Source organism: Meriones unguiculatus, chromosome 4, assembly GCF_030254825.1.
Source record: "Meriones unguiculatus strain TT.TT164.6M chromosome 4, Bangor_MerUng_6.1, whole genome shotgun sequence".
Lineage (NCBI taxonomy): Eukaryota > Metazoa > Chordata > Mammalia > Rodentia > Muridae > Meriones > Meriones unguiculatus.
The window spans coordinates 112,696,037-112,983,443 of record NC_083352.1 but is presented as its reverse complement, the minus strand read 5'-3'; the positions used below and the strand labels follow the sequence as shown (position 1 = coordinate 112,983,443).

General features: G+C 51.8%; 1 protein-coding gene and 1 pseudogene across 1 annotated transcript; both read right to left on the bottom strand.

Moving 5' to 3' along the window:
• Positions 1–76,302: 76,302 nt before the first annotated feature.
• Prex1 (phosphatidylinositol-3,4,5-trisphosphate dependent Rac exchange factor 1) lies at positions 76,303–224,029 on the bottom strand. Its single transcript, XM_021637937.2, has 40 exons — positions 223,732–224,029; positions 158,544–158,615; positions 155,730–155,852; positions 148,472–148,576; positions 142,701–142,802; positions 131,092–131,253; positions 127,617–127,750; positions 122,354–122,472; positions 120,758–120,907; positions 118,883–119,030; positions 112,638–112,738; positions 111,464–111,567; positions 111,266–111,315; positions 109,811–109,886; positions 106,460–106,532; positions 103,951–104,093; positions 102,911–103,003; positions 102,207–102,355; positions 100,771–100,856; positions 99,131–99,267; positions 98,675–98,780; positions 96,967–97,154; positions 96,454–96,615; positions 95,687–95,897; positions 95,023–95,299; positions 92,429–92,635; positions 91,300–91,388; positions 89,449–89,531; positions 89,251–89,341; positions 87,246–87,374; positions 85,711–85,752; positions 84,626–84,846; positions 83,196–83,295; positions 82,275–82,418; positions 82,062–82,176; positions 81,013–81,079; positions 79,753–79,925; positions 78,797–78,899; positions 78,538–78,605; positions 76,303–77,840 (listed from the first exon to the last, which is right to left on the bottom strand). Exons 1-40 carry the CDS (start codon positions 223,933–223,935, stop codon positions 77,798–77,800), a joined length of 4,950 nt encoding a protein of 1,649 aa, XP_021493612.1. The 5' UTR covers positions 223,936–224,029; the 3' UTR covers positions 76,303–77,797.
• Positions 80,559–80,666, bottom strand: LOC132653859 (U2 spliceosomal RNA; annotated as a pseudogene).
• Positions 224,030–287,407: the final 63,378 nt, after the last annotated feature.

The window sequence follows — 287,407 nt, the reverse complement described above, 5'->3', positions numbered from 1 at the left end:
CGTTTCCAAGCAAGGATGGACCAAAGAACTCAGACCCTGTGGGCAAAGGAGACACAGAGGCCAAATTTACAGATGAGAATCAAATCTGGGCATTTATCTGACAGCCTTGGAACAGTGCCTGGTACAGTAACCATCAGCTAGTGTGTCCAAGGCGCAAGCGACCAGTAATAACTGATCTCTGTCTCTCTCTGTTTCTCTGTCACTCTGTCTTTGTCTCTGTCTCTCTCTGTGTGTCTGTCTCTCTCTCTCTTTCTCTCAGTGGGCTTTGCCCTGGACTCTACTCTAGCCTCCCCTATCCTCCATCCAGGCACAGGCAGCAACTGGAGTGTGGGGTTTGTTCTCACAGTATCTGGCCTGTATCTGCCAAGAACTTCGCTGTAAGGCACCTCTTTCTCTGAGTCCACAACAATGCTGATTTAGCTTCATAACCAATCTTACCACCAGGCAATGCTGGACTTGCCAAGTGCAAGGGGAAACTAGAGAGAGAGAGAGAGAGAGATCACCCCTTGGAGGTCCCAGTGGTCCAGGTCTGACCCCTGAGTGTTCAAGTAGAAGCCAGCTATTTAACACCAGACTCACCCTATTTCACAGAGACGAAAATGTCGCTTACCCAGAGAGATGGATTCCTGCCTCCCATGCAGTTGCCAACCAACAGGCACACTAAGCTTCCCTGCTGAGTACCCCACACTGAGTGCTGGGCAGCGCCCCTGTGCAGGTGTTGTCATAGATGCTGGGGAGACAGGTTCAGCTATGAGCAAGCAGGTCCTAACCTTGGAGCTCATTGTGTTTTGAATCTGGAATGTCCCAACAGGCTCACGCTGTGGATGCTCAGTGCCAAGTTTGTGGAGTTATTTTGAGAGCTGTGGAGATGTGAGATGGGGCATAGGCAGTGGAAATAGGACGTAGCCATACTAGGGTAGGTCTTTGAGGATGACACCACCCCTAAATTGTGGCCTGTTTTCTCTGCTGCCTGTCCCACCAGGTGAACAGCTGACATCGTGAGTTCCCACTGCTGCAGGTGTAGCTGCTGTGCCACGGCCATGCTGCCATGATGGACTGTGACCCTATGAAACCATACGCCAAATAAATCCTCCTCCTTTATGGTATTTCTGTCCCGTGTCTTGGTTACAGCAACATGTAATCAACTACTACAGAAGATTGCTACCAGGAGTGGGGTTATATCTAATCTGACTGTGCTGTGTAGTTCTTAGAACTGATATGAGGGTAGGACTTGGAAGAACTTAAAGATCCAGGTCAGGAAAAGTCCTGAGTATATAAACTGCATTAAATAGGAATTTCAGTACGAGTCGGAGAAGCCCAGAATGATGAAAAAAGCAAGGATAATAGATTCTGTGCTCCTGAGTTCTTCAAGGAGAACAAAGACTTTGTCTGGAACTAGGCTAGAACTTCCTGTTGCATTCTTCCAAAGAATTCATATATATTCTGTTCCTGGCCTGAGAGTCGGAATGGGGATGAATCTAAAAGTAGTAGATTATTTGCTTGGCAAAAGAAATAGCAAAACAGAGCAGCACAGAGTCTTTAATGGAAGGGTTAGATGGGGAAAAGAGGAGAAAGAGTAGGTGTATGGGTGAGGAGAATGAGGAGGAGGTAGAGGTGGGGTAGGGGATGGGGAGAGTTGGGAGGCTATGAGGAGAGCCTGTACACTCAGAAGCAGCTCCAAATCCTCTAGCACCTTCCATGGTGAACAGTCCTGTCTGAGCGGGGAGGCAGTGTATGGAAAGAGAGTTTCTGACCGTTAAGTCCGAAATCACCGCACAGAGACCACCATTCACATACGCAATTGGCAAGAGTGTTTTATTTCGAGAAAACCAACATGAAAGGGTCAAACCATTTTACAAAATGGCAACCCTAGACAAAGTCATGCAGGCCTTTTTATAGGAAACTAGGGGGATTCTAGCAAGGGTTAGGTAATCTAAAACCCATTGGTGGGTGCTGCGAAGGTTATAAGGTTCCTGATTGGCTTGAGTCCAGGTGGTCAGTGGGCTGCATTCCTGTGCCATGCACGTTTAGCTACAAGATGAGATAAGGCTGCCCAGCACAGATGCCCCATCCTGACATAAGATATTTTCCCATTCTTGTGGTTCTCTCCAGGCTTTTCCTTGGGTAGAGGATTTTATGGCCTAGTTCCTGGGACTGATGACTTTCTTTTAGAGTCAGGCCTGGTCCTAAAATAGAGACAAAATGGAGTTTATGTCATTCTCTCAGACACCCCAGTTCAGTCTACAACTCCTCCTCCCATGTCAGACCCCCACCACCTGGTGGGGACTCAGACTAAGTACCACAAAGTGTGATCATCAGAGACATCGTGCTCTGACAAGCCTGGGGCTCCTTCCCTACCCTGGTGCAGGTGACTTCGACATTGATGATTAGGCTTCCCTCCCTCTCCATACCCTTCTGGTTCTACTGGCGCCTCCCTTTCTTTGACTATTTGGTTTTCTTCTCCAAATAAAAGAAGAAAAGTGAAAACACACCCATTATGCATACTTTGAACCCTTGGGTCTGTTCAGCCTTCTGTTTGTAGTCTTCAGTCTCCATGTCATTTCAGAACACCTGTGTCCTCTTCCGGAAAGAGCTGTGTCTATGGCTTGCAAAAACTATAGGCATTGTATCTTATCAATTCCTCATTTGCTCTCTCTCGCTCTTCCTCCTCCCCCAGTGTGTGTGTGTGTGTGTGTGTGTGTGTGTGTGTGTGTGACTGTCTGTCTGTCTCTGTCTGTCTGTGTGCCTTCATGTTCCATTCCTTGGGCTACAAAAGGACCGCACAAGTCTTCTGGCCCCCTGGTGTGTGTCTAGACAATGTTTGACTTTGCATCACAAAAAGTGCCCTGTGATGTCAGAGGTGCCATGAATCACTGTGACAACTCCCCCCAGCCCCCTCCTCCAGGGTATCCAAGAGACCTGCCCCGGCTGCGAAGTCGCCATCCTCCCCCTCCCTGTGAGAACCAGTCTCTGTACTGAGCATCAGCTGAAGTGCCCGGATTCCATGTGGAATGACCCACATTGTGAGTGCTTAGGACCAGTCAGCCCGTGGCTAACTTCCTGTCTCCCCATGTCCTGGGAACCCATGCTGTCTGCTCCTGTCTGGAGCCTCTGTGGCTGCTCTGGCCCGTGTTTCCACAGCTGCCTCCAGGCTCCAGGCTCCAGGCTCCAGGCTCTGGGACCAGGCTGCCGCAGACTGAGAATGAGGCCTCTCCCCTGCCCTCTGTGCTCTGCGCCATCTGCAGGACTACGCTACCCTGTCCTGCTCCGCTGTGTTGATGTCTCTCTGTCTCCTATGGAGGGACAAGTCATTTGCTCACTGCCAGTGGCCTAATTTGGCAGCAGCCTCAGCAGCATCCGTGACAAACCAGAGCCGGGTTGCCACACTTGATGGGGACAATTCCAGCGGGGTTTCCACAGCCTGAGGATGTGAGGAGAAGAGTCACAGCAGCCTCCAGCAGTGGCTGTAGGAGGAGCCTTGATGAGGACAACTTGCCAGATAAGGACAAAAAAAGGGAGGCGCTCTTGCCTTGAAAACCTGGCTCTATTTAGCAAGAGCTCAAAAGCCCCTTCCAATGGGAAAAGAGCTACAGCTGTGGCTTAGGAATGGCGGCCCTCAGCCCTAACAGTCCCCAAGACGCATTGTAGAAACAATTTCAAAATTCATTTCCACTTTAGTCAAAAATTTAAGGTGAAAGTCAAAGATCGTATAACCTATATATTCTTAAAGAACTGTTTTGTTATTCTATGTGTGTCTGTCTGCCAGGAGGGGGCATCAGATCTTTCGGAGATGCAGCTGCCTTTGTGAACCACCCAACACGGGGCCCAGGCTCTGAATTCCAGTCCTCTGACAGAGCACCTAAAGCTCTCTGAACCACACTGAGCCGTCGCTCTGGCTCCACACATGATTATCTTGGTTTTGTTTTTTTCAATTTGATGTCCAAACCATGCCATAAAAAGAAATACAAGAAAAGCGATACAGGTGAACTAATTTGCACCTTGACGATGCCTCTGCCCACACGCAAACGCTCCAGGTGCAAGGGCCCATGACGAACAGAGCAGCTTCCTAACCAAGACTGGTGCCTACTGTGTTGAGTTGGTACCTCGAATGCCACAAGACATGTGGCTGATCACATCACCATCAGCAAAGCTTTGAGCAAAACAAATACAAACGCCCCGTGATCATGTGGACAGGAGTGTCTGGAAAGCAGCATGCCGAAGATTGACTGACTAGCAAGCACTGCAGTGACCTGGAGAGATGGGAATGAAGCTAGCTGGGCTAGTTCTAGCCGTCCGGGACAGCCATTCCTTGCCCAGCTCTGGGTAAGGACTAAAAACATGTGATTAATAGATTTAAAAAAAAAAAAAAAAAAAAAAAAAAACTTTGGAATCTATTAACTTAACAAGCCACCAGTTCCACCAAGCCAAAAGCTGTCATCAGAAAGCATCTGAGGCTTACAGAAAAGCTCTTCTCAACTCTCCACAGCCATCTCCCTGATGTTACCCACCAATCTATTCTAAACTTGCCTCAATTTATGACTTTCTTTCTTCTGTAAAACTGTAAAAACATCAGGAAGCTGCTTCCTCATTGGAACATGAAATTTGGGTAACCTAAATCTGTGTTCCCTGGCCATGGTCACTCAAAAGAGCTACAGAATAAGTGATCTCTTATTCTCTCTAGGGTAAGTGTTGTTGTTTCTTTTGCATGGACAGTTAACACCATGGTCACCAGGGCCGTCTCCTTCCTGGTGGTCCCTGTCGTGTGGATGGTCTCCACTCCACAGCCCTGCTCTCCATGCCCCCTCCCCTTCCCTCCTCCCCTTCCCCTACTGTACCCTGTCCTATGTGACGGACTGAAATTCCCTGAGGTCATGAGGCAGCAGTAATATTTTCTCCATCAAGTTTCTGTATCTGGCAATTTGGCTACAGCAATTCAAAAGTCACCAACATACCAGGAAACCACGGACCTATCTAACCCGTGCCATCACTCACTGCACATCAGGTGGAGCTTCCCTTGGGGCTGTTGCTATGAAATAGCAGTTCTGCCTTGAAGAAATAAGGACATCTTTGTTTGGAGCCACAGATGAGCAGCCCTGGGACAGAAAACTGATCCAAATGAAACTGGTTTCAATGTCTCCTCCGAAGAGAAGCCACAGGGTAAAAGAAAGTTTTTATAAAGTCAGGCACTAGTGGCTAATGCCCGTAATCATTCCCAGCACTGGGGAGACAGAGGCAAATGGATCTCTGTGAGTTCAAGGCCAGAGTGGTCTACAAAGTGAGTTCCAGGACAGCCAAGGCTGTTAACACAGAGAAACCTTGCCTTGAAAGAAAAAAAGTTATAAATAATGTGTTTGCCATTAGTGGGCAGGCAGCCTAGGAAGGCCGGGGAAACTGGGACAGGACATGTGGAGAGAGAGACCCTCACTCTGGAATTCCACTGAGGCCTTGACCAACAGCAAAGCAGGAATTCCAGCCCAATGACTAATGGCTTCAGGCCCTTCCCAAGCTCTTCCCACAATGCACCTGCAACCTTCCTGGGATCTCACTGCAGACCCCTTTTGCAGAGGAGAGGCAAGAAAGGGGTTTCTTGGCAGCTTTTGAGATGAAACTTGAGAGGCTCTTTCTCCTGGAAAAAGCTCATCCCTGCCTCAGGTGTGTCTTATTCTCCTCTTCTCTTCCTGAGGAACCCACCCTTACACTTCTGTATGTCTTACTCTCTTTTAAGCACCTCTTATTTCTCCCAACCCTCACACCTAAGCCTATTTTAAATACCTTTAATAAAAATCACAAACTCTACTTTCCTAAACTGGTGATCCCAGAGTTCACTTAAGTGCAGAAGCTACGAGCCCAGTCCGGCCCGAGGAGAGGTCCGAAAGAGTAGGGGCTGCTGATGGTGGCCGTGAGGAAATGCAACCCTGTTCCCCTGATGCTAAGCATGGGAGCCTCAGGAGGGTGGCTACTGCAAGCAGGGAAATTGTCTTGTACGGTATTGAGGGGCTGGTGAAGGCTGGAGATACCTCAGGCTCAATGAGGTCTCATAGGAGCCGTAAGGAGACCAGGATGGAGGCCGAGGTTGACAGCAGTGGCTGCTCCGAACATAACTCACAGGCTCAGATGTCATGTAGGTGGAGCTAACGGGAAGGTTCCATGAGGAGGTGAGACCTAGCTGAAGTAGCTCACTATGGGACAGCCCTGGGGCTACCTGCTCCTTGTCCTTTCCTCTCTTCTCTGCGCTTCCTTGTGAGTGAAGATGCCCCTCTGCACACGCCCAGTGCCACGCGTGGAGCCAAGTGCCTCTGGGCTGACTTCTCTGAAGCCATGAGCCAAAATAGTAACGTTTTAGTGATGAAATATTTAATGGAGGAACGATTTGTTTTAGCTCGTGGCTTAAGACAGCCCAAGATAACTTCAGCTCTCTATCAGCAAATTCCATCTCTCCACAACCCAACGTTTTATTTAGCCAAGGTCAAATGGTCTGCAGCATCCTCAGTCCAGTTGTGGTTTCTTCAGAGAACTTTCAGTTCCAGAGCTCAGATCGTTGCAAGTGAGGTTTACTGACTGCTGGAAGCGGCTGGTGGGCCATTCCAAACTCCAGCAGGATGCGAAGCTGCCTGGTGTTGACTTGCTCCGTGCCCTAGTGCACTGTCACCTGGCAACATCAGCTCCCTCCCACTTCCTGCCGACAGCACCCTGCTCCATCCTGGCACCTCTCAAGAGGCAATACCCCTCTAGCCTCCACTGCCCACACGTGGCTGCCGTGTTCTAGAGGCTGAGGCCGTCGAATGCTTGTCTAATGAGCTCCTCTAGCCCTGTACCTTTCTCTGGCTAGTTCTTCACCCTGCCCAGGATGAGATGGGACACAGAGGCTTCCCTGGGGCCTCCTGCCCCCCATCTCTGGTGAAGAGGAACAGTATCTTCATTCCCTGATGTCAGAAGGCTTGTGTGCGTGCACATATATGCTCAGGCACACCACACACACACACACCACGCGCGTGCACCCATTGGGTGATTCCTGAGGGCCTCCGTTGCAGCAACTCCCTCAGAGCTAACAGATGCCAGCCTCCAAGGGTCTTGAGGTTCTTCACCGGAAGCTGCTTTCTGGATCTTTAGCTGTGTGTCTGCGTGCACATGCTCACGTTCACATGTGTAGATGCCTTACGTGTTACCTGTTGTTAAAATACATCAGGGCAACAATATTAATCAAGATGAAGAAGAAGGAGGAGGAGGAGGAGGAGGAGGAAAAGAAAACTGCCAGGCTAACCTCATCTCACCAACCCAGCGCATTCTCACGCCTGGTCAAAGACACACGCACAGGGGTGGTCCCCAAAGCCGGCAGTAACCCTGTGGCGTCGGAGCATTCGGTGCTAACGACAGCACTGCTCCAAAACATTTTCAGGTTCTGTGATCAGCCGTAATCAAGCACAATCAGCACCGGAATAAATATCTTTGAATATTTATTATCCAAAGCCTACGGATGCATATGTATGAGCCTTGGTTTCTATGGGACACTTTCCTAAAAATAGGACGACTTGGGTGGAAGATTATGCATGTGTTTAAGTTAGAGGTTGGTGGCTTCCGCCTACAGCAAGACAAAACAGGGTGAAGGAGCCACTTAAGACTGTTCAGAAAGGGTGAGGGGAGCCTGCAGGTTGGGGAAGGGTCCTGGGAATGGCCTGCCGAGGGGACAGACGAGAAAGAGAAGCTGCAAAGTCCAGCAGGAACAGGGAACTACGCTGGTCTTAACCTTCCGTAGTGAATCTGATCAGAGTAATAACAACAAGAACGACAGCAGCTGGGACTGGGGAGCTGGCCCAGCTGGTAAAGCGCTTGCCTGGACAGCACCAGGCCCTGAGTTCAATCCCCGAAACCCACGAAAAAATAAGGCTAAAATCTGGGCACGGTGAGGCACGCTTGTAATCCCAGAGCTGGGAAGGTGGAGGCAGGCAGGTCCCTGCTCCTGGTCAGACCTGGAGGGACAAATGGCAGCATACAGAGCAGAAATCAGAGAAAAGGTGTGGCTGGGTGAGGTAAGGCTTGTGACACTGAAGCTAGCTGGTTGTTTCATTTTCAGTCCTACAGTAGCCCAGCTCATCATCAGCGAGCTTGTGGGCTAGTGAGTAGCTAAGCCTGGCTTCAAATACTGGTCACCTGCCTCCAGATCCCTGTTCTTCTGAAACATTTGTGTGTGTGTGTGTGTGTGTGTACAGTCCAGCACTCTCCTAACAATATGTCCCCACTCACGTGTGCCCACAATTGTGCACACCCACAAACACGCATGCGCATTGGTCACTTGTGTGCAGGTACTCAGAGAGAAGGGGATTTGAACCCGAGGCTTCGGGAGGGAGTGAAAACCTCACAGTGGGTCTATCGTCAAGCTTCACGTTTGGAGCGGGGGAGCACCATTAACCGATCCCATGCTGCCCACAAAACTGCCAATGCCTGTGGGTCCCTCCTCCGTGAGCCCAGCAACGGTGTGACCCCTCTGCCTGGCTGTGGAGGACACCATGAGGTGCCAGCTCTGAAGCACTGTGAGCCACGCCAGGCCCCAGTGGGTGCTCAACAAGTGTGGAATTAGTCAATTCCCACGAGCACGGGGTTCCTCCGACTCCCAGCGCCAGGCAGACCCTGTTCGCCTCGGCAAGCCGCCCTCTGCTGCCGCCTGTTTGGATGTCGCATTGATCCGGGCATCCAGTGAAATGTCACCATCAGCTAGAAAATTGCCTGCCTTTGTTACTTCCCCGGGCTGGCTGATTCTATCGGAGGCCTCATAATTATTTTCTTTGTCCTCCCTGTTCCTTTCTCTGTGGGCGTTGACACAGGGCGACAGCTGCACCTGAGCTTGTTTTAATCACTCCAGGAATGCACGGGAAATTGTCTGGCTTGAGGACATGGCCTCAGAGGGGCAAGTGGTTCCTACTGACAGGCCAAGAGGAAGGCCAGCGAGCAGGAGAGAGACACGCTCAGGGATCACTGGAGAAGCTTCCACAGTCAGGTGGAGTTAAAGGTGCTGGGGGCTTCGTTCCCCGGGGGAAGCTTCCGGAAGGAGAGGATGCCCCCACCCCCCCGCCATCAGCACGTTAAAGATGAGAGACGGAGCCCATGTCTAGACAGAGTTAACTCTACCCTCAAGGGCCTTCCAGGCACTGAGTCTGCAGGCCCACCTTCCCCTCACACATGACTCCCGGCTTCCTGTCCTGTCACCCTGGCCTCGCTACATCTAAAGCATTCTCATGAGGACATCTTCCTACTAGCCACACGCTGGCTATGCCCTGCCCTGGCTCCCTCATCCTTTCTCTCCACACACGAGTGTCTGTCCCCAATCTGGGGGTCAAAGACCTTCCAACTGGGCCACCGTGACAGGAGGATCCGTGTTCATCCATTTTCTCTAACTGTGCTTACATCCATCACCAACTCGACTAACTACTGTCACAAAGCAGACACACCCAGAGCCATGTTTTCAGGATGGTTTACCTGAGGAGGGGAAGCCGCTTTCTCTGTCTCCAGAATATGACTGGTTTCGCCTTGTTACTGCCACTATGCCTTCCCACAGTGATGGACTATGTCGCTTCTTAGTCCCTAGGCTAAAATAGAGCCACCTTTTCCTGAGTCGATTCTGTCAGTGTTTTTCTGTCAGCAACAGGAAAAGCAACCGATAGAGAAATCGGTGCTGGGGTCTGGGGTCGCCTGGCTGTTGTTATGGTAAACAAGCCATGTCTGTAGCCTTTGGCCCTGGTTTATGAAATATGAGCTGGAAAAGCCCTGAGCCAAACTCAGAGGGCACTTCCGGTGGAGTGCAGAAGTCCAGGGTTCTGAGGGAAATGTGGACAGTAAAGACCAGCTTACAGGGTTTCACAGAGGAGCAGGCCACCATGGGCTAGAAGCCATGTGTGGCACCCTGAAAAGGTGACTGAGGCTGAGTTCAAAAGTAGTGGGCTAACGAGACAGGAAATGTCATGGCGGCACAGTTGTCCAGACTGTGGCATGGTTACCACCCACTGCTCCTAGTCAGGGGGCAGACGGCAGCACACAGAGCACAAACCTGAGAGAATGTGCAGTGAGGAAAGGTAGGTGATGGCAAGATCAGGCGGCCGTTTCATTTTGAGCGGTACAGAAGTAAGACGTGTTGTTCACGAATGGCATTTTAGAAGGGTCAAAGGTCATCAAAGCCTGGGAAAGAATGGGATGGTTGAGACGGTGTGCCCACAAAACCCTGAGCAAGCCTACCTGGGTCCCGACCACTGCTGCTCCCAGGACACAGAACCGTGTGGCCTTACACAAGCTCCTTGCCCGTTCTGCGCCCCGGTTTTTCTCCTTGGCTAATGGAAAGGTAACAGTTTCTACACAACAGGGGTGTTCCTTTGCTAAGGCTGCCCTAACAGGCTGTCACAAACGATAGCTAAAAACATGCTCATTGTCAGAGTCCTGGAGAGACTTTCAAACGGGCCAAATAGCTCTCCTCCTGGGGGGCCCCAGCCTACCCCTCCGAGCTTCCAGAGGCCAGCAGTGCTTGCTGCCTCCCCTTCCCACATCTTCAAAATCATAGGCTCAGAGTTTTGTCTGACCTCTGACCTCCTGCCTCCCCCACATAAGGACTCACAGGCTTGCAGTGAGCCCACCAGGATAATCCAGAATGACATCTCCCACCAAGTCCAGTCACCTCTGAGGAGAAGCCTTTACCATGCCAAGGTGCACAGCACAAGCATCATAGGTTCACTAGCCCAGATGTGGGCATCTTGAGGACGTTATTCAGCCTACTGTGAGGCATCTTTGTGAGGACCGACCGTGGGAGCACTAATTATACCCGGCTGGTGCCATTTTCTCGTTGCTACAACAAAATACTCAACAAGAAGCAGTCTAAGGAATGAAGAGTTTGTTCTGCTCAGTTCAAGATGATGGATTCTGTCACGGTCGGGAAGGCATGGCGGCAAAGGCAGGAAGCCGGCCTATCACGTCGAATCTTCTGCCCGGAAGCAGAGAAAGAAGGGAAGCAAGCAGGACTGAGCTCTCAAACTTCAAGGCCCACCCCCAGGGACCCACTTCCTCCAGCAAGGCTCCACCCCCTGAAGGTCCCACAACCATATGGGGACCAAGTGTCCGAGCCCACGAGCCTGTGTGGGGTATTTCACATTCAAGCCACAACAATGGGCACAGGAGTCCTTGGTAGTTACTGACAGCTGATATTGTAATTATCATCATCCTGTCGTGTTAATCAAGCCTTAAAACCATGAATACAGAAGAACGTATTGTTCAAAACATATGGTTTTGTAACTGGAGGCATGGTGAGATTTAAAAACAAAAACAAAACAAGAAGCCTGTGGTGTTCCCTTTGTGCCATTTGGCTTCCTCTCTTCCTAGCTCCTGCTGGCTGGGCTACTATCTCGTGCCATGAGGTACCCAAAAGATAGAAGCCACTCATGTCCGGGGAGTCAGCACGAAGAAACGGATGGACACGTGACTCTTCTGGGCACGGGACTGCCCACCCCATCCTGTCACGGGACACAAAATAAGCTCACGCCTTGCTTCAGCCTGTGTTTTCTGAGCCCGGGTCACTCACAGCTGGAGGTAATCCCACTGATACTTGAACTTTAATCTGTATCGCCATCAATCGGAATGTCAAGCGTGGGAAGAGGTCACGAGATGAGAAAGCAGCCGTGTTGCAGGGCTTCCCTGCCCTTCTTCAGCCCTCAGTGAGGAGGCTGATACAGTCACCCTGCTCCTCCGGGCTGGGGGTCTCAGTCGCTTTTTGCCTTTCTAAAGAAAAATTATCTTTTTAAATGTCACAACCTCTGACGTGGGAAGATGAAAGACGAGCTACCGCATGTGGGGAGGGGACGGCCAGTACAGGTGGGAGCCCTCTATGACCTCCCTGGCCCCACCCCCAGCCTCTGCCCTTCCTCTTCTGTCCACCTGACAGCTCTCCAACCACCTTGGTCCCCTGAGAGGCCAGTTCTATGCTGTCCAAGGTTCCCTATTATGAGGCCAATGCCGGCAATGTCTCGGTGAACACGGCAGTCTGTGGGGCTCTTCCTCCCCCTCAGTCATAAGGCAAGAGGTACACAGAGCCTATTCCACCTGGTCCTTAAGCTCCAGGCTGCAGTGATTGAGTTGATGGTTGTCACCTGACCTGAGGTTGTCCAATAAATCAGGGTGAATCGTTTTCCTTTCCTAAAGCATTTTTTATCGGCGTATGTTAGCCACAGGTATTAACAGGCTCATTCTGGTATTGTCATACACATGAGTAACATGTTCATCCATTACCCTCTCTTGGTCCCCTCCCACTCTCACTAATTCCTCTTCTCTTCCCAACTCTCCCAGCTGGCTTTCATGGTGTGTGTGTGTGTGTGTGTGTGTGTGTGTGTGTACCCCAATAAGATGTATTAGTGTTGCTTACAGGAGCTTAAGTGAGGGGCTATTTAAGGAGCGGGGACTCTAGCCAGAGCTATACCACTGAAGGAAATGTCTACCTCTCACCCCTCACCCATTATCCTCAGAGAGGGGTAGAGCCCCGTGAGCTTCCTCTTGAAAGTAATCACCATGCTGTGCCCACAGGAAGCTTTTCATGCTGCCCCCTCCGTCCTCTGACTCTTACCTCCTTCCGCCTCTTCTTCCGCAGTGTTCCCTGAGCCTTGGAGGGAGACAGACAACAGAAGAGACTGGGAACACGCCAGGCTGATCTAAGCCTGAATCGCCCAGATGCTGAGGCCCCATGCAAATGGAGTCCCTGGCTCCAGCTCTGCCTGAAGCCAGTCCCGCCCCACTTCGATACTTAAATACAGCAGATTTCTTGTTCCTGAGAGGAAGGAACAAACCAGGGGTTTTCACCCACAGCCGGGGCAGTGGTGTGATGAAGTAGGGTTATCTGGAAGCTGGTGCCGGAGGCACCAGTGTGGGAGGGAGGCTGGGGCGGAGGGGACTGGTGAGCACTGGGAACGCAGGGCCGGAGCCTTCTGCTGAGCCGTGACTTTTGACACGAGCCTCCCTCTGTGCCTTGCCGGTTGGCGGATGTATTCTGGTGGAAGAACTGTGTGGTGCTGCCTCCCTGACCAATGCTCAGCAGGTGCCAGCAGCCAGGCTAAGGTTTTGGTCACCAGTCGCAGGCCTGGTAGAAGAACACACTTCAGGAGTCTGAGAATCGATCCAGGCCGCTGACCCTGCAGCGGCTTCGTGGGAGTCTTGACTTTTCCAAGCAGGTGTGGTTTTATCCCTGTGTCCCAGCTGGAAGACGATCCACAAGCGTGGGTCACCGGGACAGCACAGCCCCTGCCAGGCACTTGACCTCTGAGTGGCCATCTGATAAGGGTTCTAGAAACATGAAATTGGAGTGAAGAACCATGTAGGCTGGGAGGAGGGACCCTAAGGGTTGGCACGGAGAGAAGGGGCCCAGAGGGAAAGCATGCGCAAGTATTTATGGGGATGCTAGATGGGGAGTAGCCCAGATAGGAATGAATAAAGCAAATGGCACCGGATGTGGGATTGAGAGGGGACAAGGTAATATCTGCCCAGCCCCAGGTGAAAGAAGGCTTATTTAAAATTCTTATCAGGTGTCTGTGTCATTGTTAATATGGTAGCGGGTTAATAATAACCTCTGTAATAATTATAGGCATTTAATAATAAAATGAATAGCCTATTTATTTTCTGCAATATTAGAGCAGTTTTGGATTACAGAGAAACGAAAGAAAAAAGTGTGGGATTCCTTACAGCCTTCTGAAGAGGAGATGGTTTTAGTAAGTGAAAGTCTGGAAGTCTTCAAAAGCCTAGACTGTTCTCTTTGAAATTCTTCCCTTCGTGTATCTGTTCACACATCTAAAAGGAAAACCCATCCAAGCCAGCACAGGATGTCCCAGACAACACTCTCGAGGCAGAAAGGGCACAGGGGAAAGCTATGTCTCCATGGCGGCATGTGCCAGAGACTGAAGCAGGAGGATCAGAAATTCAAAGCCAGCCTGGGCTGTGCAGTAAGACCCTGTCTCCAAACAACAACAGCAAGAGTTCAGTCAGGGGTGGTGGTGCATGCTTTTAATCCCTGCAACTTGGGAGGCCAAGGCGGGTGGGTGGTTGTGATTTTGAGGCCAGCCTGGTCTACACAGTGAGAGCCAGGCCAGCCAGGGCTACATAAAGAAACCTATCTCAAAAACTCAAACAAGGGTTGGGCCTCAGCACAAAATTAGAAGAAAGGAAACGGGGAGAAAAGAAAGGAAAGAAAGATACCCTCAATATCCAATATCTAGCCCCCCCACAAAGCCAATAAAGGGGAAAGGACAAATTACCAGGAGAGCCCAATTCTAACTCACTTAATCCAACCCCCAATTCACTCACTTAACAGGTATTATGGAGACAGCCCCATGGCATTAACATCCCAGAGATGTACATGAGGAAGGCAGCACCAGGAGGCACTCACCGGGGTTGGCACTGAGTCTCATTCCCTATACATCTTCAGAGGGGCCCCTCCACGCTGCGTGGCGTTCCTGTGTTATTCTGGCAGTTCTTCCAATGCCCACAGTCACCAGGCTTATGCCACTGCCCATGGTGTCCAGACGGCTTTATGATGGTACGAGGGTTACAGTGTCACCCACAGCTCCATCTACAAGGACCACCTCATCATCACCACAAGGTTTTGGGCTCTCTCCGGAACCCTGCTCCTCCGCTTCTTGTAGCCTCGTCTACGAAGCTGAGCCGCTCCAGGCCAGGGCTGCTCAAATGTAAGCCTACCTTCTAAATGGCAACGCCCAGGATGGGCAAGTGACCCACCCATAGACAAGCACATCCCAAGAGGCATTTTCTAGGCATCCCTCGGCGATGCCCCACCTGCTCAGCTGGAAGAGTCTGAAGGAGGTCCTGTGTCTCCTATTAAGAGGGGACATAGAAGTTACCCAAGTAGAAGGCACAGCCTGCATTGCATTGTAGAAGATCCTGGAACATGTGCAGGGGGGGGGGGCTGCTGTCCACCTATCACCCCAGTCCAGGTACATGAGCCAAGTCATATCCCTGGTGAAGCCGTAAGCATGTGGCTCCTGGGGATGTAGGCAGAGTGACAGAAATCCATCACTCATCACAGCAGGGACTGGGGACCAGGCCTTGAGGAGCAGGGGCTTGGCAGTGTTTTCTCTGTGGCTCTCACTGCTGGTTCCAGCTGTGCGGTTATCTCCTGCTAGTTTTCCTACAGCAGGCCATGTCTGAAGGGTTCCTGATACCCTACAACTCTCTGGGTGTCACAGTAGAAAGAAGATTCTCACACAGAAGTGATTTTTAACAGTAAAGAACAAGTTGGGGTTTTTAAAAATTATTTTATTTAAAAATTGATTTGTGGGGGCACACATGCCACCATGAGGTGCATGTCAAGGTCGGAGGACAACTTTCAAGAGTCTGTCTGTCCTTTCATCAGATTGGTTCGGGGATTGAACTCAGGTCATGTGTGTTGGCAGCGAGTTCCTCTACCCACGGAGCCATCTCATCAGTCCATGAGCTGGATTCTGATGAATTATTACATCACTAAAAGTGAAGTAATACGGGGCTGGAGAGATGGCTCAGAGGTTAAGAGCACTGGCTGTTCTTCCCAAGGTCCTGAGTTCAATTCCCACCAACCACATGGTGGCTCAAAATCATCTATAATGAGATCTGGTGCCCTCTCCTGACATGCAGGCACACATGCAGGCAGAGTGCTGTATAAATAATAAATAAATAATTTTTTTTTAAGTGAACGAATAAAAAGTCCCATATTGGGGATGGAGACACGGCCCGGTGGTTAAGAGTGCTTGCTGCTCTAACAGAGGATGGGAGGTCAGCACCCAGCACCAGAACTAGCATCTCACAACAGACTATAACCCTAGTTCCAGGGGATAAAATGGCCTCTGAGGGCATCACACTCAAGTGCACAGACACATACACTTAATTCGAAGAAAAAGTTAAGTAAAAATAAAACGCCATTTCTCATCTGCCTTCTGAGATGAAGACTCGCTGGGATGGTTCCAATAGAGGCCAGAGCTTTTCTCGGCTCTGTTAGCGACTGGTTACTCCTAAGGCTCTTCTTGCCGAGAAGTTGGGTTTTCAGCTAATTAAAGGGAATGGTCTAGAGTAGATTTAGAACACAGAGCAGAAGGACCAGTGCTCACACGATCTCCTTTCCACCCCACCGAGAGTGACATGGTGGCTAGCTCAGCTTCTCCCGTGGCATGGTCCTCTTCAAAACTCGGGACACCCGTGGCTCTCCAGCATGGATGTCTGCAGAAGAAGCCATCATCCCTGCAGCTCCAGAGCCCTCTGCTGTCTCTTCATACTCCTTCCCTCCCTGGCATCTCCACAGACTTGAAGCAGCAGCAGTCTTACTGTGTCTTTATGTTTCCAAAAGCCTTTTCTGGCTAGCTAATGTGTGTGTGTGTGTGTGTGTGTGTGTGTGTGTGTGTCTGTTCAGCCCAAATGGGTTGCATGTCTATTCTGTGTTTTCTCACCCTTGTGTTCAGATAGGTTTTGATTGGTTGCTTTGTTTTGTTGTTTTGCTTTGTTTTCTGCCAGGCCACGGATTGAACCCAGGGCCTCATGGACACTAGAGGTGCTCTACCAACTGAGCTACACTCCCAGCATCTTGTTCTCACAACCTCATAGATGCCTAGGATGCTTCTGTGATGAGTGAGGAGGCCTCCAGATGCCTGCTGGGACCCATGCTTACAGACCCTCGAAGGAGCTTCCTCCTCCAAGACCCCCCTGCCCTCCTGGAAAGTGCTGCAGGACACAGGCAGGGGCTCTTGGGGCTGGGTTGTCATGGAAATTGGCTGGTATCCAGACATCACTCCTAAAAGGGAAAGAAAATAGGATATGAGAGTCACATGGTTACTTGGGGTCACCACCATTAAGAAACAGACTGGACCCAGAAACTGAAGTCACATCTTCAGGGATCCACTGCTTGGCAGCACCTTCCTCTGCTTAGTGGTATAAAAGCGCCTGATGTAATTGTCCTCCTGCTAACCTAGGCCTAGTCCTGGAAGCTTCTAGCCTCCATACAATCTAATCTAGGCCTAGAAGGCTTTCAGCCTCTGAGACTTACTGCTGAATAAGCTCACCCTTTCTAGCTCTTTCGGAGCTCTGGCTGGCTGGTTCAACTCATTCTGGCTCAAACTCCTCTCCGAGCTGACTGACGCAAACTGGCTTCTCTCTCTCTCTCTCTCAGCCTCTTGACTTAATTGCTCTGCTTGTCCACATACTAACTTTAGCAATCTGCTCTAATCAATCTGCTCCTTTTCGTTCTCTGGCTCATCTGTCTTCACCTGTGTCTAGCTTGTTCTCTCTACAACTTGTCTCTGTAAAACTCTTCCAGTAAAATGGCCTTCTCTTCCTCTCCCTGTGCTGCTCCTGAGAGTTGGGCATATCCTACTGTGTCAAATCTTTCTCTGATTTGTCACTTTGTCTGCCCCTCAATTAGACATCACTTTTAAACATCGGTGCTTCCTTTTATAAGCTAACTTTACCTTCACTGTTTGGGATTAAAGACCATGTGCTAAGGGCATATCTGTATTCTAGCCAGAGGGATTAAAGGTGTGTGCTAAGGGCGTGTCTGTATTCCAGCCAAAGTAGCCGTGTTGCTGGATTAAAATCCCTCTACACAGGGTTCCACGTCTCCACTGTAACAGGTCCTGCTTCTTTCCCTCTAGCTCTCCCTGTCCTGATTCTGATTGTAACTATCAGTGACTTGCTGTGCCAAGGAGAAGGGGGACCAGGAGATACTGGTGCGCGTGTGAGCCTGTATCCAGGCTGTAATGTTAATAGCACAAGCCTAAGTCTAGAAATGGAGGTTAGGGAGGCCAGGTCTTCCAGGTGCACAAAGTACAAGCAGAATGAAAGAGGTTCCTAACAGCAATATCGGGGCTGGGCTTCCCAAGAGTTTATTGACCACGACACAGCCACGAGGGAAGGAGGCAGGAAAGAAGCCACATGGCATCCCTCACACCGAGGACACCATCAGGGCAGAGCCAGGGAGAAGGGTGCATTTGTGAGAAAGCCAGGAACGCTGGCATTTGCAGGCAGCCTGTTGCTGTGATTTTGTTATGGAAAGAACTAGGGAGAGGCACGAGAGGCAGGCACTTGGAACGGAAGGAAGAGTGAGGTGTTGTACAAACAAGCAACGACTAGAAATCATATCAGAGACAGAAGGGGGCCAGTCCTTACCGCCAGCGATCCTGCCTCCTACAGAGAAAACATTTACCAGTTTTAAATATTAAACTTGCAGCTCAGAGACTTACCCCTTACAAAAAGATTGTTGTTATTTAATGTGTTTTGCCTGCACATATGCACATATCCTGCGAGCCTGGTGCCTGAGGAGGCCAGGAGAGGGCACTGGGTCACCTGAAACTGGGCTTATGGACAGTTGTGAGCCATCATGTGGACACTAGGGTCAAACCCCAGTCCTTTGGAAGGGCAGCCCGTGCTCTTAACCTCTGAGCCATGCTGGCTTGCCTCTTAAACCGGAGGGAGAACGTGCAGTTTCCATAACAAGCGCGATCGGCCATGTTTTCTCTGAAGCTAACACACCCTTTAAACCGTCCCTCCAATCTGGGGCTTGGCTGCCAACACTCCGAAGTGTCTGTAACTGGCCGCAGAGGACAAGACTCAACGAGAGTGGAAAGTAAAGAGAGGGACACCCTCCACCCTCCTGCCACGAAGACGGCTGGTGCCTCAAACCCCGTTTCTCACTGTGAACCTCAGACAAAATAAAAGCTTACGAACACCGTGTAAGCAGCCTCTGTGCAATAACTGATCTTGTAAAAGCATGAACGTGACTCAGAAACAAGAACAGGTTGCTGTTCCAATTTGTAGACCGGAAGCAGCCATGCACCCCAACATAGCTCAGTCTAGCCACCCTCAATGCCCCAAGGAACAGAAGAGGAAAGCCCTTCTGGTCAGAGACAGTGGAGACAGCAGAGCCTGGGACTCTCAGAGATCATGCCTGGGCTCCTGACTGCAGCCAGCCTCCGGCCGCACGGGGTTCTGTCACAGCAGCTGCTGCCAGGAGTGAGCCTCACTGGCCATCACCATCACCATCACCACCAGCATCTGCCAGGACGCAGAGTCACCACCTGCATCTCCAAATCGGCAATCAAAGCAACAAGAAGGGTTCGTCCATCAGGTTGAACGTCAGCCATTTTCTGGGATCTGCAGGGGGCTCTGGCAGGAGTCACTTTGGTCCAAGGAATGCAGAACCCAGAACCTGCCACCTGGCCTGGGTTTCCACAGCCTGCTCATTCCATCACTGAGGTTCCTGGGTGTCCCCTGTGGCCCTGGACATTTCTTTGCCAGGTAAAAAGCTGGGCTGAGGCAATCCCTCCTGCTAAGCCATGAAGATCAGCTGCTTGCTCTGGGCATGTGTGTGCGTCTGTCTGTGTGTGCAGGGATGGAGACAGGGGTAGAGAGTATGTAGTGAGTGTCTGTGTGAGTATGTGTGCGTGTAACGGTTTGTGTATGTGTGGGAGTATGTGTGCTTGTGTGTTAGTTTATGTGTCTATGAGTGTGTGTGTGAGTGTGTGAATGTTGTATGCATGATTGTGGGGGGGTGTCTGCGGGGGTGCATATTGTTGTGTGTATGTATGTGACTGTGTTAGTGTCGTGTATGTGTGAGTGTGTGCATGATTGTATGTGAATGTGTGTTTTTGACTTCGTGTACAAATATATGTGTGTGTGCGTGTGAATACACCACGTCTTTCCCTTCCCCCCAGTAGAGATCACGTTAGCTCAGGGCTTTGAAACTGACAAACAGGTGTCAGACTGGTTGCCATGGGGAAGTGGGGGCCACTAGGGTCACCCAGGACTCCTATGATAGGTGGGTCCTCTGAGGCTCTGTAAGAAGGCCCAGGAATAAAGGGTATTTTAATGGTGGCTGACACGCCCTGCCTCTGAGGAAGGGTGAGTGTGTTCATGTGTGAGTGTGTGTATGTGTGTGTGTGTGTGTGTGTGTGACTCTCTGTCGTTAGCTCCATGAGCTCTGGCATTGCCTGAAACACCTGCTGCTGGGCACACTAAGGGGGAATGTCTTGATTGCATCTATTGAGGTGGGAAGATCCTCCTAGGTGGAAGGTAAAGAGACGGTAGGTGTAGGGTAGAGGCGCAGCGAGAGGGTAACAGAAAACCAGAGAAAACGCTGCCCTCTTCCCTTAGCTGCAGAAGGGTGAGCCGGAGCAAAGCTGTGAGAGCAGGGGCTGGGCCAGGACCTGAGTCCCACGTGACTAGTATTGATGAAGAACGCTGCTGAGCCTATATCAAGCTTTTTAAAATAGCCACATCCTGTCGGCCTCATCAAAATGCAGCCGAAATCAGTTACTTACTTTCTTCCTGGAACAGGGTTTTAAGAGAAATTTGATAATCTTGCTCTGCAAATGAAAAAAGAAAAAAAAAAATCAATGTCACTCGCCATAAATAGAAGCCTCCAAAGCAAAAGCACCACGGACGTCACTTCACCAGCGGGAGCCGCTGTGCCCAGGCTGAAGCCCATGCTGCCCACTTTGCTCTGTGTAGGGCCCAGAACATGAGACTGGGAAAGCCAAGCCAGCCCGGAACAGCCAAACCAGAGGAACAGTCCCTCTGCCCAAAGTCCAAGAGACCCACGAGATTCTGTGCTTCCTCCTGGCTCAGGAGCACTGCAAACCGGCTCACACCCCCAGAGGTGACCCAGCTGCTCTTGTCGACGCCTTTCGACACACATTTCCGCTTTGCCATTCCCTTCGCTCAGCACCTGGCGGCGAGTACTTCATGTTCCTGTTGCTTAGAAGCTGGCAGTGGAGGTGGTGTTTCCGGAACGGAGTCTGGGTTTTCCGTTTTGCACACCTGCTTGACAAATAGCTCTGCAACCCATGAGAGAGGCACCCCGGCTGCCAGGACCTCAGCACAGGGGAGGCTGAGGCAGGAGGATCAAAAGTTCAAAGACCAGCCTTGGGTCTGGTACTTTTAAGTCCAGCCTGGGCTAAATGATGAGTTCCAATCCAATCTGGGCTATGACACCCTGTCTCTAATAGCAATAATAATAACAGCAACAAAACTGATGACTAAAAGCACAGTGTGCCTGGCCTCATGTCCCGTCCTGCCCTCATTGTCATGTCTGTTGTGAATGCTCGTGCCTGAGATCACTGTATGGAGAGGCAAGAGACGGCCGAAGGGGCCAGTCACATCTACCCTGTGGGCCACAGTGAAGGAGGAAACAGATGGAGGGGACTCAGAGGTCCAGGCCCACTCGCTCCCCGGAATGAGTTCCCGGGCTGCCCCTTCCTTAGTGCTGCAGTCCCGGAGCTGCACCCCCTTCAATTCAGGACTTCGTAAGGCTCAGCCGTCGGTCTGCTGAACAGAACGTTAGGCTTCTTTAGATCCAGTTTCTTGTTCCCAACAGAGAAAGTGAAACCAAGAGAGAAAGCTTCCCACCCACGTCCTCAGGGTGAGGCAAGTTCACCGAATACTCTCCTTGCCTGGCGTGGCCCAACTCTTCACTCGGGCGCCAGGCCTCCCATTCATAAACACATATATTCAGATGTGGGGCCTCGTGGACTGGGCCTCTGGGGAACTGGCATAGAACTGCCGAGATGGAGCATGTTCAGACCCTGGAAATCTCAAACTTGCGATTTAAAACCTCATCCTGAGAGCAGGATGGGACAAAGCTCCCTTTCTGTTTCCACGCCTGCCTAGGGAGAACGTGACACACCCCAAGGTGGTTCCAGGTGGTCAGTCACATGAGCCTGTCCCCTGTTACCTTTCTCCTTATAGAGCACTGCCAGCATCCTAGTCTCAGCCAGTCCCAGACGCACATCCTCAAAGCCCTGCCCACTGCCCTAAGTTTATAAGCTGTTTCACATGAAATAAAACACACTTGTGAGGCAGGCAGATTGCTGTGAGTTCGGGGCCAGCCTGGTCTACAAAGCGAGTCCAGGACAGCCAAGGCTACACAGAGAAACCCTGTCTCAAAAAAGGTAGATAGATAGATAGATAGATAGATAGATAGATAGATAGATAGGAAGCACCATCTACTTTACTAAAGATCGTCTGAGCCTGGCTGTTTATTCTGAGGTATGGTACTAGGAAAAGAAGAGTCCCATTCTTCCTCAAGACTTCATCACCAGACCCCCAGACTTGACTTCTGGCTAGGCTGTTGCTGCAGAATCAGGTCATGGTCAAACCTCTACTGCTGCTTGACTGTCTTGGAGCCCTGAGCTTCCACAGCTGTTTGGCTCGGCTCCGGAACCTGCATTCCAGCTGAGACCTATCCACACTGTCTGCCGCCAGAGGGGCCTGTTCATCCAAAAGAGCCACAATGCTTTGCAGAACTATATCCATCCTTCCACCCACCTACTCCCCCCCACCCATCACTCATTCATCCATGGGTCTGTCTATCTACCCATCCCTTCATTTATTCACCGTCCTGGGCTCCAGGATAGGTGGGGCCAGTATCTGCCAAAAGGACAGACTCCTTGTTCCTACTGACCTGAAAGTTCCCCACCACAGAAGCCATCCATACCCACCCCCCAGTCTTCCTACTACAGCCCCATCAACCTTTAAAAAAACACTTGAGCCATTCGCCCGGATCTCTTTCTGCTCTCCCAGGGTGATGCAGTGCCCCGCACAGGTTACACGTTTGAACAACTGGCCCCTGGCTGCTGTGGTTCTGTGTAGAATGCTGTGGAACCTTTAGAAGGTTGAGCCTGGATGGAGACAGTGGGTCGCTAGGGATCAGGTCTTGAAGCTTTACAGCCCAGCCCCATTTTCTCTTCACTCTCGGCTTCCTGGGTACGGATGCGATGCCACCATCCAGCCTCCCTTCTGCCTCTGACACAGGGCCTTCCCTCTCACCTCCTGCCCCGTCTCCCCTGCCACAAGGGACCACGCTCAGGAACCACTGACAGAAATAAACTCTTTGTCCTTTCGGTTGCTTTTGTGGGAGTGTTTGGGACCCTAACAGGAAAAGATACTAAGATGGAACCCAACCCCTGTGAGATGGATACCTGTGCTGCCTCCTCACAAAGGAGCTGGGGAGGACATTGAAGCTGAGGGGAGAGAGAGCGATCTGGGGAGGAGATGACTCAGGCACCCATCCTTCCATTCTTGAATACATGCATACATCCATGTATCCTTGGGAGAGAACTGCTAAGCTGAGGCAGAGCCCTGCTGGGCAACAGCCATCTTACCCTCCCTGGCTGATGAAGTCCCTCATAGGAGACTTGCTATGACTTGGATATAAAATGCTCCCCCCCCCCACACACACACACTCATGTGTTTGAATACTTGATCCCCGTTTGGTGGTGCTGTTCTGTGACGCTATGGGAACTTGAGGGGGTGGAGCACAGCTAGAGGGAGTGTGTTGCATGAGGCAGGTCCTTCCTAAGGACTATAGTCCTGTGGTGATTTGAATGAGAACGGTCCCCATGAGCTCATATATTTGAAGGGTTGGTCCCCAGTTACATCCCAAAAATGTTTGGGAAGTATTAGGAAAAGAGGCCTTGTCGCACGTGGTGTGTCACTGGGGTGCACTTTCAAAAGCCCAGTTTCTGTTTCTCTGCCTGCAACTTGCAAATCACATAAGCCCTGGCTACTGCTCCAACAGCATGCCTGCCTGACACGGAAATCCCCACTGTGATGGCCACAGACTCACCCTCTGAAACCGTAAACAAGTCCCCAGTTAATTATTTCTTTTAAAAGTTTCTTTGGTCATGGTGTCCCTTCAGAGCACTATACCAATGCCTAAGACCAACTCTGTTCTAGGTTGGTTGATTTTTTGTTTGTTTGTTTTGTTTTTCCTGTTATAAGTATTCTAGCAATTTATAGGAGAAAGTTTCTTCCTGAATGCATGCCCTGAGGGATAGACTACTGGGAGCATCTCCACTCAGCAGGCAGAAAGAGAGCAGGAAGATGGGTGGGGCTAAAAGCCTCAAGGTCCAGCCCCCGTGACCTGCTTCTTACAAGGAGGCTCCACCTTTTAAAGGTTCCACAACCTTCTCAGACAGCACCACAAGTTGTCTGACTAAGTGTCCAAACATGTCAGCTTATGGGACACATTCCTTACTTGAGCTACAATAAGCCCAGTCCCACACTGTCTGCCCCTGTCCATTTCCTGATCTGAGATGTGACGAGTGCAGCCTTAAACTCCATAGTATGCCTTTCTGCTGTGATGGACTACGCCCTCTTAAACTGTGAGCCAGAATAAAGCTCACCTAGATAAGAAAAACAACTATACAAGGCCAAGATAACTGATTTCCCTTGAGGGGTCTGTCTTTAGACAGACCAGGGAAACCCAGCATCAACCCATTTTGTTGCATATTTTAAAAAATGTTTTGTTTGGGTTCTTATAGCTACCATCCTTCTCCACCCCAATCCCTTCTAACACCCCAGCACCAGATGGGAGAGACAGGAGGTTAGTGGGGAGAGTTGAGAGTTTTTAATATACTACTTCCTGCTGATTAGGGACATTGAGTTCTTTGGGGAAAGTCCAGTCTTCAACTTGTCAGGATATCTCCGACATCTCCAATTCCTCCTTGTGTCTTTTCTCTTGTCCTCTTGATAAACCAGTAGGAGGAACAGCCGTGCTCCTCTCTTGGGACTCTGGTCTTTTTATACCCTCTCCAGAGCCCCCCAGAATTAAACTGTCTTCAGCTGGCGGAATGGCACCCCTGCCAGAGCACGAAGAACGCAAACAGTCTGCCGCTGTGGACAATCTGAAGCAGGCCCACATCCCACACCTGGGATTAAAGCAAGCACATTTTTACATAACATAACTAGCTCTTTGTTTTAAGACACCAAAACTCTCCCAGGTGCTCTCACTCCGAAGCTGGCCCACAATCAAGCAGCATATTTGCGCGTGGCGTTTTCTGAGAGCTCAGTAAACATCCCATCGGCTCTGGCCTCTGGGGAACACGGACTCAGACATCACATGCTGTTTCTATCACGCCATCCTCTCTCCCAAGTAAAGGTGGCTCCAAAGCTCCTCATCCCTGAGGCAGAACCAGCTCGGCGACAGGCTTCATCCAGTTTCATTGGCTGGCATTTCCTGCAGGAAAAGGCCATTTGACAGGCTGAAGCTGCCACCCTGCCCCCACCTAGCCCCAACTCATACATCTGTCTTTCTCCGAGGTTGGTTTATGCATCTAAACCAACCTTTTAGGGGCACAGAGGGACAACTAATGTAAGGCTAAGTTGGTACCTAAACATAAAGAGCTGTTTTCAGTGGTGGCGGTGGTGGTGTGTGTTATGTGCAAAGGTCAACAGGCAACTTTCAAACATCTTTCTTAGTTGCTTGCCACTTTGTTTTTGTTTTTGTTTTTGAGATACTGTCTCTCATTAAACTTTAGGCTCACTCACAGGCTAGATTGGCTGGCCAATGAGCTTCAAGGGTTTGACATCATCACCCCCCAACCAAATCCTGTGGTTGCTTACATGGGCCACTGTGCCGGTGTTGACATAGGTTCTGGGTCTTCATGTTTCATAGCATCTCCCCAGCTTCAGTACTGTCTTCTGAGAGAGGAAGTTGTAGGAAAGATGGACCAATGACAGAGTCTTAAAGGGGACATTGGCCTGGCTATGTCTCCTGCTACAATACAGCCCATCCATTTATCTGAATTCACCCGGTGCACCTGTGTTCCTGGACTGACAATCCCAGATGAGCACTCCTCTTCCAGCTGCCTCACAGGCCTGGCTGCCGCCTCTGTAACTAGGAAGGCTTCAGCTCCTGACCTGCTGCTCCTGCTGCCTTTCCCTGCCTCGGGACTGAATGTGGATTCTGTTAGTAGCCACAACCCAAGCAACAACCCCACCCCAACCCCAAACTTGTGATCCAGAAACTCTTGTGCCCTCAGAGGGTTCTCAGAGGACATCATGGGATGAAAAGGTGGATCTGGAAACTATAGGACTTGGGTGGAGGGCTACAGAAACATCAAGATTGACATGAGGAGAACGTTTCAGGGACTAGAATATGGAGACCTGTGGGGACATGCAGCAGATGGGGGCAGTGCTCAGGCCCTAGCACCTTGCCTCTGTCTCCCAACAGCTCCTGCCAACAGTCATGTCAACAGCTGCCCCTCTCTTGGCCTGGACTTCTGCCCACTGTGACCTGAGGCAGGGAGTGTTGGCAGTTGGTTGCATATCTGCCTGCAAGGCCTCTGGAGCTGATAAATGGGCTGCAGAGAGCATCCCTCCTAGCCTGGGTCACACACACACACACACACACACACACACACACACACACACACTCAGCTCTGTCCACAAAAAAAAACCATCTCAGAAGAGATTAGATTCCCCGTGTCTGCAGGGTCATGTCACGCATCAGCTCCCTGAAATGAGACAGGGAGACTCAGGTCCCAGCTCTACTGAGCAGCCACTAGGATCCCACTGTTCCCCGGGGTGGGATGTAAGGGCTGTGATCAGAACGGTAAATTTCAGCAAATACAGGACTCAGCCTGATGCCTGTGGCTTAAACCGTTTAACACAGGAATGGGAACAGCTCTAATCAGCCTCCTGAGAGCCATGAAACAGGCGTGGGACACTTGGGACAACCATGGGGCGGGGGCTACAGAACTGAGGATGAGACAGAGACAAAGTGGGGGTGCCACAGACACAGGGCTGCAAACAGGCCTGGGCCTGCAGCCCCCCCACACTTACCGACTTCTGAGTCCTAAGCAGGGCCACCCTTGGGTTTAGCACAGAGCAGCTGCCTCGATGGGGCTGCCTGTCACACGCTTTATTTTGGCGGCCTCGAGACAAGTTCCCTGTCTGGTCCTGAGGAGGTGAAACAAGAGGCTGCTCCCTGCAATGGAATCTCTGACACCGAACTACAAAAACATGTATCTGGATTTGCTCAGAGCCTCTTCAGCACACGCTGCCTGTGCCCCGAGGGCTCCGTGGCAGATGCACAGGACGCTCACCAGTGGGATCATAAGACCCACTGTCTCCAAAAGCCATTTGGAAAATGACATGGACACACTTGCTCCCCAAAGCACTGGCAGAGCATACAGACATTGTCTCAGGGAAGACCCTGGAAGAGCGCAGCATGAGTTGTGATCTGGACTGGCAGGTCGTCCTTCAGTGACAGGGACCTAAGAGGGAGGGCCGTGAGATGAGAATATAGAGAAGAGAGCAAAGCTGGAGTCAGAAGATCTCATACACACCAATGGCGTAGACCACACCAGTTTAAAGAGAACTACAGTGTATCATATACCATCGTGGGGTGGAGGGCAGAGTCAGAGGCAGTTGTGATGTCTCAAGGGTATCACATACTAACAACCACAGGCTCCTTTGTGGAGAGAGCAAGTTCCTCAGGATCCAAAGCCACAGCTCCCTCAAGGTCTTGGCTTCAGGTTAGTACTGGCTCTGTCAAGCATATTCCTGAATTTAGAGAAGGAGCTGTGTTCCTTCACCATACATGAGGGCCTCAGGGGAAGCCTCCGGTCAGTCCAGCTGCTCTCAACAAGTTGCAAACAAAAAGCTTAAACACTTGCAGGCTATGGACAGCCATTCAGGACCAAAGCACCCGGCATGGGTACTTCAGATGAAGGGACATTGGAGCAACCCTTATGCACGAAATTGTCAACATCTCAGAAAACGATGATATTATAACAAGTGGACAAATAGCAAGGAATGACAGCAGGGTCAATGCACCCTTGTTCTAGACCACATAGTTGGGTGAGCTGGAACAAAATTCCAGTAGAGCTGAGCTTAGAGGTATGGAGGATTGATGATTAAGAATATGTCTGTTCTGGCCAGAGATCACATCCAAAGACCTTCTAGGTCTGTGTGATCAGGCTGGAATAAAAACACATCTTTAATCCAGGAGACAGAGGCAAACAGATCTGAGTTCAAGGCCAGCCTGGTATAGAGCAAGTTTCAGGTAAAGAAAGCTTAGAATCCAGGTGTGATGGTACATGCCTTTAATCCCAAACACTGAAGGTAAAGTTAGTTTATAGAAGGAAACACCATTTTTTGAAAATGATGTCTAATTGAGTGGCAGAAACAGTGACGAATCAGAGAAAGACTTGACAGAATAGGATATGCCCGACTCTCAGGAGAAGAGAGAGGAAAGAGCAGCTACTTAAGAGGTAATACAGAGAAGAGAAGGAGGCATTTTTCCTGGGATGGTAATAGAGAGAGAGACAGGTTGCAGAAAGAGAACTCAGGTGAAGAAAATGAACCAAAGGATGAGAAGGAGCCACAAGATTAGAGCAGATTGATTGAGTTAGTTTGAGGCCAAACAGAGCAATTCAGTGACAGGAAAAAAAGCCAGATTGAATAAATGAGCTTGGAGAGGAGTTTGAGCCAGATAAGCTGAGTTAAACCAGCCAGCTGGAAGCTCAGGAAGGAAAAGAACAAGAAAGGGTGAGCTTATTAGGCAGTAAGTCTCAGAGACCGCAAACATTTTAGGCCTAGGTTAGATTGTACGAAGGCTAGAAGCTTCCAGGACTAGGGTCTAGGTTAGCAGAAGGAGGCAGTAAGCCTACAAAACAACTATTACCCCAGGTGAATAAAAGTTCCTTTATGTGTAGTGATGGACACTGAAATGTCACGTGGGATGTTGAGGCAGGTTGATGAAAAGATCAAGGTAAGTCTAGACTACACAGTAAAACTTTGTCACACAAAAAAATCCAACAGAAGTCATGCATGTAGAGCAATTACAGGCAGCTTCATTTTCTTCCTTACTATTATTGGCACATCTCTAGATTTCATAAAAATATGATGGAGTCTTCCCCAATCAGAAGAAAAGAGTTGCTCAGGGTTACCAACAGCCACCTGTGATGCTATTCTTGGTTGTCAACTTGACTACATCTGGAATTGACTGAAACCCAAGTGGCTGAGTCTACTTACTCAGGATTTTTCTCTTTGCTCCCTGTTCTCACTCTCACTGGAAAGTCTATTCTGTCACTGGCATTACAGCTACTTCTCCGAGATTCCGGTGTATACTGAATACCAGATGGGTCATCCAGCCTCCTAGGCTAAACAACCACTGAGTTCTTGGACCTTCCATTGATAGACGACACCCATTGTCAGACTCGCTGTAGGCCATTGCCATTCTATCAGTTCTGTTCCTCTAGAAAACCCTGATTAATACAGCGCCCCATGAAAGGCATGCTAGTCTCCAGTGACTTCTGCAAAATGAGGAGACTTCATAAAAGAGACAGGCCTTGCCTTTAATAATGAATGTTTTCTTTTCAATAAAAATTCTGATGTTAAAGCTTATAAGACAATTTAAAAGTAGGATCCATTGAAGAACCCATTTCTGTGTGAAAAATCAGCCGCTTGTTCCTAACTTGGCGTCTCCTTGTTTGCTTCGTGGTGCTTGGGAAGTTTCTCTGCTTTCTGCTCACCTTAAAATTCATCAGTTTCACATATCTGAGAAATAAGTGTATCATTTTGAAGATGCAGAGTTAAAAAAAAAAACAAAAACAGTGTTGAGTACTTTACGATTTTAGCACAGGAGGGTTGACATTACCCTGTCCCAGAGTTCTGAACCAGATTTACTGAGAGTCCCTTGGTTTATGGTTTACATTTACCTCCGTTATTCCCCTCCCCCACCCAGGAACCTAGGACACCCTCACCTCCCGCCCACTGTGTTCTTGCTTGTTGCTGTGATGTTAGGAGGTCACTGACCTGTGATGCCAGAAGAACCTCTGAGACGATTAAAAGTAAACCATTTATCTAGCCTGGGTATGGTGCCTCATGCCTGTCATCTGGGCTCTTGGGAGTTGGAGGCAGGAGGATCAAGAGTTCAAAGGTCCTCCTCAGCTACAAATTGAGTTCAAGATCAGCCTGGGCTCCATGAGAACTTCTCTCAAAAATTAAAAAGAAAGAATGACAAGGGGAGAAAAAAGAGAGGGCAAGAAGAAAGAGGAAGGGAGGAAGTATAAAAACAAAGCATTTAAATATCATCTATATTTCACCTCTTCTGTGTTCCTAACACTGGCCCCTGGGACAGGGAAAACAGAGATACTTTTCCGTGACGCTGACCACTTCGAGCTAAGGTTTCTGACATTTGAAAGGGGTGTCAATGGTAACCACCAGGGAATGCTCAGACAGTGGCGGTGACGGGGATCTCCAGTGGGTATCCTGTGCTGTCCACCATGCAGGCCAACCCAGCCCCTCCTGCACAGTGCAATGGTCGAAGGACTCGGTTATGAAGACTCTGGACCACTGCTAAGTGAACTGGCCACAGCCTGAGCGGCCAGTGGCAGAGTCAGGAGTCGGCGTGCTTGCCTCTGCAGCCTAGGAACAACCCTCACACGGACGCTCATAGGTCGCAGCTATGTGGGGCCAGCCCACCCCCTCTCACCCTGAGGTGTTCTTTGGCTTTTCAAGGAGACTAAGGAGAGCAACTCCCCACCATACTCTCTTTCCTCTCTCAGGAATGGTAAGAAAGAAAAGCCTGAGCCAAGGAAGGAGGGGTGCTACTCTGGAAAACTGGAGGACTCGCCCCAATGGCTGGCCAGTTCTTAAACCCTGGGGAAGGGTTTTCCAGAGCCAACGCCATTGCACCCTCAGTCAGGTGCAATGAGTCCTCCAGCGCATAGGGGGAGAGGGAGAGCTAGCCTGAAGTAAGCACCCTGTAAGAGACTAGAGAGACAGACACACCCGTTTAGCCCCGGGAGGTGTGTAGCAATGCCTGAACTCCGGTTACCTTTGAACTCTTCAGTTAGGCGAAGGCTTTGTAGTCTTCCTTGCCTGTGTGTTCACTCAAGCCTTTTGTAACTGGGGCTCTTCCTTTAGTCACCAGGGCTCTGGCTAAGACAGGCTGAGAATTTAACCCTGCAATGTCTCTGCTTAAATCATGAAACATCTTCTGCAGACTCTTCTTATGAGCTCTATAATCCGCTGGGGGACAGAGGCGGATGACACTGTGGAGAGTGAGGGACAAAAAGACAAGAAAGGCCACTAGCATATGACCCTCACCCCCGACTGCCTTCTGCCCCAAGGCACCATGTCCCTGCACATCTGCCTTAGGCTATGAAGGAGGAGGGCCGGGCCCTGCTTGCCTGACACTCTTAAGTGGCTTCTTATTCACAGGGACACAGATCAGGACCTGGCGGGCAGTGGGTGTGGGAGGGAGAGGACTTCTGTCAGTCTGAAGCTGTGCCGTTTACCTGCCGGGGACCTTGAACTCAGAGCCTCCTTCCCCACAGTGGGGCCGGCAGCCAGCATGGCAGGTTACTCACAGGGGCGGGGAAGGGAAGGGGATGATGCCAAGTCCGAGAGGCCTTTCAGGGCCTCAGGGTCGCCGAGAGAGGAGGTGTCATCAGTACGGCTCCAGAAGCGTCAGGAAGAAAGGGCCACACTGGGGGCAGAGGTCACCAGCAGGCAATGGGCTCTAGACGCTGCAGGAGGGCAGCTGGTCCTGGCAGGGAACGGCGGAGCTGGCGCGTTTTATCCTTTCTCAGGAGCCATAATCTTCAGGCGAAGCCTCAGGGTCTATCCTTCAAGGGCGATGGATGACCTGAGGAGGCTCAGGTGACAGCTTGGGTGGGAGAGGAAAGGCGGGACAATTGCAGCTCCTCTGCATAGAGAAGCGTTGCTCACGGGCAACGTTGCCGAGTGGGTAAGCACGGAGGCCGAGGGAACAGACGTAGCTCCTCTTCTTCACGAATAAGATTTAATTAAGGGAACCTTCAGCAGGTCTCTCGGTGCAGCCCGGGGAAGGTGACAGGCTGAGGAACGAGCCTCCCGGAAATGCGGCCACCCTGCGTTGCCCCTTAATTATTCATGGGCACCCTTGATGCAGTTTCACTTCTTTTTAGTTAACCCATCACTTAAAAAAAAAATGTATTCAGATGATACGTCTATTTATTTTGCTTTAACATGTTTGACGTGTGTATCTGTGCACACGCACGCATGCACATGTGGAGGTCAGGACATCCGGTCTCAGAATTCGAACTCAAGTCACCAGGGTTGGTAGCAAACACCGTTCCCCACTGAGCAGTCTCCCCAGCCGTAGCCGGTCGTTCTGCCTCTGTGTGTACTTGTGCTACTTAATGATGTAGTTAACCACCGTGTATTTCTGTACTACACAAAGACCTCTGAGGAACTGCAGAGAAAGGAAACTGAAGACCCGATATAGACAGCTCCCTGAAAAGCACACTCCAGCTTCCATGCCACTAGACAGAAAAAGACAAAGATTCAGTGTAGAAGTAGTCATAGTTTAGGCCAGAACGAGAAAAAAAAAAAAGTAATTTTAATACTTTTTTTTTTTCTCAAGTCAGGGTCTCATTCAGCCAGGCTGGCCTTGAACACCCAATATACATGCAAATGCACACATACGTGCACAGATGTGCACACATATACATGTAGATGGATGTCCTAGATGAGTCATAGTCCAGGAAGGACGAATGACACTCACTGTACTGCTCTGAACACATGGACTAAGAATCTGGGAGAACAAACTGAAAGCAGAGCTGATCCATGCCAAAGGGCTGGTATAGTGGGCAGAGCGTGGGCCTCGGATGGTAGCCAGGCCTTTCACCTAACCTGAGAAAACCCAGCCACCTACGAAAGCTAATGCTGACAAAAGGAACTGGTCTTTGGTTTGCTTGTCTGCTTGACTGATTGTTTTCAAAACTCCAGAGGACAATATCTAGATAGACATGAAGAACTCAGGACTCTCTGCTACTCAAACAGAAAGTATAAGAGAAAAAAGAAGGAAGGAGGCTTGTCCTTAATTCTTACAAGCAACTTAGCAGACAAATGATTTGTTTTGTCTCACAGTTTCAGAGGTTTGAGTTCATTGGTGGGACGGGCATGACATTATGGTAGCCAGGGAGGAGAGAGAGGAGTGAAGAAAGACAGAGATGGGAAGGAGAAAGGGAGAGAGACGAAGAGAAAGAGAGAAGGGAGACAGGGAGAGAGGGAGACTGTTCGCAGGCTGCTCTCAGACTTCCTCCCTTTTTCCTTTTATTCCAGCGGAGGTCCCAGCCTAGGAAACGGTGGCCCCCACATTAAGGGCAGATCTTCCCTCTCAGTTAACCCTCTCTGGAAACACCCCCCATAGATGCACCTTTCTAGTTTCCAGGCTTTTTAACCTAAGAAAAATATGTCTCTCTATAGAAGTCAGCAAAATAAAAGATAGTTCAAGAAGAATGAGAGACTGTATTTGAGTGTTTTTCTACGCAAATAATCATGAATTGAAAAACCTCGCCTCACACACACCTGCTGCCTGGCCTCTGCAGGGCGTTGAGTTGGGGCCTGGCTCCCTCTGGCCCTGGGGCAGCCTCCAGCCTCAGAACCACTCGCCTCCCAGAACAGGGTTTCTGTGGCCCCTCCATTCACAGAGACGTCCAGCTCACATTTTCCAAATGACATCATCCCTGCGGGAGCCAAGTCTCCATTTGAAGCTATTTTCTTTGGTTCTTTGTTTTTCTCTTCTTAGACCCAGGAAGCAAGGAAGCAATGTTTGCTTCCCACCATGCTAGCACCAAGCTGCCCCTTTCTGAGGAGAGACGCACGCGCTGCCTTAATTGCTCGGTTGCTATTGAAGCTCAGAGGGAGAGACAAAGCCCTTCATTTGGGAGGAAAATTAATTGTACACAAACAAGACCACATTTCATGTGAATTGGATTCTTCAACGCTCCCCTGGCGGAGAACTTTCTGGCTGCTTCTTTTTCTGTCTGGCGCTCAGCTCTCTCCCCTTCTTCTCTGGGAGATTTTTCTCTGCAAATGGACCAGACGTGGAGGTCCCCTCCCCCCACCCAGGTCCCCGAGGTCCCTTTATAGCCCCTTCCCTTACACTGAGGCGGCCACTGCTCCAGCCCACCCGGAGCTGGGACCCTGTCCACAGACAGTCCCTTCCCCTCGGCCTCTGAGGAGTGACACCCCCTCGGTCCCCAGGCCTCTGCTCCTCCCCAGCCCCCAGCTTCAGATAAAGGAAAGATTAAGCGTGATGAATCGCAGGACAGGGGAGGTAACGTGGGGAAGGAGCTCGCCTCCACTGCAACCTCGAGATTTATTGCTGCGCGCTGCAAGTAATGAAACCATCCATCTCCCACTGGCTGGAAAAGGAGCCCAGCGCAAGTCTGAAAAGCGCAGTGAGAAAATCGGCCTTGTTGGGGCCAGTGGTGGCCAGGATGCTCTATGATCTCGCTGCCCTGGAGACATGACCTGGTAGTGCCCTGCAGAGTGGACTCTCCTGACCTCTGAAATATGGCAAAGGAGAAAAAAGGGTCACTGACATCCTGACCTGCCACCTGCAGAGACTCCTGGACTCTGGCCTCCAATGTAGCATGGGAAGTTAGGGGGTTGGGTGGTTCAGCCTCCTCCTCCCCAGGGGCACTCCCACTCACCTGATACTCATTCAAAAAGAAAACACACACACATACAATTCAATTGTCCTTACATCTCGAAGACATCTCAGTAACTCTGGAAACCACAAATCATGGATGAAAACACACCTGAAGATTGTCAGGGCCTAAGACACCCTTCCAGAACTTTCCGTTGCTCTAATGATCTGCCCGGCTGTTAGCATTAAAGCTTAGAGCTTGTGGTGCCCAGAGTTGGGCTGCAGCAGTCTTTCCTCACTGCTCCCACTCCGAAGAGCCTGGGAACTGCAGGTTTCAGGTTCGGACCTCTGCAGCCCAGAAACCAACAGAAAGGAGGTGCTACTCCTGGCACAGTTGACTCTGTCTCTCCTCCATTAACGGCCTCTTCCTTAGCCCCTCTTCAACCCTCCTTCCTGGCTGAGTTGCATGTTTCCTGCCACCTATCCAGCGTGGTCCTCCAGACTGTGTCAGTCCTCTCTTATTCGCCACTTCCCTTCCCAAGGTTTCCTTGCCTACAGAAACCACAGTCTAAAACTACAGCATGGGGAATCCCAGACATAGGCAACTGCAAAGCTTTAAGTTTTGCATCACCAGAAACAGTGTGAGGTGGCTCCACCCTACCCCATCACCCAGGGGGTGGCTCAACCTCTGTGCATCGTAACCACAGTTTACACTAACCACCCCGTTGGAACCTGGTAATCATCTGGCTTACCAGATCTAGCAACTGTCATGGTAGCCATAAGGGCTAATCTTGATTGCCATTTTGACTCGATTTAAAGCCACCAGGGGAACACACCTCCAGGAACGTCTGTGAGGACATTTCCAGAAATGCTTCATTGAGGAGCGGAGACCCACCCTGAATTTGGGCTGAAGTTCCAGACAGAATAGAAGGAGAGAGCAGGCTGAGCACAAGCACTCATCTCTTTCTGCTTCCTGACTGTGCATGCCCTGTGGCCAGCTGCCTCCAGTTCCTGCACTGTGGTGGACAGAACCCCAGAACTGTGAGCCAAAGTTAACCCTTTCTTTACTCACCTTTGTCAGAGAGTTTGTCACAGTGATGAGAAAAGTACCTAACACAGGACCTCAGTGCTTACTCATGTGACCCTTCCTTTGTCTACTAAGAAGCCCACAGTGACACACTGTCGTAATTACTCATTACTGCGGTCAGCCTCTTACAGGCCTGATCTGTAAATCTTTTCAGTAGGTGTGCTTGTGCGGGGAAAGGCATAGCATATTTAGGGTTTGGCCTCAGAACCCGCTGGAATAGAAGTCCCATGGAGAAGGGGACTAGTGTGTTTTTCTCGTCTTGACAACAGGTGTTGCCTCCGGAGATTCCAGAGAATTCCATCAAATCTAAGGGTCATTGGCTAGGACAAAGCCTCTTCCAGCAAGGATGGAATCCTCCCAGCCAGTGAAAACCGCGCAGCTGGTGAAAACTTTGCAGCAATAAAAGGCTTCTCTGCGCAATAACCAAAAATGAATCCCAAATCAGGCACGAGTGCAGTCCTGCCAGCTCAGGACTCCGCCGGCTGCCTTCGTCTCTCGGGCTAGCTCTGTAGCCAGCGGGCTGACCACACGTGTGCACTTTGCATGGAGCTCATGCCACGGGCTGGAAGCCAACGCTGCCTGGAGCAACTCTGCTCAGATCTGAGGCCACCGTGTGTAACGAATTGCGGTGTTTTTATTTAATGTACAAAGCTTTCTGCTCTTACAGAAACAAGAATCACTTAATTACCAAAAACAAGGACTTTGATATTTTCCCACCAGTGTTCCTCACTTGTAAGTATCAAATTAGGATATCTCAGGATTGCATTATGCTAAAAAGACAGGCATATCCGTCTCATTGGAATGTACGTTTCTGCATCTTTAATAAATGGGGGAAAAAAACACACGCATATCAAAGGATTAACCTCAAATTAAGTTTCTTACTATTTTATTAGAATTAAAGGTTTTATCTGTATTCATATAAAAATACAAATCAAATTTGTGTACACGTAAAAATTGCTCAGTTGGAAAGGGGGTTCTACATGAAATTTGCCGAAGAAGCCCCAAAGCCGTGAAACAGGCTTCTCACACATGCTAGGAACCACACCAACAATGGGCTCCCTCGAATCGCCATGGAGATGCATTCCTGCTTCAGATATTGGAATGTGAAAGCAAATCGTGGTTTGTTCTCAACTGTGTTTCTAAATCAACAGAACACGACATCAAAGTGTTCTCCTTGCCCACCTCCCCTGCCAGCTCTCTGGCAGCCCATCATCCACTCTTCCCTGTCGCTTCTAGATGCTTGGCTCACGGCAAGAAGGGAGAAGAGATGGCCTCCAGCCTCCTGCGGTACACACACCTCCTTCCAAGCAAGTCCCACTGTATCCCCAGCCTCGTCGGCATGGAAGGGGACTGCCCAAAGCATAATCCTGTCTCTGCAGCCTCTGCCTGCCCCAGCTCAGTGTCCCAGCCAGCTGAGGGTCCTGCAGGGCCAAGCCCTCAGGAGAGCAGGTGAAAGTGGACATCAGAATTCGGGATCCGGAGCAGAGCTCAGATGGTGTGTGCTAGCCTAGCATACTCTAAACCCTGGATTCAATCCCCAGCACGAATTAACTGGGTTTTGGGGTGAACGCCTGTGATCTCAACACTCAGAGGTTCAGAGTTCAAGGTCACCCCTGGCTGCATAGTTTGAGCCTAGCCTGGCCTATGTTATACCCAATTAGATAGAAAAAAAAAAAAAAAACAGTGCCTGTGAGGGGCGCCTTTTCCATGACTTGCTGGTGTAAAAATGTTCACTTTCTTCTAGCTTGCTACAAAGGGATTTGAAGCCCCTTCCTGGCATTCCATTTACTGAGAGGCAGAGGTCTAGTGCAATCCTTGTCTCTGTCACACTTCATTGAGAGCCAGCACTCAAAAGATAACTTCCTCTCTTCCACGTTCACCTCAGTGAATTGAAAGGCTGTCTCATTTTCACCAGCTGGGCAGGAGTCTTCTGTCCTGAGGGCTTCCTGGGCCCCATGGAAACCTCCAGCAATGGCTTCCATAGAGCACAGTGATCATTGCCTCTTTTCAGTGTAAAATGCAATCCTGGGTAAAATAAAGTTTTTCATTAGAAAGGGGAAAAAATGGGAAATGCCGACCAAGAGGGATAGACAGAACAGGAGCCAGGGCCAGGTATGGGGACTGGGAGTAGAGAGTGGGGATTATGGGAATAAATTTAGAGTGCAGATGAAGATAAGGAAGCCTAAAGCTGCCAGCAGAATGAAGACGGAGCCAGAGGCACGCCACACTTTTTTTAAAGGATGTAAGGAGCGAGATCATTAAACCAGTCACCAGGGCTTCCAAGAGATAGTGGCAGTCATTTAATGAGAGGCCCAGTGTCGCACAAATCTAAATTAATTCTTTGCTTGGCTGTTCCCAGAGAAGGATGAGGGAATATTTGCCAAAGTAAAAGATAACCAATATATATATATATTTTTAATTTTTTTTACAGAAGTTGTGTGTGTGTGTGTGTGTGTGTGTGTGTGTGTGTGTGTACAGAACTGGAGTGAGTAAAGAGAAGAATCATGGGGCAGGAGGAAGAAAAGATGTCAAAGAGAAATTGACATGATCCATAGATTCTTTGTTTGAGATGGAGTCTCATTCTTGTAACTCAGGCTGGCCTCAACCCCCTAATGTGCTCAAGGACCACACAGACTTTCTGATCCTTCTGCCTCCACCTTCAGAGTGCTGGGGCTACAGGTGTGTTCCAGCTCGCTCAGCTTGCTCTGGAAGCCAGGGCTTCTGCCTTGCTAGGCAGGCACTCTGCCTGAGCTATATGCCCAGCTGGGAGACACTTCTTGATGTCCAGTGCAGTTTCTCTGACACTTTAAGAAGCAGCGCCAGCCTGAGGGTCCCATTCACTCTCCTCCGTCCTGATCCCTGCACCCCTAATGGCAGTATGGGGTCCGTACTCACTGCTCCAAAGTGAATTGTTTTCAACACCCCTCTCTGCTTGCCTTTTCCCACTTAAAAGCTGAAATGTCCTAGGGCTGAGATGGGACCGCAGGAGGAAGGCACATTTAAGCAGCCGGCAGCACTTGCTACGCCCTTCAGATTCTTTTGCTGACATCTAAGAAAACATGTTAATTTTGTGCTAATATGTCTTTAGCAGCTTCTAAGCCAGTGTATCATCACTGTGAACAAAGAGAGAGCAGGCTGGACTGAAGGCAGGGTGCAGCGCAGGGTGTAGGCGGATTGCTCGGTCCTCTCGGACAGCAGTTCTCATCCTGTGGGTCGAGACCCCTTTTGGATGGAACAGTCCTTTCACAGGGGCGGCCTAACACCACCCTACATATCAGATACCTACATTATGTCTCATGACAGTGGAAAAATTACAGTCATGAAGTAGTGACGAGAGCAATTTTATGGTTGGGGTCACCACAACATGAGGAACTATATTAAAGGGTCACAGCGTTGAGGAGGTTAAGAACCACTGTTCCAGTGACCCATCGTCAAGGCAGGAAGAGCTGCTGCCTCCTGCTATCCCTCCTTCCACATCCCCACACTCCTCGTCCTTCCCACTCTCACATCCCTACCCTCCGCTACATCTCCACCACAGCCTGCTTTCCCTTTTGAATGAAGAAGTGGCTTCATGTTTGCCTATTTAAAGAAAACTAGAAAGCGAAGCAGGAGTATCGAGTCAGCTTCATCTGTCACCTGAAAAAGAGGGAGTCTCAACTAAAATCACCTGGAAAGGAGAAACCTCAACTGAAGAATCACCCAGATCAGACTGGCCTGTGGCCACACCTGTGGGGCATTTTCCTAATTGCCAATTGATGTAGGAGGATTCAGCCCACCGTGGGGGGTGCCGCCCCTAGGCAGGGGGTCCTGGGCTGTGTAAGAAAGCTAACTGAGCAAACCGGTAAGCCTAGTTCCTCCATGGCCTCTGCTTCAATTCCTGCCTCCAGGTCCCTGCCCTGACTTCCCTCAGTGGCAATCTGTTACCTGGAAGTGTAAGATGAAATAAGCTCTTTCCTCCCCAAGCTGCTTTTGGTAACGGTGTTTACCACAACAACAGAGAAGCCAAATACAACAAGGGGTTGGCCAACTAGCCAGCAAATTTGTCTCAGAGGAGACCACCACCCTGTCTGTTCCGGTCTCCTCTCTGGCTTTGGCTGGCACTGATTACAGCCGCACATAGAATGGCCCAAAACAGAGACCACATAACCCCACAAAAGCCTATGATATTTACTCTTTGGGTCTTCCAGAAATGTGAACCCACCCCAGAAGGGAATAACTAAATGGAGAAGGCAGATATGAGGAAAGAGGCCAAATATACATTGTCGGAGTTAGCTGTGGAAGGGAGCATGGGCCCTGGTCACCTCACTGACCACCAAGTTTAATCTCCTGATGGAACTTCTGAGGCCTTGGCTGTAAAATGCGACAACAGACCGCTGTCATGAACCCCAGGCAGCATAATGAGATGGGCTCTGGAAGGCTCAGGTCTGAGTCCCAGCGCAGAGCCTTCAGCCACGAAGCTGTCTCACGAAGGCTGCAATACCCACAGAGAGAAACCTCACCTTTATGACCAGAGGCAAGCTGCTCAGAAGACGGCACATTTGCAGCCCAGAAAAAAAAAATTAAATTAAAATGACCTCAAGAAGCCACTGGGGTTGAAACATGTTGCCCAAAATTGAAATAAACCCAGGAAGTCATTGCTACCCTGAGGGTTAGGATGAGAAGGTGAGGTCTGGAGGGCACAAGGTGAAGGGATGAGGTTGCTAAGCAACACCTTCTGACACCAGAGCTGGCAGAAATGTCGGGGGAACCAGGGCATCTGTAAAATCTCACTCCTGTGCTGCTCCAAGGTCACCTCAAGGCCGGTCCACCACGGCCATCTTGGGGGAGCAATCTGGGAAGGCAGAAACAAGCAGAAGGATCCTGGCCTACAGGGAGGATGCCCTCAGGATGACTTCCTGCAGACCGCCCCCTCACTGCCCGGATCTCGGCTCCTCTTACAGAGAGCTCTGCGTGACCTGAAGGTCTGTATTGCGAAAAGCCCAGGCACAACCAAGAGAGTCTGGTCCCCAGCCATGGATAAACAGCCAAGGGATGTGCCCTGCATCCTGTGAGTTTTGGAATTGGGCTCTAACCAATGGCTGACCGCTCCACCACCATCTGCGCGAACTTCGCCAAATCCAACCCTCCAACTGTCGGTGCTTGCACGGCTGAACGGGGCATAAACCAAGACTCGACTGTGCAGTTTCGATATGGGGTCAATACTCACCTTGCGTAAGACATCGTTCTGGCGTCTCAAAAAAATGGCCATGCAATCCAAAGTATCTGGCAAGGCAAACAACTTAACTTCCCTAGAAAGGTATCCAGCTCCGCCCGCCGCATTAAGCAAGCAAGGGCCCTAACAAGAAGGACCCGCGCCCGGCTCTGAGTGGTCAGAGCTAAGCTTACATTCTCACGCCACTGGCTACTGCAGCGCGAGCAGCGCAGTTTCTAGGGAGAAATGAGCCGAGCACACACACACACACACACACACACACACATATATATATATTATTTGCTTTAAATAAGTGCTGACCTTGGAGGAATTTGAATTTCCGCCTAGAGACTTCTCTACCGTTTTTACGGAATTTTGTCTTATTTTACCCTTTGCTAGAAAAGAGAGCACAATTTGTTTAGATTTCCTACGCTTTAAACTACGCTCCCCTGTAACCTCTGAATCCTCCTGGAGTCCTGTGTGAAGCAGCACCTTGCTGGAACTTTCCAGTGCTTGGGCCAAAATATCCCTTTTAGCCTTGGCCGTGGAGTTCAGTGTTTCTACAATTTAGCCTGACGGGGGGGGGGGGGGGGGGGGGGGGGCGGGGGCGGGGAAGTGAGTCCTGAGTTATAAGACCAGCTGAAGAAAGCTGAGGGCCTTTCCAGGTTATCAGCCTGCCACTCCTGACCTTTCCAGCCAACAAACACAGCAAAAGGTCACTACTCATACCTGATTGGGCATGTGTGGGCCACAAGGCATCCTGGGAAATGTAGTATTTATTCCCAGCTACCAGGCCACTACAATGGGAGAAGAGGCAGCCTTTGAGGAGAGCTCAGGCCCTGGGCAGAGTGAATGCAAGGGCAGGTGTCCCATGCTCCATGATTGATGAGTGGCCCATAGCACCTGCTTGCAGTCACACTGTTTCTGGATCAGCTATGAGGATGAGGAGGAAAGAGTTACTGTACTTCTGGAAACCAAATTACTGTCGCTTCAGGGACTGTCATAGTTAAAACAAAATGGAGAAGCTTTACAAAATGGCATGGCCCTGGCTAACATCCTGGAAGGCCCACACCAGTGAGACAGGGCATGCTGACCACACTGTCCTAACAGAGGACAGCACATGGCTCTGGCAGGATCAAGCCCTCTACAGATGGACAGGTGAAGGGGTGAAGGTCACACCCAAGGCAACTGTGGGGTCAACAACCAGCGAACCTGGGGTCTTCCTTTCTCGTGCTGGAGCCTCCTACCGAGGCATCTGCAATATTGCCAGACTGAAGGGATCCTAGGCAGCCAGTCACTCAGAGTGTGATACATCTCCAGCCTCTGCAGGAAGTGCTGATCTGGGCTCTGGTGCCATCTGCCATCTGCTAAAAATACACCTCTAGTCCATCCACAGGTGCAGCCATCAGGGGGCCAGGCAAGCAGGAGACAACTGACTCTGAGATTCACAACCTGTTTTCAGGGGGGCCATGGCAGGGCCACTTGCCTTCCACAAGGCTCCTCCTCCCAGTCTCCCCTCAAAGGACACAGTAACCTTCACTTTCTGGGATTCCCCCGCCCATGATTTTTTCTGGATAGGGCCAGGATCCAACCATTATTCTCTAGAATATAACACATGGCCACCAGTCCATTCTCCAGAGTCCTTGCCCCGCTCTGAAGCCCCAAGAGCTGGCCCTCACTGTCCTCATTTCCAGGCACTCTCCTTTCCACACTCCCATTACACTCTGCTTTCAGTGTTCTGAAGGTTCTCTGGCCCCCTGGCTCTAAATCCCTCCACACCCCTCCTGAAAACTGCTTCCAAGGGCCCCCAAAGCACACGATCATGTTTATCACAGCAACAGCCTCACATCTCAGTGCACAGCACACGTGTGCACGTCAGAGAACGACCCTTGGAAGGCAACTGTCTCCTGCCACCATGTGGGTCCCGGGGTCATGGGGCTTGAGGACAGGTACCCTTAACCACCAAGTCATCTTGCTGGCCCAAAGAAGATATTTACTATCTTGGTTGCCAAGGTCATGGTTTTAGGACCGCACATATGTAAAACAAGTTATCAAATTAGGAGCAGTGGGGCGGCTCAGCGGGTAAAAGTGCCCACTGCCGAGCCTGACCACCTGAGTTTAAGCACCGGATCCCACATGGTGGAGGGAGAGAGCCCACTTCCACCAGTTGCTCTGACTTCCATACATGCACCACGGCTTGAACACCCACAACAAATAAATGAAGGGGTAAATAAATAGATATGCCTTTAAAAACTTACCAAACTATGCATTTTACCTATGTGTGGTCTATCATTTTCAGCACCACAAAGTTAGAGCAGAAAAGCCCCCTGCTACACACTAGGAACAACCTTTCCATATTCCACGCTGGCTGCTGGCTGCCGCGTAGGTGGCTCATACTAGGAAATGAAACAGTGTCTTCTTAGCATAAGCTAAAAGTAAGAAAAAGCAAAGAGATTACCATATACGAACAAAACCAGGATTTTGGCTTTCCATCGGTCAAGATGACACTGAAGAAATGTCCTAACTTGAGCTAAGTATGGAGGCTCAGGGCTTCTTACCCAGCTCTGCCCTTCTGTCCACACTCCTTCTGAGCCTTCTACCCCAGTCTGTGACCCCAGGCCATGGGAGGGTGCCCCCCACCCCCCACAATCATGATGGGTCTTCCTTCCTCAACTAAACCTCTCTGGAAACGTCCTCACAGATTTACTCAGAGGTGTGCCTCCTAAGTGAGTCCCAAACCAGTCAAGTTGGTAATGAAGAGTACCTGTTACAGGTCTACCCGTCATCAACATGACACCAAACACACTGCCTTTAAACCATGACTTTCTACTCCTGGTCTCCAGAGGCTCATGGCCATTTCACGGTGCAAAATGCACCTAGTTCATCAGTAAGAATCCCCAGAATTTTAGCAGTTTTAACACTATTCAGAAGCCCATAGTCTGTGCCTAACAGTGAGACACTGTAAACTCAAAGACACCACAGAACAATGACATTGAATAAATGTTTCTGTTTCAGAGGGGAGGAATGGAAGGACAACAGTGAGGAGTTGGACCAGAGAAAGGCTGAACCCAGCAGGGCCAACCCTTCAGTTCAAGGGCCAGGATCTATGGTGGCATCATCTGGGCTTTGCTTGGGAAAGTCTGCCCTCCATTCTGCAACACAGGTGGCCTCCCTCTTGCTTCCCCTGTGCCTGCAGCTTTCTGTGGGCAGCCAGCCATAGTCCTGAGTGTTCTGGCTCCTCCACTCTGCCCTATCTTTCACCCTCACAGACTTAAAAAAACAGCCTCCCAGGACCCCATGAAGGGACTTCCATCCTGCCACAGGTTTCCTGGCTTCAGCTTCTACGACACTGTGCCTTTTCCATCCTACATGCCCACAAGACTAGCAGCATGTAGACAACACTACCAAGTTCTAATGCCAGTTCAAGGTGGCAGTGTGTGCAGCCCATGTGCACATGTACCTAAGAAGTCTACAGAATTATACCCATGTGGATAACATGTGTCTTTCCTTCATGCCCTATATACACAAACCCTTCCTGGACCATCAGCTTCATGACGATGGGTCCCTAGAGCTTATTTTAGTCACAGGTTGCATCTGTTTCAGTTTCACACCGAAACTCTGTGGTTCCCAGTCAAGAGTGACTGATTATGTCTTCGGGGGACATTTGGCAATGTCTAGAGGAACTTTTTATCATTCTAGACTCATGGTGCTTCAGCAAAGCCTGGCCGGGTCCTCAGTGTCTAGTGAGAACTAGAGTTGCTCACCTTCACAAATGTGTCAGACGAAGGAGTAAGGGAATGAGCCTCTCGTGAAAAATCATGAAAGCTGTACAATGTACAGTGTTCCTGCTCTGTGAGCTCCTACGGAACACCTTCCCCCAGCTCTTGCCTCCAGGGCAGGCTCAGTGACAGCAGAACCCCTCAAAGCAGCCGAACGCCACACCCTCAGCCCATGCCCACTCTTAAGATGAGGAAGCTAAGGCTTCTGAGGCCCAGGTGGCCACATTCTGATAGTCTGAAGTTAGAGTCCCTTTACAGGACCTGTCTGTAGGGTTCTTCCTCTTCACGTGTCCTCTTCGGGGACACAATGCTCTGAAGAGACCCAAGAGGACCCTAGAGTCTGGGCTTCTCACTCAGCTTCTCTTTCATCTCATGCATGGGACAGTGCACACTGTCTCTGATGTCGGCCCAGATGAAGAAACTGAGCATGCCTTTATCCCAGCACTTGGGAGGCAGAGGCAGAAGGATCTCTGAGTTCGAGGCCAGCCTGGTCTACCTTGTGAGTTCGAGGACAGCCAGAACTACACAGTGAGCTCCCGTCTCGAAAACAAAGAAACAAACAAGCAAACGAAAAGATGAGGAATCTAAGGCCCAGTAGGTCAGCTAGGAGTCTCTAGCCTGTGGGAGCAGAGCCCAGGGGATACCATGGGTCCTGCCCAGGTGCTTCTGCACTGTTCCTGTTTAATGGCTCAGCTTGTACATGTTCGTTTGCTTATTTGAGGACAACCTCAAACTCCCTCTGTAGCCAAGGGTGGCTTTGAAATTCTCATCCTCCTCCCTCTACCGCCCTAGTTCTGGGATTGCAGGCTTACGTCACCACGCCCAGTTTATGCCCAGTTTATGAGGTACTAGGGAACAGACAGACCCAGGGTCACACATCCTTGGCAAAGCACTCTGCCCCAAGAGCTCCGGGTGAGATCGCATTTGTGACTGAGTGGATGCCTTGAGAACATGCCCTTGCTCTGAAGATTCACAGCTCTGCCCCATCCACAGAGAGTCACAGCATCACACTGACTGCATGCTCGCCTGTACCACCATGCGCTGGGCCTTCTCTCTCACTCACACAGATGAGAAGGATGGGTCAAGAGCCCTCTGTTCTGAGATGGAGGCGGCCCCGCACTGTCTCTGCTCAGGATTCTAACGTGTCAGCCCCAGGGTGTGGTTTCCCCACCACCCACCCTCCTCCTTTTTTCTCGAGCTTGCTTTCCTGGGCACTGCTCGCAAGGGCGCATCATTCTGCACAATTATTTGTAATTAAGGGAGCGGATGTGTTTTGGGCCTCAAGATTAGCTCTATTTTGCCGAAATAAATCCACACCACACTGGCCCAGGAGGCAACATGAAACACAATTAACTTTCCTCTAACATGAGAGGGGTTTATGTAGCTGTTTTCATAATCATAATATCTCAAGATGTATAAACAGTTTTCCCCTAATGTAATTGTGTTCCACCAACAAGATAGCTTAGGTTTAAATGGAGATCCAGGCAGTGTGGCTCCAAGGCTGTGTTATGCGGAAGATCCTGGGATTCTGTTGCCTTGCCTGTGGATAACCATCTCCACCCAGGCGCCTCCCTCTACACCCTCGAGGGTGGCTGAAGTGACTCCAGTTAGCTGTGAGAGATTGCCATGCCCCAACTGGGCAACCCTTGGCTTCAGAGCATCCTGACTCCTCCCTCATTATTTTCCTTGCTTTCAGTGTGTCTCCTTCCCACAGCGATCTGATAGAAACACATTCAGAGCTTGACTTTTACAGCCTCATAAAATCACATCTCCCATGAACCCAGCCAGAAAGTGGCCAGGCCAAAACAGCTCAGATGAGAAAATACAGGAAGAAGCCATCAGTGAGCCTCTCCGTGAGCTGCTACCGAGAAGGATTCAGAAGGAAGAAAGCAGCCTGAATACATCAAAAGAAAGGTTCCTGTGAGTTAACATCTGCCAGGGGAGGGGCAGTTGGGGGCAGCTTGAGGAGCACGGAAGCCTGATGGTCCAGCCAAAGACAGCCACAGTGGGAGATGTCACGAAGCACGCAGGACACAGAAGAGAAAGGCTGTCCTAGATGGTGCCATCAGGAGCAGCAGGGGCTGGCGAGGAAGGTCCCGAGGACTGTGGAGCATCAACACCTCTAGCAAACCTGAGGAGGCAGGTGACTTCCTGAGCTGAGGACAGCTGAGCCCTGAGGACTCACAAATCTCCAGCAGACACTGAGACTCCCAGTGGGGCCACCAGTCCCCCACTGGTGCCTGGTGCTCCCGTTTCACTTCTGTTCCTGTGACAGAACACCCTAATAAAAGACAAATCAGTGGGGGGAGAGGGGCTTATTTCAGCTTAAAGTTCCAGGCTACAGGCCCTCATTGTGGGAAAGCTAAGTAAGGAACTTCAAACGGGAGAATGAACACATGTATGTGCTCAGCTCACCTTTTCCATTCATCTACAGTTCAGGAGTCCTACTTAGAGAATGGCACCACCCACGGGCTGGGTCCTCACACATTAATTGACTTCATTAAAGTAATCTCCTAGGGGCCAACCCAATATAGACAATACCTCATTGAGACTCTCTTCCCTGGCGATTCAGTTGTGTCAGGTCGACAATTAAAGCTGACCATCATCTCTGGGAACATTAGGCCCATGAGGCTTGCTGGGAATTACAGAAAGACATATCCAAAAGGCACTCCGCAGACTCCCAGATCCCTTGGGTGCCTGAGCTGATGAGTGAGTCTCATCATAGGAAAGATACATAGGAGGGTATCACACAGGCCCTGGCTTCAGTGGCCATACACGTGTGTGTGTGTGTGTGTGTGTGTGTGTGTGTGTGCACGCACTGGCACTCACAGGCTAGATCTGTCCCTCCTCCCAAAGGGAAGATAGAAACACATGCTGCTGTCACCACATTTGGTCTTCCGACAGCAGCAAACAAGAGGAAGCCACGTGACAAGAGGCCCCAGCCCAGCCTCTCTTCCCTGGTGAAGGCTGTGGCCCCCGTGACTGGACTGTGTTCCCTTCATGGGAACAGAAGGATGCTATAGAATCTTGTTGGCAGGGTTCAGTTTGGGGAAGCAGGGCCCCCATAGTTAAGGCCTGAAGGAGGACAGCATATGGTAACAGATTCACTTTCAAATCCTTTTTTTGCCCTTAAACATACACATAGCAAATCCTCCTGGAATTAGAAAAAAAAATGAATTTCAGATCAACAAAAAAAATTTAAATTTTTATGTAAATATATACCAAGTATTGCTTGGGACAGAGTTATACTAAGATTAATTTGTTATTTATCTGAAATTCAAATGTAACTGAGAATCTTGAAGTTAAATTTATCTGTTGACTCTAGACACGCCCAGGCAGGCACATACTCACACATGCACACACACATATATACACACTCATATGCACACATATGCACACCCACGCACATTTTTTTTTTCCTCCTGATGAAGTTTACCTAGGAGAAAGAAAAGGACAGAGAAAGCTACTCAACCTTCAGGCCCCAAGGCTCCTCCACAGATTCTGAAGGTGAAGTTAGAAAAAAATAAAAAGATCACTGGATGAACGGAGGTCTTTATTCCTTTGCGTAAGACATAGTTTTGGCTGCTCTAGCCTGTGACCTTGGATTTTTACCTGTTCCGACCCCATCAGACAGCCCATAACCCTGGACAACCCCTTTTTTGCTATTGGTAGGCCAGAATTCAGCACATGTTTGGATCTGGGTTTTGGGTTTGTATTTGTCAGGACACCCACCCTCTCCCCTTCCCATCTGTCCTCTGCCTTTTTCCCATGGAATGCCCTCCGCCACCCGCCACAGGCTGCTCTGGAACTCGGTCTTAAGGGTGATGGGGCACAGGTGACCCTGGCTTTCCATGGGCAACTTCCTGGGACTCCTTCTTCCCCTGGAGTCCTTCACCTTGCAGTTTCCAGTGAGGGGCTCCTCTGGGCCCCCAGCTCCTCCCCAGGGTGGTAGGTTAAACCAAACCAAAGCTTTTCCGTGACAATAGGGCCCGGGGGCATAAAGGGAGTTCCTGGCAGCCTGGCAGCACCATGGAGGAGACAGCCAGTCATGGTAGCTGTCATGGAATTCGGTGCAGTGAGGTGGTGGGCGTGGCTGAGGATATGCTGGACACTTCTGTGGGAGAAAGCCTCCCTCCCTGCCTCCCCAAGCCAGCCTTGTGCTTCCGCCAGGGAGGATGAGGTTCATACTTGATCATATTTGCTATTTTGTTTCGTCCGTTTTGTTTTTTCACACTAACTTAAGTATTCTGTGATGCTAATAAGACGCATAGTTTCTAACCTTACACGCTGAGTGACGAGATCACTATAAAAACCCGGACTGGGAGGGCAGCCCCGAGCCGCCATGTGAGGATGCAGGATTGTGTGTGCGCTAGTGTTTCTGTGCTCAGACTGTGGCTCACGGACTGTGATCTAGTCGGCCTGGTTAGTGGTCCTTGCACAGCACAGGAACATTCATGGACACGTGGGGAGCACTCACCTCGCATCTGGGACGGGTTTTCCTCTGCTGGTCTGGAATTGGTGAGAAGCTGAGACTTTCTCAGGAGCTGGCTCCAGTCTCTCCTGGCCATGGCTGGGTGAGGACATTGGGGGCCGTGTCCAGTGACAGTGTCACTCACCCTTAGATTAGCACTTTGGGAAGCAGAGAACCACCATGTGTTACATTTATTCCTTGTGCTTTGTGGGGAGGGGGTTCCATGCCCACCCAAGTCACAGAGCGAGGTAAGTGTCAAGGTGGCCAGAACTGGGTCTGGTTTTCTCTGTACCTCCCAAGCTGATAGGGGAGAAAGCAAGTTTGTTACTGAGTAAGTTGGGGTTCCCTCTTCGAGGTCCCTAGCCTCATTGATAAAAAGAGAGTTCACGAGCGTAAGTCAGTAAGCAGCACTCCTCCAGGCTTACTGCTTGAGTTCCTGCCCTGACTTTCTTCAGTGACGGACTATGACCTGGAGGTGAAAGCCAAATTAACCTTTCCTTCACTAAGTTGCTTTTGGTCAGAGTGTCTGACCACAGCAACAGAAAAGGAGCTAGAATAGTCAGCATTTGGGTCAAGTTGCTCCCAAGACTCAAAAGCAGTCAGGAGGCAGTCAGAGTTTTCAAGGAGTCCAAATCCTACCCCACCCCCATGAAGCCAGACTAACCTGTTTTCCATGAGTTAGAGAAGCACCCTGCAAGGCAAGGGCCAGCGCCCCATTTGACAGATGAGGAAACCGAGGCTTCAAGCGGAAAACAGAAGAATAAGCAGACCCAGGCTTTATCACCCGCTTCTGTCTTTCACAGCCCACATCGCTCAACCTTTTGAGTGAATGCAAATCTCTGTGTGAGTGGAACATGCTCCAGGCACACGTGTTGGTGGAAAGGTATGCATTCACACGTGGAAGTAAGTATGTAGACACAAGCCATGGAGCTGTATAATCATGGTCCATGATGTTCAGTACCCACGGGATGCTGGGCCTTCTTCTGAGCCCTTCCCACATAATTCTCAGGTGGTTCCAGCTGAGACGGGCCTTGGTTTGGGAAACCAGATGAGTTGAGCCACTGGTCCTCATCTTGGTCACTCCATGCAGACCAAGGGGCTGAATGAGGAGGAGCCAGGATATAGAGACAGCAACGGTTCAGCCCAACAGTTCAGTTGGACCCCTGGATCCAGCTGAGCCTGAAGCCCTTACAGCCAAGCTGAATTGCATAGCCTAATATACCACTCTCTTCACGTTCCATGAAGACTGACTTTTCCTGACTTCAGAGTGTGCCGATCAACCAAGCTGAGTTCACCCCTAGTCATCTGGGCATCTGGTCAGGGAGAGCTACGGGAAGGACAGCTTCTTTGTAGACACTGCGTCCTCTGCATCAGGAAGGGCCGGGTCTCTGTGAGGCAGAATAAGTCCTGTTTTTCTTAAATTGCTCTGACAGGGGTCTTGTTGCAGTAATTGAAAAATAATTATCTCCACCCTCCCAGGCTAGAACCTAGCTGTCCGAAGACAGGGACCTGGGCTCTGCACCCAGAGCGTGTCTAATGTGACAAGTGACCCAGGGTATTCTCTTCCTCTCTGTCCTGGGCACTGTGCACTGACTATCTTTGGGGAGCCCTGCCTTCCACATTTGGGTTGTATGCTGTGGGTTAGAGACAGTGGGCCAGTTGGGCTCCATGCTAGAGCTGAGCCCCAGCCGGCAAGGTTTTCATCACACCAAAGCGCCCCAAGGAGCATCCCTGGCCCAGAAATAGCACCTCTTTACCCTATGTTTGAGAAAAATACATGAATAGGTTGATCCAACCCTGATGACCACATAGGGCAGTAGGAAGAGGTCTTGGGACCACAAGGAAGCTCTGGCAGGGGCCTTCCTCATCAAGGAAGGAGAGCGAGCAGCTGCCAGGCTGAGAGAAGCTGGCTGGGTCCTGGATACAGCCTGACCGGCGAGGCACCACAGCGGGACTTGGCAGTCTGGGTGGTGCTCTCCTTTGGGTTTCAGACTCTCAAAGTTGGCTTTCCAGTCCTTGTGACTTTAGGTCTGTCTGACCCAGGGGTCTGTGAGCAGTGCCTCTGTCTGACTGGGGGTCAGGGAGTGGTGCCTACAGGGTGGGCATAAACTCATGTGCACAGGAAGGGCGGCCAGGCTGCCCCAGGGAGCCTCTATCCCCTCCCCTGGGAGATTCTGACTGCTCACCCCCACTCTCTCCATCTCAATATTCTGCTTGTACATTTCTCATCTTGAACGATGGCAAGCTGAAGCACTTAATTTTCCTCCTCCAGCCCAATTAATATGAAAGTGTGCTGAGCTGACGCGACAGTGAGAGGCAGGTCATTTATATCAATTAGCAAAGCCAGCTCTAGGCACAGTCTCCAGGGGCCAACAGTGGCGGGAAGGAGAGCTGAGGAACTGAGGCCCTGGGGGGAAACGAGGCAAGGAGCTGGGGTGCTGTTAGGACTCCCCTCTGCTTTTCATTAAGCCTGTTTCTTCTCTCTTCCTCCCTCCATCTTTCCTCTTTCCTCCCCCCTCCTTCCTCTCATCTCCTTTCCAGTCCTCTCCATTCTTTCTTCTTTCATCTTTCCTTCCTTTCCCCCTCCCTCTCTTCATCCTTTCTCTCCTCTCTTTCCCTTCCCTCCTCCCTCCTCTTCCCTCCTTTTCTATTTCCTCTTCTTTCTAAACTTGCCCCCTCCCTCCCATATTTCCTCTCTTCCTCCTTCCCTCTTTCTTCCTCCTTAGGCTGTAACCCCGTGGGTGACTGATTTTTCTTGGTGTCTTTCACTGGCACACCTGGACACAGGGCTCAGCATGCAGCGTTCTATAAATATCCATCGAGTGGGCGATACCCTATGCCCTTCGGGTCCTGGTGGGTTGTAAAGCATCTTGTCGGGGCCAGGGTTAGAGGAACCTGGGGCAAAGCCACAGAAATGCAGGCCACAGCACAGAGCAGGTTCACCCCGCTGGCAGGGATCACTGCACAAAGTTCAGTCCAATTCCCAAGCCAAGGAGAGTGGAATTTTTAAAGCGAGATGTGAGGAGGCCTTGTTACACTGGGCCTGACATCTAATCAATGTGCTTTAATCTCAGAGCAGGTGCTCATCATCTGAAGCATTGACGGCCATGCAGCACAGAGGATTTTGCAGAGCCTGGGACCTTGAGAGCAGACGTGGACAGCTGTATGACCAAGCCACAGACGATGGGCCTGAAGAGTGGAGAGGTTTCCCATTTTCCTCAAGGTCACACAGCTCTGACACAGGACTGACTGACCTCAAGCAGGATGGCTGACTTTATCCCAGTGTGCCCAGGACAACTCCAGTCTGAGAATAAAACCCCTCTGTGTGGAAAGCTACAGAGCTATAGGTCACAGGGTCCGTGATGCATAGTAGAAACAGACCTGGGGACCTGTGACACTTTCAGGAACTGCCCTCCCCCCCACACACAAATTTTTTTTTCAATTGTTTTGGAAACCAGAGGAGAGAAAATGGCCGGGAAATGGCCTGGATGTGTAGGAGTCCCTGCAAATGCTCTAGCCTGCAGAAATGATATGCATGAGGCAAGAAGGAAATCAGGTTCAGCACAACTTAGCAGGTTCAAACTTCAAGAGTCTGAACCCGGACAGTTTATTTTAGGACTATTTAAAGCACAGTACACTTTTGGAAAAAAAAAAAAGTTTCCCAGTAACAATGATCTCAGTCCCATGTGCACAATGAAGCTTGAGGCATGACTGCATCAAAACTCTTTTGCAAAGTACATAAGACCTGTACCATAAAGACCGATTCTGTAGCTTAAGGACCTGGGGTCTGGTGCGGTCTCTATCATATAGACAGTGTAGAGGTCATCAGCCTACAAAGCACTTGTGACATCTCCCCCAAGGATGCGTTCTGAGAAATGATGCTCAAGATAAAGTCTAAGGAGGGGGAGTCTGGGGTAAACGTTCTGGGGAATTTGAGTATGGCTCGGCTCCACAGATAGCTCAGATCACCAGGCTATTGTCCACTCCCAGCCTTCTAGGCAGGAAACAGGTCTACACATCCCTTTTGTTGAAGAGACGAGCTGCAAGTTTAACATTCCTGGTTTCCCTAGTGCTTGTCTGTGAGCACAGGGGCCTCATGCCCTCTACAGGGATAGAGCGGTTTCCACCAGGAGCAAGTGAAAATAGACAAAGCAAGAGTGGGCATCAGCTTGAGACTAAAGGAGACAGACAGGAAGCTCCCAGGCTCCAATCCTAGCCATCATAGGGAGGGGGGAGGGCTTGAAATCAGTCTCTGCAACCCAAGGCCGTGAAGAGTTTGGGGGTCAGATCTTACATCCGTGCTTCTGGACAGAGGACTGCAAGACAAGCCCCAGTCTCAGCCCTGCCCCCCCAGTCTCAGCCCTGCCCTAAGACTTGGCTGTGCAACTTGAATCTTGTCTGTGTTGCAATAGAGATTCAAACAGTAAGTGTGGAATTTATGGGGTCCCGCTCTTAGATTTAAGAAACCTAGGAGCAGACTTTAAGAATAATATTAGGGCAAGAAATGAGGCTGTGAACAAAAAGATCCAAGGAGCAGAGAGGGGAGGAGACAGAGCCAGGGATGATCCTGACTTCAGGGCCAGTGAGGAATGAAACAGCAGAATCCAGGCAATGGGACCTTGACAGCCAGAGTGAACCACAAGATAGTGCTGGAGGTCAGCGCCAGGCTCAGAGCCCTGGAGAGCAGCCTGGGGGGGGGAGGGGCAGAGGTCTGTGCTTTCCTGACAGTTTCAAAGCTCCTTCCCTACTGTCTTAGCTAGGATTTCTACTGCTGTAAAGCCGCACCAGGATCAAAGCAACTCTTAGAAAAGAAAGCATGTAACTGGGGCTGGCTTATAGTTCAGAGGTCTAGTCCATTATCATCGTGGTGAGAAGCGCGGCTGCATGGCAGCAGACACCTAGCAGGAGAAGCAGCAGTGAGTTCTACATCCAGAGTGGCAGGCAGCAGGAAGAGAGAGGCACTGGGCCTGGCTTGACCTCAAAGCCACCCCGCCCCCCCACCCCCCCCCCAGTGACACACTTTCTCCAACAAGGCCGCACCTCCTAATAGTGCCGAACACTCCCTATGAGCCTATGGGGGCCATTTTCATTCAAACCACCACACGGGTCCTAGTCACTGATTCATTTGTTGTTCTCTTCATTCATTCACCAGTTCTTAGTGGGCTCTTTCTGTGAGTATCAAGACCACCCATTACAGGTAGTCTCTGACGCAGTCTCCCTAAAGCCCCCCCCTCATGCCTGCCTCTCAACCCCCTCTGACTACTCCATCATCCTTTTTGTCTCCAGTGTGACCCCCTGGGCTTCAGTTACCCATTCCCGTTACTAGACAGATAACCAAAAGGCGAAACCCACCCAGTAATAGTGGGCAGGTGGTCTAAGCCATGGCTCAGAGCAGCCTTCTGTGAGTTGGCTGGGGTGTGGCTGGAACCTCTGCATTGGGCATGCTCACTGCTGGGTGGCAGGCTAGAGCGAATGGGGGAGATCACTGCTCAGGAACTTCCCATATTGGATTAAGTCAATTTGAATCAGGATTGCATCCTCTGCAAGTTAGAAAAAAAAAAAAAAATGACTTGGCACAAAGCCTCCAACGTTCTAAAATAAATAGCATTTTCCACACACCTTCATGGACAGATGGCTTCCCCGACAGGTAACACAGCTAAATGTGAGAACGCGGCACAGAGCGGCCCCTCCCACTCCTTCCTCTTTCCGACTCCTCCCTCCAGTCCCAGGCTGAGCTACAGGTTAGCGCTCCCTCAAGAGAAGCCGCTGAGCTGCTGTTTTCTAAATTGAGCTTCCGGAGATGAAGAGCACTGAGCTCACTAGCGCGTCACAGGCCTTCCTGTCAGCTCCAGATCACAGTCTGGGGCCCCTCCCCCCCACGCCCGCAAATATATGAAATACATCCTAAATCCTGAGACCAACAGAAAAGTTGATGCCTCCCACAGTGTGTGTGTTAGTTATATGTCAGATTTATGGTCCGGGAAGGGCATTTCCAATGTCCATATGCATGTTCTTTACTGCATTAGATGGGGACCTTCATCACCATGCAGCCTGGAATTTACTGCCATCCCAAGAGTGTGAGAGTTTAATTTCATTACTTTTAAATATTTACAGAGCTTTAAAGTTCTGTCTTGGCTTTTACGGCATGCGGCAACACGGTATGTTCTACCGTGTCTTTTGGGAAGGGTTGGGGGCGGGGCTCAGAAGGTAGCCCTGGCCCTTGGAGGATGTGAGCAGCACACTGCTGGCCATGGGGAGCACCAGGGAGTCCCAGTGACCTAGAGGAACCAGAGGGGCTGGGACCCAGAGGACAAGCGAGGCCTCCAGGACAGAGGCAGGGTAGAGCCTTCCAGGGGAGCCCTAGGACATCACTTCCTAGAGGGCAGGGATCAGCTCCAAAGGTGCTTCACCCCATGGTGTTCTCCCTTGTCTCCACAGGGGCAATGAAGAGGGGAGGATGGAGTAAATGGGGCAGGGGAGGGAAAGATGGAGGTTGGAGACAGAGTGACAGGCAGGGGAGGGGAGAGAAGAAGAACTCCCCTTCTGATCTGAAGAGGCAGCTGGAAGCCAAGGGACACTTTTGAAGCTGCCCCTGAGACCTGTGCTGATGATGTAGGAGTCCTGCTTCCTGCAGGGACCAGGTGCGCGTGTATCCAGGCCTGTGGGAGCAGGCGGCATGTGCGGAGTGCTTGTCTTTTACTCTCTCAGTCAGTATCTAGTGCACACTCTTCAGCTCTGTGTTCCAGCTTTAGAGTTAAGCAGCTCATGTTCCAGGCAGAGGTGGAGTAAGCCGGGCGCTGTGTGCTGGAATAATAGCTTAGTGGCCTTGATGGAGGAAGCCAACCACAAAGCAGGGGACCGCACAGACAGGAAGAAATGGGGGAGGGGGTCCTGAGAGGGTGACAGTGAGGAACACATCTGCCCAGATACCTTGAGACATTTCAGTCCCCTCCTCAAAGTGGCAGCCACCAACCTGGCCTCTCTACCGGGTCCATCTGTCCAGACTCAGGTTCTCTTGTTCCAACCTGCCCATTGCTTCCTCAGTCTTTCTTGTCTGCCACTATCTGACTCAAGATGTGAGGAGGCTGAAGGGGAGGAGCTGGGGAAGGAGCTCTCTGCAGAGGGAGCAGCAGGTACAAAGGCCCCGGCACATGCCAGCACTTCCCTAATGATGTTGTGGGTACAGTCTCTGAGCACGTCAGCCTTTACCATCTTCGTCAGAAGCAGTTAGAATTGTGTGCAAGAGACCCTCAAGACCAAGGCCTGTTGATGAAGAAAAGGTTCAGGAGGCATAGGCACCATTTTTTTTAATCTATTTTATTTTGGTCTCTTATACATCTACCTCTCTTCTGCCAACCCTCCAACACTAGGTAGGAGAGAAAGAAGTAAGGGAAAGAGGTGTAGACATCTTTAGACTGCTTCCAGCTGGTTAGGGTCATTGGGTTCTTTGGGGCAAATCCAATCTCAGTCGTCAGGATATCCAGCAGCCCAGCAAAACAGGAACAGAATGGGAAGCTGCAATTTTTCAGAGTTTCTGGGCTCTCTCTGTTCTTATCCTCAAAGCTCTCTCTCTCTCTCTCTCTCTCTCTCTCTCTCTCTCTCTCTGCCTCTCTCTCTTCCTTGGGAGCATCCTTTGAAGCATCTCTCAAAGCATTTTCCAAAGCATTCTCTTCTCTTCTCTGTGCTCTGGTATTTATACCCTCTCAGAGTCCCCAGAATTAAACTATCTGCAGCTGGCCAAGACCACACTCCTCTCTGAGCTGAATGAGACTGTTATCACCTGTGGATAAACTAATGCAGTCCCATATCCCACACTTGGGATTAAAACAAAAACCTCACATAACTGGGTTTTAAAGAAACCAAAACTTCCATTACAAAGAAGGTCATCCGACCCTCACCTGAAATTCCAGCTACCCTGTCTTGCACCTGCCGGCCAGCTGTGCACAATTCTGCCCCCAGAGCACACGGTCTTATGGTCTCAGGAAGTGATGTAGAGCAGACAGTATGAACAGTTAAGTGAACAGGGAACTCCACCTACTACGTATGACTTACAGGAAAGCTGTGGGAATGCTGCATCTGGGCTGGGGTGAAGCATTTTGGTGCTTCACTGCTTTGGGGTACCCCACGCCCCCATAACCTCTTATCCATCCTGCTATAAGAAAGCCCAACAAACTCATTGATTCACCAAGTTGGATTTGGGTTCAATCATTACTTTACATTTGTTTGTGTGAGTGGACATTTGTTTGTGTCTCTCCCCAAAAAACTCACATGACAGGAGAACAAACAGAAAGGCCAGAACATGGTCAGGTCCAGGTGACCCCCAAAAGAAGAAGACTTATGAGCTGACACCCCACAACCATACCATGACCTCCTTCAGGGGCCTTTACTGGGTGACAAAGCCAGAAGCAAGGAGGCCATGGTGTGGGTCACCCAGACTACATTGACAGTCACAGAACAAGGTAGGTACAGAGGACCAAGGAAGATGCATGGCTCAAGCTACAGCCAAGGCCAGGGCTTCACTTCAGAATAGTAAGGTAACAAGGCCTCGCTCATGTGTTCAAAGTCCTCTGCCATGGGGACAATGGGCAGGGCCTCACCATGGAGGTGTCTGCAGTGGCTCAGGAAGAAGTGATGGTGGCTCTGGCTTTGGTGGCAGGAGATGCACAGTACACCTAGCTAGGAGTCAAACTGCAGGCACCACCTGGACTATCCAGGTGATATAAGGAACAAGCAAGGCTCCCGTGTCAGCCTTGAACAGGTGCTAAACCAGAGCCGGGCATCTGGGCTCTCTGCTGTAAGCCAGTAAAGACAAAACTGCATTCTGGGCCAACATTGCTCCCACAAGAGCCATAGACCATCTAACAAAACCCCTAACACCAAGCATGAGAAGCCCTCTTTGGCGTTGTTGGTCAGGGTTTTCCAAGAGACTCCCAAAGCATTATAGGCTATTGATACTGCCCTTGGTTGCCTCCCAGAGGAGGAAGGTGAATCCATACTTTAGATACTTTATCTCGGATGACCAGACCTGGACCTGTCCTGAAAGCCTTCTCCCTGAGGACTAGCTTTTATGCCACCATAAGGTACCATGCAAGCTTCCAAAAGGAGGGAGACAATCAGCAGTTTTACCCAGATGTGATGCCTAAGAACCACAACACCAACCGGCACAGCACATAGTGGCACGCAGAGCTTGGTGGTAACCAACAGCTCCCTGACGGGACTTCCGACCTGCTCTACAAGAGAGAAAACAGGCCTGGTATTAGAAACCTAGCCAACTACCCAGGGCTAGTGAACTCTTGGATCTTTGATGAGCACCTATGACTACCACTTTACTGAGCCAGCGTTACTGGTTTTCACCGACCTATGCAGATGTGCGTCTTTGAGAGCTGGGATCCGAGGACCTGAGAGAAGGGGGTGGAGTACACTCTAATGCTGCGGACCATCTTAAACCAAAAGCAGCTATGGTTTAGTTTCAGTGTACTTCTATACACGAATGTAACAAAGAAAGTAATGAGCCAGGGAAGGTGGTTTGAGTTCAGGAAGACATGATGAGAAAACCATGTAAATAGATATTGGTAAGCCACACACTAAACATTGACAGAAGCGGCCCTTCTCCAAAACTTTCTCAGGACAGAGCAATTTAGACGCAGTCTACCATAAATTTTATCTGGGAAAGTATAAAAGCAAGGCAGAAGGCCATATCCAGATTCAGGCTACACTGACCAGATTGGGTTCTACAGCTATGATCTGACATCCAACAAAAATAAACATATCTTGTAAATTGAATGTAAATGTTTAACAGAGGAGGCATGAAATTACATCCAGGAACAATCCAGGGACCAAAATGCACTTGAAGTAAAAGGCCCTCTGCCTTTTTTCCTGGAGCCTCTCTGACAGTTCCCCAAGGCATCGTCCACCATGAGTCACATTCCAGAGTCCACTGTCTTTGTGCCCGCTGTGGTGGTTTGAGTGGCTCCCATAGGCTCCTGTGTTTAAATGCTTGGTCCCCAGTTGGTGGAACTAGCTAGGAAGGACCAAGAAGTCTGGCCTTGTTGGAGGAGATGTGTCAGTGAGGGTGAGTTTTGAGGTTGCAAAATCCCACTCCTCTCCCAGTTAGCTCTTTGTCTGCCTTGTGCTTGTGGATCAAACGTAAGTTCTCAACTTCCGCCCCAGCACCACGCCTGCCTGCCTGCCCACCGCCATGAGCCCCACCGTGATGATGATGAACTCTAACTCTCTGGAACTGTAACCCCCCCCCTCCCAGTGTTTTCTTTTATAAGTTGCCTTGGTCATGGTGTCTCTTCACTCAGCAACAGAAAAGTAACTGAAACATCCATGGCTAAGTGCAGTCCTCACCGCTCATCAAGGAAACTTCTCTTTGCAACAGATGGAGAGCATTACGGAAAAACCACGACCAATTAAAGTGGAGCTGCAGAGCTGAGTCCCAACTGCTACATCTATAACATAACTCCTGCACCTTAGATCCGGGGAGTGTTGTGGAGGAGGAGTGCAGAGTGTTAGAGCCAGAGGAACAGAAGTTTGCCATGAGGCTGCATCTCCTCGAAATGTCAGGGAATATACACCCATAAAATCTCACCAACATGGCTGCCTCAATGTGACCTGAACAAGGGCAACACCAACAAACCTGTGAATGGGGGAGAGGCCTCAGCCCTACACAAAGACAACAAAGGAAGCCGAGAGCAGAAGAAATAGTCTTCCCCAGGGAAGAGCACACCAATTGGTTCAATACCAAAGGGTCAGCCCTAAAGACATTATACAGATTGAGCAGGTCTCATTTATATATTTAGGAACATACACACACATACATATGACACACACGCACATGTGTGTATGTGTATGTAGATGTATGTATGTACACATATATATAACAACTAAAGTAAAAGAGGCCATTAATTTGGAGGGAGGGAGAGAGAGAGAGAGAATATTGCACCCATGTGACCTTGAGCCCCTTTAGGCCTGGCTGGTCCCAGAAAAGAGCTACTTCATCACTCTGGTCTTCAGAGAGCACATGGCTGCCTCCTCTCCGTGTTCCATGAAGCTGGCCTGGCCCAGCTGCAAAAGGTCTAGAGGTCACATCCTCTCCCAAGGCTGGGCTCAAAAAATCCCCATCACTTGTGTCTTGTCAGAGAGAGATTGTTTGGGTCCAGAAGATGCTGAAATAACCCCAAACTTGAGTAGTAGCATGCAAACAACAAAAGGAGTTTATTCTGCAGAGATCCAGCATGCCGGGGATACCAACTTCACGACATGCGGAGTTGAAGGCCCCTTTTAAAGGCAGAGAGAAGAATTCCTACTGTGGCTATGTAACCTCGATTGGGATTGGCTGGTGCACCTAGAGGCTACATGACTTCGGTGCCAGTGAACCCTGACCCTGATCAAGGCTCAGGCTCTTCTCAGACCAGTAGCTAAGTACCCTTATCTCCCTAGGCCAATTGTCTGAGCTGGTTTCTGTGGTTTTTCCTGCAACTGAAGTTTCTTTTTCTGAGGAACAGAAAAAAATCATGCCTGTTCTGTCTAGCAAGAAAATGAAACCCATCATAGAGCTGGTCAGGCTTATTTAGCCAGGCTCTCTCAAGATATAGAGAAATTTTAATTCAGAACAGCATTGCTTTGGCAAGAGACCACATCCGAAGACCTTTTAGGTCTGTGTGATTTGGCTGTAACACAGATATGCCTTTAATCTAGGAGACAGAGGCAAGCAGATCTGAGTTCAAGGGCAGGCTGGTATTGAGCAACTTTCAGGTAAAGAGAAGCTTAGATCCAGGAATGGTGGTACACGCCCTTAATTCCAAACAATGAAGGAAGGTGAAGCTAGTTTGTAAAAGGAAGCACTCATGTTTAAAAGTGATGTCTAACTGAGTGGCAGTAAAAGTGGTGAATCAGAGAAGGACTTGCCATAACATCAGAAGAGCAAGGAAAAGGGCAGCTACTTAAGGGGTAACGAGAGGGGGAAGATGCAGTTTTACTAGGACAGTAATAGAGAGAGAACTCAGGTGAAGACCAATGAGCCAGCGAATGAGAAGGAGCCAAGAGATTAGAGCAGCTTGCTAGAGTTAGTTTGAGGCCAAGCAGAGCAATTCAGAGGCCGAGAGAAAGGCCAGATTGAATAAGTCAGCCAGGAAGAGAGTTTGAGCCAGCACAGCTGAATTGAACCAGCCAGCTATGATCTCAGAAAAAAACAAGAAAGGGTGAGCTTATTCAGAGGTCCGTCTCAGAGGCTGAAAACATTCTAGGCCTTGATTAGATTGTATGGAGACTAGAAGCTCCAGGACTAGGCCTAGGTTAGCCGACAGAGGCAGGAAGCCTCGGAGATGACAACTGTACCAGGCAAACAAAAGTTCATTTCACAGAGAGAGTCAGGGAAAAGTGCAGAGCGGAAGCTTTCGTGACTGGCCCACGGTGCACAGGGCCTCACCAGCCCCACTGCCACCAACGCAGCAATATCCCGGGGCAGAGGTTAAATCAGAGCATCTCAGCCTCTGCCCCACCCACAGGTGAGCGGTCAGGACATGCAGCAGTCTGAAACCGGTTCACCCCCAACAACTAAGCCCAAAATGGACCCAGCCTGCCCTCAGAGATCCACATATGACAGCAGGGGTCACATAAGGGTCAAGAGAAAAACACCTGCTTTGCTGGGTTGTAAGTGTCAGAAAGAGAAGGCAGGGGGTGGGTACGGCGGAGGACACAGCCCAGACCCCTGTCTCTTTTCTCCATGTACAGACAAGTCTGCATGAGCTCTGAGAGGCCAGTGTCGTAGCTAGCCTCGGAGTTCCTTCTGTGTTCCTTCCTGGTCATGTCTGCTGGGAGTCTGTCTAATCTAGGACAGCAAGTGTGAGGGAGCCTCACGGGGTACACGCTCCAAGCCGTCAGCCAGCACAGCATGGCTGTCTCCTGCAGAAGCTGCTTCAGGCCTGGCTTCGGGGAGCTGCTCAGCTGAGGAGGCCAAGTGTCTGTGGTGGACCTTGGCCTGGTACTGAGATGCGCTGAGCTCAGAGCTGCCTGGCAGGGGGCTGCATACAGATGGAGACAGGGACCCCAGGCCACCCTCAGTGTTCCTGCCAGCCAGTCCTGCTCTGTGGCTGGGCCTTCCCAGGGTGAGCTGCGTGGCTTACACGAAGCTCTCAGCACAAAGAGCTGCGGAGCAGATGGTGCCCCAGGCCCAGTCAGGTCCCGCCTGCCTTTCACATGGAAATGATGGGCTGGCCAGGCAGATGCCCATCACGTCACTTCCCCGGGCACTGCGACCTCGGGTCACATCCCCACCTGGCCGCTGAAGCAGCCGTGGTCAAACAGCCTTTCCTCTCACCTCTCACTCTGCCTCTGTTCCCAGCCTGCCATCCTCTATAGCAGAATCGATGCTGTCTTTCCAGAGCCATGGGGGGGTGGGGGGTGGGAGGGGAGAGCCAGCATGTGGGTGTCTGTTATGCCTTCCAAATGCATGGGACATTCCACCAGCATGGGGTGCTGCTGGACCCAGAAGAAATGGTCCACAAGGAGTAGCCACATCCCAGGGCCTCAATGCCCAGGGGCCCTTCACTCCTCTGTGTAGCCAATCACTGAATAGCTGCCCACCCCTTTTCTGAGTGCATGGGAGCCTAGAAGTTCTGAGCAGGATGAATGAGAATGGCTCAAGGTCTAAAGTCCCCACGGCCATGTGAAGACGAGCCCACGGGTGACCAGGGAAGATCAGGAGCCCAGAGGTGCCACAGGTGGCGAGCTACTGTCCCAGCCTAGAGTCAGTCTGAGCTCAGAGAGGGCAGCAGAGACAGGGGACACCTGGCCCCACCCCCTCCGCAGCCTCAGTCCATCCCAGCCACTTACAAGGTCTCCAGCCTTGAGTCCCAGCAGAACGGTGACCAGCCCATTGGCCTGGATAAAGGCCAGCTCAGGTTCCCAGGGTGTCTGGCCCTGACACGCAGGGACTGACCCCAGCTGTGAATCCTCCATTTGCCTGTGTGGCCAGCCCAGGGCCAGTGCCAGATGTGGTCCCCAGACACAAGGTGCCAGGCACACTGCTTATCTTAGAACCTCTGTCTTCTTATCTGCTAAATGGGTGCAGGGGAGAGGTGAGTGTTGTTCGAGAGCCAATGTGAAGATTCTACTGGGCTTGCCAGGCCAGAGATAGTGGTTCCCATGTCCTTGCCCACCTCTATCACCTCTGCCCACCCTAGGACGCAGTCCTGATGCCTGCCTGGCATCTTCGCTCTCTCAAACACCCCTAAAACACTGGAAATCTCTTTCCTTCCTGGAGTTTTTCTTGGTTTCCATGTTTTCAGCAGAACATGAGCCTCAAGGGGCAAAGAGCTTCACCAACCATAGCTCCTGCTGGACTCCCATAGGGAGTCCTCCTCCTACAGGGAGGCCTGGCTCACTGTCCAGCTGGGACCATCCATGCTCACTGAGTAATGATTGGGAAGTGGGTGGGTGGTAGATGCATTCACCTATGCATGGAAGGACGCATGCAAGCGTGGATCCTTGGGAGGCTGCATGGATGCATGGGCTGCGTACAACCTTGGCCCTGCACATTGAAACTCACCTCCCACCTCCCTACTCACTCGCACTAGCCATCGAGGTGTGGCCGTAGTTTCTCTGAAATGGGGGTTTCTCCAGCTGCAGAACTGCTCCCCTGTGCCTGTGTCACTCTTCCGGAGAGGCCTCACATCTGCCCACACCTCTGTGAGGGCCTAGTACATGTCCCCAACCACTCTGTCTAAAGCCACAAGCCAGCAGCTCCCCCATCCCGACACACACACACACACACACACACACACACTCCTGTCCTTTCCTACCCTTTCCACTAACTGTCATGGCTTCTGTCTCCACACACCTAGCACCTCCTAATGCAATGATAACACCTTTCACTGCCCGCCCCCCCACCCCCACCCCCGTCCCAGAACGCCTTGGCTCCGATAGCATCTGCTCCACCCTCCAAGCGCACCGCATGCCAGGCTCATAGAAGATGGTCAGTCAAAGCTCACCACTCCATGAGTGACCTGGAGTCAAGGGAGCTGGGGCAGGTCAGCCAGGGTATGCAAGGGGAATTTCCAGAAGAAGCTGGGACTCTTGACTTGGGACTTAACGTTCCCGGAAGGCCCATAGATGGAAGAGAATTCCAGGCGCCGACAGGATTCCATAACCAGGGCCCAGAACACACCTCAAGTGCTGTCTTGACTTTCGAGCCCAGCAAGTGCTCAGATCTTAGGCCATTTGACAACAGCCTTTTGAAAATTAACTCGATGTTTTATTCATCCTTAAATTCTTCAAAATTGCAAATCAGACAGGCACTGGTGCTCGGCTAGCCTCGGCTCTGGGCTCTTGTGTTGCAAATAACTGTGCTCTTCTGCATACCAAGCGGACCTTTCTGCGTCCCAGGAAAATGAATCTCTTTTGGTGTTCATTGCGCTAATTGCATCCACAGCGGAGGCAGAGCAAACATCTTTCCTTCCTGATTTGCATTATGCAAAAACCTTAATCTCCCCCAAGTTTCCTAAAGCCTTGTGAATGATTCACAGCCTTCCAATGCTTGGAACAGCTCGGCTCGATCTGATCGTCCATATAAATTAGATTTACTGGGGAAATAAAGAAGGCTCAATACTATAAACTATTGGGAATGATGACCCCCGAGTGTGGGTGCCCCATAAATTTGTGTCTTGGGGGTGGTACATGAGACTGCTGATCACACACATATTGCTGGATTTGTCTCTTTTGGGCTATTATCGACATGAAGAGGATGGTAGATTGCCACTGGGAGCCAGTGTGCTGTGTGGGAGAAGGGCTGGCCCTCCCTGAACTAGCAAAAAGTGGCCGAGAGAAAGCTGCCTCGAGACAAGAGGCCACAAACAGAGGACTAGAGGTTGAAACAAGAGCTTGCCTGTGACCAGCTTTGAAACCAGCTGTGTTCAGTCTCGTACATTTCGTAGGTGACCTTTGTTCCCTCACGTGCTGTTGGGGAAAACAAAACCTTCCAAACACTGAGGGCTAAGGGCAGTCCCAGAGGAAGTCTGTCGGACATCTTCAGTGTGCCAGGTCCCTGGGCCTCACTCTAGGAACCAGGTGTTCAGAACACTGACCGGATAAGCCCTGACATGAGAGCTTCCATGGTGGTGCCTGGGGATAGGTATGGTAACATTAGCCAGAATACAGGCTCTCAGACCCAACGCTGTGACAGTGTGCAGGTGTGCAGGCCATTTAACAAGATGACAGAGTCCACTAATGCCCTGAGCATGCTGCCCTGGCGAGCAGAAGCGCCAGCCATGACTGTGCTGGGTGCTGTTATTATTGTTGCATGGCCATTGCACAGATGCCAAAGCTGAGTCCTACCCTAGGATCTAATTCTGCAAGACAGCCCTATCAGAGGCACATTCTGCCTTCCATCTCTAGTCCACTAGAGTAGGAGCGAAGAGGGAAAAGATGGATTTATTACTGTTTCTACCAATACCTGTCAGCTGGAGGCTCGCACTCTGTGCTGCCTTAGGGTAAAGGGTCTCTGCAGCCACAGTCCCTTCCACTGAGACCTCTTGCTGGGCTCTGCCAGGCACTTCCTGCTGGGCTTTGCCCACAGGAGCCCGGAGGAAGACTGTGGGGCTGGAGGAGGCAGACGGGATTCAAGGCTTCCGCCTGCTTCTTCCTGCTTCTGCTATTCCCATCAGCACCACAGCAGCCCTTCAGACAGCCCACATCCCAAACAGCCCCGTCCCCACTCAGTAGCATAAGGCCCATTACTGTATCTGCAGCGATGGAGTTCAGGGCTTGGTACATTTTCCCTAAAAGTATCACGAACGTTCCTGAGTGTGTGGCTTGCAAGGCCCTCTCTGCTTTGTTTGAGGACAGTCAGAAACAATTTTCAGACTCAACTGTGCTCCACGCAACTCCACTTACGAACACTCAGTCTGGCCATTAGTAGCCACATGGGCACATGGATGAGGGTTCACCTTGTCTCAATAAGACACTCTGTGTGCTTCCAGCTCTTGTGTCTTTGGGCTCTAGGCAGCCACATGTCTTGAACACTGGGCCAGTGTGATGCTCACAGAATGGAACGATGAAGACTCCAATGTCGGTGCCGAGGCCCGAGAGTCAGCACAGGCCGAGGCAAGAGTGCGGCTCGTACTGACAAGCAGACATGAAACGTTTAGTTTTCGTAAGCTGGTCCAGAGAGCACGGTGCCGCAGCAGCCCCCGTGGTGTCAGTGGGTGTGCTGATTGGTAAAATAACACCTCTGTAATTCGCCACCTGACTGAACTTAAAATCAGTCTCCATGAGCCATCCGCCTCTCCACAGGCCAAACACACAAGTTAGACGGGGTGTGGTGGGCTTCAGCACTTCGCATCTCTGTGGGGGCATGGAGCGGGTTGGAAGCAAGTTATTTGATGCACCCCGTCTCTGACACCTTTGAATATCTCCCTTTACATGATCTGAGGAACACTGAGAGTGGGCCACCAACCAAGTGGACAGAGACAGTCCTCCCTTCATGAGCTAGCCATTAAATTCAGAATATCTAGGCCATCGAGATGATTTGGCTGGCAAAGGCCCTTGCTGCCAAGCCCAACGACCTGAGTTTGATGCCCAAGACCCGCACAGTGTGTTGTTGAAAATAAATGGTGCCAGACTATGAATTGTTTATTATTAACCCTGTTATTATTGTGGGGGGTATTATTTAACCTGCTATCACAATCAACAAAAGACAGACACCTGTGAGATTTTATAAATGTCTTATATCACCTTGGGCTGGGCAGACAATTCACCTACACTCTGTCTCTCAGCCCACCATCCCTTGCCCTCCGACTTAACCATTCCCAGTTGGGCTACCTCCCCTCGATAGTCCCAAACACGTGCTAATGCTGTTCTTCTGCATCACTTCCTCCCACCATGCCATTGTCGGAGTCCTTCCTCCCGGCCCTCACAGCTCTCTCTCCACCTAGCCCATGGTGGCTTCCTCCTTCCTCCTCTCTCTCTGACTGTCTCCTCCCCATGATTCCCCTCTCCAAAAGCCCGGGAACCTTAGCCACGCCTACCTCCTTCCGCCCTGCCCAGGCACAGGCCTTTTCATCAACCATCCAGAGATAATGGGGAACGTTCCTTCCCATCACATGGTTACAGAAGATAGTTTCACGTCGTAACAGTCTCCATGGCAGGGGCGGCAGCCAGACCTCAAGGCTCTGAAGTCAGCCTTGGAATACACAGCAACAGACCAACCCCAACAACGGTGGAAGGAGAGACTGGACTTCCACACACAAGCAATGGTGTGTGTGCCCCCAAACACACACACTTAATTAAATGTGATTTAAAAAAAAGAAGAAGAAATCAGAATCCCTAGCAAAGGCCCCAGATAAACACATTCCTCAGTCCTTTGGTACTCCCACACAAGCTCCCCAGGCCTCCCCACTGTTGACTGCAAACTGTTGCAACTATTTCAGGGGACAGTCTCTTCATCGCTCCCACCCCCTGCCCAGAGTCAGACACTGTACTGTCCATGGAGCATGTGACTGTGGCCAGTGACGGGTGGGTGGTGCCGGAAGAGAGAACAAAGCTCCTGACAAAGAAGCCTTGCCATTCCCAGAGTGCTTGGCTCCTGCTCTCTCCTAGGGTCATGTTATTTCTAGTACACATTGTGGGGTGTGTACCTAGTAGGCGCACAGTTAGCAATCTTTGTATGCATAAACATACTGTGAGGTTAAGAGACAGGCGTGTGATGTTTGTTCTCTTTTGTTTTGTTTTTTTAATTTTTTTTTTTCATTGGTCCTGGTGTTTTTGCCTGCACGTATGTCTGTGTGCCATGTGACTGCTTGGTGCACGCTGAGACCAGAAGAGGGCACAGTTGAGAGCCCAGGCTCCCGAGCCTCAGGATGTGAACCCCGCTGGGCTCAGGCCGGAGACTCTCCACCTTGTCTGACCCCAGCCCAGGCAGAGAAGTGCGCGGAGCAACTTCTCCAGTGCCCTGGAATGAAAGCCTTAAATAATTAACCTATAGCGTGGCACACCCACTTAAAAGCTCATTAGGGCGCCCTAAGTGAGTCGAAAGAAGGAAATATATCATCATTTGCAATGAAATACATCATCTTTCAATATGCAAACGAGCGGTAACAGACACAGGGTCTTAGGCCCTGCTGTCCCGGGTAGTGAGGTCCAGAGGAAGAGAAGTGAGGAAGTTAGGAGCGGCTTGACCCAGAAGGAAGGAAAATGGAGGTAGCCTGTGAGTATAAATAGCAACCTCATGGCTAGCAAGGTTGTTCAGTGGGTAGCGGCACTTGCTGCCAAGCCTGACTGCCTGATTTTGAGTCTTGGGGCCCTCACAGTGGAAGGAAAGAGCTAACTCCTCCAAGTTATCCTCTGAGCTCCACATGGCGCACACACACATGCATACAGACACACACAGACACACCATACCATACACAGATACACCATATATGTATTTCCAACTCGTTTCCAAGAGCTGAAAAACCACAATTGTACTTTCTCTGCAAGCCATGGGGGAAAACACCTGTGTGGTTATGGAGAAGGGGGCAGTAGAGGACAGCAGTGGGGGCTCTGAGGGGTGTCCTCATGGGAGGAGACCCGCCTTTCCCTCTCTGTCTCTGGGTACTGCACCAGGAGCAAGGTGGCTGGAGCTGGGGAATAATCCCACTGGAGCCTGCACAGATCTGTGAATGTGAGAACCAGCTGACCTGGACCGGATGAACCAAAAGCACTCCCGTGTGTGAAGTACACTGTCCTTATGACCTAGCTATCTGTATGTCTGTCTATCTATCTATCTATCTATCTATCTATCTATCTATCTAACTATCTATCTATCCCGGAATTCCCTTTTTTCTCTAATCCAGGAACATCTTCTCCGTGACAGGCGGGACCCTGGCTCACTTCCATAATCCCCACAGCTTGCTGGGTCAAGACCTGTCCCTTACAAAGCAAACGGACCTAGGACCATGACCCCCCTGTGAGGTGTCCATAAGTGGTCCCAGCTACAGAGGTGACTTGCCCAGTGGCAGACTCAGGGGAGGCAGCCCAGCAGATGTCACCACCCTGTGCTGCCCTCAGAAGTGTAAAGGGAATCTCCTGCTTCTTGTCTTGGTGGAAAGAATTCAGTCAGGCGACCTAGACAGTTGGAGCAGAAGTTTACGTATCAAAGCAAACACTACAAAGAGACACTGGAGTGGCCGCCCCAAGGTTCAGTGTTACAGATTCTAAGAAGGTTTTCATGAATATTTATGAAGCAAGTGGTACATTCATGGAGTAAGGTAACCTTGCATACCCATTGTAGGGTATTTCTTCCTACCATCCTCTGAAAAAGCCCGTAGGGAGGTGTCAGACCCACTACCAGAGGGACAGTATAATGGCGTCAGATCTTTGAGGGGCAGAGACCCTTTTGCTCATATTCACTGCATACGTGTGGGCTAAGGTCCCAGAGATTCGTCACCCTGTATAGGAAGAACCTAACAGAGATGCTTAACCATGAAGAAGAGGCCATTCCTAACTCCTTACCTACCGGGTACCAAGCACTCCTTCCCCTGGATCCAGGGAGGCCTTTGCCCTTCGATTCGATGCCTCCTGAGGCCTGAACTATCCCCCACCACCCTCATCATCACTTTGCATTCTCATTATTGGGGTGATGTCCCTGGATTTAAAAATTGCGTCTCCAGACACTCCTTATTAAAGCATATGCATATCATGTCTGGGAAGAAGTGATACATATTCATCAGAATAAATAAGTTCTCCATCAGCTCTCAGATGTGGGAGGCTTTGAGAGAGACAGAAGTTTGAATCTACTCATGATGCCAGAGTGAGCTTTCTAATTGTGTGTGTGTGTGTGTGTGTGTGTGTGTGTGTGTGTGTGTGTGATGCACCTGCCTGTGTGGAGGGTATGTGCATAGGGTATGTATGAGCGCAGAATATTCCTGTGTTTGTACTTGTTCGTATGCATACACAAATGTATGCAGACGCTAGTTTTTCAGACGCTACTTTATTTGGGGGTACCTGAGAGCTCATATCTACCTCTCTTCCAACCCCCAACCTCAGGTAGGAGAAAAAGAAGGTTGGAAGGGAAAGGGGACATAGCCCTCTTCTCGCTGGGTAGGATAATAGGATTCTTTTGGGGGCAGAATCAATCTCAGTTGTCAGGATATCCAGATGTCCAGGTAACCAGCAAGCACAACAAGCCAGCAAGCCAGCAAGCCCTCCTCTACCTCCTCCAAGCCTCGACACCTTCTTCCTCTGGGCTGTCACATTGATACCCCTCAAAGTCCTCAGAATTCAACTAATTCCAGCTGGCAAAGACCACACCCCTGCACTAAACAAAAATCAGCTGTGAACAAACTAGAACCCCCCCACCCCCACCCCACACTTGGGACTGTAATGAAAACATGCTGACATAACATAACTGAGTTGCTAAGGAAACCAAACCTTCCATTCCTCACACACGTACATGCAGGAGCACGTGTGTGTACGCGCCTGTGGAGGCCGGAAGTTGACGTCGAGTATCCACCTCTATGAATCTCCACCTTATTTGTTTGAGACAGGCTCTGTCACCGAACCTGGAACTCACAGTTCAGTCATGAGCTGAGGGGACCACCACAGCGCCCGAGTTTTGGGGGGTTTGTTTTTTGTTTTTACCACAGTGCCGAGGGTCCATATAGGCTGCTTGTGCTTGCATGGCCATCGGGCCATCTCCCCGACCGCAGAGCGAGCAGCTGTTTCATCATCCGTCCCCTCCGTGGGTGTTGGTTGTGTCCCGTGGGCTGGACACTGCTTTGATCTGGCCCTGGCAGAGTTGGCCTTTATCCTGGTTTCATTTCTGCGGCTGTGATCGAACGTCCTGACCACAAGCAGCTCCCTCCATCACTGTGGGGATGTCAGAGTGGCAGGAGCTGGAGAGAGCCGGTCACATCCCATCCACAGAAGTGTCACCCCTCCGAGGGCTGGAAGAGGGGCCGGAGCGAGCTACGGAAGCTCAGAAAGCGCGCACAGACAGGGCTACGCAGCCCATGCAAACGCGCATGCACGCATTGGCCACCCTGGTTCAGGAGACCTGGGAGAAGCAGCTGGAGGGTGTGGCGCTCCCGGAGCTGTCCTGGTGATCCCATGCCCTGGAAAGGAGAGCAGAGTGACCAGTGCCCACGACAGAGCGGAAACCAGCCGCCATGTGCCAGTTCTCTTCCTGAAGTTCTTCTTGATGTCCTTGGTGGCCAGGCCCTGGGAGCAAGTGTGGCAGGAGCACCTATGGGCCTATGACACTGTCAGTGCCTCAGGCTGGGCCTCAGCTTGCTGAAAGTCACTCCTCGCCATCCCTGCGGCCAGCCAAGAGCAAGGGTGGAATTTGAACGCTTTCTACTTCATGTCAGGCTCAAACTCAAGCCATCGAGTGCTGTCTGGGGGCGTCACACGGGGAGGACAGCATCAGACTGTGATCCTGAGACCCCACACTGAGGGGAGGTGATGCCCGCTGGCCCTGGTTCTGTGTGGTCCAGGACATTTCAGCTCCTGTGTTCTCAGCCTGGCCTCCCCCATACTCCGCCTGTGGCCTAAGCACGGCAGACCCTAGGTGAAGCAAACCTGCCAATCCATCTCCAGTGGGATCAGCTGCCTCGCTGTGCTTCCCTGGGGGCTCTGGGTAGAGAGAGCAGATAAGCAGATCTCCGCAGAAATGTCATGCAGGAGGGCAGCAGGGCCTCCGCAGGGCCAGCCTTGCCCAGCTGGGCCTCCTCCCCCACACCGATGTTCAGACTTCAGTCACCTCCGAATGATCCCTGCAGCCACAGTACAGACCTCCAGCCACTACCCAACGTGAAGGACCATTAGACCTGGCAGGGGAGCACTTCAGGGAAAACTGGGGTACACAGAAGACAAGATACTGCCCCAGAAACCTGAGCCTGGAAATTCCAGTGCAGAGCTCATGGGCTTCGTACGGAGGCCAGTCCTCTGTCACCCCTCTCCGGCCTGGTGTCGTGGTTCCGGAGGCTGCCTGGTTCTTATTTCCTAAACAGCACCATGGTGACTTGTCACTGAAGCTTGGCAGCCACCTTCTCTCTCCACAGCCGGACTCTGCATTTCTTCATGTTTAAATTCCAGGTGGCCTGGGTCACCTTGTACCGTCCATTCTGCTCTGGCGGGCAGACCTGGGATGGGATCGAGCCTCTGCACCCAGATGCCAGGGGCTCAGCTCTTAACTCTGAGGGTCCTTACCTTACCCATGAAGGCCTGGGCTGAGCTGTCACTCTCCGCACCTTCCTCCCCCCAGGGGCCCTATAGGCTAATCATGAGCATCTGCTGAGGGGATGAGCCCCACCCATGAATACCATGCCCAATACATAGTAGGTGTTCAGCTAATGCTCACTCATCTGGGCCTCAGCCACAGGGACAGCTGGAGCAGTGGATGTGTGGTGATGGTAGAGTGAGTCCTCCTTGGAGGAGGAGAAGGAAAGGCCAGCCCTCGGAAGTGCCCTGCCAGTTCTGCCAGTGCCCCGTGGTGACCACTCTTTCAGAAGTCAGTCCTTTCACATACTCAGTCGCTTTTTAGGCCCCGGGGGAAACAGAGAAAGACAGATTTTTGGTTGGGGACAGAGAAGTTCAGCCACAGAGCTCAGTGGCCCTCGATGACAAGGGCATGTGAGACAGATCCGTTGAAGGAGCCTCCGGATTCATGGGGACGAATCTACAGAGGGCGGCTTGTGCCAAGGTCCTGAACTGAGTTCCAAGACCAGTCCTGAGGCAGGAGTGGGGTTGCAGCATGAAGCAGGATGAAGGCCTGCGGGCATTGTGGGTGAGCACTAAACCTTCGGTGAAATCCCTAGCAGTTTCTGAGCTTGAGCGGGTCAGGAAAGTCATCCTGGCTCCCTGTAGGGGAGCGATGGAGCTGTTTGGCTCAACGGTGAGGAGTCTGGAATGTTCTAGGCAAGCCATGATGGTGACTGGATAGGGTGGCGGCAGCAGAGGTGGGAAGGAGTTGCCAGATGACGGTCAGAGCAGGAAGAAATGGGGCCTGGGGGAGAAAGCAGCCTCCTCAGGAGCCCTCATAGAGCAAAGAACCTTCCAGAATTTCTCCAGCACAGCACCCTTGCAATTCACTGGTCACGGGCAAAGGGGCAGGACCCTGTGACTGGCTTCTGTCTCTGCATGAGACCAATGTGGGACTTGGAGAATCTGAGAGTGAACTAAAAATGTGGAAATGCAGGCAGGTGAGTCTCCTCAGTGGGTAAAGGCACCTGCCAATCAGAGTCCAGTCCCCTGGGAACTCACGTGTGAGAGGACAGAGCTACTCCCACACGAGTACACACACACACACACACACACATACATACACACACACCCCTGAATACATGGTAAGAAAATGAAGTCAGAACAAGAGGCCATATGGAAAGGAGTGTTCCGTACTGTGTCAGTCAGGGCTCTCCAGAGAAGAAGAGCCAAAAGAACAAATATATGTCACAAGGTATTTATCAGATTGGCTTACACAATTAGTGCTGTATCCAACCATAGTTGTACAGCTGTCAGGAGAGGCTCAGAACCTGGGAGCTGCCTCGGCCTGGTGCCTAAGGCCTGGAGGATTCCTTGGAGAGCTGCTGGTATCAATCCGCTATGGAAGAAACCCAAAGAAGCTGGGTTGTGATGTTAGCGAAGGATGGTGGTGGCAGCGGCAGCAGCATCTCAGTAGATGCACTGGTAGCAAAGGGTAAGGGTAAGTAGGCAAAAGCAGTGTACTGGCTCGTTCCGTCTGTCAACTTGACACCAGCTGGAGTCATCAGAGTGGAGGGAGCCTCAGTTGTGAAGATGCCTCCAAGAGATCCAGCTGCGAGGCATTTTCCCAATTAGTGATCAATGAGGGAGGGCCCAGCCCGCTGTGAGTGGTGCCATCCCTGGGCTGGTGGTCCTGGGTTCCATAAGACAGCAGGCTGAGCAAGCCATGGGAATGAAGCCAGTACTAGCAGCACCCCTGCATGGCCTCTGCATCAGCGCCAGCCTCCAGGCTCCTGCCCTGCTTGAGTTCCTGTCCTGACTTCCTTTGGTGATGAACAGCAGTGCAGAAGTGTAAGCTGAACAAATCCGTTCCTCCCCAGCTTGCTTTTTGGTCATGGCATTTCGTTTCAGCCACAGACATCACTAACACTAATAGTATTGTCTTAGTCTGCCTCTGACTTGGAACCACACCACTTCTCAACGTGCTGGTAAAGCTCATGTGACCATCTGTCCCTTAAGTCTTCTGAGCCCAATTTTTTTTTCCCTCTGTAGGGTGGTAAGAGTGTACTTCAAGCCAAGGAGCAGCGTGCCTGATACAGCGTATCTTTGCATAATTCTGAATGTCACAACTGCCCCTCCAAAGAAGTTGGGACAGCTGGGCTGGCTGGAGATGAGAAGTCCCTGACGCAGGTGGAGGACAGGTGCAGAGAGAGACGGGACATACTGAGTCATGTGGGGAAGCTCTACCTTCAAGTCACTCCTGAGCATCCCTTCCCCTCACCCACCCGCTAACACTGGAGCAGCCAGGAGACCCCTCTCAAGACAGTCTGGCCCACAGTGCCACCTGGTGGACATAGCTCTAAGTGGTTCAAGTGGGAATGGGCAGGGCGGGGCGGGGTGAGGATTGGGGGAAGCAGCAAATGCGGGTTAGTGGTTACATTTTCACAAGCACCTCTGCAGTTGACAACGGTCTCCTGTGTTCTCCAGGATCCAAACGATAAAAAGAAAAAAAAAAAAAAAAAAAAAAGAAAGGCAAAGGAGAGAAGGGATTGAAAGAGAAAAGAACAGAAAAACAGAATCATGGCCAAAGACCCACCACAGGACAAAGAAAAAACAGAAAAGGAAAGAAAGAGAAAGAGGGAGAGGGAGAGATCTAAAAACATTAGAGGAGCCAGTGAAAAGATGCTTTTATGGAGTTCAGCCTGGCTGCTGCTCTCCCTGTCCAAACAGGCTCAGCCACACCTCCAGGCTGGCGCCATCCCCAACAGGGGCACCTGTGGCCAGGCTCTGTGTTTGAAGCCCCTAGGATGACCCAACCAGAAAACAGAGGCCTTTGGGCATTCCGCAGTCCCTGGTGCCCCCTGCTGGACGGGCTGGGCTCTGCATACCTTCAGAAAGTTACTTCAGGGCCCAGCTTGAAGTAGGGAACTGAGTCTCTGAGAGGTGGTGATCTCCCTCCCAGCAGGCAAGGGGGCTGCAGGGTCAGGGGAACAGGCAAGAGTGTTGACCTCAGCAGTCACCAGACAGACCCTCCCAGCCTTCCCAGAGTCCCACCGGACAGAAACCCAGGGGGCTGCCCCCATGGCGTTGGGTGTGCGCCGTTGATGCTCCCCGGCTCTTCCCACCAGATCCCGGAATAAATGCAGCTCTTCTCCCTGCCGCACTTCTGGGGATCTTCTCTGTAGACCCCGGGGCAGGATTCAGGTGTACACCTCAGAGACTCCCTGGTGGGGCCAGCTGCACACAGTTGACAACTCTTCCCGACTTTCCCCGAATCCACATGACCCAGATGATTCCATCCCATGGCCTGAAACCCTCGAAGACGCCCTTAGAGAGTCTGACGGTGTGGAGTCGTTTGAAACTGAAATTGAGAGGCAGGGTTGCCTCTCGGCAGGAACCTGGCGGCCTTCACAACAGACCAGGGACAGGTGGAGACTCTAAGGGACTCTTGAGGAATGGGTGGGGGTGTCAGTGTTTTCCAATGTGTGTGAACTGAGGAGAAGAAAGAGAAGAGATGAGGAAGAAGAGGAAAATCAAAGAGAAGACTGGAGGAAAGGAAGAGGTCACTCAGGGACGGCTGAGGCCTGCAGGTTAAATTCAGCCCAGGAAGCAACCGGCTTGGCTGGACCTACAAATCTGGCAACTCATGAAGACCGCTTCGGCCTAAGCAGATGAAACATCCACAAAGAGTGTGGGACCCACCTGTGCCCAGGCCTGTGTGCAGAAGAGATGTTCCGATGGGCCTATGGGAATCTGTTAACGACTGCCATGTTTGTGGCCAGCTTGGATTCCAAGCCTCACTGCGTTAAAAAAAAAAAAATTATTTATTTGTGTGTCTAATTTTTTGAGTGTCATTCCTGCGATGTCTGTTTACCACGTGTGTGTCTGGTGTGTGCGGAGGCCAGAAGAGGGCATCGGATTCCCTGGAGCTCACAGCTGGCCGTGAGCGGCCACGTGGGTCCTCTGGAAGAACAGCCAGTGCTCTGACTGCCGAGCCATCTCGCCACGCCCTAAGTGAGGATTCCAAACTCCACGTTTGCTCGGACCCAATGATCTCAGACACCAGGGCAGACAATAGATCTCTGGTACTCGTGGACCTGCCCCAACTCTTAAACACATGGAAAAGACCCAAGACAGGGCAGGGAACATCTAGAAAAATAACAATCACATTTCCCTACTGTCAACAATGAATTCGAGAGCTTAGACCCCAAAGTTAGGTCGGAGTTTAATATAAAACCTGTTGGTTGTTGCACAGGACCTGGTCTTGGTTCCTCAGGGGGGAACTGAGGCAGTGGCCAATGTTGTTTGCTCAGGGTCAAAAGCCATCAAACAGCTGTCTCAGCTGGGAAAAACCACCACCACCACCACTCAGCACCAAACAAAGCAGAGCATACCTTATGTGTATTATATACTGACTTTTAATAATAATAAAAAAATCTATCATGAATTTAACGAAAAGAATCTGTACATTTAAAATAAACCAGGCACGATGCCCTGGCCCTCAGGGCTCTTCCCCCTCTTCCCCTCAGCAGGGTTAAGAGGGAACCCTGGCTCTTGGGACAAACACAACACATCAACAAAGATGACTCCTTTTCAAGAGAAAGGTGGCCGGCCCCTGAGGACCGAAGAGACTGTACTCCCCCCAACCCAGCCTTACAGCCAGCTGGAGGTGAGGAGGCACCCCCCCCTTCCTCCTCCATGCTAGCATTTCCCTGTCGATGTCCAGAAGCTGGGGAGCAGATGAACAGACCCCCTATTCAGAAGGTAGCACAACAGGCTATCTCTCTGGTTCTCTGACAGTGCCCTGTTCTGAGTTGGCGACATCAAACAAGTGACACAGCCCAGCCCTAAGCCACAACTCGGCCTCGCTGCCTCTCCAACCCTGGTCCAGTCATTCAAACAACGAAGTCCCGCGTGGCCAGATGCTGGGGTGCCGAGGCAGGGGAGGGAAGCAGTGGACCCCGTGAGCCACATCTCACGACCTTAAGATTTTAAAATGGAAATAATGACATCTTGAATTTCTTCAATAATTTAGCTTCTTGTTTTTTTGGGTTTTTTGTTTGTTTGTTTGTTTGTTTTTAGTAGAACTTAATAAAGTTGTTGATACTACTTTAGGTTGGTCCCATTAGGCAATATACTTTTCTCTGAAATTTAAAGTGTCAAAGACATAATCCCTTAGCAGGGAGGGAAAAACTCTTTACAACACTACCAGTAACAGTAAGAAAAAAAAAATACAAAATATAAACCACAGAGATGCTGTGTCATATAAATTAACATCAGAGCCAATCTGGTGCCAGAGCTGCCAGTTCAGATTCCGATGGTGGTGGGTCATGTCGGCAGGGCTCTCAAGTGTTCATGAGGTGACGTCTGCTCAGCCCGGTGTCCTCTCCTGGCAGAGGCCGGGCTGTTCCGAGTCTGCTGAGCCGGTTAGTAAGGGGGCAGGGGTCATGTCTGGAAGCTTCAGCCAGGATGGGAAACAGGCACAGTCTCCTGGAATGTGGCCCCGGGAGGAACCCAGGTTCAAAGTGCAGCTTTGCCATCTGAAGAGCAGGGTCCACAGGCCTCCACCTACGGGGCCCTGTGACCTTTCCCTGTGTAGGGGACCCAGGTGAGTGCAGGCATCCAGGCCCCAGCTACATTCATGAGCTCTGGGGACCCCAAGCAGCCCTCAGGCTTTAGGCATTCGTAGGGAGGCCCTGCCAGCCCAGCGCTGATCAACCAGTCCAGGAAGGGTACGTGCACAGAGGCTCATCCCGGACCACGGCAGCAGGGTCAGCTGGGTGGATCTTGACATGGCTGTGGCAGAAGCCTCAGGTCGCCTCGTGGCCCCTCCGTGTCCTCCCACGTCGCAGGCGCAGAGGCAGTGGATGAGAAGGGAGTGTGTTGGTGTTCAAAGGTCTCCATCCACTGGAGGCTGGCACAGGCGGTACAGCCTGGAGGGCAGAGGCGGTGAGCTTGAGGAGGGGCAGAGCGGCCACCACAGGCCGCTCCTTCCCCTTTTACGGGGACAAGTAATTCACACCCAGAAAAACACACAGAGTGATAAGTGCTGAAGCCATCTCGTCCCTTCTCAGACGAGGGTCCTTTAGAGCGGTTCTCAACCTGTGGGGTGTGACCCCTGTGGGGCGTGACCCCTTCAGGGGTCGACTATCAGATATCCTGTATATTTACACGTAACAGGACAAAATTATAGTTACAAAGTAGCAATGCCCATTAGTGGCCCCAGACGGGGGCTCTGTGGGACACAGTCACTGAGAGACACTCCCCGAAGCCACTACTTCAAAACAAGAGTTATTCAGAACTCCTGGGCAGCCACTGGTAAGAGAGTGGGCAGGGACTGAGAAGTCGGGACCCCTTGCGGGGCTGCAGGAGCTAGCAGATGGAGGTGACAGAAAGCTGTCACCACAGGAGTGACAGTCGCCATCAGGGGCTGGGGAGGGAGCGCAATTGCTGCTCAGGGGCTGGGTAGGAGTCAGGTGGCAGGCCAAGCCATGGCTGTGGCCCTCAGAGTTGCCACAGCGAGTGGAGGCCCTACAAGACTCTATCTGTGGTAAGACCAGGAGGCTGATGCCAACATGCCCTTCCTGGAGTAAAAAACAGAGCTTGAGGGGAGAGGGGGTGGCCACTCACCGTGGTGCGCCTTGGGGCATTGGGTCCTTGATGCGAAGGTTTTTGGCCAGAATCTCCACTCGGGGGCCCTAGAAGGAAAACCAGTGTCAGGCCTGGGTCCTGCGGAGCTCAGGGCACAGGGGGAAGCAGGGAGCCGGGCTGGGTAACAAACAGCTGAGACTGAGCAGTGCGTCTGAGGCTGAGGATCATCCTGTGGCGAGCCTCGGGGGTTAAGCTCAGGGTCCCCGGCCGCGATCGCCGCTGTGCATGACCTTCTCACCTGCTTGCGCATGATGTCTGTGGCCTGCATGACACACTTGGGCAGCAGCCCGTGGCTCCGCGCCAGGGTGGCCGCCTGTTCCAGGGACACGCTCAGGGTGCTCCTGCATCGGGCGAAGAAGAGGTAAGACACGGACCGCTTCCCATCCACCAGGCCTCCCTTCCTCCCTTTACCCCCGGATAACCGCTTCCCCTCAGGGAGGTTCCTGGAATCCTCCCGTCCAGTCCTCCTGGCAGCCTCAATGCATGTCATTCACAACCCCTAAGGCAGTACCGTGAACTAGGGGCTCCTGGAGCTTTCTACGAGAGCAAACACCTAACTGAGGGATGGTCCTTGGAGGCTCTCTCAGGGGGCTGGAGAGGGGCACAGAGGCGTGTGACCTATGTCCACTCCTGTGAACAGGCTGGGAGACAGATCTTTTGGATTCTTATCTATGCTCCCATCCAGCCATCCTGTGCCCTGCACCTCGGTTTCCCTAGTTGTGTCGCACCCTGCCTCCCCTGATACAGTGAAAGACACTCAGCAGTTTCTCTGGCCTCCACCTGCTCCTTTTCCCTTCCTCCCTTCCTCCCCACAGATGGGTCCAGATGTTGCTGTGTATCCCCAGAAAAGCAAATCACCCCAGCTGAGAACGCTGGGTTGCTTCACACTGGCTCGGTTAAGTTACACGGAGACAGCCGTTCCCCTCGGTGGACACCAGCAAGATGGCCTGTTCACGGTTAGTGTCTCCCTTCTGAGCTGGCTGAGAGCAGGACAGCACATGACCCTCCCCAGCTCACTGACCCTGGCCACTCCATTTCACAGACAGGGAAGGTGAAGTCCAGAACATGGGCACTGCAGCACCCAGGTTTGAACCCAGCCCTCCCACCTCTGTGGGTGAGCCACCCCCACCACCCCCAACCGCCCAGAGCCTACCCAGCCCCACTATGTCCCTTCCGGCCTTGGCTCAGGCTCACCGCTGCATGCCGGTGCCGCACATGGTGATCTGGCACGCCCCCAGGCGATAGCAGAGCTCAGAGGAGATGGGGATGAGACTGGCACCTAGGCTCCCGGCAGCACCAGCCTTGGGGTGCACGAGGGACTTCATGAGGCGATAGAGCTCATCCAGGGCATTGATGGGACGGATCAGCTGCAAGGGGAAGTGACAGGGGTCCAGCAGAGCCCTGCAGCCCTGAGACCTCTGCTGGCCTTCTGTGTCACCCTTCAGGTCCAGCTGATACACAGCTGCCTTCCCAGACCCCCCCCCCTCAGGCTCAAGAACCACCCGCAGCTCCCACTGCCTCGGGAGCTGGCATTTGGTGTTTACTGTTTCAATTCTGACCTTCCAACCTAGCTCTTCCCCTGCCAAGCACAGCCGCACCTAAGCCTAAACAGGTAACTTCTTCTGTCCTCCCTAAACCTGTCACAACCAGTCCAAGCGGCCTCTCCAGGTCACAAGCCTCCCCTTAGGCTGTTTCCCTCAACCGTGCACCATTGTGATGCTCTGGTCTGCATCCAACAGACTACAAAATTCCCAAAGATGGTACCCACACTCCTAAAGGCTCACAGCCTCTGAGCCCCACGGCCAGTTCCTCACAACCAGTTCCAAGTTCAAGACCTGCCTGGGCCTGGGAACTAGGAGGCCCAGAGTGGTGCATTGTGGGTGAAAGGCAGAGGGATGGAAACCGCTCTAGGCAGAGGGATGGAAACCGCTCAGACCCATCCCGACACAATAGAACTGAGCCCACAGCTCGGTCCCAGAGCACTCCACTTCTCACAAGCAGATGGGAGCATCTATTTTTGTTGCTGTCACTGTCCTCAGGGGACCGACCAGGCACTAAACTGGTAAGAACAGATACGACACTTGCTCTTAGCCAAAAGGCCAAGAAATGGCAAAGCCTCTGGTTTTAATGGAGAAATTCTGGTTTCTAAATGCCTTGGCAATGACCTGAAGCAAAAGGAACACCATTCGGATCCACACCTGGTGTGGCCTTCACCACTCGGATCCCTGGGGGTTGCGGCTCAAGACACGTGACAAACAAAGTGTTCACGAGTGAGCCCCCAAGCAAGAGAAGTCAGTGAGAGCATGTCAGCCAAGGATGTCCTAGGAGGAGGAAGCAAGCTGGCAGGGTCTGCAGGGGGCTTCTGGGCCTGCTTCTGGTTAGGGTTGCCTCAGCCTGCGCTGACCCAGCCCCAGGGTCCCCACCCTGCCCAGGCTTCCAGGAACAGCAGCATACCTGGTCGATCTTCACGGCTGTGGTGCCAGCATCTGTGGGGAGGTTGGACCGCTCCAGATAGAAGGCCCTGAAGGAAGCAGATGAGGCTGGGCATCCTGCCACCGCACGCATGCTCCGTCCCATCCCTGCCCCAGGTCCCAGCCCCTACAGCTACAGCCCCGTGTCCTCCCAAGGCTCTCAGAAGGAAGGCACTGAGTACCTCTGTGGGGCTGCATGTGTCCCACTGTGGCCTGTTCCTCCAGTAGCCCCGGGGAGGCAAGAAATGGCCCCTGGGCTTCAAGGCCACCTCTGCTTGCCTGCCCCAGACAATAGCCCCCTGCCCTGTTCCTCCATCCCCTTTCTCTCCTCTGAACACTGGGCAATTGGCACAAAATTGTTCTGGGTTTACGCAGAACCAGCTTATGGTCTTTGTTGCCCTCTAAATCCTTCTGGACAGGGCCAACCAGAAAACATCGGCCCTTTTAAACAGAGTCCTTGTCTTCTGTTATACATAGGAAAAAAAAAAAAGCCACAAAATATTCAGGAAGAAATTGTCTTGACTGTGTGTGAATAAAACTTTCTTTATACAAAAGGCATAGGCCAGATTTGGTGGCCCAGCATTGGCAGAACAAGGGTTCATGAAGAACAGGACTGCTTCCTGAGTCCCAGAGCCGTGCAGGGCAGTGCAGAAAGTCTCCGTGAACACTCTGTGCCAATGCAACAGGCAGCTAATCCGGTACAGGAGTTGTAAATCGTGCCTGGATCTTATTGCCTAGTAAATGCATAGAAGCTTCATTTTCCAATTTGCAAATGGTCAGAAAAGACCTGGAAAAGAGTGGCCCTCTCCATGGAAACCCAGCCCCTCCTCCCCCCCCCCCCCCCGTTCCCTGCCTCTTGATGCTGCAGGGAGGGCAATGAGACAGGGCTTATGAAAGATCAGGGCTGGGGGCCTGTACTGGGGGGTCTGGCGAAGGTGAGATTGTGGGTGCCGCAGGCTCCCTGCCCGAGCACTCCCACCCCTCCCCAGCGCCCTCATCCCCACCCCGACCCTGACAAGCCAGGACGGCTACCTGAGCTTTCTGTAGTACTGCTGCACCTTTTCCAGGGACTGAGCGTTGATCTCCTGCTGCAGGTCTTCTGCGGCCTGGCTGCCTGGGGGTGGTGGCCCGTCCACGTTCTCCAGAGCTGGGAGGGGAAGTGAAGAGGTAGGTGTTGGGCCCTAGGCTGCTCAGTGGTCTTGCCTCCACCCCTCCCCGACCAGGATTCCCAGGCTGGCTGCTCACCTTTTGTGAAGAGCACAGTGTGCAGCCTGAGGCTAGCCCCGCCCTCCAGGCGAGAGGGCAGCCTGGAGAAGTGGAAGCCGTCGAGGTAGAAGACGACCTTCAGTGCCTGCCTGCTGCCCTCGATGTGATAGAAGACGTTGGTGTCTGTGGAGGGTGAGGCAGAGCAGGCAGGCTCACTAAGGAGGCCCGAGTGGCACTGCAGAGGGCTAACCTCAGACCTCCAGCCCTCCTGAGTCATAGGGCTCAGACCCTCTTGTCTTTCCAGCCTTGGGGTGGCACGCTGGGACTTCTGTGTTTCCACAGAATGACATCTGAGGCCTACCAGCCCGAACATTCCGGAGGGGCAGCCTCACACCCCAGCCCACCCCTACACTTAGCTTTGAACAGCCCCACAGGCCTCCAGACCAGCCCGTGATGACCTCCTCCTTCCCTTGTTCCCACAGCCCCCGGCTCTCCACTGCTTCCTTTACTCTTGGCATGGACACTCACTCTGACCCTAGGGAGAGCCTCCACGACCTCGTCCTGTGACTCCCTTGCCTGGCAGCTCAGAGCCCCTCTACCTGGCAAAAGCTGTTCAAACACAGCCCTGCAGCTTATCGGCACCCATAAGGAAGAGCTGCCACTGACAAACGTGACCCAGAGCCCCGTATGTTTACCAGGCAGGCATCACTAATCAACCACTGCTCCCTGAGCCCAACTCAGCCTGCGCACAGGTAGGTGCTGTCAGCTTAAGACTCTGCCCGGTATTCTGTTGGTGCAACAAGAAAAGTAGCTAACACACCCCGTCTTCTCCATGTGCTCTCCAAAGGCTGACTCTGAGACTCAAGTTGGGGCGTGAGGTCTGAAGCGGCAGAGGAAACCCAGGGTGGCTCTGAGCATTCTGGGGAGGGAAAACTGGGCAGGAAGGGCGGGCTCACTCACTGGCCACGGAGTTCTCGTCCAGCTGCTTAAAGGAGAAGGTGACGTTGTCCAGCTCCGACAGCGTCACCCAGATGTCCTCCAGCATCGTCCGTTCCTCCTTCTGCAGAGAGAGGGTGTGGTGAGGAGGGCTCAGATGCCAGCCTGTCCTGGGCTGCCCTGGAGATGCCATGCTTCTCACCCGTGAGGCTGGGTGGCCTGGGGGTGTCTTGGGTATGGCTCTGAATGTGACATCATGGTTCATCCCACCCTACTGCCTGTGCTGTGCCCCGTATGGGTCAGAACTCAGCTCTGCTCTGACTCGCTGTGTGGCCCCAGTAAAGCCACACAAAGTCCCATCCAAACTGCAGCCAACTCTGTGAGCATCTGCATTTCCTTTCTTGGCCCCTCAGGCCCATTCTGCCCCCTTTCTGCAAGGCTTTCCAGATCTAAATCCAGATCCTCTAAGCCCATCCAGCAGCCATGACCAAGCCTGACAGGCAACTGCCAGGACACACTCAGTCTGCCTCCCTCCAGCCTCCGGGCTAACACCCAATTCCAGTCAGGGCCACTTCCCACCAGGATATCTCAGAGGAGTCCTCCTCCATCTAGGCCCCTAATCAGCTCTCCCCAGGGTGACATGCTTCTGGGTCACATGAATGCCCTGTCCGGCTTCTGAGTTGCCTTTTCCTGCCTGCCACCCTTGCCTTCCCTGCCTGTCCCCACTGGCCACACGGTCTCTGCCCAGGGCCTTTGCACATGCTGTTCCTTCTTGCACTGTCTTGGCTGGCACAGGTTATAGCCTGAAAGTATGGCTTTGACCTCCAGAGAAACTCCAAGGCCTCTAGGCTTTCCTTAGTTACCCCCCTGCTTGGCGCCAACCTCCCTCCAGTGTACTTCTCCTGCTAGGAAGTGAGCTACAGACCCGGCGGCCAGCTCAGTGCTCTTGACATCAGCGAATGAGCTGAGAGGAAAGGTTAGTGAGGGCTGGCACGGTGGGGAGAGGGCGGAAGGGGGTTTGTGGTGTGACTTTCTGGCCCAGAGGCAGATCTCTGAAGACTAGCAGCCAGGCTCATCAGTGGCCGGCAAGGGGCAATCTGAGGCCCTGCTGTGGCCCACGGGCCACCTGCAGTAGTCTCTGCAGCGGCCCTGTACTGGAGCTGCTGTTGGATGCTGAGCTAGCGCAGCCACTAGATGCCAGTAATACTCTCTCCCCTTCTGCTACCATTACCCAGACTGACACAAGATTCCTGCCCGTGGCTCAGAAGCGCCGGTCTGTTTTCTATTCTATTCCTTCTCTGCCTGCCTCCCGCAGAGCACAGGGCCTACTGTTCACCCACAAATTCCCAACCTTCACAGTAAACGCTCAGGAAATCACTACCACATGAAGGAACTCCTGGGTGAGCAGGAGCGGAGAGTGCCGGCAATAGCGTCCCTCCCATGCTGCCGCTTACCACGGTGGCTGGTGCCAGCAGAGACTGCCAGTGCAGCAGGACGCCCGTGGCCGCCACCTGCTCCAGCCACTTGCGGCTGGCGTCTCGGCTGCTCTCCTCGTATTCGCCATTGTTGTTGTAGCGGTAGTCGAGGGCGGCCAGCAGCTGCTCGGAGAAGGTGCACACAGCGGCCACCAGGGCCTGACAGAAGATGGCATCACGGCGCAGCTGCAGCTCCGTGTCTGTGGGAGGTGCAGGAGCCTCCGGGTGAGCCGTGCTGGACCAACAGCAGCTCACCCTCGACACCCACACCCACAACCCGGTGCCCCCACAGGGGCCCGTGGAGAATCCTGAACGGACACTTTAGTTGTCAAAAGCCGGTTCCACAAAACCACATTCTTCAAAAGCAGGCCAATCCACCCCACACCTCACTCTCCCACTGCCCAAGTGTCTGCTTCCTGAAAAAACAAATGTGTGGCTCTTCCCAAGGCCATGTCCAAACCCTGCTCCATCTGTCCTGCCACAAGCCACAGGACCTCTCAGCCTCGGCCACATGAACACTGGCAGCGCCAAACTGCACATTCAAGACCAGTCCTAAGAATGTTCTCACCTACCCAAGCCCTGGCCCCTACTGGCATGACAGATGGATTAAGGACCTGGCCAAGCCAGGCAGTTGGTCACTTCAGTAAGAGAAGGCACACCTGGGGCATGGAGACACACAGAAATTCTCTCACACACACACACACCCCGAAGGCCTCCTTCAGCTCCAACCTCTACTGTTCCAGGGCTTGGCTCTACTGACTCTACCTACCTTTCTAACCCTCCATCATCTGCCAGTATCCATACCAATACCCACCAGGCCTAGGATGTAGCACTGAACAGGGCTCAGTCCCAGAGCCTGAGACTAGTCCCCTGCCTGGCCCCAGAGGAAGCAGGAAGTGAGGTTCAAGCAGTTCTTGGAGAGGCTGGGAGCAAAGGCTGCCTCCCACAGCAGGTTCTGAGGGACCTGCATCCCAGTGGAATGCTGCTGGCCAGTAGAAGGACACAGTCTGTGACCACAGTACCTGCTGCGATTCCCAGAGGCCCGTTCAGGGCCCTGTTCTCACCTGTGCACTTCAGCAGGGCCAGGAGCAGCTGGTTCTTCCCATCTAAAAGGAGGAAGGAGAGAGAAGTAGGAGGCTGAGCAGGGCTGGCAGAGGGGCTCTGGCCCCTCACAGATGTGATGGTGCTTGAGCCATGCTCGGCAGCAACGATGCATGCTGGGTAAGTTCCAGAGCCCATGAACATCAGAGATGGAGTCCCTGCTGCTAGTATCCCTGTATTCCCATCACAGAGGCCAAAGACAACAGTGCTGTCTTTTGAGCCAGAGATCCTGCCCTATTGTGTGTCCCGTGCTGCAGAGGCACAGGTACACGGGCAGTCTCATAGATAACTAGCCAAGTACACGGCTGCACACAGCCCGGCCTTGTGTGGAGAAGGCTCACTTCTGCTGAGAAGTGTCAAGTACCCAGCCACTATCCTTCAGAGAGTCTCCTGGGTCCAAAAATCCTCCAAGAAAAATTGAATGGCTTCCAGACCTAGCTACTGAGATCCTCCTCCCTAGTGAGGTGCAGAGGAGGTACTCTTTGGGGTGTGGGGACAGCATGGGCAGGTATGAGCCGCTGGTTGAGGACATGACTATGTCAGGTAGCATCCCATGTGCCTGATGTAACTGACTCACTGGTCCTCATAGCAACATGTGACCGAGGGAGTGTTGGAAGTTTGCAGCATTCACTAAGAAATGAAGGCCCTGAGAAGTCAAGGAAGGCTGTGTAGAGGCCACACAGACAAAAACAGGTAAGAAAGGATTCCTTGTTAGGTGGGCGTGGTGGAGCACGCCTGTAATCTCAGCATGCAGGGAGGCGGAGGCAGGTGGATTGCTGAGAGTTTGGGGCCAGCCTGGTCTACAAACTGAGTCCAGGACAGCCAAGGCTACACAGAGAAACCCTGTCTCCAAAACAAAACAAAAACAAAAAAAGAAAAAGGGGAAAAAAAAAAGATTCCTTGCTGGCAGTCATATCCCAGCCTTCTGCTAATAACCTCCTTCTGTTTAGGAAACAGGGTGGGTTGGCTTGAGGTGGCCACGCCTTTGTAATTCCTTCCTCCTGTTCCAGCCCCTGGCCTGGGCCTTCAAGCACGCCTGACTCAGGTCCCCAAAGGCTCAAATAGGTAAAGAAGATTTGTGGGGTAGGCATGAGTCTGAGCACCTCATGTCCTCACTCAAGTGTGGCCCCGGGGCAGCTGGCCACTTTCCCATATCACTGACAACTCAGACCAGTGAGCTCCAGTCTGTGATTTCCAAGACAAGTAAGGACCCAAATGGAATCCATCTTTGGAAGCCGAGAAGGAAAGAGTCCAGCAGGCCAGCCTCCTGACTGCAAGAAGCCTCGGCATGAACAGCTTCCATTACCAAGGTTCCTCTAGCTACACAGATAGCCCGGGGCCTCACCAGGTCTGGACATTCACTGGGAAATGGCTCTGCTGCTGTTCCTCCCTAGACGTGAAGGCAGGGCCATGTGGATGGGTCCATTCCAGACCACACTACAGTCATACTCAGAACCAAAGGCCACCGACATGCTTGACACCCTCCCCACCCGCTGACCTTCCACATATCGCTGGATGTTGTCCACCAGCGTCCTGATGGAGCTGGGCAGGTTCCAAGGGTCCTCCTGGATGCTGATCTGGATCAAGTTCCGCCCACGGACCGTGCATTCTTCTTTCTGCTTGAACTCTGGGGCAGCAAAGTGGCAAGAGGGTGTGAGGTCAGAAAAGGGATGGAGGATGGTGGCACAAATGCCCATGTCCCATCACTAGGTTGCAGTACTCACTACCCTAGATCAAGGAAACTCAAGCACCATGGTGCCTCATCCAGGCATCCACAACAGACATCGTTAACCAGTCTCCCCGCAGCTATAACCAACCCAGCTCAGACATCACCAATCAATCATAGCAAGCTCTCCTAGAGCTGGAAGCTGTAGTCACAGGCTCCTCAGGTACTACCTCCTCATAGCCTCAACCAACTGAGCTGACAGGTGAATGGTAGGCAGCCTTTCCCTACACAGAAGCAGCAGCCCAGGCTTGGAGCAGAAGAGAGAAGAGACCTGGCCAAGGTCAGGCAGGCACTTGACCCTGTCCTTTCATATGTTCAGGTTTCTGAGGCCCGTGGTTGTTCCCTCCACAGGCCTCTCACTGGGGAGGTGCTCCTGAGACAGCCCAAAGGTTCCCCGATTCTTTGCCACTTGTCAGCCTACAGGAAGATGGCTGCCTATTTGAACCCCATCTCCTATACACAGTGGGTAACCCCAGGGGTCAGGAAACCACTGGCTCATCTCAAGGTCACAGTGTCCGGAGCAGGCCTGCAATCAGCCGGAATCAGCTACCGGTGCCTTGATGTAGAAAGGGACAGGTGGATGGGTGGGCCATAAGTGGATGTGGGTTTGTGGGTAGATGGTGGATGTGGGCGGTGGGGAATGAATAGGTGGGAGGATGGAGGGGGGTGATGAAGGGTGGCTATGAGTGCATGGATGAAGGGTAGAGGATGATGGGATAGATGGATGGGCACAGGTTAGGTAATGTGTATAGATGAATGGAAGGTGGATGAATGGGTGGATGATGGATGGATGGGTAGGTGGGTGGGTGGGTGGATGGGTGGATGGATGAGTTGGTGAATAGATAGATGAATGGATGGAGAGTAAGTGAATGCGTACAGGACAGGTGGATGTGGATGGGTGTGCAGGTAGGCAGGTAGGCAGGTAGGTAGGGTGGAGGGTAGATAATAAAGGGATAGGTAGATGGCGGGAGGGAGGGTGGGTGAATGTATAGATGGATGGAGGGTGGCATAGTAGGTAGATGTGGGTAAATGTTGAAGGGGGATGATAATAGATGGATGGAGGGGTGGGTGATGAGTCAGGAGATGAGTGTGGTGAGTGTGTAGAAGGAGGGTGGGTGAGTGGATGCAGGGTGAATGTGTAGGAGGAAAATGGCTACATGGCTGAATGCAGTGTCAGGGAGAACTTGGGATGCTCATCTTTCCCCCACCCAGGCTCAGGAGGGGCTCAGTCTTATGCCAGGGAAGCCCTTAGCACTTCTTTCCCTCTGGAATCCCGCTCAAGGAAACTCCGAGCAGGCACCAGGACCAATGTGTGAGGAGGACATTTTTGGTGTTTCCACCGTGTCTGTGGCTTCGGTTTATTGCTCATTAGTGGCATGTAATGTTGGTGCTTCAACTGCACGGAGCGTAATATGGTCCTTGTGAAACTAAATTTCTGATGGGCAGAGTTTTGCTTAGTTTTTTAAGTTACATCAGCAATAAAGAGACCACAAGTGAAAGTGATGGATGCTGTGATGTGTGCAGATTCTGTGAACAAGGCTCAGGGAGGACAGCACGAGGACTGAGGCTGTGCTCCAACCCTCACCCTCACCCCTGCCATCACCCAACAGGCCCAGGAAAAAACAAACAAACAAACTCCCGGCTCAGTCTGAACAAACACAGGAGTGGCCTGGCTCTGGCCACGGGCTGGGATTGGCAGAAACAAGACCCTCCCAAAGGGTCCCACAGATGACGGACAGAGCCCAGCATGTGGACATGTCCTTCCAAGTCCCCTCACCTTGCCAACTGTGCTCCATGGGGAAATGCCTTGTCTCTTCAAACGCCCTGCTCATCACAGGCCCCTTGAGCAGAGCATGGATGGAATCCACCTAGGGACAAGATGCTCCTTGAGTGCAGTAGGGGCCTGCCACCCACAGCACGGCCCCCTTCCCCGGGGTGACGAGGTTCCCAAGGCACAGTGGGGCAAAGGTCCTACCTGGTTAAAGAGATGCTCCAGGCAGCCGTGGAGTTTGTCCTGCTTGTCGGATGGGATGCGTATGTCACAGGGCAGCTCATCGCCTGGCACAAAGAAGGGACCGCAGCCATCAGCCACGGCTGTCTCACCTCGGCTCTTCCCGGTGAGTCACCATAGCTACCAAGCCACAGATGCACAGGGGATGTGGATCTGACTGGCCCGAGCCCCAGCCAAGGGCCTCAACAGAACCCTTCACCCTTTGGGCCTCAGTTTCATCACCTGCAACTCAGGTCCTGGGCACTGAAGCCATGCAGGGTTAGCAGCAGGTGGCGGCCTCCATTCGGAAAGCCAGAGGGGGACCAAGGCAGCTCCCCGTCCATCGCCCAGCTACTCCTTCCTTTCCCGGATAGTCTTTGTTTTTCAAAATAAATCCAATTACGTCTATTTTTGCTGGAGGTGGCTGTGGTGCTCATGTGGAGGTCAGGGGACAACTTGTGGGAATCAGTGTTTTCCTGCCATCTTGTGGGTCCAGGAAATCAAACATGGCTCATCAGGCAGGAAAGCACAGACTTTCACCCACTGAGACATCTCACTGGCCTCCTTTCCTGATTTTTGAGGTGGTCTCACTCTGTACACCAGGGCTGGCCTCTTAACTCAGCATGCAGCCCAGGCTAGCCTCAAATTTCTAGCAATCCTTCTACCTCAGTGCTAGGGTTACTGGCATGAGTCACCAAGCCTACACCACCAGCTCCCCCACACAAGCACTCTCCACAGTGCTCCGGGACAGCCTTCCCACCCATCACACAGCTCACGTGCCCCAAGGATGCCAGGCCTGCTCTGACCTCCATTCCCCTTCCTCTTCCCCTCCTTCTACTAAACTGATGTGGAGTTAAGATTACGTTTTCATGCATAGACTTTACTGGACAGACACACAGGAGAGTGAGAACAGACGTGACAGCCTGAGATCCAGGAGGCTGGGAGCTTGTGGGGGGCAGGCTGCCTTGAACCCTCGAGGGAGTTCTGCACTGTGTAGAGGTAAAGCCTGGTCACGAAATGAACTTTTCTATTCTTTGTTGTTGTTGCTGCTGCTGCAAGAAGGCTGGGGACAGAACCAGTGACCCAAACAAGCTAGGCAAGTGTCCTACAACTAACCTACACCCATGGCACACAGTGACTTTTGTTTGTTTGTTTGTTTGTTTATTTATTTATTTATAAGTCTGAAGCGAATAGACTAAAATGAAAAATAAAAAATAAAAAAATTAGCAAGCATCTGGCTTTGGCTCCAAACTCCCAGCATAGCACCACCTAGCTCGTAAGGCAAGGCTAATGCCGGTCCATCCATCGATCTCCCTGGCCACCTTCTGGAAACCACCCGACAGTGGCCCCCTAACTAGCAAAGGCCACTGATGGAGGCACAGGAGAATGAGATCTTCACACACTCCTTTCAACTTGTTTGTGCTCTTTGGATTATGGCTACGATTGGGGCTCATTTTTAGGAAGCCTTCAGCTTGCACAGCTTGTATGAGAACAGGAGTCTCTCCCAGGCATCCAACACACCTGGCAGTGTCACTTAGTGTGTGTGTGTGTGTGTGTGTGTGTGTGTATGTGTGTGTGTGTGCACGCCTCTCGCGTGCATGTGTGTTCGCCTGTTCCACGTCCCCAACTCTTCATTTTCTTGGCTGCTGTGACCCCAGGACCAGGTTGGTCTTAGGCATATGGTAAACATTTTCTGAGAAATGTGTCCCATTCCATGATGCTGAGGAGTGTGATAAAATACAGAACAGCCCCCGGTCCCTCGTGCAACCTCTCCATCAGGCACTCCCCAGCAAAGCCTCTTCTTCATCTCTGCTCTCTCAGCCGCAGCCTGCTCACCTGAGCCCATCTCATCACTGCCCAGGTAGGAGCTGTTGCTTCTCACGCTGGTGTACGACAGGACGGAGTCGCGATTGCTGTTACACTCACTGCAACGGCACAGGGGGCACCGTGAGTCACCCTCATCCTAGCCCCTGGAATCCACCCTCTTGGTGTAGACCAAACTCCTAGCCTTATACAGATGCCCCGCTGGAAGCAGGGTAAGGCCCACCCTGCCTGGTGTCTAAGGTGGGGAAACTCCTTCAGGCCCCAGACACACAGATGGGGACTTTCTTCCCTCCAGTCTCTTACTGTTTCAGTGTCACTGAGGTTTCTGAGCACCTCACGGCTCTCATGAGCCCTGACACACCTGCCCACACCACACCTGACCAAAAAGAACTCAGCAGGACGAGGGAACAAGAAGCCACCTTGCCAACGCTGCCCAAACAGCTTTCTGACAAAGAAAAAAGAAATCAGAGAGCCAAAGATGTAAGAATGGAGACCGAGAGGTGGAGGGAATCTGAGGTGGTGACTCCAGGAACACAGAGCACCAAAGCATCCAGAAAATCCTGCCGGAGCGATACTGTGGAAGGGACCAGGCAGATGTGGGAACACAAGGAGAGTGCTGACATCGGGCGGGCTGGCAACATCACCTCCTGGATCTTGTGGCTTCAGACTTTGCCCATTCACTGCCCAGGCACTGACCCCAAGAGTCAGGCACTGGGGACCCCCACTTCGCTGTGGGGGTCAAGGAGGGTCACCTGTCACAGCATGGAAAGTCCTGGCTTTGTCTGGTCACCAATTAATACCCTGATGGGGTTCTTCAGAATAAATTTAACTGCAGAAATGCCATCCCCAGAGGCAAGAGAACAAGCAAACGTCTGGCTCTTTGACTCCTTGACTCCCCCACACACACCACAGAACCCACTCTCTAACATGCTCGGAGGCCTCAGCTCAGGGCAAGGGAGCCAAGCAACCATCCTGGAATGTTCTCTGAGAAGCTCAGGTCCCCCTGACCCTGCGCCTCCACCCCACCAAACACACACGCTTAGCCACGGAGGCTGACCCCTTGCATCTTGGGAAACATCACAGTCTTAACTTTCCCACAAGTCAGACGCCTCAATGGCGGCCTCCCCTGGGTGGCACGCACCTGTAAGAGTCCCGGTAGCTCATGGTGTCGTGGCCCGAGTCTTCCTGCTCGTCCTCTGACACCTTGAAGCACACTTTCTTGATGCCACCATGGTCGGTCCTGTCCACTTCGCTCTCCTCACTGACCGGTGGGGAAGACGAGGTCTCCTCCACCAAGGGTGGCTCACAAGGCCCAGCCAAAGTGGGCTCTGTGATGGTGGACAGCAGCCTGCCAGAGTAAGGTAAAGGCCTTGAGGGTGAGGACACAGGCCAGCAGGGCACTGCCACACAGGGGCTCAGCCAAGACCAGGCTTCACTTCATCTCTGGCTCTACAGAGAGCAGAGAGACAGAGAGAGAGAAAACCACCCAGGAAGTCTCTCCCTCCCTTGGAGTCCCACCAGCAACTCCACAGACACCCAGCACCACCTCCTGCTGGACCCAGCTATAAGCACCTCACACAGGCTGCAGATTTGGTATAGTTCAGAGGATAAACCCTTAGATCAGTGGTTCTCAACCTGTGGGTCGGGATCCCTTCATACATCAAATTGCCTATCAGATATCCTGAGTATCAGATGTTTATAATTTGATAGTCAGGGGTCACCGCAACATGTCGGAGGTTGCTCTGGTGCTAGTTACTGGCCTTCTGTGTAAACCTGCTTACGTCATTGTACCTGATTTGGCTAATTAAACAGCCTATACCTGGGCAGGGCAGAATGGGGTGGGCGTGGTTAAGGTTCCTGGCTTTGGAGGATCCCAGGAGGAATCACCAGAGCCAGAGCGAGACAGATGGGGTGGGGGGGAGGACACCACGTGGCTTGGGGAGGAAGAACTCCAATAATGGCATGAAAAGAGCCCCGATGAAGATCATAAGCAAGTACCCTGGGATTGTGGATGAAAGGTAGTCCAAGGGAAGAGGATTAGGTGGATGGCACTGGAGGGAGATGGACGGTGAGGGTGTTCGGACAGCGTAGATAGGAATATCTGCGGCCCAAGGTAAATGCGGCAATTATAAAATCTAGCAGGTCTCTGTGTCTTATTATTTGTGATAGCGGGTTAGATAATACCGCCGTGATAATATTAGGGCAAATAAATAATTTATAGCCCATCACCTTTCTTTATTTACTACAACAACAACATGAGGAACTTTATTAAAGGGTTAAGAACCATTTCCTTAGACTAACCAGGCCCGGGAGCTCACACCTGCAGTCCCAGCACTCTGGAGGCTGAAGAATAGGATCAAGAGTTCAAGGCCAGCCTCAGCTACATATCAAGTTCTAGGCCAGCCTCAGCCACATGAGACTTTGTCTCAAAAGAACAAAAAAAAAGTAAAAGTACACAAGAATCCACAGTCTTCAGGTCGGAGCACTTCAGCGACAGCCACCAACTGCCACTACAGCACACCACTGGCAGGTACGCCCACAATTAAACTTTACTTAAAAAGTAAAGTGGGCAGTGGACAGGCTCCAGCCTCTGGCTGATCGCTATGTTGAACACCAGTTAACAGCACAGGCTTTGCAGCTAGCCGGGGCCCTGCTGACCCTCTCACACTGACATTTCCTAGGTTAGAGGCAAGTTATTCCCTTCTGAGGCTCTGTTTCCTCCACTGGAAAAATGGGGTAATAATATCAGGATTCACGTGGCAGGCTGCTGTGAAGATGGAGTCGAAACATATAAAAGACACAGTGCATCCTCCAGTCCCTGTAAGTGACAGGCCATTAAGTCTGCAAGAATTTTAAATAAATGTGCAGTGTCTGGAGACAGTCTGGGCTGTCAACTGGAGGAGAATACCATGGCCCTGAGCAAGCAGAGAACAGGAAGAGTACAAACATCCTCCATGCCCAGGAGCCTCACAACACAGACCGACCCCACCTGGACTGCCAGACCAAGGGAGGAGCCTTTGTAAAACCTGCCTGCGTTGCTCCCCCTGCACCCAACAAAACTAATTCCCCTTAGCATTACCTGGTACCAGGCCATGCACTAACGGCCCTGAGTGGCTCCAAGCTGCTCCTTCCAAGTAGCATACAGAAAACAGGTCCCTACAAACACTGTACCAGCTCTTCCTCCTCCTGCTGCTCCTCCACCTCTTCCTGCTGCCCCTCCTCCATCCCCTCTACCTCCTCTTCCTCCTGTCCCTTCTTCTACTCCTCCTCCTCCTCCTCTTCCTGCCCCTCTTCCTTCTCTTCCCTTGCATCCACAGCCTGGACATTTGTTGTGTGCTATACAGAACTGCCTGTCCCTGCCTTTGGCCAAAAGTAACTTAAAGGTTTAGCCAACCTCTGTCCCCCTCCCAAGGTTGTGTACTGAGTGGAAGCCATCTCTGCCCAGAGATGGCAGCTGCTCTGTGCACCACAGTGTCCTATGGGACACTTTGTCAGGGACACCTTGTCAGATGCCCATTTTGCCGCAATGTTAACACAGAGAAATCTCACAGGCAGGAGCTTTAACCTCACGAGGACACTGCCTACCCCTCTTACTCCCTTAGTGCTGGCTCTCCTTGGGGAAGTAGGGACTTTCTGTTGCCACAGATGCTCCAAGCGCCTGGTGGGGTGACCCCAGGGCCTGTGGTGCTCAGGATGGCTGCTATCAACAGTAATGTCCTTGGGGCCAGGCCTCACCTATTGATCTGGGTGACATACTGCTTCATCTCCTTGAGGGCCACGTCCAGCTTAGTGAAGAGCTGCAGGTATGCGTCCTGGATCTCCCGGTCTTCCTGTTTGAGCAGAAAGCTCAGGCCCCGGTCTTGCTGGCTGGGGGCACCACTGGCTGACCCGAGGCTGCCGTCACTGAGACCCTGGCTTTGGGAGTCCCCATCTACAGCAGGTGAGCACTTCCAGGACGGGGCAGCCATGGTGGTGATACAGTGCTGGGTGTAGGCCATGGGGTTCAGGTGGCCTGCAGCGAAGGTGGGGAAGCTCACTCAGAAGCAGGCCCAGACCCAAACAGAGGGGACCCTGGCTGAACCTCAGAGTGCTACTAGGCCGCCCGAGAAGAGAGCTGCCATTTCTTGACAAGATGTTTCAACTATTGAGGGCTCTTCTCCTACCTAGAGTGCAGACGTGAAGGCAGGTGCTCTGGCAGTTAATATTCTGCACGAGAGGCGTGGTGAAAGTGAAAGACTGAAACTAAAGATGGCAACACAGGAAGACCCAGGGAGCCTGGGTCCCTGATGACGATGCAGCCACTAACCCTGCCCTAGACAGTAGCCTTGGGACGTGTGGTTTTGTTTTCCTTATCTGTAAGGTGAGATCTAATAAAATGTCTAATAGACACCCGCAGTACCTTGTTCTGGGTCAAGGCCGATGAGGGAGGGTTTCCGTCCGAAGCGGATGCTGAAGGACCTGCCCACCGAAGGAGTGGTCTTGGGGTAGGACACTTCCATGAGGTTGACGTGACAGTTGGTGGGGCAGAAGTCCAGGCCACACAGCGGGTGAGGCTCCAGGGGTGCCTGCTTGAAGGGGGGACTGACCCTGCTCTTCAGCTGGGCTGCAAACTGAGAGGTGGGGACAAAGGAGTGCGAGGTGGCATCGGCGGGTCCCTGAACACCCCCGGAGCCACTCTGTCCTAGCCTAGCCCCGACACTCCTGAATCGGAGGAAAGAGGAATAGCAGTAAACGAGGTGGGTCCCCTGAGTGTCTCCCACAAGGACAGCCTAGCGGAACCTGGGATGCTGAGCGCTCGCAAGAACTCTTTTCTCTATTTCAACTGCTGCAGTGTCTTAGAAACCACGTCTCCTGACCCTCGGTTACCCCGTTCAGGCATGGTCACCTCCTCATTCTACAATGCTTGGGACAAGGCGAGGGACATGGGCAGGGCCAGGCCAGGCGCTCCTGTGAGTCCATGTCTGCAGATTCTGCAGCTAGGGCCACAAGGCCATCTGGTCACCAGCCTCAGAGTCAAGCCCATTCCCATGGGATCCGCTTAGGTACCTGGCTAACGCTGTGCCTACAGCTCGCCTGTGGCCCACCCCGTGCCTGAGCGCTGAGGTTTAGTCTCACTCAGAAGGAGCCCGGCTGAGACGCGGTAGGCAGACTGTGGGCACCAGGTACCTCTTGGTAGCAGCTGATCCTCTGGCCGATGCGCTCCAGCTTGGTGTCACAGATGTTATGGAACTCATAGTGGGGCATGGTGAGAATGGCGCTACTCATGGCCATGAGCCGCCCGCAGTTCTGCACAAAGACGCTGTCATCCGCGGCAAAGGCCTCGAGGATCTGCAGGAAGGAGGACAGCCCCTGAGTACACCTGTGTGCCAGGGGACAGAGTCCTTTCCTGTGGGGACCCTTTTTGCACCATGGCACCCTAAGAGGCTGGGGTTGTGACACACTCATTTTGGAGAAAGGTAAAGTTGAGGCTAAGAGGACAGTCACCATCTCCCCCAGTTCTGCAGTTGATGAGTACTGGGATAAGAACTAGGTGCCAAGGCGCCAGGGCAACGGAATCAGTTCCCCTGACCCTGAGGCAGAGCCAGTCAGGGCCCGAGGGAGCAGGGCTGGGGATGGGACTGGGCATGTCGGAGGGTGGAGTGGGGAGGGAGAAAGTGGGGCCAGGGGGCAGGGTGAGACCTTGGCAGCCAGGCGGAAGCAGCCCCGGGGCTCCACGATCTTCTCCAGCACGTGACACTTGGCCCCCGCCGTGCTCACATACTCGTAAACCACGCCGTGCTCTAGGTGTACGTTCTCCAGGGTCAGGCTGACCACGGCGCTGTCCTCGTTCAGGCTCAGCTGGGGACCCAGGGACAGCAGGGGCAGGGCTGGAAGCCGGAGGGGCAAACCACACTGAGAACGGCACCGGGCCCCAGGAGCTAGGCTGCCGCCAGCACCCGAGGGAGCCATAGCACGCTAATGGTCACACTTAGCTCCTCCCCTCCGGGAGCCGACCCAAGTGCCACGTTCCCAGTGGAGGCTGACCCCTCCCCTGTCCCCTTCGGTTCCACAGACAGCAGGGAACTGCAGGTCTGAAGCCCCCGCTGGATCCGGAGAAGGAGACAGTCTTTCCCAAGTAGAGTTAAAAGTTGCCAGGCCACCATGTAAAAAGGCAGCTGAGTGGCTGAGAAGTGAGAGGTGCTGGATTGAGCCAGCCCGATGCTTGCTTGACCCTACTCAGATTTCAGTCTGCTGGGCCCACATTCTTCTGGGACCCAGCTCCAGGCACAGGGGTGACCTCTAAGCAGTCCTCTGAGTGAAGGGAGGGCCATGGCCCAGGCAGCTTGACAAGTGTGAAGCTGAGGCAGAAATGCGTCCAGCTAGATGCAGAGCAGAGAGCAAGTGGGAAAGGGGAGGGAGGTGCTCCTGGGAGCCAGGCTGGCCCAGAGCCCCCGGCTGTGAGGGTTGTGGTTAGGATTTCTCTTCTCCCTGAGAAGGCCACCAGAAGGCTTTGTTCTCCTTTGGTGAGAACACCATGTGTGGCCAGGGGTGGAGATCAACCAGGGAGAGGAAAATGACAAAGCTGCTGCAATGATCCTGGTAAAAAAACAAAATAAAGCAAAACAAAAACAAAAACAAAACCAACCAGTTGCATACCAAACCAGTACCAGCGAAGATGGTGGGGACAGGTCAGCCCCTGGATGTGAAAGGAAGGACAGAGTGAGTGGACAGGGTGTCGAAGGAATCAGGAGGGAGAAAGGACTAAAAAGACGCCTAAGGATCCGGAAGGATAAAGACACGGACCAGGGGCAGGCTCCTGGGGAAAACCAGCTTCAATCTGGGCCACACCAGGAAGTGAACTGACTGATAAGGGGCCAAAGCTGACCACGAAGGGGACTGTGGCATGCCGTGATAGAACAGTGACCCACAAAAGGCACATCCTTCTGACGCCATCACCCATGAGCCTGTCACCATTGGCAAGGGAGAATCTGGTCTGGTATTAAGCAACTAACTCTTGATGAGTCAATGAAAAGCAAATGGGAACAGTATCATGAGGGCCCTTCCTGGGCAGATGGAGGCAGAGACACGAAGACAGTGAGTTGGGAGGACTTGGGCTACCAGCCAGCAAGAGTCAGGAGCTGAGGTATGTGGAAAGATTCTAGAAGCTGACTTCAGTGGACTTCCCCTAGAGTCCCAGAAAGAAACACAGCTCAGTGAGACTCATTTCTGGGCTGCAAGGCCTCCAGTGCGAGTGACTGAAGATGGAGGTCTGCGCTGCAAAGGATGGAGATTACAGTGCCAAGAGACTGACCCAGCTGCAGCCCTGAGAACCGGCCGGATGGAGACCTGGGAACACAGCCATCACGGTAGCCACAAATGGAAGCTCCTCACCTTCCCTGTCCCTCACCTGAGTCAGGCTGGTCATCTTCCTGGGGGTCCTCATCAGGGCCACCCTGGCTGGCCCGAGCCTGCTGGGCATCCTCGTGGCTGTGGTAAACCCACTGGTATAGACCCTGCGAAGAGGCACCATCAGAGCACCAGCTTCACAGTGCCCGGAGAGGAGCGGGCGGGTCAATGCAGGTCATCCCGACTCCCGTCCATGAGACCACCTCTGAGGAGACCTCTGGAACCTGAGGGGCCGCTGGCCCCACTCGGTCCTCAGTGTGCCACATGGGCTCCAGGTAGGAGCTTGTCGCACACAGCGTACAGTACCCACTGCAGTGAGAACACTCCCGTGTGTAAAAGGGACCTTCACACCCAGCTCAGCAAGGGAAACCTAGGCTGGGAGGGTCATTCTCAGCTCAGTGTTCCTAGGGGGCCTCCAAGATAGCACCCAGCCTCCCGCCTTCCGCTAAGCTCTCACCAGGGCCTCCTCCCGGCGGCTGCGGAAAGCCTGGAAGTGCTCCAGGACTTCCAGCGCATCGTCGTTTGCCACACTGGTGCCGTTGACTTTCAGGATGCACTGACCCGCACAGAGCCCGGCGGCCACCGCCTCAGAGCCTGGGGGACGGGAGCATGTGAAGCCAGAGGCAGGCGGAGGAACCAGGTTCTGGTTGCCCCTGCCAACAGCGGCATCCAGGGCTGCCCTCCTCCCACCTGCCAACCAGCTGCCACTGACACCCGCGGAGTCCCCACAGTGGAGGCAGTTAGCCCATGTGCCACCTCAGACCCCTGTCTTTCCGAAGTCTGCGTGACCTCACAGTGACGGACTGAACCAGGAGTCAGGGAGACACCAAAGCTACCCTGAGGACACAGGCTCAGGGTACGGTACAGCTGCCCAGCTCAAGTCCATCCCTCTCACCTCTACCACAGGGCCCAAACAGTGAGTTAACTGTTGGGTCTAGAAATAGAAACAAATGGCTGGCTGCCTCCAGCCTAGGAGATATGCGGGTCCCAGTCTCAGGACCTTCCAACGACATCTCTGCCCTGCGGCCCACAACGTGCCACTTCACCTCTCTGGCCCTTAATGTCCTCATCCACGAAGTTCATAAACAGCGCATCTCTCCAAAGGACTCTGGAGAGACTCTAGAAGTTTGGGCACGGGAAATTGGCCCTTACTAAATGCTCAACAAACGCCAGCCTCTTTCTTAGTTCCAGCTGTCTGCCTACCCAAGGCTCTAGCCAAGGTCTCTGGTTGGATCCCTGGATTGGTGCTGTCGGGAGTCTATGGAAACTTCAAGATTCGAGAAGTGGGGAGAAGGAGGGGTCCCAGCCACTGGCAATGTGCCTTTGAAAAGGACCAGGTTCCCAGCCCCTTATTCTTCACCCTCTTTCTGGCTTTCTCCAAAGGCCAGAGCAATGGTGCCCACTGGCTCCAGAACCCTGAGCTACAATAAACTTTTCATCTTTCTAAGTCTACCAACGCTGGCATTTTCCTACAGTTGAGGAAAGCCAAGCGACACAGCCACATACACTGTGGCCAACTACAAAGGCCCCTTGCCTAGCTCTCTGACACCTGGTGTGAGACACTTGCTGTTCTGTGAGGCCGTCCTGGGCCCCACACAGTGCCAGGAACACCCATGTCTATCCACTAGATGCTATGGCACAGCACCCCTCATGGTGCCAACTCCAAACTGCCAACAGACAATGCCAGGTATCACTCAAAGAGGCCCAGCCCCGCGGATGCTCTTGGCCTCCCAGACAAAAAAAATAGCACCTGAAACAGCTCCCAAGGAAAAGTAGCACAGACCATGGGGGCTTCAGACTGGTCGCCCATGGGTTCCTGGCACTGAAGTGACTTTGTGGGGCCCTCAAATTCAGAGTTCTGAAGTTCTGGGGTTCCATGCCTGATGGCTAGGAGACAACCAGGCCATCTGGGTGACCTGCCCACCTGTCTCTGTCCCAGCGCTCCCCACATCTTTTAGTTTTCCTTCTCCCGCCTGAAACTGGCCTCTTCAGGTCTCAGCTAGAGCATGGGTGCAGCAGTGCGCTAGCACAGAGCATGTGGCCCCCCACGCACACACTGCGCCCCCAAGAGGCTCTGCACACCAGACCCCAGCTCACCTCTGCCCACAGCAAAGACACACGGCGGGGCTGCTCCTCGGATCTGGAAGGACAGGGCCTCCGGGTGGTCAGGGACTTTGATGGTCCTGGCAGGCACAGGGGCAGAGACAGGCCATGAAAGGGGAGTGTGGATCCCACTCCTCCAGGAGTCCCGACACCGCCACCACCCTGCCCTGTCTCCTAGAGCTCCTGGAAAGCAGCCCTGAAAGAGACAGCACCCCAGAGCAAATGGTAAAGAGCCAAAGGCCATCCACCAGAGCAGAGAGGGGCAGCACCTCGGAGAGGGTGGCAGATGCCCCAGGGAGACGCCAGCTGGAGTGGCAGGTGTTAAGGGGAGGCACCAGCTTGGGGGCGGGGGAGTGGGAGGTGTCATTCATCTTGAGTGGCTGCTCTGCAGCTTTTGTCCACTACCACACAGCACGACCCCTTCCATGTCTACGGGGCAGGCAAAATCACTCCAAGAGCCTGATCTCAAAGATTCAAACCCTGGTGACTCCCATCTCTGGCACCAGCAGCCAAGCCTCACCTGTCACCTCTTCCCCAAGTTCCCTCTCCTTACAGAAATAGAATCTAAAGCAGTAGCTGTCAAACTTCCTAATGCCACGACCCTTTAACACACTTCCACATGTTGTGGAAATAGCTACTTTGGAACTGTAATTTTGCTACTGTTGAGTCATGACATAAATATCCAGTGGTCTTGGGTGACCTCTGTGGAAGGGTCCTGCAACCTACCCACAGGGTCCTGACCGACTGATTGAGAACCACTAGAAACTCTCCACCGCCAACATTTGCCTCAAGTAACAGGGCGCTGAACACTTAATCTCAGAATAGAAGTGTGCCCACTGCACCTACATCGAGACACGGCCCACCCTGACCCTGCAAGCTAAGCGGCTGCCAGAACACCCCCTGCTTTCCACCTGCGGCCCACGCAAGCTTCCGCCTCCAGCAGCCGTCCTCGGGGCCTTCCCCGCCTCTCCTCTCTCCCACTCTGCTCCGACTCCTCACTGCCTCTGTCCCTCCCATGTGACCTCGGGGTCTTCACAGTGGATGCTTCATCCTTCTAGAGACCTTGTCCTCTGAAAGGCCCCTGTCATCTCTGAGAGCCATCACTCCGTCCCCAGTGACACCTCTGTGGCCCCCGCTTCTGTGCACACTGTGGCTTCCTTCTCCAGGCTCGTGTGTCCGCTCTCACCTGACCGACCACCACCGACTCGGCACACACTCACACCTGTCAGATGCTCATCTGTCCCCCGTTCGCTCCCAAACTCCATCTGCGTCTACGGAGGGTGGGAACTGTATCCACCCTGACGGGGGCTGTGCTCCCAAGCCTGAGACATCACTCCCACACCCTGTTAGACTAACAAAGGCCATGGGCCCACCCAGGGGGACCAGGCCCAGGGAGACCCGCTGAGCCACCCTTAGGGGGTCACACTCACTCTTTGGCCTTGGTGGCCACCAGGAGGCGCAGTGGCCGGCGGGAGCAGAAGGACTGGTTGAGGATGGTCTCCACCTCAGAGAAGGGCCTCAGGAACACCAGGTCCTCGTTGATGGAGTAGATCTTCCTCCCCGCCTGCAGGCCAGCCATCTACAGGGGCAAGCACACGTGTCAGGGGCCTCCTCCCTCCTCACTGAGGAAGCTGGAATGTTCTGGAAGCACCAGGAAGCTCACTCATTCCCTCTGGGTGGGTGGTGAGAGCCCAGCTACTCTGGGGCTCTGAGCTGTAAATGAAAGCCCGAGGAGGCAAAGGGTGGTGGCAGTTCCCTCAGAAAGCCTTTGTCGAGAGAGCACAGGTCAGTGGGGGTGGCCACTTTGTGACCGTGAGAATGTGAACAAGATTGTGGAATGGACATCAACATGACCCAGACTTCTAGCCTCCTCCTCTCCTACCGGCCCGGTAGGCCAGGAGATGCCATAAACTAGGTCTGGGGACAGTTCACAAACCTTTCCAGGAACCTTCTATTTCCCCTGCACATCCCCAGAAGCCCAGCAGGTGGCGCTGGTGGAACGCGCCAGGAAGGCAGTCTCATTCCCAGGTTCCGCATATCAGAACCCGCTGAACTGGTCCACCTCAAGGGAAATGGAGGCACGCCCAGCCGGGGCACCGCCCCACCGGAACAGAAGACATCCTTTGGATCTCACCTCTGCCAGAGAGCCCCTCTGCACAGACTTCACCACCACGGCCTTGTTCTTCTCCTCAAGATCGAAGCCATAGTCGTCCTCCTGCGGTGGGATCTGAAAGCCCCAAGACGCACTCACTTTAGGGCAGCCAGAGGGGAGCGACACCACCCTGCTCCCCAAGGACTAGGATCCTGCAGCTGGGGCTCCGAGTCGGCAGGGTAAGGGGTGCAGGCGGGGCCTGCAGAGCCAGGCCGCAGGAGCGGAGTGCAAACAGAGCGAGGTGGGACCCACGGTGGGCACAAAACACAACTATGTCAAGTGCGGCTATGTCAAGTGTCACCCTGCCCTACCATAGGCCAGTGCTGGTCACCCTCTCACAGGCCACCTCCCCTCCACCACAGCCCGGAGACAGTCTCTCTGCCAAGACAGGGATGGACACTTTCCCCAGAGCAGGACGGCCAGAAGATGAGCTGGGGTTGGGGTTTGGGAACACGGACACCCACACTCAAGCCACCACGGGCGCGATGGGGGGCGTGACCTCTGAGAACTTTACAGATGGGAGAAAGGGCTCCAGGCAGCAGGCACAGCCTGTGAGAGGGCACTGAGGCAGCCCCAGGGTGAGAGTGACGGGCTGGCTCAGGGAGAGTGAGGAAGGTGCCGCCCAGGAGGGCTGGGGAGGCAGGAAAGGGAACCGCTGTCCCCAGAAGTACATATGGCAGAGAGGCTGGAGCAGCTGTGGGCAGACCTCTTCCAGCTAAGCTCACCACGAGCCCAGCCTAAGAAGTCAGGCAAGGTAGGCTTCGATGCCAGTGCTCCTGACACTCAAGGTTCCTGAGACCTACAGTGACTGGGAGGCACTGCAAAGCTGTGGGTGTGGGGTAAGTGAAAGGGCAGGAGCTCCTGCAGCCCCACTGGGTTGTGAGGAGCGTCGCCCTGGCTGGCATGGCTTCCTGGGGAGACTCCTGCTCGGAGCTGCTTGCCCTGCTCTGGCCACTGTCTGAAAGCTGCCCAGCCCAGGCCACAGGAGAGTGGGGGAAGAAGCAGCCCTACTATGTTCCTACCAGTAGCCGCTTTGCCAAAATGTTCTCCACAAGCTTGAAGTCGTTGCGCAGCTGTTTGCTCTTGCTGCTGGTGCCCTCCATCTCCTCATCGGCGTGGAAGCGGAAGTACTGAGACTCGTCCTTGAATTCACTCTTCTCGAGAACTGCAAGCCACAGACAGACAGCACTCGGTCACGCAGCAGTGGCTCGGCTGCCTTCGCCAATCGGCAGCCACAGGCTAGCGGCTCCTGTGTGTGGCTTGGCCAAGAGAGTCGTGTAGGGAAGCAGAATGCGGACATGTGTGAACCCCACATGAACGGCTAGCTGTCTGGTATGGCTCAGGGGGTAAAGCTCGGGCCGAGCAAGCATTAAGACCTGAGTTCGGATCCACAGCGCCCATATAAACAGCAGGCACAGCCCATGTCGGTAGCCCCAGAGACAGACCAGCAGATCTTCAGAGCTTGCTGGTCATATGATCCAACCAAGTGGGGGGCTCTGGGTTCAGACAGAGGCTCAAAAAGTGGGGAGCCGGAGAGATTCCCCGAAGGTTAGGAGCACTGGCTGCTCTTCCAGAAGTCCCGGGTTCAATTCCCAGCAGCTCACACCTGTCTGTGACTCCGGTTCTAGGGCTTCTGATACCCCTCATGCACGCAGTCAAAACACTAATGTACATAAAATTAAAATTATATATATATATATATTTAAAGTGGAAAATGACTGAGAAAGATACCCAGCACCCACCTCTGGCCTTCACATGTGTGCGTGAGTGAGCACACACGTGCACACGCGCGCGCACACACACACACACACACACTCAGTTCCCAGAACCCACCCACTTTGAGCAGTTCCCAACCACCTGAACTCCAGCTGCAGGGGATGTAATGGCATTTCTGGCCTCCACGGGCAGCTACACTCACGCGCTTTTCCTCCACACCCCGCTCTCCTCCTGCTGCAGGGACCCCACCTGTGTACACTGTGATCCTGGGCAACCCCTATTACCTCTTGGAGCAAACAGACACACAAATTGCTGCTTTGGCCGGAGCCGGCAGCCGGGCCCCGAGCCCCCTGCTTATTTAGCCTCCACTGTAAACATGGGTTTGGAAGGTTCCGGAGCTGGAGCAGCACAGTGCTGCACCCGAGCTGTGACGTCCCAGCAGACACAGGGTGAGACTCTCGAGTCACCAGCCCAGCCAGGCGAGGCTTCCCTCTCCCCGCCGAGGCTGCTGGTCCCGCTTTGAGAGGTTCGGGCCGACCAGGGTTCGAATCCCTCCATCTAACACTTGAACCTCTTTGCACTGCGCTTTTCTCCTCTAGCAGGAGAACAAGAGCACTACGTCCCCGGGGTGGCTCTAAGGCTGCAACGGGGAGCCTCAGTTTCCACGTCTGCCTAAGTCCCTCCCTGAAGACAGTCGGGGAGCTGAGGCTCAGTTCAGTCGTGGCAGGAGGTGCCATCCCCTCCTCCCCTCTGTGCCAACCCTGCCCTCTGCCACAGCCACGCCCCAACTTGTATCCTCTTCCTATTTTAGCAGATATTTGAGTTTGTGGTGGGGTGCGGGGGAGCGAGACAGCCTGCAATTTCCCTCCGCAGAGGGCCCTGAAGGCATCGGAGCTGCCCGAGTCCCCTCCTTGTACAATCTCTGCAGAGAGCTGCCTTCCGGGAACGAGGCTGGGTGGACCACAATTAGCCTCACCCACAAATGAGAGGCTCCTGCAGAGGGCATTCGGCAGGGCCAGCGCTATCGGAGGGTACAGACGGCTTCTGGGAAGAAGACGGGTCCAATGGGTGGCCAAGCCTGGTCCCTTCAGCAGGGGAAATGGGTAGTAAAAGGGGACAAGACAGCAAAGCCTCTGGAGAAGCCAGAGAAATGGAGGCTACGGGGGAGGTGAGCCTAGAGGAAGTCAGCTAAGGTAAGCCTACAGCTGGGCCATGGAAACAGACAGGCTGTGGCAAATAGGCTTCAGAATACTATGGCCCCCGGCCGGTTTTCCTAAATAAAGTTTTATTGGCACCTAGCCACACCCCCTTTTGTTCAAGTGTCCTGGCCACTGCTTGGCCCTTTTCAGAGCAAGTTCGTTAACTTAAGTTAGAGTAAAGCAGAGACCTGGGCAGGGAGGTGCCCTGGGGACTGCCAGCACCAGTCTCCTGCCACCAGCTCACGCGTCTGCAGCCTGTGTCTGTGCCCAAGCCTCAGCTTCCCACCACAGCGCATGCACAAGATGTGCTGGGTCTGCCTGAGACACAAGGGGGTGCACACATGTACATTAGCCAGACTCCGAGCCTCAGGCCCCCACTGTGTTCACCCCTCCGCGCTACAACATCCGTGCACCATGCCATGGGAAGGAGCCAGAGACGAGCAGGGAGAACACAGTTTCTCCAGGGGAGAAGAGGGGCCAGCGAGTGTGGTGACGGGGAGCACGTGGGTGGACGCCTTGCTACCTTGGGGGAGGGGAGGCCAAAGCGTAAGCCGCCGATGCTGACACTGCGTACGCAGCGCTGGCTGCCCAGGCCTTAGCAAAGCCCTACACTTACCGTGGTGCATGAAACCGTTGTTGCACAGGCCCACGCCAAGCGCCACCGCCTCCTCCCGTGTCTGGCAGTCCCCCTGAAACAGAACGGAAGGGGACGCTGTGAGGGCAGCCAGCACTAAACCAGCTAAGTGCAGCCCACGATGGGCTACCGCAGAGGAACAGAGGCTGCGTGAGGGCAGAGGTTTGTCATACTGTGCACCAAGGTCCCCAAGCACATTTGGGACTGTTCCTAATAAACTCCGAAGGAGGGAGTTACTCTGGTAGATGATGCTGGTTGCCTAGCAACAGTCCTTTTCCAATCCCTCCCTAGTAAGGAAACTCTCCGGGATTTCACAACAACCCTGGAAGTTAAGGTGGACAGTGAGTCACAAGCAAAACTCTCCAGTTAAGGGCACTGTGGCGACCCTCCTGTGCCCACAGACTGCCCCTTTCCTCCCAACTCCCTGCCGGGAACACAGGGATGATGCCTGGCACCTCTACAATCATCCTCGATCACAAGCTGGCCGTGTCGTGAAACACTGTGATGGCCACAGTGCAGAAAGACACAGAGACTATGTTTCCCAGAGACCTCACGGGACTGCCCTTGTTGTTCTGGGCCACTACCTCTGAGCTGCTCTCACGACAGACACAGATCCCAGACTGTTCTGGCTCTCTATGTCTGCAGACATGTCCCTGATGGTGGAAATGAAGTCCACAGTGCCTGGAAAGCCTGCGGGGGGCTTTCTGCCAGCCTCAGGAAGGGGATACCACTGCCCCTCCCACCAGAGACAAAGCCACGTGAGGAAGTGATGGTAAGACTGTGGCAGAATGACCTGAGAGAGGATGACGTCGCGATGGGCAGAAAAGTCTGATCCCCGAGGCCACTAACAGCCACCTGGTTCCATACTTCTGGATATGTGGCCTCTGGCACAGTCACCTTTCACTGAGGGACCAGGCTGATCTCAAAGGATGGGGACCAGAGCTGACTCCTGGTGTCTGTCTCTTAGTGGCCTGGCTGCAGGGTCCCCACCTCCTCCCAACAAGTCATTTTGTCCCCACCCCAAAGCAGCATTTTTGTGTTGCTTGCAACCCAAGTAATCTACAACTCAGTAAAGCTTTAACTTTGTAATCCCCCTGCCTCAGCCTGCTTGGAGGACAGACATCTGCCACCATAGTAGACTTGGAAGCCAAAACTCTCCCTGCTAGCCAGGTTGAAAGAGGCTGGAACCTCAGGGTGGGGGCAGGGCTGGCAGGCTCACTCACAGCTGCTGACTGGATCAAGGGCTGTGATTGAGGCACCTCACCACAGCTAGGGGCCAGGCTCCTAGGCTTCCAGACACACAGGCAGCCAGCCCTGCAAACAACTGTGACAGTACACAGAGGGGAAGGGCTGCCAGACACCTAGCCAGCCGGGCTTGGCCCTCCTTCCAGAGGGTGGAGGAGGGAACTCCCAGCCAAAGAGACCTGATTGCTTTTCCAGCATCTGTGAGGCCAGTCACAGGACCAGGTGTGGAGACTGTATGAGCAGGGGCTTGGGGGCAGGTTGGGGACCCTGGGGAGGGGCTAGGGGATTCTTGGTCTCACTGCTTTACTAGTGGAGGGTCACAATGAAGACAACCAGCTCCCAAGGGGCCCTAGGCCAGAGGCAGGGGAATGGCAAGACTGGAGCTAGGACAGACGAGGTAATGGGGAGGGACACCCCACACATCCAGAGCAGCTAGCCCCAGCCACAGAGCTAGGAAGGAGTGACTGCCAGCCCAAGAGGCCTTGACTGGGCGCTTGATCTAAGAGGACGAGCAGCCTCTGGAGTCTACTTGGCTCGCAATGCGCTCAGAACCGGCCGAGCCTGTCCGTCCTATCCCCAGAGGAGCCAGGGCAGAGGCTAAGAAGGCTCCTGAGGACACAGGGCAAGCCCGGGGTCACGGTGACAGGCGGAGTGCAACCGAGGAGGACAAGTGAGAGGAGGAAGGGCAGCATCTTGGACAGTGCCTTCTAACCCCTCCCTGGTTGCTTTCATCTCTAAATTGGGAGTCACGGTGTCCCCTCAACAAGTCCCGGGAAGGGAAATGTGGGCACACACACACAGCCTGCCTGGCACGCAGGAGCATGGGAAAGCCACCATTCTCTTGCCACCTGACTTCCCGGGGGGACCCATGGAAGCAGAGCAGGGTTGGATGCCCTCGGGGAGGGCGTGAGTGGCCACAGACGCAGTGTAGGGTAGCTCTGTGCCCACCATGCCTGCTACCATGCTCCACTTCGACACTGACTCCTTGACAGCAGAGGAAGCTGAGGCATAGGCAGGAGGGCTGACCCAGGCTTCCCGATGACAAGGATGCCTTCCGAGTTGGGCTTTCCCAGCCACCGCATCAAAGACAGGAAGTAGTCACTGGCCCCAGGCTGTGGCTCTGCCACTCTGCATTTACACGTGTCCCTTCCCTGCATGGCTCATGTGGACCCCTCCTGGGACTAATGTGCCCGGCCCTAAGCAGCATCTCAGCTGGGCCCTGGTAGCTGATGCAAAGGGTTCTCAGGTACCCGACCATCTGCTTTCTCTACCCCAGTTGCTGGTGCTGGCCCTGGGGTCCAGGAGGCACCGAAGAGGAAGGCCAGAGTATGTGTTGTCCCTGGTCACCATCAGCCCACAGCTGGGTTATCATCAGACGGCCCATCCCTGCACAGCACTCCCTACCTGGCTATGTGCTCTGAACAAGCCCTAAGCCTCAGGCTTCCCATCCGTGACACTGGGACGGCCACCACACCATCCCAGCTCCTCCTGAGGGTCAAGTAAGATGACCCTGAGCTCTCACACAGCATGGCTGGTTCTCTAGCTGGGTATACCTGACCTTCAGAGTCCCAGCTCTAACTCATCACCTGAGCATGTGAGCCATCCAGAGCTGGATCGTGAGACATCGGGGACCCCTCTCAATGGGCCTGGTCTCTTCCATACAGACCTGCTTAAGCATTTACGGGGCTCATCCAACCAATGACACTTAAGGGGAAAAACTACCTGGATTCCCTCCCTTGATGTTTCATGAAATGAGAGGGCGCCACTCTCTCTGCTGCTTGCCTTTGACTTTCACCTGACTATGTGCAGGTGGCAATGCCTAGAGCTGCGGCTGCCCCGTGGGACTGGGAAGCAACCATTCGGGTGATTACATAGCAGGACGGCAGAAAGGCGGAAGGCTGGTGTGCACACCAGCACCAGTGTCAGAACACCTAAGGGTGCCTCACTACATGAAGGAAGCTGGGGCACAGGCGGCTACCGCAGACTCCTTTTCCGTGAGGCCCCCTGTGTGGTCACACGATGGACACGGACAGCAGAAAGGAGCTGGTCTGTCCCTGGCCACCCAGAGCGCGGGCCACTCCCGCTCACCTGTGACAGCAGCCAGTCCACCAGCTTGCTCCCGGGGACCACGGACTTGTAGGTCTTCAGGTGGTAATCGCGGTCCCTGGGGAAGAGGTGGACAATGAGGGGCAGCAATGGGGGGGCATGGTGGACAATAATTGGCAGCATAGGGGGCCATGCTGGGCAATGGGCACTGGGGGGAGCAGATTCCTGGAGCCTGTTCCAGCTGGAAGGGCCTCAACAAACATGGGACCTGAACAGTCAAACTGCAAAATGCTCCGGCTTAAGTGGCCAGACACTGAGGTCTATAGCCCTGGGTGGAGCTGCTGATGTAAATTCAGGATTGGGTGTGGTTTGTTGTGAGCACTTGTCTCAGCTAAGTGGGGACCCTTGGGTACAGCCCCACCACCACTAAAAAGTCATGCCAGCAGGCTGAAAGGAAACAGGTAGAGGCCGCAGGGGCCCTGGAGGAAGTTCCACCCCTCTGCCATGACCGCCTAGAACTGGCACAGGGCAGCTAACAAGTGTGAACGAAGGGGCAGGGCTGTGGGTGAAGGGTTCCCTGACCTCACAGATAACAAACAGGCTGAACATGAACAACAGTCATGTCGCCCTGTCCCTGTCCCTCCATCCATGTAATACAGACTAACCTACTCACTTTTGCTGCCAGGAGCCTGTGAGCAAGCTTTCCATGACTTTAGCCCTCAGGGCACCAGGAGGTGCGAGCTGCTGCTAGGCCCCTTTGGCACTCACTCAACAAACACTGGTCCAGTGTTGCTCCACTCGAGGCCAAGGCCCTTCCAGAAAGCCGTTTGAATGCAGACTTAAGCAGCCAATAAAAAATCAAAATAAAAGTTGCATTAAATTAAATTAAAAACTCAAGACTCCATAGCCTGGAGCATTTGAAAACCCCATGGGGACAGGTGGCTCCTGGGAGCAACAGTGTAGGCACAGAACACCAGAAGGCATGGCTCTGACAGGGAGTGTGGACAGCTCCTGAGTGGGGTTGCTAGGACAGTGGCCAGGGTAGGCTTGAGATGCTCAGTGGCACAGCCCTTGTCCCATCCCAGGAAAAACCAAACGTAAAAGGCATCATGGAAGCCATCTTGACAGAGTGGCACTGGGACGAATGGGAACTGAGGAAATGGAGGAGAGAGTGTTCCATAGCAGCAGCAAGTGCAAAGGCCCTGGGGGCGCCCTACTGTACAACCTGCCTCAGCCCAACCTAGTGGGGAACAGAAAGGCTGAGTGACCGTCCAAGGTCGCATGGCCGGCAACCAGCAGGTCACGCCAATGTCGGCCTGGCTCTCCTGTCCCTTCCTACGTGGCAGTACTTTCCACAGATTCGCTCACGTCCTCCAGTCTGGTGGAGGTCAGTTATTAGCCCTGTCCGACGGAGAAGGAGGCAAGCGGCTCAGAGGGGTCAGGATACAGGTGGGGCCGTTCGGTTCCCGTCTGGTGGAGATGCCACGGGGGACTTACTTGATCACGGGGACGTAGAGGCTGTGCAGCCGGCAGTACAGTCTCACCCCCTGTAAGCAAGAAGCAGGGTCTGAATCAGCCACATCTTCTGGGCCTCTGGGGGATGAGGGGAGGCAGGGCGGGCTGCAGGGACACAGGCCTGCCGTGCAGGGACCACCAGCCGGACCGGGGCCTCGAGGCTGAAGGAGGACGTCCTACCTTGGACATGATGTCCTCCAGCTCACTGCGGGCCTTGTAGGTGCCATCATCGTAGCGGAAGCGATACATCACCTGCTCGTTCTTAAACTGGTGCTTGTCGGAGACTGAAAGGACCAGGCGGACTGGTGAGGCCAGAAACGCCCTCCACCTCCACTCTTTGGTCCCCCAGTACATCGAGGGGACCAAAGAGTGGGAGGCCCATGGCCTGGCAGAGCCTGGCAACCTAGCTAGACATCTGTGAGTGCCTCTGAGTTGGCCAGCCCGTGGAAATGATGGGAACCAAGCACTCCAGGGTAGAGACCAGGCTGCTGGGATCTTGACAGCTACCTCTCAATTCTGCTGGAGACTGAGACCCAGAAGCAGATTCTGTGGCCCAAAGTTCTAAAGACAGAGACTTCCCTCCCCACTGGACGCTCAGTGGCTCCTGTCTGGCTCTGCGGGCCCACACAGCAGCCAGGGCTTCATGTGGCAATCCCTCCTCTACACAGCGTCAGCCAAGCCCAGAGTCTCTCTACAGTCACTCTACAGTGACTCCCATGAGCTCTCAGACCCCGCAGCCGAGTCCCTTCCCCAGCTCCAAGCCGCTTGATCTGACTTCCTAACATGCCCTGTCCCCTCAGGAGGCAGCCTCACTGCCTTCCCTGCTGTTCCCCACAGACCACTCCGCACCCTCCCCCATCACTCAGCTTTGGTCGTCCCCCTACCCAGAGCCAGGACCCCCACCGGCCTCTCCAAGCCCCTGTTCAGAACTGAGCTCCTCCCATCCCGACCGCCACGCCCTGCTCTCCCCAGCACCACCTTCTACTACCTTCTTCTTCTCCCCACCAAGCACAAGGTCAGCTCTGTGATGACAGGACCTGTCCCACTCACGGCTGTGCGAGCAAGTGCCTGCCATAAACATCTACAAACTAGCCAGAACTTAAACGGACAGCTCGCACTTTCTGAAGAGGCAAAAAGAAGATTCTACTCCCTGGCCGCTTGCCTACTGAGGAGTCCTCCCATGCCAGTGCCCATGTGAATACTGATTCTGCAGCCCCAGAGAAGTATCATGAGGCAGCCATGGTCCTGGGTCAGTGGGAGAGGGATGGAGCCAGCAGCTTGGGCGCACAGGAGCACGCTTCTGGGAGAAGGGCAGCTTCCCTGTCACGCAGCCTACTGTGCCACACCTACTCACCATGGTGGATAATGCCGTTCTCCAACAGGGCTTGGCCCAAGTTGACCCCTTCTTCCGTCTTGCTGATCTCACCAATTTCCAGGAGCCAGGCGACAAACTCACTGCCAGAAAACAGAAGATGCAATGAGATGGTCCCTAGTCCCAGAGCCAAACTGGTCTGGCCCCACCCATCCCAGGAATGATTGCATCTTCCCACTGGCACACAAAAAAACAGCAGCCATAGCCCAAAAAACTGTGATAAGGCTAGTTTGTGCCTTTTCAGGTGGCTAAAACCAACCACAGGTCTGCCTTATCCACCCAGGAATGGAAGGCGGGTGGGTGAATGGATGAATGGATGGATGGATGGATAGCAGGCAGATGAATGGGTCGGTGGCAGGCACATGAATGGATGAGCAGATGGGTGTGTGGTTAGATGGATGGTGGCTGTTTGGTAGATGGAGGAATGACGGAGGAATGGGTGTGTGGATGAATGATGGATACATTCACAGGTGGATGGGTGGGTGGATAATGGGCAAGTGGGTAGGTAGATGTATAGACAGAGGGTGAAAGGACAGATGGACGGTTGATGGTTGGTAGATAAATGAATGAGTGGTGGATGGATAACTGGAAGGATGAATGGGGTGGCTTGTGAGTGGGTAAACGGATGGATGGGTGAATGGATGGATGATGACAGATGAGTGGACAGTGGGTAGGAGATAGATGGATGGATAGACCGTTGGTAGGTGGATGGATGGACGAGTAGGTGGGTGAATGAAGGATGGATAGAGAACAGGTGATAGATGGGTGATGGGGAAGTACATGTGTGGGTAGACTACTCTACGTTGGATCTGTGGATGGAGGCATCAGCCAGTGGATATATACCAGGCCGTGCGGTATGTAGGCAAATGAGAAGAATGAACATGTGGATGAGCCATCAGAGAGATCAACGCTGGATGGATGGGCAGAAGAGGAGGTTTGGAGTGGAGGATGCTAGGTGGATGATGGAGGTACACTGTGGAAAGCTGCATGGGGGACTAGATGAGGTATGGACACTAGACGTGTGTGTATGTGTGTACATAGTATGTGGATGGAACACACAGAGTAAGCAGGAGGCAATACCAAACCCAGAAAGTCAGGAAAGCCCAGTGGCTCAAGCCTTAGCCTCTGTGTCCTCACCACGCTCCAACAGGGCTTCCCCATTACTCAGAAGGAATTCAACTCTACCTCAACTGTCCAACATATCTGCTCAGAAATATGTGTACCTTCATCAACCATCAACCACCCCCAACTCCAAACCTAGACCTTCATCCAGACCAGACTTCTCTGTTCTACCCCATCCTCTGTGCTTTAGCTCATTCACCACTGTTCTCTTCTTAAAAAAAAAAAAATAAATAAAATAAAAATTCCTAGACTTCATCATGACCCTGGGCCTTTGCAACTGCTATTCCATCCACCTAGAAATGCCCTTCCCTGGCTCTTCTTTCCATGCCACCTCTTTCAAGGGTCAACAATCCATACCACCCCTAGGGAGGCCCAACAGATGCCCACCCTGACTACGCTTCTTTTGGTACTAAGCACTCTCTGCCTGGAGTGATGGGTTTAGGTGTGTGTGTGTGTGTGTGTGTGTGTGTGTGTGTGTGTGTGTGTGTGTTAATCAGCCCCCCCGCGCCCACACAAATACCCAGAATATAACCCCTGAGAGATGTGAGGGCTGACCTTACTCTTGTCTCTTTCCCTGATACACTTTGAAACTCAAGAGCCCTCCACTCAACAAAAGGGATGAGCAAGTTGGGATCTTCCGGGCTCGGCAGGAAGGTTAAGGGCACAAATAGAACAGGTAGCTTTTCTAGCTCCAAGTGACAGCCCAGGGGTCAGACTCAGCCAACCCTTCTGGGGTCCCAGCCCCTGAGGCCTCTTGAGCTCAGCACAGATTTCAGCCCACTGGAGCCAGAGGAAGGGGGTAAGCAAGCAGCGCCCACCAGCATGGCCAGCAATGCCCAGCCCCCTTTATGGAAACCAGCTGTCCCACCTCCAGTTACAGCAGGGGACGCTATTTTTAGCTTTTAGTGCTGGCAGAGGAAAGGCCTGCCCTTATGTAGGTAACAGCATTGTGAGGCATTCAGAAAGTCCACGAGGCGGCCAGGGAGGTGGAAAAGAAACAGGTAGATTTCTGGCACTGTGTGTGGGAACTTTCCAGGTTCTGTGTCCCCTTAACCACCTCCCCACCCCCACCCCACTCCATTGTTCTCAAAGTCCCAACTCTCCGGGCAAAGTGAAAACTGCCAGCAACCTCAGAAGGCAAACAGATGTTGGTGTGCCCATTCAAAGAGGCCAGAGGCCAGAGACCCAGGGCAAGGCTGCTCACCAGCTGTCCCATCCAGGGCCACCTCTGGCAGTGATTAACAGCCCTGTGGCCAGAGTGGGAACAGGAAGTATCCCAAAGTGGCTGCAGGAGCAGAAAACAGAAGAACAGAGGGGAGCAATTGAATGGTGATTCTGCCCACGCTAGATCTTGCTACCCCTTGGGAAACCAAGCTGGTTCTTTAGCTGGTTGGGCAAACTAAAGCAAAGCTGTCCCTATCTGGGGGGGGGGGGGCGGGGGGGACAAGATGCAGCTGGACAAAGCTCAACAGGATGCAGCTGGCAACTGGTTTGCCTAGGGACATCTGGAATTAGTGGGTGGACTTCTTAATCCTGTGAAACTTTAAGCTGGGACTGAGGAGGGAAGCCAGATAAAGTTAAGCTCGTCTTACGCAGGAACCTCGAACTCTGAAAAAGGGATGCTGGCCAGGCGGATAGTGTGCCAAGCCAGTCAAAGCGGAGGCCATTGTTCAAAGATCCCACCACAACCCTGTGGATCCAACTCTACAAGAGAGAGAGAAAGAAACCTGCTATTTCCTACCAAGCTCTCGGCTGTTAAATGCTGTTGTCTAAGATGGTATTTTCTGAACCCTGACCCCAGGCTTCTTCTTGTACTGGACCATCAGGGTCTCTGGATGGAGGAGGAGTGGTCCCAGGCTTCCAGACAGACGTTCCCACAGCAGTGGGAGGCACTGAAAAAAGCTGGGATCACATGGTGGAGCCCACTGACAGCTAGGCTGCGCCAGCTTCCGTTCTCCCTCTTTCCTGCCCGATGAACACTGTTCCGTCTGCTGCAGGTCAAGGCCAAGGCTGGGCACAGAGGACACCAGGGCTCAGCTTTGCCCTTCTTTAGTGGGAGCCATCTGATCGGAGGCCCCATGTGCCACAAAGCTCCCAGAACAAACACCTTTCTGCCTGTCTCCTGCATAGGCCAAGGCCGCCAATGCCTGGAGCCCAAGGTTGATCCATCTCCCAGGTCCTCACAAGTCTTTAGGGATCTTCTGTGGTTGAATGGTTACTTTCTGAGACAGGTTCCTGCCTTGTCACCCAGGCCTACCTTGAACACTTCCTGCTCATACCTCAGCCTCATGAGTGCCAGGATTGCAGGTACCCAGTTTGGTCTGTTGCTCCCAGCTGTGCACACAGGAGTTGCTGCAGCAAAGCCACCTCCCTAGGAGCTCACGATGTGTAGATGTTAACAGCAAGGCCTCTAACCACCGCCAAGGGTGGCAGCCAATGCCTTCTCCTTCCAGGAAACCTTCCCAAACTGCCTAACTGGCACACCTTGTCCTGAGTGATCCCGAGCTCTCACAACCATCTCTCACCTACTCAGCCTCCCTGCGCACCAAAAGCCTGACCCCTGACCCAGCGCTGCCAGATGCAGCCCTGCTAGTTCCTGGGCTGTGCCGACTCAGAACTCCCACCACTCCAGTGCCACGGTTCACACAAGCCACCGGATCCTTGCATCTGCCATGCCCTACCCAGGCACGCTGCGCCTCGGGTCTTCTTGTGGCTGACACTTGCTTGTCACTCAGATCTTGGTTAAAAGGTAACTTCTGCTAAGAGATTGATCTTACCCACCCTGGCTGAATCACCTTCACAACTCTCCCCTTCACAGCATCCTACAATTGCCTTGCAGCGTTCACCGGCCCAATGGGTTCCTTCTTTAATCTGTCTACTTGTCTACTGACCACTTCCTGTAGGAACAGTCATTTCCCTTTGGACAAGAAGTTGGTCTCTTCAGTTTCCTACTGCCTGTTAGCAAGAAGAAGAAGGAAGGAAGGAAGGAAGGAACGAACGAACGAACGAACGAACTAATTTTTGTCTTTCTGGCTAATCTGAGGATGCTGGAAGGCAGGTACATAGATACACAGAAATAAACACACACACACACACAGACAGACATAGAGAAGTAAAGAAGGAAAGAAAGAGAGATGCTCTCCCACAGTGCACAGATTTTATTGCTGAAAAGTGAAATCTGCTTCTGAGTGGGGCACAAACTGGTCACTTCTTCACACCTGTCCCTATCACATGATGACACAAGCATGGCCCAGGGCTCTGGCCAGCACCGTGCTGAGGGCCACTGTGTTCCCACTGGGTCCTCCAGCCTTTCTCTTTCCTTAGTTATCATTAACTGAGACCCAGGGACATTAACCGAGCGCCCAAAGCCATTGAGCAAGAAGGTGCGGAAGTAACACACAGGGGTCCCAGTCTGTCTCAAAGCCCGGCCTTAAGATGTTATGAAGATAAACAAGACACTCGGCAACTGGGGAGTGCCAGTCCAGTAGCAGACAGGCGAGGGGAAAGCAATGACTGAGGAACCCTGAAAATGCTGAGGAGAGATTCAATGAAGCAAGCACTGAGGCAGTGAGAGAACACCAGTCTGGAGTCATGACGTCCTGGGTACAAACCCTGCCTCCACACTGTGGCAGTGTGACTCTGCACAGAACCCTTTCCTCTCTGGGCCTCAGTTTCTTCACCCTCAACATGGGGACAATGGCAGGGACCTGCCTCGTGGTGTTGTGTGAGAGCCACGGCCCAAATGTGGATGCCATAAACTGGATTAAGGGCTAGAGGGACCTGGGTCCCAGGCACCTATTCTTCTTACAGAAGGGACCTGGGGCTCCTCTCCTGGAGCTGCGCACTGGCGGGGAAGGGGTGTTGGAAGCCCAGGCAGGTGCAGAGGAAAGCCAAGCCTGAAGAAACATGTTCTCTTAACAGGAAGTCAGGTCCTGTGGGCCCCGTGCTTACATGAGCTGTGCTGCTGGCTGGGGTTCAAATGGGCAGCAAGCAAAATCTCCTCTAATCCTTCCTGAGGAGCCGGGCCTCAGAAGTCTTAATCACAGACAGGTTATCCCATCCGATGGGCTGGCAGGAAGGCTCTCTGGTACCACACACCCTACCCCAGGCAGAAGGGGGAGGGGGCTTCTAGAGAAAAGGCCTTTGCAGTGGAATTGGGGATTGGCAATGGAAACAGCCAGGGGCCTTTCCAGCCTCTCTAGCTAACTCCCACAGGACTCCGGGACCCAGTTCTCTCCTTTCCACAGAGCCTCAGGGAAGCAGAACCAAAACAGCTGACCACCAAGGACAACGAATAGAACAGGCTGAAAATCCTGATTTCCCCTCCCCCCCAACCCATCCCTGGACTCTTTAACACTAGGCCTCGGGGCCTACCCTGGGCTATCTCCTAACTCCACAGGCTCCAACGGCAATTAAGCCCCATGGTGGAAACGGATACCAGGAGGGCTTTGTGCTACAAACATCTAAAACCAGGTTCCTGACATTCTGGCTTCTGCCCTCCACCTTCTCCACCATGTCATCACCTACCCAGGGGCACCCACCTCTCTGGCCACTGGCCACAGAGGCCTCAGTGCCCAACACTACCGGCCCAGATTCTTCTATTCACACGGTGTGGCCCACAGGGAAGGTCTCCTGACTGAAAAGCCACGCCATGGGCCTCCAATATAGTATTCCCAGTCTTTCTGGGAATATCTCCAGCCTCCTCCGTAATGTGCTGGCCACCAGCTCCAGCCCGCCTCAGACCCACCCTGTCTCATCTCCCTCATCTTCTGAGCACAGTCCTAGGCTCCTCTGCCTTGGCCATGGTGGAACAGAACAGAGACAGGCAGGGTGCAGGAAGCCCAGTCTCAGCTCCTATCATGTACTCCCTTACAGGAAGCAGGTTTACACAGTGGCTCAGAGGCAAACTCGGAGGACATACCTTCGGCAGACAAACCCTGCCAGCCCTGACCCTCATCTGGGCCTGCTCCACAGGCCTGAGGGGCATCAAGCGGCTGTGCAAGCAGGTCCCAGGAGAGAGAGAGAGAGAGAGAGAGAGAGAGAGGCAGGACGGGGCAAAGCAGATGCGGGGTGGCCCGCTGGGACCAGGCTGCGGAAGCACTCACTTGCCGAGGAAGCACTTGGGCACAGTGCTCAGCTTCCGCCGGCGGTCTTTGATCAAGTTCACCTTCTTGGTCATCATCATGTGGTACAGCTTCTCCCCCTTCTCCGCAATCATGACGTACGCGTCACGCTCCATGCCCAGCTTCAGGCCTGCATGGGGACAGGATTGCCACGCGGCTATAGGAGGCAGTCTGGGGCTTCTGGCATTCATGCCTCCCACCTTCACCCTGGCACGGCCAATGCCGCACACCCTTGCCAGAGATCCCTCAAAAGGACTGGGTGGGGACCCACAGAAGCTAATCCTGGGGTAACTGGTGGTCCCCTCGATTCAGAGCCAAGCTCCAGAGCCTTGTCGTGTCCCTCCACACTGCACACACACCCACAGGTCGGCCTGGCCATGCCCACTGGGCCCCACCCGTATGTTCTCACTCACTCACGTGTTCTCTCTGACCCCACCCAGACAATAACAGCCCCAGACTCATGCCCCGTGCTCCTCAGGAAAAGAGCTGTAATTATTCCCATTTTATAAATGAGAAGCTGGGGCCCAGGGAAGAAGGCGTGTTGCCTGAACAGAGGAGGTCAGACCAAGATTTTGCCCCAAGATGTTTGGCTCCAGACCCTGATCTGGGCTCTGACCACAGTGTGAGCCCAGCCCTGAGGTTGAACTTTAGACAGCATTTGCTTCTAAGGACGAGGCTCCCTTAGACCATACACACCTCTTAATGACACATACCCAGCACTAACCACAGCTCTTGATTCTAACCACAAAAGTACAGATCAGTCCCACCCAGTCAGGCCAACTCCCTACCCCTACCCCAGTCCTGCCCCCACCCCGGCCCTAAGGAGTTTCAGTGGGTTGCCCATCCAAAGGCCAAAGCCAAGAGCTTATCTGACCTGTCATTTTATTACATTCTGACTTGATGTTTATGGTGGGGAAGTGCTACCTAAAGGCCCGTTTCTCTAGAAAACGGGCAGAGACCCTGCTGGGGACAGACAGTGACTTGGGTGGTGTGAGGGGGGAGACAGAGGCAGGTGACCCGGACCATGTATGTAGAGGGCAGGCTTGCAGGACCATGATGGCCTCCTGAGGGGAGAGCGGCAAGGAGGGGTTCAGGCGTGGCACCACGGGATGTGCTTCAGCACGGGGTGAGTGGAGAGCCTGATACATGGGCTTAGAAGCGGAGCAAGACAGGCTCAGAGGGCGATGGCACCATGGTAAACGTGAGAAGTCTATGATGCGTATGCCAGCTGGGATTTCGGGCCAGTAGGATGTATTTTGAGGGAAACTGAAGCCCAGTTTGCAAGGATGGCCAAATCCAAAGCCTTGGGCAGCAGAGTCACCGAATCTGCAGCAGGAGTTCACCGAGGCTCAGGTCACTGAACTAACTTGTCCCAAGCACACCCAGGCCCACAAGTTCCCAGCCTGGTGTGGCCTGTACAGCAGCTCAGACACAGACACAGCTCAGAGCCCACCCGTCCCTGTCTCTCAGCTCGAACCCTGAGCTGCCTTTTTGTGAACCACCTTGGTGACTGTGTCCTGAGGGGCTCTCCACCTAACCGGCACCCTGAGGACCCTCCCCCACATTCCCACTCAGGGACAAGTAAACCAAAGCTTAGGCAAGCACCTGAGCAGCAGGGAAAAGAACATGCTGCCATCTACATGCTAGGGGATGACCAGTAAGCCACCTGGGGACTACGGCACAGCTGACTGGTCCCACCAGGTCCCAATATAGTCACAGAGGTCCCCACCCATCCAAACACCTGCTACCTCCAACCCCTCTACAAGGGACGCAGCTCCCAGCCCTAGGCACAGCCTGTTAGGCCCTCCTCCCACCCCCTGCCCTCCTCAGCAGCCCAGGGCCCATCCAGGCACCCACTCTCTCGCTGTTCCCGCTCTCGGATCAGGGCGTCCAGCCACTTCTGTTTCTCCTCCGCCGTCTTGGCCATACACACGAACCACTTGTTCTTGGCCGTGTTGTGAATCTTCCAGCCATTGGTGACCGTGTAGCCGTTGCTGTGGTAATCGGCTGGTAGGAAGCAGTACGCAAACACGGGTCAGTACACTGACAGCTATGTAACTCTCAAGAGCCCACAAAATGGTGAGCGCCGTCAGAGCCAGCCAGGCTTGGGGATCTAAACCTTCACCCCAGCAAGTGCTCCCTCCTGGCTCCTCTGTCACGGGCCATGGAGCCTTGCACACCCCCGTTCCAACACCGCAGTGACACAGGTGTCCTGACCTCTTATGTAGGCTCAACTGCAGTGATGGCAGGAGAAGACACTTGGCCAGGGCTCTGGGAGGCAGCCCTCTCTGAAGACGAAACAGGGAATACAGGATCCCGCCACACCCTGAATCTAAAAAGGGGCCTGCAGGCGTGTCATGGCTCAAAACCACATCAGAACCTTCCCCAGACAGGCTCACGGAACATCTACCGAGATGTGGCTGGTCCCAGCAGAGAATGTCAGAAACGGCCCTAAGCATGGCCACCTGCCTGTGGATTGTTCATACAGTAAATGCTCTCCAGCCACAGGAACTGCCCAGAGCTTCGTGAGGCGTGGGTGTGTCCTGGGGTCAGCACACTGAGCACAGAGTGATGTAGCTTACAGACAGGGCATATGTATTAAAAAAAGTATGGACATGGGGCTGGAGAGATGGCTCAGTGGTTCTTCAATTCCCAGCACCCACATGGCAGCTCACAACTGTCTCTAACTCCATTTCCAAGGGATCTGACACCTTCATACCAATGCACATAAAATAAATTAAATATTTATTATTTGTTAAAAAGCATGTACACAGAGCCACATGCATCTAAAGCCACTTTAATATACATGAGTCTAAGAGCCAGAGGACTTCAAAGAAAAACACCTGGTAAGGAAAACTGGGGAAGTAGTCTTCTTTTTAGACAGTGTCTCACTATAGAGCTCTGACTGGCCTGGAGTTCACTCTGTAAACCAGACGAGTCTTGATCTCACAGAAATCAACCCGCCTCTACTTCTCAAGCGCTGCGATTAAAAGTATACACCACCATACCCAACATGGCAAAAATATTTTCAAGCAGAAAGAAAAAAAAAAAAGGATTGCATTATAAGGGGCTGGGGCGGTGGCTCAGCAGTTAGGAGCACTGGCTGCTCTTCCAGAGGACTGGGGTTCAATTCCCAGCAACCACATGGTGGCTCTCAGCTATCTGTAACTCCAGTTCCAGTGCATCCAACACCTTCCTCTGGCCTCCACGGGCACGGCACACACGTGGTGCACACACACATACAGGCAGGCAAAACATCCATACATATAAAATAAGAATAAAGTGAAATTAATGTAGACAGTAATCCCTTGGCGTATTGGGGGTGGTTGGACCGTTCTGAGTCCTCAGCCCCTCGGCTGTACTTTGAAATCCCATTCAGCAACACAAGAACCGTTACACTTGCCACAGAGCACGCCAGGGCAGGTGGGGAGAGGGTCAGCAGAGATGGCCCACCTGTGCCATCTTCCACATTCTCCACTTCCATGACTTCAGTGTTGATCCGGCCCCTGAAGATATACAGGGAGCCATTGATGGACTTGGTCCTCTTGGTAGATTTCTTGCTCCCGGTGACCCTGAAAGACAGTGAACGTCAGCATTCCCTACAGGGGAGCAGTGACCCTGAGGGAAGCCCAGGGACACAGAGGGGCTCGGGGCTAGGGTAAGGAACCTGGGGTGTCTGCCACTGGACAGGCAATGTGGGGGAGTCTCTTCTCTGCTGGTCACGGAAAATGGGTTTATTGACCTCACAAATCAACTCTTCAGTTAATGGAGACTTCATGGGAGACCACCAGGAAGAACAGAAACTGGTCTAGCAAGCGGGAGGGGCCCACTGGTCTCTAACAGATGGTACCTCCTAAACTGAAACCAGAATAAAAGGCAATCATCCATCCACTCATTCTTCCTTCCATCTATCCATCCACTTACCATCCATCCACCTACCTACTAACCATACTGTCTACATCCACTGTCCATACAGCCATCACACACAAACACACACACACACACACACACACACGAACCAACAACAAACTCCATTTACCCATGATCCATCATCTATCTACTGATTCACCCATCATCCATCCATTCATCGACAAACCATCTATCTATAATCTTCCCACCCACTTGAGTGCCATTCACCCATCCACCCACAAACTCATTCATTCATTCACCTATCTCATCAAGCACCTATCTGTGCACTAGCCCCCACTCATCTATGCGCTCATTCATTCCTCCCCCCGCCTTCCAATCCAACTACACACCTAACTACCCACCTATGCCATCCGTCCATTCACACACCCACTGCCCCACCCACCCCGACTCACGCCTTCACTCAGGCGAATTCCGTTGCCCACACATTCAGTAGCTGCTACAGCCTGTACGTGGTACCCTTCACATCCATCCTCTGACTTGTAAACCCTGGTGTTAATTAGGGGGTGAAGCCTTAAGAGGGGCTCAGATCACAGAGCTGGGGGTATTTCATGAACAGGATTACTGTCTTTCACAAATAGCCCTCAGAGGTGTGCCTGAACCCCCTCCACCATGCCAGGACACATGGAAAGGAAAAGAAAGCCTTGCTGAGCCTGTAGAACTGAAGAAACATGACCTTTAAGATACCCGGTTGTTAGGTCACCCAAACAAATTAAGGTATCAAACAAAGAACATCCTGCCAGGGCTTCCTAGGGACAGAGTACCAAGTGAGGGGCCACGCGTCTAGCAAGTACTGGGAATTGGCTGCCGGCTGCCAGGCGTTCTGCTAGGTGCTGGCCCACAGGGAAGCACAAAATCTCGAGGAACTCCTCTTCCGTTGGGGGAAGCGGTACAGAGCACGGAAAGAGACAGCCGTCACAGCAAAGGCCCTCTGCAGCGCCCCGATCCAGCCAGTGGAGCCAGGGCGGACTGCGGCCAGCCCTCTCCTCTCCCCGAGGCAAGCGGACTGCAGCTGGGTAAACGAGACACTGCGTGCACAGAACAGGCTGAGGAATGGGCCACAAGGTGGCCAGGCCTCCCTGGGAAGGGAGCTGTCTGCGGGAGACCTGGGCTCCTGCCGCACGGGGGAGTCAAGGGGTGAGGGTGGGAGCAGCAGGGCTGAATGTGACTGGCAGACTCAGGCTCTCAGGCTCCGGGGGCCTGTGATGAGGGCCAGTCTCTGTAAGAGTTGGAGAGGGACCGTGCGTTTCCCCAGGCACTGGCTGGCTGAACTCTGTTTTATTACAAATTTACAAGCAGGTGTATGTTGGTTCATACGCAGGATGAACCGCAGCTCATCTTCCTCCTTCCATGTGTGCACAGGTAGGTATGTGTGCTTTTCTGTGTGTACACCTGGGTGCGCAGGTACACGGAGGTGTTGGGAATGGATGCATGTGCATGTATGTGTAAGCGTGTGCATGTATGTGTGAGCGTGTGCATGTATGTGTAAGCGTGTGCATGTATGTGTGAGCGTGTGCATGTATGTGTGAGCATGTGCATGTATGTGTGAGCGTGTGCATGTATGTGTAAGCGTGTGCATGTATGTGTAAGCGTGTGCATGTATGTGTGAGCATGTGCATGTATGTGTGAGCGTGTGCATGTATGTGTGAGCGTGTGCATGTATGTGTGAGCGTGTGCATGTATGTGTGAGCGTGTGCATGTATGTGTGAGCGTGTGCATGTATGTGTGAGCGTGTGCATGTATGTGTGAGCGTGTGCATGTATGTGTGAGCGTGTGCATGTATGTGTGAGCGTGTGCATGTATGTGTGAGCGTGTGCATGTATGTGTGAGCGTGTGCATGTTGGCTATGCTTGTGCGTATGTATGTGTGTTTGCGTGTGCAGGTACAAACGTTGCGTGAGTGTACGTATGCATGGTTATCTGCTTGTGTGCATGAGCGTGGATTTCTGTCCGTCTGTGAGCACGCAGGTGACCGTGTGCACACGCAGAGATCCTGCCAGGTCTGTTTCTCAGAGAGCCCTAACCGACAGAGGTTTTGATGTCACTTACTGGCAATGAGGAAGAACTGAGGAGACAAACGTCTAGGACGAGAGTGTGGACATAAAAGACAAGCACTAGCCCTAACCCTCACCTCGAGCCTGGCACCAGCCCAGCCACTTCACAGTGGTGCCTGGACGCGTCTTGCTCACCCCAGAGGGCAAGGGTGTTTCAGCCACACACCCCTCCCCCACAGGGCAGCAATGCTTCAGCCCACGGCAGACACGAACGCAGCACCGGGTCGCTCAGCAGCAGCGGGGCCTGGGCTTTGAACCACTGTGACACTGGCTTCTCAGATCAGAGTGGGCATTAACAGGGCATGAGACTCAGCTCTTCTCGGCCTCGCTTTCCCCTACTGTAACTGAGAGGGTCGACTTTTAAAACATCACCTTCCTCCTTTGGTGGTCAAACTTAACAAGAACACTTTCTCTGTCTCAGACTGCTCCACCCACATCCCAGACAGGGACAAGACAGCTAGCAGATGTCTAGTCACATCAGGTACTTCCTGACGCTACTCCAGTCAGTCAGGCTCCATCCAGCAACACCTGACCCTGCCCACAGGGCACTCAGCATTCCCGCTGTTAATCTAGAGGCAGGACACTGGCCTCGCGCCCAGTCCTCTCGGGAGACCAGTGCCCTTTCCCTTGGGCCAGCTCCCTGTGTCACTAAAGAGGGAGCGGACTTCAGAGAGCTTAGCGTGGCCATAGGAAGGTCAGAGACAGTCCCTGCAGAAGCCAAGACGGTGGAATCCACTGCTGTTCCTCCCAGGGCAGATGACACAGAGAAAGAAGGGGCAGACAAGAAAGCCATGGGTTGGGAGCTATCCACAGAGTTCTGAGGGGACAGGCTGTTTCCCAAACCCTAGCACTCTGGAAAAAGCACCTGCCTCTAACAGCCAGGGCAGGGAAGGGCTGGGGATGGCGTCTCACAGCACCCTTAGGATTGTCAAAGAAGGCCTCTAAGGGTGGTCCCAGCAGGACAAGGGACGTGAGACAGCAACGGAGAAGAGCCTTAGAGGGCAGGCAGGGGAACACCTGCAGAAGAGGCAGGCTGAACATGCCTACGCTGGGAGATGACACAAAGGGAGACTGAGGCCAGCGGTGAGAAGGACCAACCCCCAGAACAAAGAGGACGGACAGTGTGAGGGGCCCTGTGCACCCGAAACCCAAAGGTGAGTGCAGGCTCCATGCAGGTGCACCTGCAGCCAGCCCCAACTTCATGCACCAGGCACTTACTACCTTCACATCCTCAAAGACCCTGTGAGGGACATTCAAAGAAGGAAACTGAGGCACAGGTAGAAGTTGTGGAGCTAGAGAAGTGTCCAAACTCTGAAGTAACATACAGAGCACAGATGTGGCCCCTGCCACAGAAGAGGAAACTGAGGCCACACATGTCCACCGCCCCCACCCCCGCGGTCAGCTTGTTCACACAGCCTTAGAGCTGGGAACAAACAAGGAAACTAAAACCTGAGGCTCTGAGACAACAATCTTTAAGGCCACAAAGCCACAACGCTGGGAGACTGCTCCAGCTTTGGCCAGATGAAGGCACGGGGAAGCCTCTGGAGTGTTATTGTTCACTCTCAGGATAACTCAACAGGAAAGACAGTTTAAACAGGGAACACTGATTGCTAAGACTGCCCAAGGCCTGATGAGCAACAACACCACGGGCAGGGGTCTTCTGCCCACACCCCATCTACCTTACCTCTTCACTCCCTCCCCCATCTCACCTCTTCACTCCCTCTCCCTCACTCATCCAAGGTGCGTTTGGTGAACCAGCCATGGCCGCCAGCATGACCTTGGCAACCATCAACCCAACCCTGCCTTCCATGCACATGCTGACCATTACCCACCAAGCCCTGACCTCCTCAAACCCTCCATATTAGTGAACCATCCAGCCATCTACCCAGCCACCAGCAAACCTGATGCTCAGACCCCACCTCATCATCTATCAAACAAACTTGTGCCCGCCTCCGAAGTCTAACTTCCTGTCTCAGCACCTATTCCTGGCCCCAACTCCCCAACCCACACTCTAGCCAACCACCTCCCAACCTCTCACCACCCCCCCATACCCCTATCCATTCCCATGCCTCTTTTTACCTCCAGCCTTGGCCGCACCCTCACCTACTCCTTCCCTCATCCTAGGCTCAACAAATTCCTCATCCCTTACCATCCTTTCCAACCTCCCTCTTCTATCCCCTCCCAACTTCACTCAGTCACCCCCAGGCGAAGGCAGTCCCTCATCCATTCGCTCAGCCCCTCCCTCCTTCATTGAAGCATCTCAGGATGCTGGTGAACTTCCACAACCGTCTAGAGCTAGGCTGTCTGATGCAGTGTTCCAGAACACAAGGAAAACATGACAGGGGCCTGCTGGAGCCTAAAGCTAATTCATGAAGCACTTCAAAGGCTGGATGTTAAAACACATATGGCAAAACACCTCCTTATGACCTCTCAAAACTTAGTTATAGTTACATATAATATAATAGATATAACATGTGAGTGTCTTTAGTTGAATTCACCACTAAAATCCAGTTCACCTGTTTATTTTCCTTTAATGTGATTGCTAAATAAAAAAATTAACATATGCAGCTGATGCTATGCATTGATTTAGAATATCTCCCTGATTACTCAGAAGAAAAAGCAAAGCCCTGAGAGGAAAATGACAAGCCTGAGGTGTCACCTGGAGAAAGGGGCATTCAGCACTGGCCTGCCCCAGCAGGTCACCATCAGCAGCCAGGCCCAGCCCCGGCAGCTCACCTGGATTTCCGCTTGCAGTAGACAAGCAGGTTGTCAAAGAGAAAGAACGCTCTCTCCTGGATGTTGCCTGCAGAGATCTTCAGCAGAGTGCCCTGAAGGAGGAGCTGGGTGCAGATGTCGGTGAGGTTAGAGCCCTGGGGAGGCAACGGAGGGCAGGAATGAGCAGCCAAGAACACACTTGCCTTAGTTTCTTTCCTTGCTGCACAGGAAGAACACCCTGATGAAAGCAACTCAAAGGAGAAAGGGTTGATTTCAGCTTCATAGATTGAGGTTACTGTCCATCATGCAGGGCAGTCATGGAGCAGGAGCTGGAAGCCGCTGGTCGCATTCTATCCACAATCAGGAAGCAGAGAGCCAACAGTGTGTGGCTGCTGTTTAGCTCTCTTTCCCCATCTGCACAGTCCAAGATCCCAACCAGGGACCAGTCCTGACAAAGCTCTGATGGAACTTCCCACATCAACCAGTCTAAGACAACCCTTAGAGGCATGCCCAGATCTAAATAATCCTTCCTGGATATACTTGGAGGCTAGCAGATAGACCTGTCTCCTAGGTGATTCTAGACCCTGTCAAACTGACAATACCAACCGATCAGGCACCCTTTCCTCCACACCTGTAAACTCCCTCTCGGCCTCCACCGGCAAATCTCTCAGCTCATAGAGAGGCGACACAATTGATGGACGGCTGTGTGGGCTAGCGCCATCAGTGGACCACCGTGTTCCTTTGCAGGAGACACTTAGGGAGCAGGGGGCTGACATAACAATACATGTGGCTAAGAGCAGGCAGGCCCAGGGGGTCAGCCTCTAGTCCTGTGGAGGTTGGGTTTTGCTTGGGTGTCCTGCTGTCTGTCTTTCCCTGTGTTCTATTTGCAATCTGGCTCGTGAAGCCTGCCCCACAAGATCAGCCCTTCTGTGACTTCCAGCACCTAAAGACCTTCCCCAGAGCTACAGTAGGGGCTCAACAGATGCCATTTGGGCACGTTAGGGCAGGACTATGATTGTGCTGGATCCAGCAGAGGCTGTGGGTACAGAGAGGAACAGCCTCAGGCATCACCAAGGGCTGTGGGACGAGTGCCACATGTCGGGACGGCTAACGTAAAGTGTGCACTGAGCAGCCGTAGCTCTGGAGTAGAGAATCAGGAAAGGTGTTAGAAAGGAGGACAGACAGGCAATCCTTGGAGCCAGGGCCTAGTGAGTCTGTTCAGAGTCCTGGGAGGGCAGGGGCAGGCCAGCCACACAGATCCCAAGAGCTGAGGAGAAGGAGCTGGATGGAATCATGGCAAGCTCAGAGCACCCACTGGGGTAGCCCGGATCCTTACTCCCCTCAGTTCCTCTTGGGGAAGTGAGTTTCGCAGACACTGGCTGCCTGACCAATGAAGTACTTTAGCACCAAGCATGGTCCAAGTAACCAAATCACGCCAAGGAGCAAGTGAAGTGTCAGTCCCTTGAAGACAGTTCCTCTCCCCTCTCCTCCCTCCCTTATCTCCTTCCACAAGTGAGAGACGAGCATCCATGGTTGGGCAGGGGTTCTGGTGGTACACAGGCTCAAGGCACACTTACAGGGAAACAAGCCTGTACATCCTCATCTGCACTGCCCATAAGTGGCGATGTGAGCCCCTTGGAGTCACACATACACACACACACACACACACACACACACACTCACAAACACACACACACACCCAGCCCCATAACAGCCAGTACATGCATGCCAGTGTGTGCCTAGAGGATGCACGGAGCTCAGGACAGTGGCCTGTGACTCAGTGGGGAGGCAGGCCACATGGTCCATGCTTCAGGCCCCATGAGCCGGCCCTACAGACAAAGGAGCCAGATGCCAGGTTGGCTGCCTTACCAGCCACCTTGCCTGCTGGACACACCAACCTACCAATGAGGGTGAGGACCAGTGGCTGGAACCTCCTTGCCCAAGAAGCGGGAGGGAGGGAGGAGGGCTCTGCTGCCGCTGCCACAGTAAACCAGGCCCTCCTGGGGAAGCCCCTCCCCCACACGGATGGGAGCCTTTTCTCTCCCACCTTCCAATTTGATTGAGGCCGAACCTCAGTGCCCATCCCAACGTTCATCTGCAAGGCAGTCTGGGAACTAGGGCTCTCCGGGGGAAGGGGGGTGGAAACGGCCAGTAAAGGAGCATACACGGGACATGTCACCCCCTATTCTCTGAACAAAGCCCCAGTCTTCTCTGCAGCTGGGTCCTCAATCCAGGGTGGGGGAGTACAAGAAAAGAATATTAAATCCCAGACATCCGGGGCTACCCAGGGCCAGGCAGGGTGGTGGGGAAGGGGTCCAGACAGCGCCGTCTGTCCCAGAACCTTTCATCTCCGTTCTTAATCTCTCGCTCCGGCTGAGCTGGCCTTTCCTATTTGTTGTATTTTTCCTTCTGTTGTCTTTGTGTAGACACACAGAAAACTTTCAATAGTGTAAGGAAGAGCTGTGAGGATTAAGAAAGTCAGCTGGTTCCAGGCTAGAGATGGTTCAGTGGGTAAGAAGGCTTGCTGCCCAGCCTGATGACCTGAGTTCAATGGCCAGATCCCACACAATGGAAGGAAAGAGTGGACTCCCACAAGCTGTCCTGTGACCTCTACACACATGCTGTGGCACACTGTAATCACACACACACACGTATACACACACAAGTAAGTGTGATAAAGAAAGTCAGTTACATACACTCTGGAGCTATCTCCCCACTAACAATCCAGAGGGCAGTAAAGCAACACCTACCGATGCAGGTAAAGAAGAGGGTCAGAGAAGTTAAAAACAGGTGCCCAAAGTCACCTACCTAGCGAGGATGTGTCAAACCAGAACGCTGACTTGGGTGGTGTGAAAGGTCATTACTGTCAACCTGACAGGGTCGAGAATCACCCTCTAGACTTCTGGCTGTGAGGAAGTTTCTAGGGTATGTTTAGTGAGGTGGGAAGATCGACCTTAAATGTGGGTAGTATCATTGCCTGAGCTGGCACCCAAACCGAGTAGGAAGAAAAGGGGAGCTCTGTCATTTCTGCCTACTTCCTGCGGATGTGACATGACTGGCTGGGTAAAGCTCCTGCACCTTCCAACTGTGAGCCAAAACAACTGTGAGCCAGAACAAAGCCTTCCTCCCGTCCGTGGTTTTTGTCAGGAATTTTGTCACAGTTAACAGGAAGATAAGTTATAAAGACAGATATATAAACATTGCCCTTGATGCTGGCCTAAGAAACAAAAAGGCCTCTGGGCAGCAGGTAGGCGAGGGGAGTGTGGCCCATAGTGACAGGGGGCCACTGTCACTGTCATAGTGAAATGGGAGTTTCAATGGCAGCTACTGTGTTATCCATTTTTCTACAAAAAACTGAAACCTGGGATTTTATGTTTCATTGAAAATCAACTATGAAAGTTGTAGGCAAGCACAGGGCAAGCCAGAAAGGCACCAGGCTTTCAATTGAGGGTCCAGCCTCGTCAACCCAGGGCCCTCCTGGAGCCTGACCACATACCTCCCAACCCTCGATGTGAGACTGCAGCTGCTCCAGGGCCTCCAGCTTCTCCATCTGCCTCTTGGTCTCATTGATGTTGGAGCAAACAGTCTTCATGGCCTGCAGGGCGCTCTGGACTGCGGGGTGGTCAGGGTGCTTGCCGGGGGTCCTCTTGGCCAGCTCCTAGTGTGGGAAAAGAGAGTAATTTAGTCCAGGTAGGCCCTGGCCAGAGGTGGAGGCATGACGAACCAGTGTGCCCAGGGGCTGGGGAGCAAAGCTCACATCTGCCGGCTCATTCGTGTGTGTGTCGATCTTCACAGTGAGCTAACTAAATTTGGGCTCACCTAGAAGATACATCTCTGGGTGTCTATGAGGGTGTTTCTGGAAAGGATTACCAGGGTAGGCCAGCCCAAAATATGGGCGGTGCCACCCCACAGGCTGGGCTTCCAGACTGAAAAAATGGGAGAATGAGAACTGAGCTCCAGCATTCACTTCTGTCACTACAGACCGGAAGAGACCAGCTACGCCTATCCCTGCTCCTCGTGGACCGTACTCTAAAACTATGAACTGTAATAATCCCATCTTCCCTTATGTTGATTTGTCAGATATTTCATTCCATTGACAAGAAAGGTAACTACGACATTCACTTGTTCACTCACTCATTCATTAATTCGTCCCATGGGTATCACACGAATGTCCTTGAAGTTAGAGTCAACATACGAGAAAACGGACAAGAACACCTTGCCTGGGGGTATCACGGCCTAATACAAAAGATAAGAGACCAAAAAGGCTAAGAAAAAAGTCAAGTCTCTATTACACCGGGTGGCAGGAAGAAACACTGGGGAGATTGGAGCAGACATCCGCTGATGAGCTTCCAACAGGGAAGGTCCGGGACACGCTGAGGGGACGACACGGCAGAAAGTGGAAGGAGCAGGTGCAAAGGGTGTGAGGTAGGACACGAGGAATGTCAGGTGACTGGGGTGAAGGGAGCACGAGGGGATCAAAAGACAGAACAAAAAAATGGGCAGGTCACAGAGGTGGCCACAGGCACAGTGTCTGCCCAGCTTTCTTACTGAAATAGTGGGGGGGGAATGCCTCTGGGGGCTCATGAGTGACTCAGCGGTAACCATGTGCCTTACGGGCTCAAGGCTCACCCTGCATTCAGACCCCAGGACTGAGAGATAAATAAACAACAGGCCTCTCTCTCAGAGGTCACAGGACAGAGGGCATAAAGCATCCGGCCAGTTCTTGGCCCATGACCGAGCTGCCAGCAGCTGACCCTTGTCTCAGACATACGTAGTGACATTATCAAGGCAGGACAGTGTTTTCTAAAGACATGGCCTCAGGTAGACCGGGCAAGCCTCAAAATCTCTATGTTGTTGAAGAACCTTAAATTCATGATCCTGCTTCTCCATCCCGAGAGCTGGGATTAAAGTAGTGTGCCATCATGCTCAGTTTACGCAGTGCTAAGGGAGGAAGCCAGGGCTCCCTGCATGCTGGGCGAGCATTCTACCAACTGACCTTTCGGCTGATGTCAACCAAAAGATTCCAGCCACTCACTAGGTTGGGTTAAGACAGGTGTGGAGGAGAGGTAAGGGCCAGCAGCGGTGGTGACGGTGCTGAGGTGGCAGTACCAAGGCAAGGCCCTGACCTTCCTCGGTCACGGCATTAGGATAGCATCAGAGGAGCTTCCTAAACCAGACACTGGGCTCTGCCACCACGCACTTCTCAGTTCCCTGTATTCACAGTCAAAGAACCCTGCCTCTGAGGCACTGGGTACCAGGTTGGCTCTGCTCACTAACTGGATGGGCCCAGGCCAGTCCCTCCTCAGCCTCAGACTGGATAGGCTTGAGAGACAGGCCCCATGGGGATTGTCTAACAGAGGAAACTGTGGCGGCCAAAGCCATCGGGGAGGACAGGCTGGGATCTGAACTCGGGCCACCAGCTTGCCCGCAGACAGGACATCAAGGGACCAACCAGGAACCAGCTGCACTTTGGTCAGGCCGGCCAAGTCCCAGGAGGCCAGCAGCTTGTTCACAGACAGTGGCTGTCTCCTTACGCTTTGCAGCCTGAGCTAGAAGTGCAGCGACTCCTCAGAGGGGTCTCCTTACGGGCAGCCGATTGCCCAGCACTCAGACCAAAGGAGAAACGCTCAGTTCCCTTTCCCAGCTCACTGCCCCTATCTCTATTTCTGCCTTGAGGTCAGCAATGAAGGTGAGAAGAGAAACTAAGCATAAAAGCCAGGCTGCAAGGGGAACTGCAGACTGTGGTGTCTCGGGTCACAGGGGAGTGCTGGCTGCACTCCATCAAGTTCCAAGAACCAGAGCCACCCCTGCCCCCGAGCCTCTGCATGGGCCGCTTCCTCCAGGAACTCTACTCAGGCCCTAGTGTGGCAGCGTCACACTGTGTAGGAGCCAGCCAGGAGGGCCGAAGAGAGCTGAGCAGTGGGAGAGAAACCCACAAGTGTTGTCTGTTCACTCTCAGCCTCCCTGCTCGCTCCCACGGAAAGGAAGGAAGCCTTCCGAACAACGGCGCAGGGCAGCCGAGCAGCATCAAATCAGGCCACTTCCTCTACCACACTGAAAACCATCCCAGTGTGCTGAACTTCAGATGGAAGAAGCAAGACGGCTCAATGGAGAGAAGAGAACAGAGGAAGCGAGCCCTTGTCGCCTGGGACGGGCAATGTGATCTCAGACACACTCGCACGGAAAGCAACCTCACGAGGGTGACACACTCAACTCCGTCACCTTCAAAGCTATCATGTGTCCCCAAGGACAATGTCCAGGAGGTGGGAAGAAGGGTCAGTGGAGCCGCTTCCAAACTAGACAAAGAAACACAACCAAACAGCAAAAAGGCAATCCAGGGCTAGGGACGCGGCTTAGATGGTAAAGCATAAGGACCTGAGCTCGGATCCCCAGGGCCCGCCTAAGATTCCTGGCATGGTGGTGTACACCTATAACCCAGAAACGGTGAGATGGGAGGTGGAGACAGGTGGATCCCTGGAAGCTTGCCATCTAGCCTGGCCTACGTGACGAAGACCGAAGAGAGACGTGTCTCAAACAAAAGATGGAAGCTACCTGATAACAGACACCCAGGGTAGCCTTTTCACCTCCGTATTTTCACCTTGCGTGCACAGGCGTGCACGCATGCACACGTGCACACCTGAAAGTAATGAATGACAAGGCTCAACTACCTGTAACTCCAGCTCCCAGGAATATGGCCCCTCTGGCAACCACACTCACATGCACACACAAAGGCAAAAATAAAGTTAATTCTTTAGAAGTAAAACAGGTCAAGAGGGCCAGTGAGATGGCTCAGACATAGGAAGCTGCTTCCACACCCAGCCACCGGTGTTTGGTCCCTGGGACCTATGACCTATGTGGTAAAAGGTGAGAATTCCCTGCCCGATTCCGAACTCAGCTGAATTCGGCAGGTTCCAAGGAGACAGATTCCCATTCTGAAAACCCGGGACCTGCATACAATGTGACACAGCTGTGTGAACTTACAGGGCCCAAAGAGGCATTTCTGAAAGGAACTGTTTGCATCTTGGAAAGGCTATGACAAAAGAAAAAGTCACTGGGCCTCGCTGGAGTTTAGAAGGTCAAGTGGCCAGATGCAGGAAACGGCGGCTGAGGGGGTAATTACATCCTTATGATTGCCAAAGTTTTCCATGAGAAAGCGGTCTGCCTTAGAAAGGAGCGAGCACCGAATCACTAGAGGTGTCAATAAGAGACCCGGGTCTCATGTACATCACGCTGCTACTCAAACAGCTTCCCAGACCTGCTGCCAGGAGATGGATGCAGCCCACTTCCACCCTTCTCTGCTGTGTGACCTTAACAAGTCAACTGACCCCTCTGAGGTAGAACCTGCTCACAGTGAAACCAGGTAATGACCCCTGCTGAGCCACCAACACCTGCAGAAGTGAATGTAAGCTGCCTGACAAAGTGAGTGCAGTGTTTATCGCTGTTACCATCTTCTCCATGGTAACGGCAACTCATTTACTGCTGTCTCTATACAGTAAGAAGAACAAGGGTTGTTCCTGTGGGGATCATGCGACAGCAGCAGCTAGGAGCACTGGCTGTGCACCCAGCACTGTAACCGGCATAACCAAGGATTTCCATCCCAATGGAGAAACTGAGGCATGGTCAGCAGGACCTCTAGTCTAAGACCACAGACAGGAAGTGGGAGCTCTGGTTACAGGTCTCCTGCTATTCTGCTCTTACAAAAAGTGTTCGGAAGAGGCTGGCCCTGGGTGAGGGAGGGTAGTGGGCCACCACACAAGCCAGGCTGCAGCCCTCCCCGGCATCCGTTCCAGCCCGTGTGGTTTCACAAGTGGCCTGGGGTTCCTGGAAGAGAGGAAATAGGGCATAGGGCCTGGGCGTCTGCAAGCCACCTCACACCTCTACCCCTTGCAATCACTTGTACCAAGATGGTGCCCACAGGTAACCACTCTGAGCAACTCCATCCTGTCTCTGAAGTAGGGGTGGTCCTTCCACAGTATACAACCCAGCACACAAGCTTCTGACACCAGACCCAGCCAGGCAACAAGCAAAGATGGTACCCAATTTCTCGCTTGCTCGGTCTCCCTGGAGCTCAGCAAAGACTTATGGAAAAGCATGAAGAGGAACAATGGGGAACAGACAAGCCGTCCAGGCCCACCATTCCTGACCCTCTCCTGAGTCATGCGTCCAGGAGAGGCCACTGCAGCCAGGCTCTCACCAAAGCCTGAGTCTGCCAGCCTCCAGCAGGGAAGCAAGGGCTTTGGCCAGGACTCAGGCTGGGAGGACGAGAGGGATAAGCCCTCTTTTTCCTGAGGATGTGAGCCTGAGGCTGCTGGTGCAGGAGCGGGAGCCACCTGAGCGAAGGGCCCACTGAGGTGAAAACTTCAGGAAGGAACAGCGGGAGACACTGGCCCAGCGATGCCTTGCCACAGTCCCAGAGAACACTGTGGCTAAAGCCAGCCCTGCTGGGAGTCCTGGCTGTTTTCCACCCTTCTGAAAAAGCAACTTTTAAGTTACGTTTTCAAAGTGCAGAGGTGGCTAATGACATAAAACGATAACTTAGGTGGCTTTCAGTCGCTAGTGAGATGGAGCCATCAAATCATAGCATGAAGACAAAGCTCTGGCAGATGCCTGAAAGCTGACACAAGGCTAGGAAGCCATGCCACCATCTCCACAGAAAAGAAAAGGGGACCAACCACAAGCTAGACCAAACACAGCAACGCCTCCACTTTCTGGGGCAGGGTGTCGATCAGGCCTTCCTAAGCAAGCTCTGCTCACAGAGACCTCTGCACCTAGCTCAGAGGGCACAGCCCACTCCCAACAGTGCAGTTCTGAGGTCCCCTCCAGTAATGCTGAGGAGAACAGCGGGGTGCAAGTGAAGAGCATCTAAGGTTACAGTGGTTTGAATGATTATGGTTCCCACTTGGCTTGAATGCTTAGTCACTAGGGAGTGGAACTGTTTGGGAAGGATTGGGAGGTATGTTCTGGCTGGAGGAGGTATGTCATGGCGGCGGGGGGGCAGGGGTTGAGTTTTCAAAGGCCACTATAGTCTCTCTCTTCCTTCTCCTCCTCCTCCCCACCCCCAGTTAAATGTTTTCCTTTATAAGTTGCCTTGGTCATGGTGTCTGCTCACAGCACTAGAACTGTGACTAAGACAAAGGGGGTTCCTCAAAGAAAAGGAGAAGCTGAGAAAATGGCTCAGTTACAAAGGTGAGGATCTAAGCGTGGATCCTCACACTTAATAAAAACAATCAGAGCCAGCGTGACGGTGCACGCTTTTATTCCCAGCCCTTGGGAGGCAGAGGCACCCAGAAGTATGAGTTTGAGGCCAGCTGGGTCTACAAAATAAAAATGGAGATCAGTAGATGAAGACATTAGACACTGACCTCTGACCTCCATGCACATGCATATGAACACAAACATGTACACACTCAGACTAACAAGTACATAACAACACACACACACCCCACAAAAAAGGAGGGGGAGAAAACAAGAAGTGAAAAACTTCAAGAACTTGAAAAGATGCCCACCACAGCAGAGAAAGCCTTGACACAAACAAACTATATGCAAACTCCATGCAAATTATTTTGAGCAATTTTGCCCCCGTGCGGATCCAGGGACCCAGGCCTCCAAGGCGAGCAAAGAGACAGAAATAATGATATTGGCAGACCTGCAGCTCCTGGGCCCACCGGTGCAGGAGCGAGGGGTGCCGATTGTTCAGGTTCAGTGCTAGCAGTCAGCTCAGGGCGGACACACAGCTGACCCTACCCAGCATCCTCTCAAGCCAGCGTCCAGTCAGCACAGCTGTGTCTTTGCCTGTGCTAGCCCAGGCCTCCACCTGATAGTGACCACTGATGGAGTGCAGGGTGGCTACCCCTTAGCAGGACCAGCTGTGCCAACGACGATGCTGCCCTAACTCATTTTGGGGGCTGCTATATTTGTGCCCAGATCTGCAGCACATGGGCAGGAGAACTCCACAACCCTCTAGATGCTACCAGTGAGAGCCTTGGAGAGCCAGCCTCCCAAGGAAGCCACTACAACGGTGACACCCCAGGCTCTACAAAGACGGTGCTCCACAGACAGCAGGAAAACTGCCAGACACTGGCAACACTCCCTCAGACAGCTGCAAGAGCAAAGGGGGGAGCAGGAAACAAGGGGGGCTGACCCCAACACCAGCATGAGAGCATCCTAGAGAGAGATGGGAAGAAACAACAGCAAGGGGATGAACAGAAGACAAAGACAGGGCAGGCCCCAGTTGAGGAAGGAGGGTGGAGAGTTCAAGGCCAACCTAGTCAACTTTGCTGAGACCATGTCTCAAAATAAAAGGGGGTCGGATGTAGATCAATGATCAGGTGCTTACCTAGCATATGGAAGGACCTGGGTTCAGTCCCCAGGAAAAACAGAAAGGCAGAGAGACAGGCAGGCAGGCAGGCAGAGAGACAGACAGAGTTCACATCAATACACACAAGAAGCAGAGCAACTGAGCTAGGGTAATCCCATCAGATCAGACTGTACACATGGCCATTCTAGTGCTTCTTGATGCTTCTGAAATCTAAAATCAAAGACAGCTCAACTGTAAGAGGCTGAAACAGGGGTCAAAGCAAGTGTTTCAGCAGGCTGAAGCAGACCTGTGTCGATCCAAATAGCTCGTGTTAACTGAAGGATTCCAGGGGCCCCTCCACTCGGTCTCTTTCTACCCTCTTTACAATACCTATAATTAACACACTACCAACACTAGGAAACTAAGGTGCAGTGCTTTGGGCACACCTCAAAGAGGTATCCAGCAGGAGCTGGGTAGGGGGAAAAAATCCCACAGCAGCCTCCTGCCCGGGTGCGACAGCGGCACACACAGGTGTTAGCGCAAGTCCCCCACGCACTGTCCAATCCACACAGCAGAGCAGGGCGGCAAGCATCATTCGCGCTGGAGAAACAAACGCAGGCAGCAAGCTCCGGCCACACAGCCGGAAGAGGGCAGGAGCAGAAGGACACAGGACTCTGGAAAGGGTGATCTGGGCGAGCCCCAGGGAAGACAAGGAATGAGAACACAGGAAGATGTTTTCAGTGTAGGAGGGACAGGAGCTAAGGCAGACAGCAGAGGCTGAAGGTGAAGGCAAGAAACCCCACTGGAGCTCGGGCGGCCTCAGCAGAGGCAGAGGGCAGGATCAGCAAACAGCCAGCCCTGGGCAGGCTCTGTGGTGGAACCAACAGGGCTTCTTCACCAACTGGAGTGGAGGGAGGGAGAACAGGGGGCATAGAGGACCCACGGTTTGGCCTGAGAAAACCATGTGAAGTGGCTGGTTACTGGAATGGAGACAGGAGGCAGGCTAAGAAGGAAGCCATTCTGGGGATGAGGAGAGCCAGCAGGCAGGGAGTCGGAGGGGTGTTAAGAGCTGTAGACAGTCACGGCAGTGTCACTCCTACATGTCCACCAGCCGATTAATGGACAATAAGGCACAGCCCAGCTTATAGGGGAGTACAACTCAGTCATGAAAAGGGAATGAAATATGAACCCAGGCCACAATGTGAAGTGCATGATGCCAAGTGAAAAAAGCCAGACATGCAGGGATAAGATCCTTGTAGACTCCCAAGAGCCTTGTAGACCCAGCGAGCTCTGGGAGACTCCAGGCCCAGGTTGGCGTCTACTGCTCCAGCTGTTGATCCAAGGCTGTATCAGCAGCCAGGACAGGGCGGAGCCACAGAAAAAGCCAGGTGCCATCCACAATCAAAAGGACCAGTATCAGTCAGACTCCCATTAGGGACCTGCTTACTAAGTATCAAGGAGTCACCCCAACTCTGAATCATCTCCCTGGAAACATTGATGGAAAACTCAATAAAGTTTGAAAATGCCAACTGTCTATCCTGAGCCCAGGCTCAAGAGCCAAAATAGAATGTTCCGGCTATTCTTAGGCAGTGTTCAAGTTCAGCTTCTGGGGCTGTTCCCAAAAGGCTTTCACTCTTGCCTATTCCTCCCCCACCCCAGGCTCCCCAAGCCTGCAGCCTCCTGTACCACTGGGAATTCAGTGTGGGGAACAAGGAGGCCCATAGAACAGAGGACATCTGTGGGGGAGTGTTTGCATGGCTGAGGGGACAGGCTGGGCTTGGAGTCAGCTGCTGTGCTCCCGGGGTCATCTTTTAGAATGCCCTGGAAACTGTGAGCAAAGAAGGGCCCCCCAAAGAGGGTATAAAAGGCCCTCAGCCCCTTGCCGATACAAATGTTCCAGTGGCAGGCGCCAAGGCAGGGACACTGAACAGTTGTCTGTCGGGGAGCATGCATGTCCCCACAGGAATCTCAGGCCCTGCTGGCTGGGCCCCAGCGGTCTCCAGGCTCCTGATACACACAGCTGGAGAGGGAGGAGAGAGCAGCAGTGAGCACAGCTGTTGAACGGACAAGGCCAGATCACCACTACTTCCTGTGGGTGCTTCCTGCAGAGGCAGCTAGTGGTTTGCCCCAGCTGCTTCCCCATCTTCCCGGGACAGGAGCCCTGAGGGACTAAACCCCAAGCCCTGGAGAAAAGGGAAGAGGCCTCAGGTCCACCAGGCTTTGAAGCTACACAGATCTTCCTTTGGGGGTTACTGACACATCAAGGAATCTGCTTCTCTGCAAGCTCCTGTGACACCCACACACACGCACACCAGACGTGGTCAAAACCCAGAAACCAAGGAGCTAATGGTTTGGCTCAGCTCTGGGGCTGCAAGTGGGGGTTTTTCCTTGGGGGTCAGATGTTCAAGGCTTAGAACCCAGAAAAGTAGACCAGCCACTGAGCCATGAAGGCGTTGATGTTCTCAGACCCCATTTAAGGAACTGACAAGGGCTACAGACTTTGACCCCAAGCCCTGGGGACGACTGAGCTCCCAAACAAGCTTCTTTAATGGACACATGACTTCCGAGCCCGGAGTAAGACTCTAGAATGAGATTGGTCAGCAGTGGCTCCTGTGGCCTGGGGCAGATATTTATTTTCCTTCTGTGTCCCGACGGCCTCATCTCTTCTCCTGATTAAGCTGCAGGAAGCATGCGCCTACCGCATAACAATCCCAGAAGCCCACTACTGTCACAAGGAGAAACTGAGGCATAAGGAGTGGCATGACTTACCCCTGCAACTCAGAGGCAGGCAGCCATGGCTACAAAGCCCAGCACTAAAGCGGCACCAGCGAGGAGTCTGACGGCCAGGGAGGGAGTGCACAGCAGGCTCTGCCAGCAGCAGCAGCTCCTCTAGCGCACTCTGGTGTGTCTGCCTGTCTGCCTGTTTTTGTTTGTTTGTTTTGGGTCCCCCCAGTCATTTGAAAGCTTTGCAAAAGGTGCAAGCCTCGTCCTTAGCTCACAAGTCCCACAAGCAAACTCACTTGCTGCATCTGGCCACCGAGCCCTGGTCCCACCTAACCTCTCTCTAAACCCCACCAGGTATGTGTGCCTGAGAACTAGGGAACTAGTGTGAATGGGAAAGAAAAGAAGAAAAAAAAAAAAAACAAAGCGAGGGTGAACAGATCCTGGACATCTTCAAAGGATAGCTCGAGTTCCATGTCCATATCTACCCACAGCTTCTGAGCCCAGACTTGTCCACTACCCATGCGGTCACTGAAGCCACAGGAGGACACCACTGAGCATCCTGTGGATTACCTCCAAGGTCCAAGTGGCCATAGGCTGTAGGAAGCACAGAGACAGCTGAGTCCTACTGCCACAGCTTCTTGTGTTAGGTCATAGTGTCCTGGGCTGGGCTGGGGGAATGGTCCAGTCCTGCCACGCAAGCACAACGGCCTGAGTTTGAGCCTTAGCACTCACATAAAAGCTGGGCATGGTGACACATGGCTGCAATCACAGTGCTGGAGAAGCAGAGACAGGAAGACAGGTCTCTGGAGCTTAGCAGTTTAGCCCCACAGAGCGCCCTGGGTCAGTCAGATGCTCTAACCCCAACACACACACAAGAATCATGACCCCAGCAGCGCTGACAGCTCCGGGGTCTTGTTGGCTCAGATGCTCACAGTCACCCACCTTTTCCAACACAAAGTGAAGGTCAGGATTTCCCCAGCACCTTCCTTACCCTCCCTCCCGGTCACAGAACAAGGACAGAGATGGTCCCTGTGAGCGGGTTCATGAGTGAGGCACCAGCAGCCAGATTAGCCTGCCAGCAAGAGGCCCAAGAGCCAGCTATCAAACAAGCCTCAGGACAGCGCCAGGGTAGGCACCAGCCAACAGCCATCATTTACGAGGGCTGGGAAAGCAGGACCGAGCACCAGATGGGGACACAGCCATCCATGCAGCTTGGGACCCGCCCAACTGTCGAATCTGAAGCTGAGGATGAAGCTGTCTAGGGTCAGATCTGCCCTGGACTGCTTGGCCAAGGCCAGGCCAGGCCAGGCCAAGGTGGCTAGCAGGGAAGGTGACAGCAGGTGCATGGGCGGTTGTGCCAAGTCATTCCATGCCCTCCAAAAAGAGCCCAGGTTTTGGTGCCAGCCTGTCTGCCCCTCCTTGGGGCTGTGGCATATGGGTTCCAGTAACTGGCTTAAGGTTCAAGTCTGAGTGAAAAGTAATTGGTTCAAGAGCAAAACACCTGACCCAGATCTCAGCCACTCAGAACAGAGTCCTGTTCTGTACACTGTCCTTGGAGCATAGCAGAATGAAGGGGCCCATCTCAGCCAATCAGAGCACAGCACTACCCAGTGGCTAGTGACACCAGCTCAAGGGAAAAGCAATTGGAAGCAGGCTGGAAGATGATCAGTGTCTAGCCAAAGTGTCCTGTGACTGGCTAATGTCAAACCACACGACTCAGATCCAAACCATTCGGAGTATAGCATCCCCTTGGCCACAGATGGCTGGCCACAGCCGGAGTGACTCTCAGGCTGTCCATCAGAACTCCAAGAGAGAAACTCACTGTCTCATGCTGACTTTAAACTTGACAGGGTGTGAGTCCAGATGCCTACAGCCATCTGCTGCCTCGTTAGGGAGATGAAGTTGGTCGTGGAAGCACAGAGAACAGCAGAGAAAGAGGCAGGAGCTGGTGAGGGTCCAGCCTGGCCCAGAGCCAGCTCTGCCACTAGACGCCACAGCTCCTAAAAACTAATGTTGTCTCTTGCCAGTGGCAGCCTGCCAGGGTCCACCACTTTCGCCTGGGGACAGGACCACGTTAGTCTCACCTTGAGCAGGAGCGGGTACTTGCAGATCCTCTGGATGGGGGACAGCAGGTAGCCTTCCAAGGGGATGTCCGTGGTCTTCCGGCCTCCCAGAAGCATGCAACTCTACAAAGGGACAATGGGACCATCATTAATATGGGCCAAGGACAACATGGGAGTATAGGAACTCTCGGAACATAGTGCAGATAGGCACTCAGGAAGAAGCTTGGCGATCCTAGGAGGGGGACAAATTCTAGAGCCCTGCAGGAGCTTTTGTGGGGCCACATGCTGTGGCCTAGGGCCTGATCTCACTCAGGCTGTAGTCACGTGTTGCTTTATAGGGCCACACCACACACAGAACCTCAGCAGTTAAGATGGACCATAGAACTGCAAATCCAAAAACATCAACTATGAAGCTTTTCATTGACAATTTGCCATTCTGGTGTAGAGAAATTTGACACACGTACACATACATACATACAAATACACAGAGAGAGAGAGAAAGAGAGAGAGAGAGAGAGGAGAGAAGGGGGGAGGAAGGTAAGAACCAGGAGACAGAAAGACAGGACAGTCAAACTGCCTTATTTAGGTTTACCAAACCCGAGAAGCACTCTAAATAGCCATCTGCTAGAGAAGGGAGCATCTGTATTTTTGTTTAAATTGATTTGTAGCAGATTCATACAACAGCACCCCAAGCATCAGGAAACATGAGAGAACCCGGACCACGCATCACAACAAATAAACCCCAAAACCTACTGAAAAGAAAGAAAAACAGAAGGTCACATACAGGACAATCCCATTTATAAGCCTTTTAAAGGCATGAAAAAAAAAAGTGCAACTATTGTCTGGTTTCTTGTTGTCTTTGTGTGTTTTTTTTTTTTTTTCATGTGTATGTATGTGTGTCTGTGTGAGTGTATTCCATGTGAATGTCCACAGAGGCCAGAAAACAGCCTCAAATCCCCTGGACCTAGAATCACAGACAGTTGTGAGACCCAAACTCTGATCCTCTGGAAGACCGCCGTGAACTCTGAACACTGCCTCTGGCCCCCCAATGGCTATTTATGAAGAAAGCAAGATTAAACAGAGATACCGCAGGTACCGACAGGCTGGCAACTGAGAAGAACCTTACCTCTAAAATGAGATTGAGGTGACGGCTTGGGAATGCCCCTAAACTGGTAGAGTCCAGAACCAGATCTCTATAATGGTTACTGGAACTCCCACATACACCCAGCTTAGTCTAGACTGATCAGCTCAATACCATCACCAGCAGCAGCAGCAGCAGCAACACCGCCTCCAAGCAGCTCCCTTGCCTCTGCTCATGCTGGGCCCAGCCCACAAAGCCTTTTTCTGCCCCTATGTGACGACAGCCAAGACAGAGCCTGACCCTCAACCAGCCAAGAACTGGTTAATTATTATTATTTCAATTCACGGCTCGGGCATGCAGTTTGGGGTGTCCAGTCTTTAACTCTGGAACTAGTAAGCCACAGATGGGGGTTACAAGTGTGCATGCTCCTGCATGCATGTATGGAGGCCAAAGGTCAACATCAAATCATCCTCTTCTATTATATTTACTTACTTATTTTGAGACAAGATCTCACTATATCCCGGCACTCACTACGTAGACCAGGCCTTGAACTCGCAGAGATGTGCCTGCCTGCTTCTGCTGGGATTAAAGGTGTGTGCTATCACGCCTGGCTTCCACCTTTTCTTTTGAGGCAGGGTCTCTCCCCGAGCCAGAGCTCACTGGTTCGCCTAGGCTGGCTGGCCAGTGAGCCTCAGGGATCCACCTGCCTCCAACTCCCTGGGGGTTACTGATGTGTACCACCTCATCTGGCTTTTCACACGGGCACAGGGGTCAAACTGGGGTCCTAATTAGAGCCCTTCAAGACTCCCTCCACCCAGTGCTCACACAGGAGACCATTCAATCCATGTCAGAGGCAATGCCCTCCCCTTGGGGGGGGGGGAGGGACACGAGAACACATGTTGTAGAAGCGGGAAGTGAGAATTTCATGCATGAATTTCATGTCTGAGGTGGGCAGTCCTGGTACCTAAGGCTCACAGTGTATAGAGTGTATACACAGGTAGAGGAGTCAGCAAACCAAGTAAGGATGGCATCGCCAACACCTCAGCCTTCCCCCTCTGCAGACAGAAATGAGCCCGGACTCTTGGGAAACAGGACTTCCGCCTATGGTTCACTGTTATCCCAACATACTCTATACACACACACACACACACACACACACACACACACACGAATGAGTGTGCCAACTGTCTCCTGCTTCCCATGGGGAAGCATGGCACCCAGAGCCAGAGTTGGGTGAGAACCGGGGATGCCCAACTGCCCTGTGGGCATCATCACAGGCTCCCTTCTCCGAGAAGCGAAATTCTGCACCCTGGGTCCCGGCTGTGGCTGCTACACGTCCTCAGCCTCTCCATCCGCCCCTGGCACAGACGAGGGGGGTCCTGGCTTCGGCAGCTGGGTGATGCCAGACCCCACACTGCGCACACTCGGGCCTTTGTCCTCTAAGCCAGTGTTCACCACAAGCTTACTTCACAGCCGCCTGGGTGAAGTCAGCTCCAGGCAAGGGAGAACAGAGAGCTGAGGATGAGAGGGAATTTTTCAGAAACCAGGAGCCTGGAGAGAAAAGGCCACAAACCCTTCTGACTCAAATAGGACGGCCACAGCCAACACCTGCCCCAGTGCTCCAAAAATCCAGATTTTGTCTTGCTTTTCCTCTTTTTTTTTTTTGGAGACAGGGTCTCATGTACCCCAGGCTAGCCATGAACTCCTTGTTAGGAAAACATGACCTTGAACTTCTAATTCTCCTGTCTCTACCTCTTGAGTACTAGGATTACAAGCAAGCCACACTATGTCCAACTTACAAGGTGCTAGGTGCAGAACTCAGGGTTTAAGGCACGGTGGGCTGACACTCTAACAACTGAGCTACATCTCCCGCCCTCTTTTTCTTTCAAAGGAAAGCAAGCAAACATGCAGGCTGCGCTCACTGCTCTCTTGTCTCTTCAGAGCCTGGAGACGGAATTCTTCAAAATCCCTGTTCACACGTGACCCTCAGATGAATGTCATCCATGGCCACCCCAGCCCTCTGTGATATCCATGGTCACTTTCTGGGTGTAGGACACACTTAGACCAATGCTTTTTACAGAGCACCCTTGACTGAAGAGACTCCAGTCCTCTCTTTCCTCCAGCCGGGCTCCTTCCCTGAACTCCAGGATCCAGGCACCCCATATGCTCCCCATATCCCTCTTCTCTCACCTAAAAGGGGGGCCCGGCCTGCTCCCTCACCATCTGAGGACAAAACTACTCCAGTCGGCGAATTGTTGGGGTCTTATGATACTTTTAATTGTCTATGTGGCACAGCCTAGAACCACCTGTGAAGACTGTCTAGATCAGACTGGCCTGTGGGCGTGTCTGTGGGGGACTGTCTTGGCTATGCTAACTGGTGTGGAAAGCCCAGTGCAGGGTACATGATCTCGTTCACAGCTGCTCATTTGTGCTAAATATTCAGCAGCCTAGAAGGATGGCGCCCGTCCTTGCTCCAACCTCATGAAGCCAAGGGATCTTTCCCACAGAAACTCACTTGGGTCATCCTCTACTCGGGCCTATGGCTTCCCGTGCCGCTCAGAGTGACACTGCTAGTCTTTGGACTGTCCACTGTGTTCTCCCTGGTGATGAAGCTCCCTGACATGGAGGATACAGTGCACAGATGATACACCTCCATGAGGTTTTCCTGGGTCTTAGACTCTTTCTGGAGATGAAATCCTCTTGTACTGCTTTCTCTTCCCGCCTCTGGCCTCTTCTCTTCCTCCTTTTTGCCTCAGGCTCATCCCTCCGTTCCTGCTAGCCTTCCTGCCATTCCTCAAATACACACCTTCCACAGGGCCTTTACACTGCAGTCCCTCTGCCTGGAATGCTCTTCCCGGTGACAGCCCCTGCCTCTCTCTCACCATATCTGCAGTTCTGCTTCACCGTCACCGTGGATGCCATTATCTTAAAAGACAAACCTAAACAGCAGCCAGTCCTGCCCTCCCTCGGACACCGTGTCATCCCCAGTACCACATCTCCTTCCGGGCTCTTAAGGCTGCATAATATACCATTTAGGACTCCCTCAATGGACTCTCTCCAGGAGAACACAGACATCTGCCTTGTCCACTACCATACCTGCCCAACACTCATCCCCTCAAGATGACAGATTTCCGACACAAGGCCACTGACTGAATTCATTAGTCAACCATTTAACAGACACAAAAACATAGAAAGCCAACATCTCCGAGTCCCTCCACAAGTGTACAGCCATGTCGAAGAGAGAGCCAGCTTGTCTGTTCCCAGCGCAATCACCTCCCGTAACGTCCGTGACAGCTCTTTTGCAGGTGGCCAGAAGCTGTGAGGTGCCAGCAAGGAGGAAGACAGATGGCACATGTACGACACCCCACACTCCTCCCTGTCTACACAGCCCCCGGGTAGCTGCTGTCAGGGTATGGCAGCCTGGCCCACCAAGAAGGCTGTGTGAGAAGGAAGAAAGGGAGACTCTTCCTTTACAATGCCCTCCCTCCCTTTCCTGGCTTCTCCCCACCTTCCAGGACCCCTGCAGAGGCCAGGGACCATCCTCCAGGGGTGGAGCCTGGGCAGCAGGGAGTAAGGTACCACAGTGCTGCTAAAAGGCACAGGCCAGGGCAGAGAGTGACCACCCTGTGTCTGTGTTCTGCCCAGACTGTTTAATGAGCAAAGAGCAAAGTTCAAAGGTCCACAGGGGTGGAATCAGGAAGGACTGGCCAAAAAAGCTTGATGGACTGGAGACAAAAATGGAAAGGGGTTGGCCAATTTGCCTTCATCAGATGCTCACTGGCCCTGGAGGCAGCACGAGCTCGCCACTGAGGGAAACATGCAGTGTTTGCATCAAAGGCCTGGGAAGGCCTGGCAGGAGGCTGTGCACAGAGGAGGAGGCAATGGCTCGGGGCCCTGTGGTGCAGGTTAGACCCCTGTGAGCCTGGCTCAAGCTCCTCAACTACACCACCTAGCCATTCACTCCATGAGCTTGAGCTCTGTATTCCCATGGGAAAATGGCAGCCTGGGGTGGGGTGTCCCTGACGGAATGTGCAGGAACCCAGAGGTCAGAGTGCAGAACTGATGCCCTGATGAGCTCCCTTTTCTTTTTCTGTGTTTGTTTGTTTGGGGGTTTGTTTTTCAAGGCAGCGTGTCCCTGTGTAGCCTTCGCTGTCCTGGAACTCACTTTGTAGACCAGGCTCGCCTCAAACTCACAGAGACCCGCCTGCCTCTGCCTAAGTGCTGGTATCAAAGGCGTGTGCCACCACCATCCGTTTGATGATCTCCCTTTTCAAGCACAGATCCTGAGCTACATCAGATTTGACATCATGAAGCCCCCAAATCTACTGCTGGCAAAAGATGGGGGAGGGGTGCCCTAATGACATTTTAGCTGGTTGCAGGGCTGACAGAATAACGCCTACATTTTACCAAGCACTGCAGCACACATCTCTTTCTCCAACACTAGGGAGACTGAGGCAGGAATCATAGTGTGGGCACAGAGTGAGAACCTGTCTTGGTAAGTGGGAGGCGGGGCAAGAAAGATGGCTCAGCAGGTGAAAACCTGAAGACCTGAGTTCTGATCCCTTAGGTTACTTTAGACCAGACGTTGGTAGCTGGCTCTAATCTAGCCGCTGCCTCTTTCTGTAAATAGCGCAGGGAATCCGCAGATGGGAGCTGTGTGCACCTCAGGCAGGCTTCGGATGGACAGGGCAAGTAGGGGCGGGGCACTCACCAGGAGGAAGGCGCGCACAGCAGGGACCTTATTGAGCTCCACCAGCAGCCGCAGGGCTTTCTCATGGTTGCTGCAGTACTCCTCGTACACACAGAACTTGTCCTTCTGCAAGACAGGAGCAGAGCTGTGAGATGCTGGACAGAGGCTGAGGCAGGAGGACGGCACTCCCCCACCTCTAGCTTGCTTCCAGACTGGGTCCAGTTGCCATACTTGTTTCTAGCACCCTGAATGGCCTTCTGGGAAGAGGAAGCAACACATCTTGGTGGGGGTGGGGGGATCCCAGGACATGGACTAGGCAAGCGGACGCAGGCCTGGACGCCAGCTCTGCATTTTCTGCTGTGAACTTGAGGTCACCACCAGCACCCCATGCCTTGGTGTCCTCAGTAGCAAGGCGGTGCTAATAAACATCAGGAAATCTTTGCAGCAGGAGGCTACCTCTGTTGACCTCTAGGTGGCCCTGAGCCCAAAGCTAGACTCCTTCCAGCCCAGAGGTCACCTGAGGGTCACCAGGTCCCTACCCATCAGTCATATTTCAGAACACAGCCCTCAGCAGGAAACTTTTAGTTAAGCATTCCTCATTTCAAAAGGGTCCCAGAACCAGCCAAACCCCAAACAAGGATGTCCTGGGGAGGTCCGGAGGGGATGGAGGCCTAGACCACAGGTGGAGGATGGACCAGAGACCCCAGGAAACTAAGGAAGGAAGAGGCGGGTCTGCAGGGCAAGGTAGCTCATCCTGTTTCTAAAAGGGCTCCACTGCCCATACTTCCTACAGAGGGTACAGGAAAGAGGAAGCCAGAGGAGGAAGATGGGGGAGGGAGACAGAAGAAGGAGCAAGAGGGGGACCATTTCCTCCCCAGGCGCCTGGGAGGGAGACAGAAGAGGGAAATGAAGGAGGGATGGGGATTTCCAGATGAACAGAAGCCCCAGCCTGCCACACTCACACCCATTCTGGGCTCCACAGATCTGAGCACACATCCTGAGGGTCCCTGCAAGTGTGGACAGTTACTTCACCATAACCTCACGAGGTCAGTACTGACCCATCCACACAAAAAGCAAGGGGGAAAAATCTCATCTCACAGCTCCTGATGGGACAGAACCAGGACATAAAACTTCAAAGCCTCCTTGCCAGTGCCCTCTCAAGGTCATGGCACAGGACAGGATGACAGCTGGGGGCAATGTCTAGGGTAGAAACCTCAAGCCACAAATCCACAGGCTTAGCTCTGAGGAACCCCGTAGCATCATGAGGAGGCACACACAGCACCACATTGCCTGAGCGGCAGTGACCCTGGCCAGGGAACTCCACCTCCCTAAACCCTGGTTTCTGTGAATAACAGGTTCCTGACAACTGGGCTGCTGGAGGATTAACTGACAAGTGTGAACTGAGGAGAACACCCTGGCACACGGTAACCACTGCCAGGCACCCCAGGTACCCTCCAAGGGGTGGCTACAAAAAGCATATGCAGCAAATACAAACCATTAGTTAAGTAAGAACCAACATTAAAAAATGCCACGATTACCCAGCATGCACTCCTACATACACCATGGGGCGAACCCCCGACCATCTGGGCATTACAACACTCAAGCTTCATGCTCAAATCGGCTAGTGTCGACTGAACCACCTGGATTCCAGGAGACCCAGCCTCCACCTGCAACCTGGGTAGCCCACAGAGATAATGACAGACAAAAGCGGGGGTCAGGAAGCTTTAATGTGAAGTGTCCCCCACAGGACAATATGTTTAAACACTTGGTCTCCAGCTGGTGTTTCGGGAGACTGCCGAACCTTTAGAAGGTAGGGCCTGGCTAGAGAAATCCAGTCGGGGGGCGGGGTAGGGGACGGGGAGAGGGCTTCACAGCTGTAACCTCCTAGGCAGAGCTCTGCTTCCTGATCTACCATACTCTTCCCACCAATGGTGGACCTCTTCCTCTGACCCATGAACCAAGATACAAGTTTCTCCATCAATTGCTTTCATCTGCCATCCAGAAAGCTCTCTGTCTTAGCAACGGTGGCTGGCAGGGGGCCCTTAGGGAAGCATGGCGTTCTGCGAGAGACGTAAGAGCTACCCTCGGCCATCGCAAGAGATGCCACCACTACCCTCTAGGAAGGAAACCAACACATGACAAAAAGACCAACGACAGAGGAAATGCCACAGTTACCCAGCATGCACTCCGCAAAATGTCCTAGGGACACCTGGATCTAGCCACGCCTGAAACCAATCACACCCCAGAAGATTTAGTTCACTTACATGCACAACAAAAACGCCCTTTCTTCACTGAAGCCTGAGTTAGTGCTGTCATCACTGATCCTCTTGACCACTCCTGCTCTTTTTTTTTTTATGTTTTTTAAATGTGTGTGTGTGTGTGTAAGACAGAGAGGGAGTTTCTCTGTACACCATGAGTGCAGTGCCCAGAGAGGCCAGAAAAGAGCATCAGATCCCCTAAAACAGAAACTACAGGTGGTCGCGACCCTCTGACTCGGTGCAACCAGTCGCATTCTAAGAAGAAAATGCAAAGCACAAGGCTCGACATAATGAAGCTGTCTCCCTCCGTCTACCCCACCAGGAGCCAGGCCAGAAGACAAGGGAAGGTCTGGCTCTTCCCACAGGGCAACCCCAGTCAACAGTCAACGGCAACAAAGCTTGGAGCTTGTGGGCAAGCACTGTGAGGACCCCTAAGGACTCAGGGACAGAACACTGTGATTGATTAGTAATGTCTGCCACAGGTGCAGAGAGGGAAGTAAGGGACAGGGTGCCCTTTCTCTGACAGTCTCCAAGGTCACTCCTTCCACCACCTTCCAGGAGGGCATAACCCAAACCTGCTGCCTGGAGCAGCCAGGAATAGCAAGTAGCAGTAGCGCTGTGGTGGTTTGCATCAGAATGGCCCCCACAGGCTCGCAAGAACTGAATACCACAGAGCGGCACTACTTAAAAGAATTAGGAGGTGCTGCCTTGTGGGAGGAAGTCTGTCACAGGGGGGTGGGCTCTGAGGTGTCAAAAGCCCTGTGCACTGACTGTCTCTTCCTGCTGCCTGCAGATCTGGAAGTAGACCTCTCAGTTACTTCTCCAGCACCATACTGCCTGCCTGCTGCCATGCTGCCCGCCAACACGGAAACAGATTAAGCCTCTGAAACTGTAAGCCAGCCCCAATCAAACACTTTCTTTTATAAGAGTTACTGTAGGTCATGGTGTCTTTTCACAGCAGTAGGACAGTGACCAAGACAAGCATGGCCCCTTCCTCAGACCCAGCCGTTTAGTCCCCCGCTGCCCTCACATCAAGCTACCCAAGCACCTCTCAGGCCTCTGTCTGCAGATGCCCTGCTCTGACAGACCCCGTGTGTGGCTTGTTTCCTCTCAAGGGGCAGAGGAGGTAAGTGTTCTGCCAGGAAGGGACAGACACATGGCTGTACACACAGATGCCGTGGGGAGCGGACTACAGCAGTGGGCTAAGAGAAAGCTCCAGCCACCAGGGGAACCACGCAGGTTGTCACAGCTACGAGAATAGCCAGGAGACAGCGACTCCCCCAAACCACAGCCAGGACGACCTAGGCTGGGAGAAGGGCAGAAAGCAGCTGGGCCGTGCAGATGGAACCTGTAACAGGAGGGAAGAGACAGGCTCCTCCTGCAAGGGTTCCCACTGTCACCTGTTCACACATTCTGCAGGCCAAACAGGTCCACAGGATCCAAGCTCACCACAACTCTCAGAACAAAACCCAACATCCTGGCCTTGGTTTAAAAAAAAAAAAAGCCCCACAGGGCCTGGTCCCATGTTGTCTCACCTCTCCCCACTGTTTGCTCTGCCACAGCCTTATGGCCTCCCTCTGCCCTTGACCAACCAGAACACCTTCCCTCAAGGCCCCCCTACCTCAGTCCTGGAAGACGGACACTGAGGACATGCAGCCGAACTCCAACTTCACATGCACAGCTGGCCATTATATAGTACATGTCCCTAATATTGCGCGTGACACTAAATACACCGGGACGCTTACCTGAAAAGCCGCCCTATGTCCTGTGTTCCTGTTTGCTACATCCAGCAGCCCTGACCCTGAGCAGCACCCACAAAAGCATCCTAAGTCACTGGATGACCCCTGCGTCTCATATCCATCACCATCTACACGGCCATCTGAAATTATCTGTCATTCTTCACACTGCCTGCTTAAGAGGGCAGGTCTGCCTCGTGCCGCCAGCTCACACCACCGTGCCTGGCGCCCCGAGTTCTACATGTATGTCAGGAGCCAGTGTCACTGAGATTCCAGCAGCAGAATGTCCCAGGCCTAATCCCAGGTCTGACACTGACTACTCACCTAACCTTAAACTCTAACTTGGTCTTTCCGGGTCTCAGTTTCCCCCTCTGTAAAACAGGTAATGGCAGTAACCATCTTCAAAGGCTACTGTGAAGTTCTGAGACATGGTCGGGGGGAGAGGGGTCCGACTCTTTAACCCAGGCTAGCCTTAAACTCACTTCATAGTCCAGGCTGGCTACACATTTGAGGCAATGCAGCTGCCTCGGCTGTCCCGGTGCTAACACAGGTGTGTGGCCCCTCCCTAGAAGTCCTGAAGTTTTAGCAAGCTGGTATGCGTGGAGCACTTAGTACAGCACCCCGCTAGAGAAACGGGTCACTCGGTGCTTATCTATGTAAACGCAGTACACATTTGGCTTGGGGGATGCAGGATCTTTCTAAAGACAAAGTAGGTGGCAGGAGGGTCCGTAGCCTGGTCAGTTCCTACTCCCAGAGCCTAAATGCTGCCTGGGGTTCCCAGGGAGGTAGGGATGAGGAACAAAGCTGGATGTGGCCTTTGGGGTTCGAGTGGACAGCATGCTGACCCTTTGGGTCCGCCAGTAGTAACAGCCTGGTGCAGTTCCCTGGCACTGGCAACCAAACCCCTGCTAATAGCCCTGGGTCTAAGAGAATGACCGCCTGCCCCGAAGTGGGACCCTTCACTGCCACTGTGCACAGCCCCCAAGGCCACCCCAATTCTGGCGCCCTCCCACATGGGACCAGCTTAGGTCTAGACAGGTGTGGCCCTTGAGCAACCTCATCAGCTGCCCCCTCGAAGCCACCTGCACAGCTGCCTCCAGCTACTGTAAAAATCCCAAGGTGTCATGACTCACGCCTTCCCTTCCAGAGCATGGGGGCAGAGAGGGCGACAGTGCTACATTTTAAATTGAAACATGATTTGAAATTAAAAACACTGACTCACACTGAGCAGCTCGGAGGCTTCTCTCTCAGCTGCAGGCACGGCCTCCAGGAGGGGGGAGGGGAGCTCAGCCAGGTGTGCAGACAATGTCAGTATCTCCTCCATCCCGCTCTCTCCGTTTTTTTTCCCATTCTTTGAGACACGGTCTGAGTAGCCCAGTCTGGCCTAGAACTTCCTGATGACCCGACCTCAGCCTCCCAGAGACTGAGATCACAGACCTGCACCCCACACAAGAATCTTGAGCTGGCCTTGGCCTGGGGCAGGTAGGTGAGTTTCTGGTAGGAGGCGTGAACCGAAGCTTGCAACTCTGCAAGCTGTCGCCTGGGCAACTCCAGTCTGTTGCAGCAGCAGCAGCCTGTCCAGTGCCCACCCACCGCACGCCGCCCCATGCAAGGACACCACACACCCTACTAAGCATGTTTACTTGAGGTTTTCAAATGAAACGATTTTAAAGGAGTCCATAAGAACCCCAGCAGGCAGGGGCAGCGGAGGCCTCAACCTCGGAGCGTGAATCTGCAACCTGAAGAGCTCTGGTTCGCTGTTTCTAAGTCCAGTTCTGCTGTCACACATGTGGTGGCAACCTTGGACTTGTCCTTCCTCTGTTTGCTGGCCCACGCAGCGGGAAGGTGAGCTTGGGCTAGTCTCTTAGGTCTTTTCTCCTTTTCTTATTTTTCATTTTATTTATAGCTGGGTGTGGTAATTCCAGCACTCAGGAGGCAAAGCTCAGCAGATCTCCGAGTTCATAGCTAGCCTAAGCTACATAGTGAGTTCCAGCCAGCCAGAGCTACAGAATGAGACCATGTCTCAAAAAATAAAATAATATAAAATAAATTCTTATTTATTTGTATGTGTGTATTGATCTCTCTGGACACAAGAGTGCCCTGGTATATATGGGGAGCTCAGAAAACAATTTACTCGAGCCAGGTCCCTCGTTTCCCCACATCGGGATCCAGTGGTTACCAGGCTTGGCAGCAAGTGTTTTTACTTACTGAGCCATCTCGCCTGCCCTATGGGATAGACCATCGAGCCATAAGGGAGGCTGCCAAGGGGACAGCTTAAAATGTTCTCAACATTCCAAATGCTGCGATGCTTTAATACAGTTCCTCGTGCTGTAGTTGACTGATTAAACAAAACGAAATGAGCTAATGGGGAGATGAGGCTGCATTACATAAATTCAGGTTTATTGGAAGAAGCACAGAAGGGTGAAGGGGAGGGAGGGAGAGAGGGGAAAGCAAGCACAGAGAGTAAGAGTAGAGAGACACGGAAAAAGACAGAGGAGAGCAGACACAGAGGAGAGACAGGGTAGAGGGAGAGGAAAGGGCAGAGGGCGAAGGGGCGGGAGAAACCAAAATGTCTGGATTATATAGTGAAGGCGCACTGGGAGAGGAAAGCCCCGCCCTAGGTAGAGGGCAGGGTATACCAGCCACGCCCTACAGCGAGTAGAGAGACCTAACAGTACTGACCCAACCATAAAATTAATTTCACTGCTACTTCTTAACTCTAAGTTTGCTGTTATGAATTATAACATAAACATCCTGTGTTTTCTGATGGTCTTAGGGAACCTCTGTGAAAGGGGCAAAGGGGTCACGATCCACAGGTTGAGAACCACTATTCTAGACCGACAAAGAGGCTGGTGTGGGTGGGTGAGTGGTTAGGTTCCAGGAAGTGGCAGGCCTATGGGGATGTGGGATTTTATCCTGGTGAAGTAGAGCCTTGGAGAGTTCTAGAAGAAGAAAGAAGTACCCAAGTTTGTATTTCCAGAAGGTCTCTGGCAGCTCAGAGAAGACACTTTCCAAACTCTTCACCCAGGGCAGAAGAACAAGGGCTACTGAAGCCCAGGGGCTCACAGTAAGTCACCGAGAGCCTAGAATGAGGCTCAGCAGGCCGACGCCAAGGAACTTTGCACACAACCATGCCCCATAGACACTTGGGAAGTCAGACCACAGGAATGGGCATGCAAAGGCCACGGCAGAGCTGACGTTGACTAAATGCTCAAACTCAAATCCTTATGCTTACATGGGAAGCATTCTGACCCATTGACCCGTCTCCCCAGGCCCCATACTCACAAATCTCAAGAAGACATTCCCAAGTTCGTGCTGAGATTGAGGCTCGGGGTGTAAGCAGTACTCCAGGGCAGCCAAAAAGTCCTTATGGACCTCCAAGATGTCCTCAATGTTAGAGAAGAGGATCTAGATGGGACGGAGATGCCAGAGTCAATCCGGGTTCAGAGGGAGCCAGGACGTTCCCATAACAACCTGCACCCCAGGCTGCATAAACAGGCATCAAAGGTGGGGTTTCCCTGGGCCAGCAGCTGCTGTTGGCTTGGATCCCACCAGCAGCTGCTGCAGAGGCCAGTAGCTCACTTGGGCTGGACTGTCCCATTCACTGGTAAGACACAATCTCCACAAGCGAGAAACCGCTCCTGGCCCCGCTTTATCCCTGAGAACTGGAGGCTCAGAGAGCAAGGGCTGACGTCCAGCCAGCCAGCTGTGGAGGTGTCAGGGCATCGCTCTGTGTGCAAACACTACCACACTTGGAAGCTTTGGACATATCCATACTCAGTACAACGCGCACCAGCTCGTACGTTCACGCGGCCACCCTCCCACAATAGAGCATGGCGGAAGGGGAGGGCCAGGGGCTGGAGTCGGAGCCTACTCCTCAGTTACTGCCAGGCCTAGAACGGCCAGAACCTCGCCCCCTCCACCCCCCAAGTGGGGGCTGCTCGTCGCATGAAGGAGGTCAGGAGAATCATCTGACCATTGTTCACTCTCCTGTCAGCCTGATTCAGTGGACATGGTTGAACCTGGTTGTGTTGAAGGTAACATTCTGGACCTTGCTGTTATACTTACTTTGGGAAAGGGCTGCAAAAATTATCTGTCCCTTGAGTGCATACCCAAAAGAAACAAGAAATGTTTCCCGCTCAAAAGACATACACAGAAATGGTAAATAGATCCAGAATGGAAACAGCTCAAATATTCACTCATGGGAGAACAAACTGTGCCACTGTCACAGTATGGAATATTACAGAGCCAGGGAAAAGCATGAGCCAGGACTGCACACTGCAATACACACAAACCCCACAGATGTATGGTGGCAAAAGACACCAGACACAAATGAGCTCATTGTCAGAAAAGTTTAAGAACAGGCAGAATCTATCCAGCATTGTATCAAAGCAGATACTGAGACTCATAAACAAACTTTACGCAGAGTGCAGGGAATCTTAGGAAAGAAGGGGGAGACAGTAAAACCTGGAGAGGACAGGAGCTCCACAAGGAGAGCAACAGAACTAAAAAATCTGGGCACAAGGATCTTTCCTGAGGCTGATACTCCAACCAAGGACCATTCGTGGAGATAACCTAGAACCCCTGCTCAGATGTAGCCAATGGCAGCTCAGCCTCCAAGTGGGTTCCCTAGTAAGGGGAACAGGGACTGTCTCTGACATGAACTCAGTGGCTAGCTCTTTGACTGCCTCCCCCTGAAGGGGGTGCATCCTTGCCAGGCCACAGAGGAGGACAATGCAGCCAGTTCTGATGAGACCTGATAAGCTAGGGTAAGAGGGAAGGAGAGGAGGACTCTGTGGACTTGGGAAGGGGCATAGAAGAAGATGAGGGAGGGATGGTGGGACTGGGAGGGGCTGAGGGAGGGGACTATATCTGAGATACAAAGTGAATAAACTGTAATTAATATAAAAAATAAAATTTTAATTAAAAAAAAAGAACAGGCAGAAACAGGACTGGGTGTGGCAGCGAACACCTCTGAACCCTGCACTTGGGAGGCAGGGGCAAGGTAGATCTCTGAGTTTGAGGCCAGCATGGTTTAAAGAGTGAGTTCCAAGACAGCCAGGGCTACACAGGGAAACCCTGTCTTCTAAAAAAGAAGAGAAAAGAAAGAAAAGACAAAAACATCAATGGCAGTGGAATCCTCACAGCTACACTGTGGGGAGGGGGGCTGGCTAGAAGGGGCAGAGAGCCTGCTAGGCATGGATGCTCCCTTCACTGGTGAACCCAGGGGTGGTTCAACCAAGCCCTCAGGACTTGTATCCCTTGCTGGGTGGAGGTTAAGACTTGACAAAAAGGCAATTTCTTAGAAACTAACAAGGCTCAATTTTAAGTGACAATAACGGCTTCCAAACTCTAAGAGTGTATAACAAATCAATATACTGTAGGTGCTCAGTGAGTATCTGTTGAGTGATGAATGAATGAGTGAATGAATGAAGCACATAGGTCCCTGAATACAGACATACCTTCCCCATCCCCGCCATCCCATCCCCAGCTGTGCAGTGGCACTGCCTAACAGCAGAGCAAAAGCGCAGGCTTAGAATTACCAACATACATGAGACTGGCCAAGAGCCAGGACATCATATATGGTAAATCCTGGGTACCTTAAGATGCACATATCCCCTCGTACCCATTTCCCCCTGAACCAGGCCATTCAGAACACAAAATAAAAGGTTTCTAGAAATCGAGGTCAGAGCGCTGGCCAGCACCGGCCTCTGAGGCACACAGACGGCCCATTGATACCGCCCAGACTCCCGAGCGCCACAGCCAGAATGAAGCTGGCCCAGTGACTCCTGGGCCTGTCCTGACAGTCCGTGCCCACTACAGGAGAAGGAGGACGGCAAAGCCAGGCTCCCTGGACACTTAGGGAGGGACTTTTGCAGAGGCACCAAGCTAGACAGGAAGAAGTAAGAAAGACAGCCATGAGGAGTCTCTGGACTGGAGAATGGGGCCTGGGGTGCACATTCCCCACTCCCAGCGGAGGCATTCCTTGCAGGGTTGCTGAGGGCAGGCTGGGGGTGCGGGCAGGCAGTGCCAGCAAATGAGGTCTGGAAGGAGCAGAGCCAGCAGCAGTAGCAGCAGCAGCAGCAGCCCCGTCCTCACCTTGACATTCTCCTCTGTGAGGCCCTTCTCCACGGAGTCGGCCACGTTCTGCCGGATCCGCTGCAGGAATGCCTGCGGAAACACAAGCAAGCAGTGATGAGTGGCTGCATCTCTAATTCCAGATGCCCCTGCCAGAGAGGCAGCGGTTCAAATGCTGACCAGGCCCTGAAAGGTTGCATAGTTGAGGTATAGGGACAAGGACTGAAAGGCTCCCTGGATGACAGGCTATTTTCCTGGGCCGCCACACACAGAGACCCGCACACGCACTTGCACACTGATGGTCAGCCAAAGGCTTACTGAGTATCTACAATACAATGCCTGGCCCAGTGTGGCACTACAAACGCAGAGGCCCCGCCCCCAGGAACCTACAGCCCAAAGAGACACCCTCCCGCTTGCTTCCTCATCCAGATAGCTCGCAGGCCACTCAACAATGACCGCCAACCTGTGGTGTTTTCTCTTTTCATGCTTTAAGGCATTTATAGGACTCAAAAGAAAATATATATATAATGTCAAGAACATGACGCCATCTCTTTTACACCCCAGCCCTACCCCTCTGAGGTCCTCACTGTCCCCCGGGGCAAACTCAGCTCCTGGGATCACAGACGGTCACATGTACAAGCGTGTGTTTAGGCACACACACAACTATTCTGTCTCTTCACAACACTAAAACTGCAGGACACTCCAAGCCAACCGAGTGCTCACGCGGGTTCAGAGGCACTGCCTGTCCCCTACACACTGGAGCAGGGGAGAAGATGGCCAGCTGGTGTCACCAGATGTGATGACAGGTTTGAGGGGGGATTCTGGGATGATATTCCACGCCCTTGTGCATTCTAGATGGGTACCTCACCACTGGGCTGCATCTCTAGACCAGCCCTCCCTTTTTGATTAAAAAGGAAGAAGCAGAAGAAGAAATTAGGAGTTTTTTCATATCTCCCAATTCACTTTCCCTCCCTCCTTCCCTTCTACCCTTCCTTATCTTTTGCCTAATATGCAATCCTCCTGCCTCCGTTCCCCCCCCCCCCCCCGGTGCTGGGATTACAGATGTGCCTTTTGCAGGGCTAGAGGAAGACACTGCTATTGGGAGGAAGCTGATGTGCAGTGTAAGAGCAGAGAGACCACAGTGGAGGAATCAGCGTGTGCTGAGGAGACGGGATGGCAGCCACAGAGCCTGAGTGGGAGAAAGAGAGCAGAGGAGATGCTGCTGTGGAGGCTGCAGGGTGGCCAAGGATGGGAGAGAGAGACCCAAGCAAGCACCTGAGGGAAACTGAGGCCGGTTTCCCAGAAAGACTTCAGGTTTAGATGTGAGGCCCGGCCCAGGCTGACTGGGCCGTGGTCACACAGAGACACCTGGGAAAAGGAGTCCATGGGCTTGTTCCAGCCCAGGGGACCAATCAGCTCTCAATCAACCTGTCACATCCAGTTACAGCGAGGGCCCAGTGGGCCAGGCAAGTGTGCGGTCTCCCCGCTTTGATTTAATTGACAGCCAGTCCCACCACGCCGGCCTAAGGAGATGTACCAGGGAGGTGCCAGGGAGATGCCAAGGGAGGCCGAAGCAGGTGGCAGGGGAGTGGCTGGCCCTTCAACTCTGCTGACAGATCCTTTTCTGTCACCTGGACTGACGCCCATACTGTCCTTGTAAACAGGGCCTTCGTGAAGCAGCACCGGCTGGTGTCCACGGGCAGGCCACAGGCGGAGGTGCCCCTGATTCCACCTACAAGCCACAGGCGACCTCGGGTGGCGCTGCACTTTAAATGCCATTAAGCTAACTGATGAGCATGTGCGTTCACAGGTCCACGTGGCTCCGGGGAGTGCAGACAACAGAAGCCCCATCTACCAGGTCCACACGCACCCCAACCATGGCTGTCTCAATCCTAACTTCCCACGGTCCCTCAAGATCGGTTAAAATACACTGACCGGATCCAGCCAATGCTCAGCTTAACTCTCCGTGACTGGTGGCTCTGAAGCTTACGGTCTTGACTTGACCTAAAAAATCACCAAGGAGCCACACTCATGACCCTCATCATGGGCGACAATCTGGCTGGGGTGCCGGACAAATAACAAGCAGACAGCAAGCGGTGTACCAGCATTCCTCTCTCTTGCTTCCTCACAGCAGGTGCAGGAGAACCAGTTCTCACTCCTCCTACCACGCCACACCCACCCCACCCCACCCCCGACATGATGGGCTGTGTATCCTTGAACTGTGAACCAAAGCAAACTCCCTAAGTTATTCTAATGAACTCTTGTTTCTCAGCAATGAGAAAAGCAACTAATACTACTGTATTTTTTTTTTTAAGTCCAGACCTTCCGTGGCACTCCACCCTCCCACACTGGAGCCACACACACTCTCAAGCCTGCCCCAGGACCTTTGTAGATGTTCTTCCTGCTGACCTGTTTCCCCTCCAATTCTGCCCTGAACCAGCTCTATCTTATCCATCAATCACCTCTTCCAAGAAGCCCTCCTTGCCTTCTGCGGTTGTTACCTCCTTACCTTGAATGATTAAAAAAACGTACGCTTTTAAGAGTCAAACTGGCCATGATAAAATGGGAGCGGGGCTAGGAATCTTAACCTCTACAGAGGTCAGGTATGGAAACCACTGCGTTTTGGTGTAAACTACAGATCTTCCTCCATCCTGCTGTGTGACCTCAGGAAAGTGAACTAGCTTCTCTTAAATCTCAGTTTACTCTCTCCCAAATATGGAGCTCGGAATGTGTGCGTGTGTCAGTGTGTATGTGTGTGAGTGTATCAGTGGATATATGTGTGTGGTTATTTATGTATGTATGGTGTCTGTATGTGTTTGTGTGTGTGTGTGTGTGGTAGGTTAGGAAGGCAGGGACTTCACAACTCTTCTCAAAGTTGGACCCTCATGGCAGAGAGCACTACCTGGCCCACAGTACACCTCTAAGAACATGAGGGGCCTGACGCAGGGCAGGAGCCTCAGCTCAACTTGGAACAGCTGAACTTGCTTTCTGAAAGGACACAGTAGGAATGGTTGCGGGCAGAGGCTCCTAGAGGATGCAGCAGGCAGACCTGGGGTGCCTCGGCAAGGGAAGCAGTCTCCAGTCACCCAGACAGGCAGACAAAGGTAGCCCCGCCCAGCCCAGGCGCCCAGGAGGGCGGGCAGGAAGCTTGAGTGCCACTGGGCTGACCTAGATGGGGCTTCCTGTCCCGGTTCCTTCGCAGGAGCTGGGCTACCGCTATTGTGCAGGGACAATGGGAGGCTCAGGCCACCCACAGAGGACGTGCACGCAAGCCAACATGACGGGCACTGGGCACCAGGAACAGCTCGTGACCTGGAAAGAATGGGCCAGCAGGGGCTCTGGGCCCAGGCACAGCAACCCAGCTCCACCACCCTGCAGGTGGTGCTGGCATCCTCTGTGCTGGCTAGCTCTATCTTATCCTATCTGTCGAGGGTCCCTCTGAGCGACCCTGCCCAAGACCAGGGGACAGTGGAACACTTAGATGGCTGCAGTTCACATCTTGGGGACCTCCCTGAAGCAGGACAGCATCCTAAGATGCTCCCTGTGGCTCCCCGGGGCCCTGTCCACTGCTGGACCACCCTGACCCCCGGCATCCAACCAGCCCTCTCATCCCAATAATGACAACAATTATGACATACATCAAGGATGCAGACCCATCATTACGCAGCTTGGACAAACGCTAGCCAGGCGAGGGCTGCTGAAAACCACGGAGCCAGGAGTGGTAGAACAGGCTGACCAGCTGTGTTTGGAGACCTGGGGCGCTGGGAAACAGTATATATACTGTATATCCTGGTCTGAGCCACAGTCACAAGAGACTGAGAACACAGGGGTCCCAGGAGTACACGAAGGGATGCGTCTGCGTTAGCCGTGCTGCTGTGTTAACATCAACTCCAGTGCGGTGAAGCACAGAAGAACCTGCTGCAGAGGTGAGCAGCTGGGAGGCGCCACCAGGACGCCATGTTCTTCAATCCCACATAGTCTTCCACCCTGCCCGTGCTCATGTGCACCTCTAAGCAATGCCAGGTGACAACTCTGGGCCCAGAGCCCTCCTCGATGTGCAGGGCAGGGCTAGGAGCAGGTCTCAGCCATTCCAGGCAGGAGCTGACCCACAGACAGATGAAGAACCTGACCAGGGCACACTCCAGGGAAGTGGGAGGTGTTGGAACAGAAGCTTGCTGGAGACAGCAAGCCCACCACCAAGTCTACCTCCTGCTCTCCTGGAGCTGACATCACTAGTCAATCACACCTATTTTTCCTGTTCAGCCATAGTTCTTGGGACCTTGAATACTTGAACATCAAGAGCCCTGCTTCCTAGAGCCTCCATCTCTGGTCCTATTGACCAGCAAGTACGGTGCCATCTCTCCACATGGCATGAGGCTTGTGTGTCCCACCACGTGACTCACTCCACGATGCAAATGGCTGTCTCTCCCCACACTCCATGCTTTCTGGTGTGCCTACTCCCAGCTAGGCCACTTCGTTTGTGTGATTCTTGGTAACCAAAGCTGTTCCTTTCCTTGTCTAATCTCAAACATGAGTGACTGCCATACTACCAATACTGCGCCCAGTGTCAAGTGTCCCACTGTCAACAAGGCCTCCGTGAACACATCCCCAGGGTGCAGGGTGACTGAGTTCTTCTGGGAGAGCATCTGCCAGGCTCGGTGTGTGAGTCCCCTTGGGGACAGAGAGGCTGCCTGACTCAGGTGTGCAAACCGCTGCATGGTGAAATGGCTGGATACAAATTAGGGACACAGACTCCTGACTAATGAGCATCAAATAGACCAATGGCTTGACTGAGCCAAGTTCAAGCAGTGCGACAGAGCTCTCCTGACCCCACACCCAGACGGAGGCTCGCAGGCTCTCAATGGTTCACACACCAGGGCCTCAGACCACAAGAGAGACCTTGTCTGTCGATTCTACAGATAAGGTAAACTGAGCCCTGGGGAGGAACCAAAACCACTGAGCAAAAACCTGAACAGGGACAGCGGGCCCCAGATACTTGTGGGACACACAATGGACGTGTCTTCAAGGTCCCCATGCAGAGCTAGGGCACAGCAAGAAGATGAGCATGATCAGTCAGTGATGTCTCTGCCACAACTGCAAGGCCAAAAGAGCCTTTCTCAGAGGAGGCACCCATCACAACCCAGACAGAAGCCTCACCTGTCCGTGTAACCCTGAGAGGACATGATTCTTCTGCCTCCACACCAGCCCCAGCCTCATGGCCTCCTTGAAGCCCAGCTCCACCGAGGCCTTGGCACTCACCATCTGATGCGCCAAGTGAATGGGAGACATCCCTAGAATGGCCTTCCTTGAACACAAACACACACACACACACACACACACACACACACACACACACACGAGTGCCCAGCAGTGGGGTAATCTGCACACCATGGAACAGGACGGCTGTGTGCCTGAGGCTATCCACAGAGCCTTGTACTCCACAGCCACTTGAGGGTCCACTCAAGGGGACAGAGAATGGGTTCACTCATGACTGTCTCTGCTGCATTGTGCCCAGCCCACGGTGTGGCCTCAGGAAGCCCCCGGCAAGGAGGAAAGCCAGAGGGAGGGTGAGAAATAAGGGAGAGAAGTCGGGAGCTATCCTGACTATCACACGTGCAGCCCCAGGACCATAGTGTTTCAGGTTGTTCCGGTTTTATTTTAGCTTTTCTTTTGTTTTGAGACCAGGTCTTGGGTCTCTCTATGTCACACAGGTTAACATCAAACTACTGAGCTCGGTGATCTCCCTGTTTCAGCCCCCGAAGCAGCTGTGACTACATGGGTGTACCATCACCAGCAACCTAGCTCTGAACTCTTCAGCTCCAGGAGCAAGGCTCTCTCCTGTGTGCCCGTTTTACAGGTGGGGAACTGAGGGCGCCTAGCTGTGAAGCACCCACTCAGAGCCGCACGACTAGGGTGCGGTGGTCTGGCCCGGTAGTGAGAACCCAGCCCAAACACGCCTCTCCAGTGAGTGACTGCGGGCCACAGATGGCCCCAGCTTTCAAGGCAGGAAGGCAGCTGCCTGGAGACCCACACCATCTGTCGGGAGCCACAGTCACAACCCAGGGGGGATACATCGCTCCCCGGAGATGCAGGACTGAGCAGAGCCCTGAACTCATTCCTAGGACAGACAATGGCCACGTGAGCTGCTGGGGGACAGGGACCCTGTCCCCAAGGACACCCACACCTTGGCCGGGGTGACCTCACTCGACATATGGTGAAATCTGAGAGGCCTGGTGGGAGACCCGCCCACATCACACCACGCACAAAGGAAAGAGAATGCCGGTGGGACTCGGTTCCCATTATGACCAGCTGGCCAAGGGTCCAAGAGAGCGGAGACTCGGGGACCAACAGCGCCCTGGCAGCAAAGTCAGGAAGAACAGTAGTTTAACACTGGTCGGCGGAAGGGCTGCCACAGCCTGCTCCCTGCAGAACTCCCCCCAAACACCCAGTGACCCCGCAAGGGCCCCAGTCCTGGTTTGGATCCTAGGAGGATCTTATGTCCTCGAATGACCCGCTTTCCTGTCACCCAAGGGATAGCAACACCCCAGGCCGGCACAGCTGTGTAATGACAATTTCGTGAGACAGCAGTCCACTTAATGACCTGGAGAAAAGCCACTGATGATCCCTCAGCCGGGACAATGATCAGGGACAGGGGAGCACACAGGGTCTCAATTTCGTTTTTGGCTCAATAAACTGCCTGAGCCTTACGAGCGCAGGAACTGGGCCTGTCGGGGCCAGGAACGAACGCTGAGCAGTGCAGAGGGAGCTGCAAGGGTCTAGCTTTGCCAGTGACTCACCCATCCCCACCCCACCCCACCCCACCCCCACCCCACCCCACCCCCACCCCATCCCCACCCCAGGCCTTAGTTACCTCCTCTATAAATCAGGGGAAAAATAAGTGCTCCGGCTGCAGCCAGCACTACAGAAGCCAACACTTGACACCCAGGAGTGGCGTATGCACAGAAAACGTGCTGGAGAACACCTAACCCCCCCCCCGCCCCTGCAGATTACAGGGGTCTACGGGGAGTGGGAACTGGACGTGAACAGGTTCCTATCACTGTGTTTCCTGAGAAAGCTTCAGGCATCTGTCAGCCACCACTGAGGAGCTAAACACCCAATGTGACCACACCACCGGCATGGACACACCCGCACACCCCGTCCTGTTGGTCCCTGTGTGGCTCAGGCTTGTTTGCAGTGCCTGAGATGGAGCCCAGGACCTCATGGTGCTGGGCAAGCACCTACTGCTGAGCTACATCCCCGGCTCCCCGCTCGGCTTCTGTAACAGTGCAATGGCTACTCTATCACTGTCAGCTTGACAAGGTCTAGAACCACCTTAGCAGACAAGTTGCTAAGTGAGGGATTCTCTAGGTTCGGCTGTGGTGGGAAGACCCCTCCTGAGTGTGGGGGCTGGGCACCATTCCATGGGCTGGGGTGCTGGACTACATGAAAAGGAGACAGCAGATACAGCGTGATCAGCGACCTTGAGCTTCTGCCGCCATGGCAGACTGCACCCTGGAACTGTGGGCCAGAACAAGCCTTCCGTTCCTTAAATTGCTGTTGTCAGGGTATTCTGTCATGGCAGAAGACTGACACAGCAAGGTTCCATAGGTTGCCTAGGCTAGCCCTGAACTCGCTCTGTAGGCCACACAGGGTTAGAACTTGTGCCTCCTGCCTCAGCCTCTCAAACAGCAGAGATGACGGGCCCCTACCACTAGGCCTAGATTATTGGTATCTCTCGTAGTCTGTGTTTTCCATCCTGAACTTAGATACCTTTGCCTCCCCAAGTCTGCTGCAATGACAGAGGACAGTGTGGCCTGTCATCAACAAGAAAACCACCTGCCCCACCCTGTACACCCTGCCAGAGCCCAGCAGACTGTCCCCACCCCCAGCCTCGGGAGGCACCCAGCACCTCTGAGTCAACGCTGTCTCTCTTGTAAAGGTGACCCGCTCACTACCTAGGCTTCCTGGAACCAGTGAGCTGGCTGTGTGATTAGACAGCCAGCTGCTCAGATGAGAGACTGACGGAGAGGCTGGAGCAAGCTGTCTGAGAAGCTGGTGTCTGAGCAAAGGGATGGGGAACCCTGGGGGGCATCTGGAGGAAGCCCTGGGGCTTCCTAGACTGTCCTGTCTAAAGCCCCTGCCCCTCCACTGTTTTGCTTCCTCCACAGTCGCGCTGGTGAACAGTCCCACACCAGGGACTGCACTTGTGTCCACTCATCAGTTGGTCTGTCCACTTAGGCTGCTGTGGTGTGGGAGAGCCTCGGCTGAAGCCCTCAGTACATCAGGTGCGTCAGACCCATCAGTCAATCTCGAAGCCCCAATACCTTTCAGCCCATCCCCCTTCCAGACCTGATGCCCCACCAGAGAGGAACTTAAGGCAAAACCCAAGTTGCTTCAACCCGCTGTGAGCCACGCAACGCTGGGGGAGGGGAGGCCGCAGAGGGAAGCAGCCTCCCCCACCCAGCCCCACCCATTCCTCCCCTGCCAGTCCGCACCCAAGGCCCACTCAGCTCCTGCTCTACGGCAACCCACACCTTTCGGTTGGGCCTGCAGAGGGTTTTCTGCCTAAGTCTGAATATCAGACATCCCATTAATGCCCCAATCCTTTGGGGAAATGGGCACATGGGTCTCCAAGCGCCCATAAAGCTGAAAGTAGTTCAAGCCCACGCGCGTACCACCTTCGCCCAGGGCAAGCTCCCTCAGTTCTCCCGTCCCACATGCTCATTGCTGCCTTCCCTCTCCTGACTATGGGGGTGGTCATGAGTGCGAAACCCTCTCCCACCACAGATGCAGCTAACACAAAGCCTGAGGAGGCTTCCCAAACCCACCCGGGGTAGACATCACTAATGGAGCACAGACCTTTGCCTGCTGAGTCTCCTCACTGTTATCCCCTAGATCCATAACCTACCCTTGAGTCCCTCCTACTCAGACCCTAGCTCCTCCCTTTCCATTTTGAGCCCTTCGGTTTCTTTTTCCTGTGAACAATGGGGTCACCACAGCTGGATTAAGACAGGGGTTCTCCACCACGTTTGATATTTGATTGTCTGGGGTTTCTGCAGAGACGGGGGTGGAACCCATGTGTAGGACATGCCACCTTGATATGTGGGTGGGTAATTTCTTCTATGGGTGGCTTCCCTGGCTTTCTCCCTCTACCCAGACAACCAAACCTGCCTCCAGATACTGCCTAGGTATGAGCCAGCTGACCCAGCTAACAAAACTGCCAGTAGAATGTGCGTCTAAGGTTCAAGTGTTGGCTGTGCCCCAGCTTGCTGTGTCCCAACAGCCTTTCTGGGCCTTGCCTCCCTCTTCTGAGGAATGGAAACGTAAGGAGCAGTACCCTGTCTATATCTCAGCTCCCTCCTCTGGGAAGAAGGGAAATAGGATGGCCCCAAAGGCTTCTTTTCAGGTGCTGAAATAATCCTGGCAGCGGTGATGATGACCAACTCTGACTGCTCGAACCCTGAGTCCAGAGGACTGTTATATGCAGGATATAGGACACACTGTCAAAAACAAAAGCAAGGCACCCTGCCTGGAGAGACAAAGTGGGGAAAAAGCACCCTGAGAGACCTATGCTTCGGCCACAAAAGCCTGCGTGCATGGCAGGTGGCTGGGAGCAAAAGTGACGAGCCCACAAGCCAGCAATGTCTGGGAACAGACCTGATTTAGGTGGCATTTCCTGCCGGAATTTGAGGACAAAGCAGAGCCAGTCACTCAAGGGCCCCAGAGCCCAGGGCGGGGCAGCTGGTCTCCTGGGTCCGACTGCTCCTGCACTTTAGGACAATGGATGGGATACGCTGCTCTCGATGGCGCTGACACTTGACATCTGAGACAATGGCTCTGGGATCCCCCCCACACCCAGGTCCAAGGGTTAGCTCTTCCCCCCTCCACCCCCATCTCCCCAAACAATTGTCCCTGGACAGGCTTTAGTCCAGCCCCTCACTCTACAAGGAACTGTGGAGAACCAGGAAACACGGCACAAAAGAAAGGGTGACAATAGCGGTGCTCCAAACAGGACAGGAGGGGGGCAGCGGCCATGCAGCCCATGCGGCTGGAGGTTTTCTTGTTTGTTCTGTGCAGCAGCAGCTGTGACCATGGGGAGGGGATTCCAAGGCAGCAGAGGCTCCTGGACACAGAGCACGTCTCAAGATCAGACCGGCAGGGTTTCCCTGCTGTCCCTCGGGTGTGAGCAGAGCTGCCCACAGCTTCCCTGGCATTGCTTCGTTCTATCGGCCTTACCCCACCACACTGAAAAACAGATGGACTGAGGCCACTGTTCTAGAGCATCCTCCGTAGTGGACCTAGCTGAGATCCAACCTCTGGGCTGTCCAGTATCCAGGCAGTGATCTTCTGCAGCGTCCACTCTGGCCCAGTCTCATGTCCCAACTGTCACTCACTTCCCACCTCTGACTCCTCATGAGGTAATGGCATAAAAGCCATTCCCTCAGGCTCTGGAACAGGTTGTTTGTCCCCAGGGTCTACACCAGCCTAACTTTCAGCAATCAGGTGAAGAGAAGGACATCTTTCAGGGGAGATCAAGGGGCCCAGTGACTGTGGCCAACATGGAGCTCTTGGGGAGGCCCACCAGCCTTGGGCCACTGAGGCAGGCTGACGGTGAGCTCCCAAGCTATGGGATGGAGGAAATGACCTTGAAATAGAGAGTGCAGCCAGACTGTCTGTGGGTCCAAGGTCATCCAAGGACCCAAAGGCAGACAGAAGATCAAGGGTCAGATGCAGAGTTGGCCTAAAGACACAAACTGTGGGCTGTGAGCAACTTCTAGAAGCTGGAAAGACAGGTCAAGGAATCCCTCTTACCACAGAGGCTCCGTGGACAACCTGACTTTAGCTCCTAAGGCACAGTTCAGACTTCTGACCTCTAGAAACATGTGCTAAGTTTCTGTTGTTTTAAGCCTAAACTTTATGGTGACTTGTTACAGTCATGGGGTAGGAAAAGCATGGAGGTTGCTGGGAAATGGTGGTGGCGTGTACCTTTAAACCCAGCACTTGGGAGGCAGAGGCAGGCTGATCTCTGTGAGTTTGAGACTTTTGTTGAGGCACCAATTTTCTTTATTCCCAGGCCGTTTTGGCTCCACTAGGATCCCTTCTGCCTTGTAAGATTTCTTGTGACAGGGTTTGAGTTGGAATCCAACTTGACCAAGCCTCAAAGCTTGACCAAGCTTTTGTTTTGTGTTGTTTTACTTTGTTATTTTTGTTTTGTTTTGTTTCAAGACAGGATTTCTCTGGGTAGCCCTGGCTATCCTGAAACTCACTTTGTAGACCATGCTGGTCTTAAACTCAGAGATCTGCCTGACTCTGCCTCACAAGTGCTGGGATCAAATGTGTGTGCTACCACCACCTGGCTCAAACCTCTCTTATCTTAAAGTACATTCCTACACAGAGGACCTGGCCAGCCTGGTCTACGGATCAAATTCCAGGACAGTCAGGGCTACACAAAGAAAACCTGTCTCCAAAAAGACATAGATAGGTGGATGGATGGATGGATGGATGGATGGATGGAACCCATTCTTAGCACTCACCTTGGAGATACACAGCACCCTTCTTTCCTTGAAGCCATGGCCCAGCTGCTCCTCCAAGGCCTGCAGCATCCCTGTTCTCCCTAAGCAGGTCACCTGCTCCTAGTTCAGCTCTGGCCAGAGGTGGGGCTGCTCACCTCCTACACTCTGCATACATACTTAACATCACCACAGCTGAAACTACAGCTTGAGTCCCTCAATCAATATAGGGTCATTCCCCCAGCCTAGCCCTTCTGGAGCCACAGGAAGGCCCAGGCTCACTCTCTCCTCATTCACATTTTGATTTACAACTAGCATCTAGCACTTGGCATAATACATTTTGATGAGTTGGTGGATGGATGGATGGATGGATGGATGGATGGACAGTTGAGTGAGTGTATGGGTAGGTGGACAAATTGATAGATAGGTGGGTAGATAGATGGATAAAGGATGGGAAGATGGATGGGAGGGAGGGAGAAAGGAGAGAGGGAAAGGAGGGCAGAAACCCCTTTCCCCCGTCTGCCTCCCCCATACACAGCATCAATTCCAAGACCCGAGGGGAAATATATGCTGGCTGGTGATCTGGGGTGACCTCCCCTTTCTCTTTGAGACTTAAGTTTCCCCATCTGTACAATTCGGACAGTGCTACAATCACTACCCAGGACCTGCTGCCCTGGGTTCTGAACATGGCCTGGACACAGCCTCTCCATGGGCCTGGGAATCTGCTCCTGGCCTGTAACCACTGGAGATGTTCTTGACCCTCACTGAGGTACACACAAGCCCACACAGCACTAAGCAGGAACCTGGGCCTGAGCACTCATTCATATAAAGAGGCTTTAAGAGAGGAAACCGGTTCCTGAGTCACTGGCCTACCCCTGCATGGTGGCTCAGGCTGAGGCCCTACCCAGAGCTGCCCACATGGAAACTGTGCCTTAGGACCCTTCGTTGAGAGAGAAGCCACCTTCCTCATGGGTCCTCTCTGTGAAGAAGGGGGAACAGGAAGTCTGTCTACTCTCAGATTCTGAAGCAAACAAGGAAAAGGTTGGGGTGCCCGTGGGGTGAAAGCTGAGACGAGGACTCTCCACAAAAAGAGACCAGCGTTGGCTACGCCAGGGGGTCCTCTGGTTAGGACATACGTCTCCCACTCACCATACATATCCACCAACATTTGCTTTACAGTTAATAGGTATTACCAGGCTCCCCTGTGCCAGTCTCACATGTGACACAGCCCACGGAACAAAGACACTGCTGCTGTGTGTCGCTTCCCTCCAACAATGGACTTGAGAGAGGCCCTGAATGTGACCTTGACATGATGTGGCCAAGCAGGAACATGAGAAACAAAAACAGGAACGTCCAAGCTGATACCTAAATGAAGCTGAGGAATCAGCTTGTGGGCATCCAGGGAGTCTGTTCCTGACACAGGACAAATAGCACGTGCAAAGGCACTGAGGTAGCAGCAACCCACCCGTGTTCAAAGGACAGCGATGCTGAAACATAGAGGCAAGAATGATGGGAGGAAGAAATGGACCCAGAGGCCCAGCAAGAAACCCAGTGTGTAGCGCCCTGTGGACCAACAAAGAATCTTTGACTTTCTTCTGGGTTAGGTGGGAGTCATAGAGGGTTCTAAGCAGGCGAGGGACCAGGCTGAGTGTGGAGGAGGGACTGGGAGGAGGTGCGAGGTGATAGTAGACTGAAAATAGAGCCCGTGTGATTACTAAGGGGGAACGTGGGAGAAGAGAGGAACATAAAGGCTGCCTCCTGGCTCCCTGGCTTCTGGCCTCCAACACACTTAGACCAGAGTCACTTTTTCAAAAACAGGGCAGGCTGTGTTTTGGACGGTATGTCGTATGAGAGTCCAATCTGAGGCATTTTCAGTAGACAGGCCGCTTGTCAGCAAATGCTTGCACAAGATCGATTTGGCTGCAAGCATACTCTGAAGAGGTCTGAGCAAGGGGACCAGCAGGCACCATCAGGGCAGGTTGTGTGCACGAGCCAGCTGGCAGCTAAAGCCAAGGGACCAAGAGGTAGGCTGGGTAAGCGGGGTGGGGGTGGCAGCGAGGCTGGGGGTGATAGCTGCTGCTTGGGGTTATCCTCTGCCTTCCCACTGTGGCACTCCCCATGCCCCATCCATGATAGATGGGGAGCCCAGGCCAGGCAGTGGGAGAGCAGGTACAGAGGCCCTGTGGCAAGGGCCTGCTTGGTGTGTGAGCAAGGCTGGAAAGCAGGACCGAGGGGCAGCAAAGGGCATCAGGAATGCAGCTCAGTGATGAGAGCAGACACCAAACCATGAGGGAAGGAAAGGCAAGTCTATTCTAAACAGAACATGACAGGCCTAAGGAAGGAGGCTATGTACCAAATGGTATGGAAAGGGCCCAGCAGGGAAAGATGCCCCCAACCCTCCTCAGTGTCCTCAGTGTGCAAGGCAGAGCCAATGGTCCCAGAGCCAATGGACCCAGTCCTCCTTCCCCCAAACCAAAAGCCTTCCTTGTCTCCATCTATGAAATGTAGACTTGAGACCTGTCCATCCTTGCTTGGGCAGGGGTGTCTAATGGGTGATACTGGGGCTGAGTCATCCAGACCCCATGCTCAGGGCTGTTCACCACCCAAAAGCTTCCCTGGCTACAGCATCTACTAAGGGAACCATGTGGGCCCCATGCGGGCCCCACTCTGCAGCAGCCCCATTAGGCTCTCCGGCAGCCAAGGGGTCTGAGGAGGTAGCACCCGGCAACCAGACACCTGCCTAGCAACAGTGTGATGGGATGACAGCTGGACTCCATGGCAACTGCAGCTGGGGGCCCAGAGGCCACATATGGCTTTTGGAGGGTACGGGAAGGGGTTCACAGACTCAACTCTAAGGCAACATGACTCGCAGGGCCTCCCAAGACCAGCAGGTCCTGAGTTGCAGGGCACAGAGCATGGGGCCAGCCTGAGTTGCATGCCTCATCTTGGAGCTGTGCAGTACTGAGCCTGAATGGTCCACGTGGCGTTTCTAATCATTCGGTCGGTGGATTCTGCGAGTCAATATCTTCAGTAGCAGTTACGAGCCCCTTCCTACAAAGACCCATGGAGAGGCCACCTACCAGGAGCTAGGCAATGCCACAGATGAATCCTGGTTGACACTGGCAGCTCCCATGGTCCTCTCTTCCTCTTGGCTGCCAGCGTTCCAGATCCCACAACCAGAGCCACCCACGGAGTTCCCAGGACTTAGACACAAATGCCTGCAGAAGCCATGCGTTTGGGGAAGAAACGAGGCCAACCGGGCTGGGGACAAGAAGGAGGACCAGTGGAGACAGCAGATGCTGATGTGAAAGAATGGCCAGCGCTCTCCTGTCCAGCACCAGGCAAAGGTGCAAACAGACAGATGGACTGTCACTGGAGACATCAAACATGCAGCTTCTTCGTAGGATTTTCCAACTTTAAAACCCCTTGCTAGTTTATATTATAAAATCGTCTAAGAAAAGGCAGAGAAACTAGAAAATCTGCAACAATTTTGAGAAAGAACATTGGGACTCCCACGGCCCAATCTTCAGAATGACTTGAAGTCATAATAATTATGATGGTACTCGGTACTAGGGGAAGGGCGTGGGTCTGTGAAAATGAGCAGACACGTAAGCGGCCTCTCACAAGGGCAGGATGTAGCTGAAGCAAAGATGCGAAAGGAAGCCAACAGAGAAAGGCAGTCTTCAACAAACAGTAAGTACCCCAGCAAACAGACACAAAATACAGAGTAACACACCTCCCTCAACGACACGATTAGCACAAAAGAAAACTCAAGACGCACCACATGGGCTAGGGCGTGACTCAGTGAGTGAAGCGTTTATGCAAGCATGAGTTCAGGTGAGAAGCCAGGCCAGGCAGCACACACCTACAACCCTATAGCACTGCACAGCTGAGCAGGTCCGGGGATCTCACTGACCAACCTTGCCAACATGCAAGGTTCACGTTCAGTGAGAGATTCTCTCTCAAAAATTTAAGATGGAGAGACATAAACTAAGACAGGCAAAGTCGGTCTCTGGCCTCCTTAAGTAACTCACAGGCAAGCACACCCCAACATACATGTACATATACCACACACGTACACATACCATACACACACACACACACACACACACGACACACAACACATAAACACACTACACACACACACATCACATCACATCACATCACACATTTAAATACAAATTTTAAAACTATGAAACCTGAGGAAGAAAACAAAGGGAAAAAAAAAATCTTTGCGGCTTGAGGTTAAGCAAGGTGACGTCAGTGTCACTTGTAAGTGACATTCAGAAGCACAGAGAAAGACAAGTGCCAAATCAGCACAAAAACTCTTTTCTGCTATGCAAAAGACACAGCAAAGACAGTGGAAAAACAAACCAGGCGTTGGGGAAAATATGCGTAAATGGCATTCTGTCGAGAGACCTGTGTCCAGGCTCTAACACTAACCCCAACAGAGAAACCAACCTGACTTTTAAAGTAGTTTCTTACGTAACTTCCCCTGGGGAAAAACGCAGAAATCTCTATCACTCCAGGCGGCCACAGACCGAAGGGACACCTCCCAATGCAAGCCCAGCTTGGTGAACCGATGAGTTTATCAGGGTTCCTTCCAAGAGCATGGGTGACTCCGAACACCCCACCCCAGCCTGCATAGTGACTCACAGAAACTGTACCACAGGAGTCTCCATCCCAGCCACCCTCCCTCCTCGACACACTGTAGTGCCCCGAGATCGTGTGCAGCACAATCGGGCAGGAGGGAGCCGTGCCTAGAATCCTGGGGGTCGGTCTGACGACCCTCTCTGATCTCCTGATGGCCTTGTGCAGGTAGTCACCACCACTATAACTTATTTGATTTTGTTTGTTTGTTTGTTTAGTAGTATTTCACTGATTTGTTTTCCTTGGGGGGAACATGCAATGGTGCGCCTGGGGTGGTCAGAGGAGACAGCATGCAGAAGTTTGGGGCCAAACTCAAGTTGGGAGGCTTAGAGACGAGCGCCTTTGCCCACTGAGCTAGCTCACCAGCCCCAGCTACTCTGATCCCAAGATGGCGCCGGCCATGCATATCAGGCCTGGAGGTCAGGGTTCTACTACACAAGCAGAAACATAAAAATCGTAAAAGTGAGTAGAAAACAGGCGCATGGAAATCACTCAACACCATCAGTGAGGGAGCGGCCGAGGAAAACCACAACCTGGTACTTCTACATGCCTGTCAGAATGGCTTAAAAGGCAAATTGCCAATACCAAGTGTTGTCAAGGAGGTGAACCAGGTCCTGGTAGTGGGATTCTCCTAGTGGAAAGCTGAAGTGACCCAGTGCCCTTACAAAGCCACACGCAGCTTCATGAGCTGCTAAACACGCATTCTCCACACAGCCCAACAACTCCACTGGTCCTGCTGTTTATTCTGGACAAATGAGAGCTCAAGTTCACACAGGAGCTGTGCATACACACTTAACATTGGATGTCCAGGTCAGTCAATGATGGAGGAAGACGCTGTGCCCTTGGATGAATCAAGAGACTAAACTGGCGGTGACACAGTGAACCATGAGATGCCGCCGGCTCTAAAAGGAACACACTTGTCACAGCGAGACCCTAGCTAAACCCCGCGTGCTTTAGTGTGACTCAGAAGACTATATCCCTGAGTCCCACACACACAGCATAGGAGCTTCACCTCCAGGAACACTGTCTACAGTGAGGCATGTATGTTCCAGAAAAGACAAAACTATGGGCACAGGAAATAGATGAGGGGTGTGAGAGTAGGCACAGACCCAAGGGCATGGCTCCTCAGAGGCAACAGAAGGTTTATGGAGGGCAGAGTTGCTCTGTACCTGGGCTGCTGTGGAAATTAGCTACACGCACGCACGCACACACACACACACACACACACACACACACACACACACACACCAAAAAAGCCATCTTTACTATTTGTAAATTCTAAATGTTAAATCTGTTTAAAATATCTCTCTATTCCTCCATGCAGGAGCACACAGTAAGCCACGAGCACACAGGTCACCTTGACCTTGCCTGCTAAATACCTCAGAGATGAGCTGGTTACAGCACTAGGGCAGGTGTGCCTAACAAAGACACAGAAAAGGGAAAGGAGAGGAGATACAGTGAGCAAGCCAAAAGAGCTCTTGGAGCCAGGGCAAAAAGGCACAGAAGAGCACACAGGCTGCCTCGTTCTTGTTAAACAGGAGCTGGGGGGGGGTGTGAAAGTGGAAGTGTCTGTGACAAAGGTGGAGACTGGTGGATTCATAGCCAGATGCTGGGGAGTAAGAAGTCAGAGTGGCTCCAGATTCCTTGTGTGAGCAAGGACAGGGAAGGGGTTAGCTGTGCAAGGTGGGGCAGGCCAGGGAGAAAGGGGGCTGAGGACTGGCTAAAGGGCAAGTCTGAGGCCATCCTAGGATTTACCCAAAATCTCATCTCAAACAAGACAGAGAGAGGGAAAAGGGAGAGGAAGAGAGGGAGCTAAGGAGGGATGAATCAAGCCCATTAGCATGTTCTGGCCTGTTGCAACACAGCTGCCATGTTGTTCTTCCGTGGACCAGTCCATCCTCCAAACACTGCCGTGCTTGGAAAAACACCCTTCATCCAAGAATAAAAGAAACTCCAGGAGCTCAGCCACTCTCTGGAGCAAAGGCTCTGGCTGACTCAGACCTTCCTCCAGGGTGACAACTCAATCTTCAAAGAGCCCTCTGGGGCAGGCATGTGACTGGAAAAGGACAACTCCTGGCACTCACCACTAAATCCAACACACAGGCACCAGCTCGGGCTCCATAGAGCCTTGGGTGGCACTGTGAAAACTGCCCACACTTTATCAGACATAAGCCATTTCTAGCCCTGGTGGCTCTCAAATTCCAGAACTGATCAGCTTGTCCCTGTGTTAGTAAGGGGGATGGGGCGTGCTATAAAAACACTTTAGGATTCAGCGGCTCTGCCTCAGAAAACAAGAGACCACTGAATTCAGATTCCCTCCAGTCGGCAGAGCCGAAGACTGAGTTTCTGCAAGGTGCTGCCAAGAAAAAAAGTTGCATCTTTCCACTTTCCCAGCAGGTTTGGCGCAAACATTGCATGAATGGGCTGTCCACGAATCGTGATGATGAAAACTCCAGCTTGAGAATGCGTCACTTGCTCGCACCAGCATTCCTTCCAGCTGACAGAATTCCAAGGGCTTTCAGTGAATCACAATCACACTGGCCGGAGAAGCCAGCTGAGCATGGCTACCTTGAAGACAATCACAGCAGGAAGGAAGTGATGTGGCCAGCCACTGCCAGTGTTGTTGGCAAACGCGTGAGCTCCACAAATGAGCACAGAATCTGGGGATGTTTGTGACGAAGGTGGAGGAAGGAACACAGGGGCAGGGGCGGTGAAGGACTAGAGAGTGGGTGGTCATGATGTGCCCAGCTGAAGATGCTTCCACCCCATGCCCAGGGTCTGGCTTTCCAACCTTTTACGGACTGCTTCCAAAAAAAAGCTGTGGGAGACTGGAGAGACAGCTCACCAATTAAGGGCGTTTGCTGCTCTCGCCAAGGATGAAAAGCAGACCCACAAAAAAACAAAAAACAAAAAAAAAGGCCCTTGAGGAGGTGGCCATCAAAGCCCTCACTAGGGGCCAGTGAGACGGTCCAGAGGGGAAAGGCATTTGCTGCCAAACCCAACACCCTAAGTTTGATCCCCGGACCCAGTGGTGGAAGCTGCACACACAGATAGACAGACCGACAGATAGGTAGACAGACAGACAGACAGACAGACAAACAGATGTGATTAACAAGAAAAGGTCTTCAGGAAATACCTCTCACCAAGGCACTGTGAAGGGCAAATCCCCATCACAGCACCGCCTTGAGCACTCATGAATGTCATCAGAGAGTTCACAAGTCCCCGAGGGACACTAATCAGCACTGATTCTCTGCTAATTCTATGCAAAACTGCTGCCTCGTCCTAGACACCATCAATGACGGCAAGAGAATCAGCTGTTCCTAGGACTTCAGCTTTCCTCCTCAAAGTGAAGGCCTCACGGGGCCCTCTCCCTCCCAGCTTGCTGGGCCTCACCCAGACCTCAAGTCCTCCCTCCTTAGAAGCCCCTCCCCGGGGAACAAAATCCTGACTTCCCCTTGGGCATAGGGAGTCCACCAGAAGAGTCTGACTTTGACATGTGGACCTCAGGCATGAAGCTTCCTCTCCCTTCACTACCTGGCCCCACAGCCATCCCTTCCCAGCCTTGGCTGAGTGGGGTCCACTTTCAGCTCCCTGTCTGCCACCGCCAGGGTGCTGGCAAAGCCAGTAAGTGTACATTCAGATGTTATGATATATAACTCCATCTCAGAGGAGTTCGTACTATACATACATACATACATACATACATAAATGTGATGGCTGCTTTGACTGTCAATCAACTCCGTGCCCAGGGTCTCCTGCCACCAGCCAGCTGAAGGCAGCAGGCAACAGCACACTGACCCTGTCCCTATCTCTGTGTCTGGTGACAAGACTAGGCAAAACTTTACAGAGACTTATTCATAAGACCTGCGCCACTGTGTGCTCTGGCTTCAAAGGGCCCCACTTGGTGGAACAAGGCTTGGCTCCAGCTACCAAGCTCACCATCATCACCCAGTCCTTCCTTCAGTGAGCACAGGCCTGATCATTCGGCTCAGGCTTCTGAGCCTCCCTCCCAGACACTCATTATTACCCTGGCCGGCTTCTCTACACTTTTTGACTGATCTTCATCAGCCAAACTCCTCACTGGACAATGAACCTCGTCTCAGTGTGTATGTGTCTGTCTGTCTGTCTGTCTGTCTGTCTGTGTCTGCTATGTCTGTGTGTATGTCTGTCTGGATAGGACCTCAAGTGTCAGTCCTCACTCTACAAGCCTCTGCTGCTTCGCATGCTGTTTTGTCTACACCCAGGTTAGCTGCCCCTCCCCCAGCTCCCATAGGCTCGCCCTGCCTCGGACTTCCATCTCTCTATGGGAGTGATGGGACTACAGACACTCAGAATACAGCATCTGGTGTTTACATGGGACCTTGGGGTATGAACACAGGTTCTCAGGCTTGCACAGCAAGTGCTTTTACCCACTGCATCTCCCCAGTCCATCCCCAGACCTCCTAGATCTGATGCAGTGACAAGAAAAACACAAGCACAGAGAGGGCTGTGAAGAGAGAAGCCTGATAGGGCAGGTGGAGGGAGCTACAGCAGCTGGGACTAATGGACCCTGGGGACAGGGCTGCTCCAAGCAGAGGAAGGGACAGAAGGGAGGGACCAGGTGTGACCCAGGAACAGAGGCTTGTGAGAAATTCCCTGAGGAAGGGGCCTGGGGCCACAGGGAGGTGACAGAGTCAGAGGTTGGACCCTTTGCAAGGACCAATAAGCAATGAATATACTCTAAGTGCCCTGGAAGCAGATTGATCCAGCAGAGCCCTCAGCACCTAGGACCCAAGGTGTGACAAATGATGAAGGTCTGGTAGAGAGGCGGGGCTAGGGAAGAAGAGGGAGGAGGGAGGTATGAGGAAGAAGAGAGGGAGAAGATAGGGGTAGAGAAATAGACAGGTGAGGGACAGAAAGGCAGGTCACTGTGAGGGGTGGAGTATCTGGCTGATGACCCTGACCCTTCCTGCCCCTCTTCCACAGCATACTTAAGACTTCAAGCAGCTAACTGAGCACTGGATGCTGATGGCCTTTGAGGCCTCACTCCCTGAGCCTCACTGGGGTCCAGAAATGCCCAGCAAAAGCTGCACAGGGCTGGCAGAAGGCCATTCCCATGGCCTCCTTCCTCACCATGGTGATGGATGGCAGTGCTGCCATTTCAGCTCCAGGACCTCCCGGAGGAGTCTGGGTACATTCTTCCTTCCCATTCACCCTGGAGACAGACCCCAGTGCCCTGGTCCACTTCTAAGCCCCACCCCCTGCTATTCATAATCTTGTGAACATTATCAGTCTTCCAATCCAGTGAAAACCAGTTCTGTGTGTCCAGGGATTTTGGTCCACACATTGTAATGATTTTTTATTTCACAAGCTTTTGAAGGGACGGTGAGATGGCTCAGCAGGTAAAGGCACTTGCTGTCAAGCCTGAGGCCCTGAGTTCAACCCACCATCCCACAGAGTGAAAGAACTGACTCCTGTAACTTTTCCTGAAAGGCACATGCCTGTACACACACACATACACACACACACACACACACACACACACACACGAAGATTTTTTTTTTTCCAAAAAAAATAGTACAGGTGGTAAAATGCCATGCAAGCATCAGGACCTGAGTTCAGATCCTCAGAACCATGTGAAAAAGACAAGCCTGGTGCACGTGACACACATCTGTAACCCCAGCCCTGGGGAAGTAGAGACAGGAGGAGACCTGTGACTCACTGGTCAGCCAGCCTAGCTGAACTGGTGAGCTCAGGGTTCAAGGAGAAATCCATCTCCAAAAGGTAAAATGAAAAGCAACTGAAGAAGATACCAACTTCACCCTCTGGTCTCCCTGTGCAAGCATGTTTATGTGTATGAGCACCCTCGTGCACACATACACACACCAATGTTTGAAAACTAAACAGCAGATGCAAAGCATCTCGAATTAAAGTGCTGAAGAAATGAAGAAGCAAGGGCAGCTGGCAGCCATCACTGTCATTCACAGGCCCTGCACCTTCAAGCCACTTCCTCTTCCTGCTGCTTCAGATTACGAATTTATACCAGAGGACAAACTATCTGGCGGTGGTGGCGAACACCTTTAGTCCCCAGCACTTGGGAGGCAGAGGCAGGTGGATCTCTGTAGGTTCAAGTCCAGCCTGGTCTACAGGGGGAGTTTCAGGACAGCCAGGGCTACAGAGAGAAGCCTATAGAGACAACTAGTCTATAGAGAGTGCCTGCCAGCCTGCAGGAGGCACCATAGAAGCTGGCAGGTGCAGCCAGAGTGTCAGGTGTTCAAGGTCCATCCCCAGTTACATAGCAAGCTCGAAGCCAGCCTGATAGAGACTGCCTCAAAGGGGGGAAAAAAGTTCTAACTGTGTAATCTTATGGGCAGAACTGGAAGCTGGGAGAAGCCCTGAAGAGGTCCCTGGGGAGAACCCCTTGCAAACGTTTGAAAAAGGAACAAGGCCCAGCAGGGCAACACCCAACGGTACATTTCTACAGTCTAATTTCAAAGAATGATCAAAACACATCGTTTCCCCAAACATCACAGATGACAAGTGGCCACCAGATGCTGGGGACAGGAAATACGGCTATGGTTTATTTTCTTTGTTTTCAAAAATTAGCAATGCTATTGAAAAAAAAAAAAATTCCAGGCAAAGAAAAGTAAAAATGGGGAGGGGGGTTGTGGGTTGCTTGGAGGAGGGGTGCATCCCTGTGCAGACTGCCACAGGCCTGATGGCAGATACACCTGAAGCCAGCACCAAAAGAGAAGAAACCCAAAAAGGGCTTGCGATCAACTTCCTGTATCTGAGAGGCTGTGGGAAAGTTTCTGGGAGCCAAGAACCCAAAGCCTCAGCCCAAAGAGCTTTCTTCAAGGCACAGGACACACGTCAGGCTGTGACGAAAGTTCACGCAAGGGAACATCGTGAAAGCCTCCAGCAAGCGTTCCTTTGGAATCTCAGCTGCTACCCCAGGGCTTGGACCCAAAGAACTCCTAGGTCCCAGAAGCCCCAGCCTGGCTATGACAGAAGGCACCCCACCTTTCATCACCCACTTCTATGCTTTCTCCAGGATGAGGCACCCAATGCTGACACTGGAGCCACCCAACACCCCCAGATCAAGCGCACCTGCATTTCATGGCCCAGCTTCGGGGAGACCAAGTCCCCTCTTTTTCAGCTGGTCTGGTCTGGATTGTCAATAGTCCCACTCACAGAAAGCCACCAGCCAAGGAGTCAACGGGGTCCTGACTCTAGGGACTGAGGTCCCGCTGTGCCCACCCTGCAATCACCCGCCCATTCAGCGTGGGTAAGGGTCCCACGTCTGGTGGAACTGCTCCTTCAGCCCTCCACCCACTCTGCTCTGGGACAATAAGCTCCCGGTCTACTCTGCTTCACTAAGCAGGGCTTGTATGGTTGACGGTAGGACTTGGACTGATGGCGATGCTGCTGCTGCTGCTGCTGATGATGATGATGATGATGATGGTGATGGTGATAACAATGATGATGATGACATTGATGCTACTGTTGATGATGCTGTTGATAATAACAATGACGACGATTCTGCCTATGATCACAGTGTCATCAGGAGCTTCCTGGGCTCTCAGAATAAACATCAGCCACACTCCAAGTGTCTCCATGGGCATCTCACTTAACAGACCATCCCCAGAGGGGAGCACCTTGATTCCTTCATGCTGCAGATAAGGAAGCCGTAAACAAACAGAGAAGTGGCCTGCCCAGGGTCACATAACCTTGGCTACTCTACCAGTCAGCCCTCCGCAGCTACCTACAACGCGGATGCAGCTGGCACTTGTGGGGCCTAACACAAGTTACCACACACACCCTGGTCAACCTGCTCTGACCTCAGAAACCCTAGGTTCTTCAGCTCTTGCCCAAGAACTGCCTCTCTACTGCTTAGTGGTTGCCGGAATTCTAGGGTCAAAGCCTGGGCCCCAGCAGCCTAACAAACGAGGCTCAGTCACCGGCCCCCAGTAGATACAAGTAATAGTGGAAAGACGAGAAAGGATTTGTTCCCTTTGGGTTTAAAGGGCAAGAGGCTTACATAACTAAGCGATGCTGGCAGAGGTGTGGTTCTGCTGGGGACCCATCTTTGTCTTGTCTTTGAAATGCTCTCCTGAGAGGCAAGCTTCCCCTCTGGCTGTCACCAGCATTTCGGTCTGTCCCTTCTCCCAGCATGAGATTCCTGGGGTGATTTTAATTCTTCAGGGCCTGCGTTTAGATGTCCCTGATTATCAGAAGTGTCTAGTTCAGAATGTCACCTCTCCTGCCAGAAAGGTGAACAGTCAAGGTCGGGCCTTTAGCCTCTGTCACACCGTGTCTCTTTCTGCTCCATCCATTGCTGACATTTCTATCCCACTGGGACTGAGATGCCATGCTGTCACCCTCACACTTTGCCTCCTGCCATCGCCCTTGCCATGCAGCACCAGCCTCACCACCCTCCACACTGGTTTCAACCACACAGTACAACAGGCATCAGTCAATGACCATGCTCTTTCCGCTACCTATAATGCTTTCCTCCTTAGACATCAGCGTGGCACCAGCCCCAATCTTCCAACATCACTCTCTGGACAGCCACACATCCCTCAGCTGAGACAGCACAACTCACTCTTCCCTGAACTCCTCTCCTCATCCCACCAACCATCTTCTTGTGTGTTTTCTTACTTGTTCGTTGTCTGTCCTTACACGGGACCTTCAGGCTTGTTCACTGTCACAGCAGCTAGTAACCACAGCACCTGAAGGCAGATGCTTAAAACACATTCATGAATGGATAAATGTGAGTATGAAAATGAATGAGCAGGTAAATGAATGAAAAGTGGGTAAGTGAATGAACAAATGCATGAGTGCATGAATGAGTGAGGAAATTACTGAGTAAATGCATAAATGAATGAATGTGAGAATGAATGAAGAGTGAATAAATTTGAGGAATAATGGGTGAGTGAGTGAGCGAGCGAGTGACAGTGCTATGATCTCTTGATCCCTTCAAGGCTCCTCTAAACTCAGTCTCCTTCATGCATGGATCCATCTCAGTAGCTAATTCTGATTCTCAGAACAAGCTCAGCCCTCAGAAGCAGCTCTGTTGACCCACCATGACCCACAATGCACAGCTCCTGGAAGGCAGGTGTCGGGCTACCTGGGGAGGCCTCCTGCCTGGACTGGAACTGCAAAAGCCTGGCTCCACCTTGGAGTCACAGCCCAGGGCTCAGATTACAGAGCCCAGACCCTAGGAGTAGGGATGGGGTGGAAAGGACAGTGCTCATCCTCAGAGTGGGACAGGGTAGAGATCATAGGACTAACTCCCTCAACTCCTGTCCCTCCCTGACATGCAGCCATCACTCAGCTTGGATCCCACACCCCCAGGGAACAGCCAGGTTTACTTACTGTCTCCTACCAGGCTTCCTGCGGCTCCTCCTTGTAGCCTACCTGCCCATCTACACAGTACCAGAAGTCTTTTCAAAACAAACTCCCCCTCATGCTCCTCCTCTGCTCTCAGCTCCCCACACAGCCCCTCAGCTCCCCCCGCACCCCCACACTCCCACACCCCCATACCCCAGGGGCTAGCTTCCCACATATCCGTACCTGACGAACACACAGTTCCCACATCACCACACATCCACACTCGACTAACACATACCCCTGCTTGTTAGGCCCAACAGCAGCCTCACCCTCACCCACCTTACACCCCAGGACCTCTGCCCTCACCAAACTCCCTGTACCAGCACCACATGGCTGCTCTTTTCCACTGCTCACTGGCAAAGCTAACCCTTGTGAGGCCTGCCCTGACGGCCCAGGCTGAGGCAGTCCACAAGGCTCCACCTCTGATGCTATAACCCACACTCGGCTTTAGGTGCTGCCTCACTTTAGGCTCTGCCTGCCTCCTACCCAAACTTCCTCAAATGGAACCACGTCAAGAGCAGGGATGAGAACTGTTTCCCTAGATAGCCAGTACACAAGCCCACCACGAATTTGGGAAATACTTGTCAAATCAAAAAACAAAATCCTATTTTGGGTTCTGGTTCAGTGTCACCCTCGGGCCAGAGAGGTCTGTGGTACCCTCCAAGGGTTCTGTGGTAAGAGCTGTGCACAGGGCACAGGGCCACCCCAGCTATACATGCTCTCACAGGGGAGACAGACGGCAGAAACCCACAGTGAGGGGCAGCCAGGGCACCTGGACCTGGTGCAGGGCTGGGAGTCTTGCTTCCTTAGCAGTGTATGTCCCCAAGTGGGCCCTGCAATGCTGGGGAAGGACAACCTGGTAGCAATGCTTGCAGATTCACCAACTTTGACATCAGCAACAATGGCTATCACGCGGAATCCAGGCGCTCATGAGCACTGGTGGGACGGGATAAAGGGTTTTAGAGCAGAGGGAGTTCATAGTCAGTAAAAATATCAGCGTAAATAATACGGGGTTGCTAAGTGAATGTAGTGAAAAATCACAAGGCTGATACCACAGTGAGTGGGCTCAGAAAACACTGACTGGACGGGCGGGTGACAGATGAATGGACAGTGGATGGTTAAACAAACGTAAAGATTAATAAAGGGCCGATAGGGCAGGTATATGAATGAGTATCTGAATGGATGCATGGATGGTTGGGTGGGTGAGCAGTGGATAAAACATAGATCAATGGATGGTAGATGAATGGATGGATAGGATGTGTGGAAGGATGCATGGAAAGAGGGGTAAGTGGGTGGGTAGATGGATGAATGGATGGATGGACATATAAACGGATAAATGGACGGGTTGATGGTTAGATGGACATACAAGTAGATGGACAGGTGGATGGTTAGATGTATGGATATATGGGTGAGTGGATGGGTGGGTGGACATACAAGATGGATGGATGGATGAACGGATGGACGGATGGACGGATGAATAGGTGGGTAGGTGGGTGGGTATCTGGATACTGGGTAAGTAGCAAAGTGAAGAAGGTGGAGAATAGAGAAGATTCACAGACCCAGCACATGGCCAGCATTCACAAGCATACCGAATAAGGCCAAGAGCAAAAAGGCGGCACAGTACTGTGGTCACAAGCACAGGCCCTGGGACCTGAGTGAGCGTCTACCTAACTCAGCCTTTTCCTCACTGAGAGACTCTGCATACATGACACAAAGTCTCTGCCTCAGGATCCTTGCCAGCAAGGCAGTAGAAAAAAATAAGTAAATAAAAGCACTGAAGTATACAATACTGAGGACATACACACAGCCCTCACACCCATGTCGTGACGACCTGATGACCCGATGGCCGAGGCCAGCCAGGACAGGGACAGGAGAAAGCCCCAGGCTAGACACTACCTGCTCAGAAGAAGCAAGAAGTTACGCCCATTGGCTCGGGCCTGTCTCTCGATAATCCAAGGCTGAGGCAGGAGGACGCTAAACTCAGGATGAAGTTGAAGGGCCAGTGTGGGCAACCTAGTGAGACCCTATTTCAAAACAAAAAAGAAAAATGGGGACTGGGGCGTGGCAAAGCCCTGGATTCAACCCTCCTGCCTTGTAACCAGAAATGGGGGAGGGGGTGGGGCAGTAACACTGAACTGATGTCCCCAGAAAGTTCTGTGAAAAGAGGAAGAAAGTGGAGAGGGGAGAAGGCCTCTGTGGTCACAGGTGCTCATGGAAGGAAGGGAGAGAATGGCAAGGCAATGTAAGATGCCTGGGACGGAGGAAGGGAACAGGAGAGGTGAGTGGGGAAATTAAGAAGGCAGCCAGGCCTCGGCTGCACCAACTCTGCCCTCAAAGCTTGGGCCTAACTGAGGTGCCTGCCACATGCTGGGGAGAAGAAACAGAAGGTGTGGGTTGCAGAGAAAGGCTCTGGGGCCTGTCTGGGGCAGGACTAGGGAAGCTGATTTCCCGCCATCCAAACAGAGCCCAGTGTCAAGACAGCAAATGGAGGGTCTAGCACCTTTCCTACAGACATTCGACAACCTGGGGTCACACCCAAGATTCACAACCTAATCCTGCAGTCACACGGACACTGCCCAGCCAGCCCAACTCAGGTGCTCAGTTCCTCCTCACACCACCTCCCCCGTTCCCTCACCACCAGCTGAAACATCCCTGAATGCCCAGGGACCTGTATTCTCCGCCTGAGAACCCCGGGATGCATTTATTTCTGGAGATGTGGGAAAGCAAGCTAGGGGGAGTGGGTGTAGAGCAAGAGCATATACACGAATAATCCCACTCACATGCAGGAGACACATGTGGAGCGAACGGCCCCCCACCTAGCAGGCGCTAACTGTGCAGTACCACGTGCTTGCAGGAACCCCACTTCTGCAGAAAACACGGACGGTACACGTGGGAGAAGAGCCACCTTGGTACCCCTTCTCTCTGACGGGAGAGCCTGATCTGTGCATGTGCATGCTAATAACCACGACCAGTGCCTCTGAGCTCTCTCAGTGCCAGACAACTCCAGAGGGGTGCCACTCAAGAGATGGGGACACTGAGGCACCAAGCCGTCAGTTGCCCAGACCTGATGTCATACAGGGAGCACTCATGATCCTAGGACCTAGAGAGGTGATGAGGGATCAGTGAGGGGTTCGTTAGAACAGAATGGGAACAGGTTCGAGCCGGAACCATGCTGCACCCCCAAGACAAGAGTCCCCGATTCAGTCAAGGCCCTTGTCCTGAGGAGCACCTCCCTCCTGCCAACAAGTCGCCAGAGGGCAGAGTGCGAGCTGGCAGCCTGTGTGAACCACACATGTGTTGTGTTTGGCCCCTGAACTGTGTTGCAAATGTGACTGGCTTGCCAGCTTTTAAAAAGCAAATGATTTCATACCAAAAAGTCCGCATTTCCGGCTGTTGGAAATCTCTTGCAAAGCCTGACTTGTGAACATGGTCCCAGCCGGAACCATGGCTGGCAGCCGTGGCTCCGTCTCAGGAAGCAGCTGCTGGTTCCCTTGCATGGAACTCGCGCTCACTGGTTCTCCAGAAGCATATGTGTCAGGGACAAGGCTGCCAGGCCTCGCTCGGGTCTACCTAAGCTCTCCTGGCTGTGTGACTTCAGGCAAGTTACTTCATGCTGCTAAAGCTCAGTTTCCTCATCTACAAAACAAGTGGCCAGCCCACAGGAATGGTGGCTGCATCCAGTAAGCACTCAGTCTTAAAGAGAACCCTGGTCTCCCCAGTGTCCAGGCCAAGACTCAGTTCCTCTGTAATATCAAGAGCTAACAGCTAGCACCTGTCCCATTTCACAAATACACTGTCTAAACTCAGTCCACCCAAAAAAACCCTCAAACCACATCGAGGTATGTACTCAGAACAATGAAAACACCTGTGTGTAAAACGCCACATTGGAATGCTCACGGCAGTATTTCTCACAACAGCCCAACAGTGCAAACCCAAATATCAACAGTTGGGTGAACTAACAAAATGTGGTACATCTACCCACTGGAATACGACTAAGCCAGGAAGAAGAAATGAAATCCTGACGCTCGATGTAATGGCCTCGGAACACATTACCCTAAGTAAAAGAAGCCAGGCACAAAAGACCACCACATCTGGCAAGATATTAGTATGTGATGTTCGAGCCAGATAGAGGGAAAACAGGTCTGTGGTCTCCATAGCTGAGAAGAACGGGGATGACCAAAGTGATTAAAATGTTCTAGGACTGAGCAGGGCGGTGGTAGTGCCCGCCTTTAATCCCAGCGCTTGGTAGGCAGAAGCAGATGGAATCTCTTTGAGTTCGAGGCCAGTCTGGTCTTCATAGCAAGTTCCAGGATAGCCAGGCTTACACAGAGAAACCCTATCTTGGGGGGAAAAAAAATCTGGGATTATGGGCCTACAAATTGGTTCGGCAGGGAAAGGTGCTTGTCACCCAGGCCTCACCACCTGAGCCTGATCCCCATTCCCCACAGGGTAGGAGAAAACACTATGTCTTCAAGCTGTCCTCTTACCTCCACACATGCACTGTGACATGCATGCACCTAAATGAACACATGAAGAGGTGAATAAATGCAAAAGAAACTTCCAGTGTTCTCAGATTAAAAGTGGCTGTGGCACTCTGTGGAACTCCGGAAAGGAGAATCCCCTAGATCCGGCTACACAGAAAGGGTCGATTTTATGCTGTGTGGAATCTATTCTAAATAAAAAAACAGGAACTGAGAAGGTGACTCAGTGGGTAAAGTACTGGCCAGGCAAGTGTGAGGATGTGGGTTCGAATCCCTAGAACACCCATAAAGCAGACACAGTAGTGTACACCCATAAATCCTGATACTCCCTACAGGGAGACAGAAGAGGGACAGAAATCCCGAAGGCCTAGACGGTAGTGAATGAGCAACCTGGTGGCAAACAAGGTAGAAGGTGAAGAGTGAGGTTGACCTCTGACCTCCACAGGCACACCTGGAGGTCCATTTTACATTAGGAAAGCAAGGCTCAGAGAGAAAGGGAGGAGGGAGGGGGGAGGGAGGACATGAGTATTTTCCATACCCACTCTGACACTGGAGGCAGAGGCAAGAGGACAGGGGGTCACGTGACTTCTTTTCCTGCACCTGGCCACCTGACCTGCCCAGCTGTGGGAATCAGGGTCCGTGACCCTTGCTCAGGCAGGTCACTTTCTCTCAAGCCTGGGTCAAAGGCCACACTGGGACACCTCTTAACCATGATCCCACCAAGGGCTCCCAGGACCCTCCAAGTGCAGCACTCTACGCGGAAGCATTACTTATTTGTAGCTACAGAACAGCTGCGGCCTTTCATCAACGACCTTAGCGACCCACGGCGGGGACTGTCCTTGTCGAGGCAGCGGTGGACGGGAAGAAAGTATGCAGGTTTTCCTAAGAGATTAAGCTCCACTGGGTCAGATGTCAGAACACAAGAGTCTGAAGCCCCCCTCCCCCTCAAGGGTCTGCCTGGGGCTTTCCCATGAGGTAATTCTTGCTCACCAAGTACCCTTCTGGACTAGAGAATCCTCTCAAAGCCCAGAGTGTCCCTCACTCACCAGAAAGAGCCTCCATGGGGTAAGAGGACTCCCAAGAGACACCCCTTCCCCTGAGGAATAGCTGGGGATCCGTACATCTGTGTAGGACTTAGACTATAGCGGAGTCCAGAGCGAGGGCCTCTGGGCACAGAAGGGGGCCTGGATGCCCTGCAGGCAAGTCTCTGAGCCCGCCCACCCGTCCTCAGATGCAGGAGCCATGTGTGAAGTGTTGGGATGCAGCCAGAGATGAGGAGGCGCAGAGAAAGAGGCGGGTTAGGAAGACCAGGGTGGGCTGGCAGAGCCCAGGGCGCAGGAGGCTGTGCAAGGGAATGGGAGGGCAAGCCAGAGACTGAAATCAAGAAGCAGCCTGGGGAAGAGAACAGAAGGGTGGAAGCCCGGCAGCCTTCTTCCCTGGAGGCCCTACCTAGCAGCCCCCAGCAGTGAGGGTAGGAGGTGACTCCCAGGCCAGAGCTACCAGGACAGCTCTGTGGGAGGAGGAGGAAACCGCTCCAGGCTGGGGGCTGGGGCTGGAAGTGCCAAGCGGCCAGCCAGGTTGCCATGACCACAGGGACAAAGACGGACTCTGAGGAGAGGCTAGGGACAGGGTCCCCAAGAGGGGCCCCAGCTGCTGGTGGTCCCTGGGGAAGCCCAGGCTCTCAGTATAGGACCATCTCAGGATGTTTCTGCCTAGCCTTCCAGTGGGGCCTGCAGGCCCAGTGTTATTATCCAGGTGCTGGCTCCTGCCTGCTCCGTGTGTCAGGACCCCCTATGTTGCTCACCTGCCTGAGCCTCATCCTTCTCCATCTGTTCAGTAGATGAGCCCCTCAGCTGTCCCAGGTTCTGGGGGACACAGAGCGGGGGTGGGGGACACACCAACCTTCAGACCAACATGAGCTCGCATAATGAGGACTTGGCTACAGTCTGGTGCAGGTACATTCCCACTCCTGAGACAGGTTTGCTCCATCTCCCCGGAGAACAGCTTCCTCTCTTTAAAACCTAACCCATTTGAGACTCGTACTTTCGTAAAATGCACTACGAATGAATTACCAGAAACACACAGGCCAAAGACAAGACTACAGGCCTAATGGTGTTTAAGCCTTGGATGCAACTGGCACAAAAGCTTAAGCTCTGGCCCTGACTTCTCGCTGCCAACAACCCACAGTGGTGGCCTGATTGGGGGACTGTCAGAGCTCCTCAGGACAGGACAATGAGCCTACAGCAGCGGTTCTCAACCTTCCTAATGCTGCGACCCTTGAATACAGTTCCTCATGTTGTGGTGACCCCCAACCATAAAGTTATTTCACTGCTACTTCATAACTGTAATTTTGCTACTGTTAATGAATTGTAACGCAAACATCGGATATGCAGGATATCTGATATGCAGACCCACCCAAAGAGGTCATGACCTACAGGTTGAGAACCACTGGCCTAGAGGCAGCATGACAGAGCCTCTGAGCTCAGCCACTTCCTGGCAAAGAACTTAACATGTGCCAGGCACGGTGGCACACACCTGCAATCCCAGCACTCCGGAGGGAAGGCAGAGGCAGGAGAATCTCTGTGAGTTCGAGGCCAGGTTGGTCTACAAAGTGAATCCAGGACAGTCAAGGCTACACGGAGAAACCCTGTCTCGAAAAAGCAAACAAACAAACAAACAAACAAGAACAACATCTCCATGCCTCAGTCTCCGTGTGTGCAAGGGAATAACATGAGCAGCGTTTCCCAGGTATTTCAGCAGCAACTGGAGTGCCATAGCTGAGGAGCCGAAACCCTCCCACGCCCACTGTCGTCATAAAACACCACCAGATGTTAGGTGGTACCCCGGCTGTGACTTTCCCATCCCCTGACCCACTGATCACCGTCAACTAGGTCTGGTACTGGGTGGGTACCCAACAAGTGGGAGGGAGTGGGAGCAGGAACCTAGTTCAGCTACATAGTTCCTGTGTGACCTCAAGAGAATGACTCAGCTTCCCTGAGCCTCCATGTCTGTATCTATAGAACAAGAATACGTGTGGAGCCAGCCTCGCCCATGTGCAGAGAGGCTGGGAGAAGGAGGCTCCCTGCAGAGCGATTCAGTACAGACCAGAGATTTCCACCTGGGCATCATTATGCTTCTCGAAAGTGGTGAATTTGGCTGCCACAACTGTAGAGGGGTAGATTCAAGGACAGAACAGTGCCTGACACGGGGGTGTCCAGGGTGAGGGGACAAGGTGGTGAACTCCAGCACCCACACTGAGAGATGACAGGCAGAAGACAGGCGCATGCTGCACCTTGCGAAGCATCGTAAAACTGTCCCACAGACGCGTGCTCCCCAAAGCCAGCGGAGATGCAAGGCCCTTGACAGCCCCTGCCTTCAGAGACTCAGATCCACCTGAAGAGCCAGGCTCTGGGGCCCGCAGACATCACCACTGGTCCGGGGCCTCAACTCAAATGCGTGCATCCAAAAGCCGTCTGGCGGCTCACAGTTCATGTTAGCAACATGAACACACTGCGAAGGATCTGGAAGGCCGGGGAGTTACTTGTCTGCAGGACATTTTCTATCCGAACACATCCCGGTCTGCCAGATAGATAAAGCAATGAAATATGACGGCGCACACCTTTAGTCTCGGCACTCAAGAGGCAGAGGTAGGCACATCTCTGTGAATCCGAGGCCAGCCTGGTTTACATAGTTGAGTTCCAGGATAGCCAGGACTACACTGAGACCCTGTCACAAAAAAAAAAAAAAAAGGAATGCACGAATTACTGCCAAATAGAAATTGCAATCCCAGGAAGACACCAACCTAGAACTGAGGCTGGTGGAGGCCTGTCACGCCATCACTTTAAATGACCCATATGGGCACGGCCTCAGCGTCCCACAACAGGGGGTTTAAACACACACACAGCACATCCACCTGACGGTAGTGCTGTCCGATGAGGCTGCTGTGTGACATCTTCCACAGCAAAGTGGCAAGACATGTGTCACCTAAACTCACCTATGTGGATATGTGGCTACCTCTGCCACATACGTGTCACATATGTAAATGTCACACACGGGTCATGCTTAGCATACATACTACCATAAAGGTGATTCTGGTTGGCTGGTTTTCGGGTTGAACTCAGGTCTTCAGGTTTATGCCTTTTAATTTGATGGTACAGCTCCCAGAGTGGCTGGGGGAGGGTTGTTTGTTTGTTTGTTTGTTTGGGCTTGTTTTAGTTTGGGATTTTTTTTTTTTTGGCTTTTTTGTTTGTTTGTTTTTGAGACAGGGTTTCACTGTGTATACCAAACTGGCCTGAAACCCACCGTAGTCCTCCTGCTTCAGTATACCAAGAGCTGGGACTGCGCCATGCTCAGCTGCCCTGTCTAGTTTCACACAAGCATATCTTATATAAAAATGGTTATGCTACTTTTTAAGTTAATTCAAATGACACAAAAGGGATGCGAGGGTCATCTGGCTGTGACATCTGTCACCCGCTGTTCACCAGGGCTGATCTGGCTGACACAGTCAGCTAGCTGGCACATGCCCCTTTCTTTCTCATCACTCCATGTGCGTCCCTCCCAAAGCTGTGCCCTTGTCAAGGAAGACAACCTGCCCAGACAGAGGACCAGCCTTCGGTCAAGGGTGCACAGGTAGCTGTGGTCCCCTGCCAGAACCCGCAGACACACAGGCTCTCAAGAAACAAAAGGTCATATACAACGGGATCCTTAGCTTAAAGTCCAAAACCAGGCAACACCAACGCTCAATGACAGAAATCAGGGCTGGGGGTATGACTCTGTTACCAGAGACCTCCCCTAACACGTGGGAGGTCCCCAGCACCCCATCAAGCCAGTGCGATGGTGCACAACCTGTAGTCTATAATCTACAACCTATAATCCCAGCAGAAGGGTCAGGTGTTCAAGATCATCCTTGGCTACATGGTGAGCTCAAGGCTAGCCTGGGCTACATGAGATGCTGTTTGGAAGGAGTCTGAAACAACACATCAGAATTGTGGGTACTGGGGGAATACAGAGAAGGGCCAGCCTGGGGGTGCACGTACCCTCCCTCGGGAACCATTTATATAGACATTCTGTCACAAGTCAACGCGCCTTACTTAACACTGTACATTTTCCACGTAAGACTTTTGAAGGAGCGGAACGTTGAATGCTGTGGAGAAAAGGGAGCTAGCTAGCTGATCACAGTGGACGGTACCTATGGAGAGCCCCCAAATTCCATCACTCCCCCTTCCCAGAGAGAGCTCTCTGCTGGGGACGAAGCCCCCTACTGCTCCCCAAGAAAGCAGCAAGTGAGAATCAAGCTGGCCTTTGTGGTTGGATCCAACACAGCAGGACAAAGAGCCAAATGACAAGCGGAGGGGGGACCCCAGCCCCCCAGGACACTGAAGCCCATTCATGTTGGAGGCTGGCCATTTCCCCAGGGAGCTGGGAACAATATTCCCTTTTACCACCCTTCTTGTCTCCTACTTCCGCATTTAATTGCAAGTTCATGGGTATTAAGTAGCTCACACAGCTGACCTAGCTCCCTCTCCCGGCCCCATCCCCCCAAAAAAGAGCGGCACAGCGTGGCCTCTGTTCCCAGCCCCTCTGTGCGTCTTCCCAATGATCTTTGCCCAGAGAAGAGAAAACAGCCATCCCAACACCCCACTCTGTCCCCAGTTTTCTCACCTCGTCAGCCAGGCTGCCCCTGCCCTCCCTATCCCAGCTCAAAGGTGCCTCGATGGTGGCCTCTGCTCTCACCTTCCACGCCTTCCAAGCTTTCTTCACCCTTCACTGTAACCCTGTTTACCCCTAGGGAAAATAGGCAGCCAGAACCGGGGCTCACAACATAAGCTTTCTCACCCACGTTGACCTTCCCTAGGCCTGCTCCTGGCTCCCACCTCAGCAGGTGGCCAAAGCCTTGGATCAGCTCTTGTTCGGCTCAGCAGCCCTTAGGGCAGTGCCTGTGGCCGAGTAGGGTTGAGAAAATGTCCTCCGAGCCACCCTCCCAACCTTCACAGGCACTCCTCCACACCGACTCCTGCGTTTCCCACCTCCTGCCACACACATCTTCTTCAGAAAGTCTTCCAGGTGACTCCCCTCCACTATGATGCCTCACCCCAGCCCCTTCCCTTCCCCTTCTAACCCCAGGTGACCAGCTTTGCTTGGTTTCCGGGTCACAGAGACACCTCCTGCTCCAAGCTGCCACCAACCCCTACTGACCCAATAGCCTTGTTTGTCTAGCTCAGCCTCCTCACTTGACCCAAGAGGGCCCAGAGGAGCACATGGTAGACCCCTCTCTTCTGCCTGTAAAGCCCTTACAGCCTCCGTCCTCACCCCCACTCCTCACCCCCACCCCCAGGGCAGGCCCTGAGCTACTGCCCAAGTCACTTGCCTCATCTCAGACTCAAGCAAGCCCCTCAGACTCAAGCAAGCCCCTCCGCCTCACCACGTGCCAACTACAATGTCCCCTGAGGATGGACTTAAGGGTGGGGTGTCTGTGGAGCATGGGGGTCAGGCTACCAGCCCCCAAAGCACACCTGGGGCGAGCAGGGACAGAAAGCACTTAGGCTCCCGGCAGGTGATCGGGTAAACATTTGCCAGGATTAGGGAAGCATCCCTTTGTTTTCAGGAACTGGCTGGGAACCTTCTCGCCTGCTTCAGGACTCTTCTGAGGACAGAAGCAAGTGGGTGTGTCGCTGTGGGAAGCGATCCCTGATCCCTGCCCCATACATATTACATTCCACGTATTTCTCGAGAACCTGCACCCCAGCTAGGGGCCCAGGGGCTGGCTGCACGGAGACACCTCACATCACACTCATCCGACCAAACAGGAAGAGAGAGAGATCTGTGAATTCCTCTGCCCTGTGCCCCTGAGCCAGGGCAACCCCTGCAGACCCAGGGAGACACCCCAAGCTGCAGTGGCACTGCCCTGGCACCTGCACACAACGGTGCCGCCTGCTTCAAACCGAAACCTCCCACAGTCTAAGGACCACACTCTCCCCCACACGTATCCAAGTAAAGAGAGGGCCCTGGCACCCCCTGTGCCCATGGGGGAAGCTCTTCCAAATGACTAGAGAGGAGCAGAGGGGCTGAGGGAGGTGGGGCTTGTCTAACCCTTCCGGGTTAGGGGTGGGAGAGCCTGCCCTAAACTGTAACTTACTGAGGCCTGGCTCCTGGTGGACACCTCTAGCCACAGACAACATCCCCCTCTAATCCGCCTCTGGGCCAGGGTCCAAGTCCCACAGGGGCCAAGTCCCACAAAAAGGGAGTTTGGGGGGTGCCCTTTGATGTGGTATAGGAGAAGCCAGCCTGACTCAGGGGTCTAGCCAATAACAGAATGAAGGTGGGGACTAAAGCAGGCCTCACCAGGGCAACTAGAATAAAACTATGGCACCAAAACCCCATGTCATCATCTCACAGAAACCACACAATGACCCTCGGAGTCCAGCCCTCCTTCCATGCCCCACTTATGGGTAGAGAAACCAAGGCACGGAGAGACTAAGGAATCTGTACTGGGTCACACCGCTTCCGAGAGTTGGACTGAAATCTAAACTTGTCTCTCACTGAACCTGGAGTTAAAGCTGACAGCCGACAAGTTCCAGTGATCCTGTCTCTACCTTACACAGTACTGGGGTTACAAGGACATATGCAGCCATGCTGACTTTTTATGTGGGTGTGGGAGACTCAAGCTCAGGTCCCACTCTTGCCCATTGAGCCATCTCCTCCACCCTAAATGGGGAAATCTTGAGTTTTAAAATCAGGGCAGAGAAACCAAGATTGCTGCAGTTAAAACACTTAGACTTGGTGTCTGAATGGCCAGGGCCCTCTGTGACAGGGTTCTGAGAGAATACAGGCATCTTGAGAGGGTGTCACAGGGGCTCTGAGAGGCTGAGGAGAAAACAGAAAGAACTAGGGGTTGGGGTGTCCTGTCCCTGAGGACAAGAGTGTGTCATAGACCATCGGCATCTTGCCTGGCCTCATCTCCCAAAGCCTGTTAGCTACACAGGTGATCCAGAACCCATGCTAGTACAGGCAGTAATATGGGGGTGTCCCAGCCTGCACCCCAGCTTAAGAAGGATAGGCATGGCTGGTTCAGGGCATCTCTGAGAAACAAAAGGCTCAGACCACCTCCACAGAACAGCCCCTCCACCTGCCAGGATGGAGCGGGGATCGGCCAGGGCCCCCTGAGCATTCTCTCTCAGTCCTGAAACCAGATCCAAGAGTCCCAGAGGTGACATATGCAGAAAGGGGGAGAAAGGGGGACACCCGCCCAACAGTTATGGGAGCGACAGACTCCCTGTGAGCCAAGCCATCTGGAGCCCCCTCTCGATAAAGGAAGGGGACCCAACAAGACTGGGGTGTTTATAAGACATGAGGTAGGGGTGGGGGCCAGGCAGAGCTGCCTGTCATCAGAGCCCATAGGGACCCCACCCCCATTAGCAACTCTACCCGTTCCAAACCCCTTCCACAGCCCCCCAGTGCTCCAGCTTCTGAAAGTTGGGCCTTAAGTACTATCCTGGTACAGGCAGTCTGGGGAGAGGCATGTGGCCCAGCCTGGCCAATCAGAGCAGTGCTCCTTCCCACACTGCTTCTATCATGGAGGGACACACGGGGCAGGCAAAGGAGCTCCTGGATCCAGCTGTGCCTGAAGCCCAAGTGTGAGTCAAGTGCACACACAGAGACGTCTTTTATTTGAAGACTGAACTGGGATCTCTGCAAAGAGTCCCGGCTAGGATACCCGTTCAAGCATATACCATCCCAAAGTGCAAGAGCCTTGCGGGTCCAGTCTCTCCTCTGCATGAGACACACAAAGCACAGGTCGCCTCTGATCATGGAAAGGGACAGATGACAATGACCAGCAGAATCTTTCCTCAGCAGGAAACAGAAAAAGACAAGACCTCTGAACTCCAGGTGCTTTGATTCACTGACGCAACAACCAGAAGTGACTGAAAGAGCAGAGACAGAACACAGAGGGGCTAACGCGTCAGACAGGTCAGGGAGCAGGGCACCCCCAGGTGAGACGCCTGGCAGAAACCTGAAGGTGAAGGCTGTGTGGATGCCTGGGGAGTGTTTCAGACCAAGCATGAGCTAAGGCCCTGAGGCAGGAGGTGTCAGACATGTGTGCAGATGAGGTCAGAGCCCTGGAAGCAGAACGGAGGTGGCCCGGCGGGGCAGCTGGGGCTGCACCACGACCAGGTTCAGAGGAGCGAGCCTGGCTTACACACGGTCCCTGTGGAGAGCCAAGTGCTAGGGCCGGGAGTGGAAGCAGGAGGCCAGGGGAAGGCTACTGCCACCTTTCTGGTGGAGATGAGGAAGGCTGAGACCATAGCCATGGGGTGTGGCTGAGGCAGGAGGAAAAGAGGTGAAGCAAAGTGAGGCCAGAGTCTGGCTACTGTGAAGATGTAAATTTGGGGAAAGGTCAACCAAAGACATCAGCCACAGAATGCAAAAGGGATGAGGACCTAAGAGAAGGCATCATCCTAGCTCCCCGTTACCAGACTTTCACAGCCCCCAGCCTCCTGTGCTGAGGGAGGGCAGTATCAAGGACCCTGCTCCCACAGGGTGACTTTCTACAGACACCTCTTTCTACAGACTTTCTACAGGGATTTACAGCCACCTCTGTTCTGCCCCAGAGAGAGAAGAAGCAAGGCAGCCGTCAGCTCTTTCCAAACCCTAGTGCAGGGCTCAGAAGAGAAACCAAGACCAGTGAGCAGCTAGCTGGGATGACAGAGGCTGCAGACCCTGAGCTGTCCCCCTGGAGCAGCAGAGACCCCTCCCTCCACCTTCCAAGGCGACCAAGGACCTGCCACACAGTTCAGGGTGGGAAGGTGTCATGGTGGGGGCACTGAGGTGACTGGCCGGCAGCTGAGCAGCCAGGACAGACAGCTACCAACAGACACAGGCCAGGGGCTTCCGGGACCTCTCAGCTTCAGGGTCTCCTTCCCTCTGGACTTACACAGAGAACCACTGTCACCCCTTTTGTACCCTCTTCCACACACCACAACCCATGGCTGCTGCATTTCTGACATGGGGCTTAGCATGTGGGGACCATACCCCAGCTCCAGCCTCAATGACAGAAGCTCATCCCAGGCTACCTCACAGGTCCCCATCACCTCAGGAAGGTGGAGCACAGTAGTCATCAACCATCACCTTCACCAAGTGACATCTGTCAGCTCTTACCACATGCACTGCTAAGAGCATGGAGGCACACACCTTTAATCCTAGCACTCTTAGAGGCAGAAGCAGGCAGATCTCTATGAGTTCAAGGCCAGCCTGGTCTACATAATGAGTTCCAGGACAACCAAGGCCACACAGCATGACTTTGCCTCAAACAAATAAACAGAGACAGCCTTGCTGACCAGACCCTTCTCTATGGGGCCAGCAGATGTTTGTATGTTGTATGCATATTAATGTATGGGATGAACATGTATGTACACGTATGGACACACATGTATGGACACACGTGTTGCTGGTCTTAGTTTGCTTTCGATTGCCATGAGAACGCCATAACCAAAAGTAATTTTTTAAAAGTAAATTTTTTTTACACTTCCACATCAGAATCCATCACTGAGGGAACTCAGGGCAGGAGCTCAAGGCAGGAACCTGAAGCAGGGGCCACGGAGGAACGTTACTTACTGACTTGCTCCCCGTGGCTTGTTCAGTCTGCTTTCCTATCCCTGAGGACTACCAGCAGGGAACCATTTACAGTGAGCGTGGCCTTCCCACATCCATCATTAATCGAGAAAGTGCCCCAAAGACCATTGTAGACATTTCCTCAGTTAACTCTCAAATGATTCAAGCTTCAGTCTAACATAAAACTAACCAGCAAAAAGACAGAAACTGGTTTTCAGCTCTTTTCTTCAACTGCTCCACTTTATCCACTAAGGCAAGGTCTCACTGAACCCAGAGCCCACTGACTAGAATCTAGCTGGCCCACGTGTCCCTGGGTTCTCGTCTCTACATTACAGGTAGCCACTGCACCTGCCTAGGGTTTTGTAGGTTCTGGGGTTCTTAATTCTGGTTTTCATTCTTGCTCAGCAAGCATGTTACCTGCTGAGCCATCTCCCCAGCCCCAGATACCTACCAGCACTCCTGTGCTACCCGCTGGAAGTATTCTTCCTTCCCAGTCCTGACAGCCCAGGGCCATAGCATCTCTTTATGTCCCCTGGCAAGCAAAACAGGTCTCACTCATGGGCCCATCACTATGGTTACCGAGGCCCATCAGTGGTTTATGGAATCCAGGGCTATGTTCTGGGTGTTCTCTAAAGGGTCTCTCTCTTTCTTTTTCCTGTTTTTTTTTTTTTTTCTTGTTTGTCCTGTATATTCAAAACTCCAGGTTTGGCTTGCGCTCCTTAGTAACGCCTATCATTACTGAGTCACCTACCACGCGCCCAGCAGCACACTAGACAGCTGTTGCAGCCCTGCCCAGATTCAGGTGGAAGGTGGACAAGGGTCGAGGAGGGAGAGTTGTCATTCCCACTTTGTGAAGAATAAAGCTGTGGCTCAAAATGATAAGTGGGGGCTGGAATGATGGCTCCACCAGCAATTACCATGAGAATCTGAATGACAGAGAGATGGATACATAAGATAGATGACAGATAGATAGACGGACAGACAGACAAATAGGCAGGTATGTGGGTAGATAGGCAGGCAGACAGAAGTGCCTTGCTCCCCAGTCACATAGCTGGATATGAGGAGAAAGATAAAAACAAGTTTCCATACTTTGGGCCTTCAGTCTGGAAAGTTCTCTGACAAGGGACCATGAAGCACCACCTTAAGACCCACTATGAACCAGGTCATGGGCTCAGCATCTACAATGCCAAAGTCAAGGTGTACCAGGCAAAAAGTTCCATAGGAATGGAGTGGTGCGGCAGAAGCAAGGAGGGCCACAGATGTTCAGGGTGTGGGAACAGCTCCTTGGAAACATGGAGGGTAAATGAGAACCCAATGGACCAACCCTTATTTACTATTCCACATGGGCAGGACAGTCGGGGAAGAGACATCCCAGCAACATCCCAGCAGAAAGGGGCCAAACAAAGACCTGAGCTATGCTGAGGTCTGACAGGGCCAGGAGAATAAAGGTACAGTGAAGGGACGGGAGAGAGCGATGGAAAGTACCCAGCAGAGCCGGCAATAGGGTGAGGATAGCCTCGATCTTGGCACATAACAGATTATAATGCAACTGTCTTTTATGTCCCTGACCCTGAAAAACTAGGGGCTCACATAGGACCCAGACAGTGTCCATCACACTACCATCACCTACCAAAGCACATGTGTACCAAACAGCAGTGCAGCAGGCCTCAGAATTTCAAAGAGCTGGGTATGCAGCCTGCAGTGGTTTGATCTAGACTACTGTGTGCTGACACGGCTTGAATTATTATTAATGTATTCCACGTTCATTTGAAAATGTGTTAATTATAACTACTGCAGCAATGCACCAAGTATACAAAGATATATGTGTCCCCATTCTCTGCCTGAGGTCACCTATGGTGGCATCCTGGTGCCCATCTGCATAGCTTTCTCCACATTGTTATGGCTTAGGGTGTTCTTTTTCTAAGTACAGCTTGCTGTCCTTGAGTCCACATGCCTGCTTCTCCGTCTTCTCCAGCTCCTGGATGAGCAGCACGCGCCATCTCAGACAGTAGGCTACATCTTAAGTGTCCCACCAAAGGCCTCAGTCACCAGTCCTGGTGCTGCTTGGAGGTGGTGGAACCTTCCTTCTGGCCCAGCAGAAGGAAGTCAGCTCTCTGAAGACATCACTGCAAGGATCTCAGGGCCCAGGCCCCTCTCTCCCTCTCTCTCTCCCTCCCTCTCTCTATCTCTCTCTCTCTCTCTCTCTCTCTCTCTCTCTCTCTCATAAGCTTCTTGGCCACCCTGAGGTGAGGAGACTTCATCCACGTGTTCCCACACTTCCTGCCTTATCACAGGCCCAAAGGCAACTGGACCAACCAAAGACTGAGACCTCAGGAACCATTACCCAAAAATGTACCTTCCTTCCTTTAAGACTGACTTTCTCTGATGCTTTATCACCGAAACAGAGAGCTAACTGACATACCCACATTTTTGTGCTTTTTTTTTTTTCTTTTCCTTCCTCCTCTTCTTTTTAAGACTGAATCCTATGCAGCCCAGGCTGACCTCAAATATGCTATGCAGCCGAGGATGACCTTGAATGTCAGTCTGATCCTCCTGCCTCCACCTCTCCTGCTGAGATTACATCAAGCCCAGGCTCTGGGCTATTTTTGTTTGTTTAGTTGTTGGGTTGTTGTTTTTTTCCCTTAAACACTGGGATTGCCTCTCTAACTTACTGTAGCTCCCTTCACATCCACAGAGGTCAGAGGTCAGGATCATTCTTTAAAAAGCCTGCTTGATAATATAACAAGTAAATGAACAAGTGTAGCCGGACATTGGCTAATGACCACTTCTGTGGTTTCCTGTTGGTTCCTTTATATTTAACCCTGTTATTATAAACACAGCTGGAAAACAAAACAAAAACCCCTCACAGCTTTACATATTTGACATGCTGTGTGTGTGTGTGTGTGTGTGTGTGTGTGTGTGCACGCGCGCCACACACACACACGCCAATAAGTATGCATGTAGAAGACAGAGTAGGGCTTCTGGTATCTTCCTCCACCATTCTCCTCCATCTTAGTGCTCTGAGGCAGGAGCTCTCACCATTTCAGCCAGGCAGGCTGGCCAGCAAGTTCTTGGAATGTGCCTATCTCTGCCCCATCCCCAAAATTCTCCACCCACTGTGCTGAGGCTATAGGCGCACGCGGCCTGGCTAATATTTGTTTTTTTCTAACCAGGGTTTCTCTGTGTAGCCTTGGCTGTAATAGAACTCTCCTTGTAGACCAGGGTGGCCTTGAACTCACAAAGATCTGCCTGCCTCTGCCTCCTGAGTGCTGGAATTAAAAGTGTGTGCCACCACGCCCGGCCTGGCTAGCTTTTTACATGAATGTACTGGATTCAGATGGAGGTCCTCATGCTTTCAAAGCCAGCCACTGAGCCACCCCCAGCCCCACGTGCTTTTGGGTTTTGTTTTGTTGTTTTTTTTTCCCCCTTGATTTTACTTGAGAGATTTCCCAAGGGACCAGAGCCAAGGGTGCTGAGATGTTCTAAAGACACCGCCAAGCTATTTTAACACTTGTGCTGCTCTGCCTGTCCCCTGTAGCCATGCCAGCCTGGCATCGCAGCTGCTGCGCACGCGTGTGGTGTAAAGGACAGAAGGCTGACAGTGACGCGAGGCATCTCGGCAAAACGGCAGCTCTGCCATCATTCTCATTCCGAAAGACAGAGAGTCTGGAGGCACACACACCCTTGCAATCCCAACTCCGAGAAGCTAAGGCAGTGAGACTGTTCATGTGAGGCCAGCCTGAGCTACACAGCAAGACTCTCAGAAAAAAAAAAAGTAAAGGTGAGGGGGGCACTGCTAGGAGGGGGCAGGACACTTATGTAACATGTGCGAAGACTTAGGGTCTATCCCCCCTGGGCGGGGGAGGGGGTCGAGGACACGAAAAAGCATTGAAGAAAGCAGTGTGGCCCAAGCAAAAGCAGGGGTAGGTGAGGAACAGGCCATCCTGTTACAGGGGCCTGTGTGGGTTGGGGACACCCTAACCCAGCCCCTCCCACCCTGGCAAGCTGACTCCAGAGCCTACTCTGTCCCCCTCTCTGGAATGATTTCACACCCGGGCAGGACAAAGATGCCTTTGTCACTTGGACAGGGAGCCAGTGCTGCCGGAACATTCTGGGTTCTGTTCATTCAGATCTCCGTGTGTGGGGAGGGGAGGGCAGAGCAGAACAGGATGCTTCCCACTGGGGCTGACCTCAGGCCTGGACTCCTCGGCGGGCCTGGAGCAGGCTCCAAGCCCCTGCTGATTTTGCGGGTTCACTCCACAAACACTAGCTGTGAGCTCAGGCTGGGCCAGGCACTGGAAGTCATCTTCACACTTCATCCCCCAACCCAAGAATGTAGCACCACTAAAGACACGATTCACAGGTGCAAACAGGCTGGACGGGCCCTAGGTCACACAACTAGTGAGTGTGTGACTCTGGACAGGTTACGACACCTTTCTCCAACAGTCAGGTGACACAGGAACATCTTTCCACTTAGTGCTTGAAGCGCCACACTTCAGACCTGTGACCACAGGTGCTCTTATAAGATCCACGGAAAGAGCCAGAACAGTTCGGAAAGGGAGCAGCATGACTACAGCTTTGAAAGCAAGCAGGCAGATGGCAACAGAGCTTCAGGGAGGCAGGGACTTCCAGGCTGGGGTAGAAGCCCAAGCAGAGATAAGCAACAGTCCGCCCAGCAGATGGATCCTGGTCCAGATCTGGTCCAAATGCCAGTTCTGGTCCAAATGCTCTGGAGTCTTCATTCTAGGAACCACCCCTCCTCCACCTCCATGGGTACTGAGTCTCGGTGAAGGATCAGACATGGACACAGGCAGACCTGCGGTAGCCAAATCAGAACCCACCTAGGACATTACAAGCCCTTCTGAACTCAGGCCTCTCAGTTTCTGGGTTTTGTTGTTGCTGCTGTTGTTTGTTTTTTTGATACAGGTTCTACATAGCCCTGGCTGTCCTGGAACTCACTATGTACACCAGGTTGGCCTCAAACTCACGCAGATCTACCTGCCTTTACTTCCAGAATGTTATGATTGAAGGTGTGTGTCACCATATCCCATTTAATATTTTTAATTACATTTAGAATGAGTGTATGTGTGTGCGTGTGTGTACATTGCACACACTTGCAGAAGTCAGTTCTCTCATTCCAATATATAGGCCCAAGAAATCAAACTCAAGTCATCAATCAAGCTTGGCAGCAAGCACCTTGACCTGCTAAGCCACCTTGCCAGCCCCCAGTTCTTGTTCTTATTAAAGGCTGTTGGGATGGGTTTTTCTGTCACTTGCCACCAAAAAAAACCCTGACAGCCAGCTCTTGCTGGTGGCTATTGTTTCAAAAACACAGGACTCAGGAGCGCCAAGAGCAATGGGGACCCCTTCAGATGTAAGAGCAGGAAGAGCTGACAGCGCCTGAGGGGAATCCCTCACTTCCTTACTGGAGTCTCTACCAGGACCGCCCAAAAGAACACAGAGCACTATGTAGAACAAATGCATATGAGCGCATCCTGTGCCTCAGCTGACATTGCAAAAGAGGCTACCCACAGGCTGTGGCTGGGCCACAGAATCAGCCCTCTGGAGACCTTCTCCCTCTTCTCCACTGAGAGACCAAGAAAGACCACCCAAGAGCTGGCAGGCACCTCCACCTCAAATGCCCATGGCCTAACAGGAACAGAGGAGACCAAGGAATGGTTTTTCAAAACAACCTGTAACAGGAACATGCAATTCTTACTGCCTCTGACCTACTGTCTCTTACCTACTCAATTGAAAAAAACAGGGTAGGGCAATGACAACCAAAATAGATGCTGTCATTGTTGGGAGAGCATTATGGAAAGGTCAAACTAAGGGCTGCCTGCAGGAACCTGAACTGGATATGTAAGCCATAAAAATTGATTTTGTGCAAGTAATAATTTTTTAATCAAAAATTTTCCTCTTTCGGTTTTTGTTCGTTTTGTTTTGTTTTGTTTTGCTTTGTTTTTGAGACAGGGTTTCTCTGTGTAGCCTGGCTGAGACCAGGCTGGCCTTGACTCAAAGCAATCTGCCTTCTCTATCTCCCTGAGTGCTGGGATTGAAGGTGTATGCCACCACTACATGGCTCAATAAATTTTTTTCAGTGTTGGCTAAGAAAAAAATCTAAAACACTGTGAAGGCCAAAAGAATCTAATTTAGCCTCAGTTTGAAGCCTATGTTCTATCGTGAAGGATGGGGGGGGGCAATGGGGCCTCTAATTTGATCACAGCTCCTCATTTATGTTAAGATATGACCCACGGTGTCAACCCAACAGTAACTTCCTGCAAGAAACACAGCCCACCCTTCCAACATGGTTACTGAAATCAAACAGACCATGTTTCCCAAACACACAGTGCATCCAACTCAGCCAGAGAGGGTTCAATCCCCACCTACTGCCCTACCCCCTTGATACTCAAAGGCAGGCAGTAAGTTTAAAGCTGGCTGACACCTTGTGGGAGTCAAGAAATATGAGTTCCCATTCCATCTCAGCCACCAACTCACATGGTAACCCTAGGTCACTGAGCAGCTCGGTACCTCAGTTTCCCTTCCCAGCAAGATGAGATCATAAATGAGGTGCTGTGTCCACCTCAGCGGGCCCTGACCTCATTCTATGATTCCAGTGTTCCAGTGCCAATTCTTCCTATGTGAGAGTGTCCTATTAAGCTGTTAAAGAGCTGGCGTGGGCTGGGGAGGTGGCACAGTTGGTAAGCACAAGGGCCTGAGTTTAATCCCCAAAACCCACGTTTTAAAAGCTGGGTGTGGGGCCAGACAATGATGGCACACACCATTAATCCCAGCACTTGAGAGGCAGAGGCAGGCAGATCTCTGAGTTAGAGGTTAGCACAGTCTACACAGTAAGTTCCAGGACAGCCAGGACTACATAAGAGACCCTGTCTCAGATAGATAGATAGACAGACAGACAGATAGATACCTAGGTGTGGTGGCCAAGTTTGCCTCCCAGCACTGGGAGGCAGAGAGAGGAAGATCCCTAGAGCTCACTGGATAGCCCCCCTAACCTGCCTGGGAAACAAAGTGGAAAATACCTGAGATACCCACCTTGTCCTCTGGCCTATGAACAAGTGCATGCACACAGATAAGTGCACACAAGCACTTAAACAAAGACACATACAGCTTCTAACTCTGAATAACTAAAAACCTCCCACATGGCCAATGTAAGAGGAATGGCTGAATATTAATGCAAATTTTATTAGCATGTTATTATATATATTAGCATAATTGTATTAGTATAGTCTGCTCTTATTACTATTTATGGCTAATATACAGAGTGTCTGCTACGAGGCAGACACTGTCCTAAGAGACTTGCACGTCCTCCCTGGTCTGCTCCACCCACATCAGTCCATAGCATCATTAGGACCAAGCAATCACTGGTCACACAGCCAGAGAGTAGCCAGGATCTGAACTGGATGATGAGGATCCAGAGCTCTGTCTTTCATTAGATGGGATCAAGGGCCCTAGAGACAAAGAGTGCTTCATATCAACACACAAAATTTTGCCTAGGACACAAGAGGCAAGACACACCAGCATGTATGGATAATTGAACATAAGAAGAAAAGGGAGGGCTGGAGAGATAGCTCAGAGGTTAAGAGCAGTGACTGCTCCTCCAAAGGTCCTGAGTTCAATTCCCAGCAACCACATGGTGGCTCAAAACCATCTATAATTTGATCTGGTGCCTCTTCTGGCATGCAGGTGTACATGCAGGCACAACACTGTATACATAATAAGTAAATAAATATTAAAAAAAAAAAAGAAGAAGAAAAGAGGGCCTGGCTGTGGAAAGAGGGTTCTCTCCCTCCCCGTCTTCATTCATCACACATTCTTTAACAGGCATGGCAATCTCAAAAACAGCTAGTAAGTGCAAGGTGCCCATTCAGGGGGCAGGTTCCATCCAGGTCTGGCACTCAGCTATGTGCTGCTTTCCCCATATCGTCCTCTCAGGGACCAGAGGGGGAACAACAGGGGCCAGGAGTCTGTCTATCTGTCCCACACTGATGCAGACCATGTCTAAGACATCAACAGGCAAACAGCAGGTGCCCCCTCCCCCCCCAAAAAAGTGTGGCTAATATGAAGGACCCTGAGAGGTAGAACCAGAGGCCCCATTTTACAGCTGAGGAAACTGAAGCACAGGAGCTAAATGGCCCAAAGGTCACAGAGGCAGCTGGGAACAGCACCAGGACAAATGTGAGCAGAGACACATCTCAATGGGGACTTTTTATGAGGAGAGCCCGAAATCGTCAAAGCGGGGCTCAGGGTCAGAGCACTCGCCTCGAAGTGTGTGTGAAGGCCTGGGCTTCATCCTAGCCGTCAGGTCTGAGGCTAAAGTCCCCCATGGAAGGGTACCATGGGCAGGGCTACAGGCTGCAAAGAAAACCTCCCCAAAAGGAGAGGAAGAAACAGCAACCAGGACGACAGACTGGGGTTGCAAACAGGAGTTTCCTAGCTTCATCTCTGTTGCAAAAAGCAACCCTGGGAAGAAGGGTTTATGTGACTACATTCCAGGTCACAGTCCATCACTGAGGAAGTCAAGAGCAGGAACCTGAATTCGGGCCTGCTTGCTATTCCACACATCATTACCTCTGACCAGGGAACTCATTTACAGCCAAAGAAGCAGGGTAGGAGCCACGCAGTGGGATGGGGGGGGAGGGGTATTCTGCTAGCTGGCTGGCAGACAGGTTCATCCTCAGCTAGCTGTCTTACACAGCTCAGGACCACCTGCCTAGGGCATGGTGTCACCCACAGTGGGCTTGGCCCTCCTATATCAATTAACAGCACAATGCCCACAGACACACTCACAGGCCAATCTGATCTAGGCAATTCCTCAACTGAGGTTCTACCCCCAGATAATTCTAGGCTGTGTCAAGCTGACAATCAGAACTATCAGAACAGGGGAAATGGACAAAAGGACACTGTTTGGAAAAAGAGGGGAATTTGAAGTACTAACTGCAGAGTGGAGATTTCAGTATCAAGATTAATTTTCCTGGCTTTGTGCACTGAGTTGTGGTTACCTGGGAATGTTCCTGTTTGGGGAACTGGGGCTAATATATTTCAAGTCCACGGTCATTCTCAAATAAAGAGTGACCAAGCAATAGTAAGGATGTGTGTGCTTGGGGTGGGGCTGGTGGGAAAAATAAAAAAGCAATCACCTCTAAAGCTTAATGTCAGGCGCTGTGTGGAGAGTCGAGGACACGACACGCCTGGCTCAAGAGAATGAAATGTGTGCCACCAGCCCAGCTGTGCCTATGTGGGGAGCAGGCCTTTGCTGTGGTACTACGAACCACCCAGACCACAGCTGCCAACCTCAGCCGGTGGCCAGGACTGCGGAGAGCTGCTGAGCCTTCTGACACCCAGGTGTGGTAAAGGCAGAAACCAAGAAGCCCGATGGGCGACTCCTCACCCAGGGTACACACTCTCACAGATCATGGGCAGGAAAGCTCCCATCACGCCGTGTGCCATTTCCACCCCTTCTCATGCATCCACTCCTTCCTCTGATACCAACGGATGCCTGCTATGTGCCAGACACCAGGAATGTGGCACTGACAGCAGACAGGATGCGGCTTCAAGGGGACTGGAGATTCTGAGGAGTAAACACATGGGAGGCTCCTGGCTGTTTGGGTCCCTGGGAGTGCAGTGATGTGGAGAAAACGAGAAGGGGACGTCAGAAGGTGAGACCTGGCGCTGGGAGCCAAGGTGGGGACACCTGAGGCAGAGCAGGTGGCGGTGCTCCATAAAAAAAAAAAAAAAAAAGACTCAGGCTGGGACGGCTAGAGGAAGGTCACAGCAGAAAGAAAGCTAATGGGGTGAGAGCAGGTGAATGAAGCAAGGAGTGGGAACCCCAAGCACACACATACTAATAATGCTTTAGCCACACGGAGGAGGCAAGATTCAACTCACCTCCACTTTCCATTTCTTCTACCTCCAGCAGTGTGGGTATGGGATAGGAAGCAGATCCCTTTCAATCCAGAAGGATGTGGCAAGACACTGGATCCAAAACCAGCCTTGTCAACAATTGAAATAAGAATATGTGAGCAAAACTGTGTAATTAAAAAGCAGAGGCTACTGGAATGGATTTGAAAAAAAAGCAGGTCCAACTGTACAGTGCCTGTAAGAAACCTACTGGAGATAAAAAGATGTGAAGAGACTGGGACATGGAGCAAAAAACAAAGGGGAAAAATGGCAGCCCATGGCAACATACAGAACAGGCTTCCAAATAAGGAGCCTGGAAGACAGCGGAGCAGGAGAAAAAGATGTGCTCCATGGTGACAAAGAGGTCATCACTTCCTCAGGAAGCCCGAACTGTAAAGTCACATCACACAGAACAAAATGCATGGTGAAAACTGAAAGACACAGGTCTGTCCTCAGTGGCAACCACAGCCTTCTCAGTGATCAGCGGAGCCTAAGGTACTGAAACCAGGAAGACTGCAGAAGCCCAGAACACCACCACACCCTCATGACCTCCTCAGACCATCAGACCATCATGGCAGGGCATATGTTCTTTTCCGATGCATCTGGAAGGGTTGGGCCATCAGTCAGAGCCTATACTGGGTCTCAGAGCAAGTTTCAATCCGGTCCAAAGGGTTGAGAATCGCCAGTATCACACGCTGAGCGCTGATTTCAATCAGAAGTCACTGCAGGATAAGTTGCCTGGAAAAGTCCCAATATTGAGAAACCAGTGCAAACAGAATGGCTTCCTCAGCTCCTGTCAATCCACGGAGGAAGAGCAGATGGCATCGGAGGGTGAGAGGACAGTCAGGAAGCCAACCCACTACCTTCAGGTCTGAGCCTAAAGTCCCCCGTGGAAGGGTACCAGGGGCAGGGCTACAGGCTCATCGCTACAATCCTACAACCCAATGGGCCAACAATTCAGACCATACTTGAATATCCTGTACCAGGCTACAAAGGCTGGGTAGTGCTGGGGAAGGAAGTGTGACAGTGATCACTGCAGCCGCCAGGGAAAGGAGAATGCCGGGTCTATAACGCAGGAACATGAATTCTGCCCACAGACTGCCACCGATCGCAGCCTAGGGACGTGGCATAGCAGTGGAGAGCTAGCCTGGGACCCTCCCAGTGACAGCCTAGGGGTGCGTGCGGCTCAGCAGTACACTTGCCTAAATCCCTCAGTGAGAAGCTAGGACTGGCTCAACGGTAGAGCACTTAACCTAGAATGAACCAGGACGTGTGCATGTGTGCATGTGTGCGTGCACATGTGCACGTCTGTGTGCGACTGAGTGCATGGCTGACCCAGTGGTAGAGCCGGAAGCATAACTCGTATTTGCCTAGATTCGGCTAGTAGGGGTATGGCTAAGCTCAGTGGGAGAACGCTTGCCTAGCACGTGCGAAACCTGTGTGGACTGCCATCTCCGCACATGGTAACGGTGGTAGTAACGATGAAGCTAAGCCCCTCCCTCCCACCCTCAGAGGACATCCCAGCCCTGGCTGACGCCTATACTGCAGCTTCAGTACGCTGCATCCGACTTCCGACCCACAGACACCCTAGGAAAATACACCGGGGCGGTTTTAAGCCACAGAACTTACTGTAACTCATTAACAACAGACACAACATCTGTGGGACCTCAGCTCTCAGCAGTAAGGAGCAGTGCACCGGCCCCGCCCACAACAGCAGCCCCGCCCACACAGCAGCCTCCCTGTCCTTTCACCATTGAGGAGCACAGCATGCAAAGGGGAGCAGTTTTGCTGTGTGCTTGACCCCTCTTTTCAGTCTTGGGGTTCCCTTACAGCAGCAACTGGGGAACAGCTTCTCATTCTACTGGCAGCCATGCCAGCCAGATACCTGCTCTCAGTGTCCAGCGTGCGGAGCCAAGTGCGCAGGGCCAGAGGCCACCAGCTTAGGATGGGTCCTGCTGCCCTGAGCCTCTGTCTCGTTTTGCAAAGAGGAGGGAAACACAGGAAACAGAAAACAACCCAGAGGAAAGAACCACCTCCAGGCACAGAACTTAAGCATCCCGAACGATTTCACAAGCAAGAAAACCAAGGCCCAGAGATGGATGGCACCTGGTCCTAGTTCACACAGCCCCGGAGGCAGGGATAACCATTTACCCTGGCAGTCTGACTATGATGAACTGGCCCAGACCCTGGGATCTTAAGCAGGTTGCCATGCAGTAGAACATTCTCCCGCACCAAATCCCCTCAGCCCACACCCACCTACGTAACTTTGGCTATATCAGAAGACACTAGGCTGTTCTAATCTCAGGTTCCCAAAGTCTACACAAAAACACTAGCAGTTACATAATCCAAACCCCCCGTATTATGTAACCGTGCAGGCATGTGTACAGAGAGGCGAGGCTCTCCATTCAGCACATCTTTAGTGAGCATCTACTGTACTGGGTGATGTTCTTGAAGCCAGAGGAGGGACTGAATGAAACAGAGAAATACTCCCATCCTGGTCCAGCTGACATGATGGGGAAAGGGGAAGACATCACTCATTAAATAAAATACCAGGGACGTCAGCTACCGGGAAAATCACGCTGGGGGAAAGAAGAGACAAGAAGCGGCAAGGTGAGGCAGTGAGAAGTCGGACAAGACCTAGGGGAGATGAGGGTTGAGCAAAGGCCTGAGAGGAGTGAAGGAGTGAGCTTGACGGGGGAGGGGTGCTAGGAGGACAGTATTCCACACAGAACAAGCGAAAGGGCCCCCCAAAAAAGACAAAGGAGACATGAGAAAGTGATAGGGGTAAGATGGGAATTGCACAACTTCACCTCAAAACCATAAGGTGCACACTCGGGAAGGGTGAGGGTTATGGCACACAAATCATATCTCAATTTAAGAGAACTGTTTGAGAAAGAGAAGAGGGCTGAGGCCACAGAGCAGCCCTTGCAGGATGATACCTTGGGGCCGAGATGCCAGCTGAGGCCCTGGCCAAACCTCCTGTCCCCAGAGTCCCTCCTCCTGAAGTAGGTCTGAACACCAGCCCCAAGGGGGGGGGAGCTCAGGACACACACACAAAGGACCTGCTATGACCCGCTCAGAATAGCTGAGCACAGGGTGGGGCCTGAGGTGACACTAGACCGTTTTTTGTTTTTTGGGTTTTTTTTTTTTCTTTTTGCGTGTGTGTTTTTTTTTTTTTTTTTTTTTTTTTTTTTTTTTTTTTTTTTTATCAGGCAACGAACTTCCTGAGCAGAAAACAAGGCTGTGCTCATCTGTCACAGGACAGCTGGGGCCATCACACACAACCACATCATGTCCTGGCTTAGAGGCTCAGAAAGGCAAGCCAGCAGCACACCTCATCTACACGCTGGCTACAAACTCCTCCCCTCTGTGCCTCCTTCACGACCCCTGTGACCCAGTCAGACCCACAAGGAAGCTGGGACCTCACTAAGGGAACCACCGTGGGGTACACAGCAGCCTGGGAGCAGCTGGGGTCTACCAGGAGGAGGCAGGAGGCTCCAGAGACCTCCACAGGAGCCGCCTTCCACCACGCCCCTGCTGAACCCTGTCCCTGGCTCTCCACATCCCCAGGGAACCCGAAGTGCTCACCACACACACAGCACATATACATATCAAGCATAAGACAGACAGGCGCGTGCGCGCGCACACACACACACACACACACACACACACACACACGGAGGCCCCAACCAACCTCACCCCATCTCCCCCCTCCAACCACACTAGCTTCTGACTGTCCAACCAGTCAGGTACCACGGGCCTCAGGGCCTTTGCACATGGCTGCAATACACTTCTTGAAGCTCTCCCGCCTCCACCACCACCTCCCTTGGCCACTCCACTTGAGCAGCTGTCACCACACCTGTTACCTACATTTTATTTCACGTGTCACCATCCCAGGCTTGAGGACCTTCCCAGACCTCTCTGGGCCTTACCATCCCCATACGCAGGATAGGTGTGGTTGGGCCAGGTGACGGTGCGCACGTCGTTAAGCCTTTAATTCCAGCACTCGGGAAGCAGAGGGAGGCAGATCTGGAGTTCGGGGCCAGCCTGGGTCAGGTCAGCCAGGGCCACACAGAGAAAACGAAAAGCCAAAAACTAAAAAAGTGAATGAATGAATGAATGAATGAATGATGATATCTACAGGAGTATATGAAAAGGATCAGAATCCTGTAACGCCCTGTAAACAGTTGGGCCTCTTGTCATGACTATAATAAATCATCATTTTGGAGTGTTCTCTTTCTGTGGATATTTGAGGATCATGCTTGGAACCTGGTGCATACTTTATGTCCACTGACCAAAGAGTGAATTCACCAATAAAAGCTCTGTCCTCCACATTGTTCCTTCAAATGACAGAGGACAACCCAGAAGGTGACACCTGCCAACACCAATCTACAATAGGCTGGCCCAGGGTCAAAGGATCACTGTCAGTTCCACACTGGGGAAGGAACGAGGCCGTGGACAGATACAGACTGAGTGCCCGACCACAAGACAAAGGGGAGCCTGCTACCCAAGAGAGTAAAGAAAGCACACAAAACTGCCCATGTTCGGGGCACAGGAAACTGCCCATGCTCAGAGCATGGGGAGGCCGAAGGCCTCTCCTCCCGGGCTACCAGGGACAGCAGTGAGCCTGCAGCCACCAGTGTAAACCCAGGGCACTGGGCACCTTTCCCAGGTCATGCACTGCAAGAAGTGATCCGGGATGGCTCCAAGGAGCCACGCTTCAAACAGAGGTAAAGGCTTAGGCTCGAGGTCACAGTAGCAGAGCCAAAATATGAACCCAGACCCTCAGTGGGTGCTCTCATCCACGAGGACAGAGAGAACACAGGGGCCACACTGCTATGTGAGAAGCACACGCACTGGGTCCTCACCTAAACACACAAACAGGCACATGTGCTGCGGGTTCCCTGCTGCTACCAGCGTGTGTGAACACCCAAAGGTTGGAACCCAAAGCGGGAAGCCAGAGAGGGCCAAGCCCAGCGGGTCTTATCGGGAAGCTCTGCCCACACCACCCCCTAATGAGACATCTGGCGACTTCTGAGCCTTCCCTGATAGTCAGTCCCGCTGGGCAGAGGCTGTCCCTAGCATCTAGCTGGTGACAAGATGACACTGACAACTGTCCCACAATGCACTGGGTAGCCCCACTGGGTAGGACTCCAGCCCGAAGTGCCCTGTCAGCAGATGGCTCCTCCAGGACTTCCTTCTGGAACCTTGGGTTCTGGGTTGACAGTGCCCAGAGCTCTAGGGATCGGACCCAGGCTAACCTGCAGGACCGCTGCCCCTCATGGGGAGCACAGCCTCTCACCTACAAGCAAAAGACTCAGCCCATGACCCACGGCTTGCTCTCTGGCTAGCAGAGCCCTCTGAAGACCAGGGTGAGAGCCTGTCCCAACCTAGCTCAGTGGCAAGGTAGTGATGCTGGGGGGGGGAGGGGAGGAGGTGGACAGCACGCACTGGGTTAGGGTCAGCCCCTCCATCAGGATTCCACCCAGAGAGCTGTCTTCCAGGAAAACAAAAGGCATCAACAAACCATGTCTGATGCTGGCTGGGCTCCACTGCTCCAAAGGCATCCTTTTGAAGGAAGAACCTGGGAGAGGAGCACTGCCCAGCAGGGCCTGGCTCCTTGGCCTCATCAAGGGGGTCCTCTCTAGTACTTGCCCTGAGGTCTCCCAAGCCAGGAACACCCACATCATCCATCTTTCCTGGAGTGACAGGATCCATGGCTACCAGGACGAGTGTGAGGATAATGGTGAATGAGCTTCCTGTGTCTGAGAAAAAGCCGTTCATTCACAGGCGCAGCCGTCCTCCGAAGGACGAGAACCGCATGTGCCCCGTTGGCAGATGCATTCCCAGGGCCTGGCTCACGGTCTGGAAGGGGCATCAGGCGTCTCATAAATACCTGCACGCTGAGAAACGTAGTCAGTGCCCACATTTCCATCCGTCCAGGGCTCTGCTTGCCACAAGTGTGGAAAAATGGGACTACCGAACCCTGACATCTGAGATGTTTGTCACTAGGGTTCTCACTGAGGTCAGGGATACGGTTCAGCGGTCGACAGTTTGCCTAGCTTTCTACCAAGTGCAAGGCCTCATGTTTCATCCTCAACACCACAAGCCATTAAACAGCTCAGTTGGAGAGTAGCTGGCTGGCATACAAGAAGTCACGAGTTCAATCCCCAGCAATATATAAATGGGTTGCAGTAGCTTGTGCCTGTGATCCTTAGCACTTAGAAGAGGAGACAGGAGGACCAGAAACAGTGTAACAGTCTCCTCCCAGACTAATCATCCCGTCCTACAGAGGAGCTCCTTAAGCAGGGAGATAAACAACAAAAAGAGTAGCTTCAAGGACTCCCTGAAACTGAGCAGACTCACTAGGCACCTCCCTGGCAGAGTAAGCTGCGCCCAGCTCCAAAGAAGACTCTGAGAGCAGACTGGCTGCCTGGAAAAAAAAACAGAACCCAGCCAAGCTGCCTGAAAGAGGTTTAGATCAACTGAGGCACCTGGAAAGGACTCTCTCCAACCTGTCGAGCTGCCTGCAGGCTGTGCAGGGCGCTCCAGGTTCCCGGCTTTTGTGAGCTGTCACCCATGCTGGGGTGGGTTTTGGTGATGCGGCCGTCTTTGAGTCATTTCTGCTCCTGTAAGTGACCCCTCACCCAAATACATGTAAGTAACCCCGAGAAAACTCAGCGGCTCACCAAAGTGGACTCTGGTGGTAGTCACACTTTGGTCTATCTTGTGTTCCCTCTGTGGGGTGGGTAGATGAATGTGTTTCGGCACCCTAGAAAAAAATTGCCACACACAACATAACTGGCGCCCAAATAGGGACATGACAGAACCAAAGATGAGCTGGGAAGCAGTGAGCGCATCAGCCTGACCATGGGTAGCAAGGGATACAGGCTCAGAAGCCTGACAGAGAAACATCCACAGAGGAAATTCCAATAGCGTGGTCCTTCCCTATATGGTCTGTGTTAGTGTGCCTTTGAACTATGACAGCAGCTGCATGGCTCTTGGTAGTGAGACACGGGGCTGAGGCTGAGCCAGCAGGATTGGGAGTGTCTGTGGGGGGAATCTGAGGATGGCAGTCGTGGTCTATGTGGTGTGGGGTGGCACAAATGTTTGATGAGTGGGATCCACCGCGTAAATATGACCTGAACACAGTCAAAGGTATAGAAGAAATCTTACAACCTTTGCAATCAGCCCACAAAAGTCGAGACTGTCAGCAAGCCATGCCGGGGCGGCGGTTACCTGGGTCTGTGTAAAGGAGCAACTACAACAAGAAAAGGGGATGTGGCTAGCCGTGTTGGCCTCTCTCTGATTTGGCAACTAAATTAGGTAAACAAGAGGATGAGAGAGAGATGATAAAAGCAGTCAAACAGACCACTCAAGTCCAACCTTTAGTATAAAAAAAGAAGAAAATCTGGAATATAAAATACACATGGGGCATTAGCCATGGTCCGGGGGGAAGTGGGGTGATCAGAAAATACTCAGCACTGTAACTGCAGGAATTAGGGAAGACGTTTAACAATCAGTGAAAGAGCCTGTGAGGCTGTGGGATGTGGAAGCAGATGGGACCAGTCTGGCTGCTGTGGACACAGGAAAACTCAGTAATGTAACTTCCCATCCCTGCTGAAGGCAAGGGCTGGATGAACTGAGACAGTGTTGGGGAAACCAGTCCCTGGCAGAGTGGCTTATCAGAGCCATTAGGAACACTTGGTTATCTCCTCTCCGTCTGAGGGCCCCACAAATATCAGGAGCTGAAGGACCATAGAGGAGGGGCAGGTGTTATTGAGGGAACGAGGAATAAGAGGAGCTATGTTTGAACCCCAGTTCACAGGGTCAAATAGAGCTGTGTTCGCAGAGGAGTTAAAGAAAAGCTGATCCAGCAGGGACCTCAAAGCTCGTATACAGCATTAGGGGCTTTGCTGGGTCCTTCAGAGGGGCGAGATCCTTATAAACTGGGAAAGGCTTTGGCAGATCTCCGTGACTTGGACCAGCATGAGAGTCCCTCAAGCAAGCGAGCATCCTAGAGAGAGCAAAAAGGTAAAGCACAGGAAGAGGTCTGCCTTGGTCCCTGGAAGACAAATATGGCCGGATTTGTGGCAAGCTGGAATTTGAAGGAAAGTACTGACAGAAAGCCAAACTGTGTGCTAGGGGGCTTGTGGGCAGCTCTAAAGCCTGAGGAGTTCACAGAAGACATGTTATAGAACAACACAGGTGAAAACGTTCAAACCCATCCTGGGGTAGGTAATTATCCCCCAGACTGAGGAGGGTGTATTTATCCCCAGCAAGAGGTTATACTAGGGGTGGAGATGGGCTTCCCAGTCAGGAATTCCCCCAACAACCAGGTATGGTGGATGAAGAGTAGCAAAAAACACAGCTACATCCATACTGACAACTCTGACCCAGAAAGCCAGCAGGTGTGAGCAGATTAAGCCAGGCCCACCGAGTTCATCAGGTGTGGAGAAACGCGGGGAGGCTCTGTGGAAGAGCTCCAGGATGTGGATGTAATGGCTTGGAGAGAATGACTTAAGGATTACAGGGAGCTGAGTTAGTGCCTCCTCTCCACGAGTCGTGCCCAAGAGCATGGAGGAAACCACTGCTGCAAATTAATGGACCCTTCCCACGCTATGTTAGACCTTGCTCATGTTCGCCTTTAGCATCTCAGTTGTGAACCTCTGGGATGACCTGACAGTGACAGCAGAGGACAACAGGCTCCCAGGGTGCTTCACCAAGGCTGTCTCTGTAACCCCACAATTTGTTATGCGATGGTGACGTGGGAGGACGCCTCATCCTGTCCATCATCCAGAAAAGAGTTTTGTTATACAGATGACGTAATGCTGCAAAACCTCTGAGTGTTTTGTTGATTTGTAAAGCCAATGGTACTTCCACCTACCTCGAAACCTTACTGGGGCTGGGTTATTCGAAAGGAGGAAAAAAAAAATCCAGAAAGACAGTTCCAGAGGCCATCAGGCTACTAAACGAAAACCCTAGTCCCAAGCATGAACTACTTCCCTATGAGTTCTTGCCCAGGGAAGCCCCAAAGGCTCCACAAACTGCTACTGCTGTTGATTGTACGCCAAAACGAGAAGGTAAGGCCCCACTGCTGAAGACGCGTCATTGCTGGGACTGTAGGACATGGAGAAGCTGAGCTGGGGCTGACCTGGAAACTCCCTGCCCGCTCGATGCCTCGTCTAAAACCAGAGGTGGCCCTGCAGGCTGTTGGCGGAGAAGGGTCACCAACATTCCTGCCTGGCCGTGGACCCCGCGCACTACCATACTGACACACCAGGCAGGCTGTGCCTGCTTGTGCAACAGTGGTTCCGAAGGCACGAGCACAGCCTTCCAGCTGGACTTGAGGCCTACTCCATAGGAATGAGTCGGCATCTGGTACTGTAGGCCAGGACAAAAAGCCTGTGGCTGGGGAGGCGCTCTGTCCCAGTGGGTGAGCAACTTCTACGGTTTTACTAGACGGATGTGCTGGGCCCGTCAAACGGCCTTCTAAACATGTGCGTACACCCATGGGTCTTTCGTTACCCGCCCCAACTCACAGCCCCTGGTGAAGCTCCTGAGAACTAATGACTCTTACCGTGGCATGGTAGCCTATTTCTCAGTCATAAATAGACACCCACAGCCACCCCTTCCGAGGCTCAGGGAATCACTGGGACAAAGGGGGGCAGGAAGGATGCGAGAGCAGGAGGAAGGGGGGAGTGTTGTGTAATAGTTTCCTCTAACATTAAAACCTTCTATTCTGCAGGGGAGCTCTCCAGCTTAGAAGGTAAAAACAACAACCAAAAAAAAAAAAAAAAAAAAAAAGCAGCTTCTAGAACTCCCTGAAACTAAGCAGACTCACTAGGCCCCTCCCTGCCAGGCCAGCTGCCTGGAGGAAACAGAAACTAGCCCGGCTGCTGAAGGAGGTTTAGACCAGCTCAGACACCTAGAAGGACATACCCCACTCTGTTGAGCTGCCAGCAGAATGGGTGGTTTGCTCCAGGTTTCCCAGGCTTTGCGAACTGTCACCCACGCTGGGGTGGGCTTTAGTGACACAGCTGTCTTTGAGTCATTTCTGCTCCTGTAGGTAACCCTTGACCTGTGAGACCCCAGGTCTTACATATACGTCTGTGAGTAACCCCAATAGAGCTCACTGGTTCACCCCGTTGGACTCTGGAGGTGTCCTTACTTTGGTCTGCTGTGGGTTCCCTATCTGGAGCGAGTGGTTAAGAGTGCTTCGTCTCCCCAGGAAAAGTTTTGTCACATGACACAAAGTCATCCTGGCTGCAAGCCAGCGCCACTGCCAGCTTGGGCTACATGAGATTTTATCTCAAAAACAAATAAATTATTTTAAATTGGGAAGCTGGCAAGAGGGTTCGATGGGCAAGGACAGGCTTCTAGGACTAATGGCCTGAGTTTGATCCCTGGGTTCACAAGGTAGGGCAAGAAAACAGATTGCCTCACACTGTCCCCGGACCTTCACACATGCACCATAGCATGTTTGTGAGTGCATGTGTGTGTGTGTGTGAGCACGAGCACACACACAAATAAATAAATAAATATGTGTGGTGAGTTTTTCTAAACCAAATTTTGGAAGGTTTTCACTGACTAGAATCTGCTCCAGGCTCTGCGCTATGCATGTACATGCTCACAATGTGTGCGAGCGCACATGTATGTGTATATGTGCAGGCACACGTGTGCACATGAATATGGAGACCCAAAGTTGAAGCCAGTTGTCTTCCTTGATCTCTCTCTCCCTTATATATTAGGTAGGGTCTCTAGCCAAACCCCCAGCTTTGCCACTGGCTGGTCATATTGCCCCAAGGATCCCATCTCCACCTCACAAATGCCGAGATTCAAAATGGACAGCCACGCCTGCATAGCTTTCAGGTGGATTCTAGAGATCTGAACTCTGGTCCTCACACTTGCAAGGCAAGTGATTTACCCACTGAGCTGTCTCCCCAGCCCCGTGACTATTGTTTACATCCTCAAAGCAGAACTGCTCTGACCACAATTCTCAGCACCCTATTTTTCCAAACACAAGGACATGAAGATGCCCACAGCCACTAGGAACTCATTCTGACTGGATGACTGCAGACTCCACAGTGTGCCCTGTACCCCCAGCCCAAGCCTCTCTCCCTAGGGTAGGGCTAGGAAAACAGCAGCTTTTTAAAAAACAAAACAAGGAGTGACTATGCAAACCACAATTTCTTGTTTTGGGTGAGCAGGTTCCACAGAGAAAATCTTTAGTCTCCTCCCCCCAAAAAAGCAGAACCACCAGATGCATTCTGGGAGCTTTGTGCCCACAATCCTGGCTCCTTTCGGGGACCTCAGCTGGGGTGTTCTGAGAAGACCCTCTGGGTGCCTAGAAATGGCAGGTCTCTGTCCTCAGCCAAGGGAAGTCCTCAGGGCAGAGCCAATGGACTCTCTGCTCACTGTGCAGTGTCTGCCTCCTTGCCAGGACTCTAACCGATCCAACCAAGGAACAGGGGGCAAAAGACTCCTCAGCCTCTTCCTTTAGAGAAGAGATTCCAAGCCCTAAAGGGTGTTGACACCACATCTACCCCAACCCATCTGCCCCAACTCCTGTCCCAAAACACCAACACCATTCTCTAACCACCTACCATGTGTCAGGCAGAAGGAACTAACTTCAGGTTCATTCAAGTTTCATGACAGCCCTGTTAAATAGGTGCCATGCTGCACCCACAGTACAGATGTGGAAACTGAGGCATGGTACATCAGTCTATGGCTGGGGGAAGCCTGTGTCTGGCCTGGCTCTAGGGCCCCACACTCAACATCAACAGACTCAGGGCAAAGAAGACATGAGCCACCAGGGAGCTCGCTTCAACCTGCCACCTCAGTTTCCTTGTCTGTCAGTGGAATGCCAACAGCACCCTTCTCAATTTGGTTAGTTAAGTGGCTGCCACATGCAAAATGCTGGACAGTAAATGACAAGGGTCAGCTCCTATATGCCGACACTTGTCATGTTACTGTCTCCACTGACACTGCCCAAGACAGCCCAAGATCTCAACATTGAGACCCCGGGATCCCGGTCAAGATCCACCCACACCACACCATACCACACCACCCTGCATGGTCACTCAACCTCTGTAGTGGCCTAAGACTGTCCCACATCTCCACAAAACATACCGCCTCTTTCTGCTTCCTAGACAGAGCTTCTAGGACCCCTTGGAGATGAGGAAGGGTATAACCCAGTATCTGGGTGCACCCCAAATCCAGTGTGAACACACTAACTGAGCCCCAAAGCCCCCGCAGGGGATCAGAACAGACCCACTGTTTTCTGTGGCTGGAGTTTAGAGGTCAAAGGGGAACTCACTGCAAGTCCCCAGGCTTTCTCTCAGTGAAGACCCAGACCTCACTTCCTCCAGGCAGCCCTCTGGGACCACTCTGCCCTCTGGAAGCTAAAGCTACTACCCTGCCCACCTGTAAGATTAATTATAGCATAATTATCACATAATGCGCAATTCCAGTTGCTATTTGCATAGCTAGCTGCCTGCAAGCACTGCTCAGAGGGCTCCAGATAAGTTACACAACTTGCCTATCCTAAAAACCCCATAGAACAAGATCTGTTATCCTCTCCCATTTTACAAAGACATAAGATGATGTCATGATGTCAGGCCAGCTTGCTCAAAGTCACAGATCCAAAGACCTCACCAGACCACACAGTCTGCCTCTGAATTTGGAGCTCTGGATCTTGTATTATATTGTCTATTTATTTATGGGGGGGGGGGTATGTATGCTATCATGTGGTCTCGTTAAGGGCAAGAGCCTTGAACTCTGGGCCATCTCACCAGCCCAAGGTCGGGAGTTTTTAAAGAACCAATTTTGCCCCTGTAAACTACGCTGGCTCCTCCCAGAGAGCCAGAAGCCCAGTGAACCCCTCTGTCAGGGTGTACAAAAGCTGACAAGTTGGGGCGGGGAGAACCCCAGGAGAGCTGCCAGTGCCTCTGCACGCAGGAAAGCCTTAGTACCAAGATGAGCCCACAGCTCTCGGCCCAAGCTTTCAGGACTAAATGGTCTCGGGTTGCCTGAGGGCCATTCCCCAGAGGCCAGAGGTGGCCTCCTGGGCTCACAGGGCAGGGCTTGCTGCTCAGGTTACACAATCAGTCCTCCACTTCGGGCCTTGGCTTGAGGACACAAGAAAGGGCAAGGCAGGAAAGCAGCCCGAGGTCCCCTACTCCTGTACAGGTGGGGAAACTGAGGCCAACCCAAGTAGCCAGAGTGCTCCAAGACACAGCAACGCCAGCCTGGCTCATCTCAGAATGCCCTAGTCATACACACGCATGGCTGTCCACACAGGACAGGTATCCTGGGGATGACATGAAAGCCTGAGAAAACTTTTTTTTGGTTTACTCCTAAGATTGCAGACTCCAATCAATTTCCATTATTCCAGCTTTCCCAGGCTCTCTGTACCAACAAGACAATTTAAAACCGCAGTTAACCCTGCACAACAGCCAGGGGCACACACTGAGGAGGGGTATATTTTTTTTCCCCATTAATACAAAAACTGGTTTATATTTCCTGTTTCTTTTTAAGGCTGAGGAGCTCAGCCACTGCGAGGGGGAAGTGAGGAGTTCCCTAGAATCTGTCATTGCTCAGCAATGCCAGAGTGGCTACATCTTTCATTTAGAAACTGCCAGCTTCAAGCCGGGCCAATCTCTCTCTCTCTCCTTTCTCTCCTCTCTCTCCTCTCTCTCTCTTCCTCTGCTGTGAGAGAGGAAGAGATGGGAAAGAAAGCCAACCCTCTATTACCCTTTCCAGAAGGATCCCTGAGCCAAATGGGTTTCAGTGCCTCTACACAGCTCCCCCATTCCGTACCCCCTCTTCCCTGAGTGGGAACCCCCTATCTCACGCAGCCTTCCTTGTACCCTGAAGCCACTAAAAACCCAAGAATGCCTCTTCTCCCAGAAGTAGAGAGCTACAGTGTGGTTCGGGGGTCTCTGAAACAAACAAACACATACACACACACACACACACACACACACACACACACACACACACACACACGGCCCTTCCTGAAGCAGGGTTAAGACTTCCTCCAACCCAACAGTTAAAGCGGCCCCAGCAGGAGGCACGGAGATTAAAGCCCTCAGGTCTCCCAAACCAACCCATCCCACCCCCTCTAGTTTTCTCACTTCCTAGGAGGGTAGGGAAGTGGCCCCTTCCTCCTTCTCGCTCGAGACACCAGGAGAGCTTACGCACCGCAGTTTAAAGCACCCGCGGGGCTGCCCTGGGTCACCGCCCTGCATCCAACCCGACGTAGCCAGCTGTACAATCCAGAGCAAGGGACAAGACCTCTCTGGAACAGAACTCTTCCCCGGCCTTAAGAATCGGAAAATATAAGCGCGGTACTAATGAATCCGGTAACGGCTCAGCCAGTCGAGACCCGTGTAAGGTGCGTGGTACATGGGCGCACTCGAAAACGGTTTTGCAATCTAAGGCTGCGTCTGTGCAATTTGAGCTGGGGGCACCGCTACAGAGCCCAGAGGCCCCGGTACAGTTAAGGGTGCTCAGAGCCCCTGTCCCGGCTTCTCCCCACACGGGCCACCGGCGGGGGCCCCGGGCAGCGGCAGTGCGGATGTGACCATTTTCAAACTATGCACAAGGCGGGGAGCTACAGACAAAAGCGCAGCGCGGGCCGGCCGGCCACAGGTGGCGGGAGCTCACCGACTGCAGGAACCGCAAGGTGCCCACGTAGTCGCGTTCCGTGCCCAGGATCTCGTTGAGCACGCACAGACGGAGGCGCAGCTGGCGCTCCGACTCGCGGGCGGCCGCGCACGGACCGGATCCGGGGCCGCGAGCGTCCGGCTGCGCACCGTCCCCGCCTGAGTCTCCGCCGCCGTCGCCGCTCCCGCTACCGGGCGCCTCCATCGCCGCGCGGCGCCCGAACTTCCCGCGCCGAGATCGCGCCGCGGCTCAGGCGTCCGGGCTCCTCATCCCGGACAGGCGCCGCTCAGCGGGCCCGGGGCAGGAGGAGCGGGGGCGGGACCTGGGCGGAGCCATGGCGGAGTGGGGGCGGAGCCCTAATGGAGAGGGCGGGGGGCTAGGCGGGTAAAGAGGCGGGGTCCGTCGGGGAGTGGGCGGGGCCTTGTGGAAAATAGACGGGGTGGGGCAAGGGCGGGACCTGGTGGGGAAACTGGGCGGAGACTAATGGAGAATGGCTGGAGCTGTGGTGGAGGCTGGTCGGGAACTGAGCGGAGCTTCCACCCGCAGCCCCGGGGCAGGCTAAGAGCAGGTTCATGAGCACGCCGCACGGACAGATTTCGGGGCTGTAGTCATGTCGCTCTGGACGCCCCTCAGGTCATGGCTCTGCTAAGTCTGTAGGCCAGAACCCACTCAGCAGCACCGAGAGGGGAGGCATCGGTCCTCGCGCCACCCACGGGCAGGGAACGCCTCGCGGGTGATCCGTAGGGGCCGGAGCAGCAAGCGCCACGCGGTTCGAGGGACGCTCGGAAGAGCCGTTCGACCCTGTACTGAGGCGGTACAGTCCTGGCCTCTCGTCTTCTGGACCTGCGACAACCTTGAAAGAAGAACTTCGGCTGCATCTTTTTACATTCTCCTGTTTCTCTTTCTGTCGGAACTCTGCGCCCGCCGTCCTGGCCCTCCCCATCCCCAAACAAAGATGCCCACTCGGGTGACGGCTGCAGGAAGCAGCCGGAGTCCCCACCCGAAATGAGACCAAGATGGGAACCCTACTACCAGCCTGCCGCTCTGTGTGACCTTGATCTTGCAAAAGTTCAGATCACGCGCTCACTCCCCTTACAGGAGAGTGGGACCCTGCGTCAGCTACTGGGGTTCAGTCCCTCACTGGTGACCTTGGTTGGCATCCTCCCCCCCCCCCCCCCCCCCGCCTAAATCTCCTCGGTTTGCCTCAATACAATGGGAAGGACGCCTGGTTCTTAGGGACCAGAATAAAGCAGGGCCATAATTCCTGGGAAGTGATTTTAACAGCCTGGAGAGCCTATTTCCATTCTAAATTATTCCTGCGTTTGTCAACTGCCCTCTTGACCTGGCCCCTGTCTAAACCGAATGTTCAGTCCCTACCTGGCCGGCCACAGATCTAGTGTGTCCTGTGGAGTCATTCCTTGATTCACATAATAGTCCATCTGAACTGTCATCATCTCTGGGGCAGGAGCCTATTACCTATTTACTTCTCTTCAAGATGCCTAGAATAGTTCTTTGGGATCTTGGAGTAAAACTACCGTTTGCCCAAGGATAGAGGAAAGTGTTTTACCTGCTGCTACCCATGGCCCTGTTACTTCTTGAGCCTTGGGCACTGGCACATTTGACGTGGGCCTTGGCAGAAACATGGTATCCTGGGTATATGAATGTGAAGTAGTGAGCCCATCAGGTATGGATCATGGAGTGAGTTCCTCTTGTTCCTGAGCTGTCCTGGCACAACTCTGCTTCTGCCCTTAAAGAGATCCAGCACCTTTCTGAGTTTCAGTGGCCCCCGTCTTAGAAATCATTCCTCCCTAGCCGGTAACAGCAGCATGTGCCAGCCAAATCCAGCTGACTGGGTGACCTTGGCCAAAACACCTCACCTCTGGGAAGCTCCGTTTCTTAATCTGTAACATGAGAGTCTGAGGGAGAAAACCTGGGGTTAATGACATCTGGGGGTCAGGTTAGTTCTCTGTTGTAGGGCAGAGCAGCTCACAGTACCCACTGGGTGCCAGGAGCACTCCATCCGCAATTGTGAGCCGTCAGTGTCTCCTAACGTAGCCACAGAACCCGCTGACGCAACACAGGCGGTACACAGTAGGTGCTCAGTGAGTGCCAGTCTCCTCCTGTGCCTGTGACCAAGGCTAAAGGTTAGCTTCAAATGCATACAGGCTTCACCCTCTAGGCCTCCTTCACACCCTCTTCCTCTCAGCCTTCTGGGAGGCATCTCCATGTCTCCTGCCCTGGGACAGTGACACTGCCTAGCACACACATCTGGATTTCCTGTGGATTTTTGTTGTTGTTGTTGTTGCTTTGTTGGATTTTTGAGACAGGGTCTCATGTAGCCCAGGACAGCCCTGAACTCCTGATCTTCCTGCCCCAGGCCCCACAGTGCTAGGGTTACAGCACACCTAGGGCCGTGCCGGCTTTTCTGTGAGTCCCGGTCCTCAACCCTGTGTGCGTTGGTACAGGAAGTTGCTCTGAGCAGTAAGCACTCAGTAAGTGCGGACTTTTTACTAATTCCACTCACAGCCCAGTCATGGTGCTTGTGTCTGTTAGGACTGATTTGCCATAGGAGAAGAAAACACGAGCTAGCAAGGGCTTAAAAACTAAGGACATTGTTTTCTCAGGAGAGGCCCAGAACTTGGCTCCTGAGGCCAGACTCAGAACGTGGCTATGCAAATATCTTAATGTCTTCGAGCTTCAAGGTTCTAATCTAGGCCAATCTCAGTCTCTTACCCAACAGAGCTGTTGAGTAGATTAAGATGTTTGGTATCCAAAGTACTGCCCAATCCTCCCTTGACTCTGAACTATTCTAATTGGGTGAGGCCATGATGCCTGGAGGTATGGCAAGCCCTCTGGAGACCATGAGGAACCACACTGCTGAATGTGCAGGGGTCAGGTGCAAAATGACAGAGGGGAAAGCACTTCCTGAATTAACAAACTACAGAAGTTCCGTCTCTGGACCTCATGTCTTCTTTGCTTACGCTAATCGAGTGCAGTAGCCTTGATCTGTAGCTGCAGCACTTTAATTGGCATGTGTTCCCTTCCGCAATCGCTCCCTACTTAAATGAGACAATTCCTCTATTTCTGGGTGAGCAGGAGCTGGGGTTTACACGAGTCAACCCCTGCTGTATCAGCACAGTTATTAATAACACAACAGTTTGGACCATATGGTCACCCTTGTCATCCCCCCACACACAGACACTCACACTTCTTTTTGTTTCTGAAACAAAGTCTCATATATCCCAGGCTAATCCTCAAACTCACCATGAACCTAAGGATGACCTTTAACTTCTGATCCTCCTGCCTCCCCTTCCCAAGTGCTAGGATTGTAGGTGTGCGCCACCATGCTTGATTTAGGCAGTGCTGGACTAGAACCTGAGGCTTTGTGTATGTCCAGCAGCCACTCCCGTCTACTGAGCCACATCCCCACCTCTCTGAGAATGCAGACATCCCACAGGGGTGCTGGTGCCCAGCCTACCACTTTCCCAGGGAGCAAGGCTGACCTGCTGGTGTCTTGAATTCTGCAATGGGCCTGCAGATGGCTTCCGCAGATGTGGGGACACACATTTACAAGTCTGGCTCCCCACCCCCCCACCCCCCACCCCAGTTTGTTTCCTGGATCTAAAGCTTGAAAAATAGGACTGCCAAGTCCAAACCCAGGTTCTCAGCAGTGCCCCGTGGCAACTTTGACAAGGGCCAACAGTTTTCTCCACACAAACAGCCACACCCTCTCCAAATGCCACTTATGCAGCAGCTGGCTCCCAAATTTCGAAGGCAAACCGGATTCCCAGAGCCTTTGTCGAGAAGAGAATGGTTTAAGGACAGAGTTGCCTTTTTCTTCTTCTTTTTGGCTGTGCTGAGACTGTCCCCAGCCCCTTCACCCTGGGACCCCAGGTCCATCACCAGTGTTTCTGGCCTTCACTTCTGGCATTACTAAGACATGCATCCGATTTGCTCCCTTCCCCTTCGTGTGGTTATTGTCACTAACATCCCTGATTCACAGGTGAGAAAAAAAAAAAGTCTTTGAAGAAACCTGAACTGGGTCACTGTGTCATTTGGGATGTAAGCTTGCTAATGGTACAAAGTCACAAATAGTAAGCTTTTTCTTTTCAATAGAAGTTTATGGTGGGCATGACGGCACATGCTTTTAATCCCAGCACTCAGGATGCTGAGGCAAGGGAATTGCCTTGTGTTCAAGGCCACCTGGGCTATACAATAAGACTGTCTCAGATGTGTGTGTGTGTGTGTGTGTGTGTGTGTGTGTGTGCGTGCGTATGAATAATATATATATGTGAGAAGGACATCTCCAAGCCTGTGCTTGGGAGATGGAGGCACGAGGCTTACGAGTTATCCTCACTACATAGAAAGTCCAGGGCAATGCAAGACCCTGTCTCAAAAAATAAAATAAAATAAAACTAAAGAGAAGCAAGTGTTTCTGCCATGCCATGAGCAGCCTAAGGCAGGCACAGGGGACCCAGATATGGGATCCAAGCTTCTAGTAGCCATGGGTATCAAGCTGGCCAGCAGAATACTTCAAGCCAACCAGCAAGAAAAAAACCAATTCTGGGAAAGAGGGTCTGGTCCTCAAGGAAACCAGAAGCCTCTCATGTGCCTACCTCCATGAACTTGGCCATGCCTGTCTGAACCCTAGTCCATACCACACCCCTCTCACCTCCTAGATGCCACCAGTGGCCTGTGGGAAGCTTGTGACCTCTGTGCAAGAACATTACCAGCAAGTGAATGTTAGCCAGATGGGTGAATTGATGGATGGGTGGATGGATGGATGGATGGATGGATGGATGGATGGATGGATGGATGCAGTACCTGCTTTGGTTTCTGGCTTGAGAGAAACCTCACCCTGAACGTTTGGCACAGAGAATAGTGAACATCAGCTGTAAGGTGACAGCTAGCACCAACACTCCTAGGTCTAAAAAAGGCCAGAAAGCAGGAACACATGCTGCCTGTGGCCCAACAGCAGGAACAGCAGGTGTGGAGCCTGGAGGCTGGCTGCTCATGATCAGGAAACTGCAAGAGGGGTCACAATTTGGAGGAGCTATGAAAGGGAGAGGAGCGGGTATGAGCACTGCATGGTCATAAAGACCTGGACATCTGGGCTTGGAAAGATGCCTCAGTTGGCGAAGTGCTTGCTGGGCAAATAGGAGGACCTCAGTTCAGATGCTCAGCATCCGTGTAAAAGCCAAACATGGAGGTGCACGCCTCTAGCCCAATGTTGGGAGGTAGAGACAGGAGGATCCCAGGGACTGGATGGCCAGGCTGACCAGCTGAAATGTCAGCCCCAGGTTCAATGAAAGACCCTTTCTCAAAAGGTGAGGTGGAGGACAAGAAATACATCCTTATATCCATCTTTGGCCTCCATGCATGCCCAAGTGGACACTGTACCCTCAGACAAGCATTCACAACAGAGCGAAAGTGACCTTGACTTCTCCTCTGAGAGGGGCAGAAGCCACAGACGTTCCCAACAGAGGACAGTTATGATGAGACCTCAGTTCACAGGGTCCCTCTGTGGCTCAGGGGTATAGACTGATGGAGGCTGAGCTCACAAGAGGGTGACCTGCGAGAAGGGGACTGCAATAGTCCAGGCAAGAGGCAGCAGTGGGCCAGAGTGACACCCTAGAGGGCCTGGAATGGGATGCTCAGTTCTGGGAGTGCTCCTAACATGGAGTGGACAGGATCTGCTGGGAATCTGGGGGTGGAAGTTAGAGTTACTCTATATGGCTCCAAAGTTTGAGGCTGGACCCCTGGAAGGTGAATGTGGGAATAGAGAAAATTACAGTGGGGGCAACTTAGGTGGAGAGGATGCTCGGGAATTCAGCTTTGGATGTCTTAGGTATTGTAGTGGTTAACTTTCCTTGCCTGGCAATGGTGACGCATGCCTTTAATCCCAGCACTCAGGTGGCAGAGGCAAGCTGATCTGTGCAAACTCTCCGTGAGTTTGAGGCCAGCCTGGTCTACAGATAGAGTTCCAAAACAGCCAAGACTATACAAAGAGACCCTCTCTCTCTCTTGAAAAACAAAACAAAAGTTAACTTTCCTCATTGCTGTGACCAAATGTCTGATGAGAAGCAGCTTAGGGAGGGGCAGTTTATTTTTGGCTCACAATTTAAAAGGACACAATTTGGGCTGGAGAGATGGCTCAGAGGTTAAAAGCACTGGCTGTTCTTCCAAAGGTCCTGAGTTCAATTACCAGCAACCACATGGTGGTTCACAACAGTCTATAATGAGATCTCGTATCCTCTTCTGGCATGCAGGTGTACATGAAGGCAGAATAAGGTAAAAATAATAAATAAATAAATAAATAAATAAATAAATATTTTTTTAAAAAGATTTTGGTTCATTTTGGTAGAGATGGAGAAAACAGGTGGTGGAACATGAGGTTGCTTGCTCACATCTGGGAAGATTCAGAGGCAGAGAAAGGAGAGACTGGCGCTCAGCTGCCTTTTTCCTTTTCTCCTTTGCATCTAGTCCAGGAACACAGCTCGTGGGATGCTATAGCACATGCTAAGCATGAGAATTCTTTTGCCAGTTAAGCCTCTCTGGAAACATCCCTAAAGGCACATCGAAAGGTTCGCTTTACTGGTGTTCCTGTGTTAAACAATCAGGTTGAGTGACATCCAACCTTCTGAAGTCCCGTCCCTTGGAAACTCAATACTCAACACATACTGTTGTTGTTGTTGTGTGTGTGTGAGCACAAGCTTTCCATGGTATACATGTCAAAGTCAAAGGACAACTTTCAGGAGTCAGTCTCTATTTTCACTGTAGGTCCTGGGTTTATCTAATTTAGTTCTGTGAACTTGCGTACCAAGTACTTTGCCCACGGAGTCATTTTACCAGCCTAGCACATAATTTTTAAACCATAAGTTTCCACCTCTGATCTCACAGTGCAAAAGATATCCAGTCCAACTTCCAAAGTTTCCATAGTCTTGAACAGCCCCAAACTTCTGAGGGTCAAGACAAACTCCTCTTAGCAAAATGTGAATTTAAAAAGCAAGTGATATGTGACTAGTGTACAATGTCATAGGGTAAACATCCTCATTCCAAAATGGAGGGTCGGGAGCCTGGCTAGGAAAGATCAGCTCAGACTGAAGCTCAGGAGGACACACACCAAGCATCCTGTAGTTGCATGTCTGGCACCTCGGGCTCACAAGGAAATCACTGGGTTCCGACGGGCTTCAGTAGCTTGCCTTCCCAGCTTTCCCACCTGTAGAACACATAGCCCCTCTCTTGTGCTAGCTCCTCTCTGTGCCTACAGCTTTCCTCAGCATCTCTACCCATCCTTTGCCTTCAGAGCTTCATGCAAAGGCCTCGCAGGGAACCCTTGCAGAAATTCTGGCCCTGCCGTGTATTGCTCGGCCTTGGTGACTTTCCGGACGCCAGCCTCCCTGACCCTTTGACAGACATGACAGACAGCCATGTTTGCTGTCTGTCAGTTGAAGATTCAGCAGGACCCCCATTTACACAGCCGCAGTGGTTTTGCAGCTGAGTCTGGGAAAGCGTGTCCCTAAGCAATCTGTACTCTCCCTGAGTACCTCAAAGGCATTTTCTTCTCCAGGACTCTCCTTTCAAATGAATTTGCACTGTTAAGCCCGGGTGGCAAAGTCTCACCCTAAGGCACCTTTTCCTGTACAGAGCTTGAGCCTCCCCCTTAAATGTACCACTCTCTTTTAAGTTACAGCTGGATTCCTTGTCCTGTTTTCTTGACTTTGTTACTGGTTTGTTTTTTGTTTTTTGTTTAAATCCTTCTTGCTTCACCTTGCACTCTTTTTAAATTGTAAATATGACTAAAAGCCATAAGCTATAACCACACCACATCCTGGCTGCTTGCTGTCTTGACGGTTCCTCTAACCAAACGAATTAGTCCATTACTTTTTAACTAACCCTACTAAGATTTTAAGGGTGTGGGCAGAACAGCCCTATTCTTTGTCAGACTATTACACGTGTGGCATCAAGCCGGATTCCTACAGAGCCTGTTTCCCTCTGAGACCACAACATGAGCACAATTTGTGCTCTCCTCATTCCTGGTGCTGTTCTGATCTTCTGCACTCAGGCCAGAAAGACCCATTAAGCTCCTTACAGGACTGCAGGGTCTCTCTAGCCCACAGTTCTAAATTTGTCCACATTCTTTCTCAAACCAGTTCCAAAGCCAGATCATCCTACAACAGCCCTGTATCTTCATGCCAGTTCTCTGTATTAGCCAATTTTGTGCTGCTTTGACAAAATAAATAAATAAATAAATGAATAAATAAATACAAATAAAAATGAAATAACATAAACCTGATAAGAAAGCTTTTAGACAAGGAAGGGTTTAATTGGCTCTGATTTTTAAAAGATCTGTTCCTTCATAACAGGGTAGGCACGGCCCACGGATCATGAGCCTGTTTGCTCACACAGGCGGGGATGGGGAAGCCAAGACAGGATGGCTGGTGCGAAGTGGACTTTCTCCCTTCCCGCTTTGTGCTTGGCCCATCATCTCACCCCTTTGAACTTAGTGTAGTTTCTCAGCCCCTAAGATAGGGACACTCACATTGAGGGCAGGTCTTAATTAACCTGAAAACATCCTCATATCCAGCGTGCACCTACACTGAGCAGTTTTTAATACAATCATGGTGACAGTGACGCTTGACTGTTAATAGATGTGTATTTAAAAGTCCAGGCACAATCCTGAAGCCCAGGGGAGACACTGTCAGGGTGAATGATGGTCAAAGCTAATGAAGGGGGTAAGAAAGCCCAGAGAAAGTGTGTGTATACATACGTATATTTAACGTGGAGCCCACGTGAAGATTAGAGGGCTGCGGGCGTTTGTTCTCTTCTCCGAGGGATCACTGAGCCATCTTGCTGGCCCAAAATAAAGCTTAAAAGGAAAAAAAAAAATCTCCGTACAAGGGAATTCAAGAATGGAGAGTTGAGAAGCATATGGCAAGACTGCGGTGGCTAAGGGCGCACACCTTGATGGTGTGACAGTGTTAAGCGTGAACGTGGCGGACCTCTGGGCATGGCTGTGGGGGGTTATTCTGATTATGTTAACAGATTCTGGAGGGCTTATCTTACTGTAGGTGGGACCCATCCCTGAGCAGAGGATCCTAACCTGCATAAAATCTGAGAGCCAGCCGAGGGCCAGCTTGCGTTCTTCTCTGTATGTGGATTGTGGACCCATGTGATCAGCTGCTACATGCTCCTGCCGTCCAGACTCCCCCTCCATGAGGAGTTATCCACAGAGCCACACAGATCCATGAGGCAGAACCAACACTTCTCCCTTAAGTCGCTTTCGTGGGGGCATTTTATCACAGTAACAGATAAGTGACTGAGGCAGAGGGCGAAGCCATCAACAAGAGGTACCAGGACATTGCAAAGTGAGAGGCTGGGAAGGGTCTGGGAGTCAAAGGAGTTTCTGAGACAAAGTATAGGGCTGGAGACGTGCATGTGTGCTTCATGCGAATTCACTTTATAATAATTGTTACATATATGTGTTTTTTCTTTTTTTTAACATCTGTTTGGGGAAGGATGATGGTACAGCATATGTTCGGAGGTTAAAGGACACTCTCTCCCTCAACACATGGGTCCTAGAGATCAAAAGCAGGTGGTCAGGCTTAGCAACAAGCTCCTTTACCCATTGAGTCATTTTGCCAGCCCCATATTCTTTAAGCATTTTTCTTTAAAGAAAGGGCTCTCAACCAGGCGTGGTGGCACATGCCTTTAATCCCAGTACTCAGGAAGCAGAGGCAGGTGGGTCTCTGTGAGTTCAAGGCCAGCCTGCTCTACAAAGTAAGTCCAGGACAACCAGGGCTATAACCCTATCTAGGAAAAGGAAGAAAGAAAGGAGCAAGGGAGGAAAAAAGAAGAAAGGTTTCTCTTTTTTCCCAATTTAACAATGCCCCCCCCAAAGCCTTAAAAATAAATACATACACACTTGGATTCATGCTCTTTGACCAATTTATTTTCATTCTGGCTATCTATAAACTGCAGGAGCAACTACCCATCCAGGAAAGCTGCTGCCTAAAGATGTCCCTCATGGTGTCACCTATGTTAACCATAGGAAAAAGAACCGGAAAAACCACAAGTCAGCAAACAGTTAAACACAATACAGTAAATCGCAGAGTGGAAACTATTCAGCCACTGAACCATCTGCTCAAAAAATTCTTAGTGGAATGGGAAAAATGGTTGTGAGAAATGGAAAAACGGGAATAGAATGAAAAAAATGTATGTAATAAATAAATTATATGGAGACTGGTCTGTATGCACTATATATCCAAACAGAAAAGACAGTGAGGAACTCTATAAAAATAACAAGAGGGAGAAAATGAGATGGCTCAGCAGGAAAGGGGGTTTGCTCCCAAGCCTGATATCTAAGTTCTATCCTCGGGCCCCACATGGCAGAAGGAGAGAACTGACTCCTGCAAGTTGTCCTCTGACCTCCACATGTGTGCTATGGCCATAGCACACATACACATGTACACACATACACGTTCACTAAAATGTTTAGAGAGAAAGCGAAGAGAGAGAGAGACAGTCACATCTGTAGAGCGAATTATGGGTATTGATTTCTTTATAAATTTCTCAAAATTTCCATGATAACTTTTATTCTTCATCTCGTTGCTCCTCCCTCCCTAATCCCCTCCACACTGAACCTAGGAATTCCTATATTCCAGGCAAGCCATCTACCACTGAGCTACGCCTAGCCCTCCCCCTGTCTTTTTTGTTTTGTTTTGTGTTTTTGAGATAGGGTTTCTCTGTGTAGCCCTGGCTGTCCTGGAACTCACTTTGTAGAGCAGGCTGGCCTCGAACTCAGAAATCCCCCTGCCCCTGCCTCCCTAATGCTAGGATTAAAGGTGTACAACATCACTGCCCAGCTTCTCCTCTGTCTTTTGATTGGGCACCTGATGAACCCCTGCCCTGGCTCACCACCACAGCTTGGACTATAGCCTTGGCTTGGTTAGATTTGCATGTCTTATTTTTGCCTTCTCCCATCTCCACTCCTCAGAGTCCCGTCTCCCCCACAGACACCCACTCGGGTGTATTTAAAGCGTGTTCTTTCTGCCCATCTGCCATACATTTGTTTAGATATATGTGTATTCAAACAGACATGAGGGAAAATACAAAAGTGAGAAGGACCTAGTGCTGTGCAGTTTTCATGTGTTTCTGTTTTTATGTCAAAGAAGGTGCAGCACCCGCGGTCTCTTCCGTTTTCTCCCTTAGTATCTTCTCTCTGGTGAGTCTGTCACCTCTGTTCCTGTCTGTGAGCATCATTTAGGGTTCTATCCAGGGCCTGAAACACCTGGTACAGGCCACTGGCCATTCTCTACTTTAGCATACCTAAGGACTACATTTCCCAGAGTCCCTTGCAGGTGGGCAGAGCTACAGGACTGGCTTTTAAGTTCCTGGAGACCTGTGGTGACCTATGTGCCTGGCCCTCTAGGATAAGGCCCTGAAGCCTTTCTACATACTCTCCATCTTGCCCCTTTGGTGACCTCCAGAGTGACCTTGGAAGCTGCTGGTGGAGTCGAAGCAGCCTGTCCTGTAGTGAACCAGCCAGTCACCAGCCTGTTGAGTGCTTTACAACCATCACAATGGGTCAGTCAGGGCAGGGCACCCTCAACCAGAGAGCTGTGCTCTGCACTTCCACCCCCCCAGTGCTGGAAGCAATGTCTCCTGTTGTCCTTTAGATCAGCCTCCCCATCTAGCCTCCTTGTGTCTGTTTCCTTGTGTATCATCGAGCGAGTACCTTCAGTCCATCCATAGGAGAGCAAGATGGTCCACCTGAGGAAAACCTGGCATACTCGGGAAGCTCTGGAGACAAAGAGCGGAGGGCTCTGGCATTCTAGTGGTCTCATGTGGGCGTGTGGCTGGTGAGAGACCCTTGATAGCAAGCATTCTCACCTGCACCAGCCTTATCTCTTACTGTGGATTGGAGGTCGCTAATGTCCACAAACAGCAGACAACAGACAATTCTCATTTCGTGATCTGTGGTCTCTGCTCCACAGCTTAGCTCTGTGGTGTCAATGGCTATTGGAAATGAATGGACATGGGCAGCTTACAATAAAGCTTTGTGCACAAAAACAATGCCCCAGCTGTGGGTGCTAAACTATAAGCAGAGAGAGAGAAAGAGAGATCTCCCTCTCTTTAAATTTCTATGGAGACCACGTTTCTGTGGTCTTAGCTCCTAGAAGGCCTTGTTTGTTACCTACACAAAAGTAACCACACAGAGCCCAACACACTCTTTAGTCCATCAGAGAGTGAATGAATGAATGAATGAATGAATGAATGAATGAGAGAGAGAGAGAGTAAACGAATGAATCCCATTTAGGAGTGGTCCCAATGAACCGATCAACCTCTGCACAACCTGACAAGAAGCCTCTGTGAACCAGGAGAGTCTGGCCCGCAACAGAGAATCATTCCTGCCCCGCAGACACTACCCACTCTCCCGCCCCCAACCCCACCACACATCAGCTGAAGGCTTTGCTTTCCAAATTCCCCAAACTAATAAGGAAGGACAGCCGCAGGGGGCTGAGCTCTCAAAAGCAAACTGCTCTGAGTGACGAATCTATCCTTTAAACTCCTGGCTTTTTCATTTGTCCCAGTAGAAACGAGCGTGAGTCACAGCTCTTGCCAGAGAGTGTTTTCAAATGCATCCTTGTGTGTCTATCTCCGGCCTGCAGACCTGGAGGTCCGGGTGCGGCTGGCAGGGGGCTAATGACTTCAGCTGCAATGACAAAAGCTGTCAGGTCTTGCTAACCAGACTTCCTTCGACTTCCTTCTCTAGGTCGCTAGGTCGGCAGCATCCAATGAATAAAGGGGAGGCAAATTTTGTCTGGGGGAGGATATGGGGCATGCAGGGACTCAGGCAGCTAGGTCACACTCTCCTATCCGTGTCTTTCCTCCCTTTAAACGCCTGCCCTTCGTTAATCTGATCCTGAAGCCCAGCTCAGAAACTACCATGACCTGTGAATCATATGACCTGCGGACCACACAGCTGTCCTGGTGTGTGCCGCCGCAGCCTTTCTGCAGACACAGTCCAAGCGGACTCCTTCCAATCAACTCCTAGCTCGCTTGGAGGAGGAAGAATGTGAGGTCATTTCCACGTGGCCGTGTTTTCTCTCTCCAGCCTGCTGTGGCAGACACAGCTGACTTGGAAATTATGAAATCAGAAGTCAGATCAGCACTTGGCCTCTGGCTGGCTGTGTGACTTCATGTCTGGGGCCTGTGTTCCTGCCTGTGTAAATGGGGACGGCGATCGTCATGGTAATGGGGCAGACGCAGGTTGTGTCTCCTGGGCGGTCCACTGACTAAACGCAGTGGGGGTTACTACTGTTCACAACTACCTCTGAGCCCTGGCACAGAACCTGGCCTGCAGGGACCTGCTGCCTGTGTGTGTCCCTCACAGGCCGTGTGCTGGAATCTTCATCCCTAGGGCAATGGCTATGTCTGTAAGAGGAGGTGAGTTCCAGAAAATTCTGTGGACTGCTGATGTTCTTGTAGGAGGGGCTTAGGCCACAGACTGGATTTGTCATAAAAGTTCAATGGCACAGGCCTGTAATCCCAGCACCCAGGAAGTGGAGGCAGGAAAATTCGGCCTGAGGACCTGACTTGGGATGCCTACACCCGTGTAAAAAGCCAGGTATGCATTCATAACCCCAGAGTTATGTGAATGGAGACCGAGGAGCACTGGAGCTTTCTGACCAGCTTATCTGGCTAGATTGGTGTGCTCCAGGTTCAAGGACAGATGCTGTCTCAAAACATAAGGTGGGAGGGCCTGGAGAGCCAGCGCTGAGGTTCAGAGCGCTGGCTGCTCTTGCGGGAGACGAGAGCTTAGTTTTCAGCATAAGTCAGCCAGATCACACACCCCCTTTGTAAGGCCAGCTTGAGTGGATCCATTGCCCTCTTTTCAGCTCTCTGTGCATCTGCTTACACACGACACACACACACACACACACACACACACACACACACACACAAATAAACAAATATATAAGGTGGAAGACAATGTCGACCTCAGGCCTCCACATAAACCCACATACAAACACAGACATAAAGCACATTCACTCCTCTCTTGCTCTTCTGTCCTGGGAGGACACAGCAGGGATGTCCTCTCTAGAGCCTTGGCTGTGCTGAAACCTGTTTTGTGGTAGACCAGGCTGGCCTTGAAGTCACAGAAATCCTGCTGTGTCTAAGGCATGCGCCACTACACCCGGCTTCTCTGTTATTTATAAAGTGCTCTGTCTCTGGCAAAGGTTTTGGTTACATTATGTAGATCGATGTTTAAAGGGAGGTAGAGGCGTTAATAAATTCCAAATAAAGTAGGTTTAAAAGAATCAAAGCCTGAAGTCGGGTACGGTACACGCCCGTAATTTCAGCATTCAGGGAAGGAGAGGCGGGACGATCTCTGTGAGCTTTATAGACCAGATGGATCTTTGTAGACCAGCTTAGTCTACAAAGTGAGTCCAGGACAGCCAAGGCTACACAGAAAAACAAACAAACAAATAACAAAAAAACCACCTCTGTCTCAACCCCGCCCACCCCCCAAAAATCAAAGCCTACAGTATTCAACAAATATGGTTTAGATAAATGTGCAGCCTGACCTTAAGAGGGCCCATCATTCTCTTTAAAGATACCTCCAAATTCAACCTTGACTCCTTAGTAGTCCATATCCAGAACTCCTAATGCTTAGCTTCTGTAATATTCTAAGATCCTAGTGATGAGATGGCAAATATGCAATCAAGCCAGGACCACCGGAGGAGGGCGTACATTGACCCATCTCAGTGCTTATCTAGCTTCAGGACCAGGTAGATCCAGGTATCCACAGAACTGCCTCTTTCCCATGGAGAGTCTGGCTCGGATGGTTTCAGCTGCAAGTCACCTAACTCCCCCCACCCCCACCCTTCTGGGCTTTTCGGTGAGTCAACTGTGACCCCTCTAACCTGAAGGTGAGCTGTGGAAAGGACAGGCTGGACCTGGTGCCGTGTGCCTGTCCGACCAAGCAGGAGGAGGTTGAAGCAGGGGGATTTCAAGTGTGGAACCAAGCTGGGCGTGGCGGCACGTGCCTTTAATGCAAGCTCTGGGAAGGCAGAGGCAGGCACGGAAGCAGGTGTACCAGGCTGCACAGTGACAGTCTGCTGCAAAGCCATCATAAACAAACAAAAAGGCAGTGGTGCGGGTGGGGGAGGGTGGTGCTTTGTCACTTCTGATTCCTTCTTTTGGAGGGGAAGGGTCCCCCAAAGCAGCTTCTGTGTACCTGGCCTCCTCTGGGCCTCTCTGCACATCTTATGTGTGGAGGTGTCTCTGCTGCACCACCCACCATCCTACAGCATATCCATTGTTCGAGTCAGATGAACCCCATCCTGCCTCCTAGAACAGCCTGGCACTGTGCCCACGGTTAGGGCCTGGGTCCAGCACTGGCCTGCTCCCTGCCCTATGCCATTCTGCAGACCACACTTACAAACTCCCGGGCTCCTGCAGAACTTCTGTGCAATGGGCCAAGGCTGGCCCCGCTGTGCCCGATAGCTGCAGGAGGAGCCCGGTGGCCCTGTGAGAAAACCAAAGAGCCTGACCTTTTCCAGGGTGGTGGGGTTTTCTGAAAAATCCCACGGGGCCTGCAAGGTCATCTCTCAGTTCCTCATCAGCCCAGGGGACCCAGCAGTGGCATGACTGCAAGAGACCCAAGGAAAGTGCCCTGTCCTCCGGGGCTGGTAATGAGGCTGGCAGAAGTCAGATCACAGAGAGAAATCAGGGAGGACTTCATGAAAGGAGTCGGCTGTGCCCAGCGGTGGGAAGGGCTGGGCTACAGCTTAGGTGTGCTCTCAGCCACGGAGCTGTGTCCCCAGCCCTGTGGTTTCATTTTCCTTCCTTCCTTTCTTTTTTAATTTAAAGACAGTCTCTCTCTGTATCCCAAGTCATTCTAGGGTTCCCTGTGTGGCTTGAACTCCTGGCAGTCCTGCTTCAGCCTCTCAAGGGCTGTGGTTATGGGCATAAACCACCATGCCTTGGTTTTTTGCCTTCATTAAAGACAAATTTTTTTAAAAGATTTATTTATTTATTTATTATTTATACAGTGTTTTCTCTGAATGCCAGAAGAGGCCCCCAGATCTCATGACAGATGGTTGTGAGCCACCAGGTGGTTGCTGCGAATTCAACTCAGGACCACTGGAAGAGCAGCCAGGGCTCTTAACCTCTGAGCCATCTCTGCAGCCCCATTAAAGACATTTTATTTTAACTTTTATCTGTGTGTGTATGTGTGTGTGTGTGTTCGTGTATTTGCCACTTGTGTGCAAGTGCCCTATGAGACCAGAGGAGGGTATGGAATGCCCTGGAGCTGGAGTTATGAGAGGTTTTTACGCTGCCTAAAATGGGTACTGGAGCCAAATCAGGTCCTCTGAAAGAGCAGCCAATACTCCTAACCACTCACTAGCTTCTTCTTTCTTGCTTTCTTTAAAAGAAAGGAAAGTAGGGCAGCAGTGGCGCACGCCTTTGATCCCGGCGCTTGGGAGGCAGAGGCAGGCACATCTCAGTTCAAGGCCAGCCTGGTCTACAGAGCAAGTTCCAGGACAACCAGGGCTACACAGAGAAACGTCTTGAAAAACAAAAAGGAAAGGAAAGGAAAGGAAGGAAGGAAGGAAGGGAGGGAGGGAGGGAGGGAGGGGGGGGAGGGAGGAAGGAAAGAAAGAAGGAAGGAAGGAAGGACAAAAGAAAGAAAAAGGGGAAAAAGCTGTTTCTGCAAAGACTAAACAAAAATGCAGAAAAGCAGCCACAGGCTCTTTTCCATAAACACATAGGCCACGTGACTTCAGAAGCTTTTTTTTTTTTCCTGGTCTCTGGAGGCACAAGCGCACACGGTTTCTGAATCCTTCCAAAACCCAGAGGGGCAAAGAGAAGAAAATGAAAATCAGAAAACCTGTTTTCTGATCCAAGCCGGCAGCACGCACAGCCTGCAGCGGCCGCCTCTGCCCGGGGTTGCCTCTGCCGGCTTTGCAGGGTTTCAGTGGTTTATTACTAAGGTGAGGCTTACTTGCAGTGAAAGGGGCAGATCTGAAGGTGTGGTTAAAGAATGTTGTCGGATTCCTGAGACCTGTGTGTATGCCCCTCCGAGCAAGATTAGACTATTGCCACTGCCCCAGAAATACCCCTGGGGTCTTCTTCCAGCCCTGCCTAAATCCCCACAAGCATCCATCCTTCTGATATCTGTCACTTTAGATTAGTCCTGCCTGTCACATAATTAGAATCACATGGCCCAATGTGCACTTTCCGCCATCTGGTTTCTTTCACTCCGCTTAGCATAGCGATGTATGTATTTTTCTGCAGCTCTGGGGCTCAGTCCTCTTTCCTGCTGAGTTGTATTCCTTCATCCTGAGGTGATCTTTTAGCTTGTTTCCACTGTGGGCTGGGACAAACACTTGTGTTCAGGTATTCACAGCTAGCATGAGTTCTCTCTCTCTCTCTCTCTCTCTCTCTCTCTCTCTCTGTGTTTCTATTATTTGTTTGTTTGTTTTGAGACAAAGTTGCACTATGCAGCTCTTGGCTAAAACTCACTATGTAGACCAGGCTGACCTCAACTCACAGAGATCAACTTGCCTCTGCCTCCCAAATACTGGGATTAAAGGCTGTCTCAACACAGCTGGTTAAATTTTCGTTTCCCTTGAGTAAACACTTAGAAGTGAAGTTCTCAACCTTTTTTTTCGTTGTTGTTGTTGTTTTTGTTTTATTTTGTTTTTTTTTTTTGAGACAGGGTTTCTCTGTGTAGCCTTGGCTGTCTTGGACTGGCTTTGTAGAGCAGGCTGGCCTCAAACTCACAGAGATCCGCCTGCCTCTGCCTCCCGAGTGCTGGGATCACCGGTGCCACTGCGCCCAGCTAGTTCTCAACTTTCTTAATGCTGTAACACTTTAACACAGTTCCCCACGCTGCAGTGACCCCCAACCATAATTTTATTTCATTGCTACTTCATAACTGTAATTTTGCTATTGTTATGAATCACAATGTAAATATCTGTGTTCTCTGGTGGTCGTAGGTGACCCCTGTGAAAGGGTCATTGACCCACCAGTTGAAAACCATTGTTTTTTTTTCTTAATCATCCAGCACCCAAGATCCCCAGGTCCCCACAGAAACATAGTATGATTGGGAGGGAGCATGCGCACAGATGGAAAACCGGCTCCTGTTATAGTCTCTCCGCTATGACCTACTGCTTCATTACCTACCTCTGATGTGGGCCTGACTAGGGAGGAAGCATGTGTGTTCCATTCGCTGTGACGACCCTGGTGCTGGGAACAGCGCCCAACCTGGAGTGGGCTGCCCTATAAACACCTGGGAAAGAATGTTACGCGTGCTGCCCTACAGCTTATTGTGTGTAGGTGTGTGTGTGTAGGTATGTGTTAGTGTATGTGGGTGTGTGTTACTGTGTGGGTGTCTGTGAAGGAGATAGTGTATGCAAATGTGTGGTAGTGTGCCCGTGTGTGTGAGTGTCTGTGCAGGTGTTTGTTAGTGTGCGTAGATGTGTGTTCACGTGAAGGCCAGTGTATATACAGAGGTGGCTATGTGTGTTTGTGTGCGTGCTGGTGTGTGTGCACAGCGTGTGTCAGTAGCTGCACACATGTGTTTATGTGTGGGGTCAGATGTATTCCTTAATCCCTCTCCAGGGATTGAACACAGGTCCTCAGGCTTGGCAGCAAACACCTTTACCTACAGGTGCCTGCTGGTCTATCACTTTATTTTGATGAGACAGTCTCTCCCTGAGCCTGGAGCTGCATTGCCTGGACTAGCTAGCCAGCAAGCCCCATGAGTCTGCCTGTCTCTGGCTCCCCAGTGAGCCTGGCATTTCTGCGGGTTCTGGGACTCACGCTTATGTGCTCATGACCGCTTGGGAAGCACTCGACTGACAGAGCCATCCCCCAGCCCTGATGCTTTGTTACTAAGGATAAAAAGCTCTGCCCAGAGTTAGGGGCAAATCTTATTTCAAGGGAGACATCTCCAGAGCCGGTAGGAACCAGGGTGGGGCTGGAAGGGAGGCCAAAATGTTGACATTTTGATGTCACCCTCTTCCTTAAACCTTCCTGCCTTGCCACCTCGCAGCTGCACTTCTTGATGCTGCCCTGCCTGTCTGCTTCCCACAGCCTCTTCTTCTGGGGTCCCAAACTCTGGCTGGCAGCCAAACGCAGGCCTACCACCAGCTTCATGCAGCATGTGAGCTAAGAATGGTTTCTGCCTTTTCAGATGGCTGAGAGGAAAATTCAAAAGAGCTCTGTGACAGGAGAACACAATATGAAATTCAAATTTCAGTGTCCATAAATAAAGCTTTATTGGCACATGGTCCCTCGCTTACCCACCATCTGGGGCTGTCTTTGTGCAAAAAGGGTTCAAGTGGGCATTTGAAACAGAGACCAATGCACCTGCAACACACAAAATATCCGATGCATGGCCCCTCACACGAATCATGTGCTGAGCCCAGGTCTAAATCCCTGCTTTTGGACTGAACCAAAACCAAACCAGCATCTTTTCTGGCCCTGTTTCCGCTGTGGCCTTCCCTTGGTTCCCTGAATCACATTAGACCAGTAACCAACTCACTGTCCCAATGGATGTACTGACTGTCACTTGCTTGCCACATGTTGGTCCTCCTCTCCCTTAGGCACCTAAGCCTGTATTGGACTGGTTGCCTATTAGTCATGAATATTGATCTGGTTGCTTTAAATATTTAAATACTGGAGCCCACCTGTTGCCCACTCTGAGCGCTATTCTCTCATCTAGGAAGTGGGAGCCTTGATTCCCCCAAGATCTCTAGACACCTCACCAGGCTGCGTGGGATTGCCCTCCTGAACATTAAGAAGAGCCTAGGAGAACAAGTAAGTCACAGACTCCAGCTCTGCAGGTGTGAGCTCAGCCCAGCTGTTGGCTGGCCCCACACACAAGGCCAGAGCATCATGGCAGCAGAAGAGAGCATATGCATGAGGAGGCTTACAGCATGGAGGCCAGGGAGCAGAGAGAGGAGAGAGAGGAGAGGGAAAGGGGGGAGAAAAAGGGAGGAGACAGAGGGAGAGAGACAGGGAGCATGCAGGCCTGGTAGTCTCCCCACACCATGATCAACTTCCTTCAGCTAAACCCTGCCCCTAAAGCTTTCCTGCTTTCCCAAAACAACGCCACCCACTAGGGACCAAGCTGGGTATGGTGGTTTTAAAAGGTTCTCTCAACTGGGAGTCAACTGAGCTGGGAGTCTGTACTGACAAAATGTGCTCTGGCGTCAATTTGCCTGCACCCGCCAAAAATATATATGCACCTAACTCTCAGCTCAGAGACCCCATTCTTAGGAATGTGTCTTTAAGACAGCTCCTCCTTCAACCTCAGTGTGCATACAGGTCCCCTGGACATCATTTTCATATGTAGAGTCCAGGGGCCAGGAATGTCACTATGTTGGTAGAGCACTTGCCTAGCATGCATGAGGCCCTGGGCTCCTATCCATGAGCACTGCATAAACTGGGCATGCCAGTTAGCATACATAATCCTAATATTTGGAAGGTAAAGACAGGAGGAGGGTCAGGAGTTCAAGGTCAGCCTCAGCTATCTGGTAAGTTGAAAGCCAGCCTGGGCTACATGAGACCCTGTCTTGGCCAAAAAGGAAAAGAAAAAGATTCCCAAGCCAGCAGATCTGAGGAAGTGGGTAGAGCCAATAGCTCCGAGGGTCTAATGACTCTCACACATGCCAGCTCTGGAATATTCTGAGCAGCCTCTCTCTAGACCCCACCCCCACCACAACACCCAAAGATTCATTGTACCATAACTGTAATTTCAAGTATTGGAAATAACCTAAGTATCCATCCAATGGGGGGGGGGCAGTCAAACTATGACACACATCCCTACAAGTTCAGAGCATTACACAGCCTTGAAGAGCGCCCAGGCCACCGTGTATGTACCAGGATGGAGTGATCTCCAGGACATGTCATTAAACGAAAAAATAAAACAAACCACAAAAATGAGGAACAGAACAGTAAGCGGTGTGGGTCACCATTTGTACAGAGGTAGGGGAGGGACATTCATGGTCACATGGACTTGGAGAACAGAGGCACCTAGCGGAAGACAGGGACCACTGAGCACTGAGTGGGTGAGTGGCCAGGAGAGAGGGAGACACTATACCTACTTGGGTTCTGAATTCTGTGACTCTAACACACCTATTCAAAGATAAGTGAGGGGTCAGGAATGCAGCTCTGTGGTAGAGTGCTTGCCTCTCTGTCGAGTCTGTTCCCCAACACCACAAAAACCAGGGATGGTAATGCAAGTCTATAATCCCAGCACTCTAGGACTCTAGAAGGCCAATCTGGGCTCTCTCTCTCTCTCTCTCTCTCTCTCTCTCTCTCTCCCCCACACCCATATATACATGTATAAAATTTGATTATTAATTATAATGGTATACAAATAAAGTCATACGACATGTAGCCCAGCTGACCTCCAAGAGGCTGTCCTTGAACCCCTGATCCTCCTGCCTCCACCTCCTAAACAGGCATCACCTTATCGCCAGGCTCCACATCACACCATCCAATAACAGTCAGGTGGGAGGTAGCCATTAGCACAGCTGGACCGCCATGTTACAGGGACGGCCATGCCCGTGTCCACACCCTATGTGCACAGTCAACGCGAGAGCTCTGAGGACGGGCTGCCCCTGTGTTTGAGAGGCACACAGGCCTCAGCTCTGCAAACCCTCCATGAAGCAGTGGGACCAGGCTCAGCCGTCAGCGTTCATGAGCCCCGATTCAACCAAGAAGAGCGGGCACCTGTGGCGCTGAGTGACAGAAACCCTCACCATCTGCCCAGGGCATAAGGTAAGAGCTCCGTAAGGGTGAGTGGGCATGGGGTGGCCCTAGCCCAGGCTCCCAGAGCCCTGCACACCCTTGGGACAAGGGTGGAAGGTGGAAACCCAACGCCTTGACCTTTGCTTGAGGCAGCTGCTTGCAGAAGCGCCTCAGTGCCAAATTCCGCCGCTCCCCCATCTGCTCACGACGTCAGGCTTGAGTCACCAGCAGACAGCGGCACATGACCTGGGCGTGGGGCTACAGTCAACAGGCTGTTGGATGTGGAGAGGAAAAGCTGCCAGATGCAATCACACCTCTTCCTCCTCCTCCTCCAGGAAGCCCACAGGATATATGCAGGCTTGTGTGTAAGGCATCCAAAAAGGCGACACTAAAATAACTAGCTTACGCCGCGTATGACACATTCGGAACCCCATCCTCACCTCATCCTCACAGGGGCTCGGCTCCGTCATACTAACATCATGCAAGCAGGTAGTACAAGGTCCCCTCACCTGAGGTCACACAGCTCAGGAACAGACAGATCCTACCCCAAAGCCCCTTCCCACCTCTCAGCCCCACTGGCCTTCATTCTTTGAAAAGACACTGAAGGCTCTCAGGCCTTTCCTGGGATGTTCCTAATCCCTTGCTTACCACTTCTGTTAAATGAGATGGAGAATGACATTTCCGGACTTGAATAGAAGGAATAAAGTCCCTCCTCCTGTTTCTCCTCTCCCTCCTTCTCCACCCACTCTTTTTATAGCTCGCTGTGTGTGCTCTTGTATGGAGGCTAGAAGTTGACATCAGGCTTTGTCTTTCACCCTCCACCTTAAGTTTTTTTTTTTTTAATTATTTATGTAATTTTATTTATATGTGCATCAGCTTGAAGGTGTCAGATCCCTTGGAACTGGAGTTACAGACAGTTGTGAGCTGCCATCTGGGTGTTGGGAATTGAACCCTGGTCCTTTGGAAGAGCAAACAGTGCTCTTAACCACTGAGCCATCTCTCCAGCCCCTCCACCTTAATTTTTTGAGGCAGGGTCTCTACTGAACCTGGAGCTCACTAAATCTGCTGGACCAGTGAGCCCCAGACTTCTCCTGTCTCTGCTGGGATTTATAGGTATGTGCCACTGTGCCTAAGTTTTACATAGGTGCTGGGGTTCAAACTCAGGCCCTCACTTGCACAGCAGGCACCCCGGAGCTATCTCCCAGCTTCTGAACATCTCCTCTCAGGGGTGGGTTCCCATCCTCCATTTTCTGCTGTTTCTGTGCGTAGACAGGCGGCCCTCTGGACGCAGTGTGCGGCTGTTCATCACAAGGAACCCACTTTGTTCTGTTTTAAGCAACCTGGTTTCTAGTGAGAGTCTCACAGAAGAGGCCCACCATGGCCCTGGGCCAGCCCAGTGGCAGAAGGGACAGAGGAGACGTTTTTTCAAAGCCACTTTCACCTCTGCATCCCCTGGGAACTGCTAGGAGCCTGCTGGGGACTGGGGACAGCATGCGCCATCGCACAGAGCCACTGTCTTAGAGAAGAGCCTGGAAAAGCAGGGGGCTTGGGAAGATGGATCCCTGAGTAGGAGAGAGCACTGGCTCCTGAAATGCCACCAAGAAAAGTCAAACACTAAGGAGCCAGGCATGGCGGTGTGTGTCTGTGATCTCAGCACATGGAAGCCAGAGGTTCAGAAGTTCAAGGCCATCCTCAGCTACATAGAAAGCTAAGAGCAGCCTGGGCGACAGAGACCTTTTACCCAATGCCGTCTCTAAAAACATAGTCAGTGGAGCACTTGCTCAGCATGCACGAAGCCCTGGCTTCCATCCTCAGCACCATGTGAGCTAGGCACAGCAGTGCATGGGTAGTGCCTGCCGATGGCTCCTGCTTTAGAGATGTGAAGCAAGGAGGATCAGATAGTTACTTTAGGCCATCCCTGGCTAAAGAATGTGTTTGAGCTGAGCCTGGGGTACAAGAGACCCTGTTTAAAAATATAGGGGCTAGAGAGACGGCTCAGTGGTTAAGAGCACTGTCTGCTCTTCCAGGGGGTCCAGGTTCAATTCTCAGCACCCACATGGCCGCTCACAACCATCTGTAACTCCAGTTCCAAAGGATCTGATGCCTCTGTGGCCTCTGTGGGCACCACACCCACGTGGTATGCATGCATACATGCAGACAGAACACTCATACACATGAAAATAAAACTAAAAAAGCTAAAAATTAAAGAAGAAAAAATACATAATAATGTAAAATCATTAGAAATATATGTTTGTTTCTCTGTGTAGACGTGTGCAATGGAGAAGAATGGGAGAGGACTCTTGGAGAGGTTTGAGAAGAGAACTTTTGTTGTTGGAACTTTTTCTTTGTTTGTTTTCTCTTTGTGGTCTTGGCTGTCCTGAACTCACTTTGTAGATCAAGCTGGCTTCAGACTCACTTTGTAGATCAAGCTGGACTCACAGAGATCCACCTGCCTCTGCCTCCCAGAGTGCTGGGATTACAGACGTGCACCACTGTAGCACACTTTTGAAGTGTAAGGACCCTGGGAGAGAGTGTCCCAGATTGGTAGATATCATGCAAAGGTCATGAGGTGGAAACAGGGGGCTACCTGAGCACAGGGAGGCAGCTACACAAGGCCTTGCTTCTCACTTTTCTCTTTACCAAGCTGGAGTGAGGACAGAGGCCTGCTGTCCTGCTCCCCCCAGGAGCTAAAGGATGGGAAAGTGCCCTGAGAGGCAGAGGAGGAGTGTCAGTGATGGCTGCTCTGGCCAGCCTGTGGTAGGAGCACTCTGGGACAGTGTGGTTTCTCCTCCCTACTGGCAAGTGAGTCCACGTCAGCCTAAATACCGGGAATGAGAAGACCTGGGTGTTTTCACCCTCTCATTTGAGGGCTGGGAAAAGCAGAGCCCAGAGCTGGGAGGAGAGCCACCCCAGGTCACAAAGAGAGTACTGGACAGAGCCAAGCTTTCAGAAGCAGATGGAGGCTGTGACAGTATTGATCCACGCTCTTCCCAGGTGAAAAAAAGGCCCCTGTCCTGAAGAACCTCCCATTTCCCTAGGGCACGAAGAGGGCGAGGCTATTTGCCCCGTGGGCTGTGGGGGCTGGGGGGAAAGACAGGTTGCAGGGCAAGTTCAGCGGGAGCTGTGGTTCAGCCTCTGTGCTTTCCAGAGTGTCCTCCTCACTCCTGCTTTGTCTTTGTGGTGCTGTCATGGAAAGCAGGACCTCTGGGAGCCAGACAAGTGGGCTTCCCTGGAGCCATGTCCCCACCCCCACCTTCCCACCCCCACCCTCATCACCCTGGCCCCAGATGAGAAAACAGAGGCCCAAAGTAATGAAAATTCCGGGAGTTTATGGGACTGCTTTTTTTTTTTTTTCTAGAAGAAAATGATTTTAAGTAGAGTCAGTCATACTACACATACTGTAACCCCAGCACTTGGAAGAGAACTGGGGGCTTAAGGCTAGCCTCAGTCACATAGAAGGTTGGGCTCTAAGGTTAACCTGGGCTACAGGAGACCCAGATTGAAAAAAAAAAAAATACAAAGAAAAAAAAAGAAAAGAAGGAAGGAGGGAGGGAGAAAGAAAATATCACAAAGGAATATGAGGTAATATAACAAACAGGACTGTTTCAGAGCTGTGGATAAGATGAGACAGAGATTTGGAAGAACTTAGTAAGCTCAGGGCCCCAGGGAGGTGACACACACTTGACAAGCATCCAGCAGCCATACTGAAGGCCAGGCTAGAAGACAGTTCCAGTGCAAAGGTCCTGTGGCGGGAAGGAGCTTGGTGCTAGAGAAACAGAAAGTCAAAGGGGTCGGGGATGGAGCACAGCAGGGCGGTCTGGCTTCAGGGCTGGGGGCAGATTGAACTTTAAGGCTCACTCCTGTGGCTCCCCTGATGTCTGCACATCGGGGTACTTCCTCTGCCAAGTTCCTGCTCTGGCTCGGTGGTTTGTGACTGGTCCTGCCTCCCCACCCCCCAAGCACCACCCCAGGGCTGTCATGTGACTCAGCACTGACTTTCACAAATCCACTGCCCTCCTCACTCTCCTCACTCCCCTGCAGCTCCTCACCTTGGCTTCTGGGAGTTCACACCCTCTATAGCATCTCCCACCGTACTCAGAGCAGTGAGAACTGAAGGTGGGAACAGGAGCAAAGACAGGGGCAAAGGGTGTGGCTCAGTGGTAGATGCTCACGGGGCACTTGAAGCCCTTGGTTCCATTCCCAGAATCAACAGAGGACGGGTGTGGTGGTGTGTGCCTGGAATCACAGCCCTGGGGAGGCAGAAGCAGAGGTCAGAGTTTAAGATCATCTCAACAACACAGGGAGTTAGAGGCCAGCCTGGGCTACACGAGACCGGGTCCTAAAAAACAAGAGAGAGGGAGAACCAGCCTTGTCAGTGACTCTGTCTGCACTTGGGGTGAAAAAGGACCACATCTGGTACATCTGGCTTGCAGATCTTATCAGCCTGTGCCAAAAGCCCAGCCCAGCGCCTTCATACCTTTCACTCCTGGTGTCAGAGGTGAGAGACAGGATCCAGCTGTGAGGCTGAAGGTAGCCTGGAAACTCTTGTCTCAGGGCCTAGGACTCTTGGAGTCCGCCCACCAGCTCACATCACCTTCCTTGGTGTGATCCTTCTTAGGTTCGGGCAACTGAAGTCTTCCCGACATACGCATTTGTGGAGCACCTACTGTGTGCTCCCTCACAGTACCAAGTGAAATGGTAACTAAACTTTGTAGGTCAGACGAGAATGAAAATTAGAAAATGTGGTGGGTGATTTTTATTAAATGGATTTTTGCAGGCCAACGAGGTTGCTTATGATAGAAACAAAAGCAAAACCAATGTGCTCCTGTCCTGCCAGCGGGTTTCATGGTGAGCCATGTCTTCCCCCCCAAAAAAAAAAACTCTAGGAACTACTTCCTGAAGAACCCCAAGTACTTGTCTCCCTCCTACCCACTAGGTTGGCTGCCTCAAAGCCCAGCTCAGGGGTGGGAGTGGTTCAGTATGGCACTAGCCTAGCATAGGGGAGGCCCTGGGTTCTGTCTTCAGGAACACAGAGCACGGAGGGGAGGAAGAAGAACCCTCATTGAATGTTGGAGGGGGACAGGGTGGGGATAGGCTAAGGCCATGCAGCTGCAGAGACAAAGAACAAGAGAGGGCCTTAGATACTTAAAAATAGAGTGGATCCAGCAACACACACACAAACACACACACACACACACACACACACACACACACTACCCTGGTGCATACCCAATGGAACTGAATGCAGGCATCCAAGCAAAGATTTTGGACCCTAATGTTCAGAGCAGAGGCAAAGGGTAGAAGCTGCCCGAGGGTCCATCCACAAAATATATTTCTACATAGGAGGGAATATTAGTCACCCTTGAAAATGAAAGGAAACATCCTCCTTCCCACAGGCTACGGTATGGATAAGCCTAGCAGGCATGACGCTAAGTGAAACAAGGCTGTCACGGACAGACAGATGCCGGGCAGACTCAGCTGGAGACCAACAGCCTGGGCAGTAGGACTTGCTGTTAACAGGGAGAGTTCTGGTTTTGCTAGATGAGGCGTTCCAGAAGTGGATGATGGGGTAGCAGGAGCCGCCCAACACTTAATGTCATTGGACTGCCAACTTAAAACGGTAAGATTGGGAGAGAGCTCACTGGGTAAAGTGCTTGCCCTGCAAGCTTGAGGAAGCTAGTTCAGACCCCAGAGCTCACGTAAAGGTGAGCGCAGGAATGGGCGCCTCTAATCCCACTGCTGGGGAGACAGAGGCAGGCAGACCTCTGGAGCTCTGGAGCTCTGGTCGGGCAGCCGGGTTGAATCAGAGAGCTCTGGATTCAGTGAGAGACTCTATCTCAAAAAGTAAGGTGAATAGGGCAGGCATGGTGGCTCATGCCTTTAATCCCAGCACTCGGGAGGCAGAGGCAGGCAGATCTTTGAGTCTGAGGCCAGCCTGTTCTACATAGCAAGTCCAGGATAGCCAGGGCTACACAGAGAAACCCTGTTGGGAAAAAAATTAAGACAAAAGAAGAGTAAGGTGGAGAGCAATTGAGAACAACACCTAGTGTAGACTCTGGCCGCCATGCTTACACACACATGTTCATACATACACACACACATGCTGCATACACACATGAACACACATGCCATATACATACCACATACATACACACAGATGCGTGCACACATAGATACACATATATTCCACGTATATACAAATACACAAATAAAAATAAAGACTAAGAAAGAGTGAGATAAGGAAGAATGAGAGTCGCCGTATGGGTGCAGGAACTGAACCGCTGAGAGAGCAGCCAGCGCTCTTAACGGCTAAGGTATCTCCCAGAGCTAGCTTTCTCACACAGACTTCGGGGTCACTCTGTGACAGGTCACTCTGTCTCCATAGGCCTCAGTTCTCCATCTTTAGAACTCGCCCCTGAGTTAGCACCACCTAGCCTCGGCATGTCTCGGTTGGCCGCCTCTAGGCATAGAAGCTGGGAGCATCCTCAGAAGGCCTCGCCCCTGATGCTGTGTGCCTCGAGGTCTCCATCTGGAAACCCCGGGAGAGGCCGTGCCTGAAGCTGCCTGACCCTCCCCACGTGGGCCTGACCCTACCCTGCCAGGGCTTCACGTGTGGCTGATTTTTCCTGGATTGGACAAAATGATGTCACCAACTTCAATGACAGCTCAGTTAGGGTCTCATGGCTGGAGATTTCTTTAGAATCACCTGGGGTTTTTTTGGCCAGGGCACACTCTTCTCAGGCTTCATTTTCATAGACTTTACAAACTACTCCAAGCAGGGAGATCCCCACTGCTACCCCAAAATTTGACTTTATTCTGTATGTTTGCTGGAATTCCCAGGGTGGGGTGGGGTGGAGTTCTCTGACCAACTTCTGTGCCTTGCTCTAGGGACTTCTTGCTAATGATCTCCCTTCCAGCCCTGTTTCAAGACAGAAAATCAAAAAATAAAACCAAAAATATCTTTACTGGGGCTCGGAAAGTGGCTTAGTCAATTCCAGGGCTGGCCACACAAGCATGAGGGCCTAAATTCAATCCCCAACACCCGTGTAATCCCAGCTCTGAGGAGGTGAACACAGGAGGATCCCTGGAGCTCACTGACCAGCTAGTGTAGCCAATCGGTGAGCTCCAGGTTCAAAGAGAGACTTTGTCTCGTCTCGAGATGTTACCACTGTACCTTCCTCTCCCTCTTCACTCTAATTTGATGGTCGCCTTAGGCGATTTTTACTAAGCATTTACTATGTGGCAGGCACACGACCTCATTTAACCCTCACGTCAACCCAAGGAGGCAGGCACTGTTGTAAGCCCATGTTAGAGAGGAGAGGATGAAGGTGGAGCCTGCGTGTCAGGGTGGGGGCTATCAGGTCATTCCTCCCGTGACTGCTCACACAGGGGCCACTACAGTCAAGAACTGTCCAGGGCAGGGAACATTTCTGAAAACTATTTTGTGGGAGAGATTGGACAAATGAAAACCTAGTTACTCAATGAATCCTATGAAGAATGAAGTAACAGCTATTATTAATTGTGGACTTTTGGCACCGGGTGTGCTTGTAAGAACTCTGTGTCCACTAAGGCAATTAACCCTCTGCAGGCCGCTGGGGAGTGAGCCCATCTTTAGACTCTACTCTTACGGGTGAGTAAACTGAGTTCAGAGAAGTGAAACCACTAGGCCAAGGTCACTAGGTTTGGAAGAGGAGGAAGCAGGGTTTGAACTTAGCTCACGGGCCTGCACCTAAGCCCTGCTGTAAAGTCCGTGGTCGTTTCAGACCTGGATCTCCAGCTTCTTGCTCCTCTGCTGCCTGGCCATTTGCTTTCCAGGGTTCTGAAAACACCGCTTCATTTTCTTCTTCACCCCTCCAGTTCCTCAAGTGTGGATGAGGTAAGGGCCTCAAGCTTCTGCAACCAAGAGGCTGAGCCAGGATCCCCAGAGCTCAATGGCTGGTTGTTTCTAATCTAGTGAGCTCTGGTTTGGTGAAAAAAGCTGGCTCAAAAACTAAACCAGAAGCCAGGCATGGTGGCACACGCCTGTTATCCCAGCATTTAGGGAGGCAGAGGCAAGCAGATTGCTGTGAGTTCAAGGCCAGCCTGGTCTACAAAGTCAAGGACAGCCAAGGCTACACAGAGAAACCCTGTCTCAAAAATTAATATATATTAAAATATATATATAGTATATAAATAAATAAAAATAAAACTAGGCTGGAGAGCAATAGAGGTAGATACTCAGCCGTGACCTCTGGCCTCTACATGGATGTGCATAAAAAATACAACACACACTAAATTAAAAATCTGTTTGTGTCTTCATTTGGTTGGTTGCTTGGTTATTTGGTTTTTCGAGACAACATTTTTCTGTGTAGCCATGGCTGTCCTGGAACTCACTCTGTAGACCAGGCTGGCCTTGAACTCAGAGATCCACCAGCCTCTGCCTCCCAAGTGCTGGGATCAAAGGCATGCACCACCACCGCCTAGCTCTAAAAAATCAGGATTTTTTTTTTTCTTAAAGCATATTATTTATGTGAAGGGATCAGGAAAAAATTGGAATGAGAACTGGCAGGTGAATGGTTGCCAGGCAACTTTCCACCTGTGGTTTCTGAGCTAATGGTGACTTGTGCCCTGAGTTCAAGGCTGTCCTTGCTCAGGACACAGGAGCTGGTGAGTTCCAGGTCCACAGAATCAGAACCCTCAGGAACAGCACGTCCAGGGGCACCACAGGCAAGTTCATGCTGCAGCCCTCATAGATGCCAGAAGCCTGGGCTCTGTGCCAGGGACAGACAGAAGGGTGACCTCCCCCTGAGGAGGGTAGGAGGGCAGAGCAAAAAGCAGGATTTGAGAATTGCTTGCTCTCTCCACAAGAGGTGTAACACGTGAGACCCGGGGCGGTGGCTTTTAGCAGCTCCCCACTTAGGGTTTAAAATAACCTCTGGTTAGAAAAAAAGAAGAAGGAAAAAAAAAAGAAAAAAAGGAAATTAAAAGGAAAGGGAAGGGAACTCCCACAGCCACCCACACAGCCCACCAAGAACGCAGGGCTCTGCCTGGCACCAGCCCCCGCCCGCTGCAGCTCTGCCCAGATGATGACGAGAGAACCTCTCCGAGGGTACGGAAGAAGTGGTTCTCAGAGCGGAAGGACCTGGGAGATCTTCCGCTTCAAACTGCTGCCTAAACAGAGGCTCAGAGAGGGCAAGAGGTTCAACGCAACCCAGCCACTTAGGGGCAAAAGCGGACAAGGAATGGTGGAGACGAGTCTCAGACTACAGCCTCCTCCAGCTTCAAGTCTGAACACGGAGAGTGCGGTCAGCAGAGCGAAGCTGGGCCCAGTGCGAATGAGATCTCGGGCTCGGTCTTTACCCACGGGGGCAGAGCCCGGCGTCTCATGAAAAGCTACGACATCTTGTGAACACTCTGGTGTGCATAGTTGAGTCACGGAGCTTCCCATTGCGGCACAGAGACCCACCACCTGGCTAGGGGTGTGTATGACGGTGTAGCCACCCTGGCAGAGCCGAAGATACCCTCAAGAGTCACTTATGCTACGGGGCAAGTGTCTCCGTTTGGCTATGGAACTATGGAGACAATGGACTCCAAGAAACTGGAATTCCTCCAGGAATCTTACTTGGGAGAAGGTGCCAGCCAGTGGGGAGAGCTTGGCTCCTGAAGGAGATTTCACATAAATCACCTGGCAGGACAGACAAGAACCAACAGTGGTTTGTCAGTGATGGGCAGGGCCAGATCTTGACCCTCCTTCTGCAGACTCTTGCCCATTACTTACACCCAAACCTCACCTTGGGACCCCAAAAATGGACTGGTGGGGGTCACTGGACCTCCTTATTTGTTTCTTTCCCTATGTGCCACACTGAATAAACCTTCTTTCCCCGCCTTTCACTATAGCTTGTCTCTTTAACTGTCTTATTAAGGGCAGGTAGCGGCCCAGATTCTGACCCTAACTACTCTGGTGACCACCGTGGGTTCTTCTTTGCTTAGCCCATCTCCCAGGAAAAAATATGGCAAGCAAAATGATCAAGACAGCAAACGCTGGGTGTCGTGAAGCAGGGGACACCAAGGAGTGCTGAGGACTGAGGCAAACTGCATGGTCTAAACCCACCCACACAGCAGCCCCCACCCCAGGGCCCTGTTACAGTTCAGGGTGCGCCGTGCAAAAGTGTCCCACGCGCTGAGGCTGTTGCCCAGTGAGCTCCTGTCACACACACTGGGAGCGGCAGGTGTGTGTGTCCATAGTGCCCCCCCCCATCCATGAGAGGTCTGGGTGAACACATTTGCCTACCTCTTCAGTGGCTAAACAGGATTCAAACCCGGGACTTTCCCCCGAATACCTCCAGTTATAATGACGCTGCCTGTACCACAGAACCTATCCCCAGCTTTTATTCGTTAATCTCTTCACTGTGATCGAATACCTCCAAACACCTCACAGAAAACAACTTGAGGAAACATCCGTGCACGCTCACTGTTGGAGAGGATCTAGCCCACTACAGCAGAGAGGCTACGGTGGCAGAGGTGTGAGCAGTGGCTGGTCAGTATGGGGCTGGCCAGGAAACGCTGAGGGGTCTGGAGCACAGCTGACCTCTAACTCCTTAGTCCCACCCCTATGGCTGCCTTTCTGCCAATCAGGCTTCACTTCCCCCAAACAGCACTACTCACTGGGATAAACACAGAAGCCGGTGGGGACATTCTCATTCAAACCGTAACAGGGCTCCCTACCCATTCTTTAGGCCCCCAGAAAAGGTGTGTGCAGGAGGGAGCATGTGAGTATGTGTGTGCTTGTGTGCCTGTTCACATGCGTGCAGGCGGACAGGGTGGTGTGTTTGTGGGGAAGGAGAATGTTCCCTACGGCCAGACCTTTGTGAGGTGCTCTGGGAGACCCCGACTGAGAGGAGAAGACCCCCTTCACACTCTGCCACCGCTGAAGAAATCAGGATGGTCAGGTGACAAAGCAGGATGTGCTGGTTAAAGTGCAGCGGTGGCAGGAAGTGTCATTATCTGTTCATCTAAGCTGGGGACCCAAGAAAAGCCCAGGCATCGCTGTGTCCCTGCTCAGGGGAGGCCACAGCCTTAGAAAGCGGTGGGTGTGGGGGGAAAGGTGCCCAAGGCCATGCTCGCCAGGAACACGGGGAGGGGTCAGTACAAAGCAGGGGCGTCATCTAGACTTGGGGGTCAGGGAGGACCTTGTGACCAGGGGACAAAACCTGAGGCTGAATGTGGAGTGGATAAAAAAATGAGGAATCTAGGTCAACAAGACCACACAGGAGAGGCCTTTGAGGCTGGAGCAGGAGTTGAGCACCACAGGCAGGAACAGCAGCAGGGGGCGGTAGGACCCTTGGGGGAGAAGGCTGACTCCTCGAGAGCAGTCAGCAATAGGGACTGCTCGTCCCCCTCCCGGGAAGAGATTGCACACAGCCCCGACAGCCTGTCAAACCTCCTTGCAGAGGAGACAATGGTGGGTCAATGATGGGTCAGCGATGGGAGCAGTCAGGCTTTGGACAGACTGCGTGGTGATGACCGCCCTCAGCTGAAACCTAAACGTGTGTCAGACCAGAAGATGAACTTGGGGTGGGAGGGTCTCTGCACCTCTTTATTTGCTCCTCTTCCAAACACGGCCACACTAAACACGTCTCCTGCTTTGTTTTGTTTTGCTTTTCACTCTTGCCTTTCTCTTTACATGACAAGCTGAGGATGAGCGGCTGAGCTGCACCGTGGCAGCCCTGGTTGTCAGTCATGTGCGGACTCTGGACGCACTGAGTCTGCTCAGGCATGCCACTGGGAATTCGACATGTGGCAGCTGGGTGTGTGTATGGTGGTTCACCTCTGTTTCCCCAGAGCTTGGACGGTGTAAAGGATCTGATGTTAGGGTTCAGCTGTGCTTGGGGCACAACACGTGCTGCAGCCCCTTTCCTCCAACAGACACCCTGCTGAGAAGCTAGCTGTCTGTGAGTCCCCAGCCAGCAGGCTTCCCTGAGCCAGAACCTCTCCCCTGGACAGTGACTTACATCAAAGGGGTATTGGCAGCACCTTTGTGTGGTGCTCATGCCCCCTTCCCTGCCTCCTGCCTGGAATCAGGGAGCCTGGCTAAGGCTTGTGTGTGACACTCCCACCCATCTACCCCCAGCCCTCTCCCCCCAACAAACAAGGACAGACCCCACTTCTGCCACAGCCTCTGATGAGCACTCTAGAGCCTGCTGCGCTGTCTATCTCTGATGCTGGGGCCTGACAGCTCCTCTCCTGAGCCCCACGCTGTTGCCTTTTGGTCTGTTTGTCCATGACATTAACACTTTTTTTTTATTTTTTTGGTCTCTTTGTTTTCCGAGGAAGGGTTTCTCCATGTAGCCCTGGCTGTCCTGGACTTGCTTTGTAGACCTGGCTGGCCTCACACTCAAAAGATCGACCTGCCTCTGCCTCCCCGAGGGCCAGGATTACAAGCGTGCACCACCACCACACCCAGCTTGGTGTTAACGCTTCCAATGAACTCCTTCCTCCCCAACAATCCATCTTGTAAGAAAAATGAGACCAAAAGGCAGGCAGACTCCGTCTCAATAGCTGGGATTGCTTTATTGGAGCAGTGAGGGGCCCCCAACCTTTCTCCAGGATGAAGGTTGAGGCCTTTAGTGGGCCTGGGCATGTGTATGCATACGTGGGGAGCTACCAGGAAGTTACAGCTACTTTTTTGCGGTTTTGCTGGGAGCGCAGTGGGTTGTTTTTGATATGGGGGATATTGTTTCTGCCGGTGAAGCAGGCTGGTAGGGCAGGAGTGGGTGGGGGCGAGTTGGGGGGTAGGGGTTGAAGAGGATGAGGATGGGGGAGGAGTGCCAAGCAACTCTTTATGGCCAGGAGCTATTGCTACAGCCCGACTCAACTCCTCACGACTTGAGACTATTACCCAGGACATTTCAGGGTCCCCTTCAGATGCCCATCCAAAACCTTTCAGAAAGCGGAGGCAGGAGGTTCGCTGAAAGTTTCCGGTCAGTCTCAAAACAAACATCAAAAACTAGAATTCACGGTTTGGGCTGGAGCTAGAGTTCAGTACTCATCCTCGATTGCCTTCCCAGCATCCTCAGCAGGACCTGTGATAGCACAATCCCAGAGGCCCTAAACACAGAGCAAAGCATCCCACACTGGGAGAGTGGGGATTTGGAAGGCATCACAGGGCGACAGGTAACCTAGATCTTCGGGAAAGACTTGGCTGAGCAAGGGTGAGGGAAGGAGAGGAAGCGGGTGCATGCAGGATGATGGAGCCTGGGATCCTGGAGGATTGGAACTCTGGAGTAGTGCTCCTCCTCCAGACAGGGAGCTGAGAAACAGCAAGTTCAGATGGCAGACGCCCCAGTCACCTCCTGTGCCTTCTCACCTCAGGGGAATATAGTGAGCCATTTGGGACTCTCTTCCCTCTTTCTCCACACAAAGACACACCTTTTGGGGAGGGAGTGATGGCAGATGGGGCCACAGGTTTGGTAACCTTATCCCTCACCCTGAGGCAGGATACCCTTCACTGGTTGCTATGGAGACTAAGGTTGGAACCTATTTCCTCAGGTGGGCAGGATGGAGGGCCCACCCCCCCCAGCCCTCTAGAGACTGCGGGTCCGACTGTGGGCTCCACCCTTCAGAGGACAGACTGAAGCTCAAGGCAACCTGAGAGATGGTTGTGGCCAACAGGGGCTTATCTCCTAAGCCAGCTGCTCCTGGGAATCAAGGGGAATAGAGCCTGCCTTGTCTTCTCTCTTCCCCTCCTGGCTGACTATCAGCAGGGCCTGCTCAGTGGGGGTGTTAGGTGTGATGAGGATTGGGAAGCTGTGGTCTCCCACCCAACCCACCCAACCCGGGGTGGGTCTTCAGGCTAAGTGGTGAGCACTCACCCAACAGCTCTGTAATGCACTAAGTAGCCTCAGGAAGCGCCGGAAAGAAAAGCACAATCTTTCTATAAAGATATCTGCAGTCTATGGCTGGGAAGATGGTTCAGCAGGGAAAAGTGTGGGACTGGAGTCTGGATCCCCAGCGCACAGGTAAATAAATGTCAGGTGAGTGTGGTGGTCCTCCTGTAATCCCAGCACGAGGGAGCTGGAGATGCAACCCCGGGGTAAACTGGCTAGATTCTGGTTAGTGAGCTCTGGGTCGAGCCAGAGAGCCTGCCTCAGTATATAAGGTAAAGTGGCCAAGGAAGCTCCTGGACAGCATCTGTGCACACTCATGCAAACACACGCACACACACACACACACACACACACACACACACTCACACCACATCAAAATCCTGTGATCCAGATAAGGAAGGAAAGTGGGGGCAGGGCAGGAGTTAGAGTATTTTGTTTACAGGAGCTCTTTATCTAGCTCCCTCACTTGGCTGAAGCATCCTGGAACCAAGCAGGAGGTGGGGGTAGGGGGTGGAGGAGTGGAGGTAGGGGGTGGGGAATAGAGGGTATGGGGTAGAGGTAGGGGGTGGGGGGTGGAAGGGTTGGGGGATGGGAAGGATGAATGAGCTGGGCATGGTGCCACACTCCTGTCATCCCAGCAGAGGCAGGAGGATTGTCAAGGGTGTGAGGCCACCCTGGGCTACACACTGGGGAAGGGAAGGCGGGGGAGAGGCTTAATGTCCAGATCATCTTACTGAGGACTTTCTATTGTATGAGAATGAAGTTCAGAACGAATGTATTGAAAACTGAGGAGCAGCCGGGCACAGCGGCACACTTGTAATCCCAGTAATTCAGGGAGGCAGAGGCAGGTGGATCTCTGTGAGTTCAAGGCCAGCCTGGTCTACAAAGTAAATCCAAGACAGCCAGCGGTACACAGAGGAACCCTGTCTCAAAAAAAAACAACCAAGAAAGAAAGAGAAAAAGAAAGAAAGAAACAAAGAAAGGAAAAGAAAAGAAAGAAAGGAAAGGAAAAGTAGGGCACAGAACAGGAGGTGGTGGTGTACGCCTTTTATCCCAGCACTCCGGAGGCAGAGGCAGTGGGATCTCTGAGTTCGAGGCCAGCCTGTTCTACAGAGTGAGTTCAAGGACAGCAAGTCTACACAGAGAAACCCTGTCTCAATAAAAAAAAATAAAAAACAAAACAAAACAAAACAAACAAACAAACAAAAAAAGACAGGGAGAGGCACTAGGTGACTGTGGCGCACAACTTTAATGCCAGCGCTCTAAAAGGCAAAGGCGGGCGGGTCTCTATGAGTTAAGGCCAGCCTGGCCTACCAAGGGAGCTCCAGGACAGCCAGGCCCACACAGAGAAGCCCTGTCTCTAAAAAGAGAAACAAAAACAGTAAAAGAAGAAAGAAGAGAGAAGAAGAGAGAAGAGAGAAGAAGCAGAAGGAGGAGGAAGAGAAGGAGGAAGAGGAGGAGGAGGAGGAGGAGGAGGAAGAGGAGAAAGAAGGGGCTGGAGAGATGATTTCAGAGGTTAAGGGCACCGGCTGCTCTTCCAAAGGTCCTGAGTTCAATTCCCAGCAACCACATGGTGGCTCACAGCCATCTATAATGAGATCTGGGGCCTTCTTCTGGCCTGCAGGCACACATGTAGGCAGGATGTTGTATAAATAGTAAATAAATAAATCTTTTTTTTAAAAAAAAAAAAAAAAGAAGAAGAAAGAAAGAGAAAAGTGAGGGGCACAGGAGATGGCCCAGCTTGATTTCAAAACCAGCATCCACATAAAACCCGGGGGCAGCAGTGCATAATTCTAGCCCCGGAGGGAGCGGACACAGGAGGATCCCTGAAGCTCACGGACAAACCAGTCTAGCCAAGCAGTGAGCTCCAAGTTCAGTGAGAGACACTGCTGCAAAAAATAAGGTGGAGAGCAATAGAGGGAGGCAGTGCAGCTCTAACCTCTGGCCTCTACATTGATGTACACACACAGCATCACACATATGTGCACAAAAACATGCACACGCACGCACCATACACACATGCACAAAGTGAAATATGTTGACTCATAAAACGGAGACGTGCAGGCTGAAAAGACTTCAAACACGACTGGGGTTCAGAGGTCAAGAAAGTTGCACGTTTTTCCTCCTGCTGGTAATATTGGCTTCACACCCAAGCAGAGTCTCTTTCCACATGGCTGTTGGTGGCGAGGTCTCTTAGCAGGGACGGCAGATGGGGTTTCTTTTCTCCCCATAGTTTTGGGGCAGGGTTTGTCCTGGTCACAGCTAGAGCAATGTGGGTCTGTACCAACCCTTGGTGGGAGGGGCAGCCAACGGGCAGGTCTTTGTCTCTGTTCATCTCCCTCTTGCTATCAGAACGAACACAAAAGCTTACAGGTGGGAGGGGGGATTTAGCTCTCTACATTCGAAAACAGGGAGCTAGAATAACCTTTAAGGACTTGTTTATTTTTTTCCTTCCTCCTTTCTTTCTGCTTTACTTTTATGTATAGTGTGCATTTGTGTTTGCATGTTTGTGTGTGTGTGTGTGGTTGCAGGTTGAGGTCCAAGATTGATGATGTTGGGAATCATCTTCCATACCCCCTAGCCTTATTTATTGAGAAAGGATCTCTCAATCAAACACAGAGCTCACTGATGGGGATAGTCTTGCTAGGCAGATTGCTGGGGACTCCTCTGTCTCTGCTTTCCATTTCTAACACTGGAGTTACAAGAAAGCCACCACATCCACTGGCATTGCACACATTCTTAGGCTGTGAACTCCAGTCCTCTGGTTTGGTTGGCAAGAACTTTAACAGCTAAGCCATCTGAGATAGTCTAGTGTAGGCTACTCTGGCCTTTAGATCCCTGTGCAGGGAAGCTGGCTTCAAGCTGCTGCTCCTCCTGCCTCCATTGCCAATCACGTGCTGCCAGACCTGGTTTAGAACTCACATTCAAGCCATTCCACTAGTCTGCTCTACACCTTGCCTCCCTCTCTGAGCCAAAGTCTTCTCTGAGGCTTTGACGGTCTACCTCAGTGGGTCTTATCTGGCCTGGCCTCGCACATTCAGCCCCTCATCACTCTCTAGCATCCTGTGGTTCTTAACGGATCCACAAACAGCCAGGCAAAGCTGGAGCCTTGGTTTTTTGTTTTTGTTTTGTTTTTTTTTCCCTAATAAAATGAGATTATCTTAAAAGAGAGAGAGAGAGAGAGAGAGAGAGAGAGAGAGAAGATCTCACTTGTCAGCCCACATTCCCAGAATTCCCAGGTTTTCTAACAACTGAATGACACACCCCTGTCTACCTTGTCTTCCAGGAACAGTTAACCCGCTTCAGATCTAGAGGTAGACACGTGGACCAAGCTTGGCCAATGAGCACACACAGCAAGAAGCACTCTGAATGGCCTGCATTTGGTTCGAGGGGGGCCTGGGCTGGGAGTATCAGGAAAATAAACACTCTGGGCCCAGGGACGTGTTTTAGTGAGTAAACGGCCTGGGTTCAATACCCAGCACCACTCAAACCGGCACCCTGACACACACCTGTAATCTCAGCATGAAGAAGATAAAAGTTGAAGGTTGACCTTGGCTATTATAATCCGTTTGAGGCTAGCTTGGGCTACAAGAGACCCTGTCTCAAAATAATAACAACAATAAGCAAATAAATAAAAGTCTCTCTACACTGAGAGCTCTGAAAGGTGATGAGCGCCTTTAGCCACACCTGGGGAAGGAGGCAGAGCCAGGGACGAAGAAACAGAACTCCTATGTCATCTTTGAGACCATGGATTCAGCTGTGCCTGAATCCACTGGACTTTTCTGTTGTCTGTCTTAAAAAAATTATTACGTTTATTTATTTATTTATTTATGTGTGTGCACGAACACATGCCGCAGTGCACATGTGTGTGTGAGGGGAGGGAGTCAAAGCACAACTTGTGGGACATTGTGTGGGTCCCAGGGATTGAACTCAAGCCATTAGGCTTGGTGGCAAGCGCTTTCACCTACAGAGCCTTCTTACTGGCCCTCTGCTCTCTATGTTGGTAGGGTGCCGCCTTTGCTCAAGTCAATTTAAGATGGGTTTCGGTGTTTTGTAACCAGGAGAGCCCTGTCCAGGACAGCCCAGCAAGGGTTGCTTGAGACCACAAACTACAAACTGTTTAGCCGGAAGCACTCCCCCAAATGGAAGTCATTATTATTAATACTTTATGATTTCATCTTCCACACACAGGCTCAAGTCTGTTTCTGCTTTTAAAATGTTTACTTACGAAAAGCGGAAAGTTTGGACACTTGCGAGATTGGGGCTTGACTCTCACTTGACAGCAGCGTGACCACGCAGGTTATCTGAACCCCGAGTGCTCCTTGACGGCTGACTCCGTCTGAAGCTTGACAAAGCTCTGCTCTATCCACCATCTACCTCCCTGCTCTCCAGGACGTGCCCAGCCAGTGATGAAATGCCTAAAGGGTTAAGACAGGGCCCGGTAGAGGCTTCCAGGACTTCCCGTCCATGCTACCTCGGTGTGTTTGTGCATGTGTGAAAGCATTCACGTGTGTGTGTGTAAATGTGTGTGTGTGTGTGTAAGTGCACGATGTGTGCGGAAGCCAGAATTTGATCCCTCTTCTTTAACTGCTCTCCACCTTATATTTTGCGGCAGCGTCGTTCACTGATTCAGCTATACTTCCTGTCCAATGAGCTCCAGGAAACCCTCTGCGCTCTAGGGCTGAAACTCCAGGCCTCTTGCTATGTGGCAAGTGTGTTGCTGACTGCGCTGTCTCCCCTGCCCCCAGGAGGAGTGCATTTAACATCGTTTCTGGTTCCAGCCTCTCAGGACGAACGAATGCATTTACACAGAAACACTGAACCAGCAACCGCTCCCGTGCTGTAGCCCCGCCGGTCACCATCCCCCACACACTGTGGGATTCTCTCATCCTGGCTGATGCTTGAAGATACCAGAGCCCTGATCACACACGGTGGTGACAGAGCCAGGTCCTCACCATGTCCAGCCCTGAGGCCCTCGTGTCGAAGTCTTGGTCACCGAGACGCTCTGAGTGGTGATCTGATAGCCTCTGTTTCACTGCCCACTGGCTGGCGGCCCTCATCCAGGAAGAGACATATGGTCTGCCTTTGTTCAGCTTTTTGAATTTTAAAAACTCAGTCTGTTGCAAATTGAATTCCCATGTGGTGCCCATCTTGGGGCAATAAGCGACGGATTTCCTTTCTCCTGCAAACTTCAGTTTTGCGACTCCCGAGGCACACTGTGAGTCCCCGTCTGGAAGTGTTTTCTGCTGTCAGTCTTTGAAACGAGAAGCCAAGGGCTCGATTGCGTAATGTAGTTGTTCAGTAAATTATTTATTTTAACTCTAAGTCTATAAAGGGCTTAAATGGGTTATAAAATATATAGAGAGAAAGGGAAATCGATGTGGGGAGGGAGTTCAAACAGAGCTGTGAGGCAGTGTGTTTAGCTGTCACTAAGACAGTCCAGGAGCCAGAGTGGCCTCAGCGTCACAGATGTGCATTTTCCTCTTGCATAAATTAGCTCTACAGGGAGAGATCCCAGAAGCCTCACGGAATCCAGGACGCAGTGAATTCCTCCCAATGTTCTCAGAAGGTGGCGTCTGTTACGTCTATCTCATGCCTCTACAGAGGTACAGGTGCTCCAACAAAAACAACAACAACAAAGACCCTCACCATCCCAGTTTTTTAAGGACCTTCTTGTATGTTTCAGCTCCAAACTTCAACGTATGTTGAAGTTGAATCTTGTCTTAACAGCAAAAGGGAAAAACGGAGATGAAGCCAGGAACTCGGCTAGTTCACAAAACCATCTTCCCTAGGGACCTTTAAGCTACCACGCTTCCAAGGATCAAATACAAAGTTCTGTTAAAATAAAAACAAACAAACAAACAAAAACCAAAACCAAGTGTTGGGAAGGAAACTGCCCCAGGCTGAGTGAGGAGGACACAACACCAGTGAGCAACATTCACTCGGCATGTCTGCAATTGTGGGGTGATGCTAGCCTGGGATTTACTTCAAAAATTCAGAGGGAGTGGGTAGGATTGTAGCTAAAGCAGATGGGCAGTGGCCGGCAGCCACTAGACTCAGTGAAAGAGATGGGCTCCCCTTGTTCTTGCCTTCATTTTGCTGTCTAGTTAATATTTTCTCCAAAAAAAAAAAAATGTTCAACTATGCCTAATTTATTTCTTTTTAAAGTGTTCCTTTCATAAACCGGCTTTGCACTCAACTGACAGGAGGTTTCTATCGTAATTACGCCTTCATATTCTGAGGCCTTTTAAAAAATCCGCTTTCCTTATTTACTGATGTATTTTTAACTTCTCTCTTGAGGTGCCGCACGTACCGTTAGGTTCACTCTTTCAAAGGGCGGCACCTGATGGCTCCTCCCTGTTGAGGGGCAGCCCAAATTTAGAAGACTTCTGTATCCCCTGGATGCCCCCTCCCAGGAGCTCTCTGCCCCTCACATTCCCCAACCCTCAGCTGGGGCATACCCACCCATCCCCATCCCACCCCTGGAGCATTTAGAAACTCAGCCATTTGCAGCAGCCTCCTTCCTTAACAGAATGCCTTCAAGGATTGATGTCCTACAGAGTAGGTCAGTGTTTCCTGCCTCTCACAGCTAAGTGGGCCTCGGAATCCATGTTTCTACTGTTTAGCCAGCAGGTAATGGGTGTGTGGGCAGTTTCTAACTGAGGACTACAAAGAGTAACATCACAAACCTTCACCAGCAAGGCGTGTGTGTGTGTGTGTGTGTGTGTGTGTGTGTGTGTGTGTGTGTGTTTGTGTGTGTGTTCTTTTAAGACAGAGTCTTGCCATGTGGACCTGGCTATCCTTAAACTCACTATGTAGATCAGGCTGTCCTTAAACTCACAAAGATCTGCCTGCCTCTGCATCCAGAGTGCTGGGCTCCTGCCTTTGGAATGCTGAGATTAGAGGCCTGTGCCACTACCTACGGCTTTTGTTGTTGTTTAAACTGCACAGCTTCAGCCAAGCTATGGTGACACACACCTTTAATCCCAACACTCAGGAGACATGAGGCAGGCGAGTCTCCGAGTTTAAGGCCAGCCTAGTCTACAGAGTGAGCTCCAGAACAGTCAGGACTACATGGTGAATCCCTGTCTCAAAACAAAACAAAGCAAGAAAAATAAAATTAAAAAAAAAAAATAAAGCAAAAAACTGCACAGCTTCTCTGAACAATTGCTGTGTTTATAAATCCCACGGGTCTCTGATTGGGAGCTGCTGCAGGGAATGGAATGTTTTCAAAAGTACTCAGCTGGGGTTTTTATTTGTTTGTTTTAAAGCCTCTTTAGATGCTGATTTTTCTCATAAGCCAGCTGTGACACCTTCCTAGGCAAAAAGATTTCAAGCAGCCAGATGTGGAATGACCGCAGCAATTATCACCCAAAGTAGAAGACGTAAGATCTGGGGATTTCCCATTGATAATTTTGCTGGAACACGGGGAGTGAAGCCCAGCTGCCCTGATTGCATACCTGGACAAAAGGCCACAGAATATGTAGTCAGTCCAACTGTGTTGGACTCTCAGGTCCATTTTCACCAGTTGGTCAAACTCGGGCAAACCCCTCGATCCCTCTGTGCCTTTGTTATCTCGGCTATAAAATGGAGATGAGGCAGGAGAGAGGATTCAGCAGCTAAGAGCACTCACTGCTCTTACAGAGGACCTGAGTTCTGTGCCCAGCACCGACACAGGCAGCTCACAATTCCCTGTAACTCCAGTTCCAGGGAATCTGATGTCTTCTTTTGGTCTCCACAGGCACCTGTACTCATTCGACCCACAGACAAACACACACACACACACACACACACACACACACACACACACAGGCTCATGTGTTTGAACACTTGATCCTCGGCTCATGGCACTGTTTAGGGAGGTTGCAGAACCTCTTTGACATGGGGCCCAGCTGGTAGAATTGGGCTGTAGGGGTACACATTGAGGATGATAGGCTGGCCCCACTTCTGGTCCAGCTCACATACAACCCCACACAGCAGGCTCCTACAACCATGAGTGGAGCCACCTGGGGTCAGAGTAAGCCTCGCTGCCTTTTTCTGGGTCAGGCATTCGCTCACTCTGCAGCGCAGCAGTGAACTGGCGCGCCTCCCTGCAGGGCTTCAGGGAACTGAATAACACGCAAGAAGATGAGCAGGGGCTGGGGGGACAGCTCAGTGGTGATGCACTTCTGTCTCTAGCAAGCACAAGACCTGGCTTGGGTTCCCTAAAAACACAAAAATGGAACCCAGACATCAAGGCAGGAGCCCGGCTTTTCCTTCTTCATCGTGGGTGCCGCCATAGCCCATCTGCACCAGGTGGACATAGCTCTTGGAGGGTCGTGGTGCCATGTCGTTGTTGGCTCTCCGGCCCCTGAAGCAGCAGCTGTGTCTCCTCACAGGTGCATGGTAAATATTTCTAGAATAAGTAAATACCACTTAAGGAAAGTGTGAGCTGGAAGAGAGCCGAGAGAATGGGAAGAAAGCCGTGAGTACAGGAAGGCTTTTGTGGTGGGATGCCGTCTGACACCACTGAACGCTGCTGGGGCCATGGAGCCACTGGAATGCTCTTCCCCACTGGTGGGACACAGAACCCTAAGGCCACTGAAGAAACCCATTTGGGTTTTTGAGAAAGGGTTTCTCTGTGTAGCCCTGGCTGTCCTGGAACTCACTCTGCAGGTCAGCCTCAAACTCACCCTCTGCCTCCCAAGTCTTGGATTAAAGGCGCGTGCACCACCACTCTGTTAGAAACTTCTTACAAAGTGAAGCACACGCCCACTCGGACAACAACTGTGTTGGCTTTGCTATTTGCCATCACCACCGCAAATGAGAGCCCAGCAGTGCGGAGGATTCTAAAGCAGAGTGATAAACATATGTGGCCACTCACACTCACCATTGTACATTTGTTAGAACCCAGAGAAGGCACAGCTCCAGCGCCCACTCTGGGACAGTTCAGGGGAGATTCGCATGGTCCCTATGCAGGGAGGGCAGGTACATCTAGGAGTTGTCCACGGTTTTAAGGAGTATTCTTTGTTTATTTATGAGTCTGGGTGTTTTGCCTTCATCCTCGTCGCTGCACCGCATGCATGTCGTGCCTGAGGCGGCCAGAAGAGAGCGTCAGATCACCTGAGACTGGAGTTACAGAAGGTTGTGAAGGTTGTGAGCCGCCATATGGGTGCTGCGAACTGAACCCAGGTCTTCTGGAAGAGCAGCTATTGCTCTTAATGGCTAAGTAGTCATCTCTCCACCCCCAAGCTGCCCACATCTTAACCCCCTCCCCCCAAAAAAAAACATGAAGTATACAAAGTGGTCCTTCACCTACCCATGGACTTCTGGTGACTATCTTGTGTCATTGTGTGATCCTTGTGGTGTCATGGGTCTCACTGAGGTTCAGGCTTTAGCTGTGGAGTGGCTGGGCACGTGGAACTTTCTGTATTGACTGCCCCGTCTGGCTGTAAGCTAAAGAAAACGGGCTACTGAAAACACGCATGCTGGCAGATGTCCAGGGGCCTCTAGAATCTGGCCAGGTGCGGGGCAGTGTTTCTGCTCAGCCTCCAGACGCTGGTCATCCTGAGATGGGGCCTCTCACTTCCTTCCGCCTGAACCCCAAGTCTCTTGCTCAATACAAGAAAAGAGAAGCCTGCTCCACCCCGGGCTCAGGACTTGTCTTTCGTGAGCCAACAGCCCTCATCCAGCCACTGTTCAGCCAGGTCTCACCCCCAGAAGCAGGTACTGAAATGGTTGTCTCCCCAGGTGTTGCCAATGGGACTTCCCAGGAAGCTGGGCCCAGCTGAGACCGATCCTCAAAGGGACAAACCGACTTTGGGCAGGGTTGTGGAGACAGACCCAGGTGCTGAGTACTGGCTCTGGCCCGGGCTACACACATTTAGTTAGTTGGGTGGTCAGTGCACATTTAGACAGGGAAAGGCTGGAGGTGAGGAACACACCCTTTCAACACAGAACTTTCCAGAAGCCAGTGAAGGAGCTCCTTTTTACAGGCAAGGGAACAAAGACCCAAGCATTGGCAACAGGTGTAATAGGAAATCACCACAGGAGCTAGAACAACAGGAGAGAAGACAGGTGCTTTACCCAAAGTCACATGATAAGCAGCATAGACTTTGAAGCACATGTCCTGAGTTCCAGCCCCAGCCCTGTCATTGATCTAATCGTCTGTATGACCTTTGGAAAGTTAGTCCTTTTAGGTCTCTATTATTACATCTTCGAGTTCTGAGAGGCAAGGCAATACGCGGAAAATACTCTACAGTCTTGATTTGAAATGTCATTGCCTTCCTCCGGGTGCATTGTTGCATCCATTTTGATTTCTACAGGTATGTGTGATCACAGAGATCATTTATCTTGGAGGTTTTGACAGGCCCTCACATTTTATACCAGCTGCCTCACCTGAAGTCTGGCCCCTCATCGGGCCTTTGCATGCAGAGCTGGGGAGTAGTTCAGTTGGTAGACTGCCTTGCCTACTGTGCATAAACAAGGCCTGGGTTCAGCCCTCCACACTTCACAAAACCTGGTGTGGTGGCATGCACCTGAAATATCCCAAAACGTGGGAATGGAAGCTGGAGGATCAGGAGTTCAGGGCCAACCGTAGCTACCTAGTGATGTCAAGCCCTGGCTAGACTCTATCAGATATTGTCTTAAAGGCAGGGGAAGGCTCTGGGTCCAGTGGTGCACTCCCATCCCAGCACTTGGGGAGGCAGAGGCAGGTGGGTCTCTGTGGTTCAAGGCTAGTCTGGTCAACAAAGCAAGTCCAGGACAGCCAAGGCTATGCAGAGAAACCCTGTCTGGAACCTCCCCGTTCCCCAAGTGTAGTGGGAGGGGAGTATAAGTAGGGAAACAGCTCAATGCCAGGATAGCCAGTTTCACCCCTAGCTGCTTCCTCAAAAGGTTCTATAAACACATCCCATATCGCAACGAGAAAAGCCAGAGGCCTACCCTGGACAGTGACAGAGCTGGAGAAAACTCAGCGTCTCATACAGACAAAAGATTAGTGGCCAAAACAAATAAAGAACTACAGACTTCTTCTGGGGGAGGATGGAGGTTGAAAGTAGGCACTGAACAAAGAGCCTGATGCATTCTGGGCCAATGTTCTACCACTGGGTTGAAAGCCATAGTTCAGATTGGTGAAAAAAAAAAAAAAAGTCTAGATATGGTAGGATGTGAAGGAGGGAAACAGGCAGCTCACAAAGTGGAAAAGCAGATGGCTGAGAGCACATGAGATGCCTCAGCCTTGAAGGTTGTGAAATCCACGCTGTGGAAGTTCATGTTGTCACGCGCCAGCAACAACCGGGAAACAAGATCATAAACTCCAGTAAGCTGACACCATCTTTTGGAGGGAAATTTTCAGTTTTATGAAGTTAAGATTGCAATCCAATCCTCTCAGTTGCAATATTTCCTCATCCACCCACTTTCTCTTTCTCTTAAAAAAAAATTTTAGGTTTACTTCATGCAGGCCGGTGTTTTGCCTGCATGTGTCTCTGTGTGTCTGGTGCTTGTGGACATAGGAAGAGGGTGTCCATCCCCTTGGAATTGAAGTTACAGTTTCAAGCCACCGTGTAGGTGCTGGGAACCAAATCCAGGTCCTCTGTAAGAGCAGCCAGTGCTCTGAACTACTGAGCTACCTCCCAGCCCTGTCTTTTTTTTTTTTTTTTTTTAAGACAAGATCTCAGGCAAGCATGGTAGCACACATATTTAATCACAGCATTCAGGAGGCAGAAGCAGGCAGTTCTCTATAAAATCTAGTCTACATATTGAGTTTCAGGTATGCCAAGACTACATAGTCAGACCCTGTCTCAAACAAACAAACAGACAAACAAACCATAAAAACCCACCAAACAAACAGGATCTCATATAGCTCAGGTTGATTTCAAACTTGCAATGAAGCCAAGACTCAATCCCTGACTCTACTTTGAGCCATTTCGCCTGTCACCCAGGGAAACACATACAATCATGTCCTGCTTATAGTGACTTCGTGATGGTAATAAACTGAAGACACTCCAGACACCCCCAAGGAGGGGACTGACAGATATGCTACGGTATAGTCAGTCTGTGAAGTACAAGCAGCCAGGATGTTTTTATAGTAGATATGCACTAGGAATTTGGACCACGGAGGGAAAAGGCCAGTTGTGATGACAGCCCCTGTGCTGCCATAAACAAGAGGAAGGGATAGAATTGAAGCTGGCTCTCCAACAGCTCCAGAGCACCTCTGCCAGGACTCTCTCAGACTCACTTTGAGTGACACTGTGCCCCAGGCCAGGGGAGGAATGACCTTGAGAACCTCTCTTGGTGCTGGAATCTTCCAGTACCAACCCTGCTGTGTGCAGGAAGGCCATCCATCCCTGGAACTGCCACCCACACATGCCCTGTGAGACAAACACAACCACAGCAGAGCTGGCCACCTGTCAGGTAAGAGTCTTCCTTCCTTCCTGCAATCTGTAAGGTCAATCTGGGGCTGAGCTAGTGTTCTCTCAAGCTGCCCTTCCTTCACCTCCAAGAGAAGCCGAGCATCATTCATTTATTATTCTGCCTACATGTGTGCATGCACACCAGAAGAGGGCACCAGATCTTACTACAGATAGTTGTGAGCCACCATGTGGTTGCTGGGAATTGAACTCAGGACCTTTGGAAGAACAGCCAGAGCTCTTAACCTCTGAGCCATCTCTCCAGCCCTATGGTGAGCATCATTCTTATGACTGCCGGGTCCCACATCCCAGGGTAGCGCTGCCAGACAGCAAGGCCCCTCCCTCTCCAGTAGGCACAAGTTGCTCCTCCTAGGCCAGTCAGTCTTAGAGACGCAGTCCCTTAGAGCTCCAATCACAACCCCTTTCAGCAGGAATCCCTTTCCTAAGCAGTCCAGGCATCTCAAGCTGAGCTGCTGTGAATCTTGTTATTGCCCTGTGGCTGGTAAAGGACATGGGGTCAGCTGTTTTTTTTTTTTGTTTTGTTTTGTTTTTTTTTTTCCCACTTCTACATCTTCTGGAAGTGTTTCAGAGGTGGGAAGGCTCCTGGCAAAGTGAGGTGGCCTGCAGCCTCCTGCAGGGTCACACAGCCCTGGGTTCAAGTCCTAACTTTATCACTCCTCTGCTGTGTGACTGTGAGAATTCACTGTGCCTCTCTGAGCCTTGACCTGCCTTGTCAACTCTGCAAACCTTTCAGGGTTGCTGTACTGGCAATGGATGATGGGAATTTGCACTTGGCTCCCTGCAGAGGTCCTGTCTTGAGGAAGGAACCTCCAAGACTGCCATTCTAGAAACAGAAAGAACGGCTTCCCAGAAGGCAGTGGGAATTGAAAGGACTTGAAGGGAAAAGGAAGTACCTAAAGGAAAAGGAAGTTCCGAGTGTGGTCAGTGGCAGCTGTGACAGGAGAGGGACTCTCTCCAGGGAGGGTAGCTTCCTGCCGAAGTCCAAGATGTGCACAAACAGTGCAAGGGACTGGGCTCTGGGAGGAATGTGGTCTGTGACAGTGCACTCTGGGTAGCTCACCCTCTTTTTAAGTTCCTTGGGTTTGGGACTGGTATCCAAAGTGCTCCCCAACCCGGGGTCATTGTGGATACTTCAGAAGGTGGACAAGTCCCCTTCTGAGGCAGTCCTGGATTGGAACATTTGGCCACCACATCCTTCGTTTCTGTAGATGCCAGCAGCACCCTGCCCCCATGCATGACAACCAGTAGCAGCTCTGGAGGGAGGTTCTCCCCCTGTTGAGAACTGGGGCTCTAAATCTAATTAAGCCTCACAGTCAATAGGGAACCATAATGACAGCAATACTGCCATGGATGGCAGCCGTGAGGACTGGCCTCCTTTGTGACACATTTACTGAGCATTTACTGTGTGCTAATGTCTGTTTATACTGCATGCATCAGCTAGTCCGACCCCAAAACCCATCCTGCATGGGCAACAGCCAGCATCAACACTGCCATACTTACCCTCAGGAGGAGACTCTCTCCAGATTTGAATCTGACCGGTAGCTCCCCGGGGCTTACAGAAAGCTGAGAAGAGACAGCTCCCACCGAAGCGCCACAGTTGTGAGGTGGAAGGAAGTGAGGGAATGGAGGTGTTTATCTCTTCTTTGGAGAGATAGCTCAGCAGTTAAGAGCACTGGATGCTCCCCCAGAGATCCTGGGTTCAATTCCCAGCCCCTACATGGTGGCTCACAACCATCTATCCTTGTATTCCCATGGGATCTGATTCCCTCTTCTGGTGTGCAGATGTACGCGCAGACAAAACACCCATATAGACATACATACACACATACATATAAAGAAAACTGTAGGGACTGGAGAGATGGCTCAGCAGTTAAGAGTCCCAGCTGCTCTTCTAGAGGACCCGGGTTCAACTTCCAGAAGCCACATGGCAGCTCACAACCCTCTGTAACTCCAGTTCCGGAGAATCTGGCACCTTCATATAGACATACATGCAGGCAAAAAAAAAAAAAAAAAAAAAAAGCAACGCACATAAAAACAAATAAGTCTTTTTAAAATTTTTTGCCTAGAGCTAGGTGGTGATGTATGCCTTTAATCCCAGCACTAGGGAGGCAGAGGATGGCGAATCTCTGAGTTCCAGGCCAGCATGGTCTACAGAGTGAGCTCCAGAACAGCCAGGGCTACACAAAGAAATGCTGTCTTGAAAAACTACATATATATATGTATACATATATATACATATATGTATACATACATATACATATACATATAGTTATATATATATAGTTGAGGTGAGGCGACACATACCTGTAATCCCAGCCCCCTGTGAGGCAGAGGCAGAGGCAGAGGCAGGCAGATGACTGTGAGTTCAAGGGCAGCCTGGTCTGCAAAGCAAGTCCAGGACAGCCAAGGCTACACGGAGAAACCCGGTCTCCAAAAAGAAAAATACGTAGACATATATTTGCCTCTTCATGCATCCATGTGTGTATGCACATGTGCCATGTGTCTGCCAGCCAGGACAGAAGTTTTGACAGCAAGTGACAGAAGACCTGACCGAATGGTTTAAGAAGCAAAAAAGAACTGATGGGTTTGTTATTGTTGTTGATGATGATTTTTAAAGTTCAAGGATGGGCTGGGTTGACCAAGGGCCCAGATCCTCTGTCAGGGTCCATGCCTGTAGCTCTTTGATCTACATGAACTCCTCTCTCTCTCTCTCTCTCTCTCTCTCTCTCTCTCTCTTCGTGTGTGTGTGTGTGTGTGTGTGTGTGTGTGTGTGTGTGGTCATGCACACACTCATGCATCACATGTCTAGCCCTGGGATCCTCCAGGTCCTGCCGCCAGGAGCTTGGATTGTAGGAACACACCACCATGTCAGCTTTTTACACGAGTGCTGGAAATCCAAACTCAGGTCCCCACGCTTTCACAGCAGGCACTTTCCCTGTCTCAGCCCCTCACTCTGAGGCAAGCCCTCCCTGGCAGCAATAGATGATGCCAGCGGCAGCAAGGGGCTCCGTGCAAAGACCTCATTCATCTTTCCCAATCCAGATGGAGTCCTGGGCTGGGGTTTGCGGGTCAGCTCCGCTTGTGGGCCTGTTATTGAGTCGATTGCTGTGCCTGGAAAGATGGTATTATTCTCTCCTATGAGAAAACCGTGGTACTTTAATATCACACCAAAATGGGCATCCAAGACGTCCATGCTCCCACAGTTCCCTAGCCACACCGTCCGTCTCTGCAACAGGTCTGTCTTTCCACAACATTCCGCATCCATTAGGCCAAAGATCCTGATCCTCTCCGCAGCCCTTTTAACTCTAATCATGGCTGGAGGGATGGCTCAGCTTTTAAGAGCACTTAGTGCTTTTGCAGAGGACCCTGGTTCGGTTCCCTGTACCCACATGGGACAGCTCACAGTCACATGTAACTTCAGCTCCTTTACAGTCATCTTCACCCTCAGACACAAACAAGACAAACTGTCTTTTCATGCCTGTGCCCAAGACTGGGCTTTGGCTCAGCACACCATCTGCTGGGCACAGCTGCTCCCCACACAGCTCCCTCACCACTGTGATTCCACGGATGCTTGGAACCAGGGTCCTCCTTGCTGGGAAGGCATCCTGCTAATTGAAGGTCAGCAGCAGGCCAGGATCTCCCTGGCAGACGGCCATAACAGGTCTCACCACAGTCATGACAACAAGGCAGCTCCAAACGCTGTTGAAAGTCTCTGGAGCAACACAGTGCCCGGGTAGCCAGAGGTCCCTTCTGGCTCTGTGCTCTGTGCCAGCATGCCTCCTGGAACAAACGCGTGCCCAAAGGAACAAACAGGAGAATGAATGGATGCCTGGCTGTGTTCAGTGCTACAAACAGCAGGGTGAAAGCATGGACTTCACCAGCCTCAGGGGTCCAAGGTCTTCTAGGTCCCCAGGGCACATCTTAGAAGAGAAGCCTCCTTCTCCCTGCCTCCAGACCCCAGGATCTCAACTAGCCAGCTGGGAGAGTCAGGACTCTGCGGACACACTGACACCAGCAGGTGTACCATAACCCGGGGAGCCAGCTCAGCCAGGCAAGCCAGAAGGTAAGGGCACATTATCTAAGGAACAGGCAAAGATTTCAGAGCCCAGCAGCAGCAGGATTTGCTTTTCAGGGATTTTTGGTTTGTTTAGCTATATTATTGTTTTGTTGTTGTTGTTGTGTACAAGTATGCACATCTGTCCATGTGTCAAAGACAGAAGTCAACTTTGGGTGTCTTCATTGGTCACTCTTCAACTTATTTTCTCTTTTTTTTGGGGGGGGGGTGGAAGGCTTTGAGACAGGGTTTCTCTGTGTAGACTTGGCTGTCCTGGACTCACTTTGTAGACCAGGCTGGCCTCAAACTCACAGAGATCAACCTGCCTCTGGGATTACAAGCCTGGGCCGCTGCGCCTGGCTCAACTTACTTTTCTTTTGAGAAAGGATGTTTTGATTAATCTGGAATCAACCTTTGGCCTCCACACACATGCACAGTCTAGGATATACATACATGTGATGGTGTGTGTGTGTGTGTGTGTGTGTGTGCGCGCACGCACACACACACACACACACACACACACACACCACTATATACAAGTCAATGATTCTAGGCTATTTACAGGGTTGCATGGTCATTATCCCCACCCCTGAAAACCTCCCCCAGTAAATGACTGTGTCGACTCTCCTCCAGCTCCCCTCACCATGGCAACCAGCACCTGCTTTGTGCCTCTAAAGGTTTGAGACTCTGGGCCTTTAACACCAGTGGGATCAGACAACATAAGGTCATTTGTGACTCACTCCCTTCACTTGGCAAGGTAATTTCCAGGCTGTCACAGAGTGTCACAGTTCACGTTTCTTTTTTGTTAAGATGTGTTTTGTTTTTAAATTATGTTGGGGGAGGGTATGTGCATGGGTGGATGCAGATGCTCACAGAGTCCAGAAGAGGGTGTCTGGCCCCCTAGAGTCAGAGTTACAGGTGGTTCTGAGCAGCTCAGTGTGGATGCTGGGAACCAAACTTGAGTCCTCTCCAAGATGGCTCTACTGAGCTCTCTCTCCAGCCTCACTTCATTCCTGTTTAATGGACAAACGATGTCCCATCCTACTGCATTTTCTTTACCCATTCATCTCATCTCATAGTTGACATGAGGGAACTCAGCACTGTTTCTCTACTTGTAATAACCTCACTGTGAGCATTTGTGTATGAGATTCTGTACTTGCTTTCAGTTCTCTTGGCTAAACAGTCAAGATTAAGGTTGCTGTATCATATGGCAATCCAGTGTTGTTGTCGTGTTGTTGTTTTTTATTAGAATTTTATGTGCATTGGTGGTTTGCCTGCATGTGTCTGTGTGGGGGTGCTGAATCTCCTGGAACTGGAGTTACAGTTGTGAGCTGCCATGTGGGTGCTGGGAATTGAACCTGGGTCCTCTGGAAGAGCAGCCAGTGCCCTTAACTGCTGAGCCATCTCTCCAGCTCCAACCCAGTGTTTTCTAATGTCAGCTCTTCTTTGTGGTATGTGCTAGGCATCAAGGAACAACAGTCTAGCCTTTTGGATGTCTCAAGGTCAGTAGTAATTCCTAAGAACAACACGAAGGCCTGAAGTCAACTTAAGGATAATCCACTTCTTACATGGGCAAGTTAAGGCTTAGGGCAAAACAAACCCAGAAAACAAGCAGAAATATTTGTACTATCTGAATATTGTTGTGGACACTTTTAATCCCAGCACTTGGAAGGGAGAGGCAGGTGGATCTCTGTGAGTTCCAGACAACCAGGACTAGATAGGAAGACCCTTTCTCAAAAAAAAAAAAAAAAAAAGAAAAAAAAAAGAAAAAAGAAAAGAAAGAAAGAAAAATATTTGCACTAGTACTTCACAATAAAAAAAAATATATTTAAGAGCAAGGCATGGGGGTTCATGCCTATAATCCCAGCATTTGGGAGTTAGAAGCAGGAGGATCTGGAGTTCAAGGCCAGCCTTGGACACAAAGCTTGAGGACAGTCAGGACTGCAGGTGATACTGTCTCAGATGATGGGGAAAAATGTTTAAATCAAATCTCTTTGTAGCCAGGTCTCAGGTGTCTCAGGCTGGCCTCAAGCTTTTTATGGAGGTAAGGACGGCCCTTGATCCTCCTGCTTCCACCTTCCCATTGCTGGGATTACAGGCCTGCGCCATCATGCCTAGTTTTATTGGAAACTGGGGGATCAAGCTCAGGTCCTTCTGCATGCTGGACAAGGGCCCTACCAGCTGAGCACCACATCACCAGCCTCTAAAACAGAACGTTTGAAATCAACATCACTGCCACAAATGGAAAATTAAAATACGAAACAGCATTTGACATTGATAAAACCTTAACCGCATGACTGTTTTCCCCAAAGTACTATAAAGGGGAGAAACCAACAAAAGACACATCTTCACGGACTACAGTCTATTGGGAGTGGGGTGAGGATGACACCCCAGTTATAAGGAATCTGAGATGTAGGAAACAGTTCTTGCCCTCAGGCCCTTTTCAGGATCTCACAGGATAAAAAGCGAGGAGGACTGCTTTCAAGAAGGCTTGGAGAGAACAGAAGGCAGGCAGTTCTGCGTGGAGGGGTTGGCGGCCGGGATCCGGCCAGCAGCAAAGCTCCCTACAGATTCGGATGGCACAGATAAACTTCACGCCCGCAGTCTGGGAGCTAACTTAGCAGACCAGAGAGGACCTGCCACTCCGACAGTCTTGGTACTTTTGGAATGGAGTCTGTTGCCGAGAATGTATTCCATTGCAGCGTCAGTGAAGACAGGGAAGGTTTAGGGTTCCCTGCTCTGGACCCAGGAGATTCCATGGCTTCAACTTAAGTCACCTGCAGTGTAGGTGGAGGAGGAAATTGGTGGGGCTTTGGAGTCACTATAAAAGGACGAAACGGAGACACACTGGACCGCTGACATTCCCCTCAAGTTCCCAAGTCCCGTTGGGGGATATGCGGTGGGAGGCAGCTGAGGCTGAGGTCATGGTGAGGGAATCAGTCTCCTGCTTTCCAGGGACCTAGAGCCTTGGGGGAAACAGGGCCCTGGTGGTGCACGGGTACCCTAGAGGGAATACCAGTATCAGGGTCATGCCCTGTGGCACCCAAGGGTACCACGCAGGATCACTAAAAGTCAGTCTCCTGGACTACGAGGTGGGCTCAGGCACCAGGAGAGATTTTGTTCTGCGCGCTGAACAGGCCAGTACCAAACCTCTCCTCACACGTGATGTGACGTCAGTCTTCGTTGCGCTTCTTAGACGGCTCTTGACCTGTAGTCTAAGGGAAGAGAAAAAAAAAAGCCAGAACCTTCAGGCCTTTTAATAAAACCCGACGGGGAGCGGCAGGAACTGCCGTGGCACTTGCGCCCTCTGTTGGACATGATGGAAATGGTGTTGAGGTGGAGAAAAGAGTTGGTGGGCAACAAAGGCCAGCAGCTGGGAGGGTCGGCATTGCTTCTGGCAATGTTCATCGACAGATGTAATCTTGGGCCTTAGCCTCGGGCCTCTTTTTTTCTAGAGGTTCGCTTACATCTCAGTAAACGGTCGTGTACACTTAACCTCACTTCAAGAATCTTGGACCAATGGGTGGGTGGACGAGTGAATGGGTAAGGAGATGGATAGATGGATGGACAAACAGGTGTAGGGCTACACAGAGAAGAGATCTACCTTGCCTTGGGGGAAATTGTCAAATGTTCATTTGTGCTCCTAATCCGGACCCTGTGAAGGACCTCTTCTAATGAAGCTTTTGGTTCAAACCCCACTCTCAGCCCTGGGAGGCAACTGAGCTGCATTTGAGGTTTGCCTTAAGTACGTGTTTTTAAAAGCCTGCTTCAGGGACTGACGACACAGCTCAGCAGCTAAGAGCACTTGTTTTTGCAGAGGACCTGTGCTCTGTTCCCAGAACCCACACTGTAGCTCACAGCCATTTTTAACTCTAGGTCTAGGTGCTCCGATACCCTCTTCTGACCGCTTTAGGACATGGTGCACGTTCACAAATGCAGGCCAAAATAAATAAATAAACACACAAAATAAATCTAAAAGAAGAAATTTTTTAAAAACCCAGTTTCAAAGTGTGATGAGGGCTGCTGAGCAATGATGCAGGGACAGTCACCCAGGGAGGCAGGCAGGCTGCTGTCCAGCGTGGCAGGAGAATAAGGAGAGTCTGTGTGTGCCGGGGACAGAGCAGACAGGCTGCTGGAAAGCCTGGCATGCGCAGAGACGCCAGACCTTCAGGACTCCTGCCTTGCCACGTGGAGACGCTCCTCAGGGAAGCAAGGGCCAGGCAGATCCTCTGACGACTCCACTCCTGAGCAGCTGTAAGAGGAGCTGGGTTCTGTCTCCTGTGGAAGCTGCAATATGCTCCTCAGAATCAGCCTGGCTCTCCAGAATGCCAGGGACCCGGATGCCTTTGCTGTTATCCCTAATGACAGCAACTTGTGTTTCAGTGACAGGACTCACAGGTGCGGCATGGCTTCAGGACTTCCGAGGGTCCTGGGGACAGTGGCGGCTGCATTTTAACTTCAGGCAAACAGCAAAGTATCCAGAGTAAGTACACACCCATGACTCCCTCCTCCTTCCCTTAATAAAACCTCCCATGTGGAACCAGTCCAGTGGTGTGATTTATGAACCGGCCTGTCACTTCGCTGCACGATCCTAACAACGCGTATGTGTAAGCATGTGTATATGAATGCAGGTGCTGTGGAGAGTAGAGGCGTCAAACCCCCTGGACCTGGGGTTACAAGCTGTGATGCGCAGCACAATGTGGGTGCTATAAACTTGGGTCCTCTGGAAGAACAGAATGCGCTCTCACCCACTGAGCTATCTCTCCAGCCCCAACTTTGTACTTTAAAAATATGTTAAATCATATTTATTTATTTATGGGGGGGAACTTAAGGACAACTTGCATGTTTCAGTTCTCCTTCCATCATCTGAGTCTCAGGGATGGAACTCAAGTGATCAGGCTTTGGTGCAAATGCCGTTACCTGCTGAACCATCTCACCAAGTTCTGGTTTTGAACTTCTTGTCCTTCTCTTCCATGACCACTGATGCCTTTTCTTGAGAAGTTACCAGAGTGCTTGGCATGCCCTGGCACAAAACAGGTGTGCATCTTAGAGTGCTGTTCTGATGGGTTTTCTTGCCCAAAGGACAAAGGAGAAAGTTGCCACTAAGCAACCTAGGGAGTAGCACCGCCTTGCATTTTTCTACCAGGCTGTGAGGGCTTAGTTCATTTAAACCACTGCAAACGAAGCAAGACTGGCAAATGAAAGTAACCACGGTGAATGGCGATACCAAATGGCAGAACCTGCATCCACACTGCTCACGGGGGGGGTGGTGGGGGGGACTCATTTCATACAGAATGCAGACTCGATTCCATCCTGCACATAACTCAAACACTTCTTCCGAAAATCATCCACCACACACACACATGAGTTCTCTGCATCCACTGTGCCCTCACCACACACATACCCTGTATCCACTCCATATTCACTGGGCATAGGCCACAGACTCGGCATCCACTTGCATAGAGGGCACACCTCTCATCAAGCCTACACAAACTGTAAATCTCACCTCTACCCCATACACATATCAGACGCCGGAATCTTCCGGTTCCTGCTTCGGACATCTTCCTTGGCACGGATCCCAGGAGAAAACTAGCCTCTCAGTCCTGGCATTATGATAACGGTTAGGCCACACAACATATCTGGTATAAAGAAGGTTTATTTATTTGTAGGAGGGGAAGGAGAAAGGAGTTAGGGCTTCAGGAGGACACACACATAGGGACAGAGCCACGAAGGCAGAGAAGGACAGAAAGAGAGACAGAGAGACAGCTGCACCCTGGCACACCTGGCACAGGTGATGATGTAGGACACTGTCAGGACCCTAAAGGCCCCCAAGGGCAGGCCAGTTGAATCACCTGCACGCCAATATCCCTCCCTCTTTATTTAATTAAAAGTGACAAACCAAGAAGTGGTGGTGAGTCAGGAATGAGGACGTTGTGTTCAGAAAGGCTACTTCCTGCTGACCGGGGGGTGACGACATCTTTGGGGACCCTGAGAGAACTGGGATGCTGGCGAAGTCCCCGGAGAGCTGGCTGTTTTGCTGCTGTCCAGGATCTGTGAGAACATCTGCAACTAGGGAGGAAAAATGCAGGTTCAGCTGAGACAATCTGTGAGGTTAGACTGCAGCCTGTGGGTACGTGCTTTAGAGCTGTCCTGGATGCAGGAAGCACCTGGACTTGACAAGATACTGGAATATATATATTGGCAGAAGACAAAGGTAAGTAGTTTAGGGAGAAAATTCTCTTTTAGGTGTACATTTGAAACTTTTGGACCCATGTTTTTGGTAGTTGGGGAGGGGGCAAGAGTCCTAAAACCAGGAAAGGGAGAAGGAATCCTACCCCTGAAATAGGCACTAGGTGGGAAACTTAAGCCTGTTGACTGGCAGTGCTTCTCTGGGGTCCATTTGACCTGAGAGGTGGATTCGGGTGGATTTCCTATAGCTTACAAGAATCCTTTTTAAGTTTACGAAGATTAGTTTTAAACATGTTAGCCTCCCTATTGCTTATAATCTGCAGTGAAATACACACTGTAGAAAAAGGCAGTAAAAGACACACATCTTTGTGTCATAGCAGAGCAGAGGCTTGGGAAATGATGTTGGGTTAACAGCACCAACACTCTTTGAGGTGAGCTCAGGGAAGACAGAAGCCTTCCATGAAGCAGAAGGGGCAAAAACCTCACTTGATCTTAATTTTCAGTATGAGTACACGCCAGGAAAGAGAAACTTCTTCCCTCTATCTGGAAGACTGGATGGATGACTCTAGCACAACTAAGATAAAAGATAAACGAAGAGGGCCTCTAAAAGGCTCTGCCCTGCAAACTATCAAAGCAGATGCTGAGACTTAGGGCCAACTGTTGGGCAGTGTGCATGGAATCTTATGAAAGAAGTGGGAAATAGTAAGATCTGGAGAGGACAGGAACTCCACAAGGAGAGCAACAGAACCAGAAATTTGAACACAGGGGTCTTCCCAGAGACTCATACTCCAACCAACTACCATGCATGGCGATAACCTAGAACCCCTGCACAGATGTAGTCCATGGCAGTTTAGTGTCCAAGTGGGTTACATAGTAATGGGAAGAGGGACTGCCTCTGGCATAATCTGATTGGCTTGCTCTTTGATCAACCTCCCCTTGAGGGGGGAGCAGCCTTACCAAGCCACAGAAGATGATAATGCAGCCACTCCTGCTGAGATCTGATAGACTAAGATCAGAAGGAAGGAGAGGAGGACCTCCCCTATCAGTGGACTTGGGGAGCGACATGCGGGAAGAGCTTATGGGGGGATACAAAGTGAATAAAGTGTAATTAATAAAAATAAAAAAGAAATGTACCAATAAACATAAAAATGCCCTTAAAAAAGAGATAAACCAAAGGAAATCTAAAATCTTGAGCTTGAAACTGATACTGGACCATATTGTATAGTGGCATGTTTTAACAGAGTTAGATTAATAATAAGTCAGAGCTTTGTTTAGCTCTAATACCACAGCACCACAGATACAGGAAGAAATCTGAAGCATTTTCCATTCCTTACATATGAATCTTTTTCTTAGGCCCTCATATTCTTTCTTACATTCTCATAACTGAAGATCCTGTCTCCTTAGGCCTTATGTAAGCTTTACATCTCTTTTTTCTATCCAATTATTTACCCAGAGACACAGGTGAGAGCAGTCACTGTCCTTTAGCTAATGGGATAGTAAAAAGTTACATCTAAGACCTGTTTTTCTGAGTCTGGCAACAAGACAGATTGTGTCTAGACCTACCTAATGGTAGCCTCTCTAGGAGGACGAGGTTTAAGCCTGATTTTCACACATGAAGAGGACTGAGAGGACATCTGAAGCCTGTTTATCTTCTGACATGAGGTCTGTGAGCAAGGTGTGTTGGCATGTTTTTAGAATAAGCAGTCCAGCCGTTAGTAGTTTTAACTAGCTAATGGATTGACTAATAAACTAATAGTGGGTTACCTCAGGGTAAGGAGCTAGTTGCCTGTTCTCTAGCTGTCAACCTACCATTCACTTACCCATCAATGTGATCAGAGACCTGAGAAGGATGAACTATAATCTAAATGACTCTATGTTCAATCAGAATAACAGAGACTAGTCCACAGTTCACGACCTAGACAGTTATCCCAGGTTCCTGAGGCCTCCAGGTCAACAGGGGCAGAGGCAGTCTGGCCACCAGGAACAGAAGATGAGAGGCTTTTTCTGTGGAGGAAACAGCGTGAGACAATAACTCTCCAGATGTCCAGCTTGTCCACAGTTCAGGCTGGGCCTTAGCACTGGGTGAGGCATTGGGGCAGTCTTCCCAGTGGTCAGTGTACCACAACCCAAGGTTGAAGTCATCTGTCATACCCACATCTTCTTGGAGACCTTGGGGAGTTACTGTTAGGATTTGGAAGTCTCTGTCTATCTTAAGTTTAGACATGTTAATGCCATATTCAGCACGTCTCTGACAGGCTTGAGGGCTAACCTATTTGGGCTAAGCAATTTTTGTCTGTCTTCAGTTATCTGCTCTAAACTATGTCTTGCAAACATAAACCAGAACGTTATGATCACCAGTTATGCCATGTTCTGCAGATAAGTGCTTGAGGACCAGCTTATCTCAAGTAGCTCTAAATAAGACAGACTTTGCGTGTTTCTAGTTAATCACTAAAGACCAGGACTTGAGGTTTTATCCCTGTTAAGTTGGAGCCTTAAAAATCATAAACATAGACCATAAAGAGACTGGAACCTGTTTTGACCTCTTTATGGTGTACCACTATAGGGCATAACAGTTTTCTGTTTATAAAAGGACTTAGTCTATAAAAAGTCTATAACTTATAAAAATCTAAAGCTATATTATAGACTAGTAACATGAGCAAAGACAAAGCTAAACATTTATTAAGGCAGTGATTTTTAACCTTCAGATAGAGCATAATTACCACACTCTTAATTATAACTAAGTGAATTTCTCTAAAATTAATACATCCCAACTTTAAAGTATCTTTGAAATCCTATCACATGGTTTAAGATTATCTAAGCACAAGCTTTGAACTACTAAACCCAAGTCATAAATTTAACCATATCCTGTTTTTGACCCTGGACCTTAAAAATATGCCTTGGTCTGAGAAAGACTGAACAAAGAATCTATTTTCAGGATCAGATATACAGCAGAACATTATAAAACAATTTTTTAAATTATATTTGAATTTCTATTATACTAAATCCATTGGCCAGAAAGCGTGGAGGTGAACCCCAAATCCAGGCAGCTGGTGGCAGGAGAAAGAAACAGCCTTCATTTATACATCTAAGAACTAGCAAGGACCTAGGTAGTGAGACATGCATTCTAAATTAGCTTTTGTTAATCTGAATAGACCTTTATAACCTTGAAATTTCACCATCATATAAAGACTATTTTGAACCAAGACTGAATCACATATACAGTATGTTGTTAAAGTATAACTTTGAATTTCTATAAAAATCCATACCAATTTACAATGAGATTTGTTACTTTCTTAGTCTAAAAAAGGAGATGAAATAAACAAAGAATTTATTAGGACTAAAAAGTTTTATAATTGGTGCTTTATACACCATCTTAAGATGGTGGGGCCACACAGAAGGTTGTAAGCCATGTGCTAGACATGGTTGTTATTCAAAAACATTTGGGTAAGCAAATTATAAATCCTTAGATAAGAGTTCACAGTATAATCTTAATATTTTTTTTTTCTTTTGAGAACAGAGTGCAAAGAAATCAAAGAGAAGAATTGGGAAGTAGAGCCTTAGAGATAAAAGACTTTGGGAGCATACAGCAAGGTTTAGATATCTGGGAATCATTTGTCTGTGGTTGTGAGAATTTAGAAATTTGGCATGTCAGTTTGTGGCCTTTGAATGGGGTCTGGTAAGAAAGAGCTCTTAGACTCCTGAGGGGTGGCTCTGGGAGGGGGGAGGAGAAAGGAGCGAGCAGGTCCAGAGGGGAGAGAGGCCAAGAGTCAGAGCCACATGGAGGAATCCGACTCAAAGTAGAATTTGGAATCAAATCAACGGACAAATGGTCTGCACCTACCTCAGGAGCGGTCTTGGGAAAGGCGCTTGCACTGGAAAATGTGCACACATTGCAGCCCCTGGTTTTACCCGTCCTGACCTGTTGCCAGTTACTGATAAGCCATTTAAGCAGCATGGGTAGGAAGACCACAGAGAAAGACAGGAACTGGAGAAAAGAGACTAGAGAAATAGAGAATATGAAATCTCTTTCCATTCATCGTTCTATCTTAGTGTTCCTGAATAATATTAGACATTTGATTAGAAAGGCAAATAAATTTAAAGTCCTTGATTAACCAAGGAGACCTGCTGAAAAGGGTTTCATACTAGCTCACTGGCTGCTTTCTCTGCTGTTCCCTATCAAGGACGTTGTTGTCTTAATTGATGGTTAGAGGCTTATATTAAATACGCATCAGGATTATGACATAACTGACAATAAGGTGAAGTGTTTAGGGGATACCCATATGACCTAAAATAAGTTTCATTTCCCTGTACGTCCTATAAGATGAGGGGAATGTCCCATGGGCAAGTGGAAGTATTGTTAGGGGAAATCAACTCAAGGTTCTGAGAGGGTTTGGAATCTATCGCTGCTATACCTATAGAGCAGAAGGGACTGCAGTTTAAACAGAGCCAGCAGTCTTCCATCACACTGGGCTGGCTGTTATTTAGCTACAACAGTGTCTATCATGCCAAGTGCGGTGCCACATACCTGTAATCCCAGCACTCTGGGAGGCAGAGGCAGGCGGATTGCTGGGAGTTTGAGGCCAGCCTGGTCTACAAAGCGAGTCCAGGACAGCCAAGGTTACAAAAACAAAACAAAAACACAAAACCAAAAGAACAAAACAAAACCCCAAGCGGTGCCTATCAAAGGGGACCCATGTAATGAAGGGGTTCAGGGAGTCCTGAAGAAGGGGCTGTGGAGGGCAAGTTTGGAGGTATGGTATCTGTCCCAGAAGGATCAGTGGGGACCTGGTTAGGGAGGAGAATATGAGGGATTCCTGCTAACAGTCCAATGGACCTAAAATGGTATGCCTTAGCTGGCCTTTAAATTGTGAACATGGCTCCTAGGTCTGAGCCTGTAAAGTATGCTCTGAATCCCTATATCCTCCCAGTGTCCCAGTCAGTGTCAGGAGGAAGCAGGTCCCACCTTTTTAAGGTGATGTTGACTGGGTTGAAAATGAAGGGCACCTTATAGCTAAGAACTTAAAGTTTTACATCTAAATATCCACCGACTCTCAGGTTTCTAACCCTTGGCCCAAGTAACGCAAGGCCAATACAGACAATAAAACTCGTCTTTGTCCTGACAGCAAAGCAGCTCAGCTCCTTCAACCATACAAGCATAATATTGGTATCTTCCTATGAGCTTTTCCTCATTGTGTTTGGGTTGGCAACCAGTGGTACATCTAGACCCAAGAACCCTCCCAAGACCTGGCCATGAATGCCAAGGGTCTACCTTGAGCTGGGGAGGCTCACAGTAAATGCAATGATTGAGCTCAGCAACAATTCTACCCATTCTAGTGTCTGATAGTCTCTATAACCATGCCCTTGGCCTATCCTTTCCATATTTC

What these genes read in the sequence shown, in the direction of transcription:
- Prex1 (XM_021637937.2), bottom strand. Translation starts at nt 223,935, where the DNA reads ATGGAGGCGCCCGGTAGCGGGAGCGGCGACGGCGGCGGAGACTCAGGC. An exon ending in GCTTCCGCCTGGCTGCCAAG is followed by an intron (nt 96,616 to 96,966) that starts GTCTCACCCTGC and finishes TCCTTCCTGCAG; the next exon opens with ATCCTCGAGGCCTTTGCCGC. An exon ending in CAGACATCATGCGCAAGCAG is followed by an intron (nt 78,606 to 78,796) that starts GTGAGAAGGTCA and finishes TTTTCCTTCTAG; the next exon opens with GGCCCCCGAGTGGAGATTCT.